Source organism: Bos indicus x Bos taurus, chromosome X, assembly GCF_003369695.1.
Source record: "Bos indicus x Bos taurus breed Angus x Brahman F1 hybrid chromosome X, Bos_hybrid_MaternalHap_v2.0, whole genome shotgun sequence".
Taxonomy (NCBI): Eukaryota; Metazoa; Chordata; class Mammalia; order Artiodactyla; family Bovidae; genus Bos; species Bos indicus x Bos taurus.
The window spans coordinates 115,536,016-115,824,373 of record NC_040105.1 but is presented as its reverse complement, the minus strand read 5'-3'; the positions used below and the strand labels follow the sequence as shown (position 1 = coordinate 115,824,373).

The 288,358-nt window shown below is 40.0% G+C and overlaps 2 protein-coding genes and 1 pseudogene across 21 annotated transcripts; all 3 read left to right on the top strand.

Annotated features, from left to right (window-relative positions):
* Positions 1 to 171,742: 171,742 nt before the first annotated feature.
* FMR1 (fragile X mental retardation 1) lies at positions 171,743 to 211,898 on the top strand. Of its 20 annotated transcripts, none has more exons than XM_027535312.1 (17): positions 171,773 to 172,073; positions 181,989 to 182,041; positions 186,154 to 186,247; positions 188,745 to 188,816; positions 189,092 to 189,240; positions 190,907 to 191,000; positions 191,095 to 191,211; positions 193,406 to 193,576; positions 193,672 to 193,750; positions 197,686 to 197,795; positions 198,477 to 198,611; positions 199,116 to 199,178; positions 201,769 to 201,855; positions 204,229 to 204,424; positions 205,964 to 206,146; positions 206,845 to 206,927; positions 209,536 to 211,898. In XM_027535312.1, the coding sequence occupies exons 1-17, from the start codon at positions 172,023 to 172,025 to the stop codon at positions 209,644 to 209,646; spliced, it is 1,848 nt and encodes a 615-aa protein (XP_027391113.1). In that variant the 5' UTR covers positions 171,773 to 172,022; the 3' UTR covers positions 209,647 to 211,898. The 20 variants fall into 20 exon arrangements, 19 of the variants coding, with proteins under 19 accessions (XP_027391122.1, XP_027391126.1, XP_027391113.1 ...); XM_027535323.1 differs by having other exon boundaries at positions 171,782 to 172,073; positions 206,039 to 206,146; XM_027535307.1 differs by having other exon boundaries at positions 171,782 to 172,073; positions 209,485 to 211,898.
* An 18,010-nt stretch (positions 211,899 to 229,908) lies between these two features.
* Positions 229,909 to 269,944, top strand: FMR1NB (FMR1 neighbor). Its single transcript, XM_027534945.1, has 6 exons — positions 229,909 to 230,294; positions 248,614 to 248,733; positions 252,183 to 252,323; positions 254,240 to 254,336; positions 267,965 to 268,113; positions 269,790 to 269,944. Exons 1-6 carry the CDS (start codon positions 229,970 to 229,972, stop codon positions 269,804 to 269,806), a joined length of 849 nt encoding a protein of 282 aa, XP_027390746.1. The 5' UTR covers positions 229,909 to 229,969; the 3' UTR covers positions 269,807 to 269,944.
* Positions 262,986 to 263,732, top strand: LOC113887748 (annotated as a pseudogene).
* Positions 269,945 to 288,358: the final 18,414 nt, after the last annotated feature.

Here is a 288,358-nt window from a genome sequence, read left to right as displayed (position 1 = left end):
AGGGATCAAACTCACGTCTCCTATTGGCAGGCGGAACCTTTACCACTGAGCCACCAGGGAAGCCCCACTTCTCCCTTACAGATGATGAAAATCCCAGGTCCTTGCTGCTAGAGTACTGACTTCTGCTTTGCTGCTGCTGCTGCTAAGTCGCTTCAGTCGTGTCTGACTCTGTGCGACCCCATAGATGGCAGCCCACCAGGCTCCCCTGTCCCTGGGATTCTCCAGGCAAGAACACTGGAGTGGGTTGCCATTTCTTCCTCCAGTGCATGAAAGTGAAAAGTGAAAGTGAAGTCGCTCAGTTGTGTCCGACTCTTAGCGACCCCATGGACTGCAGCCAACCAGGCTCCTCTGTCCATGGGATTTTCCAGGCAAGAGTACTGGAGTGGGTTACCATTGCCTTCTCCGGACTTCTGCTCTAGAAGAATACTTTTCTAACTTCCCTGATAAAAATCACCTGAGGTTCCTCTTAACAGCTACACAAGCTCTTCTCAAGGAGCTTCTGACTAAGCAGCTCTGGGATTAAGCCAGGCCTTTAAAAGTACCCAAGTGATTCTTCCTATCAAGGAAGCCTGGTAACCAAAACTTGGCCTGGAAATAGCCCAGCAGTTGTTGTTGTTGTTGGTTTTATTATTATTTTTTTTTTTTAAGCAACTTAGATTAATCTATGGAGCTTTGGAAACCTAGGATTCCTGGACCCCATCTCAGGCCAATTGAATCAAAATCATCTCTGGGGTGGAGAGAGAAAGAAAGGGCAAGAGAGATGGAGAAGAGGGAGGGACAGAGGAATGGAGTGAGTAGTTTCATAGGGAATTCCATTATATAGTGAAGCTTTAAAAACCCTTATTTTAGGCCAAAACTTCAATAAACAGATGTTGGGGCTTTGATATATGAATGATGGAAGGCGAGGGCAACTATGACCAGGAGTCTGTGGTCACTGCAGCACAATCCAGTGGCTCAAGTAGCCTGACAGCAGTGCTGGCGAGAACATCCATCACCAGTGACCTATCCTCCAAAGGACAGAGTCCGGTAAAACAGTGCCTCGTTCCGCCGATTCTTTGGTCTGACTGTGAGCACTGCTTCCATTGCATAGTTCTGAGACTAATTTTCCATCATTCCTAGTAATTAATTCCCTTCTCTACTAGCCAGAAGTGCTTTCTGTTGCTTGCAAATGACAATACAAAGTACTACTAATACAAAGCAGTGGGGGTAGATCCTGACTTTGCAGTTACATTTGAATCCTATGTGACCTCTCTGAATCTCTATGTCTTTATCTGTAAAATGGGGATGTCATCTAGTTTTTCACTGTAACTCGAAGTACTCTTGGCAGGCTCCAGAGTATCCCTCTAAGAGGGGATGAGGGATGCTGCTGCTGCTGCTGCTGCTAAGTCGCTTCAGTCGTGTCCGACTCTGTGCAAACCCATAGACGGCAGCTCGCCAGGCTCCCCCGTCCCTGGGATTCTCCAGGCAAGAACACTGGAGTGGGTTGCCATTTCCTTCTCCAATGCATGAAAGTGAAAAGTGAAAGTGAAGTCGCTCAGTTGTGTCCGACTCTTCATGACCCCATGGCCTGCAGCCTACCAGGCTCCTCTGTCCATGGGATTTTCCAGGCAAGAGTACTCGAGTGGGGTGCCATTGCCTTCTCCAGGGATGAGGGATAGCAGGGTGCAAAAGTGAGAAAGGATGTGTCTTAAAGTGTTATTTGCATAGCAAACATAACACTTACTTTGATCATATAATTACATGTGGTGACTTTGAGGGAGATTTGTGCCCAAAGCCACTCCTGGGAACTACCACTAGGAAAGGCTTGGCTGGCACAGGGCATTAAATGTTATTTTCCTTCTTTCATTCCTTAATATTTAATGTGCAAATCTAGTTGAAGAACTAGATCCTAGGAGAATAGGTTTTCAGAGCTTGTAGGAAACTATTGTTCATTAGTGACCTAGTCTACTGAATAAATAATTTTGAGTTACAAAAATTCCAGTGGATTTAAAGAACATAATGTATACACTCCACATGTTTTTCTCTGATACGCTTAATGATAATACAAGTCCTATTTATAGCGCTTAGTTATTAAATTAATATGTGGCCAATGTCTTCCAATCAGAAAGCTGTCTTTTCAAGTATCATCCAATGTAAACTCATTCAGTAAGGTCCTTCCATTAGTTGGCTGTTGCTATAGCAAAATGGAAATTAAAACTTGAGAATTCTAAATCCGTCATCTGCCAGACGGGTAGGATGCAGACAAAATATCTTTCCGTTATGATGATGATATTTTTTATAACTTGGCTCTCCATTTTTCTTCCTCTCCCCCTCACTCCATGTGACTCCCAGCCCCACTCCACTCCTCACAGTGAGATGATCCACTTTAAACACCCCAAATTCAATCATCCATATTTTCCCACCCTCATGGTTCTATACAGACACATCTGTGCATATATCTCATACACAGGATTTTTTCTGTTGGCTATGTTTTACAAAGATAAGATTGTGTTATACATCATCTTTAGCATCTTGCTATTTTAATTTTGTGTGGAAATCCCTTCAATTTTTTTCTTAATGGCTGCATTATATTCTCTGATTTAGATATAGCAAATTTTATCCAGCCATCTGCCTATTGAAAGATGTCTATTTTTCTTCCACTTTTTTACATGATCAAAAAATTCAAAATAAGTACATGTATGAAAGTGAAAATAAGTACATATATACATACAATATTTTGCTGTTAGTTGCTCAGTTGTGTCTTTGTGACCCCATGGACTGCAGCATGACAGGCTTCCCTGTCTTTCACTCTCTCCCAGAGTTTGCTCAGACTCATGTCCATTGAGTCAATGATGCCATCCAATCATCTCATCTCTGTTGCCCCCTTCTCTGCCTGCCCCCAATCTTTCAATATACATGTACAATATACAGTGTATATATATATAAACACACACACACACACACATATATATATATATATATTCATAGATAAGGACCTTTCCATTAAACATAAAAAGGCAGCTGTTTCAGGAGCTTCATGCATCCCAGTTCCATGGGGACAGAAGCTCCTATGCTAGAGATCATTCTGGACCTCACCTTATGTACCTCTTCATCTGACTATTCATCTGTATCCTTTATAATAAACTAGTAAACAACTCTGGAAGAGTGCAGTAATGTGAGATAGCAGATACCACTGATGGCAGGTTGTAGATGCTTCTAAAACACAGAAGGATTGGTTGAAAGTTTGAGTGAGAAGCCCTTACTCTGCTGACAAGAGGTACACTGTGTAGAAGTTGATCCACAGAAACTCTACATTTAGAAAGACCAGTCAGAGCTAAGGGTGAAAACATTGAAAGAAGAGGAGATTAAGGAAAAGATACCATCCTGAGCAGAGATACCCACAATGGCTCTTCATGAACAACTAACACTGTATACATGAGGAAAAACTCATATGGGAAAGAATCAATCAAAGAGAAAAACACATGGAAAAGGAAGAGGAAAAAAATAACAGAAAATACAGGAAACAATATGAAATTATACAACAAAAACAAAACTAGGTTACTATAAGAGCTATCAAAAATAGCCTTCAGTTCAGTTCAGTTCAGTCACTCAGTCATGTCCAACTCTTTGCGACCCCATGAATCGCAGCACACCAGGCCTTCCTGTCCATCACCAACTCCCGTTCACTCAGACTCACGTCCATCGAGTCAGTGATGCCATCCAGCCATCTCATCCTCTGTCGTCCCCTTCTCCTCTTGCCCCCAATCCCTCCCAGCATCAGAGTCTTTTCCAATGAGTCAACTCTTCGCATGAGGTGGCCAAAGTACTGGAGTTTCAGCTTTAGCATCATTTCTTCCAACGAACACCCAGGACTGATCTCCTTTAGAATGGACTGGTTGGATCTCCTTGCAGTCCAAGGGACTCTCAAGAGTCTTCTCCAACACCACAGTTCAAAAGCATCAATTCTTTGGCGCTCAGCCTTCTTCACAGTCCAACTCTCACATCCATACATGACCACAGGAAAAACCATAGCCTTGACTAGACGAACCTTTGTTGGCAAAGTAATGTCTCTGCTTTTGAATATGCTATCTAGGTTGGTCATAACTTTCCTTCCAAGGAGTAAGGGTCTTTTAATTTCATGGCTGCAGTCACCATCTGCAGTGATTTTGGAGCCCAGAAAAATAAAGTCTGACACTGTTTCCACTGTTCCCCCATCTATTTCCCATGAACTGATGAGACCAGATGCCATGATCTTCGTTTTCTGAATGTTGAGATTTAAGCCAACTTTTTCACTCTCCACTTTCACTTTCATCAAGAGGCTTTTTAGTTCCTCTTCACTTTCTGCCATAAGGGTGGTGTCATCTGCATATCTGAGGTTATTGATATTTCTCCTGGCAATCTTGATTCCAGCTTGTGTTTCTTCCAGCCCAGCGTTTCTCATGATGTACTCTGCATATAAGTTAAATAAGCAGGGTGACAATATACAGCCTTGATGTACTCCTTTTCCTATTTGGAACCAGTTTGTTGCTCCATGTACAGTTCTAACTGTTGCTTCCTGACCTGCACACAGATTTCTCAAGAGGCAGGTGAGGTGGTCTGGTATTCCCATCTCTTTCAAAATTTTCCACAGTTTCTTGTGATCCACACAGTCAAAGGCTTTGGCATAGTCAATAAAACAGAAATAGATGTTTTTCTGGAACTCTCTTGCTTTATCCATGATCCAGCGGATGTTGGCAATTTGATCTCTGGTTCCCCTGCCTTTTCTAAAACCAGCTTGAACATCAGGAAGTTCACAGTTCACGTATTGCTGAAGCCTGGCTTGGAGAATTTTGAGAATTACTTTACTAGCATGTGAGATGAGTGCAATTGTGCGGTAGTTTGAGCATTCTTTGGCATTGCCTTTCTTTGGGATTGGAATGAAAACTGACCTTTTCCAGTCCTGTGGCCACTGCTGAGTTTTCCAAATTTGCTGGCATATTGAGTGCAGCACTTTCACAGCATCATCTTTCAGGATTTGAAATAGCTCAACTGGAATTCCATCATCTCCACTAGCTTTGTTCGTAGTGATGCTTTCTAAGGCCCACTTGACTTCACATTCCAGGACACTTAGGGAACTGATTACTGACTAGATTGGTCTCTCCCTTCTGACTCTCCCTCTTCTTCTCCTGGTCACCTTTATCTCCCTCCTGCCTCTTCTCTTCTCCATGTAACTGTGAACTTCTCTGGGTGTCCCTCACTGTGGAGAATCTTTTCACCATTAACCTAGATGTTTTATCATCAATGCTGTATCAGTGGAGAAGTCTTGAGGCTACTGCAAGAATAAGACTGAAAGCCAGAGGCATAAGGCTTAAATCCAAAACATGAGAACACCAGAAAACTCCTGACTCTGGGGAACATTAATGACAAGAGCTCATCCAAAAGCTTCCATACCTGCACTGAAGCCAAGCTCCGCCCAAGAGCCAACAAGTTCCAGAGCAAAACATACCATGCTAATTTTCCAGAAATGTAGGAACATAGCCCTGGGCATTAAACTACAGGCTGCTCAAAGTCACACCAAACCCATAGATACCTCAAAACTCACTACTGGACACTTCATTGCACTTCAGGGAGAAGAGATCCAATTCTCCCACCAGAACACTGACACAAGCTTCCCTAGCCAGGAAAACTTGACAAACCACTAGTCCAACCCCATCCACAGGGAGCAACTTCCACAATAAAGAGAAACCACAAACTTCCAGCATACAGAAAGGCCACCCCAAATACAGCAATCTAAACAAAATGAAAAGGCATGGAAATATTTAGCAGGTAAAGGAACGTGATAAATGCCCAGTAAACCAAACTAAAGAGGAGGACATAGGGAGTCTACCTGAAGAAGAAATCAGAATAATGACAGTAAAGATGATCCAAAATCTTGAAAATAAAATGGAGTTACAGATAAATAGCCTGGAGACAAGGATTGAGAAGATGCAAGAAATGTTTAACAAGGACCTAGAAGAAATAAGAGAGTCAATCACTAATGAATAATGCAATAAATGAGATCAAAATCACTCTGGAGGGAACCAATAGTAGAATAACAGAGGCAGAAGATAGGATTAGTGAGGTGGAAGATAGACTGGTGGAAATAAATGAAGCAGAGAGGGAAAAAGAAAAAAGAATTAAAAGAAATGAGGACAAACTCAGAGACCTCTGGGACAATGTCAGATGTCCCAAATTCGAATCATAGGAGTCTCAGAAGAAGAAGACAGAAAGAAAGGCCATGAGAAAATACTTGAGGAGGTAATAGTTGAAAACTTCCCTAAAATTGGGAAGAAAATAGCCACCCAAGTCCAAGAAACTGAGAGAGTCCCAAACAGGATAAACCCAAGACGAAACACCCCAAGACACATGTTAATCAAATTAACAAAGATCAAACACAAACAGAAACTATTAAAAGCAGCAAGGGAAAAGCAACAAATAACACACAAGGGGATTCCCACAAGGATAACAGCTGATCTTTCAATAGAAACTCTTCAGGCCAGAAGGGAATGGCAGGACATACTTAAAGTCATGAAAGAGAAAAACCTACAACCCAGATTACTATATGCAGTGAGGATCTCATTCAAATATGAAGGAGAAATCAGAAACTTTACAGACAAGCAAAAGCTGAGAGAATTCAGCACCAGCAAACCAGCTCTTCAACAAATACTAAAGGAACTTATCTAGACAGGAAATGCAAAAAGGTTTACAACTCGAACCCAAAACAACATGGCAAAGCCTTTGACTGTGTGGATCACAATAAACTGTGGAAAATTCTGAAAGAGATGGGAATATCAGACTACCTGACCTGCCTCTTGAGAAACCTTTATGCAGGTCAGGAAGCAACAGTTAGAACTGGACATGAAACAACAGACTGGTTCCAAATAGGAAAAGGAGTACGTCAAGGCTGTATATTGTCACCATGCTTACTTAACTTGTACGCAGAGTACATCATGAGAAATGCTGATATGGATGAAGCGCAAGCTGGAATCAAGATTGCCAGGAGAAATATCAGTAAGCTCAGATATGCAGATGATGCCACCCTATGGCAGAAAGTGAAGAAGAGCTAAAGAGCCTCTTGATGAAAGTGAAAGAGGAGAGTGAAAAAGTTGGCTTAAAGCTCAACATTCAGAAAACTAAGATCATGCCATCCGGTCCCATCACTTCATGGGAAATAGATGGGGAAACAGTGGGAACAGTGTCAGACTTTACTTTTGGGGGGCTCCAAAATCACTGCAGATCGTAATTGCAGCCTTAAAATTAAAAGATGCTTACTCCTTGGAAGGAAAGTTATGACCAACCTAGACAGCATATTCAAAAGCAGAGACATTACTTTACCAACAAAGGTCCTTCTAGTCAAGACTATAGTTTTTCGTGTAGTCATGTAAGGATGTGAGAGTTGGACTATAAACAAAGCTGAGTGCAGAAGAATTGATGCTTTTGAACTATGGTGTTAGAGAAGACTCTTGAGAGTCCCTTGGACTACAAGGAGATCCAACCAGTCCATCCTAAAGGAGATCAGTCCTGGGTGTTCATTGGAAGAACTGATGTTAAAGCTGAAACTGAAATACTTTGGCCACCTGATGCAAAAAGCTGACTCATCTGAAAAGACCCTGATGCTGGGAAAGATTGAAGGCAGGAGGAGAAGGGGACGACAGAGGATGAGATGGTTTGATGGCATCACCAATTCAATGGACATGAGTTTGTGTGAACTCTGGGAGTTGGAGATGTACAGGGAGGCCTGGCGTGCTATGGTTCATGGGGTCACAAAGAGTCAGACATGACTCAGCTACTGAACTGAACTGAACAAAACAACAAAGTCAATGGCAATGGGATCATACTTATCAATAATTACCTTAAATGTAAATGGGTTAAATGCCCCAAACAAAAGACAAAGATTGGCTGAATGGATACAAAAACAAGACCCCTATATGTGCTGTCTGCAAGAGGCCCACCTCAAAACAAGGGACACATACAGACTGAAAATGAGGGGCTGGAAAATGATATTTCACACAAATGGAGACTAAAAGAAAGCAGAAGTAGCAATACTCATATCAGATAAAACAGACTTCGAAATAAAGGCTGTGAAAAGAGACAAAGAAGGACACTACATAATGATCAAAGGATTAATCCAAGAAGAAGCTATAACAATTATAAATATATATGCACCCAACATAGGAGCACCACAATATGTAAGGCAAATGCTAACAAGTATGAAAGGGGAAATTAACAGTAACACAATAATATACCCCACTCACACCTATGGATAGATCAACTAACCAGAAAATTAGTAAGGAAACACAAACTTTAAATGATGCAATGAGCCAGTTAGACCTAATTGATATCTATAGGATATTTTACCCCCAAACAATGAATTTCAACTTTTTCTCAAGTGCACATGGAACATTCTCCAGGATAGATCACATCCTGGGCCATAAATCTAGCCTTGGTAAATTCAAAAAAATGAAATCATTCCAAGCATCTTTTCTGATCACAATGCAGTAAGATTAAATGTCAACTACAGGGAAAAAAACTTAAAAATACAAACATATGGAGACTAAACAACACATTTCTGAATAACCAACAAGTCACAGAAGAAATCAAAAAGAAATCAAAATATGCATAGAAATGAATGAAAATGAAAACACAACAACCCAAAACCTATGGGATTCAGTAAAAACAGTGCTAAGGAGAAGGTTCATGGCAATACAAGCTTACCTTAAGAAACAAGAGAAAAGTCAAATAAATAACCTAACTGGACACCTAAAGCAACTAGAAAAAGAAGAAATGCAGAACACCAGGGTTAGGAGAAGGAAAAAAAATCATAAAAATTAGGGCAGAAATAAATGAAAGAGAAACAGGAGACTATAGCAAAAATCAACAAAACTAAAAGCATGTTCTTTGAGAAGATAAATAAAATTGACAAACCATTAGCCAGACTCATCAAGAAACAAAGGGAGAAAAATCAAATCAACAAAATTAGAAATGAAAATGGAGAAATCACAATAGACAACACAGAAATACAAAGGATCGATCATAAGAGACTACTATCAGCAATGATATGCCAATAAAATGGACAATGTGGAAGAAATGGACAAATTCTTAGAAAAGTATAACCTTCCAGGAAGGTTATATAAACTGAACCAGGAAGAAATAGAAAATCTTAACAGACCCATGACCAGCACGGTAATCGAAACTGTAATCAGAAATCTTCCAGCAAACAAAAGCCCAGGACTAGACAGCTTCACAGCTGAATTCTACCAAAAATTTAGAGAAGAGCTAAAATCTATGCTACTCAAACTCTTCCAGAAAACTGCAGAGGAAGGTAAACTTCCAAACTCATTCTATGAGGCCACCATCACCCTAATACCAAAATCAGACAAAGATGCCACACAAAAAAAAGAAAACTCAAGCCAATATCACTGATGAACATAGATGCAAAAATCCTCAACAAAATTATAGCAAACAGAATCCAACAACATATTAAAAAGATCATATACATCATGACCAAGTGGGCTTTATCCAAGGGATGCAAGGATTCTTCAATATCTGCAAATCAATCAATGTGATACACAACATTAACAAATTGAAGGACAAAAAACATATGATTATCTCAATAGATACACAGAAGCCTTTGACAAAATTCAATATTCATTTATGATTTAAAAAAAAAAAAAAAAAAAAAAAAACCTCCAGAAAGCAGGCATAGAAGAAACATACCTTGACATAATAAAAGCCATATATGATAAACCCACAGCAAACATGATCTTCAATGGTGAAAAATTCAAAGCATTTCCCCTAAAGTCAGGAACAAAACAAGGGTGCCCACTCTCAGCACTACTATTCAACATAGTTTTCTAGGAAGTTTTAGCCACAGCAATCAGAGAACAAAAAGGAATAAAAGAATGCAGATTGGAAAAAAAGAAGTAAAACACTCACTGTTTGAAGATGACATGATCCTCTGTAGAAAACCCTAAAGACTCCACCAGAAACATACTAGAGCTAATCAATGAATACAGTAGAGTTGCAGGATATAAAATTAACACACAGAAATCCCTTGCATTCCTATACACTAAGGAGAAGGGGACAACAGAGGATGAGATGGCTGGATGGCATCACTGACTTGATGGACGTGAGTCTGAGTGAACTCCGGGAGTTGGTGATGGACAGGGAGGCCTGGCGTGCTGTGATTCATGGGGTCACAAAGAGTCAGACACGACTGAGCGACTGAACCGAACAATGAGAAAACAGAAAGAGAAATTAAGGAAACAATTCCATGCACCATTGCAACAAAAAGAATAAAATACTTCGGAATATATCTACCTAAATAAACAAAAGACCTATATATAGAAAACTACAAAACACTGATGAAAGAAATCAAAAAGGACACAAATAGATGGAGAAATATACCATGTTCATGGATTGGAATAATCAATATATTGAAAATGAGCATACTACCCAAAGCAATCTATAGATTCAATCCAATCCCTATCAAGCTACCAACAGTATTTTTCACAGAATTAGAACAAATAATTTCACAATTTGTATGGAAATACAAAAAACCTCGAATAGCCAAAGCTATCTTGAGAAAGAAGAATGGAACTGGAGGAATCAACCTGCCTAACTTCAGGCTCTACTACAAAGCCACAGTCATCAAGACAGTATGGTACCGGCACAAAGACAGAAATACAGATCAATGGAACAAAATAGAAAGCCCAGAGATAAATCCACGCACCTATGGACACCTTATCTTTGACAAAGGAGGCAAGAATATACAATGGAGAAAAGACAATCTCTTTAACAAGTGGTGCTGGGAAAACTGGTCAACCACTTGTAAAAGAATGAAACTAGAACCCTGTCTAACACCATACACAAAAATAAACTCCAAATGGATTAAAGATCTAAATGTAAGACCAGAAACTATAAAACTCCTAGAGGAAAACATAGGCAAAAACACTCTCTGACATAAATCACAGCAGGATCCTCTATGACCCACCTCCCAGAGTAATGGAAAGAAAAGCAAAAAATAAACAAATGGGACCTAATTAAAATTAAAAGCTTCTACACAACAAAGGAAACTATAAGCAAAGTGAAAAGACAGCCTTCAGAATGTGAGAAAATAATAGCAAATGAAGCAAGTGACAAAGAATTAACCTCAAAAATATACAAGCAGCTCATGCAGCTCGATACCAGAAAATGAACGACCCAGTCAAAAAAATGGGCCAAAGAACTAAACAAACATTTCTCCAAAGAAGACATACAGATGGCTAACAAACACATGAAAAGATGCTCAACATCACTCATGTCAGAATGGGTGTTATCCAAAAGTCTATAAACAATAAATGCTGGAGAGGGCACAGAGAAAAGGCAACTCTCTCAACCCTCTTACACTGTTGGTGGGAATGCAGTTTAGTACAGCCATTATGGAAAACAGTGTGGAGATTCCTTAAACCTGGAAATAGAACTGCCATACGACCCAGCAATCTCACTGCTGGGCACACACATGAAGGAAACCAGATTTGAAAGATACACGTATACCCCAATGTTCATTGCAGCACTGTTTACAATAGCTAGGACATGGATGCAACCTAGATGTCCATTGGCAGATGAATGGATCAGAAAGTCATGGTACATATACACAATGGAATATTACTCAGCTATTAAAAAGAATGCATTTGAATCAGTTCTAATGAGGTGGATGAAATAGGCTGGAGCCTATTTTACAGAGTAAAGTAAGTCAAAAAGAAAAACACCAAGACAGTATAATAATGCATATATATTGGAATTTAGAAAGATGGTAACAATGACCCTATATGCAAGACAGCAAAAGAGACACAGATGTAAAGAGCATACTTTTGGAATTTGTGGGAGAAGGAGAGGGTGGGATGATGTGAGAGAATAGCATTGAAACAGGTATATTATCATATGTGAAATAGATCGCCAGTCCATGTTCAATGCATGAGGCAGGGTGCTCAGGGCTGGTGCCCTGGAACAACCCTGAGGGATGGGATGGGAGGGAAGAGGGAAGGGGGTTCAGGATGGGGGACACATGTACACCCATGGCTGATCCATGTGAATGTATGGCAAAAACCCCTACAATATTGTAAAGGAATTAGCCTCCAATTAAAATAAATAAATTAATTTACAAAAATAATATTTGGGGGATAGCTACTGAGAGAAGACACATCTGTCTGTTAAGAGAATATGATGATGCAATAGTGATAGGTGCCATAAGCAGTAAAAGAAAAAAGATATTTTTTAAATCCATGAGGATCAGAGAGTCACCTAAGGAAGGACATATAACATACTACATTATTTAGTCATTAAAAGTTCTATGATAATAGTTGGATTCCCCAGCTGGCATTATAGTACCCACATGCCAATGCAGGTGATGTAAGAGATGCAGGCTCAATCCCTGGGTCTGGAAGATCCCCTGGAGGAAGACATGACAACCCACTTCAGTATTCTTGCCTGGAGAATCCCATGGACAGAGGATCTTGGAGGGCTATGGTCCAAAGGGTCACAAAGAGTCGGACATGACTGAAGCAACTTAGCACACAGCACACACATGATAATAGTAATAATATAAAGAGTGAATATGGAATTAAATTGTAATATAACCATATAGGAAGGATGGGATCAGAGCTAGGAAGTTTGCAAGCTATGTAAGAAAGCCTAGCTCTCTTTGTTAATATTTGGAAGTGATATATATGAAAATAATTATAAAGAAATAGGGATATTACATGTTATTTATAATATACAGAGGTACATACAATAAGAAATAGTTAAAAAGAGTTTAACTGCATCTAGGAAATGGCAATGGGAACTGGGAAACACAGGATAGTTAATTGCTATTTTTATGGAATTTATAAAACTATTTAATTTTTAGACTATAAATATATATTATATAGAAATATGTATTATATAATATAGAATGCATTTACTATATATTTATATTATATATTCATATAATATAAATAGATCATTTATTAATATTTAATTAATTCATTTTAATTATATAAATATATTAATATAATTATATTTCATTATCATTTTATGCACTTATATACTATAAATTAATATATGTATATTATATAAATGCATGTATTATATGTGTGTGCTGAGTCACACAGTTTGACTCTTTGTGACCCCATGGACTGTAGCCCACCAGGCTCCTCTGTCCATGGGATTTCCCAGGCAAGAATACTGGAGTGGGTTGCCATTTCCTCCTCCAGGGGATCTTCTCAACCCAGGGATTGAATCCACGTGTCCTACATTGCAGGCAGTTTCTTTACCGCAGAGTCACCAGGGAAGCGCCATGTATTATATACATATATATATTATATAAAATTGTTATAAAAATAAAAGTAAAATTTTAAAATGATTTTGAAAAACAAAACCAAAATTTTAGCTGTAGGTATACCCATATGGTGAGATTATGTGTTTTTCCATTTTCTTCACTATGCTTCTCCAGATTATGAATTTTTCCCTCAGTGAATCTGGATTACTATTATAAACAGATTGTTTAAAAATACTGAGAAAAATCCCTGAGGTAACTCACGAATTGTGATTAAGATTATGACCAAGATGTGTATTCTCTAAAAATAAAGAAATATCTTCAATGTGTGAGTTTTTTTGGTTGCAAGTAACAAAATTCTAACCAACAATGGTTTATCCCAGGAAGACATGTACTGTTTACTGAATAAGGGGGGAGGGGGAGAAAAAAAACAAAAAAGAAATCTGGTGAAAGCCAGTCCCAGGGTCTGTCTGAGTGCTCAAAGACATGATCCATAAATCAAGCACTTTGTATCATTCTCTTCCAACATCCTGCACCTTGTTGCCTCTTGGACACAATATATCTCCTGCAGCTCCAGACAGTCACAGGACAAGATTCAAAGCAAAACAGGAGGGAAGAGGTGGAAGGGATCCTTTTCTAAAGTCTCCATAAATTATGGAAAAAAAATCTTCGCACATGGCCCCTCATAATCTAGATGGCCAAAAATCATGTCACATGTAACCTATCACTAGACCAGTCAATGGGAATGGTATTCCATGATTACTTTAGAATGGTTATGTCGTCCAGGGTACTATTAGCAAAGAAAAAAATGAAGGAAATGACTGTTGGAAAGGCAGTCAAGAGTGTCTGCCACAAGAAGGTATGGAATTGATTAATATACTACTTTAGACAGTAATCCAAGTCTATGCCCCAACCAGTAATGCTGAAGAAGCTGAAGTTGAATGGTTCTATGAAGACCTACAAGACCTTTTAGAACTAACACCCTAAAAAGATGTCCTTTTCATTATAGGGGACTGGAATGCAAAAGCAAGAAGTCAAGAAACACCTGAAGTAACAGGCAAATTTGGCCTTGGAATATGGAATGAAGCAGGGCAAAGACTAATAGAGTTTTGCCAAGAAAATGCACTGGTCATAACAAAAACCCTCTTCCAACAACACAAGAGAAGACTCTATACATGGACATCACCAGATGGTCAACAGCGAAATCAGACTGATTATATTCTTTGCAGCCAAAGATGGAGAAGCTCTATACAGTCAGCAAAAACGAGACCAGGAGCTGACTGTGGCTCAGATCATGAATTCCTTATTGCCAAATTCAGACTTAAATTGAAGAAAGTAGGGAAAACCACTAGACCATTCAGGTATGACCTAAATCAAATCCCTTATGACTATACAGTGGAAGTGAGAAATAGATTTAAGGGCCTAGATCTGATAGATAGACTGCCTGATGAACTATGGACAGAGGTTCGTGACATTGTACAGGAGACAGGGATCAAGACCATCCCCATGGAAAAGAAATGCAAAAAAGCAAAATGGCTGTCTGGGGAGGCCTTACAAATAGCTGTGAAAAGAAGAGAAGCAAAAAGCAAAGGAGAAAAGGAAAGATATAAGCATCTGAATGCAGAGTTCCAAAGAATAGCAAGAAGAGATAAGAAAGCCTTCCTCAGTGATCAATGCAAAGAAATAGAGGAAAACAACAGAATGGGAAAGACTAGAGATCTCTTCAAGAAAATCAGAGATACCAAAGGAACATTTCATGCAAAGATGGGCTCGATAAAGGACAGAAATGGTATGGACCTAACAGAAGCAGAAGATATTAAGAAGAGATGGCAAGAATACACAGAAGAACTGTACAAAAAAGATCTTCACGACCCAGATAATCACGATGGTGTGATCACTGACCTAGAGCCAGACAACCTGGAATGTGAAGTCGAGTGGGCCTTAGAAAGCATCACTATGAACAAAGCTAGTGGAGGTGATAGAATTCCAGTTGAGCTATTCCAAATCCTGAAAGATGATGCTGTGAAAGTGCTGCACTCAATATGCCAGCAAATTTGGAAAACTCAGCAGTGGCCACAGGACTGGAAAAGGTCAGTTTTCATTCCAATCCCAAAGAAAGGCAGTGCCAAAGAGTGCTCAAACTACCACACAATTGCACTCATCTCACACGCTAGTAAAGTAATGCTCAAAATTCTCCAAGCCAGGCTTCAGCAATACGTGAACCGTGAACTTCCTGATGTTCAAGCTGGTTTTAGAAAAGGCAGAGGAACCAGAGATCAAATTGCCAACATCCGCTGGATCATGGAAAAAGGAAGAGAGTTCCAGAAAAACATCTATTTCTGCTTTATTGACTATGCCAAAGCGTTTGACTGTGTGGATCACAAGAAACTGTGGAAAATTCTGAAAGAGATGGAAATACCAGACCACCTGATCTGCCTCTTGAGAAATTTGTATGCAGGTCAGGAAGCAACAGTTAGAACTGGACACGGAACAACAGACTGGTTCCAAATAGGAAAAGGAGTACGTCAAGGCTGTATATTGTCACCCTGTTTATTTAACTTATATGCAGAGCACATCATGAGAAACGCTGGGCTGGAAGAAACACAAGCTGGAATCAAGATTGCCGGGAGAAATATCAATAACCTCAGATATGCAGATGACACCACCCTTATGGCAGAAAGTGAAGAGGAACTAAGAAGCCTCTTGATGAAGGTGAAAGTGGAGAGTGAAAAAGTTGGCTTAAAGCTAACATTCAGAAAACGAAGATCATGGCATCTAGTCCCATCCCTTCATGGGAAATAGATGGGGAAACAGTGGAAACAGTGTCAGACTTTATTTTTCTGGGCTCCAAAATCACTGCAGATGGTGACTGCAGCCATGAAATTAAAAGATGCTTACTCCTTGGAAGGATAGTTACGACCAACCTAGATAGCATATTCAAAAGCAGAGACATTACTTTGCCACCAAAGGTTCGTCTAGTCAAGGCTATGGTTTTTCCTGTGGTCATATATGGATGTGAGAGTTGGACTGTGAAGAAGGCTGAGCGCTGAAGAATTGATGCTTTTGAACTGTGGTGTTGGAGAAGACTCTTGAGAGTCCCTTGGACTGCAAGGAGATCCACCCAGTCCATTCTGAAGGAGATCAGCCCTGGGATTTCTTTGGAAGGAATGATGCTAAAGCTGAAACTCCAGTACTTTGGCCACCTCATGTGAAGGGTTGACTCATTGGAAAAGACTCTGACGCTGGGAGGGATTGGGGGCAGGAGGAAAAGGGGACGACAGAGGATGAGATGGCTGGATGGCATCACTGACTCGATGGACGTGAGTCTGAGTAAACTCCGGGAGTTGGTGATGGACAGGGAGGCCTGGCGTGCTGCAGTTCATGGGGTCACAAAGAGTCGGACACGACTGAGCGACTGATCTGATCTGAGACATTCTCACTAAAATATTTAACCAACGTATATCCAAAAGAAACTTATGATTCCATTGTAGCAAAAGACACATAACAATATTTTAGTACAGTATGTTCTGTAGAAATAACTGAATATTTAAAAAGCATTGACTAAATAACTGGTAACTATGAAGCATTGTGCTAGGCACTTCAGTGGGCATAAAGACAAATAAGAATTGCCCTATACAATATAGCCACTCCAGAAGAGACATAAGAGATCCAGTGATGGTTCTGAACCCTGCCTGCACATTAGAATCATTTGGGAAGCTTGTAAAATGCTCATTCCAGGGCCATATCCTGGCCAAACCAAATCAAATCTCTGTGGGCAAAGCTAGGCAAAGGCAAAAATTCCAGGGAAATTCTAGTATACAGCTAAGTTTGAGAACAACAGCCCTTGACGAGTAAAGAAGCAAAACTGTCTACCTAGTTTATGCCCTTTTCCTCTTCTTCATGAGGGGTCATCACACACAACTCAGAAGCTCTACCCCTAGAAATACCCCAAGATTTGTCCACTGTCTATTTTCTAGACTTTTGATCAAAGTCTAGCCTTTTATCAAAATGACCATGTCCTGCCACATGTGACATCATCACAGTAACCGATCTGCTTCATTAACTCACACTTTGCATTATATGATTTTTCACCAGACTTCTGGAAACCTTAGCTTAATGGTAGGGCTTGGGGCTACCACTTTCTTGAGGAAAAGAGTTATGGGAACTGACTTACAGCGTTTATTGTAAAAAGATTCTGCCTGTTCTGTCAATGGGTCTGTCCTCTCTGGCTTTTCTCCACTTGGCAAAATTTTGCCCATCTTTCGAGGTATTGTTCAGATAAATTGTGTGCTTCCTTCTTGTACCCCAGGCATGATTTCCCATACCTTTCTCTCTGCTGCCCTAGCAGTAAATTTCCACCACTCACAGTGCACAACTGTAACCACTACATTATTTCTGTCTACCCACAGTGAGTTTTGTAGAACAAGGATCTTCTCTTCTTGCTCCTTGATCCTCACTCCAGTACTTTTGAGCAAATCTCTTTTGAAATTAACTTAGTTTTAAATCTCACCCTCCACAAACTCTGAGGTTTGAATTAGCTCTCCAACTTGCCTAAATGCTATTGTACTTTAGAATTCTCTGCTGATATAACAAGTTTCTTTCCTCAAATTTTCTTTGGGATTCTTTCTTTCTTTCATAATTTTTTATTAATCCTCAGATTTTAATACTCCAGCTTGCTTGCACAACATAAAAGGCAATGGGGAAAGAGGGGGAGGTAAATTTTGCAAAGTCTTGATAATTTTTTAATCTGAGTAATGGATACATGAGGCTCACTACATATAACACTGTTATTTGTCTATAAATTTACACATATAAACATATATAATAGGTATAATATTCAAGTATATCATGAATAATATATAAATTTAAAACTATAAATATGCAAAAATTTAAATCTATAACATAAATAAAATATATCTTAAGATAAAATTATATATAGCACTTAGTAGTAAAAACAATTTTTGTTCCTAGACACTTATACTTGTTTTCTAGTGCATTAATAACAATTTATCAGTATATACACTGTCATATGACTTTGTTTTAATAACTATATTATCTTTGGGGCTTAATTATTTCCTGCTAACTGAGTGAGGCTTAGAGGAATTCTTATCTATCATTTTTGCTGGATTTTAGAGTTTTTTTCCTTCTTGGTGTCTTATTACCTCTAAATTACTTCTTAATCTCATAAGACATTATAAACCTACTTTCTCTGTCATTGTTTTTAGTAATATTGAGGAGATACAAAATTTTTATGAAACTTACATAAAATGCTTTTGCACAACAAAGGAAACTATAAGCAAGGTGGAAAGATAGCCTTCAGAACGGGAAAAAAATAATAGCAAATGAAGCAACTGACAAAGAATTAATCTCAAAAATATACAAGCAGCTCATGCAGCTCAATACCAGAAAAATAAACAACCCAATCAAAAAATGGGCCAAAGAACTAAACAGACATTTCTCCAAAGAAGATATACAGATGGCTAACAAACACATGAAAAGATGCTCAACATCACTCAATATCAGAGAAATGCAAATCAAAACCACAATGAGAAAAAAAAAAAAAACCACAATGAGGTACCATCTCACACCAGTCAGAATGGCAGTAATCAAAAAGTCTACAAACAGTAAATGCTGGAGAGGGTGTGGAGAAAAGGGAACTCTCTTACACTGTTGGTGGGAATGCAAACTAGTACAGCCATTATTGGAGACTATTGGAGAAGGAAACGGCAACCCACTCCAGTGTTCTTGCCTGGAAAGTCCCATGGATGGAAGAGTATGGTAGGCTATAGTCCATGGGGTCGCAAAGAGTCGGACATGACTGAGCGACTTCACTTTCTTTCACTTTCACTACGGAGAACAGTGTGGAGATTCCTTAAAAAACTGGAAATAGAATTGCCATATGACCCAGCAATCCCACTGCTGGGCGTACACACCGAGGAAACCAGAATTGAAAGAGACACGTGTACCCCAGTGTTCATCGCAGCACTGTTCACAATAGCCAGGACATGGAAGCAACCTAGATGTCCATCAGCAGACGAATGGATAAGAAAGCTGTGGTACATACACACAATGGAATATTACTCAGCTATTAAAAAGAATGCATTTGAATCTGTTTTAATGAGGTGGATGAAACTGGAGCCTCTTATACAGGGTGAGGTAAGTCAGAAAGAAAAACACCAGTACAGTATATTAATACATATATATGGAATTTAGAAAGATGGTAACAACAACCCTATATGTGAGACAGCAAAAGAGTCACAGATATAAAGAACAGACTTTTGCACTCTGTGCGAGAAGGCGAGGGTGGGATGATTTGAGAGAATAGCATTAAAACATGTATATTACCATATGTGAAATAGATGACCAGTCCAAGTTCGATGGATGAAACAGGGTACTCAGACCCAGTGCACTGGGACAACCCAGCAGGATGGGATGGGGAGGGCAGTGGGAGGGGGGTTCGGGATGGGGGACACATGTACACCCATGGCTGATTCATGTCAATGTATGGCAAAAACCACCACAAGATTGTAAAGTAATTAACCTCCAATTAAAATATATTAATTATTTTTTTAAAAAGATAGAAAACTGGTAAAAGCAAAAAAAAAAAAAAAAAAAGAAGAAGAAGAAGAATGATTCAATCAACACTACTCGCACCACCTGCTTTAAGTATCACTGATACTGATGTTCCCTGCTCTTATCTCCATCCTCTGGCCAAAGATTGTCCCACCCTGAATGTTGTGTTCATCATTCTGTGGACTTCTCTATTGATTAGCCATGTTTGTCTCCTAAACAATATGCTGTTTAATTTTATATGTTTTAAATTTGCTGTGAATAGATCTATACTATATGCACTCTTCAACAACTTGCCTTTTTTGCTTAAATGATGCTATTGCTGAGTACCTTTACTTCTTCAATGCACACACTCTATAATAAAGTTCTAATTCATTTCAATTTTATATAAAAAAATATATATACACAAATGCAAAATGCTATTATTATTGTTATACTTGCTTTAAAAATGTTCATTTAGATTTACCCACATTTTCTACTCTTCTCATTCCTTATTCACTCATGTATTTCCACATCTCCAATGGGGATTACTTTTCTTTTGTGTGAATTTTACCCTGTATTGTAAATATGCACATAGAGAGTTTCCTGTTTATATTACTCTGAAACCTTTAATTTGCCTTTATTCTCTTTATATGCTTTGAAAATTTCTCAGCTATTAGCTCTTCAAATACTGTCCTGTGATCAGTCTTTGATATTAATTTTAAATATATTCAAGCTTCTCATTGTATCCTCTGTCTCCAACCATCTGTTCTGTATTTTCCATCCTTTTTGTGTGTTTCACTTTGGATTATTTATTTTGAATTACTCTCTAATTCACTCACAAATTCTCTCTTAAACTGTCAAACCCCTACTTTGTAAGAACCTGATTTCACTTGCTGTGTTTTTTTTCTATTCTAGGCTTTCTATTTGGTTCTCTTTCAAACCTATGTCACTTTTTATTTTGATACTTTCTAGTCCTCTTCAGAGATTTTTAATTTGGTCTCATCTGGAAGGTCCCCTGGAGAAGGAAATGGCAACAACCCACTCCAGTATTCTTTCCTGGGAAAACCCATGGACAGAGGAGCCTGGTGGGCAACAGTCCGTGGGGTCACTAAGAGTCAGACACAACTGAGCAACTAGTACTTTCACTAAGTTTTAATCATATGAATCTATGTAGTGAAAACCCATCTTGAAATGTAAGACAGGAATTTTATTTGTATATTTTGTTCTTTCTGCTGTTTCATGTTCATATCATCTTGTTTCCTATTGTGTGTAGTTATATTCTGTTGAGTATTGAACACTTTATTTCAAAAATTATAAGTAGATGTTAATTTCTTTAGGAAAATGATAACTTCCTCAAGAGAAGTTTTTGTTTCTGCCAGGTGCCTTCCATTGCTTGTAAACCTGGGATCACCTTAACCCAATTTGAGATTTGGGGGACAAATCTCACAGAACTGACTGCCATCTGCGCAAGGATCCTTCTTCTTCCCGTTTACCATTACTTTTAGGATGCTTCTTTCCATGTTCTCAGTCTAAAGAAGGGGTAATCAAACTGCAGCCCACAGGTCAAACATGGCTGACAAGCCAATTCCAATGCAAAGCCTGCTTTTGCATGATCCATGGCGAAGGACATTTTTTACATTTTGGAAGGGTTATGAAAAACAATCAAAAGGCAAGATGAATTGGAGACCATGGCCTGCAAAGATATAATTATCTGGCTCTCTGCAGAGAAAGTTTGCCAACCCTGGTCTAACGCACCCTTTGTTAGATTCTGTACCCCAAACCTTTTTCCCGTAGACCTGAAAGGCTTTTAAAAAGAGACTTAGCATCTTGGTTACCTATTCCAAATCACTGGCAAACTCTCCCAGGGAGAAAGGCGGTCTTGAATGACAGGACACTTCCCTGTTTCCCTGTCTTCCCCCATATCTTTGCCGGGTAATTATTATGATTTTAAACTCCTTTATGCTTTTAAAAAGATAATTTTAAGAAGTGGATTAAATGTAAACATCGTGTTGAAAAAAAAAGGTAGGTATGAATTACCCAGTCCACCGTTACCCTAAAGGAAAGTCAATCATTTTTTCAGCTCTGTCTTCCGATTTGTTAATTAACTATATTAATTTAATTTTACAGGTAATCATTAAATGCATTGAGTTTTAAACTTCAATTGTTCCTTTATTACTATAAAGTATTTCATTGTTTTTCAAAGCTTCTTGATAACCTTTATAATCTTATGCTCATATTTTTAAACTTTTATTGAATATATTTAAATATAATAAATATGCTTTTAAATTTGGTATCTGATAATTCCAACATCTAAAGTTTTTTAGTTTCTGAATCTTCTACCATTTCAGGTGAGTTTTGTTCATAGTTCCTTAATTTTTAGCATGTTTTGAGTATTTTTTTCTGTGAACTCACATTTCTTTGAATTTTAATCTATGTGAATTCTTTGAATACTAGAAATATGATAGAACATATGCCCTGAATGACCCTTCCACTGAAAGTAACTAATAATGCTGAATGGATTTTTTAATATATATATATATATGTGTGTGTGTGTGTGTATGTATAATATACACATATATATACATATACTATATATAATATACACATGTATGTATGCATATTTTATATATGTGTGTATATGTATATAGATTTTTAATGTATTTAAATGTATCAGTTATGTATTTAGATGACTTCCCTATAGCTCAAATGGTAAAGAATCTGTCTGCAATGCAGGAGACCAGGGTTCGATCCCTGTGTCAGGAAGATCCTCTGGAGAAGGGAATGGCAATCCACTCCAGTATTCTTGCCCGGAGAATCCCATGGACAGAGAAGCCTGGAGGGCTACAGTCCATGGGGTCTCAAAAAGTAGGACACAACTGAGCAAGTAACACACACATAAATATATCAGTGAGCAGGAAAGTAAGTAAAGAATATACAAAGTGAGAATGAGAACTTAGAAAGGTAAATCTATATGAAAGTCAATCAGTGAACACTTAGTTGTTCATTGCTCAATCTACATAAATGTGGCAGCCCTAGATAAAAAGGTAAGATGTCCTGTCACAAGTCATATGAATAGAATATTGAAATCTTAGTTTCAGTCCTGAAGTTCAGGCAAGTCTTCAAAGAACAATTGCAACAAATAATAAAAATTATGTACATATTTTACAAGAGGCTAAATATTGCCATTAATTATCAAGTGATAGTTAATGACTGCCCCATAATAGCATAGCCTATGTGGATAAGATTGATGAAGTTCACTCAAATCCAGTTCTCTTTCCCAGGTGCGTAGAAGAATGCATTTCTCATTCATCTTGCATTGAAGGGGGGACATGTGAATGAAATGTGTTTTAGTGAATGAAATATGTTTTAGTGAATGAAATATGAGAAGTGATGTTTGTCATTTCAGGGCTCAAGCATTTAAAAGCCTCTGCACAATCCTCCAGCTCTCTACTTCTGCCTCATTTTGGAGGACATATTGAAGTGACGGAGCCAGAAAACGGTCAGCTTGATTCCTAAGTCACTTCGTGGAGTAGACCTAGCCAGGAGAGTCATTTGACTTATGTTATACTGCACGTGCAAGAAATAAAGCTGTTGATGTGAAATCATTATGTTTTCAGGGCTAATTTGTTACTGTAGCGTAGCCTAGCATTTTATCAATGGATTCCACCCTCCAAAAGCCAAAACCACAGATATTTACCCTGGAACATTACAGGCATTATGTTAATAACAGCAGCAGAAGCAGGGGTTACAACTAGCTTTTGTTTTTGCCAAACCTCATGCTAAGCGCTTTGCATGCTTTGGTTCTTCCATCTCCACCACCACCCTATGACATAGGTACTATTAATATCCCTCTTTAAACTTATGAGGAACCTAGATCTTAGATAAAAGGAACTTCTCCACAATCCCAGAGCATAGAAGTTGTTCTGGACAACCATAAATCCCATGCTTATTCTTTCTTTCATCCAAGAAGTATTTATTCAGGTCTTACCCAGTGCTGGGCACTTGACCACAGCATCTACTGAGCCTAGGAAATGAGACAGATACTCTCACTTACCTCACAGAGGAACCTGTCTAATTACATACAGCACATAAAATCACACACAAATGCTCACATACACACAAGCATATGTTTTCACACATAGTAACACACAGGTTGTTTCTTGGATTACCTCACATACGCACAGACCAAAGATACAACTATTCTTTTGCACTCATCAGACAAGCACCAGGCACTGGGAATTCAAAGCCAATAGTCATGGTCCCAGTTCTTAAAAGAGATTACCTTTTAGAAAAAAATCAAATCAAATCAAATGGTTAAATGGGGGCTATAAAAAAATCCAGAGGACGAGATGGTTGGATGGAATCACTGACTCCATGAACATGAGTTTGAGCAAGCTCTGGGAGATGGTGAAGGACAGGGAAGCCTGGCGTGCAGCAGTCCATGGGGTCACAAAGAGTCGGAAATGACTGAGTGACTGAACAACAACAACAACAATGAAAAAATCAACAAGATGAACTCAAATTTTTATTACACTTATAAGTATCACCTCAAACTTTGTCCAACAAATACTTAAGACTCATATACCCTCTGTGAAATCAACAGAATTCTGGTAATTTTAATAAACCCTAATAAACGCAAACCGACAGTTACAGCTCATTCCTCCTAGAATGGAGATATTCTCACCCTTAGACAACTTCTTCAGTCTTTGCAAGGAATCTCAGGCCCAGGTCATAAAAATACTATTACTACTAACCATGATGTGCTAAGCAATTAATAATAATAACAATGTGCTAAGCAATTACATAAACAATGTACATTTTTTATTACATGTCCATTTATAACATGTACCTTGTTTATTACATGTACATTGTTTATTACATGTACATTTATAACAATGTACATTAATAAAGATACATAAAATAATAACAATGGTAATAATGTACTGGGTTTCCCTGGTGGTGCAGTGGTAAAGGATCGACCTGTCAATGCAGGAGATGCAGATTTGATCCCTGGGCTGGGAAAGATCCCCTGGAGTAGAAAATGGCAACTCACTTCAGTATCCTTGTATGGAAAATCCCATGGACAGAGGAGTCTGGTGGGCTACACTCCGTGGGGTTGAAAAGGGTCTGACACAAGTGAGCAACTGAGCACACACAATGATGTACTAAGCAACTAATTAAGATATAGATCACACATATATATACTCATTTCATTCTCATATCAATCCTATGAGGGAACTGCTTGCAATTATTCCTTATTTTAGAGATAAGAAAACTAGAGAGCAGAGGTTAAAGGATTTTTCAGAGATGACATAGCTTGCATCCCCAACACCCATATACACCTGCTTTTGTCCCAATCTGTATAGTTTAAAAAAACCTGACATGTAAATAAATGGGAGTTAAATCATTTAAACTGACCTGGAAATTCAGATCATATTCAAAAATATTACCAGGCAATATATTAAGCCCATCTTCTTTCAAAGAATCCAGTCTGTTCCACAACCTAATAAATATATGATCTTCATCCCACCTAATGACAATAGGTGAAGGAAATGGCAGCCCACTCCAGTGTTCTTGCCTGGAGAATCCCAGGGACAGGGGAGCCTGGTGGGCTGTCATCTCTGGGGTCGCACAGAGTCGGACACGACTGAAGCGACTTAGCAGCAGTAGCAGCAATGACAATACAGGAGACACGGATCAAGACTATCCCTAAGAAAAAGAAATGCAAAAAGGCCAAACGGCTGTCTGAGGAGGCCTTACAAATAGCTATGAATAGAAGAGAAGTGAAAAGCAAAGGAGAAAAGGAAAGATATACCCATTTGAATGCAGAGTTTCAAAGAATAGCTAGGAGAGAAAAGAAAGCCTTCCTCAGCAATCAATCCAAAGAAATAGAGGAAAACAATAGAATACGAAAGACTAGAGATCTCTTCAAGAAAATTAGATACCAAGGGAACATTTCATGCAAAGATGGGCTCAATAAAGGACAGAAATGGTAGGGACCTAACAGAAGCAGAAGATATTAAGAAGAGGTGGCAAGAATATACAGAAGAACCATACAAAAAAAGATCTTCACGACCCAGATAATCACGATGGTGTGACCACTCACCTAGAGGCAGACATCCTTGAATGTGAAGTCAAGTGGGCCATAGGAAGCATCACTATAAACAAAGCTAGTGGAAGCGATGGAATTCCAGTTGAGCTATGTCAAAATTCTAAAAGGTGATGCTGTGAAGGTGCTGCACTCAATATGTCAGCAAATCTGGAAAATGCAGCAGTGACCACAGGACTGGAAAAGGTCAATTTTCATTCCAATCCCAAAGAAAGGCAGTGCCAAAGAATGCTCAAATTACTGCAAAATTGCACTCATCTCACCCGCTAGTAAAGTAATGCTCAAAATTCTCCAAGCCAGGCTTCAGCAATACGTCAACCATAAACTTCCAGATGTTCAAGCTGGTTTTAGAAAAGATAGAGGAACCAGAGATCAAACTGCCAACATCTGCTGGATCATAGAAAAAGCAAGAGAGTTCCAGAAAAACATCTATTTCTGCTTTGTTGACTATGCCAAAGCCTTTGACTGTGTGGATCACAATAAACTGTGGAAAATTCTGAAAGAAATGAGAATACCAGACCACCTGACCTGCCTCTTGAGAAATCTGTATGCAGGTCAGAAAGCAACAGTTAGAACTGGATATGGAACAACAGACTGGTTCAAAATAGGAAAAGGAGTACGTCAAGGCTGTATCACAGAAGGCAACAGCACCCCACTCCAGTACTCTTGCCTGAAAAATCCCATGGATGGAGGAGCCTGGTGGGCTGCAGTCCATGGGGTCGCTAAGAGTCGGACATGACTGAGCGACTTCCCTTTCACTTTTCACTTTCATGCTTTAGAGAAGGAAATGGCAACACACTCCAGTGTTCTTGCCTGGAGAATCCCAGGTATGGGGGAGCCTGGTGGGCTGCCATCTATGGAGTCACACAGAGTCAGACATGACTGAAGCTACTTAGCAGCAGCAGCAGCAGCAAGGCTGTATATTGTCACCCTGCTTATTTAACTTATATGCAGAGTACATCATGAGAAATGCTGGGCTGGAGGAGCACAAGCTGGAATCAAGATTGCCGGGAGAAATATCAATAACCTCAGATATGCAGATGACACCACCCTTATGGCAGAAACTGAAGAGGAACTAAAGAGCCTCTTGATGAAAGTGAAAGAGGAGAGTGAAAAAGTTGGCTTAAAGCTCAACCTTCAGAAAACTAAGATCATGCCATCCCGTCCCGCCACTTCATGACAAATAGATGGGAAAACAGTGGCTAACTTTATTTGGGGGGGGGCTCCAAAATCACTGCAGATGGTGACTGCAGCCATGAAATTAGAAGACGCTTACTCCTTGGAAGGAAAGTTATGTCCAACCTTGACAGCATATTGAAAAGCAGAGACATTACTTTGTCAACAAAGGTCTGTCTAGTCAAAGCTACGGTTTTTCCTGTAGTCATGTATGGATGTGAGAGTTGGACTCTAAACAAAGCTGAGCGCTGAAGAATTGATGCTTTTGAACTGTGGTGTTGGAGAAGACTCTTGCAAGTCCCTTGGACTGCAAGGAGATCCAACCAGTCCATCCTAAAGGAGATCAGTCCTAGGTATTCATTGGAAGGACTGACGTTGAAGCTGAAACTCCAATACTGTGGCCAACTGATGCATAGAGTTGACTCACTGGAAAAGACTCTGATGCTGGGAAAGATTGAGGGCAGGAGGAGAAAGGGACGACAGAGGATGAGATGGTTGGATGGCATCACGGACTCAATGGACATGGGTTTGTGTGGACTCCAGGAGTTGGTGATGGACAGGGAGGCCTGGCGTCCTGCGGTTCATGGGGTCACAAAGAGTCGGACACGTCTGAGCAACTGAACTGAACTGAACTGGATTCTGTTTGCCAGGAGTTTATCTTTTAGTACACCTATAGTGTCTGACATCCTTTATGCAACTCTTCAGAGGTTTTTATATCAATTCACAGTGTATTATCAGCAATTTATCACAAATATTGACTACAAATATTAGGAAAACATTAGTTGTGACCATGAATTAATGGGAAAATTCTTTATCAACAATGGCATCTGTTGCATTTCCTCTGTGAGTTAAAGTGTTGAAAGTTTATGATCTTCGTTTTAGTGTCACAGTAAAGTAGGAATAAAGCTTTGGGTTTGGTATCCTTATGCTTAGCATGACAAAAAGTATCAATTGGCCTTCATCAAGTACTACATTTCTATATTTCTAGAGTAGTAATAGGCTGTGGTAGCAAATACACTTCAAAATTTCAGGAGCTTATCAAAACACAAGTTAATTTTTTGTTCATATAATAGTGCAAATTTGGTGTATCTGTTTTAGTAGCACCTTTCCTTCATGCAATCATGCAAGGACCCAGGTTCCTTTTAATCTGTGGCTCTGTCATCCTCTCAGATCTTACTACTTCTATCCAGTCAATAGATAGAGAAAGAGGAAAGAAATGGCCCATTTGTTTCATAAAACCTTGATCCCAAAGTGATGTACATAATTTTCACTCCCATTCCACTGTAAGAATTAGTCACTGGCCACAACTAGAGGCAATGTAGTTTGGAAAATATAGTCTTCTGCTGGCCAGTCATGGCCCAGCAACACTAGAGGGGACATGAATTATGTTGTGCAGTATGGCAGTTAATCTCCAGAGAGAGCTCAAAATGAACCATGCCTCACACTATTCATGCCTTTGACTAGCCCCCTCCCACACGGAACTTGGGTTGTCCTGCATCTTGCTTTAATCAACAGAACACAGCAGAAGTGACCCTTGGCCTTTTCTGGAACAAAACCTTAAGAAGGCCTTGCAGCTTCTGCTTCTGTGCCCCTTGATGTGCTGAACCACAAGGTGAAATATCAAGAAACTCTGATAACGAGACCATGTGGAAAGGCCACCTGAAACAGGAATGAGCCAGGTATCCCACCATCCTCTGCAAGCCCAGCCTGCAGCCATCCCCCTCAAAGAGCCAAACTGTGTAAGTGAAGATCTCTTGTATGTTTTAGCCCCAACCATCATCTGACTGTGGATGTGTGACAGATCCCAAGAAAGTCTAACAGAAGAATCACCAGGCAGAGCCAATCAATCTATAGAATCATGAGAGATAATAAGATGGCTGCTATGTGAAGCCACTAAGTTTGAGGTGGTTTGTTATCTAGCAATAGATAACTGAAGACACAGCTAGCCCTCTTTGCTAAAGTTTCCAAACAAATGACCATCTCTTACTTTAAAGGTTTTTCCTGACAAAGATCAGAAATCTGAATTTTCTCAGAAGGGAAAAAAAAATTAAAGACTAAAACTATAATACCAAAAGAAAAAAAAAAAAAAAAAAAGGAAGAGATATCACTTTGCTGACAAAGGTCTGTACAGTCAAAGCTATGGCCTTTTCAGTAGTCATGTACAGATGTGAGAGTTGGACCATAAAGAAAGCTGAGCACCGAAGAATGGATGCTTTTAAACTGTGGTGCTGGAGAAGACTCTTGAGGGTCCCTTGGACTGCAAGGACATCAAGCCAGTCAATCCTAAAGGAAATCAGTCCTGAATATTCACTGGAAGGACTGATGCTGAAGCTGAAGCTGAAGCTCCAATACTTTGTGGAAAAGACCCTGATGCTGGGAAAGATTAAGGGCAGGAGAAGGGGACAACAGAGGATGGTATGGTTGGATGGCATCACCGACTCGATGGACATGAGTTTGAGCAAGCTCTGGGAGTTGATGAAGGACAAGGAAGCCTGGTGTGCTGCAGTCCATGGGATTACAAAGAGTCAAACATGACTTAGCAGCTGAACAACAACAACAACCTAAATGGCTGCATGACAATGTTCTTTGCAGAGTCAAGCAATTTTCTTTGAGAATGGAGGGACTTGCTGGTTTTGTTCTAATGCTACTTCATAAGTAGCTATTTAGACTTCTTACTTGTAAGCTCAGCTAAGGGTAAAAGCAGCAGGGAAGAAAAAGGAAAGAGAAAATAGGATAAGGAGAAGAAAAGCAGAGATGGAAAGGAGAGAGTTCATGAGTTGCCAAGCAAACCTCATGAGGAAGAAATGTAAAAAAGAAAACCATAGAAGAAAAAACTACCTATCAAGTCAAGATCAAAGAAATTTAATGGCATAGGATATAGTTCAAAATGGGAGAGTGAAAGAAAGAGGAATAGTGTATTTATGTTAGGGTGGTCTAATTTATAATAATATGAACTGAGTATATTTATTTCTCTGCAGTGTGGAATAGGGCTTCCCTTGTAGCTCAGTTGGTAAAGAATCTGCCTGCAGTGCAGCAGACCTGGGTTTGACCCCTGGGTTGGGAAAATCCCCTGGAGAGGAAATGGCAACCCACTCCAGTATCCTTGCCTGGAAAATCTCATGGACAGAGGAGCCTGGTGGGCTGCAGTCCATGGGGTAGCAAAGAGTCGGGCACAACTAAGCAACTAACACTTACTTAATGTGGAAGAATTTCCCATAATAATAGCCAGTTTTGAAAGAATTTTCCCTTGAAACTTCCAAATCTATTTAGCATTTCTCTGTACCCTACTGCATGTTTGGCATACACTTGAAATAGTAGCAGCCTCAGTTCAAGTTCAAGGATTGACATATTCCATGCATTGAAATCCCACAGACCAGGATGAACCCTATATGAAGAGTCCTAACCGAATGACATTATCTTGATGAATTATCAAGGTAGGTCAAATGTCTGGACTTTAATTTTGTAGGCTCTGAAATCTGATTTTATCTTTTATTAGCCCATTTGAAATGGAATGAGTTCATCTCTGAAGGGCAAAGTCACATTAAACAAATTCGCAGATACTTATAAAACCAGAGGCCAGTGTGTTAATTTGTAATGACTCATATTTATCAATAAAACATCGTTTGCTAAGCTTCTACCACTAACGACACAAACAGCCCTTGTATGAACATATTCTTTTGTTGATGTCTTACTATGAGGCTACATTCAAATCCTGCCCACCCATGAATTACTGCTTTACCTTCAGGTGGCTTTGCATGCCATATCTCCTTTATTCAAAGACACCTATCATTGAAATGTACTACCGATTTAATAAGAGCACAAGGCAAATAAAAGAAATGCTCTGTTGAATGTACACTTTAAATTGATTGCATGTGGCATGCAGGCATTAGGGATACATTATTTGTACTTCACCCTGGGTAGAGAATCATGGGTTACATTTCCTGACTACACACTATGCACCAAACATTTTGCTAGGCTCTAAGGCTACAATGGCAGCCCACTCCAGTACTCTTGCCTGGAAAATCCCATGGACGGAGGAGCCTGGTGGGCTGCAGTCCATGGGGTCGCTAAGAGTCGGACACGACTGAGCGACTTCACTTTCACTTTTCACTTTCATGCATTGGAGAAGGAAATGGCAACCCACTCCAGTGTTCTTGCCTGGAGAATCCCGGGGACGGGGGAGCCTGGTGGGCTGCCGTCTATGGGGTCGTACAGAGTCGGACACGACTGAAGCGACTTAGCAGTAGCAGCAGCAAGGCTACAACAGTGAGCAAAAACATACATGATGTCTGCCCTCATGGAGCTTGTATTCTAGTGGAAGAGTTAGATATCACATCAATCACAATACAGAATGAGAAACTGTAATGAATGCCATTAAGGAAGCCAATGGGATGTTATAAAAGACAAATTGAATAGATCAAAGAATGGACAAGTTAAGCTATGGCCTAGAAGTTAGGTAAAAGCCAGCAGATAATGAACTTTCCCAAAAGATGGGCTCCACAAAACCCCTGAGACAGGAAAGAATTTGTCGTGTTGAAGGAACTAAGAGGCAGCCAGTCTAGATGGAGCCAAATGGACACCAGGGAGTGATATAGGAGATAAATGGGTTTTGGAGAAACTTTGGCTTTTAGGGACCATGAGTGAGATCAGGTCCCATTGGAGAATTTTGAGAAGAACAGGAACAGGATCTGACTGAAGTTGTTGAAGGATCCCTTTGGCTACTATATGCAGGACAGACTGAAGGGGAGCAGGTGGGGAAAAGGGAGTTTGGCGAGTGGCAACCATGCATGACAGGATAATGGCTCAGACAAGACAGCAAAGGGAAGGTTGGGATGTGGGATGGAGGTCAGATACTTTTAGGAAATAGAATTGACAAGGCAATATCCACTCAACTGATGCTACTGATCAATACCTTCTCAAACGTATCAACTAATGGCTTCAGTCCACATGCTTTCAGCTTTAAAAATAGCAGGCATTCAAGAAATACGTATTGAGTTGAACGTCTTGAACATTAGGATCTACTCTTGAATCCATACCATATGTAGTGAAAGGAACAGCAACAGGCCTTCCTCACGCCTCTAGGATTAGTGCTTGGGTCCAAAGGTAGAGGGTGGTGAGAAGAGAAGGCCCTGGAGTAGACAGAGGGGCCTGTCTGGGAGTCCCTCTGCCTAGTCATGTCCTGATTTTGTGTTCTGATTTGAGTGGAAGAAGGGAATAGGATGCCTCAGCAGTGCCCCTTTCCAAAGAGCCAAACACATCCTTCTGAGCACAGACTGTGTTTCTCAGGGCATCATCACACTGGGATGCCAAGTAGATTTTTTAGAGGTCTCAAGTTGTCAAATTCTTTCATCCTCACCATGTATTTGTTTGCAGCCAGCAATTAGCAAGACTTTCAACCCCACCCCCACCCCCATTCCTCTTTATCATTTTCCCAGGAAGCCCACATCAGACAGCCCCAAGAGAGCTAGAACCCGTGAAAGCCAACTATCAATGCCTGTAGCTTGTTGGGGACCTTTGTGGGGGACACCTGTGGGGACCCTCTGTCTACCTTCTTTAGGCACAGAGCTCAAATCCCTTCCTTTCCTGTTTGAAATCTTTTCCTATTATTTTAGACTTTTCCTTCCTAAACCAATTGTATAATGCTTAGGGTCTTTATGTTCTGAGCATCCACATTTTTTCTGCCTCTTCCAGTTCTCTTTTTAATTTCTCAAATATCTCCAGTAGGTGGGCGTGAAAAGAAAATGACAAACATACCTTCCCTAAAAATGCAATAATAGAGACAGGCAGTTGAATTGAAAACACTTTGGAAACTAAGCCCTACACAAACATATGGGGTGGTGGTGGTGATGATTATGATGGCAATGTGGTCCTGATATCAATGCTATTTTGAAAAAACTTTTTATTTTATATTGCTATTGATCAAATAAATTACCATGGCTGATGGCAAAGCCCCAACTTTTCTTTCTGCAATGCCCATTACCTCCTTATTAAGGCTTTGAGAACAAACAAAACAATACAACCACTGAACCAACAATTCCTTAAGCAAATCAGGGGAAATATAGTGCTAGTGCTATACGCCACTCAAGCTGTTTCCAATCACATGGTTACTGGACAGTCTGTCAGCTGCATCCGAATCTGAGAACTGAGGATGCTTGACTCTTGCAACTGACCTTGACAAATTCCATCCACTCACTCCTAGGAACAATGTTCTCTACAAGCCACAAGTGAATAGAATTATAGAGCGGAACTACTAAATCATACATTTACATCAAACCAGGTTGAGAAGGCATTCATTTGTTTCATAACATGTTTTTCTATTTCAACTAAAAAGGCACTTTCTTAATAGCCCTCTCTTCGAGGTGTTATCAAAGTGAAGGCTTTTCCAAGAAGCCAAGTCCAAGAAGGAGAGAGGTGAAGCGCACATTCCAGGGAGGCTGTTAGATCCCCTGTGCTGCCCTCCTCACAGGAGCACCTCAGCAAATCTAAGCCTCTCCTCTTGATGAAAAACCATCAAGTACTCTCTGTTTTTCTATAAGATCATTTGAAGGAATGCAAAATTGGAGTGGGATTTGTTCTTCAAGGATGAGAACATTTCCTTTGTGGTTTCAGTGAATGCAATGCCAAGTGTGAATCAGGCAAGATCTAGGAGAGCCATAAGACTTTGATAAATGTGTTGAAATAACGTAAAGGAATCTCACAGAAACACATTTATGGTTCCTTTTCTGGACAGGAAAAACTGGACCATTTGACATTCCAATTCAAAATCATTTAGTGAACCCCAGGCTAGGTCCCATGCATTCCACTGGGCCCAGGATTCTGCTCTAATTTGCAGAGCCCAAGACAAAATGAAAATACAGGGTCTCTCATTCAAAAATCATTATGAGTTTTAAGACGGTGACAGCAGAGCATTAAACCAAATGAGAGACTCCCCTAAGCGTAGGGCCCTGTGTGATTGCAAAGGTTGCATTCCCTGGTTGGGGCTCCTTAATAACACAGGGCTGCTGCTGCTGCTAAGTCGCTTCAGTCGTGTTCGACTCTGTGAGACCCCACAGCTGGCAGCCCACCAGGCTCCCCCGTCCCTGGGATTCTCCAGGCAAGAACACTAGACACCACTCTTTCCCTCTAGGAATTTAGAGTCTAGTAGAGAAGACAAAGAATAAACAGGAGATTATATGGACACTACTATAGACTGAATGTTTGTTTTCCCCTCAAAGTCATATGTTGAAACCTAACCCCAATGTGATGCTATTTGGAGGTGGGGCTTTTGAGAAGCAACGAGGTCATTAGGGTAGACTTCTCCTGAACTGGATTAGTGTCTTTACAAAAGAGACTCCTGAGAGCTCCCTTGTCCCTTCTTATATGTGAAGACACAGCAAGAAAACAGCCATCTATGAACAAGGAAGAGGGCCCTCACCAAGGCCATGGTATCTGCCATCACCTTGACCTTGTACTTCCCAGCCTTTTTAACTGTGAGAAATAAATGTTTATTGGTTAATCCACAAAGTGTATGGTATTTTTGTTATAGCAGCACAGATGAACCTAGACAGAGGCATTCATTCATTCAACAAACATTTATTGAGCATCTACTATGTACCAAGTATTGGGATAGGTGCCTGGGATATAATCATAAATATCTAGACTTGGTCCTACAGTTCATTGAGAAAATTTAGCAAGCACTCATAATGAAGTATGGGATTAGCTATGACTGGAGCACTCAGAAAGAATATCTAGTCCAGTGAGGACAGGAGTCAGATAGGAAATTAAGGAAGGCTTCCTGCAAGGGTTGGAGAGGGGAGTTGTAAGACATGTTTTTCAATTTAGACTTTATTCTAAGGACAATGGAAAGACATTGAAATTTTCCAATAGAGGTGGGACACAATGATTGTAAAACCACTCTGGCTACTGTGCGGATTGAAGGCAAGGAAAGCACAGTTTATTTGAGGACTAATACTATGAAAGGGAAAAAAATGTACATTTCTGTCTTCCTGTTAATGGTTAATGAGCAAAAGTGGCCTTATTTATCTGCTAAGGAAAGAAGCAACACCTAAGGTTTAATTTGTTTTGTTGTAAGCCAAACTTGGCCACAAATAATGGAAATAAGTTTGTGTATGTGTGTGTGTGTGTGTGTGTAGTGTGTACATCCACATATGATAAACCTTAGGATATTATCAAAATTCATCATTAACTTTTCCAAAACATGTATTTCGCCAGATTTGTAAGTATTACAATGCACATATTGAAATAAACATAGTACCCAGATAGGTTGTAGGCTAGATCAAGTCATTTTTCAGCCAGGGAGCAGATATCTTATTTTTGTTTCCACTGGTACACTCTTTGCAGATAATAGATGTTCAACAAATGCTTGCTAACCAATATTCATCTTCTTGGTATTTCAGAGCATTGCTCCATATGATTTAACATAAGACTACATGGTCATGCTCACAAGCTGTTTCTCCATATTACTTATCTGACATAGTCAAAGAATGTTTGCTATAGTATCTGAATGTTTTAAAATAAGTTCTTGATGGGAATATCCTTTTCAATCAGTGACAGATGTGCTTTGGGCCATATTATATATTAATAGCCTGTCAACGGCAGTCACTCAGTCATGTCTGACTCTTTGTGACCCCATGGGTTGTGGCCTGTCAAGCTCCTCCTCTGTCCATGAGATTTTCCAGACAAGAATACTGGAGTGGGTTGCCATTTCTTTCTCCAGGGGATCTTCCTGACCCAGGGATCGAACTCGGGTCTCCTGCATTGAAGGCAGACTCTACCATGTGAGCCACCAGGGAAGCCTGAGGGAGTAGAGTAACATATCTCTAGGAACTTGGACATAGGGAAAATAAGGTTCCCCTCTGAGAGTTCAACTTTAAAATCAATACAGAGTGAATCAGAGCAGGGATATGCTGTCACCTTTAAGACACAGAAAGTCTCCCAAGCCTGCAAGACTAGACAATAAACAGGTTGAACTCCTTGATATGACTAAAGAGAGGACATGTCCTTTAGAAAATGGCTTGGTTCCCTACAGAAGCAGAAGACATTAAAGAGTAGAGAAGGCAAACATTAGCAGTATCATCCAAACTCTGCCATAAGCCAAGAGTTTTTAACCCCATTCTTAGAGTGAAGATGAGTGTCTGAAAGTATAATATATTTATAAACTATAACATAAATATAATATATATTAAGGTTATATATTTAATGGTGAAGGATCCGCCTGCCAATGCAGGAGACACAAGAGACTCAAGTTTGATCCCTGGCTCAGAAAGATTCCCCTGGAGGAGGAAATGGCAACCCACTCCAGTATTCCTACCTGGAAAATTCCATAGACAGAGAAGCCTGGTGGGCTACAGTCCACGGGGTCGCAAAGAGTTGGACATTATTGAGCACTCACACACACACACACACACACACACACACACATAACTCATTCACTAGGTTTTGGTTCAATTCTCACAATATAACCTTCTTATTATGGTTTTGCTTCCCATGGAGACCAGCCTTTAGGCACCATTCTCAACCTTGGTTGTACATTGGAATAAGCTAGGTAACATTAAAAAAACACACACAGATGCTTGAGTTCTACCTCAAAGATTCTAATTTAATTGATCTGCAAAATGGTCTGGGCATAAAGATTTTAAAAGCTCCTCAGGGGACTCTAATATGCAACAAGTGTGTGAATCACTGACTTATTGGAAGAGAATATGTAGTTTATATTCTCAGACTTACAGGGCTCTAGGTCCTGTCAAAGTGGAAGGTATGTGTTCCAATCCACAAACTCAAGTTTGGTAAAAACTAATTACCTCTATTTTTTCCATATCTATAATTAATTGCTATTTTGAGTCCCAGGTGGTGGAAATTTAAACTTGCCCCCCTCCCTTTCTCCTGAGTTGTCAAAATTGGTGAGAAGACATTGGCATGATCACACCCTGTCCTTGGTCTCATTTTGCCATACTAACAGCCACTGAGCTGTTTTCATTTTTATCCGGTCTTTGATCATCTGTTAACACAGGTCGCTACCACATCTTCCTGCCAAGCCCTGACTACGGAGTTCTCCAGGTTTACCAGTTCTCTATGCCATGTCTGTGTAGCCCTCAGGTACTTAAGAAGAATCCTGCTGCTGCCGTACTACCTAGGATATTCTGAGGCTTTCCTCAAGCCTGTGCACTTACCTCACCATTCACACATTTCTACCTGGAGGCCCCTCTGCTTCACTGGACTTGATCTGGGAAAGAGGAGGAGGAAGCACAGGTCTCGTCTGTTTTCCAATTCCCCCAAACTGTTGAAAATTATGACTGTGCTCATCCACCACTGGGACTCAACCTAAAAAGGCAGGCAGAAGACCACCCACTAAAACCCAAGCTGTCTTTGATTTCCCATTGACTTCCTCTCCCTCAGTCTGAAGACTCCTCAGCCAGAGCAGACAGTTTCTGCTCTCATCAAAGGCAAATCAAGCACTCAGTGTTCCTGCTCCAGCTCTTTTTTCCCACCCACCACCACTCCCAGAGCTCGGCTTCTGAAACTCAACAGCCAAGAACTGACTTCTCCAATTTAGTCTGTCACCTTTCTCCTCAGGCAAAGAATGGCACAGCTGTAGCAGACGAACTGAAGAGGAGAGGGGTTGTTGAAAATAAGAAGAGGTTAATTTTTCAAAAATATTACCTTGCCATAACATTAACAATTCTCATTTTAAAGTAGGAAATTGGGATTTAAATCACAAATTGGATTTTCACATCAGTGTACCTCCAGTGATTCTTAGTCTTTGCATCATTCATGGGGCTCTTTAGGAATCTATGACAACTATAGACATTCCTTCAAGAAAAATACAGTAGACATATTTGCATATAATTTTCAGGTGCCCTGAGGTCATATGAATCCTGAGACTCCAAATGAAGAACTCCTGACCTAAAGGAAAAGAACGTGTTGGCCATGCCAGTGCACATCATCACGCCTGTGGAAGCAATTTCTCAGTGTACAATTATAACTGCTTGTTGTGCCTTTATATAGCAGTTTTATGAACTTGACCACTATGAATCCAACACTGAGACCTGAAACTGCTCTCAGTGAGCTAGCCAAGCATGTCTCTGTGCTAGCAAGATTGACAGATGGCACTGGACTGAAGCCAAACCCTGGGAGGCCTCCTGTGTTAGAGCAACAGGCTTGCCTCCAGCACACAGAATTCCCCTGTCACTTGAATTTTTTCATGAATAAGGCATCTTATCCACACAGCAAAACAACCTATCAGTAAGAATGTATAGGGCACTGCTATGTGTCAAGGGCTTCCTCGATGGCTCAGCAGGTAAAGAATCCGCCTGCAATGCAGGAGATGCGGGTTCAATCCCTGGGTTGAGAAGATTCCTGGAGGAGGGCATGGCAACCCACTCCAGTATTCTTGCCTGGAGAACTCCATGGACAGAGGAGCCCAGAGGGCTAAAGTCCATAGGGTTGCACAGAGTCAGACGAGACTGAAGCGCCTGAGCACATACACACACATGTGCCAAAGACCCTGCTGGAGAATGCAATAGTCATGGCCCTCTAGGAAATTACAATCTAGTACAGTAAAAAAAAATAAAGTACAGACCAACTAGGACAGAGCTTGGCAAATTACAGTCCACAGGCTATATATGGCCCAACACTGCCTGTTTTTGTAATAAAGCTTTATTGACATATAGCCACACCCATTCATTCCTATATTGTCTGTGACTGCCTTTGTGTTATAATGGCAGAGCTGAATAGCTGCAACAGAGATTCTATAAACCTGCAAAGCCTCAAATATTTGCTCTCTGGCCTTTTAAAGAAAAAGGATGCTGACCTTGTCTCTAGGGTCAGGCTTCTCCATGTTTCATGTGCCTATGAATCACCTGGGCATCTTGCTGAAAATGCAGATTCTGACTTGTTGAGTCTGGGGTTGAAGCCAGAGATTGTGGCTTTCTGATAGACTCTCAGGTGATGCCAATGCAGCTGGCCCAGGGACCACCCCTTAGGTAGTGAGGGTCTAGAATTCTGAACTGCTGGGTTTATTCACTGAGTGTTCCTCTGTGTCTCAGGAAGGTTCTAAAAGGTATTCTCCCCATCTTTACAATAGGGCAACACATTGCTCTTGCACACTTGTTAATATACACAGTGTTTATTTAGAACCTCACACAGTGCCTGGTGTACAGTTCTCTTCATAAACGGTAGCTAGTGCAGTAGAAAGCTCTGCTTCTTCTACCTTTTCCTAATGGAAAAGGTCCCAGGAAACTCTCACATTTGACAGAACAAATTGCTGCAGAAATATTAAGTAATTTTATTCTTTTTCATAGGTCCGGGCTCTCTTGGGCAGCGGGAGGGGGGGGCGCTGTGATTAATTTCTATTGTCTAGTTTTCTAGACATTTCCCTAAAGGGCTGAGGGTCTTACCGATCTATTTTAAGCTTTCCAATGTAAGCTCAACTCAGGCCTAATTCATGGAAGAGAAAAATGTTATTCCTAGATTAAACTTTCCTTTTCTTCTTTTTTAAAATTTATTGGTTTTTTTTTTTTTTTTTTTTTTTTCACTTTACAATATTGTATTGGTTTTGCCATACATTGACATGACTCCACCATGGGTGTACACGTGCTCCCCATCCTGAACACCCCCCCACCTCCCTCCCCATCCCATCCCTCTGGGTCATCCAAATGCACCAGCCCCAAGCACCCTATATTATGCATCGAACCTGGACTGGCGATCTGTTTCATATATGATAATATACATGTTTCAATGCCATTCTCCCAAACCATCCCACCCTGGCCCAAGATCTCCCACAGAGTCCAAAAGACTGTTCTATACATCTGTGTCTCTTTTGCTGTCTCGCATACAGGGTTATCATTACCATCTTTCTAAATTCCATATATATGCATTAGTATACTGTATTTTCCTTTTCAATCCCCCTTTCCATTCCTTGAGAACACAGTAAAGAAGCCTATAGCCCATATATAGCCTATATCACACAAGGCACTGATATGCGTAGAATCCTGTACTCTGAACAGTCATGGCAAAACATACACTGCACCCTGAGTTCAGTGTCTTACATTGTTTTCTCTCAAATGTTTACAGCAACAGAGGACAAAGAGAAAAACTGCCTTCATTTATTCTGAGAGGGTTTTCAGTTGAAATGATGCCTCAAGTCATCTTTGTGGCTTCTGATACTTTTAAGTGTTTAAAAGCGTGAATGGGGACAAAAAATACCTGGAAGTGTTGAGTTATTAAAATGACATGGCTTTCCAATGGACCCTGAAGGAATATACCTTTACAGTACTGGACTATCTGGGGAAGGCATGTCTGAAGCTGTCCTTGGATAAATGTTAGTTCCAAATACCTCAGAAAAATGTGTTGGACATATAGCGTCCTTGTGTACAGCAATTACAGGCCTCAAAATGATACTGGTCTTATCCCCCAGCTATAGTGAACTAAAGCCTTCCTCAATTCACTGGATTAAAAAAATAATTATGAAAAACTAACCCAGACTAGCCAAGCCATTTCCTGACTGTACTGGTTACTTCCTGATTTTCTCTCACCTCCACAACAACCTTTTTCTACTCTATTCTGTGGTTCTCTGGCTGGGACTCTGCACACCACATTTTCAAGACTGTCATGACAGCTGGCTCCCTAACAGTTTTGCTGAAGGGTGGATAGAAGGAGACTAGAAGTCAGGAGGAGGGGAAGACAGACTCCCTTAGTGCTTGTGCTTACCCTTGGCGTGGCTTCAGCATAGGAGATCAGCTTTGTTTTGCTCTAGCATCCTGCTTCTTTGGGAACTCCAGCATCTCCATTATCTGATTGCTATATTAAATCCCTGCTATTTTAAACACTCAGAGTGGACTGGTTTTCCTGATTAGACCTAACTCAAAGTTATCAGGTCCAAGACCAGTAAACCAATAAAGAAAGAAGCCCCTGCAAGCAGCAGGATTCTCAGCCACCTTAGCCTCTCTCTGACTTCTTCAGAGTGGGTGAGGAGTCTGTGATCAAATGGTAAGCTAGTAATAGCATGCTGTATATAGGCTTATGTTCTAACACTTAATGACTCTATCAAGTCCTCCATGGTAGAGTTTGCAGATGTCAAATTTGCAAGTCTGGATGGATTGCTGTATGATCAGGCCACCCAAGATGGCTGTTCTCTTGCTCTCTGTACATCCTCAGCTGAACCAGCCCCTGCTTCACCTACAACCCACTCCCATGACAAACCTTCCCTCTTAGTTATAGAGGCTGATCAGTAAATGCCTATGTACTCGCTACTGGCCCCAGCTAGTGATTGATCTAGTCTTTTGATCAGAAATATCTCCACTGTGATGGTTTATCAAAGTGGCAGTGAGGGGTGCACCCTTCTACTGCTTTCCCTGGCAGCCAATGAGCACCAACCTGACGTCAATTCCCCCATAACAGGTAACCTCCCTCCGCACCCCATCCCTAAGGAAGTGTCCTCCTGCCCGCCTCTGCTGCCCATGGTGGGTTGTCACTCTGGGACCTTGCTTCAAACAAGTAATTTGATCTCTATTCATGAAACCATTGATGTCTCTGTCACTGACTCCAGGCTCTTTGGTTTAGAGGCTGGCAAACACAAAGCTTACAGGTCAGGCCTGCGGGGTACAACCCAAAAGTTGCTCAGCCACTAAGATAAAGGGAAAGATGCTGAAAGTCACTCACTTGTGAGAAATACTTGTCAGCTGGGGTGCAAAAATTCAAGATAACTATTTACCACACCCACAAAATCTCCAAAGCACAATGTTTGTTTCTGTTTTAACCTACAAATTTGGTGGCCACAATTTCAGCAAAAAGAAGTCAATATGACATTCTGAGTACATATCTGTAATACCACCAGGAACGAGAGCACAGTATTTACCTCCAGTTTCTCCCTGATAGAAGCTTGGTGTATCTTCTTGCATCTGTAGCTGCTGATTGATTTTGTAAGCAGAGAGGGTAGGGGGAGTCCTCAGAGAAAGAGAACCAGGCATGGCTCTCTCAACAGAAAATAAGTCATTTTGGGCCTGACCATTTTGTGATCTTAGCTTGGCCACCACAATGCTTGCCCTTGAACAGGTTTCAGGAATAATGATTTTAAGAGAATGGAAGGAGGAACTTAAACGGAAAGGGAATAATAGCAAAGATAACAAATCAGTTGTCAAGACTCCCAGTTCTATTTTAGGGGGTAAAGACTAGCCTAAAGCAATGTCTGGAGCTGTCTAGAAGAATTTAAATACCCCTCTGGTGCTCAACTAGATCAAGTGGAATCTAAGGAATGAACATGGTGACCTTTTCTGACCCTCTGACTTCAATCAACAAAAGCTTGGACTCTGCCTACTGGCCAAGTCCCTTCATGCATATGCATATAACCCATAACTTAAGACTTGTCCAATTTTGCTGTTTGGGGAGACACTGCTTTGGGAAAGATCCCCAGTGCTCTCCTTAGCTGCTGCAAGTAGTAACAAATCTTTCTTTTTTCCTGTCTTTGACTTGGGTGTGTCTTGTGCCTCAATGCCCACCAAGAAGTGAACTCAGTTTGGGGTTAACAATTTCTCTCGAATGAGTGTGGAGAGATCACCCTTGGTAAGTATAGAACCTTCAAGACTAATTAGAGTAACCATGCTAGCCACCTTCTGGAGGAACACATTATCTCCTGGCAGGAAGACTCAGGATACTTCCTGTACTCAGTAGTGAAGAGTGAGCAGAAAGGTGAAGGCTGGCCACAGATGCTACTTATTGCTCCAAGGAGAACTAGAAGGGAAAATCACTCCCATATATGATGAATTAGAGTCAGCCAGGGAAAAATCTGGGTGCTGTTTCCCAAGCAGAACTTGAAGGTATGTGGGGGAAAGGAGTGAAACTTGTGAGACAGGGTAAGGAGATGAGTGCAGGAAGACTGCTTTTACATTACAGAACACATCAACAGGTAGGTTAAGAACCATATAAATTAAAATTCTGGCCCTAAGTGGCAAAGAGAGCAAGAAAATTATCTAGCCTTCAGGCTCAGCTGCACAGCACTTGGGAAGCCTGGGGAGAATACCACCCACACGCCAGAGCACTGTTTTGTGTGTGGGAATTTCCATCCTAAGGCTCTGGATGAAAAACAGAACCAGAAAGACCTTGGGAAAATACTTTCCATTCCATTCACTAAAGACAAACTAAGAAGAGGGATGGATAAAAAAAGATTTTTAATCTCAGCTTTAGTGACACGGGCCTTGGTCTTATCTCAAATCATGTTGAAGCAAACAAAGAAGGGATAGGCAGAGAAGAGAATGTGCCCTGTCCTTCTTCCTCCACTCAAACAGGTTGAACATGTGGCTCCCTAGAGTTCTTTTAAGATATAATAGGATTCTGAGGAAACAATGCAGGGTGTTGCTCAGCTCAATAAATGATGAAGGCTTTGAGTGCCTTTGGCACAGACCGAGAGACCCAGGAGGAGCTAGGAAGGGGGCTGGGGTAGGGGGGGGGGGCGAGCACTATACTGATTCGTGAGCAATAATCAGTCTGGGTTACAGCCCACCCAGCCGTCTACCACTTTCATGATTCTCAGCTTCTCAATTGCTGTGGGATGTGAAACTAGCTCATCACCCCAGTCACTACCTAAGACACACCTCACCTCCCCTTTTCTGTACTTGGGCGTTGGCACTCATTACTTTCCTTAGTTGTTCTGTGTGCTGAGGGCCAGAGCTTACATTCACCACTTTAGGGATGGACTGGAGAACATGGGGGCACTCAAAGCTGGGAGGACAAAGGGATGGCCTTCCTCATTACACCATTCCTGCGGCTACCTGGCCCACACAGACTCTGCAAGCACTGTTCCTTAGGGTAGCCTCAGGGAGTTATTTACATTTAAATACAATGAATTAAAATTAAAACTCCGTTACTAAGTTGCACCAGCAACATTTCTTCTGTTCAAAAGTCACACATGCCTGTGTGTGTGTGTGTGTGTGTGTGTGCGCGCGCGCGCGCATACGCGCACATGTGCTCAGTTGTGCCCAACTCTTTTTGCAACCACCTGGGCTATAGCCCTCCAGGCTCCTCTATCCATGGAATTCTCCAGGCAAGGATACTGGAGTGGGTTGCCATGCCTTTCTCCAGGGTATCTTCCCAATCCAGGGATCCAGCGGTGTCTCCTGCAGAGGTAGGTGGGTTCTTTACCCGCTGAGCCACCTGGGAAGACCCACATGTGCCTAATCCCTACCATGAGGGACAACACAGGCAGAAGATGTCCATCACTACAGAAAGTTCTTTTGCAATTTCAAATCCCAGCCCCGCCACTTTCTAATTGTGTGTCTTTGAGCAGATTAGTTGAGCTCTCTGAGCCTCAGTCTTCTTGTCTGTGAAGTGGGATGCCTGGATAATGTACCTCACAGATAAGGGCCCAGTGACGTCATGAAGGTGAAGTGCTCAACAGAATATCTGACACATAATCATTATGATGGCTTCCATTGCAGCTCAGTAAAGAATCTGCCTGCAGTGCAGAGGACTCAGGTTCAATCCCTGGGTTGGGAAGATTCCCTGGAAAAGGAAATGCCAACCCACTTCAGTATCCTTGCCTGGAAAATCTCATGGACAGAGGAGCCTGGTGGGCTGCAGTCTATGGGGTCGCAGAGAGTCATGCAGGACTGAGCAACTAACACTTACTTACTTACTTACTTAATCATTATGATTAGTCTTTTGTCCAAGTCAACAACAACAACAAAATAATCCTATCTGCATCACTGACATGCTCTTTAGAGTCCTGCACAGGGCGACACTGAGCCAGTGGTTTCAGAATGCCCTCTTGGACCAGACAGCTGGGGAAGAAATAGAACTGCCCTTTTCTAACTGTACCCCAGCAGAGCAGATTGCCTCCCATGTTTCTTTTTTCCCAGAGAAAGAATTGCAGAGGCTTCTGGTGAGCTGACTTTCACTTTGAGAAATGCCAGATTATTTCAATTTCATAAGAATGAGCTTTGAAACCATGAGCAAAGCAGAAAACCAGCCAGGTTTAAGATAAGTTTGGGAATTCTTAAGTACCAGATAAATTACCTCAGATAAAAACTGGCCAGGGGAAGAGGTAATCTCCTGGGAATGATGAGCTTAAAAGCATTTGTATTCAAGCACTGACATTTTCCGGAATGCTTTTAATTATCATTATTCCCAGGGCATTTGCAAGAGAAAGCCTAAAGCAGATTTCCTGAGCTGACAGCAGTCATTATTGGCAATCCTGGCTGCATCAGCTGGGGTTGGAGTTCTCAGCTGGTCACATTCTGGTCACATTCTGTGATACTGGCTTCAAGCTCTGTGACTTCCCCGACCCTCTCCTCACCCTAACTAGGTCCCTAAGGTTCCTCCCACTGCTAGCCCTAGCCCATCATTCAGACTATGGCACCCACTGTCCTTCAGGCCACATCTCTCTTCAATCCCAGCCCCATTTCTCTGCTCCCCTTAACAGCACAGCCTTTTCTCTTCAATTCAGTTCAGTCACTCAGTCATGTCCGACTCTTTGCAACCCCATGGAATGCAGCAGGCCAGGCTTTCCTGTCCATCACCAACTCCCAGAGCTTACTCAAACTCATGTCCATCGAGTCGGTGATTCCATCTAACCATCTCATCCTCTGTTGTCCCCTTCTCCTCCTGCCTTCAATCTTTCCTAGCATCAGGGTCTTTTCCAATGAGTCAGTTCTTCACATCAGGTGGCCAAAGTACTGAAGCTTCAGCTTCAGCATCAGTCCTTCCTTCAACCCACTTCAATCAGCCTTCTGTCCCCATCTCTCCACCGAGACGATTCCTGGAGCAGTGATTTTCTTCCATATTGCCAAGTCAAACACCAGTTTCTGATTCTCACTGTACTTGATCCTGAAATCAAGCAGGCCCTTACGGGGCTCACAGGCACCAGAGGCCTTTTTGTTCTCCATTTCTTGCAGGCAAGACTCCAACCTCTGTGACCTTCCCTGAGTTCCAAAGGGCAGACTTGAACAGTTGCTCATCAAAGGATGAGCACCCAAGAAACCACCTGAGGCAGGATTAAAGGGATCAGAGTAGCTCATGAAGAAGATTAACTGAGACCACATTAGAGGAGGGCAGGCCCTGCACACACCCTAATCTTGTCAGAGACCCCATCTTTGAACCTTGCCATAAAACTACTCACCAAATCCTCCTGGGTGGGGACACAAAGTTTTTCAAGGCAGAAGTCTGGTGTCTCCCCCTTTGCCTGGCAAAGTAATACAGCTATCCTTTCCTACTTTACCCAGAACTCTCTCTCCAAGATTTGATTCAGCTATCATACACAGAGGCTGAGCTTTCACCATCAACCCCTCATCAGCTGTCAACACAGTTAGCCACAAGCTTCTTTTTGACCCTGTTTTGGTGACTTCTTCAACTGGAGCTCCTGGCTTCCCTACAACCTCCCTGGCTCACCTCCATTTGTCACATGCTGGTCAGCAGAAATTTGGCTCAAAGTTAGCTTAAATTATGTTACACCACCCCCACCTCCACCCACCCCCTGCTTGAAGCCTTCACAAATCTTTCTCCTCTACTTAGAATGCAACCCCATCTCCTTACCTAGGCTGGCAGGGCCCTCTGTGATGGATCCCTATCTCCTCCCCAGTTTTCTGATACCACTTTCTTCCTGATTACTTTCAGCCACATTGGCCTTTCCTTCGTTCCACAAGTGCCAAGCTCATTCCTACGTCGCAACTTGTGTCCTAACTTTACTCCCTCTCTGGACAGCTCTTCCCCCTGACCTTTACATGGCCAGGTCCATTTTGTCATTCATTTTGTTGGCTAAAATACCCCTTTTCCCAAAAGGAGAAAATTTGACCTGATCTGACTATGCTATTTATAGTATCTACTGCACTCATTGTGAATGTTCATAGCTTTTGCTGCAGAAATATTAACGTATTTGATTACAGGATGCTGTCCTTAACTTTGATGAAGGCATTACACAAAATACATGACCTTTCTAGTATTCTGAAAATTTTTGAATTCCACTCACATCTGGACTCAAGAGTTCTGGATAAAGGGTTACAAATCTGTTTAACTTCCTATTTTACACTTGAAGAAATCTGTTCCAGAAAAGAAATGAATTGTCCGAGGTATCATAGCTAGGTGGAGAAGTCAGATCTCCTATTTCCCATACAGATGCTGTATCCACTATACTATGTTACCATGATATAGATACTAGCACATACCTGGGGTTTCTTACAAGGGAAATTTGTCTTGCCTCATTTGAAAAACAGAAAAGCAGGCCCACCGTGGCGAACTCCCTTAATCCCCACAGTTCCCTTAACATACTGAAACAGTGTAGAGTAAAGTTAGAGTTCCAAGTGTTGTTTCAGAGATGGAGAAGAGAGAAGGGGGAATGTTGGGGTGTAGAGAAAATACTATTCTTTTCTCTCTTTATCCTATTGAGATCTATATTGGTGTGGGTGGATCAGAATGTTAAAAAAAAAATCATAAATTGTGTAACGGAACAAAGAGGGGCACTGCCACTCATTCTCCCTTGATCACAGGCAATGTCACCACAAATCTGTCTGGAACAGTATTTAAGAATTAGGTGGATTTTGGCACCACCATGAGTAGAGTCATCCTCTCCTAGCTGGCTGTCTCTGTGTATCAGTTGCTCACTGAGCAGAAGACCCTACCTAGGCTTTCCTCTCCTTATCACACTGCTTTCATTCTCTAAATTTAAGTTCAGACCTCATCCTTATGAAGCTTCCTTATCTGGACCTATTGTGACTCATTCAGCAATCAAGAAAGAGAACCATGGGCCAACAATGGTCAGGGATGAAACAGACTGGAGCCATGGACAGCAAAAATAGTCTTCCCAACAATGGCCACACTGCCGAGACTTCTGAGCAAAGAATGGATTCAAAGGTACAAAGATCCAGCACAAGATTCTGTCGTGGGATGGGATGAGCAACAGAATCAATTAAGACATTCTACTGATGATAATTTGTTGACTGAACATCTATTTAATGCCTGTGGGGTCCCATGGTGAACACTTTACACATAGCACATAATTTCACCCTTCCAACCAAGGTATCAGAGCTTTTCAGGAAAACAGAGCTACTCTGCATTTTAAACGGGAAAGTTGAATACAGAGAATTAGAAGCTTTGCAGTCTGCAGAAGGGCTAGGGGAATGAGCAGTGAAGAAGGCTACTTTCCAGAAATTCAAAAGTGCAGAGATAGTAAGGAGAGTGCTGTGATGATCTCAGCTGCTACAGCACTTGGGTGGGAGAGTCTCAGAAGGATCCTAAATCCAAGGGAAGCAGTTGATAATTCAGCTTCTCTTTCTCTTTTGCTTTTAAAATGCACTCAAGTCCCTCTCACACAATGGCTGTAACCCAGGCTGATGCTGGAAACATATTCTATGACATGTTAGTCCAAGTTTAAACTCTGTGAGCCAGGGAAAATTTAGAAAGAGCTGAAGATGATGCTAGTTGATAACAAATAATCCATCCCACCTATAATATAGGCTTCCTGACCCTTAATGACCGTTGGGAAAACTGAGTAAATTTCAAAGGTCACACACATGGAAAGAAATAGAGCTAAGACCAGGCTACTCCAACTTTCTCAAGCTGTCTTTTCCAAAGAAAAAACTTGTCAATGAATCATGTTTACTATTAAATAACTGGATGTGAGAGGCTAAGGGGACCCCAAAGGGACACAAATTTTAATTCACGCTCTCAAGGATCTTGGAGTTTGTGGAGGAAGAAGACTGAAAAGGCAAAGCAGGATGCAAGTTTAAAGGAGTAACAGATTATCTGTGAATGTGTGGGTTTTCCTAAACAGGCAAACACAGGGTCCCAAATGCCCGAGACAGTCCTGGTACATACCTACTGTCCCACAATCCCATTTAGTTTGGCATTTGTCCTGGTAATTTTTTAATGAGGCATTAATATTAATGGTTTCATTGAAATCAGCTAGGGTGTGTTTGGTACCTTGTTCTTTGAGGATCCAAGTTCTGCCATGGTTTCCTGTAGAAGAGTGAGAGAGGCATGTGCAGGGCACAGAGTGCTCACCTTAACGCACTGCTGAATCTAAAAGGTACCAAAAAAGAAGACCGTCTCTGCTGAGGCATGACAAACACTTTCCTTTCAAGGACATACTGAAGCACAATCACTGCTGAAATGAAGTGCTCTCTGATATGAAGAGCTAGCAATAGTTACCTCCTCTGGCTTCAGGTAGAAGAGGGGATTATTTGTCTCTGTTGCCCTAGCTATAATATTGATACTTGATGTACCAGCCAATTGAGCTGTGACCAAGGCCTTGACTTGCAAGTTACACAATGCAGGATATGTTTGATGTACGTAAATAGGCAACAGGGACAGCAGCCTCATTGCAGAGTATGCAGCGTAGTTTGATTGTCCTTGCTACAGTGACTCTGATTTATTGTAAAGGATAAATGTACAACTAGTTATTTTATTGTTAGGCAATCCTTTTTTATTTTAGAAGAACCCTTAGGGGCAACAATAAACTCAAAATATTTAAGTGCATATTTAATGAAAAATTAAGTACCAAATTTCCATTTTTGAAGAATATTGACAATGAATGGGAAACTTGCACAAAATATTTGCCCGCATTTACTCTCCACCATGGGAGCCAAAGTGGTATCACTGTGCCCACAAGACAACCAGAAGAAACAAATATGCTGAAGAAACGTTCGACACTCCTTCCAAAGTGAGTATTTTAAGAAGAATCTGTACAAAGAAAACATGCAGCTGCAGAAGGCAGGCTTAGATATCACTCTGCAAAATGTGATTTTCATTTAGATCAAATGACTACTCTTAGTTAATTTAACTCATTTTCCATGACATATTTCCTAATATTTTGAGAAAAAGGAAAGCTACAACTGTTAATATATTAGTTCCATTATCAGGAGAACTTGCCAAAGAATTAAAAGATGCTAGCTGCATCTGGGCCATCAGATGCTTTAAACAGAATATTCACTAATCATCTGATTTCTTTTTTCCAATTCATGGAGTCAAAGTAAAGCTATGAAAGTTAATTCTGGGGAAATACCTGACTATGTTTTGAATTGGATTGTAAATTCAATTAAAAGCTTCAACAATGAAGAGAAAATATTTGGTTTTGAGTGGGAATACAAATACAAAGCATTGGTGAGGCACAGTGTCACTCACTGCAAAAACGTTATTTTTACTAATTTAAGAAGAAACCTAAAAAAATTTAAAAAAATAAAATAAAATAAAATAAAAGAAGAAACCTATGGGGCAGAAGTGTACTCTGATTTATTTGTGGTGCACACATAATTCCTATCTACACTCAAAGATGTCCAAATAGAAGCTATAGTTGTCAGAAGGTACAAATATTTCTATACATACGCAGGTACAGAAGGCAACTACAACACTGTCATCAAGAAGCTAATTTAAACCTAGATGGAAAGAATTTGAAAAAGCACAAATAGATGTCCTGGAATGGCCAAAAAGTTCATTAGGGTTTTTTTGTACGATGTTATGGAAAAACCTGAACCAACTGTTTTGCTAACCCAGTATATGTAGAACTGAATCACTTTGCTGTACACCTGAAACTAACACAGTGTTGTAATTCAGCCAAACTCCAATAATTTTTTTAAAAAAAGGAAGCTAATTTGAATCCTCCAATTTACCCTATTATATTGGTACATGCTTTCCCACTTTAATGACCATCAACTATTAAATTTTAGACATTTTTGAGTCTTGGAAGAACCACATTTTAAATCAACCTCAGTATTCTATAAATTTGAACTTGTAAATTAGTTATGTAAATTTGGTTCCATTTTGTTCAAAATCATTTAATAATCTTAACTGGGTCTTTAATGAGTAGATTGATAAAAATGTTACCTCTTGAAGCTTTTAGTAATTTCTATCTATTGAAAATGAAACTTGGAAAAGACACTAAAATATATTTCTACAAAGGCAAGTAAGTGACTGAAACAAATCAATGATAGAGCATATGGTGTGCAAATTTTTTATTTTTATATTCTATAATTGTGTTTTGGATTATTCCTATTTGTGAAAAGAGACTTTCAAGGAGTTCCTTTTATAATTGGACAAATATACATTCTGTACCATAATGGAATGAAATTGAGAAGGCCTATGATTTTGCACCATTTAAAATTGGCAAAGATTTGTTAAAATCATAAATTCAGACAATATATTTGACACGTTTTGTCGCATAAAGTATTTGTTGAAGAAAGCATCTCCTAAGAAAAAAAAGTCAGTACCTGTGCAAATTTCAGATTACAGACTGCTTTCCTAAAATATTTCAAAGACTGTGTAAAGGATATAGAACCTATAACAATGAGTAAAAGAAAAAGAGATAGAGAGGAAGAAAGGGAATGAATGGAAAATTTGAAGATGAAATCCAGGAGACCAACACATAATGGAAGAGGAAAGTGGAAGAAAGTATAAGAGTATTGATTTCCTTTGTGCAGAGAGTTAATACAATTAAAATTTGAAATGTAGTATTAAAATACATAATTATTTACTCTCTTAATATTTTCAACTTTGTTTATTAAACTTAGTGAGATTTTTTTATAGACTATGGCTAAAATTTATTGAAATATTTTACATGACTAAAATACTTATTGAAATTAAGCTAGTCTTGTTTTTACTATATTACTTTTATTAGATTAAAAAGCAATATAATCATTTTTGACAAAGAACAGAAATAATTTAATTCAATTTTAACAAAAAAATAAAATATTTACACAATTAAATATGAAAAAATTGGTATTGAGATTATCTTCCATTAGGCAGAATCCCGTCTGAAATTTACTAGATACCTGAATACTCATTGACTTTTCTCAATTAAAAATATTATGGCTCATAAGAAAAGAGGCCTGCAGAACCTTCCCTCCATTCGCTGTCTCTGGCCTTCTTTGCTCATCTGATTCAGTCTTCTCTCCCTATAACTCTTTTTCATAAGACAAAAAAAAACCTGGCAACAAATGTTCCTACATTGTACATCTTATAGCTTCAACCAATAGGTGGCTGTCTAACTTCTAAATCCAAGAGAATGGATTCTTTGGTGAAGATCTGGTCCGGTGTTTTGGACCACTTGACAGAGCACATCATTGTGCAGCCATGTGGAGGACTGAGAGAGAGGGGTCCCAGCACAGGTGTGCTGGACAAGCAGTTTTCAGGTGTCCATGATGTTGCAGACCATGGCACCTGTATCTCAGATACAGGGAAAGCAGCAGGAGGAACTGGTTTGGGACTAATAAGGAGATTGTGTACTTTTATGCCCAATTGTTTATTATTAAATTTTTCAAATACACAAAAAAAATTCATAATGGTACAGTGAGCACCTCTGTATAGCAACCATCTAGATTCAACAACGATTATCATTTTGTCATATTTGCTTTTTTGTCTCTATACATATTTTGAGTGCATGTGTGTGAACTTTTTCTAAACTATTTAAAAGTAAATCACAGATATTATGATGCTTTCCCCCTCAATACATCAGTATAGCTCTTCTAAGAGTAAGGTTGTTTTCTTATGAATTCACAATCCTAGAAATGTAATTTTAATAACATTAAAAATTAATAATAATCCCCTAATATCATATTTAATCCACATCCAAATTTACCCAATTTTACAAAAGTCTTGTATAGCTGGTTCTTTAAACCAGGATCCAATCAAGTATGAATTTACTTTTAGATACATACTTTAAAATTTCTGTTCAGAGTACTAGACGTTCAGCAGACAGTTCAAAGTACAAGTCTGAAGCTCAAAAGGCAGTCTATAGTTAGAAAGAACATTAGAGAATGATAAGGTTCTGTAAGAAATGGGAGAGAAGAGATGAGAAATCCAAATGGAGTATCAGTGAATCGAAAGAAGAAAAGAAGTGGATCAGATCTGAGAAAAAATCCACTAACTTGACAAGCCAAATCCTTAGAAGAGCCGTTCTGACAACAGAGGAAGTCAGATTATAAGGGGTTAAGTGTAAGTGAGTTATGAAGAATTCGAACTACAAGTATAGTTCTCTCTCCAGAAGTTTCAAGTTGAAAGGAAGTAAAGAGGATAAGTGAACCAAAAGTTCCCATTTTCTTCATCACCATGAGCCTTTTGCATTTTTTTCCTCCATAACCAGCATCACTATCTTGGAGGCAATTTTTGAAAGTTACTGTTTATCAAATCGTATTTAATGACAATTACAGTCATCAGATCAGATCAGTCGCTCAGTCATGTCCGACTCTTTGCGACCCCATGAACTGCAGCACGCCAGGCCTCCCTGTCCATCACCAACTCCCGGAGTTCACTGAGACTCACGTCCATCAAGTCAGTGATGCCATCCAGCCATCTCATCCTCTGTCATCCCCTTCTCTTCCCGCCCCCAATCCCTCCCAGCATCAGAGTCTTTTCCAATGAGTCAACACTTCGCATGAGGTGGCCAAAGTACTGGAGTTTCAGCTTTAGCATCATTCCTTCCAAAGAAATCCCAGGGCTGATCTCCTTCAGAATGGACTGGGTGGATCTCCTTGCAGTCCAAGGGACTCTCGAGAGTCTTCTCCAACACCACAGTTCAAAAGCATCAATTCTTTGGCGCTCAGCCTTCTTCACAGTCCAACTCTCACATCCATACATGACCACAGGAAAAACCATAGCCTTGACCAGACGAACCTTTGTTGGCAAAGTAATGTCTCTGCTTTTGAATATGCTATCTAGGTTGGTCATAACTTTCCTTCCAAGGAGTAAGCGTCTTAATTTCATGGCTGCAGTCACCATCTGCAGTGATTTTGGAGCCCAGAAAAATAAAGTCTGACACTGTTTCCACTGTTTCCCCATCTATTTCCCATGAAGTGGTGGGACCGGATGCCATGATCTTCGTTTTCTGAATGCTGAGATTTAAGCCAACTCCTTCACTCTCCACTTTGACTTTCATCAAGAGGCTTTTGAGTTCCTCTTCACTTTGTGCCATAAGGGTGGTTTCATCTGCATATCTGAGGTTATTGATATTTCTCCCGGCAATCTTGATTCCAGTTTGTGTTTCTTCCAGTCCAGGGTTTCTCATGATGTACTCTGCATAGAAGTTAAATAAACAGGGTGACAATATACAGCCTTGACGAACTCCTTTTCCTATTTGGAACCAGTCTGTTGTTCCATGTCCAGTTCTAACTGTTGCTTCCTGACCTGCATACAAATTTCTCAAGAGGCAAATCGGGTGGTCTGGTACTCCCATCTCTTTCAGAATTTTCCACAGTTTCTTGTGATCCACACAGTCAAAGGCTTTAGCATAGTCAATAAAGCAGAAATAGATGTTTTTCTGGAACTCTCTTGCTTTTTCCATGATCCAGCGGACGTTGGCAATTTGATCTCTCGTTCCTCTGCCTTTTCTAAAACCAGCTTGAACATCAGGAAGTTCATGGTACACATATTGCTGAAGCCTGGCTTGGAGAATTTTGAGCATTACTTTACTAGCGTGTGAGATGAGTGCAATTGTGCAGTAGTTTGAGCATTCTTTGGCATTGCCTTTCTTTGGGATTGGAATGAAAACTGACCTTTTCCAGTCCTGTGGCCACTGCTGAGTTTTCCAAACTTGCTGGCATATTGAGTGCAGCACTTTCACAGCATCATCTTTCAGGATTTGGAATAGCTCCACTGGAATTCCATCACCTCCACTAGCTTTGTTCATAGTGATGCTTAATCTAGGCTTGTTGACCATTAGAGCATCTCACAATCACAGATCAGAGCTCCCTTAAAGGGACAGAGCTGGTAGACAGTGTAGTGAGCATTGCCAAAAGTGAAGGGCCATCTTTATCTCCAGAACACAAGGGAAAGAAGAGAGGGACAGTGCAGTGTTGAGGTACAGAGGGTTCCTGGGGAGACATGTGTTGTAAGCTGTAAGCAGGAGGAAAAAGAATTTGAGGGAACACTTCTTGGAAGACCTCAAGCTAAGTTATGTAAAGAGGGTGAGGAAGGGAGGAGTACACTGGAGACTTGAAACATATGGAAAAGAATTGGAACAGCTGTTGTGCTGACTATGAGAGAGTACAAGTACAGCTTAGCAAGGTTGCCCATTCCAGGTGAACCAGCATTCAGTGAGCATTCAATATACTGCAGGCACACTCACAGGCAGTGGGGTGACAAAGACACACAACCCAGATTTCACCTCCTTTCTCATAAGAATTAGTACCCTCTTAACTTGGTTTTCATGACAACAGACTGCTGCTTTTCCTCCTGCCTCTTACCCTCCTCAATGCCCTTTCAGGGTCCCTTTCTTCTGTAACTCCCTTAAAATGTAGGGCTTAAACATTGCTGGATATTGGATTTCCATCCTAGGCCACTTTCTCTTCTCAATTTACATGTCACCTTCGGGTGATCACATGCACTCTCCCTGCTTCAAGCAGAAGCTGTCTATTGTTAACTGCCAAACCTCTACCTTCAGCCTACTTTGAAGAGCCAAACTCATATTATGAAGGGAAACAAATGGATATTTAAAATCAAAACTAACTATGGTGATGTTCCTTCTGGGAGATATCATTCAAATCAGTGGTGAAAACAGTCATATTCCTCCTCCTCCACACAAAGATGTGGTGGGTGGGGAGGGGGATGAGGAGGGCTGGGGAGAACCTAGAAGATACATACCACTGTGGAAAGAGCACATTATGAATCATTGAATATGTAAAGATGTCCTGAAGAAAGGAACTATAAAGAAATTTTGCATAATATAATGAGAGGCTTGTTTTGTTTGGGTTTGGTTAGTTTGCTTCTGTTGCTAGGAGGCACTGAGACAGGGAAAGTAGAGAAGGCAAAATAACTTGGGAGAAGGTTGCAGCTCAGGTTGGCAGGCTGGCCAAGGGCTTCTGAAGAACAAGGATGATGGTTACTCATTTTTAAACTGTACACCACTGCTGCCATCCAAACCCCTGCCACCTCTGCAAATCATGAGTCCAACCTGCTGCATACCCAGTGGCCTTGTGTGACTGGGCTTTTGGTTGGGGAATTGTGAAAATTAAGAAAAGTAGCTTAGTTCAACAGCTGGGAAAGTGTGGCACAGAACCAGGACAGGAGGATAGATGACCCGTAAACTGAACTAATTCAGCAGAGACCAGAATTGAGGTCTAGAGGCAATGAGGAACAATATTAATCACCCCCTGTAGACTCTGTAGAGACTTCGGGAAGGAGGCAGAGCGCCCACTGCTTGTGGGGGGGGGGGGGGCGTGTTGAATCATTTGCATGTAAATTTCAAAGGCCAGTCTGTCTCAGCAGACTGTGGTTAGACACAAATCCAACTGACTGCAGGACGTCCTTACTTAGACTGCCACAGGACATCAGCTGTGGCATGGCCACAACCCATCCGGGATCACACACACCCTGCCACATACCCACACACACACATACAAACACACACAGTCTGCTCCACCTGCAGCTTTAGTGAACAGGTACCTCCATTTACCCAAGTTCCCATGTCACTCTTCCTTGCCCCTCTCCCCCGACATCCCATTAATCACTAAGTTTTACTGTTTTGACTTCCTAAATATCTATCAAATTCTGCCTTCCCTCCTCCAATTCCCTTGGTTTAGGCCTCCTGGGTCTCCAGGCAAGGCCACACTGAGCTCATGGCTCCCATTCTCAGCCTCCCACATCCCTTTCTTCACGCACTAACCTAACTGCTCATTCCATCACATTATCAACAGTCACTCATAGTCCTTGGGATAAAATAAAGTCCATCTTGTGTAGGTCCTCTGTGATCTGGTCCCTCCTCATCTCTCTACCTTCACGTGCTCCCACTTTCACTTGGACTCCCCACTGCAGCCACAAAGAACTACTTTCAGTTCCAAGACTGCTTCATGCTCCCTCCTTTCACCCCTTGGGTTTTGCACATTTTTTAATTAATTAATTTATTTTAATTGGAGGCTAATTACTTTACAATATTGTGGTGGTTTTTCCCATACATTGACATGAATCAGCCATGGGTGTACATGTGTTCCCCATCCTGACCCTCCCTCCCACCTGTCTCCCCATCCCATCCCTCAGGGTCATCCCAGTGCACCAAGCCCTGAACACCCTGTCTCATGCATTGAACCTGGACTGGCGACCTATTTCACATATGATAATATACATATTTCAATGCTATTCTCTCAAATCATCCCACCCTTGCCTTCTCGCACAGAGTCCAAAAGACTGTTCTTTACATCTGTGTCTCTTTTGCTGTCTCACATATAGGGTCATCATTACTATCTTTCTAAATTCCACATATATGTGTTAATATACTGTATTGGTGTTTTTCTTTCTGACTTACTTCACTCTGTATAATAGGTTCCAGTTTCATCCACCTCCTTAGAACTGATTCAAATGCTTTCTTTTTAATAGCTGAGTGATATTCCATTGTGTATATGGACCACAGCTGTCTTATCCATTCGTCTGCCGATGGACATCTAGGTTGCTTCCATGTCCTGGCTATGATAAACAGTGCTGCGATGAACACTGGGGTACACATGTTTCTTTCAATTCTGGTTTCCTTGGTGTGTGTGCCCAGCAGTGGGATTGCTGGGTCATATGGCAGTTCTAGTTCCAGATTTTAAGGAATCTCCACACTGTTCTCTATAGTGGCTGTACTAGATTGCATTCCCACCAACAGTGTAAGAGGGTTCCCTTTTCTCCACACCCTGTCCAGCATTTATTGTTTGTAGACTTTTTGATAGCAGCCATTCTGACCGGTGTGAGATGGTACCTCATTGTGGTTTTGATTTGCATTTCTCTGATAATGAGTGATGCTGAACATCTTTTCATGTGTTTGTTAGCCATCTGTATGTCTTCTTTGGAGAAATGTCTGTTTAGTTCTTTGGCCCATTTTTTGATTGGGTCGTTTATTTTTCTGGTATTGAGCTGCATGAGCTGCTTGTATATTTTTGAGATTAATTCTTTGTCAGTTGCTTCATTTGCACATTTTGATTCCTCCTTCTGGAGCATTTTTCCCACACAGTCCACTCCTTCAGCTGGCTAACTCCAAATCAAATGTGTAGGTTTCAGCCTGGATTCCACTTCTTCTGAAGACTTCCCTGACCATCCCCTTCAACTACTCTGGGTTCTGTGATTGTCCTATAGGTTTTCTTAGCAACAGGTGCTTCCCTTATCATATCCCTTACTGTTCCCTACTTTAATCGCCTATTTATCTGCCTGTCTCTCCCCACCAGGTTCTAAGTTCCTAGAGGGCTTGGATCACATCTGCCCATCTGGTTCACAACTATACCCCTACCATCTAGCACAAAGCTTGCCTTAAAGAAGCCAATAAACAAATAATGAATGAATGCGTAACATGCATAAAGCATTTTGAAATTTATGAAGTACCTTATCTCATTTAATTTTCACCACTGTGTTAGAAAGATACTAGCCACCTTGAAAGGAAGTTCCATGTTATTTTTATATTCAAGTTTGACATAGACTACATCTGTGAATATTTTATTTCATTTATTTGATTTATATAATACCTGATATACTAACAAATCAAATTTTTAGACAATTCTAGAGGAAATGTGACTTATATAAACCTTTCAAAAGTAGTGTAATAATAACTAACTGCTAACAAAGTGTCCAAAAGGAGAGGATACCCGTTAGATGCCCTTTAGTGAATATAGGACACTCTGTTGTGCATAGCAGAATATTTTTGCATTCATAAATGTTTCGCTAAAGTCCCAGAAAACACTTAATACTCTTAAGTGGATTAAACCTGCCTCCTGTGATCTGATTTATACAGTAAATGTGCCAAGTAAAACCTTTCTCTGCAGAGAGATCAGATTGTAAACTTCAGTTGAACTCTGATAAAATTATCATAAATTCCAAACTAGTGGAGCTAAATTAATGAGATTTTCCTTTAAGCTCTTCTCATGATACGGCCAGCCAATCTTTGTTGAACATTTTCAATGTATCAAAAATGTTGTAAAATTCATACTGTTTAATATAGTAGCTACTAGACACAAGTGCAGACCACTTGAAAGGTAGCTAGGGTGAATGAGAAATTGACATTTAAATTTTACATCATTTTAAGCAATTTAAATTTAAAAGCCAAAGCAATGTAATTTTTATGTTGATAATAGGTTAAAATGAAAATATTTTGGATATGCTGGGTTAAATAAAATTATTAAATTATTCTTGCCTATTTATTTTTACTTTTTAATGTAGCTACTACAACATTTTAAATTTCATATGTAATTCACATTATATTTCTATTGGATTTCACAGTTTTAAAGCACACACTCTCTAGTTCAACTCAGACAGGAAAAAGAAATGCACAATTTATGTAAAATTATACTTATGTTATAAAATTAATAAAATTAAAATGTTATGCTTCTTATCCCTGATAGTGAGTTAAACTCTTTGGACTAGATGATTTCCAAATGCCTAGAGAATGTTAAATGCCTTCCCAGCTCATGATAACACCAGGTTATAAAGCATGTTCTAGGAGGGGATAACTAACCCTTAGCTAATTATACTATCATAACTTATCCAGATTTGTCTTTTTTTTTAAGGAACAAAAGTTGTTTTATTTTTGTAGATGTTACTTTTTTTTTTTGCTCATCTTGTGTGTCTGTTAATGAAATCTTAGCTTTGGTGCATGAGATGATGTAAAGGGATACTACTCTGGTTGGTTAGAATGGAGGCAGAGTGCAATCACTGATCTGCCTGTGACACAACCCATGACACTAACACTGCAATCATGCCTCTACACCTACACCTACACCTACACCTACACCTACACCTACACCTACAGACACCTCTCAGCCACCTCTGGCTTCTCTTCCTAGGCCCCTGTGATAAAAAAGAGTGTGAACAACACCAATCTATGACACAGCTTAGAACTGGGAGGGAAACAAAAAGAACCCCTGAGGACTCCAACATTGTCAACATTCACTCTGTTCCCACGCTTCCCTCCTATTCATGCTCTCTGTGACCTTATGCAATCTGTTCATTCCCTCTGCTGGTACACACAGCTCTAACGTACTCAGTCATAGTTTCCCAGTGCACAGAATACCAGCTGTAGGAAACTAAGAAAGGGGTCTGTGGAGCTAGGGAGATGGGAAGTGCAGAGGGATTCTGCAGGGAAAGAGAAGATGAAGGAAGGAAGAGATGATTGCAACTGGTAGCTCCGAGTAATGAAAACAAGATAGAGAGAACTTCCCAAAGCAGGGACCAGGATTCATACAGCGTAACAGGCTGGGGTTAATGAGTAAAGGGATGAGCTGTCCCATACACCTTACTAGTTCCTGAAGACAGCACTGGGTCAGGACACAATGAAATCACTGATGCTCATTTTCACCCTTACGCTTTAAAGAAAAGACTAATATGGTTTATTCTGTTCAGTGTAGAAGGCAGAGGACCATCCAGTTCATTTAAGCAATCTATCCAAAAGACCAGCTAAAATAAACCAAGCTTTGGTAATTAAAAGGTAGCATCCAGCCACCTGAATAATTCACATATGTGAAACAGCTCATCTCCCACCAAACTTTGACAAATGAGGTGTTTGAGGAAGGAAAGAAGCCTCTATGAATTACCACAAATAACTAATATATATCTCCAAACAGTCAACACATTCTTGAAGGTGCTCTGCACCTATGGACTATAAACTTGGCATATGAACAGAAGGCTCATTCCTGTAATTCATCCCATATGGCTATAAGCCGAGTCTGTGTTCTGACAAGTGTTTCCTGAATCAAAGCAGCTGTCTGGGATCTAGATCCAGACCGCTGTATCACTATGGAATTCTGTAATACAACAGACACCTTTCAAGGCTAATGGGGGTACTGGTGGTGAGGGAAGGTGAGGGGGCAATCACGGGAGGCCCAAGAGGGACACCATTTGGGAACAGAAAAGTGCACCCAGGAAAGTAGTAACAGCTTCTTTGCCAAGAAGAAATCATCATGGGTCCTTGCCTTCAGCCCTGGACCTTGCCAGACCATCACAACTGTTGGGGTAGAAGGAATGTGTTCAAGAAACATAATATCCTTCTGACAGTGCTTATCATTCTTTCCCAGTGGGAGTGTGCGGAACATGTAGGCGATTATTATGTGACCGCTGATACGACCCAGATCAGAAGTGACTAGTAAGAGACCGTGGCACTTCTCTTTTGCTACAGTTATACTTCAGAAGCTCTCAGGTGGTGTGATAGGAACAGAAAAGAATGCATTTAGTAGAAGAGTACTGGCACATAAGGAGCCGCAACAATTGGTCTCGCTCGTCAAGCTACTCTCCTTTTGGTTATGACCAGCACACACGGTAGCGTCAGAAAAGTGCTATTATATGACCACAGTGGTTGCAATTATTTTCCTTGCATATTGATTTTCCTCATATATATTAACATATAGTGAAATAACTCTTGCAGTATATTTTAGGAATACATACAAGAGTCAAGGTGAACCATTTCTTATGGTAGGGAAATCATTAGACTAAGAAACAGGAGATGTGTCGTGCATCTTCGGGTGAGTCAGTTTGCCAGTAATCCTCTTCAGGAAAATGAGGAGAATGAATCTAACTGTCACAGTTATGGCGCTAAGAACACCTGGGATATGGTGCACAGAATCTCTCAAGACAAGCATTGGGCAGAAAACGTGTGCCATCATCTCGATCGTGCAGTCTCAGCCTCTAACACTACCATTCCTACATGGTCTTGGCTTATGGTATCTAGGACACAGTGTCCTTTCTGACTGATGGCAGCAGGCTCTCTGGATGTCTAGATGCAGCTGGTAACATGCCAACTTTTAATGGACTGTCCAATTGTTCTCATGAATTTTATGAAAATATTAAGAATATCTTGTTGTAATGCCTTCTGCATTCCCCTTCCCTGGGAGGCCCCTCAGTTACCTCATTTGGGGACAGTCTTACTTACCTGTGACTCACATCGTAACCATTAATTCAGACGAGGCAAGGACAAAGTGCTGTGGGGATCTTTTGCCTCCATCCTTGGTTCATCCTCAAATGGTCACCAAGCATCACTCACATACGAAGAGATTTCATGTTGCTATTTATACATTTCAACTCTGTACTCCCTTCCCAAATTGAGCAATTTCACTGTATGATAGAAAATGACAACCGTCTAAATGCTACTCTCTAGCTTCCACATGACATCAATTTATGTGAACATTTATATCCAATGGAAAGTTCATTTTAATGACAATAAATTGGAGAAATCCTTCTTTATTTTCCTCTTAGGTTGATTAACACCAGCAATTTCCCAAACACTTAGCAGTGCTCAAGAGAAATTCAATCCAAGTGGCCAAAATTCATCTGTGAGCTTTGAGTTTCCCATGGACTGATACAGCCTGTTCTTATGTATAAACATGTACATGTGCTTGTTTATATCCAAATATCCTGAACTTATAGATATGTATGGTATGTGTGCTGTGCTAAGTCACTTCAGTCGCGTCTGACTCTGCCACCCTATGGATTGTAGCCCACCATGCTCCTTCGTCCATGGGTTCTCCAGGCAAGAATACTGGAGTGGGTTGCCATGCCCTCCTCCAGGGGATCTTTCCCACCCAGGGATCAAACCCTCATCTCGTGCGTTGGCAGGTAGACTCTTTACCAGTAGCACTACCTGGGAAGTCCCAAGTATGGTATAGTTGGCACTAATCAAATAATGAATGAGAATCTCATACTGAATAAATTAGCTCCCAGGAGGGGATTCATTATTTGAGTAATCCCCTACACCATTTCACTCCACTAAGTTTCTATGTCATAATTATTAATGTTAAATTAATTGTTAATGTGCATGCATGCATGCTAAGTTGCTTCAGTCGTGTCCAACTCTTTGTGACCCTATGAACTGTAGCCTGCCAGGCTCCTCTGTCCATGGGATTTTCCAGGCAAGAATATTGGAGTGGGTTGTCATGCCCTCCTCTAGGGGATCTTCCTTACCCAGGGATTGAACCCATGTCTCTTAGGTCTCCTGCATTGGCAGGCAGGCTGTTTACCACTAGAGTCACCTGGGAAGCCCTAATTATTAATATATATGTTTAAAGGTTTCACAATTTACAAAATTTATTCCCATTTTTAAAATGAGGAAATCAAGGTACAGAGAATCAGCAAGTAAAGTCTTCCATTTTTTAATTTTTTTCTAATATACTTTATATCTGAAGCAATGCTCACTGCTATTGCCAATAACTTAGTATCCCACAGCATGGAGTGACATCAGTCCATTTTAGATTCTTGTTTAATTTCAAAACAACATGCTGACAGAAGAAAAAGAGAAGAGATTTTCAGTTCCTCACCCACCATAGTCAATTAATAAGCCTTACTGGAATATGGTTCTCTTTATAATCTTAATAATAAAACAAAGAAAAAAAGCTCTCTTTGTAATGTTACTAATATTAATACAATAACCATAACCAAATACTGCATTGGTATGAATTGTGCAACTCCACAGCAATGTTCCTACAATGTTACATTGCTGTGTCTTCACACAGTGAAGCTACTTCCTCCTACAGCTTCTCTTTCCAAACAACAGAAAGCATACATGAGCAGTCCTTAGTAGACGCGTGATGACATTGGCAAGGCTCTGCATTACCACTAAGTGACACCCTTCCTTGTCTTAAGGTAACCCATAATTCCTGTTCTGAACCATCCTTCCATCAAAGTGGAACAGGATGTGATATTAATCATTTTAGGGGAGAGTAGGGACACTCCTTGAGCTCTTTTGTAGCTCAGTTAGTAAAGAATCTGTCTGCAATGCAGGAGACCCATGTTTGATTCCTGGGTTGCGAAAATTCCCTGGAGAAGGAAATGGCAACCCACTCCAGTATTCTTGCCTGGAGAATCCCATGGACAGAGGAGCCTGGCAGACTACAGTCCATGTGTTCACAAGGGTCAGATGCAACTTAGTGTCTAAAGCACCACCAGGGACACCCAAGGCTTCCCAGGTGGCGCTAGTGGTATAGAACCCGCCTGCCAATGCAGGAGACATAAGAGATGTGGGTTCAGTCCCTGGGTTGGGAAGATCTCCTGGAGAAGGAAATGGCAACCCACTCCAGTATTCTTGCCCGGACCATCCCACAGACAGTGGAGCCTGGTGGGCTACAGTCCATGGGGGCTCAAAGAGTCAGACATGACTGAAGCAACTGAGCATGCATGTGCACACACAGGGACACTCCAGAAAGACCCTTTCACCCACTGGCTTATGGGATGAAAGGGCCTTTTCACGTTCCCCAATGCAGGTATAAGCTAGAATTCATGGCATACTGGCCAGCTCCCTAAAAATGTCACCACTGTTAACATTTCTCTGTAACGGGCTAAGGAAAGGGAAAGTAAAAATTAGCATATCATCTATTTTCCTGCCTCTGGTCTGTGCATGCTTGGATGCTTCACTGACCTAAATTTTGCTTATCAGTCAATACTATGCTCCTCTCAGGGCAAAATACAGCCACAAGAATTTTCATAGGAAGAGGTTCAGAGTAGAGATACAAATTTAGAGCTAGAAAGAATCTTAAAGAGGTTCTAGTTCAACCCCTTGGCTTTAGAGATGAGAAAGTGTGAGGCTCCAAGATGGAGGGTAGTTTGCCCAGGCATGCAGACAATGGACAGCACTAAGGTGTCCCAGACCTGCTATTCTACCCTACCTATCTGACTAGTGTCTCAGCTCAGAGTTTGCCTGGAGCTTCATCACTAATGGGCCCTCAGGGAAGTGCTGCACATCTATCCAAAGGACAAACTGGGAAGTCAGCCCCAGTCTAAAAACACCACTACTAACAGAGCCCGACTCTCCTGTCTGAACCCAGAGACCAAGAAAGTCAGGGTTACTGGTGCCTGAGCACATATGTCCAGGACACTGTCATCCTCTTTCTTATCAAAGTCTGAGATTTCCCTCTGGTTTAGGTGACAGGATACTGCCATTTACTCATTTCTAACTCCCTTTTTTCTGACAAATGGTCTCTCCCCTCTCTTGAACCCATCTTCTTCACTTCTACCAAAACGATATTTATGTTTTCCAGTACCTTTTTCTAATGAATTCTGTTGTATTGTCATCCCGAAATCTACCTTTCCTAATGTCCTCAACTGCATTTCTATGCCTTCCATGGGATTTTTTTCATTTTGTTTGGAAAAAAACTATGTCCATTAAGCAAGAAAATGGAAAATACAGAGAAGCAAAAATAATTCCACCGCCTCTAGAATCATCACGGCTAACATTTGCAAAGTTTCAGAGGATAATTTGAATCATTGTAAGGCTTTCTTCCTTGGAGAAGGCAATGGCAACCCACTCTAGTACTTTTGCCTGGAAAATCCCATGGACGGAGGAGCCTGGTAGGCTGCAGTCCATGGGGTAGCTAAGAGTCAAACACGACTGAGCGACTTCACTTTGACTTTTCACTTTCATACATTGGAGAAGGAAATGGCAACCCACTCCAGTGTTCTTGCCTGGAGAATCCCAGGGACGGGGAAGCCTGGTGGGCTGCCGTCTATGGGGTCGCACAGAGTCGGACACAACTGAAGCGACTTAGCAGTAGTAGCAGAAGCCTTTCTTCCAGTTAACAATGGCAGGGCCATTAGATCAATGTATCCTATTCTACTGAAAAATTATACTTAAGCAATCATCTTTCCGACACCTGACAGCACCAAGTCTATTTCTACCTCAGGACCTTTGTACCAACTGTCCCCTCTGCCTGGAATACTTTTCCAAAGCCTTCTCATGCTGGTTCCTTCTTGTTATTTCAGGTTTCTGCTCCTTCAGAGGAGCCTTCCTTACCAACTTTCTCACATTAAAACTGTCATTTTCAATCAGATCATCCTCTTCTATTCTCACTATAACACTTATCACCACCTGATATTTTCTTTTTTAAAAATTTTATTTCGTTAGTTAGTTATATTTTATTTTTGGCTGTGCTGAGTCATCATTGCTTTGTACAGGCTTTCTTGAGTTGCTGTGTGCAGGCCTCTCATTGCAGTGGCTACTCTTGTTGTGGAGCACAGGCTCTAGGTACATGGGCTTCAGTAGTTCTGGTGCAAGGGCTCAGTAGTTGTGGTGTGCGGGCTCCAGGACATGCGGGCTTCAGTAGTTGCAGCACACGAGCGCAGTAGCTGTGGCTCCTAGGCTCTAGAGAATGGGCTTAGTAGTTGTGGTGCATAGTTTTAGTTGTTCTGTGGCATGTGGAATCTTCCCGGGCCAGGTATGGAACCTGTGTCTCCTGCATTGGCAGGTGGATTCCAATCTGCTGCACCACCAGGGAAGTCCTCTTATTTCTTTACTTCTTTACTTCTTTATTGTCTGTCTACTTAACTAAGCTCCATGAAGATAGAAATGGTGTCTGTCTTGTTCACCATTAGATACCTCAGCACCTAGCATGGTACCTGACATATATTAGGCAGTCGTAATGGTTTGAAAAAATAAATAAATGAGTCATAAGAAGACAAGTTCTTTTGGTTGCACTGAGTGATCCATGCTTTCTTAGGTTCTCTCTCATAACCAGTAGCACTGGAGTGCCTGTGAACTCCCTGGCACTGAAAAGTGATAACAGGCCTATGCAGGGTTAAGCTTAAGACTTAATGTGCATTATCAGTGAGAACGTCATTGGTTCATTCTCTTACTTTAAATTAGTCATAGCATTAAAAACACCTTAAATTCACTGAATACCACACAATATAGGCAACTTGAATAAACACAAATAGTGAAGTTTGCCTTTGGCAGTACATCTATGTTTAACTGAGGCTCTTTGAATAAGCAATGTTTCTCATAAGTAGTTACCATTTCTATACCTTTTAATCAAGACTTAACTATGATAGTATGCTGTCAACATGAAACTGTACTCCTATGAATCTACTACAAGCCTAAATATTAGTAGCCAAACCAACCCTGATCTCTAGCACACTAGATCTCTAGCACACATGTTTTCTCTCTTCCCAGAAAGCATGACCTTTTGATATGCAAAGTTGACTTGTCTAAATCCTATCTAATTTGAGGGAAAGAGTAATTTGACCTTTGAGGCCTATATTCATTTTACCTTTGAGCCCAATATTCAAATTGATTGTAAATATGCAAAAAGTAATAAAAATCAGAACTTTCCTTGAAGGAAACAAAGTGCTCTACCCATTGTGGGGGTATTTGCTAGTCATGTCTATTCTAACTTTTAGGGGAGAAATGGTCAGTATTGACAGGCAATCACTTAAGGCACTGATTTTACAGGCAAGAGTCCTGGGTCACATCTAAGATTCACCACTTACTAGGTGAACTTGGGCATAAGGTTGTAACCTCTTTAAAACTCAGACTGCTCATCTGTAAAATAGGTAATAATAGTGCCTACCTCTGAAATGGGTTATAAAGATTAACCAACATACACTGCACTCTGGAATGTACCTACTACATAGCACACATTCAACAAAGAATAGCTAATATGACTCTCTCTTTCTCTTTATATATATATATATATGTGTGTGTGTGTGTGTGTGTGTGTGTATTTAAATTCTTTACCAAATGCAAATGCTTATAAGACATAGTATGAAATGGAGCTTCCCAGGTGGCACTAGTGGTAAAGACCCCACGTACCAATTCAGGAGATGCAAGAGGTGCAGGTTTGAACCCTGAGTCAGAAAGATCCCCTGGAGAAGGCAATGGCAACCCACTCCCGTATTCTTGCCTGGAGAATCCATGGACAGAGGAGCCTGGTGGGCTACAGTCCATGGGGTTGCAGAGGGTTGGACATGACCAAAGTGACTTGACATGCAGACACATGTATGACTGAGTCCCTTCTCTGTTCACCTGAAATTAGTATGAAATAGCTGGGAATCTTCTAAGACACAGGACAAATCAGCCATGGTGACATTTCTCAAGGAGTTCAAAGCTGGGTACAAGGGATGAACTGCAAACACAAATAAGTAGAATCTGGGAAATTTATAGTTAAATGCTCCAAGAACTGAAATTGTAAAGGTCAGGTTCTGCCAATTGAAGGTGACAAAAACTCAAACCAAACCAGCTTGAGCATAAGGGTGATATATTGGTTCTCAGAATCAAAAATGAGTCTTGGGGACTTGGACTGCCATTGATCACCCACTTTCGCTTGATTCCATTTGATTTTAATGCAAGAAGAATCCTTCCTTGTTATATGAATTATGGCTACAATTGATCTCCAGTTTTAATCCTTCCAACTTACCTCTGGACCAATCAAGGTGACCAAGAGGATGGAGTATTATGATTGGCTTGGTTTCAATTATCAACCCGCCTGGACACCGCAATGAGTGGAAAAATATTTCCCAAAAGAAGGTGGAATATGATACTGGAAAAATATAAAGAACACATTTCCAAACAGAAGACAAATGAGGAGGTGGAGAAATTATATGCCAAATGGTGCAGCTGCTACAGAAAACAATACAAAGTTTCCTTAAAAAGAATTAAAAATGGAACTACCAAAAAAACCTACTCCTGGGTATTTAGCCAAAAGAATTGAAATCAGGATCTCAAAGAGATGCATGTACTCCCATTTGCACGGTAGTTCTATTCACAATAGCCAAGATGTAAAAGCATGGAAAACAAATGTCCATCAGCAGAGGAATGGGTAAAGCATATTTGGTATATGCATATAGAAAATTATTCAGCCTTTAAAAAGGATGATCCTTCAGAATATCTAAGTGAAATAAGCCAGTCATAGAAAGACAATGTTTTATGGTTCTACTTCCATAAGGTATCTACCTCTTATTTATTTTTTTATTCAAGGATAATTGCTTTATAGAAAATTGCTGTTTTCTGTCAAACCTATGAGGTATCTTCTATGAGGTGAACAAATATCGACTAAAACAGTCATCTGATAATACTATCATATTCACTTCAGTTCAGTTGTTCAGTTGTGTCTGACTCTTTGCAACCCCATGGCCATGCCAAGCCGCCCTCACCATCAACAACTCCCAGAATTTACTCAAACTCATGTCAATTGAGACGGTGATGCCATACAACCATGTCATCCTCGGTCGTCCCCTTCTCCTCCTGCCTTCAATCTTCTGGGTCTTTTCAAATGAGTCAGTACTTCACATCAGGTGGCCAAAGTATTGGAGTTTCAGCTTCAGCATCAGTCCTTCCAATGAAGATTCAGGACTGATTTCCTTTAGAATGGACTGGCTGGATCTCCTTGCAGTCCAAGGGACTCTCAAGAGTCTTCTCCAACACCACAGTTCAAAAGCATCGATTCTTTACCACTCAGCTTTCTTTATGGTCCAACTCTCACATCCATACATGACCACTGGAAAAACCATAGCTTTGACTAGATGAACCTTTGTTGGCAAAGTAATGTCTGTGCTTTTTAATATGCTGTCTAGGTTGGTCATAGCGTTTCTTCCAAGGAGCAGGCGTCTTTTAATTTCATGGCTGCAATCACCATCTGCAATGATTTGGGAACCCCCCAAAATAAAGTCTGTCACTGTTTCCCCATCTATTTGCCATGAAGTGATGGGACCAGATGCCATGATCTTAGTTATCTGAATATTGAGTTTTAAGCCAACATTTTCACTTTCCTCTCTGTCTTTCATCAAGAGGCTCTTTAGTTCTTCTTCATTTTCTGCCATAAGGGTGGTGTCATCTGCATATCTGAGGTTATTGATAGTTCTCCCGGCAGTCTTGATTCCAGCTTGTGCTCCATCCAGCCCGGCGTTTCTCATGATGTACTCTGTATATAAGTTAAATAAGCAGGGTGACAATATATAGCCTTGATGTACTCCTTTCCCTATTTGGAACCAGTCCATTGTTCCATGTCCAGTTCTAACTGTTGCTTCCTGACCTGCATACAGATTTCTCAAAAGGCAGGTCAGGTGGTCTGGTATTCTCATCTCTTTCAGAATTTTCCAGTTTGTTGTGGTTCACATGGTCAAAGTCTTCAGCATAGTCAATAAAGCAGAAGTAGATGTTTTCCTGGAACTCTCTTGCATTTTTGATGATCCATCGGATATTGCCAATTTGATCTCTGGTTCCTCTGCCTTTTCTAAATCCAGCTTGAACATCTGGAAGTTCATGGTTCATATACTGTTGAAGCCTGGCTTGGAGAATTTTGAGCATTACTTTACTAGTGTGTGAGATGAGTGCCATTGTGCGGTAGTTTGAGCATTCTTTGGCATTGACTTTCTTTGGGATTGGAATGAAAACTGACCTTATCCAGTCCTGTGGCCACTGCTGAGTTTTTCAAATTTGCTGGCATACATCATGTCAAATAATCCTGTAATATTAGTATGTATATATTTTAAATTATTAAATCATTGGGAAAATTTTTAATATAAAAACAAGGTCTATTTCTTTTTCTAGCTTTCTTGTCTATTCTTTATCTGGCAGGATACAGAGAGAAAGTCAGAATTTTTAAAAATATCCTAGTTATAATGGACTCAGTCTCTATCAGATTCTTAGTGATTCAGAAGTCCTATGTAGTCAATGGGTTAATTTAAATGTAGAAATAGATTACATTTTTCTCGAGACATAACCAAAATCAGAATAAGCAGTTAATTCTCTCCAAAATCAGTAATGATATTGCCAGCTGATCATGAAAACTATTGTTGAGAAATATTTAAGTCTGGGAGGTGGAACAAACTTCACAAGTCCAAGAAATAAGAAAAGAGTCCCATAACGCCAGAGGTATTGCTGGAATTTGATAGAATTCACTATAGATCTGACAAAGGTTAATGGAAGCATCCAATAAAGATGACATGGATAAGCATTCACATTTGGATAAGGGAGGGAAGGGACTGTTTGCATTCCCAATATCCATTGTCCCTTTCTTCTTAAGACCCCAATTTTTCAGCTGCTCAAGTAAGAAAACTACATTTCCAAGACCTCTTTGCAGTTTGGATTGGTGGAGTTCAAGACAAGTAGAAGTCTGGTACGGTATTTCCAAGAACAATAGAGGTGACAGCCTTCTTGCTCCTTATTCCCTTTGTCTGGCACAGGGACTCTGGATGCAACGGATGAGTCTGTGAGAAGGATGCAATCTGGGTCTCTTGGCTGAGCAACAAATTAAGAGCAGCTTGGGCCCTTGATACCATGGAGCTGCCATCCTAGCCTTGAACTCCTCTCCAGACTGAAGTAAATCAATGTCTTGTTGAAGGCACTAATTTTTACATATTTGTTACTCACAGCCAAGCCTAATCGTAATTGATGCAAAAGATGTCCTTAATCATTGCACCTTATTTCATTTGAATTAAGAATGCTAATGGCCTTTTCTCTGTGAATACATAGCCTGATATCATACTAAAACCAGAGACAAATGCCTTTGAGCCATTAAACTTTTTCCTAAGTTAAATGCTACCATTGCATGAACCATAAACCTAAATTAATATAAATGTTTTTATGAAGAATGTTTTCATTTTTCTTTTAATGTGAAAATACAAAGATAATATAAAAATGAACCTAATATTTATGTCAGTTCTTTATAGATTCATTGTATAACTGAATAGTTTAACACTCTTGAGAGTCTCTTGGACAGCAAGGAGATCAAACCAGTCAATCCTAAAAGAAATAAACCCTGAATATTAATTGGAAGGACCGATGCTGAAGCTGAAGCTCCAATACTTTGGCCACCTGATGCAAAGAGCCAACTCATTGGAAAAGATCCTAATGCTGGGAAAGATTGAAGGCAGGAGGAGAAGGGAATAACAGAGGATGAGAAGGTTGGGTGTCATCACCAACTCAATGGGCATGAGTTTGAACAAACTCTGGGAGATGGTGAAGGATAGGGAAGCCTGGTGTGCTGCAGTCTATGGGGTTGCAAAGAGTTGGACATGACTGAGCAACTGAACAATGATTCTAGATGAGTCAGCTCCCAACAAGCTAGCTTTAAGAGGTGAATCAATCTAACTGTTCTGTCAATGTTTATACATTTTATGTTAATGTTGGAAGGCTCTCAATGGAAATGCGTGTGTACATGCTCACTTGCTCAGTTGTGTCCAACTCTTTGTGACCCCATGGACTGTAGCCCGCCAGGCTCCTCTGTCCATGGGACTAGCCTGACAAGAATACTGGAGTGGGCTGTCATTTCCTCCTCTGGAGGATCTTCCTGACCCAGGGATCAAACCCACATCTCCTGTGGCTCCTGCACTGCAGGCATATTCTTTACCACTGAGCATCAGGGAAGCCTTGTGTCATATTTTAAATTATACATATAAGCAATATCATATGATATTTGTCTTTTTCTGACTTCACTTAATAGATAATCTCTAGGTACAACCATGTTGCAGCATATGGCATTATTTCATTCTTTTTTATACCTCTGTAATATTCCATTATATATATACACAATATCTTCTTTATCCATTCCTCTGTTGATGGGCACTTAGGTTGCTTCCATGTCTGGTCTATTATAAATAGTGTTGCAATGAACACTGGAGTGCATGTATCTTTTTGAATCAGAGTTTTTATCTTTTCTGGATATATGCCCAGGAATGGGATTGCTACATCATATGGCCACTCTACCTTTAGTTTTTTTATTTTTTAATTAATTTATTTATTTTAATTGGAGGCTAATTACTTTACAATATTGTGGTGGTTTTTGCCATACATTGACATGAATCACCCACGGGTGCACATGTGTCCCCCCATCCTGAACCCCTCTTCCACCTCCCTCCCCACCCTATCCCTCTGGGTTGTCCCAGAGCACTGGCTTTGAGTGCCCTGCTTCATGCATCAAACTTGCACTGGTCATCTATCTTACATATGGTAATGTACATGTTTCAAGGCTAGTCACTCAAATCATCCCACCCTCACTTTCTCCCACATAGTCCAAAAGTCTGTTCTTTACATCTGTGTCTCTTTTGCTGTCTTGCATATAGGGTCTTTGTTACCATCTTTCTAAATTATATATATATATATATATATATATATATATATATATATGCATTAATATACTGTATTGATGTTTCTCTTTCTGACTTACTTCACTCTGTATAAGAGGCTCCAGTTTCATCCACCTCATTAGAACTGATTCAAATGCATTCTTTTTAATAGCTGAGTAATATTCCATTGTGTACATGTACCACAACTTCCTTATCCATTTGTCTGTCAATGGACATGCAGATTGCTTCCATGTCCTAACTATTGTAAACAGTGCTACAGGGAAAACTGGGGTACATGTGTCTCTCTCAATTCTGGTTTCCTCTGTGTGTATGCCCAGCAGTGGGATTGCTGGGTTGTATAGCAGTTATAGTTCCAGTTTTTTAAGGAATCTCCACACTGTTCTCCATAGTGGCTGTATTAGTTTGCATTCCCACCAGCAGTGTAAGAGGGTTCCCTTTTCTCCACACTCTCTCCAGCATTTCTTATTTAGAGACATTTTAAGAATAGCCATTCTGAAGTGTGAGGTGGTACCTCATTGTAGCTTTGATTTTCATTTCTGTAATAGTTAGCAATATGGAGTATCTTTTCATGAGCTTGTGGGCCATCCAGATGTCTTCTTTGGAGAAATGTCTATTTAGTTAGATCTTCTGCCCATTTTTCGATTGGGTTATTTGTTTTTCTATTATTGAGTTGTATGAGTGAACAGGCTCAGATTTTTAAAGGACCATTCTGGTAATAACATTAGGATAAATTGAATAATAGGGGAAAAGCAGAGAGACCATTAACAGTCTATTGTAGTCATCCAGGAAGAAAACAACGGCGGCTTGAACCGGGGTAGTAGAAATGGAGGTGGCAAAAAATGGTGAGATTCTGTATATACATATTGAAGGTAGAGTCAATAGAATTTTTTGAATGATTGGATTTGGCATATGAGAGAGAGAATTCAAGAAATAATCCTTAAGTTTTAGGCTTGAGTGACTGGAAAGATGGAGTTGCTCTCAGTGGAGAAAAGGAAGGCTGTTGGAAAAACTGGAAATAGGCATTTCAGGTCTGTACAAGTTAAATTTCAGATTTCTACTATTCAACCATTCGGAAATATTAATAGAAAATTGAGTCTGGAGTTTAAGAGCTGCAGGCATTCCTTCAGCCAATGCATTTTGTTATGGCAGCCCTAGCAAATTAATCCTGCAGACTACCTGTCTATCCTTCTTTATTTTTTATTTATTTATTACTTTTTTTCATCTGTGTCTATCCCTCCTGTTGGAGATACTGGCTCATCTGATGTTTTCAAGCTTATTAGAAAATTGTTACTAAATTAGGGGGTCGGTAAATTCTGGATCAAGGTTGCCTTCTGCTGTTCAGTGGAGAAGAGGTAGGATGCTGAGGTCCAAAGAACCAGTCTGTGTTTTTCTTACTAATTTTTTCCTACTTTGTCAAGTGTCCATTGGTTATCTGTTTCATTATTTCTATAGTTGTGCTTGGCAGAGAGGAGCAGGAAGAAACCATCTTGTCCAGAATAAAATCCAATCATTTACTTAGCAAAATAATGTGTTTACAGAAAAATAATTTTTAGCATATGTATGTCACAAATGCATGGAACATACTTTACTAAAAACTAATTTACTTAAAATTCAAATCTAACTAGGCATCTTGTGTTTTTATTTGTTAAAACTGAAACTCTATCTGAGGCTACAAACACTAGAGCTCCTGGCTACTTAATAACATTGTTATTCAAATGTGTTATTTTCTTCAATTTTTAATGTGAAATTTTCTTTATTTCAAATAGCAAAAGGAAACTAATTTCCATACAAGTAGATTTAAAAATAATGTTTTCTTTTTCCTTTAAAAAAAATGAAACCTGAAAAATAGAAAACCGCTTGTGTCCTTTTAGGTATCCATCAGTGAGTTCAGTGTGGGTAACAGGATAAACAGATGTACATATGGCTTCCAACTGAAAAGTGAAAATGAATTAAAGAATATGAAGGGTGAAACTTGCCATCAGCATGTAGATTACCTTGTAAAGAGATGTTGTATATAATTAGTCAGTTAATTTCATGTGATAAAGCAATCTTATTGATTAGAGGATCAGTTAGGGTATACTAATGAATGTCACCTTGTCACTATCATCCTAAAAAGCTAGATGTGCACATATTTGGGAAAAAACAAACTAAACTTATAGTTCAGATTCCAACCTGGATAGAGATCAAGAGCTATAGACTTTTCCCAAAGACAATGGCTCATGAGATTATGACATAATGACTGATCAAAAATGCCTGAAAATACCATCCTTCTCTTTTATAAATGTCAGAGAGCACTTGACAGAAAAAGCATTTTACTTTTGTAAGATGGAGAATTATCATTTAAAAATTCATCCTTTATCTAGAGTTAGGAAGCAATTCACCTTTAAAACAAATTTCCTTTCTGAGGAAAAAAAATCTTGCAATAGCCCCTTTAAATAATGCAAATATAAAGCAAACACTCCATCACTGTTCTTAAATGAGGACTGAAGATTGCCATAGAGTGGTGGAGGTGGACTTGACAATGGCTTAGGGTTTCCACAGTCTCATTGAGTGATGGTATTAATAGATACTAGCCCTCTGAGTGACTTCATTTTCACTTTTCACTTTCACGCATTGGAGAAGGAAACGGCAACCCACTCCAGTGTTCTTGCCTGGAGAATTCTAGGGATGGCGGAGCCTGATGGGCTGCCGTCTATTGGGTTGCACAGAGTCGGACACAACCGAAGCAACTTAGCAGCAGCAGCAGCAGCCCTCTTATTCCCATAGATATTGATTTGCACCCATAAGTTTATGTAGGAACCAAGGATCATTATGGCAGAAGATGGAGTAGAATTTCTACCTCCCACCACGTTGCAGTTCAAAAACAGTAAAACCAATATGATGTCTGAGGTGGCCTCAACTGAGGCCAGATGGCAGAAGACAAAAGGGATTCCTGGGAGAGAGAAGAAAGTCTCGACTAGTGACCCAAATGTGACACTGGAAGCCAAGCTAGTTCTGGTTGGGTGCTGGTTGACATATCAGTGCTTACTGACTTAACTTATTAGTGTTAGAATTGTACATTAGGGAAAAAAACTGAGGGGTGTGTGTATATGTCCATGAGAGATTCCCTCAAGTTTTATCTTTTGAGGCACATGCCAGTTAAGATTAGAAAACCCAGGGGCGATCTTAAGACCAGGAGGAGGAGCATAGTATCTTGTATTCCGGGGTTCCAATGGTGTGGTAGAGACAACAGCAGCGCCAGTGGTGGGAACCAGGGCTGAGTTTCTGTCAAGATCCTAGGCCTTCAGTGTGGAAGAGCAGTGGCAATCAGAACATTTCACAGTTCCTTTGCTTAATGTTCAGCAACAAATAAGGATATTCAGCATTAACCCTTTAAACTTAGAACCCCTGGGAACCTAGGAACTTGCAACGGGGACAAGCCCCAGGTAAGGATGTAGAAAGATCAGACTGCTTGAGTGTTTATATGGTTAGGAATTGAGGGTCATTATAATCTCAGGATAAAATAGAAAAGAAAAGTGCACTTAGCTGGGAGCCACAGACAGGTGAGGTCTGGGCTCTATGATTGTTCTGGATATCTTAATTTTTGCAGGATAGGGCCCTTTATTCTGTGGCCCTCTCCATTCCATTCTCCCACCTGGCATATTATGCATGCTATGTCACTTTACTCATGTCCAACTCTTGCAACCCCATGGACTGTAGCCAACCAGGCTCTTCTGTCCATCGTATTCTCCAGGCAAGAACACTGGAGTGGGTTGCCATGCCCTCCTCCAGGGGATCTTCCCAACCCAGGGATTGAACCCACACATCTCACATCTGCATTTACCACTGCTGCCACCTGGGAAGCTGGGCAGTGCTTATTTCCCTCATGAAGATATCCTATAGTTGGTTTTGCTACACAAAAGGGTAATTTAAATGATAAAAAGAATCTTAGAGGAAGGTTGACATACAAAAAGAGATACAAATATATTCAGATTCTTTGTATAAAAGGAGAAGATTGAGAAGGGGTAGGTCCAAAATCTATAAAATTGCAATATCGATAAAGTAAGCCTAGACTGGAGAAAAAAATCACAGAACAGCAGAATTACAGGACGACATTACGCTCCCTACCTTTATTCCATCCTAAAACTTTAAAGTGGCAATTTTAGAAAACACAGAGTTTCCTCCATTTAGCAAGTAGTACATCCAGCAGAGAGTGGCAATTCTGCACTGTGGTGTTTTGTTTTGTTTTTTAATTCCTGTTGATGACATAACTCTATCCCAAAAGAGATTCCTTAATTTGTAGGTTCCTTCCAAGCTTAGTAGGAGTTTGGTGATTGATTAGTGGTGACTTCTACAGTTAGGCATCAGCATGAGCAGCGGTAATGGTACCAATTTTCACCATGCTTGACCAAAGCCTTAGGTCAGATCCAGCATGGAATGTCTCAAGTTCTTAGGAATCTGTATAATTTCAAATGTGTTTGTTTCATATATGATCATTTTTAAATGCACTGGGATTACATTTAATGAACCATTGAAGGGGACTAAAAGATGTTGGAACAATAGATTTACAAGGAAAATTTTGCCTATACAGAGCTACTTTAAAATAATTTAAAAAATACCTTCCTCAGAGATTTTTTTTTTAAAGATACAAAAAGCAAAGTTCGTTTTTTTTCTCGACATTCCATTGAAGAAATCTCCTAAGGAGTTCCCTGGGATATAAAAATCAGAAGACTAAGTAGGAGAACATATCATGCAAAGATGGGCACAATAAAGGACAGAAATGGTATGGACTTAACAGAAGCAGAAGATATAAAGAAAAGATGGCAAGAATACAACAGAAGAACTATACAAAAAAGATCTTAATGACCCAGATAACCATGATGGTGTGATCACTCACCGACAGCCAGACATCCTACAGTCTGAAATCAAGTGAGCCTTAGGAAGCACCACTACAAAGAAAGCTAGTAGAGGTGATGGGAATTCCAGCTGAGCTATTTCAAGTCCTAAAAGATGATGCTGTAAAAGTGCTCCACTCAATATACCAGCAAATTTGGAAAACTCAGCAGTGACCACAGGACTGGAAAAGGTCAGTTTTCATTCCAATCCCAAAGAAAGGCAATGCCAAAGAATGTTCAAACTACTGCACAACTGCACTCATCTCACAGGCTAGCAAAGTAATGCTTAAAATTCTCAAAGCAAGACTTCAAGAATACATGAACCAAGAACTTCCAGATGCTCAAGCTGGATTTAGAAACGGCAGAGGAACCAGAGATCAAATGGCCAACATCTGTTGGATCATCGAAAAGGCAAGAGAGTTCCAGAAAAACATCTACTTCTGCTTTATTGACTATGCCAAAGCCTTTGACTGTGTGAATCACAACAAACTGTGGAAAATTCTTAAAGAGATGGGAATACCAGACCACCTGACCTGCCTCTTGAGAAACCTGTATGCAGGTCAAGAAGTAACAGTTAGAACTGGATATGGAACAACAGACTGATTCCATATTGGGAAAGGAATACGTCAAGGCTGTATATTGTCACCCTGCTTATTTAACTTATATCCAGAGTACATCATGAGAAATGCTGGGCTGGATGAAGCACATGCTGGAATGAAGATTGCCGGGAGAAATATCAATAACCTCAGATATGCAGATGACACCACTCTTATGGCAGAAAGCGAAGAACTGAAGAGCTTCTTGATGAAAGTGAAAGAGGAGAGTGAAAAAGTTGGCTTAAAACTCAACATTCAAAAAATAAAGATCATGGCATCTGGTCCCATCACTTCATGCAAATATATGGGGAAACAATGACAGATGTTATTTTTTGTGGCTCCAAAATCACTGCAGATAAGGTTTACTGCAGCCATGAAATTAAAAGATGCTTGCTCCTTGGAAGAAACACTATGACGAACCTGGACAGCATATTAAAAAGCAGAGACATTACTTTGCCAATAAAGGTCTGTCTAGTCAAAGCTATGGTTTTTCCAGTGGTCATGTATGGATGTGAAAGTTGGACTATAAAGAAAGCTGAGTGCCGAAGAATTGATGCTTTTGAACTGTTGTGTTGGAGAAGACTTTTGAGAGTTCCTTTGACTGCAAGGAGATCCAAGCAATCCATCCTAAAGGAAATCATTCCTGAAAATTCATTGGAAGGACTGATGCTGAAGCTGAAACTCCAATACTTTGGCTACCTGATGTGAAGAACTGACTCACTGGAAAAGACCCTGATGCTGGGAAAGATTGAAGGAAGAAGGAGAAGGGGACAAAAGAGGATGAGACGGTTGGATGGCATCACCGACTCAATGGACATGAGTTTGAGCAAGCTCCACGAATGAGTGATGGACAGGGAGGCCTGGTGTGCTGCAGTGCATGGAGTCACAAAAAGACAAAGAGTTGGACATGACTGAGCAACTGAAATGAAGTAAGCGAAAGCAGCTCATGATGGTTATGCTAATGTCACACTGAAAAGTTACTCTCTGATGAGTCCACAGGTCTGTATATGAGACTTAAAATAAGTCTCATTTTCATAGGTGAGGAAAGAGGCTTCATGCATAGATCCAGTACAATGCTGACCAAACAGGGGTCATTCTAGGTTCACGATCTTTAATCAGTAAGCTTTTTGTTTTTTTCCTGGTTAGGACCAATTGTCATAAAAGCCAGAATTTTATTTTGATCATGATGCAGTAAGAAACCGTCCTGTTCCTTTCCAAAGTGCCCATTTGGTGAGATAAACCCATCTCTTCTCCATCAAATATAAACAGGCTCATTGTGACAAGATTTTCTCCAACACAAAGTGCTTTCTAATGCACAGCAAAGTACAGGACTCCTTTGATGCTCTTTCAATTTGAGTCAAATAGCTTTGAGTCCAGAGTGTGTGGGTGAAGTAGTATCCATGAGGCCGACTTGTGTCCAAGATAAGTTGGTTCAGTGCCTGGGTTCCCTGAGCTAGCTACAGCCATGAGGATTTGCCTAGCCAGATTCACCCTACCCAAAAGTCAGAAATAAAATTTTTTCCTCTTATTCCTCACTAACTGTCTTTCCCTTGAAATACTTTGCATTCCTTTCTGCATGGCAGCAGGAATACAGTGGATCTCACCTAAGGAAACTCCAAACTACTAGAACAAAGTCATGTCCCCTGCAATCAGGACAGGAACTCTGAGAACTGTATTCCTAGAAAGAGTGGTTAAGGTAAATCTAATGGAGGGAAGACAGGAAGTCCAGGAGGAAGTCTTGGTACAGGAAGACTGAGGACAAGGTGTGGTAGACTGGATAAGTAGTTCCCAAGGACCTACTCTGCTCTTCCCCTTAAAAGGACATGAGTTTTAGCAAACTCTGGGAGATAGTGGAGGAAAGAGGAGCCTGGCATGCTGCAGCCCATGGGGTCACAAAGAGTTGGATACAACTTAGTAAATGAACAATGACAACAACATAAGCCACCAAGAGTTTGGAGTTGTTTGTTACCACAACAGAGCTGACTAATGCACAAAATACACCTCGGCTGTGTCCAGAGAGGCAAGGTGGGAGGACAGAGTAGGGGATGTGGGAGATGAGTAGGTTGCAATTGTTTTTTTGTTTTGTTTTTTCCTCAAATCCCAGGATCTACTCAGGGAAATTCTATGTCCTTGTATCACGAAAAGGCATAAAATCTTTCATTGCCAAAGAACCTATGTCTTTGGGGGATCTAGTATTCATTCCTTGCGGGTCATTCCCTGTTCCATGGTTCCCTAGATAGGGAAATTCATGCCAGTAGAGCTCTACAAGAATGATTTTTTTTCCCTCCTCCTCGTCCTATCTTCACTGCAATTACAGAAAATCAGAGCCTGAGTTGTTTTAGGAGTTCTCAAGAAAATTATGCTGTTACCCAGCATAATATCTCTAGTGATTTATTAAAGTTCATTTAAATATTTACGGCCTCACATCACTTCCTTGCCTCACTTATCACTAGAACATGCTATATATATATATATATATATATATTTTTTTTTTTTTTTTTTTAATTCTCAGCAGTAGAAGCAGGTGAGCAGATGTTCTCAAGCTGTTATCAACAACCAGCGGCCAATCAGTGTACTACAAGTCAGCTAAATTTCACCGTATGCAAAAATAGCTTCACACATGAGAAAAGACCCTTTTCCTTTCCATTAAATATCTCCTCTCATCTCCATTTCTCATTCAGGTGCTTCCACATATGAAGCTATCACAAACTAACTACCAATTGTATGCCAGGCAATTTATGTATGTGATCTCTAATCTTTACAGCAACTTTCAAGGTAAGCAGTTGTTATTACCAATTTATAAACAGTAATGCACTGTATAAGCTTCCCACCACTGCTGAAACAAATCACCACAAATTGAACAGCTTAAAACAACACTCATTTATTATCTCACAGTTCTGCAGATCAGAACCCAGGTGTGGCATGGCTGAACTGGGGCCTCCATTTAGGGTCTCACAGGTTGAAATCAGTGCATGGGCAGGACCCGGCTCTTCTCTGGAGGCTCTATGGGGGAATCAACTTTCAAGCTCCTTTGGGTTGTCGGCAGGATTCAGTTCCTTGAGGCTGTAGGTCTGAAATTCCCATTTCCTTGCTTGCTATTAGTCAGGAACCTCTCTCAGTTCCTTAAGGTTCCTGCATTCCCCATCACATTGCACCTCCATCTTCAAACTGGCAAACTCAAATCCAGTCCCTCTCACACTTTGAATCTCTCAGACTTCCTATTCTGCCAAGGCTCTCCTGCCTCCCACTTCCCTGCATCTGTCTGAGTACAGCTGGAAAAGATTTCTGCTTTTAAGGGTTCCTGTAATTAGATTGGACCCACCTGCACAGCCAAGACTGTTCCCCATCTCAAAGTCCATAACCTTAATCACATTTACAAAGTCAAGTTTACCATGTAAGGTAACAGATTCACAGGTTAGGATGTGGGCACCTTGGGGGTAAGGGCATTATTCTGCAACCAGATTACCCCAGATCACATATTTAGCAAGTGACAGAGGTCAACGTGAACCAGGTCTATTTGGCATTAAACCCAACCTCTTCCCATGAGGCCACCCGGCCTTTCTAATACATCTAATACGTTAGCTGCTGCTGCTGCTGCTAAGTCGCTTCGGTTGTGTCTGACTCTGTGCGACCCCATAGACGGCAGCCCACGAGGCTCCCCCGTCTCTGGGATTCTCCAGGCAAGAACACTGGAGTGGGTTGCCATTTCCTTGTCCAATGCATGAAAGTGAAAAGTGAAAGTGAAGTCGCTCAGTTGTATCCGACCTTAGCGACCCCATGGACTGCAGCCCACCAGGCTCCTCCACCCATGGGATTTTTCAGGCAAGAGTACTGGAGTGGGTTGCCATTGCCTTCTCTGCTAATATGTTAGAGCATATAATAAATGAAAAAAAGGAGGGGGGAAAATGTCTTAAGCAAAGCAGAAATCTATTTAGTAAATAAAGTCTGCTTCCAATTTTCAACATGATTTATACCTTTGGAATAAAGAACTCAAAATAATCAAAGCTGCAAATAAATCAATGTTGTTTCACTCTATATTCTAAAGGGGCAGTAAGAGTGTGTATTAAATATACATATACTTTTCGCAATAAATAGAGATGAAAATTGCCAAAATCGTTTTGCTAATTCATCCAAGACTGAGTATATTTTTCCTGGCAGAATTGAAAGTACATGAAACACAAAGTACTCCCTGAGACCCACCGTCACTAAAGGCAGCACAGGGTTTCAACCCACCAGGCACACGTTGCCCTCAGTCGTCAGGGGTAACCCAGGCCCACAATACTTCCCAGAAAGGGGCATAATGACTTCCTGGCCAGAGCAGAGTTTGATTTCCTCTTATCATATGCTTGAATGTAGTACCCACACTTATCTAGATCCAGGTATCAGCAGTCTTGTCAGAGTTAAAAGCTATAATGTAGAGCAGAAAGTTGACAACTCACTTTTGGAGTTGAATCTGCCTGTCACTAAAGCCCCAGCACAGACAACAGGGACCTAAAGTAGATGCTTGAGAAATGCTTGCTTACAATCTCACCAGTGAATTCCCATCTCCAAGCATGATTTTTCCACTTATTTATTCAACATTAGGTATTTTGATCTGGCCATCACTGAGCAAGGCATTGAAGATACAAGCAATGTTTTCAATGGCCTTTGTTCTCAAAAAGCTCATGGTATAGCTGCAGAATTATAAGCCATATAAAAAGATAAGAATGACTTGCCCAAAAAGGGATTCGTAGATATCTTTTGAATAAATAATAAAGGTTAGGATCATATTGAAAATGTATGAAAAGATGCTTGACATTATTAGTCTTGCTGCTGCTGCTACTGCTAAGTCGCTTCAGTCATGTCGGACTCTGTGCAACCCCATAGATGGCAGCCCACCAGGCTCCCCCGTCCCTGGGATTCTCCAGGCAAGAACACTGGTCTTCGAGAAATGCAAATCAAAACCACAGTGAGATACTATGTAACACCCACAAAGATGGCTGTAATCTCAACAAATGGAAAATAACAAATGTTAGCAAGAAAATAGAGAAACAGTAATCTTCAAACATTGCTGGTGGGATTGTAAAATGATGCAGCCACTTTGGAATACTGTTTGCCAGTCCCTAGAAGGATTAAACATCGAGTTACCAAATGACCTAACAATTTCAGGAATTGTTAAAGTTCACTTAATGGAATATGCAAATTGTGGAGCATATGGAATAATGGAGTATATATACTCCTAGGTTCATATATACCCAAAAGAAACAAAAAGAGGCATTCAAACAAAAACTTTTACATGAGTGTTCGTAGCAGCATTATTTACGATAGCCAAAAAAATAGAAACAACCCAAATGTCTATCTACTGATGAATGGATAAACAAAGGTGCTGCAGCCATAGAGGGCTTCCCTGGTGGCTCACATGGTAAAGAACCTGTCTTCAGTGTGGGAGACCTGGGTTTGATCCCTGGGTGGGGAAGATCCCCTGGAGAAGGGAATGGGTACCCACTCCAGTATTCTTGCCTGGAGAATTCCATGGACAGAGGAGCCTGGTGGGCTACAGTCCATGGGGTTGCAAAGAATTGAACATGACTGAGTGACTAACACTTTCCCTTTCACTTCATAGCCATAGAAGGAATTGTGATTCTGCAATAAAAAAGGGATAAAGTACTGACACATGCTACAACACAGATGAACCTTGAAAATACTATGCTAAGAGAAATAAGTCTGACACAAAACACAGTATTGTATGATTCTATTTGCATGAAATATCCACAGTAAGAAAATCTACAGACTCTGGAAGTAGATTAGTGGCTGCCTAGGGCTGGAGATCTTGGGGGAATTGGAGGGTGATAATTATTTGGGGTGATGAAAATATTCTAAAATGATGTCAGGTAATGGTTGCACAGCTCTGTGAATATCCTTAAAAACCACTGACATGTACATTTTAAAAGGATGAAATCTGTGGTATGTGAATTATATCTCGAGTAAAGCTACTGTTTAAAATATCTTATTGAACTCTTATGGTCCAGGAACTTTGCTGAATTACTTACATGTGTTATTTCATTTAAGTCTGACTATAACTTTATGAGGAAGTGCCATGTTTCATTCCATTTTACAGTTAGGAAAGCTGCAGCTTAGAATGAGTCCCATATCACCCAGCTAATCAGCAGGGGAGTTCGGATTCAAACCCAGGTAACCTGGCACTAGAGCTGTCTCTCTTCTCCTCTGTGCTGGACTGAATGAACTCTCACGGTCAGAGAGGCGACTTGGTGACACGATCTGGGGGCTGGGTCCAGGCATAGATGGGGAGATCTCCTAGAAGCCACTAGAGAAGAAATGGAAGGGACCATGTAATCTGGCTTAACCTCTGCACTTGGCATCAGCTAGTGCCACTTGAGAAGCCCAGTGATTACATAGGTATATATGAATGCTTTTAAAAAGCAATATGTTTAATACTTGTATACTTTTATTTATATGTAAAAGTTTTTAAGTATACTCTCAAACTGTCAACAGAGGTTACTCTTATGGAGTTAGATTTGGGAGGGGGAGGAATGAAAAGGGATTTCCCTTTTTTCATATAATTGTATATGCTTCTACAGGGTTTTGATTTTTTCAAACTAGACACATTTTTGGCATTATTTTAAAACACAAAGATCTTTAAGAATAGCCAGGAATCTAAATCCTGAATTCTATTTGAGCATAAGTTAAAGAGCATCTGCCCTCAAACACTTTTCCCAAAGGGCGCAATCCTTAGCTAGATTTGGGAGATGCATGTGTTTATAAAGCGGCTAAAGGAGTCACTCACTCTGATGGCTACTGGGCACGCTTAATGGTGGTCTCTGACGTCAAAGTGCCTATTTTCAAAGGGCCTCCATTTTCAAAGGGCCTCTGTTCACAAGTTCTGTGGTGCTACCTTCAAGTACTTGCCACTCCTAAGTACTCAAATAAGTAGTTACAACTGCCAAGAGGAAAACACAGTTCAGATCCAGATCTCCAGTGGGTGGACGAAACTCTTAAGAGACCAGGCATCTTTCAAGTCAGTGGTCAGCTGGGGTATGGCCAAAGGCTACAGAACAAACAAGGCATCAGTGTGACTTCTGTCCAGTGGAAACCGCTAATGAAGCACCTTTTGGGGAGGCCATCCTCTGATCTCCCTCTAAGACTGCAAAAGAGCACTGGCTTCATTTGGGTGCTTGCAAATAACCACTAGTAGGGCTCTGAGTAGGACACGACTGAAGTGACGCAGCAGCAGCAGCAGCAGCAGGGCTCTGAGAGGATTTGCATTTTACCAAATACTGACGTCTGTTTAAACAATGAGGACAAATGATTCCTGAAAATTTCTCCTTTCTTTGCCCTTAACATACATTGTTTATGCGGTAAAATCAGCCTTTGGGGTGAGTCTGGGCTCTACCGTGTTTCAGTTGTACACTTTGGGCAACTCCCTCATCTGTCTGAGCGTCAGCTTCCTCTGGTGCTTAGTGGAGGAGAAGCCATATGGGGCTGCTGGGGAGCACAAATGATCTTTGTGAGTGTGTTTTACACTGGAAGGACATTCACTATAATAGAAATGTTTTCTGCATGATATAATTTTTTTCATTATGTTCATCTGTGCTTTCCAGATTTCTACAGAAAGCTAGAGGGGAAAAATAGCATGTTATAAATTACAATGCAAACAGTAGAAGTTGCTTCTATTTAATGAATTGGATTGGAGAATTCAATGACGTCATCTTGAGGTGGGGCTGTTTGGGTATACCAGAGAGAGCAGGCATGAGTGGAGAAGACCCACTACTAATACAACCTTGAATGAATCAGTTAAGCTCACTTTTCCTCAGTTTTATCATCTGTAAAACAGTGATAATAAACACGATCTAAAAATATTTTGTGATGATTAAATGCATATGAAAGCATCTAGCATAAGACCTGACCCATAGTAGGTGGTCAATATGTCTGTTCTCTATACTTAGAAGGAAGGGAGGGAGGGAAGAAGGGAGGAAGGAAGGGAAGGACTTTAGCTTCATAAATTCAACCAACCTAACTTAGTATAAGTACTTTTTAATTAATAGAGAGGGCTCTAATTGAGAAAGTGTAAAGCATTCTAAATCTCTCAGATAAAAATACACGTCATCTATTTCATGCCTCTAGGAAAAATAAAATCAATACATGAATTAATGGGAGAAACTAAATGGCTGCAGAAATAGTTTTTGAATTTAACAAGTTTCAATGAGAAAGTAGTTGGTAAATGATGATGCCGAGAGCAACAGAACGCTTGCCTTTAAAACATTCTTCACAAAAATTCAGAAAGAAAAATCAGTCTATTGCCTAGTAGGAACACTGGCAGATTAGCAAAGTCAATAGACCTGGGGTACACCCAGGCACTATTATTCACCAAAAAGTCAAGTCATCTAAGGAAATGTGATTTGAAAAAAAAATTTTTTAACAGGTTAGCAGTTCAGTTACTGAGCTGACTAAGTTTAGTCTCTGTGGCTGGGTAGCACACAAAATCCTAGACAGTCACCACTGAACAAGCTCACAGAGAAGGAGTCCGTGAACTACCTCACGTTATTTTAGAGATGGAGGAATGAGACCCAAAGGAAGGGAAATGGCATACTTGAGGTCCTTGAGCTAGTCACAAGCATTGGGACACCAGCCCGGAACTCCAGACTCACAGTTTTCTCTTTTTTAACAACTGCTATTTGGAGATTTATGTCCATCCAGCACCAAAGCATGAAGAGAACACATGCCTTCAATTATTCTCAAAGTCATGGAAAAGAAGATGACTTCACTACTGCTGCCCTCCACAGGCTCCTGCCATGTACTTCAGGGAAGCCTCCCTTTGTGATACAATGCCCCAGGGCTGACCCCCACCTCCAATCAATGCTCCCAGACACTTACTCATTCAACAAATACTGTGACCACCTACTCCCCTTTTTGGTCTGCTTTTGTAGGGCCTCTCAACCCACAAGCCCAAGGGCAAAACAAAGGCAGAAATGGAAAACCACTTGCAAAGTCAACAGCCCAAGAAGATGAGGAGCAGGATAAAATTCAGGGACTTGAGGAAGTGGTTCAGAACTAAGCCTTGGGATGGGGTGGTGGTGGTGTGTGTGGTCTGAAACAGTGCTCATACACAGTGGTTAGTGTATGCCTCAGTGCAGATAGTGGAGCTCAAAGAAGGCAAGAGGGCCAGATATCATGTCTCCCTCATGAGCTGCTGTGGATCTGTGCATTGCACAAGTGTGTGGATCTAAGGGTAACTTTGGAAAATGAGAAATTCACAGTAGCTAATTTATCTTCTTGTTTTAATTTCAGTATTGTTAGACATGAGACACTTCTTAAAATTGTTTTTGTGTTTATTTCACTCTGATAATGGGGAAAACAAGTCATACCAACCATATGTTGGTTTAAAATGTCCTGGTCAGTGAGCTCTGGCTACCAAAGCTTGGCTTCTTCATATTACTTAACTTTGTCTCTCTATGCAAGATAAAGAGGCTGAGCTAACAATTAGATGCCCACTCCTCTGTGCAGGTCTCAGGCATAAATACACCAATGAGAAATAGACCCCTGTCTCTTAACTATCTCAGGTGATGTGGACCAGCATGAAGTAGGAGTGTGGCCCTGTCAGAGATCTGAATCATAACTGTCAAATGATAAGCAGTTTTCCTCAAGAAGGAGGGTTTTAAGCAGACTGAATAACAGATACCCTCTACACTCTCACCACTGGGTAGTAGCATGAAACTGAAGCTTTGGAAAGTAGAGTCTGACGGGACTTTACCTTCAATGAGACAGTGCTTCCAGCAGCTAGGCTGGGACTCAGGGTGTCTTGGAAAGCCAAACTTGTTCCTCTTCTGCGGGTGCTCCCTACACTTTCTGTAAGATTTTGGATCCTTTGGGAAATCAATCAGGACCTTCACCTAAACATATTTTGAACTAAAGTAGTTACTTGATCTTTTCCCAAACTGCACAGCCCTCCTAAAAATGTTGCCATCTTGTCTGATTCTTGCAACAATACTCTGGTGGTATTATCACACCCATATTTCAGGTAAGTAAGCTGAGTCTTTATTAATAATAAGGAGGTTTCCCAAGGTTACATAGCTATTAGGAGTCCCAGTAAAGATTTTAACCCAGCTCTACCCCAGAATCTGTGATCTTAATCAATTGATGCAGTTTTAGTCAATCTTTGCTTTTTTCAGAGATATAAAAAAGAAGTTTGAATTACATTACAGGATCTGAGATCCTGGTTTGGTTTTTTTTTTTAATTTTAATGAGAAAAGAGAAGATTACAACAAGATTTGCCTCATGAAGGCTACACTTGAAAAGAAAACTGATCAAAATATCAGATTACACCTCACCACCACCTCCTTGCCAAAAGAGGTCATCGTACAACTGTGTCTTCAAGAAAATTGAATCTTGGAATATTAGAGGAGGAAGGCCCTCCAGGGTCACTTAGTCCATCTTCAATTTACAAACAGGGAAACAAGCCCAGAGAAGGGGGAATCATCCTGCCTTGTTAATAAACCCCCACGCCCAGCACAGTGCTCTTTCTATGCACACTCTCCATGTGCATGCCACAAGGCAAGCCACCACTATATTCCAATTGCATGCTTAAACAACAATTCCTGGAATAGTGTGACCGAGGAGTCTGAAAGCTCTTCCATATGTTGAGCTGAAATTCTGCTTCCCTCTAACTCCCTCCCCATCATTCCGGGTTTGATTCTCTGGAGACATATTCAGACATTCTTCAGACATTCCATTTTAAAGCCAGGAAAATATCTGAGTTTGGGATATAAATTTAGTTGTCGTAAGCCTCCCATGTGCTCATTTCATCATAACTTCTGCAACTTCAATTTATGCTACATAATGACAGTTTATGCTGTCCGCTTGTCTCTGGCCCAGCTGATGCTTTCTTGGTCTCCGGTGACCAGCATAAGGCAATCTGACCCGGTTGGCCTATGAGCAAGGCACATCAGAAAATCAGTTCCTTCCAGCAGGTACAGTACACAAGTGGAGCCCCCAAGGAACATTTTTCGAAGCTGCAAAGTGAACAAAGCTCTAGGTCCGCAAAATGCAGGAGTTATTGGAAAAGAGAGGGATGCTTTCAGGGACTGGTTCTCTTTCGTACAAGCTCATTTTCCACTGCCTTCTACACTTGATCTGTGTAGAAAAAGCCTCTAAGGTAGCTTATCAAACTGAGGTTTCTGCCTCAAGGCGCATACACATATGGAGCTTCTGGGGTCTGCCATTGTGCTCTAAGTGTGCCTTTTTGGCATTCAAGCCAACTTCATGCGTCCCAAAAGAACACTCCATTCTTTCTACCTCCGCTTATTTCTAAACTTCTAGAAGACTGGCTTCTGCTCCCCACCCTTTTTCCATGACTGGTCTTTGAAGTCTACCAATGAACTCCTGAATACAAATTTCAAAGCTATTTTCCTATTTCTCAACAGCCCATTCACTTATGCAGCTCTGATACTGCTGACAGTGGTCTCTTTCTTGAATCTCTTTTTTTAGCTTCTGGAACAGTCCATACTTTTGCTTTTCTTTTCATCTCCCAGGGACCCTTCCTGTATTTTCCTTGTTTCCTCTTTCCGTCTAAGGGCAAATGTGGCTGGACTCTAACATTCTCTCAGCATGCTCAAAGTCTCCGTGGCTTCCCAAATTCCTTCCATGTGGAGAAATGTTTAGAATTCCTAATCTCCAGGCCAGACCTCTTTTTTGGACTCTGAACCCAATACCTATTAGAGATTTCTACCTGAATATCACACTGACATATCAACATGTCAAAATCCATACTTGTCTTAGCTTTACCTCTGAAATCAGACAGTCCCACCGTGTTACTGATCTCAGTTCAGGATATTAATATCATCTAGATATTGGATTGGGAATAAAACCCCAATCACCTAACTACTTATTTCATCTCTTACTTTGCAACTGTTCTCAAGTAGAGTTGGTTCTACCTGCTCAATGTTTCTCACATCTGTCTCTTCCATTGTATCATTACTACCACCTTAGTTTTTAAGATTCAGATTATACTCCAAAAGCCTAATTAATCTTTCAGTTTCAATCTCCCATTCATGACTTTTAGAATAATTGTCTTGAATTACCACTTTGATCTTGTCATTCCTTTGCTCAAATGCTTTCAACTCCTCATTGACAAGACAAGTATCCATAAAGTTTTTCCGTAAAGAGCCAGAGAGCAAATATTTTTGGCTCTGTGGGCCACATGGCCTCTGTCGCTACCACTCAACTATGTTGTTGTAACATGAAAGCAGCCATAAACAATTTGTAAACAAAAGAAAGAAGGAAGTGCCATACCCAGCACTAAATTCCCCAATGATTACATGAATCCTATGAAAAGTAACAGGCACAGCGGAGATGTTCTGGCTTCTTTTCTGTGTTGTGCATTCATTTTTTTCTGTTTATTTTTCCAATGTGCTTTCTTTTACATATGAATCTATTTTTCCTTATTCTAGGAGAACCACAAACGTATAGAAACTATGCAAAGATGATTGTGAATTACAAAAATAAAAGGCAATTTTTACATCTTTACATACTTTCGTATATAATTTCATCATTTTTACCCGTAAACAACAGCAGATTTAGCTCCACAGGCCTGCCAGAGGCTAACCACACTCAATATGGTATTACTAGTATTACTCACTGAATAGAAGATCCATTCATGATATACTAATTCAAAAAGGTTTCCAGCTCCATATAATCTATGTATTTGGAAAGCAAATCCACATGTGGCACACACTAGAAGTCCTCAAGAGGTCAAATTCACAAAGTGACTCTTAGCACTGGGTTCTCTGCGTGTTTAACTCTTTATCAAAATAGAAGAACTGCCATAGTTCTTAGTGTCTCATTCTCAAGGGAAAGGTAAATATCAATATCAAGTATTTGTTTGATTCTAATAATCACTTGCACCCCAAAGAAAGACATATCCCTTGGGACAATCCTGCAGAACACAAAATAGATTTTGATTTTAAGCATTCCAGTGACTGTTCTTAGGTCTGCATAACAAATACCAGAGTGGACCCAATTCTCTTAACTAATTTAAATGGCACAGCAAAGAAAATATGGTGTCTGTTAAACTGATTCAAATTACGTAAAATCCAGGAGAACATCAACAAGTTTTTCTTTCTCAGGATAAAACAAAAAAAAAAAAGGAAAGAACTTAGACATGAGGCCTAGAGCCAAAACCATTATGAACAAACTTTGGGAGAGAATGCAGGACTATCTGACAACAAAACAGCACTGCTACCTGGAGGGTTCTCTGATCCAATTTTTTCCAATTAATGTTCCATGTGTAACGTTTAGGGATGAAGAATAGAATGGCTGGCCTAGAAATTAGGGTAGGAAATCCATGAGACCTTTATCAAGTATCCACACATTAAAATAAGCTGTTTCACAGACTATTTGGCCAAAGGTGCTTCCCTGGTGGCTCAGTGGGTAAAGAGTCTGCCTTCAGTGTGGGAGAGTTGTGTTCGATCCCTGGCTTGGGAAGATCCCCTGGAGAAGGAAATGGCAACCCACTCCAGTATTCTTGCCTGGAGAATCCATGGACAGAAGAACCTGGTGGGCTACAGTCCATGGGATCACAAGAGTCAGACATGACTGAATGACTAACACTTTCACTTTCTTTCACCCTAAAGTCTGCTGCTATATATTAAAAACTCTAAAGGATATGATCTAGCAACATTACTCATAGCAGTGACATATCTGTTGAGCTGCCACCAGCTTATGCTTCCATCCAAGTCCTAAGTTTGACACTATACTGCAGTGATTAGAAAATTATGTGTGTAGTACTCTGCTTTCACAGGCAAACGTTGTTATGTCTTGAGCAGGCCTTGGTCATCATTGAATGAAACTGATTTACAGATCCAATAGTATCAGTTTTGCTTCAACCAAGGCAGTAGAAGATGCTAAGACAGACATGTTTTTTCTGCATTAAGGTGATTTCTCAATTGGATGTTTTCATTTCTATCTCTGGAGAATTTAATCTATATTAGATGCTGTGACACTCCCTATTTTCTAATGTAAACGGACCTATGGGAAAAATAATCAAAAGATGAAAGTTTTCAAAGTATTTATTTCACTCCCTTTGAGAAATGAATGAGGGGGGCCTTCCCTGGTGGCTCAGTGGTAAAGAATCCGCCTGCCAATGCTGAGTACATGGGTTCGATTCCTGGTCCAGGAAGATCCCCCTTGCCGTGGGGCAACTAAGCCCATGTACCACAACTACTGAAACCCGAGGGCTCTAGAGCCTGCGCTCTGCAACAAGAGAAGCCACAGCAATGAGAAGCTCAATAGATCGTAACTAGGGAGTAGCCCCCACCTGCCACAACTACAGAATAGCCCTCCCAGCAATGAAGAGCCAGCATAGCCAACAACAGATAGCTAAATAAATAAATAAAATGTAAAAAGAAAAAAGAAATGCACGAGGAGAAGCTGTTCTTCATTTTCCAGGAATAGGGTAAGACTCACTGTCACGTTGAAACCCTGAGACGTGGGATGTCCCCTGCAGGTGGAAGTTCAGAAACTCTGTACAGAGGCTGGTGAGGCAAAAATTTCCAGGAACAGTTAAAAGAGCTCTTGCCCAATCCTATTTCAGCTTCCTTCACGAGAGGGCACCATGGTCATCCTCAAAGACCTACAACTAAGGAAGGATAAAGCTTGGGAGGAGGTATGGGGGCCCCACCTGGGATAAAGTGAAGGGCTCTGTCATGCTCTCACCCCCTCCCAGTGGAGAGGAGCACAGTGCTGAGTGATTAGGTGGAACATTTCCAGGGCAGACTAAAGCAAAAATTAATTAGTATTAACATTTCAAAGGGAGATGTGAAGGGTCCTTTTCCCTCTCCCATTTCTGAGTTCTGTCTGGGGGGCTTCTTCTGAGAAGTACATCTGACCTTGGAGAGCTAAGAAAGATCAAGTTAGAGCCCAGATGGCATATGGTAGGGGACTGGATCCCCAAACTGGTTATGGGCTCGAAAGAAGATGGAGAGGGAAGAGAGACACGAGTCTTCCCCTGAGGTTTCTCATCTCAGTTCATTGGAGAAGAAAACAAAATGGGGTTTGGGGGACAAAAAAAAACATGGCTCAGGAATGAAAATACGCTGAGCTAGAACATTCTCTGCGTGTGCTCAGTTACCTAGCAGCCTTACGTCCATGAGCGCCAAATGGGCAGCCCCATCAACAGAAAGAGGGACCGCTCCCTCCCCAATAGTCCACATGGGCACTCTAGAAACCTTCACCCTCAACTCTACTCTTATGGCCTGAAGAGTCAGTTCATCAACCTGGGCTCAAACCAGGACAAGAATCAGTGCCCAGGAAGAACAGTGCTCACTTATTTTGCTGTGACAATTTAATTCCAACATTAATTCAGTATCCCTCTAAACACAGCAATTATAGATTTTTAAAAAGGCACAGGATGGCATTTTCCAAAATAACACTTTACTGACTTGCAAAATTGCTATTACTGTTACTATTACCTACAACCCCTGGAATTTGCACCTAGATTTTTTTTTGTAGAAAGTTTACATTGTGCCTAATATCTCTAAAAGCAAAAGATTATTCTGAGATTACAGAGGCAATTGTTCAGGATTGTTCACCAGCTCAATCTGAGGCCTTGAACAAGTTGCTGAATTTGTCTTTCAACTTCACATTTTTAAGAAACACAACATAAACGGAAGAGATAACTCTCACAAAATGTTGAGGTGGATACGCTAGGATTCAAGTCTGTTATAGGACTCCCCATAATCTTTTATCTATTTTTATTGCCTGGTGCCTTCCTGAGAACAGTCATAGATACAAGGCTATTGCAAACCATGTTTTCAGTTGCTGTTAAGTACTTTCTATTTTAAAGGAGGAAATGCAACTCCCTCTTTAACAAAAACATTTTTCTCTAAGGAATTGGCAGATTCTTGATGTTCCACATGTCCTACTGGGGTCCACTTGATGCAGGAAGTTCTAGACAAGCCAGAAAGAAGGGAGGTTTGAAATCTCATTGCCTTCCTTCTATTCCAACACCTGCTGATGTCTTACCACTTTCTTCAAAACCATGATTAACATTTCTAAACTTGTCAGTTACGTGTTAGTACCATGAAAGATGCTTGTTATTAATCTTTAAAGGAAATATAAGCACACATATGGGAAGAAGGCAGAAACAGATTATGTGCTGGTTCTCCACCTAGATTCTTAGCCACCTTGCCTGCACAAGACACCATGACTCTCCCTGTCCAGCTTGGTGACAGGGCTTGCATGACTCCTCTACTTTGAACACACAGTGAGATCCACTAGTTGACTGGCGAGAGGGTATCAAGATAGCCAAAGATCCCAAGAAGCCACACTTTAGTTGTCTCCTGCCTGCATTCTGACCTTTCCCTCCCAGAAACCCAATGCAATTTTATGCTCCTGTGGGAGTGCTCATCTTCTGACAATGCCTGAATTGGTAACTGATGCAATTAGCCACTTGTTCCCCACCTTTTTTTTTTTTCTGGTACCAAGAATGAGGATGCTCTATGTCCCACCTTCAAACACAGGGCAGTCGGGGAAGGCTTCAATTAGTCTGCAGTTTGGTTATTGTTCATGAATGATTGGTGGGGAAGTTTCTTCCTGCAGCGGAGTCCTGGAAAGTCCTTGGACCACACAAGGCTACCAGTGGAGTCCAGAAGACACTCACTGCACTTCAGCTTCCTTAACCGGCCGACTTCTCCTATCACATTTACAACAATGCAAAGGCACAGAAAGGTTCAAGAGGAAATTCAACCTTTCAACTACATCCAAAACTTCTGTCTCACAAATGGAGATGCAGAGGACAAAACATTAATGATGTCACGTGGAAACATTAGACCAATACTAGAGATAGGTGTGCTCAGGCTGTGACTGTAGCGCAGGTACGGCTCCTAAGGAGGAAGTATCTGCTGCCCTACTCCTCACTGATGAATGGTTTCCCTGCATCTAGAATCAGTGTCTTCATTGACCTATTAATGCAATTTCCAGTTGCATCCAAATGCAGTGGAGAAAGACAAAAGCCAGGGCTATAAGTGGATTCCTCTGCAGCAAAGTGAAGATCTAGTCACTTTGCTGGTTGCCAGTTGGCAAGGATTCCCACAAGAACAAATAGATGCCTCTATAGAAAGGCCACGAATGCTTAGACCTAAGAATGCATGTAGCTAGTGGTATGGTACTGTATGGAGAGCTTGGGCTTCACACTCAGGCTGACCTGGGTTCCAGTCTCCATTCTGCCACTTACTAAACAGCCTTAAAGCTGAGATGGAACTGGCTATTTTTTCTTTTATTCCATTGGGTACCAGGGTAAAAGAGTCAGATCTGACTGGTCAAACATTACTTTCCTCCTTTCCCACCCCATCTGCGTCCCACCAGAAGCCCCACCAATAGCTCAAAGAAAATAATTATCCCAGACAGTCAACAGTACAAAGTAGCTTTAGATGGCTACTTAACCTCGCTGAACCTTGGTTTCCTGTTTATCAAATGAGAATAACACTCCACCTGGCAGGCCTGATATGAAGCTAAAACAAGAGGGTATCTCAAGGATCTCATGTCAAGGAGGTAACCTTTGTAGTCAGATCTTATACTTACTCACATTTCCTGCAGAGCCTAGTGGATTTCCTGGACTCACATTTCTGGCAGAGAAAAGTTTTCTACCTCAAACACATGCCACCACCCTGACAAGAAGTGCTCTTTCGGAATGCAGTAAACAAAGGGAACCCAGTTGGAGGCTGTTGCCAGGAAGCAAAAAGGCAGAGGTAGCTACAGCTTTTTACAAGGGGAGCCACAGGACAAAAAGGCCCACCCACTGAGGTTGAAGCTAGTACAAACCAACATATGGTAGGGGAGATAAGACACAAGGATAAGAAACATCTTGCTTACGACTTTGGGGATTTCTGAAGCATCCATCAAAAGCCCAGATTATCTCCTGGGAACGAGAATGTAACTAATGGGAAGATACAATTTATCCAATTGCATGGTGACTAGACTATGTGAAGCAACCATGTGGCAACAGTTGGGTGAGGCATGCTTGGAGTCAGGCCAAAGGATGGGACTGAGTCCAGAGGTCTGCAGCATTACCCAAGCCCAGCAGTTCTGGTCATAGAAAAAATAATTCTTATTTTGCCCTAGTATCGTCAGGATGTGACAGCTAATGACACTGACATGGAGGCCAGCAGGTTTTCTCTACTCTCAGTCCATGCAAACCAAGACATGTCCTGCCAGAAGCTTTACTTCCTCTTCTATAGTTTCCTAAAAAGCAGAGGATGAGGTTATATTTCTCAGTTTAAATTACACTGCTGCATTGTGAGCTATACTGGTAGGGTCTCTTCAGCAAGAATGAGATTTCTGTTTTGGACTCCACAATTAATTCTTGAGGAAAATGACTCAAAGCCAGCCTAATTCTGTTTATTCCACGTTAGTCTCCTGGCCTCTTGCATTTCTTTATCTAATCAGTTGCCCAATGGTGACTATTTGTGACTTGTCCTAAAATACTTTCCCTTCCATGTACTTGCTATGCAGTTCTAAAATTCCAGTTTGATTTGTTGATGTTCAATAGAGGACATGGGCCCCTGTCAATCACCAAGGTGACTGAGCAAACCCCATTCCTGGTTCTTCTTAGGCAGAGCCTCACAAGATGCCAAAGCACCCTGAACAAATATCTTTGACTTATTAAACGTGAGTGTCATTTTGGAGTTAGGTAGAAAAGAGTTCAGGTGTTCAGGATGTCATGACATCCACAGAGCTTCTGCAGAGGCTGGAAAACCAGGTACTTGTTTTCTTTTAAACTTCCTCTAGACCCCATGAGTTAAGGCTGAGGACTCCATCAGTCTCTTGTGAATGGGGTTAATTGAGTCAGTTCCTGCAGCTTGATTCCCCCTGCATTCATAGACCACATCCAAGTCCTGAACTGGTAAGGCCAGGAATCAGACTTGGCTCTCTAGTGACCCTACCAAGGAATGCTACCCTATGAGGTTGATTCTCTCTTGAACTTTATTCTTAGGTGCCAGAGGAGGAATTTAGCGGGGGACCCTGGGTTTCCACCAAAGGAAACACTGAGATTTCTATAATACTGAATGCCAATACTAGAAGGGATCTTACGGAACTAGACATCCTATTTCATAGATACAGACTTTGCAGCCAGTATGCAAACTCAGCTCTCCTGGCTTCCCAGTGTGTTTTTCACCTCATCATATCGCCTCTGTGTCCAGGTAGGTCTGAGTGCCCTAACCCTGAACATTTTTGAGACAGAGCAAAGGAAGAAGGAACGGCAAGGGCCTGCAAGCCCTACAACTTTTTTCAACCCCTGAAACAGGGCTGGTTGAAGCAGTCCTTTTTGGATGACAGTCGCCTTTGGGTAAATGTTTGCTCCTTCATATTGCTTCCTTTGCCCTTCGACCCCCTTCCTGTTGAGAAGGGGTGGCTTACTTCATGTCAGAGAGGAAAGAGGAGCAATGATACCTCAGATCCCCCTGAGATCTCTGGACTCTTTCTTTGCTCATTTCAGGGGAATGACTGCACTGGTGTGGTCCTTGAACTGATGACCATTAAGAGGTCCTAATCTGGTGTTAACTGGTTAACACCTAATCTGGGTGTTAACTGGTCCTATCTGTTGGCTTTAAATACTGCTCACCCTGGACCCCATTGGTCACAGTCTTAAAGTTCCTACCTATGATCACCTCTCTGACCTTATCCCTGGCTTGTTGACCTCATGTGTGGGACACCTGGAAATGTGGGTCTGCCACACACCTTGTTCAGGCCATGGAGAGCCTATTTCATGTATCTAGCCACCTTCCTCCATCACCACTGGGCTATCATATCACTTTCCCAGTACCCCAAGGGTCTAAACAGGGAATGAAGAAAATGTTTATCTGCTCTTAGATTTCTGTGTGTAGTAGCCTCCCAATTCCAGGCCCTGAGCCTAGAGAGGGTAGTCAGGACTCATGTGTCTCATGGTAACTCCCTCTATATCAGCCTTCTTGCTCTTCCCAGAATCTGCTTAGACAGATGGGTGGGTTTCTTCCCCTTTCTTTTCTTTTGTGGTGGAGACTTTCCTTATGTCATAACCAATTCCTTTTTCTGAGGTACTAAGGTAAATAACTGGGCTTCCCTTGTGGCTCAGCTGGTAAAGAATCCACCTGCAATGCAGGAGACCTGGGTTCAACCCCTAAGTTGGGAAGATCCCCTGAAGAAGGGAAAGGCTACCCACTCCAATATTCTGGTCTGGAGAATTTCATGGACTGTACAGATCATGGGAACATAAAGAATCAGACACGACTGAGCAACTTTCACTCAAAGTCAATAACTAAGCCTTAATGATGGAAGAATAACCTAGACACATTATAGAAGAAACCCCATGATCTGTGTTGGCCAGGAATGATTTTTGATTCAGAAACCCTGAGAGGACTAGGAACTACAGCTTAGCAAGGAAGGAAGTACATTGGCTTCAGTTACATTGGCAAAATATTGTGTCTATCACACAGATAAAAGCAAAGATGCTCTGGTTAAAACAGGAGAATGAGCTCAGGTGATGGTCTGTCAATACCCTTCTCTCACTGCTGACCCAAAAGTATGTCCAACATTCACTATGACTCGATGGAGTCCAGGTGGAAAAGGACCACACCTGGGTAACCTGGGAAGCCACTTTTCTGCACCTGGACATGTTTCCCCAGCTGCAAAATGAGGAGCAGGTACTAAATAATCTGCAAGCTTGTCAAGTGTTCTGGTTAATCATTTAAAAAAAAAATATATATATATATATATATACTTGTAAAAAAATCTGCTTAGCACTAAAGGTCTGCAAAGCTGTTTCTTTTCTTATGATTCAGGAGACTCAGAGGATCTTCATTGTCTCTGGGTCATCAATAGGATGACCTCAATAGGAATGTTCCTCAACAGGAACAGCAATCCTCAATCCTGGAGCTACACCAAAATGTGGATTTGTAGGACTCTCCAATTGACTGAACGTCAGATAAATCAGCATTTGCAGCAATAACCTTCTATTTACTTTATTATGGAACTTTATTACAAAAAAACAAATTGACAAGATTTGTATTTGCAAATTAATTGCTACATTTACAAAGTTCATTTTCATTTTCTTATCCCGGATATTTTTTTAAGATTTGCCTATCTGATATAGCTACAATAACACAATTAATCTATAATGAGCTTTTCTTCTAAGGATGTTACTTGCAAAACCCCTCTGCAGAAGAAAAACAATACTTAAAACTGTCTTTGATTTGAATGTTCAACAAGTAAAACCTTTCCACAACGAACGTCTTATCTTTCATTTGGCTAAGGCAAGATGGAGTTCTAAACTTGACTCGAATGTGTTTGTGGGCTCGTGCCGGGAATAAAATAAAGACACCTGCAGGAAAATAACCACCAAGAGAACCTTTTTCCCTGTAACAGAAGTCACGCTTCATTCCAGCCTATAAAGGTCAGGCTTTGTTGGAAACAGTGTGCTCTTATCTACAGTGAGATAGCAGCTCCCCCATGAGGCCTCAGCTAGAACTGAGAGAAACAAACAACAGAAAAGCAGTTTTTGGTCTCAGCTATCACCACTCTGAGTGTGTCTCTTGAAGCTGGGGGTAGCGGTGAAACCAGGGAGGGTGGGGGGCAGAAGGGTGAGGGGATGATCTAATTCTTCTTCTGAAATAGCCCTGTCTCTTTTTTGTTTCCCTACATGCAAATTCTCTAGTGGAAAAGAAAACTGGCTTCTCGTGAACTATATCACCTACAGACTCGAACATTTTAAAAACTTTGGCGATCCATTGAGTTCAGCAATGATTTCTAAAGGGAGTTAGAGAGGGAGAGAAGGGAGGGGGAAGAATGGGGAGAGGAGAGAAGAGGGGGCAAGAGAGAGCAGAGGAAGAAGAGGGAGGAGAGAAATTCAGAGCCAGGGGCAAAAGAGGAAAGTGAGGAGGCTGCGAAAAAGTAGGAGGCAGGAGGCAGAGAGAAGGCTGAGGGAGGAGAGAGGAGAACAAGACAAAGAAAGAGATATGCGAGAAGGTAAGAGTGACGAGGAGGGAAGGCAGGAAAAGCCAGAGGCTGAACCTCACAGGGTCAGCCCCTCAGTAGTGCTCATGCGGGCACTTCATTTTCTCCAAGTCAGTCATCCTCTTGAGAATCTAATTCCAATTGTGTGCAAGAAATCCCTCTCTGCTCTGTGACTGGCCTGCATGGCACACGAGGTACCAGGGAGCTGGGAAACGTAAGTTTCTGGTGATTTTTTCAGCCTGGGAGAATGAAGGGACTGGCCGAGCTGCTGGGCCGCTGTCTCCAGGCTGGGATGAGGGCTGGCAAAGTCATCACCGCCCCTCCAGTCCCCAGCACACCCTGGGAGCTGCACGGTTGTCCGCAAGACACAGAGCCTGTCTCCTGGGCCAGGGCTGGCTGCAGACTCGGCCAAATTCCTTCTCTTTAGCTGCTCTCTTTTTCCAGCTGCATTCAGGCCCAACCCTTCTGCCATGACAACACAGCACCACCTGGGAGATGCTCCAAAGTGTTTCTCTGCTGCAGTCTTGCTGAAGGAAAACTTGGGGGCAAACGGGACTTCATGCCCAAGCCTCTCAGGGCAGCTTTCTTGCTCATGGACCTGCCTTTCAGGGTGCAGCTCTTCTTTGGATCACGTGTTTTCCTCTGCAGGGAGTGATGCAAATATCCCTGGTCCCTCCCTACCTAGTTTTGGGCATCACATGCCTCTTAATTCAACTGTCCTTAAAGCATCTTAGAAAGTCCAAGGAGTGCTGCCACAGGTTTTACAGTGGAATAGTAGCAGAGCCCTGGCCTGGTTTTCACAGGGCCATTACACCACCCTGGTATGCACAACAAATTCTGTTGCAGCCTTCCTCTGGCTGCACCCCTTCCCAGTGGGGGAAGAGTCCACAGAGCTAAGAGGATGTGCCTACTAGTAGCCCATGCTCAGACCTTTTAGACACCTGGGACACCTTTTAGGTACCTGGGACCCAAGAATTCACTTCACAAATGACCTCAGCACACTTCCAAGTTCAGCTTAGGGCTCTTTATGACGTTTGTCCTCTTAGGACAAGTTACACTTGTGCGGGCTTCTCAGCGGTAAAGAAACCACCTGTAATGCAGGAACCGCAGGAGACAAGGGCTCGATCCCTGGGTCAGGAAGATCCCCTGGATGAAGAAATGGCAACCCACTCCAGTATTCTTTCCCAGAAAACCCCATAGACAGAGGAGCCTGGTGGGCTACAGTCTATGGGGTTGCAGAGAGTCAGACACAACTGAAGTGACTTAGCATGCATACAAGAACTGAATAAGGACTCTGCCATGGGCTGAGTGTTTGGAGTACTGTCTTATGGCAGCTCTAACAAACCAATAGAGGCTCTTAAAGGAAGACATTCAAAATCTCACACATGGAGAAAACCTCTCATCCAGAAACAACATCATTTCCTTCCTTTACATTATCTGAAATTTCCAGTCATGCCATTTGCTCTGTATCTAGCTCCCTTCTCTTGGCTTTACCACTACCATCATCCTCTGTGTGTGGGACAGGCATCAGTACACCTTTGAAAGAAAGTGAAAGTGTTAGTCATTCAGTCATGTCCAACTCTTTGCGAACCCATGGACTGAAGCTCACTAGGTTCCCCTGTCCATGGGGATTCTCCAGGCAAGAATAGTGGAGTGGGTTGCCATGCCCTCCTCTAGGAGATCTTCCCAACCCAGGGATCGAACCTGGGCCTCCCTCATTGCAGGGGGATTCTTTACTGTCTGAGCCACCAGGAAGTATACCTTTAAGGCCTCCAATTACTTCCTTGAAAAGACTCTAGTGGTGGCAACTAATTGGCTGTAAGGTTGATCGACTTCTAGATTCTGTCTTATTGACCTAATGTAAAATGCTTTCTGGAAGGAAGGCTTGAAGCTCTTCAGATCAGGAAGCCATTTATCACTGGGAATTTTTTTGTAATTTAGGTCAAGAGGAACCCTATTGTCAGCTTTATATTATCCTTCCCTCTCTTCTGACACAGTTTTAAAATTTTAAAACATGTTACTCATCACCAGAAACAAGCTGCTGACCTGACTGGATGTATCTGTGTCTGAGTTTTCAGGGACAGAATATCCAAGAGAATTCAGAATTTGCTTCGCCTCTTCGTTGTTCTCTAGCTCGAAGGCAGATTTGGTGTCATGGGTTAACCTTTTACGTGCCATTCTCCCTGCACTATATGACAGTACAATTCCTCATTAATGCTGTAACCATCACCACTTGTCCCTTACTAGCTTCCCTGTCAGATGATCCTCTTTTCTCACACAATCATGCATGCATACACACACTAAACAAGTGTGTTTAGAAATAAAAGTGGAGAAGACAGGTGGTCAAGTACCACTCAAATAGACTGTGATATGGGGCTCCCTGGACTTGTTCAGTGTCCAACCTGCAACTCCTATGAGATGCCCCTGGAGAGAACAGAGCAGCAGGGAGAGGAAAAAATATACAGGAGCTAAAGTTCAGGAATTCCGATTTGCTGACAGCCTGACAACCTGGGGCCAACCAGCCAACACTAATGTTAATTACATTTTATCACAAGCTTAAAATTTAATAACCAGTGGCGAAAAGATAATATTAGTTTGAAAAACCATCTTTACTGTGAACCTGTAGCATTCAACTAAGTGTGTGTATGTGTATGTGTGTGTAATCTCATATTTGGCAGACTTCTACCATGTTAGACAATTATCTAGTCAATTTAACCAATGGAAAAAAAATTCAGACACGGTGATTTAAATTTAAAAACACATTAGTTAGGATCATCATTAATTAATTCATGAATAAATAATGCAGTAAAAAGACCAGCTTTGGAGACAAACAGACTAGGATTAAAATTTTAGATCTTCTACATAATATCTATGTGGCCTTGGGCAAGTCACTTACCACAAGCATCAGTTTACTCATCTGTAAAATGGTAACTATGATGTCAGTTTTATCCAGTTAGTATGACCATAGTCTGTAAAGTACATGCTGTTTATAGGCACTCAATAGACAATACTTATCCCATGTGACTGCATGCTGGAGCAAGTGACACAAAGTCTTAGATCACTAAAGAGAAAAGGTGAAGTTAGCAGTTCAGTCATTATAGGGTCTGGACTTATCCAAGCAGCTTTGAAGATCCAGGAGGAAGACAATGGACGTGCCAAGGAGAGCACTGGGCTAGTGCAGCCCCATCACACTGACTCCCTATCTGAGACACAGATCACATCACAAGACTCCTGATTTTCCATAAGGCCTTCTATATATATTTTTTTATCTAGGGGCCAGGATATTGGCTTTTGAAAAAGACTGGATCTAGCTAGGGCTAGATGGAGACTCTGCCAGATTTGGTGGAGGAATGGTCTCTATAGTATAGCCCTTCTCACCACCTTCCCTGTAATGGGTGAACTTTATTTTTTCTGCTATACCAGCCTCATACTGTTCTTATCATTAAACACCTGGCAGTCAGCAGACAACAGGCTTTTCTGGAAGGTCAGTTTGCACTGATACAAACTATCCAGTGAAATTGACAAAGCAGGCTCCTGAAACAATAAATCTCTCAGGGACCTCCAGGGAACAGCCAGTTTTCTGCTCTACTGGAATAAAATACATAAATCCCTGCCAATAACTCTTTCTTTGTAAACAAAGAAACAAAAAAATCTCTAATCAGTCTAGTGCTTCTGGGTATGGTTGGAGAGGTAGACTCCTAACTTGTTAGTAGAAAGCAAATGAAGTTCAGTACTTCATTTTTATTCCATCAGAATGATTGAATGATTCCATTCAATCATTTTCTCTCCCTCCCTCCCTCTACCCTTTTCCCACCCACTCCCGTCCTCCCTTCCTTCCTCCCCAACACAGACATTCTTACAAAAGAAAGACTACTTAGATTATTTTTCATAATGTGTTTGCATATGACATGGTTGTCCAAGTCTTAAATTTGTTCTCTAATATAAAAAGCTTTAGTGCAAACAGCCTAAAATATGAGATGACAACAGTAGAAACGCAATTGTTCTTAAAATAGGAAATGGGATTACTTGGACATACAATAGCAGAAACTCAGAAGCTCTGAGTCATAATGGACCTTGAGAAATTATCTACTTCCATTCTTACACGATGCCTGGATTCCAACTACTTTATCTCAAGGAAGGGGTCCACTAGCTTCTGCATGAACACCCCTCCAGGGATGAGGAAATAAGTATATTCCAAGGTAACCCTGTATATCAGTGGCCTATTCGACATTTCATAACATTCTTCACAAAATTACAAAGTTACAGAGCTTCCTAAATAGGAACTGTTTTACAAGTAGAATGTTAAAAATATTTATTAACATTTGAAATAAATCGATTCATTAACTTTCTCTAAACGATGATGTTTCTTCTTATTACCAAAAGAAATCCCTGGTGATAACATTAGAGTTTTGAGCTACGTTAAAGTATCAGCTCAGTCAGTTCAGTCACTCACTTGGATCCGAGTCTTTGCGATCCCATGGACTGCAACACGCCAGGTCTCCCTGTCCATCTCCAACTCCCAGAGTCTACTCAAACTCATGTTGACTGAGTCGGTGATGCCATCCAACCATCTGATCCTCTGTTGTCCCCTTCTCCTGCCCTCAATCTTTCCCAGCATCAAGGTCTTTCCTGATGAGTCGGCTCTTCCCATCAGGTGGCCAAAGTATTGGAGTTTAGCTTCAGCATCAGTCCTTCCAATGAATATTCAGGACTGATTTCCTTTAGGATGGACTGGTTGGATCTCCATGAAGTCTGAGGGACTCTCAGCAGTCTTCTCCAACACCACGGTTCAAAAGCATCAATTCTTCAGCGCTCAGCTTTCTTTATAGTCCAACTCTCACGTACATACATGACTACTGCAAAAAACCACAGCTTTGACTAGACTGATCTTTGTTGGCAAAGTAATGTCTATGCTTTTTAATATGCTGTCTAGGTTGGTCATAGTGTTTCTTCTAAGGAGCAAGCATATTTTAATTTCATGGCTGCAATCACCATCTGCAGTGATTTGGGAACCCCCCAAAATAAAGTCTGTCACTGTTTCCACTATTTCCCCATCTATTTGCCATGAAGTGATGGGACCGGATGCCATGATCTTAGTTCTCTGAATGTTGAGTTTTAAGCCAACATTTTCACTGTCCTCTCTCACTTTCATCAAGAGGCTCTTTAGTTCTTCGCTTTCTGCCATAAGGATGGTGTCATCTGCATATCTGAGGTTCTTGATATTTCTCCTGGCAATCTTCATTCCAGCTTGTGCTTCCTCCAGCCCAGCGTTTCTCATGATGTTCTCTGCATATAAGTTAAATAAGCAAGGTGACAATATACAGCCTTGACATACTCCTTTCCCTATTTGGAACCAGTCTGTTGTTCCATGTCCAGTTCTAACTGTTGCTTCCTGACCTGCATACGTATTTCTCAGGAGGCAGGTAAGGTGGTCTGGTATTCCCTTCCCTTTCAGAATTTTCCAGTTTGTTGTTATCCACACAGTCAAAGGCTTTGGCATAGTCAATAAAGCAGAAGTAGATGTTTTTCTGGAACTCTCTTGCTTTTTCCATGATCCAGCAGATGTTGGCAATTTGATCTCTGGTTCCTCTGCCTTTTCTAAAACCAGCTTGAACGTCTGGAAGTTCATGGTTCACATATTGCTGAAGCCTGGCTTGGAGAATTTTGAGCATTACTTTCCTAGCGTGTGAGATGAGTGCAATTGTGTGGTAGTTTGAGCATTCTTTGGCATTGCTTTTCTTTGGGATTGGAATGAAAACTGACCTTTTCCAGTCCTGTGGCCACTGCTGAGTTTCCCAAATTTGCTGGCATATTGAGTGCAGCACTTTCACAGCATCATCTTTTGGGATTTGAAATAGCTCAACTGGAATCCTATCACCTCCATTAGCTTTGTTCATAGTGATGCTTCCTAAGGCCCACTTGACTTCGCATTCCAAGAAATGAAAGTATGCATGATGCATGATAGGATAACAGAAAAGGTCAAATGGGTCCAGGGAAAGACCTTAGGGTTAAATGGGATGGCATCTTTGGACTCACTGCAGAGGAAGATGTGCAGTTGACAACAACTTTACCATTTGCTGCCTTGCTCCAACCCCTTCTACATCTTCTGGAAAGTTTGCTACCACTTATCCCCTGACACTCATTCAACACATATTTATTGAATGTCTGCATATGGCTTCCCAGGTGGCGCTAGTGGTAAAGAACTCACCTCCAATGCAGGAGACAAAGAGACCTGAGTTCGATCCCTGGGTCAGGACAATCCTCTGGAGAAGGGAATGGCATCCTACTCCAGCATTCTTGGCTGGAGAATCCCATGGACAGAGATGCCTGAAAGGCTACAGTCCGTGGGGTTGCAAAGAGTTCAGTTCAGTTCAGTTGCTCAGTCGTGTCCGACTCTTTGAGACCTTGTGAACCACAGGACGCCAGGCTTCCCTGTCCATTACCAACTCCCGGAGTTCACCCAAACCATGCCATCCAGCCATCTCATCCTCTGTCATCCCCTTCTCCTCCTGCCCTCAATCCCTCCAAGCAGCAGGCTCTTTTCAAATGAGTCAGCTCTTTGCATCAGGTGGCCAAAGTATTGGAGTTTCAGCTTCAGCATCAGTTCTTCCAATGAACACCCAGGACTCATCTCCTTTAGGATGGACTGGTTGGATCTCCTTGCATCCAAGGGACTCTCAAGAATCCTCTCCAAAAAAAAGAAAAGAAAAAAAAAAGTCAGTAAAGAGTTTAAAAAAAAAAAAAAAAAGAATCCTCTCCAACAGCACAGTTCAAAAGCATTAATTCTTCGGTGCTCAGCTTTCTTTATAGTCCAACTCTCACATCCATACATGACCACTGGAAAAACCATAGCCTTAACTAGATGGACCTTTGTTGGCAAAGCAATGTCTCTGCTTTTTAATACGCTGTCTAGGTTGGTCATAACTTTCCTTCCAAGGAGTAAGCATCTTTTAATTTCATGGCTGCAATTACCATCTGCAGTGATTTTGGAGACCAGGAAAATAAAGTCTGACACTGTCCACTGTTTCCCCGTCTATTTGCCATGAAGTGATGGGACTGGATGCCATGATCTTAGTTTTCTGAATGTTGGGCTTTAAGCCAACTTTTTCACTCTCTTCTTTCACTTTCATCAAGAGGCTCTTTAGTTCTTCTTCACTTTCTGCTATAAGGGTGGTGTCATCTGCATATCTGAAGTTATTGATATTTGTCCCGGCAGTCTTGATTCCAGCTTGTGCTTCCTCCAGCCCAGCGTTTCTCATCATGTACTCTGCATATAAGTTAAATAAGCAAGGTGACAATATACAGCCTTGACGTACTCCTTTTCCTATTTGGAACCAGTCTGTTTTTCCATGTCCAGTTCTAACTGTTGCTTCCTGACCTGCATATAGGTTTCTCAAGAGGCAGGTCAGGTGGTCTGGTATGCCCATCTCTTTCAGAATTTTCCACATTTTATTGTGATCCACACAGTCAAAGGCTTTGGCATAGTCAATAAAGCAGAAACAGATGTTTTTCTGGAACTTGCTTGTTTTTTTCCATGATCCAGTGGATGTTGGCAATTTGATCTCTGGTTCCTCTGCCTTTTCTAAAACCAGAGTTAGACATGACTGAATCGACTTAGCATGCGCACAAGTATGTGCCAAACACTGTTGGAATAACTGATGATGAAAGGACTTTCTAGTGGCATTTTTACCTTCTCCTTCTCTACTTGTTGACCCCACATCTCTATCGAGCTTCCACCAAGACCCTCTATTTTCTTCTCATCTAAAATGTCCCAAGAGAGTTTGGGATGGACATGTACACACTGTACCATACAAGGACCTACTGTACAGCACAGGGAACTCTGCTCAATGTTATGTGACAGCTTGGATGGGAGGAGTGTTTGGGGGAGGATGGATGCATGTATATGTGTGGTTGAGTCCCTTTGCTGTCGGCCTGAAACTATCACAGCATTGTTAATCAGCTACATCCCAATACAAATAAAAACTTTAATAAACAAATAATCTAAAATAAATAAATAAAATGTCCCAAGACAGTTGTTCACAGTTACTACCTCCACTTCGTTACTTTCCGTTCACTCCCTACCTGCTGTTGTCTTCTCACACGCCTGCCCTTCCACTTACATTGCCCTCCCTCTGGTCCACATGATGTCATAATTTTTCAACCTAACAGACTCATCTCTCACCTGCATTTGATGGTATTCATACCTCCCCAACCTTTTAAAACCCTCAACTCCCTTGCCTCCATGACATTTGTCTCTCCTGGCTCTGTTTTCCCCTCCTTTCCACTGCCTACTCATGAAATGTTGACAACTCCCAGGGTTTAACTTTCAGCCAAATACTTTTCTCACTTTACATATATTTCCAGGGTGATTCCATTCTCTCTTTGGAGGTTAGCTACTAAGTCAGACCTTTCCTAGCTTTAAACCCATACACACAACTCTCCACCCAAACCTCTCCACTTGGATGTCTCACAAGTATTTCTATCATAAATATGCAAAATCTTCCTCCTGAAAAGCCCCCCCCTCTCTGTTCTCTCCATATCCACGAATAGCACCATTATCCATTTAGTCACCCAAGCTAGAGGCTTAGACTTTGTCCTGAAACTGCCCATTCTCTTAACCTCCACATCTAATCAATCAAGTACTACTGATTTTACTTTTTCAGTGTTTCTAGAATCTGTACACACTTCTCCTCCCTGGCACCACTGCTTATTTCTTGCTAGTGTCAAGGTCCTCTATCCAAAGACCAACAGCTACATGCCTGTACTTGAACAAGTTGGGTTCATTACTCAGTGCAGTGAGAGAACATATACCAAAGGGAAAACAGATTATCTCAATAAGAGAGTGTTAAAAGAACTTATTATAGGAGTTAATAGTCTAGTTGGTCTAAGGAAATAGGACTTCACTTTGGATTGAATGTCCTCAGAAAATAAAAAGGGACAATTTTATGATTGGGCATTGCAGTAAATCTTACATATGTGGAGGCTAGACTAGAGCAGAAATAAAGATGGAATTGGTAAAGAAGTATCAGTCATTCACATTAGCAGAAAGAGGAGGGTGCTTGATATTCTGTGCGTGGCATAGCAACCTGGTTTCGGTCTGTGCTTAGAGAAAATTAGACAAGATTGTGAAGTGGCCTTGTTTTGTTTCACTTTATCATCATCTCAGTGTATTTTTGCTTGCTTTGGGGTTCTGTGAGATTGTATATGTCCAACAGAAGAGCATGACCTTGCTTTGAGTGCCAGCCCAGCTTCCACATATCAGTGGTTGCTCTTTTATTTTTTCTTTCTCATTAGTATCCCTAGTTTAATTCCAGTCTTTCTCTGATTCATCTCCCACACTTCAGCCAAGAGAACCCCACCTAAATGCAAATCTGATTGCATCACATCTAGGCTCCTTCATGAAGTCTCTTCCTAAACCCTCACCAGATGGAACTCCTGTCTCCTTAGAGGGAGCATGTTGTCACTGCCATCATGAAAGTGCACGTACTCTGTGGTCTTCCACTGCGGTTATTTACGCTGGACTCTGTGCACCCACCCCCACCACATTCTCAGGTTTCAATATGATGAAAGATGTTGATAAGTTACCATCTGAGACTCATACCAACTGGGTTGAGATCAAGAGAATATGGGCTATAGTCATACTGCTTATAAATCACCATAGACTTTAAAGATTGATATGTTCAGATCAAAGACCAGTAGACGGTGTTAAATCATCATCAAATGCATTTTTGCTTAATAAGTGCACATTTCAAATGATACTAAGATAAGAATTCATCAAATTGAGCTAAGCAGACTCACCATTATCCTCAAGAAATTTACTTCATGATATTTAGGAAGTCAAGAAATACCTGGAGTAACAGGCAAATTTGGCCTTTGAGTACACAATGAAGCAGGGCAAAGGCTAATAGAGTTTTGTCAAGAGAAAGCACTGGTCATAGCAAATACCTTCTTCCAACAACACAAGAGAAGTCTCTACACATGGACATCACCAGATGGTCAATGCCAAAATCAGACTGATTATATTCTTTGCAGCCAAAGATGGAGAAGCTCTACATGGTCAGCAAAAACAAGACCGGGCACTTGACTGTGGCAAAGACCATGAACTCCATACTGCCAAATTCAGGCTGAAATTGAAAAAAGTAGGGAAAACCACTAGACCATTCAGGTATGACCTAAATCAAGTCCCTTACGATTATACAGTGGAAGTGAGAAATAGATTCAAGTGATTAGATCTGATAGACAGAGTGCCTGAAGAACTATGGACAGAAGTTCATGACACTGTACAGGAGGCAGGGATCAAGACCATCCACAAGAAAAAGAAATGCAAAAAGGCAAAACGGTTGTCTGAGGAGGCCTTACAAATAGCTATGAATAAAAGAGAAGCGAAAAGCAAAGGAGAAAAGGAAAGATGGAGCATCTGAATACAGAGTTCCAAAGAATAGCAAGGAGAGATAAGAAAGCATTCCTTAGCGATCTGTGCAAAGAAACAGAGGAAAACAACAGAATGGGAAACACTAGAGATCTCTTCAAGAAAACTAGACATACCAAGGGAATATTTCATGCAAAGATGGGCTCAATAAAGGACAGAGATGGTATGGACCTAACAGAAGCAGAACATATTAAGAAGAGGTGGCAAGAATACACAGAAGAACTGTACAAAACTGGGTCTTCATGACCCAGATAATCACGATGGTGTGATCACTCACCTAGAACCAGACATCCTGGAATGTGAAGTCAAGTGGGCCTTAGAAAGCATCACTACGAACAAAGCTAGTGGAGGTGATGGAATCCAAGTTGAGCTATTTCAAATCCTGAAAGATGATGCTGTGAAAGGGCTGCACTCAATATGCCAGCAAATTTGGAAAACTCAGCAGTGGCCACAGGACTGGAAAAGGTCAGTTTTCATTCCAATCCCAAAGAAAAGCAATGCCAAAGAATGCTCAAACTACCGCACAATTGCACTCATCTCACACGCTAGTAAGTAGTGCTCAAAATTCTCCAAGCCAGGCTTCAGCAATACATGAACTGTGAACTTCCAGATATTCAAGCTGGTTTTAGAAAAGGCAGAGGAACCAGAGATCAAATTGCCAACATCCGCTGGATCATCTAAAAAGCAAGAGAGTTCCAGAAAAACATCTGTTTCTGCTTTATTGACTATGCCAAAGCCTTTGACTGTGTGGATCACAATAAACTGTGGAAAATTCTGAAAGAGATGGGCATACCAGACCACCTGACCTGCCTCTTGAGAAACCTGTATGCAGGTCAGGAAGCAACAGTTAGAACTGGACATGGAACAACAGACTGGTTCCAAATAGGAAAAGGAGTACATCAAGGCTGTATATTGTCACCTTGCTTATTTAACTTATATGCAGAGTACATGATGAGAAATGCTGGGCTGGAGGAAGCACAAGCTGGAATCAAGACTGCCGGGAGAAATATCAATAACTTCAGATATGCAGATGACACCACCCTTATGGCAGAAAGTGAAGAAGAACTAAAGAGCCTCTTGATGACAGTGAAAGAAGAGAGTGAAAAAGTTGGCTTAAAGCCCAACATTCAGAAAACTAAGATCATGGCATCCAGTCCCATCACTTCATGGCAAATAGACGGGGAAACAGTGGACACAGTGTCAGACTTTATTTTCCTGGTCTCCAAAATCACTGCAGATGGTAATTGCAGCCATGAAATTAAAAGATGCTTACTCCTTGGAAGGAAAGTTATGACCAACCTAGACAGCATATTAAAAAGCAGAGACATTACTTTGCCAACAAAGTTCCGTCTAGTCAAGGCTATGGTTTTTCCAGTGGTCATGTATGGATGTGAGAGTTGGACTGTAAAGAAAGCTGAGCACCGAAGAATTGATGCTTTTGAACTGTAGTGTTGTAGAAGACTCTTGAGAGTCTCTTGGACTGCAAGGAGATCCAACCAGTCCATCCTAAAGGAGATGAGTCCTTGGGTGTTCATTGGAAGGACTGATGCTGAAGCTGAAACTCCAATACTTTGGCCACCTGATGTGAAGAGTTGACTCACTGGAAAAGACTCTGATGCTGGGAGGGATTGGGGGCAGGAGGAGAAAGCAACGACAGAGGATGAGATGGCTGGATGGCATCACCGACTCGATGGATGTGAGTCTGAGTAAACTCCAGGAGGTGGTGATGGACAGGGAGGCCTGACGTGGTGCAATTCATGGGGTCGCAAAGAGTCGGACACTACTGAGCGACTGAACTGAACTGAACTGATGATTATCATTATTTACAGTGGGTGATAAGGAAATTATTATTATTTTGTAATACATAAAATGGGGAGAATAATATGTATTGCCCAAGTTTGCTGGGATAATTTATTTAAAGACAGTTTGTTCAAATCCCATGTCAGTCTTCTCCTCTGCAAGAAGGGCCTTCTTCTAAGACATACTGAGAAAGGGATATCTCACAGCAGCTCCCAAGTCTCCCACCTTGCAGCTGCTCCTCCTTGATATTCTCAGCTCGGCCATGAGCCACCTCTTTCTTAGATGCTGGTCACCTCCAGACAGACTTGAGCACAGTCGTCCATTAAAAAGTACACTGCTCCCGGCACATGGACATCAGTCTCAGGGCAAATATGGGTCAGTTCACACTTCCTTGTGCAGCTCTCTCCCTTCCCTCCTCACACCTCCACCGCTAAAGGTGGTGGCACAGTGAGTCTCTACTGAGGAGTTGAGAGTAAGGGGACTACAACACAGAAGGAAAATGATTTAGAACTGTCCTCTTCCTATATCTGTTCCCATGGCCCAGGAGAAAAGCATCCTCAAAACTTCAGAGTTCCCACTGTGGATATTCTCAGATCTCAGCCTTTTTGCTCGATTCTACAGGTCCATCCTCCTGGCCCCTCAGCACAACAGCCTGAGTAGCTGTTGTCCTCTAAACCAGCTCCCCTTTCAAGATCTTCCTGCCAATGGAAAGAGCAGAATGAGGGGTTATTCTGTCCACCCAGAGGGCAATCAAACACCAAATTGACGCCACTCCCTTCCTCCTGAAAAACAGCCCCACATACTATGATCAAGTTATAGTGAATTATTTGAAGTTGGTCTATACGTGTGTGTGCATGTGTGTGTTCTAAGTTGCTCAGTCGTGTCCATCTCTTTACAACCCCATGGATTGTAGTCCACCAGGCTCCTCTGTCCATGGGGTTCTCCAGACAAGAACACTGGAGTAAGTTGCCATGCCCTCCTTCAGGGCATATTCCCTACCAAAAGATTGAACCCATGTCTCTTATGTCTCCTGCATTGGCAGGCGGGTTCTTTACCAATAGTGCCACCTGGAAAGTATACATATATATATATATATATATATATATATATATATATATTTGTGTATACATATACACACATACATATCTTCTATCTAATTTCTTGCATTTAACCCCATCTTTATATCTGTGGTTTTCCTTTTCTTTTTGCTTGCTTCATACAGCATACATGATTTTACATCCCTGACCAGGTATTGAACCCATGCTCCCTGCAGTGGAAACACAGAGTCTTAACCACTGGATCACCAGGAAAGTACCACTACATGTGTATTTATATCTTCCTCCTTGTCCCCCCAACTCTGGCCCCACCCCATACTATGTTTCAAATGCCATGAATTATTTCACAGGCTTCAATGTACTATGCTACTCTTGCCTCTGAGCCTTCTTTTTTTTTTTTAATAGCCATTATAATAACTTTATTTTTTTTTTCATTTTGTCATGTTTCCTACAGTACAGGTTTTTTATTTTATTTTTAAACTTTACAATTTTGTATTAGTTTTGCCAAACATCGAAATGAATCCGCCACAGGTATACCCGTGCTCCCCATCCTGAACCCTCCTCCCTCCTCCCTCCCCATACCTTCCCTCTGGGTCGTCCCAGTGCACCAGCCCCAAGCATCTAGTATCTTGCATTGAACCTGGACTGGCGACTCGTTTCTTACATGATATTATACATGTTTCAATGCCATTCTCCCAAATCTCCCCACCCTCTCCCTCTCCCACAGAGTCCATAAGACTGATCTATACATCAGTGTCTCTTTTGCTGTCTTGTACACAGGGTTATTGTTACCATCTTTCTAAATTCCATATATATGCGTTAGTATACTGTATTGGTGTTTTTCTTTCTGGCTTACTTCACTCTGTATAATAGGTTCCAGTTTCATCCACCTCATTAGAACTGATTCAAATGTATTCGAGCCTTCTTAAATGCTATTCTTTCATGCAAAATCTGGACTAGAAAGAGTTCAAGAGCAAATAAGAGGAAAGGCTGTCAGGAAACAGACACTGTCAGACTTTGCTCTTGGGGTAATACAGGACAGCCACTGTATAGGACTCTCCTACCAAATTTCAGCTGATTCTGGGATGTTGTTTATCAGTTATATCCCCCATGTAGAAAATTATGCACATATATTATATATACATATATTTGTGCATTATATGAAGCTTCTGAGGTGGCTCAGTGGTAAAGAAACCACTTGCAACTCAGGAGACCCAGGTTCAATCCCTGGGTCTTGAAGATCCTCGGGAGAAGGGAATGGCAATCCACTCCAGTATTCTTGCCTGGGAAATCCTATGGAGAGAGGAGCCTGGTGGACTGCAATCCATGGGGTCTCAAAGAGTCGGACACGACTGAGTGACTTCCACTACACTTCACTTCATGTATTATATATAGTATATAATCTAGATCTAATCTAAGTAAAAAGAAAATTTCCCTAACTTAAATTTCATCAATCTCAACAGGGAAAGGCAGTTTGAGACCCAGGACTAGGGGAAAAAAAAAAAAAAAAAAAACAGCAATTGCAGAGCTGTTATCCACCAAAAATGGCTCCACAAACAAATTGCACAAGCTTTTTCCTGTTCATAGATATCACATTGCTATGTGTCACCAAGCTGTTTTCTCCAAGATGAAAGGATGTAAGTAAGGATTTAGGGTCCTCCTGACCAAATACACTCCTCCAATTACATATATAAAGGAGCTCTTGCAGCACCAGGCATGTAGTAGTAGACATTCAATAAATAGTAGCTAGTATTACATCATTGTCTTGAATGAATCACCCATACATTAAGAAATTGGAGCTTCAACCTTTCCAGTAGCCCCATACTTTTTGGAAGCCTAATAGTCTTTCTAAAAACATGTTTCACAAACTTTGCCATAATGGGTTGAAAAATATCAGAAATATCAGAAAAATACCAGCAAGCTAACTGATGGGCTCAGAACTCAAAAGACATAACCATAGTTTCCAATTTCCCATTTGTAGTGTAGAGCCCTTATTCAGACAACTTATGTTATTATTGTGCTTTGAAGTTTAGTTTAGATTTTCAGAGAAACCAGTGCACTTCCATCAATTTCACATTCACAAAAGAGTGAGAGAGGAACTATAGTTTATTGAGTGATTGCTTTTTACTGGGTACTTCTATTCAGTTCAGTTCAGTTTAGTCACTCAGTCGTGTCTGACTCTTTGAGACCCCGTGAACCGCAGCACGCCAGGCCTCCCTGTCCATCACTAACTCCCGGAGTTCATTTAAACTCACATCCATCGAGTCGGTGATGCCATCCAGCCATCTCATCCTCTGTCGTCCCCTTTTCCTGCCCTCAATCTTTCCCAGCATCAGGGTCTTTTCAAATGAGTCAGCTCTTCGCATCAGATGGCCAAAGTATTGGAGTTTCAGCTTCAACATCAGTCCTTCCAATGAACACCCAGGACTGATCTCCTTTAGCATGGACTGGTTGGATCTCCTTGCAGTCCAAGGGACCCTCAAAAGTCTTCTCCAACACCACAGTTCAAAAGCATCAATTCTTCAATGCTCAGCTTTCTTTATAGTCCAACTCTCACATCCATACATGACCACTGGAAAAACCATAGCCTTGACTAGACAGACCTTTGTTGGCAAAGTAATGTCTCTGCTTTTTAATATGCTGTCTAGGTTGGTCATAACTTTCCTTCCAAGGAATAAGTGTCTTTTAATTTCATGGCTGCAATCACTATCTGCAGTGATTTTAGAGTCCAGAAAAATAAAGTCAGCCACTGTTTCCACTTCTATTAGTGTTCCCTCATTTAATCATTTAATCCTCACAATGACCATGTATTAAAAGGATCATGTCAACTCCAGGGCTGAGGAAATAATCTATTCATGGTCACACTCTTTGCAATTGATGGCCTTTACAACCAACCCTAAGTTACTGAAGGTATTGGAAAATTTTCTAAAATTCTCATGCTTCATTAATTCAAAGAAATCTGTTCCCAATTAACTCAAGTGAGTTATTTGTTCTATGGTTCAAAAGCAATTGAATTTGCATATGATCACTTAAAGCACCTAATGAAAAGTATTATTCTACCTTTTCTTAAAAGATTTATATGTACACACCTGTCCCTCAGGTTTTTCTCCTCATAAGAAAGATGTGCTCAGTTCTCTCTCACCTGTACAAAGTAGACTGTTCATATTAATTGACAATTGACCTTCTTCATGTTATGTGCCAGGTATGAATCTCAGTCCAAAATGTCAAATATGTAAAAACATTACTTTCTTAGTCTACAATGCAAATTAATGTCTATTTTGAGCTCCATTTCACTGGATGGCAAAAACATAATCTTAGTCAGTTCAAGGTCTCCCTATTTCCCCAGGGTTGTGTCTACATTCCAAAGACCTTCTAAAATGCCAAGGCAAAAGAGGGGTGTGTCATCTGGCCTGGGGCAAGCATACATTCTTTGACAGAGTCTTTTGTTTCTTTAAGATCTCAAGCCTTTCTGCAGCTTCTGTACTGGGAAGACAAGAAACTCACTGAGACTGTGTATGGAGCCATCTGTGCAGACACCTCTCACAGTCATTCCCTTGTTGCCTCTTGGGAGTTGTGCCTAAAAATAATAAAGAGGGTACAGGGTCCCTCTCTCCAGAGCCCACCAACATTTTTGCCCTAATCAAATTCCTTCTTTTTTCCCTCCAACCTGGAAGAATCTCTTTCTAGTCCAGTGAGAGAAAGTCACATTCCTTTCCTTCTCCTGTCCTTTGCCCCCCAAAAAGGTCTTAGGCTTTTGAAGCACAAACTGAGAGAGGACTTTCATACTTTTTTTGCTTTCTGTCCTGTAATATCCTTCCCTTGATTATATTCCTCACTAATGAGCAGAGAGACAGCTGCATGCTTGAAAAAAGAAATGAGAAAGAAGTAAATACCCAGAGGGGAGAAAAACACAGCTTAATACCTCAAAAATAATACCCTACCATTATTACATGGCTTATTATTGACCTTACATCCTCCTCATACTTATTAACAATTCTTTTTTGGACAGCCCTCTTCATTTAGGAGGTATTCAATGACTTGTTCCCCAAAGTCATAAAACAGGGTCTCATAATCTCATATAAAAGATAGGACATATACTCTAAATGATACTTGACAGAGCAAAGATTTTATCATATATTAACAACCAAACAAAACACAAGTAGAAGGCAAAAGGAATTCTGGGGAGGGAATAATTCCCAGAGGCCTAAGAAGTCAGGAGTATTTTTATGAAAACTACCTATTATGTGGCAAGCCTTGAAGGTCCAGTGGGTTTAGAAAACTAAGATGGATCAAGAAGGATACTAGAGACAAGGAGGCATGGAATGATAACCTGCTTCTCTCATCTCCCCCTTTCCATCCATCCTGTACATAGTTGCTGAAACAATTTTCCTAAAACAGCAATTTCATCATGACTTTCCAGTGCTCTCAAGTAACTTTTCAGCTTGGCTTGCAAGACACTGTTACATAGTGGTTAAGACTGTGGGCTTGAGAAAAATGGTGGACTGAAGATATGACATGCCTCCATTCACTGTTTATCTCATAAAACAACATGAAAATGACAGGAGTTGAAAATACATATGCAGAAGGGAGGGACACAACAGAATCAACATTTTAGAAGTCAGAAAGCAAAAAAAAAAAAAAAAGGTGGTAACTGACTAAGCAAACACAAGAAACCTGAATCTTAAGCAGATTGTAGGGGAAGCCAGGAAACAAACTGAATTGTACTAAAGAGTATCCCTAAATCCAAACAGTTGACTGTAACAGGTACTTCCCATAAAAGGGGCAGAGGAGAAGTTAAAAACAATGAGAAGTGCTGGAAAGTCTGTTTAGGAAGCCCCTAGCCCCTAGATCTGCCCCTTCATGCTCTGGGTTCCAGGGCTGTGTGACTGAGTACCATTCCTCAAACTCATCAGAAAACCAAGGTATACTCTGTGGAGAGGGTAAAACTGATGACGTCTGGATTGGAGAACACTAGGCACAGATGAGGGTGGGGATGCTGAGATTAAGTAAAAGTCTCTGAGCATTGAACATTGAGACCTATAGCCATCTCCATCACCTGGGTTCCCAGAACACTAGCAGCCAGTTTGTACACTCTAGGCAGGAGATAGGAGGATTTCTCTTTACAGAATACATCTAACTCAATAGGAAATATCTAAAGATATTTGGTCTAAAGACACAATCAGGGGTTCCCCCAACAAAACAGTCCAGGCACACCACTGGCAGCCACAGAGCGCCGCCCACATTTACGTTGCTAATAATCTTAGTGCCTCACTTTTAAGTATGAATGGACATCCAAAGACCATAAATAGCTGAGGAAATTAACATGAAAGAGAGACCGAGCAGAGAGGAAAACAGAGAGGAAAAACCTGAAGGAAACAGACAAAATGCAGGGAGAAGGGAAAAAAAGAAAAGAAAAATCCATGGACATCAGTATCCCCCATGTCATAATAAAGTGAACACCGAATATTGGACTCAATTATGTATAGGGAAGACAGAGAAAAGGAGAAACAGGAAGTGTGCTTGTGGGGAGTGCAGGCAGTATTTTCATAGCATGAATTTAAAAGCTTTTCGTTTTTGTTATATGACTGGCACAATTTGCATAGCACTGTAATTATATGTCTATTGAAGGTTTGATAGAACTCAAGTGTAAAATCATCCGAGTCAAGTTCATTGTGAGGGTAAAATTTTTGAATATCTTTTCAGATTCTTATATTGCTATTTTTTATTCAAGTTTTCTAGTACTTCTTGAGTTAATGTTGATAACCATCCATTTTCTAGTGTTTAAATGTAGGGTATAAAATTGTTCACAGAATTCCTCTTATAAAGTTTTATGTATCCTCTATTCACTTTCTCATTCTTATCATTGTTTGTTTGTTCTTTTTTCTCATAATGACACTTTCCAAAGTTGTTTTTTCCTTGTTCTTTCCAAAATCAGATTTTACTTTCATTGATATAATTTAGTGTATTGTTGACTTGTTTCAGTGTTTTCTATTGCATTATCTATAGCAATTCCTACTGCATTATTCTTACTTCCTCTGGGATCAGTTGTTCTCTCTGTTTATAGTGGTCTTTCTCTTTCTAGTGGCACATAGGTGTTGCTTCATTTTTATGAATGAAGGACCTAGGTTCCAAATATAGATAGTTGATAAGGTTTTTCTGTGTGGTTGTATAGGTAAGTTTTCCCAACAAGGCTGCTTTAGTGAATGAGAGATACCTTCTGTGAGCTCATATCTATGTAAATTGATAGGGCATGAAGCATGACTTTGGACACTTCTTTAAAAGTGTTAAACTTAAGTAGACCATTCTTGCTGCAATTGCCAACATATGAAAGGATGTATTTATCTCCTGAACAGAACTCTTTCCTTCCATCTTACCCTCCTGGAACTGTCATGAAGTCCAAAACTAACACAAGTTCCGTTCTACTTATGTCTCAGAATCCAATACCCACACTAAGAGCAGTTCCTAGGTAGCTAGTTCACGTCTCAAAATTGCAGTCTCATTACTGTTTCCCCCTCCACAGTTCAATGTGTGGCAGCCTTCAGCTTAGTAAGAGTGGAGGGGTGTTCTGGGAAGGAGTTGAGGAAAAAGGGAAATTAGTCCTATGATTCTAATGCAGTTCTATAATTTCACCGGCAGTTGACCCAGGATCCCTTCTACTCCCATTCTCTACCCCACATTTATTGGCTCTGTATTTGGAGTTGCTGTGGGTTTGTTTTTCCATCAGTGCTATGCTGTGCTGTGCTAAGTCACTTCAGTTGTGTTCAACTCTTTGCAACCCCATGGACTATAGCCCACCAGACTCTTCTGTCCATGGATTTCTTCAGGCAAGACTACTGGAGTGGGTTGCCATTTCCTTCTCCAGGGGATCTTCCCAACCCAGGGATTGAACATGTGTCTCCTATGTCTCCTGCATTGGCAGGTGGGTTCTTTACCACTAGTGCCTGGGAAGTCACATTCTGGGATGTGGTTTATTTTTTCCTTGTCTGTCCAATCTTATTCACTTCCTACCTTTCAGGAATCCTTCATAATTTCTTGTCCACTGGTGGTACACTCTTTTGTTTATCAGCATTGGTAGTCATTCATAAATACTTATGGAAATTCTATGGCATATCAGTCATTGTTCTAGGTACCAGGGATATAACAGTAAATAAAAACAGACACAATTCCCAGTTCTTATGAAATTCTATCTTCTAGTGGAGGGAGAGAGACAAAAAATACATTATTTAAATGCCCAGTTTATCAGATGGTGATAAATGGTGTAGGAACAAATTTAGCAAGGCATTGGGGAAAGAGTGCTTATTTGGATCATGTGATGGGGCAAATCAATCAATGTGATACACCATATTAACAAACTGAAGAATAAAAACCACATGATCATCTCAATAGATTTAAAAAAAAGGTTTTGACAAAATTCAATATCCATTTATGATTAAAAAAAAACTACAGAAAGTGTGCATAGAGGAAACCTATCTCTACATAATAAAGGCCATATATGACAAACCCACAGCAAACATCATTCTCAATGATGAAAACTGAAAGCATTTCCTTTAAGATCAGAAACAAATCAAGGGTGTCTACTCTCACTGCTACTATTCAACATAGTTTTGGAAGTCCTAGAAATAGTAATCAGAGAAGAAAAAGAAATAAAAGGAACTCAGATTGGAAAAGAAAAAGTAAGATTGTCACTGTTTGCAGATGACACTATACATAGAAAATCCTAAAGATGCCACCAGAAAACTACTAGAGCAAATGAATGAATTTAGTAAAGTCACAGGATACAAAATTAATACACAGAAACCTCTTGCATTCCTATATATTAACAATGAAAGATGGGAAGAGAAATTAATGAAACAATCCAATTTACCATTGCAACAAAAAGAAAAATTATCTAGGAATAAACCTACCTAAAGAGACAAAAGACCTATATGAAGAAAACTACAAGACACTGATGAAAGAAATAAAAGATGACATATATAGATGGAGAGATATATACCATGTTTTGGGATTGGAAGAATCAATATTGTGAAAATGATTATTCTACCCAAAGCAATCTAGATATTCAGTGCAATCCCTATCAATTTACCAATGGCATTTCCCAGAGAATTATAACAAAAATGTTTACAATTTGTGTGGAAACACAAAAGACCCAAAGAGCCAAAACAATCTTGAGAAAGAAAACCAGAACTGGAGGAATCAGGCACCCTGACTTCAGACTATACTACAAAGCTACAGTAATCAAGACAATATGGTACTGACACAGAAATATAGACCAACAGAACAAGATAAAAAGCCCAGAGATCAACCCACACACCTATGGGCACCTTATCTTTGACAAAGGAGGCAAGAATATACAATGGAGAAAAGACAGTCTCTTCAAAAAGTGGTGCTGGGAAAACTGGACCCCTGCATATAAAAGAATGAAATTAGAACACTCCATAACACCATACACAAAAATAAACTAAAAATGGATTAAATAATGTAAGGCCAGAAACTATAAAAATCTTAGAGGAAAACATGGGCAGAACATTCTTTGACATAAATCACAGCAAGATGATTTTTGACCCACCTCCTAGATAAAGAAAATAAAAACAAAATAAACAAACGGGACCTACTTAAAAGCTTTTGCACAGCAAAGGAAACCATAAACAAGACAAAAAGACAATCCTCACAACGGGAGAAAATATTTGCAAACAAAGCAACTAACAAAGGATTAATCTCCAAAATATACAAACAGCTCATTTGGGCCAGTATCAAAAAACAAACAACCCAATTAAAAAATGGGCAGAAGACCTAAATAGACATTTCTCCAAATAAGAAAATATACAGATGGCCAAGAGGCACATGAAAAGATGCTCAACATCATTAATTATTAGATAGATACTGATCAAAACTACAATGAAGTATCACCTCACACCAGTCAGAATAGCCATCATCAAAAAAATCTACAAATAATAAATGCAGGAAAGGCTGTGGAGAAAGGTAAATCTGGTACACTGTTGGTGGGAATGTAAATTGATACAGCCTCTATGGAGAACAATATGGAAGTTCCTTAAAAAACAAAAAATAGAACTACCACATGACCCAGCAATCCCACTCCTGGGCATATACCCAGAGAAAATCGTAATTCAAAAAGACACATGCACACCAATGTTTACTGAAGCACTATTTACAATAGCCAGGACATGGAAGCAATTTAAATGTCCATCAACAGAGGAATGGCTAAAGAAGATGTGGTACATACATACAATGGAGTATTACTCAGCCATAAAAGGAATGAAGTTGTGTCATTTGCAGAGACATGGATGGACCTAGAGACTGTCATACTGACTGTGAAGTAAGTCAGAAAAACAAATATCATATATTAACACATATATATGGAATCTAGAAAAATGGTATAGATGATCTTATTTTCAAAGCAGAAATAGAGACACAGTCATAGAAAACAAGCATATGGATACCAAGGGGGGAAAGGGAGTGCATTGGGAGATTGGGATTAACATATACACAAGACTATGTTAAAATAGAAAACTAACGAGAACCTACTATATAGCACAGGAAACTCTAGTCGGTGCTCTGTGATGACCTAAATAATAGGAAAGAAATACAAAAAACAGGGGGGTGGATGTATGTGTGTGCCTGATTCACTTTCCTATACAGCAGAAACTGACACGGTAATGTAAAACAACTATGCTGCAATAAAAATAAATGAATAAAAATTAAAAGCTCAAACTATAATAGAAAAAATTGATAAATTTGACAATTTCAAAATTTAAAATATCTGGCCAAAAGCAAAAAATACCATAAAGTGACTGATAAAATGATTCACAAAGTGGGAGAAGATATTCCCAATATATATAACTAACAAAGGATTAGCATCCAGAAATACAAGAACCTTACATAAATCTATGAGAAAAAAAAATAATAGAAAAACTGACAAAAGACATACACAGACATTTCATAGAAATAGAAAAGAGAATGACCAGTAGAAGATAACCACATTAGTAACCGGGGCAATGCAAATTAAAATCACAATGACATACCATTTCTCCTCTATCAGAATGACCAAAACTAAAGTATTTACTGATGATGAGATGATTAGGTTGAACCAATGGAATTCTCATACACTCACAATGGTAGTAAAAATTGCTACAATCACCTTAGAAAACAATTTGTTGTTACCTAGTTAAATATGCACATCCTCTATGAGCCAACAATTCTACTTCTAGATATATTTGGAGGTAGTTGTTTTTGTTTAGTCACTAAGCCATTTCTGACTCTGTGACCCCGTAGACTATATTCTGCCACATTCCTCTGTCCATGGGATTTCTCAGGCAAGAATACTGGAGTGGGTTGCTATGCCTTCCTTCAGGGGATCTTCCTGACACAGGGATCAAACCTGCATCTCCTCCATCAGCAGACAGGTTCTTTACCACTGAGCCACCAGAAAAGCCCATATTTGGAGGTAACAAGCTATTTAACAACCAGTGAGTCATGGACATTAACCAATCAGAATGGACATCAGCCTGTACCCAATATTAGTGTGGACCTATAGAGTATCAGTGTTAATACACCTAAGAGAAACTCTCGCACATAGGTACTAAAAGGCATATACAGAAGTGCTTTCAGTGGCATTTTTTGTAATGTCCACCTACAGTTAAATAGATGACAATATTGTGGTATTTTCACACTGTAGAATACTTTGCACTTACAAAAATGAATAAACTAGTCATAGGCATCAACACAAATAATCTCAAAACATGATATTATTGGAAATAAGGAAATCTCAGAAGAATATACGTAGATAGAATGATTCCATTTACATAAAAAACAAAAACAGGAACAATTCGATTTTCACCACTACTTTCCAGGAAACAAGACCTAGTATCTGACATCTAGACCTAGAGGCTCAAAACTTTAAGATGTTAGGAGTTAACCAGCTTACCCACATCAGTTTTTTTGGCATAGGGGACAGTGAGTGATGGAAGCATTCTGGTTTAAGAGAATAAATACAATACTTGAAGTCATAAAACTTGGAGTCCAGCCTTATCCCTCCAAGTAATAGCTTTGCAGCAATGGGGGAAGTTACTCAAACTACAAGAGGATAATGCCTGCCATGAGGAGACTCGGGTTCAGTCCCTAGGTTGGGAAGGTCCTCTGGAGAAGAAAAGTGGCAACCCACTCCTGGAGAATCCCATGGACAGAAGAGCCTGGTGGGTTACAGTCCATAGGGTCTCAAAGAGTGAGACATGACTGAATCGACTACGCTTCCCTGGTGGCTCAGTGGTAAAAAATCCACCTGCAATGCAGGAGCCTCAGGAGACTCAGGTACGATCCCTGAGTCAGGAAGATCCCCTGGAGGAGGGCATGACAACCCACTCCACTATTCTTGCCTGAAGAATCCCATGGACAAAGGAGCTGGTGGGCTGCAGCCCATAGGGTCGCAAAGAGTCAGACACGACTGAAGTGACTTAGCACACCTGCACTATCCAATTAGAAATATAAGATGTTACTCTAGAGGAGATAATAATGAGCATATGATTTTTAAAAGTTTATTAAATGTTTGGTAGTAACTGTTTTGACATTATAAAGATGTACATATGTACATTAAATTAAATTTTTAGCAGAATATTGCAAATCCAAAGTGCATACATGACTCATTCTGAAGGCATATATTCTTATTCAAAAAACAAATACATTTGTAAGTGACTTAAAGTGACTTAATGACATTCTGTAGTCAGACCTCTTTTGGTCACTCACAGCAAATTCTTACTCAGAGATGAGGAGACAGAGCATTGCTGAATGACATAAGATTCAACAGGAAGATGGCAGATCAAACTGGGAAATGTGTTATCTGAAGCAGACTAAGGGGAGAAAGTCAAGGGTCAAGGTCAAGGTCACAGCAGGAAAATGGCATCAAGCACCAAACTTCAAAAAGGAGTGGCTCTGATGGAAATGAGACCATGAACTGTAAAGTTAGTAGCCAGGGAAGTTTGTCCTAGGACAGAAACAGGTACTTGGAAGGAGTCAGGGAACTTGATTCCAATCTAAGTCTGGGAAGAGGAAGTACAGGCTGAAGCCAGGCAGGGCTGAACCCCTTAATACATATAACATAGTCATTTCCTGTCTTGATATACTACTGCATGTAAATCTTCCCGTCACTACCTACACAGAACTAACATTACAAAGTATGGCAGGATTAAAGCAAGGTTCCTCCTTTACCAAAGAAATGTTCTACATCCTAGGAGGATTAAGGCTTAGTTAAAAGTAATAACCATAATAAAAACAAGCATTTGGGGGTACTTAATATGTATGCTGTAATAAGCACTTTATATGTGTTATCTTGTTTAATCCTCAAAAAATTCTAGGATCTAGGTACTATAATTAGCTCTATTTTAGGATAAAGAGACTTGCCTGTGTCATAAAGCTGGTGTGGGATCAAAGCAGGACTTGAATCTAACCTGTACATCTTCATACCCTGTGTTCTTAACCACCATACACTGTCTCCTCATGCCTACTGAAATGGTACTTTTGGTGACCTCAAGTTGCTACTTAGAGTGCTCATATCATGAGCTATTTTTAAATTAGATAAACATGGATTATCTTTTCAGATTTTAATAAAGGCAGATGTGAAAATATTAATGTTGACAGTGAGATGTTTTCCTAATTACAGTTCAGTTTAATAAGATAAGCACAGCTGAAATTTGAGCTCAACTTGTCTTTGCAGGGCCTCTTGTGGCACAACTCAACTATTACAGTTTGGATCTTTTAGATAGCTTATAATTTTGGAGATTTTCCAAAAGTGAATTGTGAAAGATAAAAGTCAGCATTTAAAGGCCTGGAAACTTTAGTCTGAGAAATGTATTTTTGAGAAGACTATTTTTAATTCACTTTTTAAATGACTATGTTAATAGCCAAAAAATATTTCATTACGTATCTCTTCCAGATGACGTTTATACCTGATTTTTGGTTGTAGGTACCATACCAGTAGAGCTGCACTGTCCAACATGATGGAAATGTTCTAGATTTGTGCAGTCCACTATGGTAGCCACTGGCTACATGATGTGGCTGTTGAGGACTTGAGATACAATGCAACTGAAAAACTGAAATTTTTGTTTTATTTCACTGCTTTGATTTTAATTAAATGTAAAAATTGAAGCAGTGTAAAATATTTTTATGTTGAATTTTCATTATTTTGATAGGACCACATTTCACTTTAACCACTGAAATTTTAGCATCTGAATTGAGGTATGCTTTAAGTGTAACATGTATACCAGATTTCAAACACTTAAATGGAAAAAAAAAATGTCAAGTGTTTTACGAATAATTATATATTAAATATGTATTAATACATTTCAAGTATATTGCTTTAAATAAAATATAATATTAAAATTAATTTCCCTTGTTTCTTTGTACTTTGTTGATGTGACTAGATCATTTAAATTTATCTATCTAGCTCGTGTTGTATTTCTATTGGACAGTGCTGCTCTACAATGTTCATATGGTAATAAGTTCCAGCAGACACTCTGTTTCGTAGAGATAATCCATAGCTGGGATATTATACCTGTAGTAAAGGTCACAGTCAGGCCTAATCTTCATCATAGCCCAAGCAGATTTTCTTACAACTTCATGTCCCAACAGGTACAGGACAAGAATGCAAACCAGCAGGTGATAACATGGATTACCACCCCTATCCCTGCACTTGGAGTTGGGGGCTGGGAGCAGAGCAGTGTCCAGACAGAGGCTACTTGCTGGCACTTCTCCAAGCATTGGCCCCAACCTATGTCCACACATGTTGGACATTACTGTCCATTTGTGGCTGACATGACCTTTTAATGGTATCCAAGCTAGCCCCATGTTGACTGCTCTAAGAATGCATAGATATTCTATATTACTGAATAAGATGGTATGAAAATACTCAATTGGATACAAGAATACACTTCATTACCAAAAACTCATTATTACACTTGTGAATGAAAGAAAAGAACAGTTGAATTCTTTGTAAAGTTTCAATTATTGAACATTTTGAATTGTAAACAATGATTTTACATTTTGAATGAAATTTCTCATCAATGATAACAGCAAGAATTTGATGCTGTTGAGCAGCTTCAGCTGCAAGCAACAAATTCTGGTAAATTCTCTTTTAATTTTTATTCTATTACAAATGTTCTCTAATCTTTCTTGTAATGGCTTCTTAGATACACCCATCATTTAAAAGTGGATATTTAATTTCCAAATATATGAGATCTTGTTTAAAGTATCTTCAAAATTAATCTCATTTTCATACTAATTTCTCATTTAAATGCTTTCTTCTCTGCAATCACCCTCTGTGTTTTTTTCAGACTTAACTTTACTGAGGCTTTTGATGACAAAGTTGAAGATCTTTCTTGGTAAATGTCACATTGCACTTGAAAATATGTGGGTTATTTTCAAATATCTTTTGATATTGATTTCTAACATAATTCCACAGTGATAAGAGAACAGGCTCTGTAAGATTTCAGTTCCTTTAGACCATGAAATTTTTGCACCTTGTTTTATGTCCTTGGATATGTTCCAGTGTCTCCTAGTTTATAGTCTATGGGAACTCGAATAGAATTTGTATCCTACTGTTGTGTGAAAATTGTCTAAATCTTTTTTATATTGAATCAGTTTACAGTGATTTTCAGGTCTCCTATATCTCTCTACTTCTCTGTATACTCGTTCTATTAATTTTTGAATGTTTGATATTGAAACTCCAACCAAAAATCTTAATTTATTGACTTAAAAAAATAATTATAATATATAGTGGAACTGTATGTAACCTTGCTGTGTATTTTCTAAGTCTCCTGTAAATGTATTATCATACTTTCATAATTCAAAAAAATAACATTTTTTAAAATATATGAATAACTGAGCTAGATATACTACATTAAAAATAATTTTTAAAAAAGAATTCAATTCTGATCAGGAATTATAAGGAGTCTTTCAAGTATAAAATCTTAATTTCCTCCTTCCTTTAACAAATTTGTTTAGTGAACAAATTTATGGAGTACCTACTCTGTGCCCAGACTACTCTAATGCATGGACTAAATCAGTAAACAAAACAAGTAAGATACCTTGCCCTCACTGTGCCAGAGGTTGGGGTAGGCACAAGGACTATTGGCCACCTCTATTTGCAAACATTCTTCTGAACATGAAATTTACTCTTGTAATATACTGTACCATCCACTCATCTTACAAACAAGAGGACTGAGCCCTATATATTGTTTGATGGTATTAATGTCTTTCATTGACCAGAGTTTAATGATTTATGTTTTAATGTTTAAAACATAAATTAGGATATTTACTTCATTTCTCCTAGATCTCAACCCAGAGATCTGCTTTTCTTTCCCTCCACCCAGTCCCTTATTCATAAGAGAATGGGATCAGATCTCATTAGGCTAGGACTTCCCTAACTGGGATTAGGAAAAACTACCAATTTGGCTGAAAAAAAAAAAAATGATACCGTCAGGGGGAAAATGCTGAACTGTAACCTATTTTTATATAAGGCTTTTATAAAATCTCAAGACCTACCTTTGAGTCTTCTCACAACCCCCAAGTCATTGTGGCAAGTTCCCCATCTTTCTAGGGGGCACATTTTTCTAAAGGTTTTGTGTCCTTATCTCCCCTATTTGCCTTGAGAGTCAAATACCTCTGGGCCCTAAATTTGGCCTCCACAGTCCCCTCTACAGTTCTTTTTAAGAAGTCCAGAGATCTTTATGAAAATGACCTCTTGTGTTTGTCCTGACCTTCCAAAGAATCTGCAGTGAGTTATCTTCCCCATATATAAAACAGCCTCACTAGAGTACCATAAGGTAGTATTTCCTAACTTTTTCATACAAGGGCACACACAGAAAGTGAAGTCTCCACAATGTAGTGGGGTAAAGCGGAGGGCATCTGGGGCATCTAAGAAGGACTTGTTAAAAAAAAAAAAAAACTACAAATAATACAAATGAACTTACTTACAAAATAAAAAGAGACTCACAGACTTAAACAAACTCATGGTTGCTGGGGGGAAGGGATAGTTAAGGACTTTGGGAAGGTCATGTACACACCTGCTATGTTTAAAATGGATAACCAACAAAAGCTTATTGTATAGCACATGAAACTCTGCTCAATGTTATGTGCCAGCCTGGATGGGAGGGAGTTTGGAGGAGAATGGATACGTGTATGTAGGGCTGAGTCCCTTCACTGTTCACCTGAAACTATCACAACATTGTTAATCAGCTATACCCCAATACAAAATGCTTTTGGTGTTAAAAAATTAAAATAATTTTTTAAACTACATTTTTCTTTATATTATACAATTATGAAAAATATATTAAGAAAAATAAAATACCAAGCATTATGAAACAAATCAAAATTTGAATTTGATGAAAACAATGAGAATTTTAGCTTCCATTTGTAAATACAATTTTCTATCTGCTTTCCAGCAAAATTATCACAAGTTGCCAATATCCTGTCCAACTCCTCTCAATACTAATGCCTCTTCCTTCTTTCGTAAATTTCTTTTATTAACTCTTCCTACCCCATCCACACTTTTCTTATACCTTGTCTGACTCTCAATAGGCAGTTACGTGTATTATTTTCTTTCTTATCCTTCTAGTGCTTCTTCATAAAAAGAAAGTATTTTATGAATGCATAGTCTTATCTTCCTCACTTTTTCTTATACATGTGCTGTTCTGTATACATGGTTTTATACACTTAGCAACATATCCTAGAGATCTTCCAACATCAGTGCATAGATTGTCCTAATTATTTTTTTCAGATGCATCCTCCTCTATCTCACAGATGTTCCATAGTTTATTTAGATAGTCTACAATGGCAGAGCACTTGGGCTCTTCTACTATAACAATGGAGGGATGCATATATATATACATACACATATATATATGTACATATATAGTTTTTGACATATGGCGGTGGGAACTGATGAATAGAGTACTTCTGAAATGTAGTAGGTCATCCTATATTTATCCTGCTAGCAACATCTGACAATGTCTGTTTCAGACAACCTTGCCTCTCATTCTCCCTTGAATTCTTTCCAGTCAGGATTTTGCATGAAAGAACAGCATTTAAGAAGGCTCACAGGCAATAGGAAGCATAGTATATTGAAGCCTGTCAAATAATTAAATATGGTTAAAACATAGTATGGGCAAGAGGCTGGGGACAAGGAAGAAGATATAAACACAGGTATAAAATGGGGTTAAAGGCAAGAAATTAGGCAGGAGAGGCATATGTGTGTGTGTGTGTGTGTGTGTGTGTGTATGCCTCTCTTTATATATGGGGGCATATACAAAGAGAGGCATACACACACACACACACACACACACACACACACACAGAGAGCAACTTCAAATAATTCCATATGACTTGGACTGCAGTATATGTGTGTGAGGAGGGAAGGGACATAGATGTAAACACAGGTGTAAAGATGAGGGTAAAACCTAAATAATACATAGTGTATTTTTTAAGTATAAGGATGAACCAAAAATGAAAAGTTAAATGGTTACCTCTAGAGAGAAAAGAGGAACAAGGTGCCTGAGACAAGGATGGAAACGTGCCTTGCTTCATAGATTTGATTTTGGAATTAAAGAAAAAAAATTTTTATATAAATGTAAGATAAAACTAAAATTTAAAAAACAACCCATAAAAATCAAAAGTAAATAAACCTAACTGCATACTGAGTTGGCAGAGACAGCAATAATACTATTCTGTTTCTATGTACATTTGAAATTTTCTATGTGGTAGGGAGAAAGAGGATGAGGCAGAAGGAGAAGAGGAGGGAGGGGGAGAGAGCAGGGAAGAGAGAGGCGAGAGCTATCCAGAGTGATGGGAGGAGAGGGATGGGAGGAAAAGGGAAAGAAAGCAGAGTCATAGAAATCATTCTTTAAGCTAGTAGGGGATAATCCAAACAATCAAATGCTGCCCCGAGGTCAAATAAAATAAGTACTGTGAGGCATTTGTTGCACTGAGCACCACTTGAAGAGAACTGATTAAACATCACAAGTGGTTTGAAAAGGGCAAACGTGCTTACAACTTAAAAGAAGGTGAAATCAAGAATGAGCTGCATAATCCAGAGTGTGTGGATGTGGTTCCCTAATCTGTGGTCATTGAAATATCTGGATTCTAATTCCAATACCATTTATTCTACTGTTGTTTAGTCACTAAGTCATGCCCAACTCTTTGTGACCCTGTGGACTATATAGCCCACCAGGTTCCTCTGTCCATGGGACTGCACAGGCAAGAATACTGGAGTGGGTTGCCATTCCCTTCTCTGGGGGATCGAACCTGGGTCTCCTGCTTTGCAGGCAGATTCTTTACCACTGAGCCACCAGGGGAAGCCCCAACCATTTACCTATGCCCTCCCATAAGACCAGTTTGACTTTGCTAAAATGAGGTGAGCTCAGGGCTTCCCTGGTGGCTCAGTGGTAAAGAATCCACCTGCCAATACAGGAGACAGGGGTTCGATCACTGATCTGGGAAGATCCCACATGCTGCAGAGCAATAAAGCCCATGAGCCACAACTACTAAACCTGTGCTCGTGAGCCCAGGAACCACAACCACTGAGCCCACATGCTGCAACTACTTAAGTCCATGAGCCTAGAGCCTGTGCTCCGCAACAAGAGAAGCTGCTGCAATGAGAAGCCCACGCATCGCAACTAGAGAGTAGCCCCTAATTCTGCAACTAGAGAAAAGCCCTCGCAGCAACGAAGACCCAGCACAACCAAAAATAAATAAATGAATAAATAATGAGGTGAGCTCAGAAGGCCGCTGTAAGGCTCTGAAGGCATCAGAAAGAATAAAGTAAGATTAGATCCACTTGAGTTGCAGCAAGTCACATTATTGTTGCTGCTGTTATAATTATTATCTAACAGATATTAATACTGTGCTAAGTGCCAAGCCCTATCCTAAGCACTTTCTAAATGTTAACTCATTGAATCCTCTCAATAGCCCTATGAGATGGATACTGTTATTATGAATTTTTGCTCTGGCCCTATTACTTTCTCACGTGACACTGACCAAGTCATTTCTCTGTTCTGTGCTCCAGTTTTCTCCTCTGTAATGGAAGCTTTTGGATGTGAATTTGAAGAGTTCTTTTCAACCTCAACATTCCATGAGCTGTGGTAGCAGCCTCGGCCACTGATCTAACATGGTGGGAAGGAACATAAAGCTAACATGTCTCCCTTTTATTCTTTCTCCCAGCTTAGAACTCTATTACCTGTATTCCGTCCTTCTCCCTACAAAAGGCAGGAAATGTCACCTAACTACAGTACCTGGCTTTTAGTGGGTATTTAACAAATACCTGTTGAGGACATTAACAAATAAAAAATAAATTATCCCAACCCCCCATTTCTTAGAGGCCCTGCTACGACACTTCTCCATCCAGAGAAAGTGCTGAAGTTTGGGCTACAGATGTATGGGCACATGTTTGCACATGTATATGTGTGTATTTCAAAAAGTATGTTGCATTCCTATCTAGATTCTTTTTCCTCAAGAAAAAGACTGCTGTGGTAATTTAAAAGCTCTCAGTAAATAATTTTCTACAGCAAAAATTCAAGGTCAGATATTAAGGGAACAGATTTTTAGAAGCAGTCAAAAGTGACTTGAGCTCTTAAGAAATTTACCTAAATAGTCTAAACCCTAAAAAGAAAGCTGCCTGTCAAACTCTGCTGTTGATGGAGTCAACGAAAAGGCTGTGCCTTCAGGCTGTGCATAGGTCTGTTAAAGCCTTCTCATGTGTGTTGGCTTGTGGATCAATCAGCAAATCATCAAAACTGGAAGCTACATTCTTTCAATGTTCTCCTATAAAGTTACTGAGGTAAAATAAAAATGTGGGGCCCTATGCCTTAAAAGAACCAAAGTTGCACAATAGATATACAAGGAGGTCATTCATGTTGCAAGTAAAAGTTCACTGAGTGCAGAGTTCCTTTCAATAGCCTGCTCTCTCAGTGACCTTAAGATGTGACTGGATTTTCCAAAATTGTATCGATACAAAGCTTTTTAAGGACACACATGTTTTGTAAAGTGAGGCTCCTCTGTATTTAACACTTACCAATTTTAAGCTGCTACCAAAAGGGCATTAATTTTAACATTTATTTGGACTGAAAACTCAGTTTGGAGAAGTTAAAAGTAAAATCCTCCCACTGGAAGCTGTTCAGTGAGCACACTATGGAAAGTACACACTAGAGAGATAGTTTTGATGAATATTTGGTCATCTCATGTTAGAAGCCCTACATTTCATTTCACAGTTGCACATGAGTTTCTGGGTGACATTTTCCATGAATACATTCCAGTATAACACCTAGATCAGAAACTCTTGGAAATTCCATTCTGCTCTGTATTATTATTTTTGGTTTTGTTTCTGTTTTTCCAATGCAGCAATCATGATTATCTTGATACCTCTTACAAATGTTTCCTTTTGTGCTATAAATGTACTACCTAGCTGCTATTAGAGTTAGTATACTGAAAAGGAGACGTAATGGAACCTTCATGCCATGGTGAGGAAGAGAAGGAGGATTTAAAGCAGGAATATTTGAAAATGAGAAGCAGAAAAAGTGCTGCTCCTGAGGGAATAGTCTTTCTCGTGGCATGCTGCCCAGAAGCTGCTAGTCCTTCCTGGCTAAAGACACAGAGGAGATATGAAAAGCGGAGTCCAACAAACAGAACCGAATTGTGGTGAGAAACAGAGCTTCATGGAAGTCAGCAGTTTGCAAAGCTGGGGTATGTGGTATGAGAGCACAACGAGCCAGAGGGCTACACTGCTCAGTCGGTGGCATCCGGGCAGACCAGTGCCAGAGTCAGGGCTGTCACTAAGGCCAGAAAGCGGTGTTCACGGTGAGGGGGTGACTTTGTGCTCAGGCGACTCATGGTGGGATTTCTCATGAGGGTCATGAGACCTACGGCCCACCTTTTGTGTGGACAGAGCCGGACTGAGAGATGGTAACAGACCAAAGATGGGAACATGAGGAAACCTGAACCCGAAACACAGTACAAGGCACAGATGTGCAGAGGCCAAGAGACAGCAGTGCAAACGGCAGTGGCCACAAGAACAACAGTTCCAGCGGCAGCAGAAAACAGGTAGGGAAAGCATCTGATTGTGCATCAAGATCATAGACACTGGGAAATGCAAAGGGAATCTGGGAGCCCCAGATGTCCACTAGCAAGCACTAATGAACCACCCAAAATAGGGATACACGGGCTGCCAAGAGGAAAGCAGACAACAGAAGAAGAAAAAAAAAAAAAACACAGAATTGAGACCTAGCCTACACGTTTAATGTTTCCTGATGTGGCAGTGCATGGAAGAATTATGTCCAATGTCCAGTGGAATCAGGTAGGGTCGACAGAACCAGGACCTAAGCAAAGTGTGCCTGCAATGGTGGTACAGGGGCTTCTTTTAAACACAGTTTCCAAAATGACCTTCCCCGGGAGAAAGCCCTCCCAACAGATACTGCTCCTTCAAAGCAACCCCACCCAAGCCGGGTCTGGTCGGGCCACTTTAGCTACCACCTGCCTGCAGCACAACTCACTCCAGGCAAGCTGGTGCCAGCAATTAACCCTCTAGGTCACGGGTTCCCCCAAGGAGTGTGACACCTGGTTCCGCAGTTTGAGCAAGATTCCAGGCCGAGTTTCCTTGTGTTCCATTGGCTTGTTTATTAAGCCCCACATCTACTGAAACTGTCAGAAATTTTTCAAGCTGGTTTCTCATGAGCAAAAACATAATCCTATAATCCTTGAACAATATTTTGCACAGATAAACAGCACAGATTAATATCTGCCACAGCCTGGCACCTGCAGGCCAGCCATCTCCACAGCACAAGGCTCCCCACACCAGATACTTCTAGTTAGTGGGGCCCAGTGCTTGTAGTTAACTCGTGCTAGTCCAAGTCCTGAGCCACCCTTGGAAATAGGGCAATGTTTTTAAATCTTTTCAAGTAGGGTGAGGTTACATTCAAAAAAGAATACACAAATAAGGTCATCTGGAATAGGCGTTAATTTTCAACAAAGAGTATTTTCGGTTGACCCAAGTGCCTAAATGGGGTACTTTGAAGGTAATATTTTCCTATGGAAAATATAGATGTTTTACCTTTGGATAATTAAAAGTTGATATAGGGGTCTGCTTTTTTTTATTTCCCATTTAATGAAAGGTTTGGGGATTCGTTAGGTTGATTTTTGTCATTAAATGTTACTTAAAATTTGATCCTAGGTGGTTTGGAATGTTTAAATTTCATATATTTACCTGAAAGAACAGTGACAATGCAGCTAAAACCCTTATTAAATATGAAATGAGTACTATGTGCCGCTCGCCTGATACTATCATTTCTAACAACTTTAACCAACTGAAGCTCAAACTGGACCTTGTAAGGAAATGAAAACGTACCTGAACCTTTAATGTGACAGCAGTACCAAAGGGCATGCAGCTAGTTTATTATGTATTTCACAAGGCTTTTCAACTAGAAACTATTATTTGTAAATTATGTGTGCCATTTCCTTATTAGGTTTCCCCTGGTTACCTTCCATTCTTTCTAAAATTACAGTCAAATTAGAAACAATGAGGGGGTGGAGGAAGAACCCTGTGATAAATAAGTTCACTGAAAAATGAACCCCGAACAGAGGAAAGCAGTCACTAGAAGAGCCACAAGAGCCTCAGCAAACAACCTTCCACACCTCAGTAGCTGAAGGGCCCTGACAAGGCCACAAATACAATACAATACAGAATGTTTCAAGGAGTCATCAAGAAAGGGTTAAATCAGGTGGAATAAAGCACAGAAAGCATGTGAGGCAGTTTAGAAATTTTTCAACGTTTGGCAAACAAAGGGATACATTTCAGTTATGTGAAAAATGCTGAAAAATGCAGTCACAGAGAACACCCCATTCCTTCACAGAGAACACCCCATACCTTATAGTCCTCTGTGATAAACAGTAAGACTGGTTCTAGCTTATTGACTACCTTCGCTCAGTGCCTGAGCTCAAGTTCAAATCCAGGATTGCCAGGCTCCAAATCCTTTCCATTATTCAACAACTCAACAATAAAAAGAATATCTGATTTAAAATGGTCAAAGGATTTAAACAGACGTTTCTCCAAAAGAAACACAGAAATGGCCAAAGGGCATGTTGAAAGTTGCTCAACATCGTAACCAACACAAGAATACAAATAAAAAGTCACAGTGAAACACCACCTACTAGGATAGCTATAATCGGAAAGATGAATAATAACAAGTGTTGATGAAAGTGTAGAGAAAATTCAAATCCTCATACACTGCTAGTGGGAATGTTAAATGGTGCAGCTGCTTTGTAGAACACTCTAGCAGTTACACAAAAAGTGAAGCATAGAATCACCGCTCCTAGCAATTCCACTCCTAGCTATAAACCTGGGAAGAATGATAACAAATACCCACATAAAAACTTGTACACAAATGTTCACAGCAGCATTCTTCACAATAAACAAACAAAAAAACCCAAAAGTCTACCAACTGATAAATGGATAAACAATATGTGGTATAGCTATGCAGTGAGAATGAACCTGGGTCTCCAGCATTGCAAGGGCATTCTTTACCATCTGAGCCACCAGGGATGCCCAACGTAGTATTATTCAGCCATAAAAAGCAATGAAGTACTGATACATGCTACAACATGGATGAACCTCAAAACTATCATGTAAGTAAAAATAGCCAATCACAAAAGACTATATTTTGCATGACTCCATTTGTAAAATATGTCAACATGCAAATCTGTATAAACAGAAAGTAGATTAGTGATTACCAGGGACTAGGGGAGTTGGGTGTGGAGAAATGAGGAGTGATAACTAAGAGGTTCAGGGCGTCTTTTAGGGGAGATGACAATGTTCTAAAATTGACTGTGGTAGTGGTTTTGTAATTCTGTGAATATCCTAAAAACACTTGAATTGCATACTTCTAATAGGTCAATTATATGATGTGTAAATTACATCTCAATAAAACTGGTAAATGCATGAGTATATAATTCTTGCCTCATCCAGTATATCTGAATGATCATTAACACAGTTTATTTGCTAATGAATTTTTTAAACTACTTATGAAACAATGCTGTTTTTGGAGAAATAGTCAATGATGTACTTTTGTTTCCTTTGTTTGAAGTGTGTGCTCTTCCAAAGATGCTGAAGAGAGCCAAGATTTCATGTTGTTATTTACTCCCAGGTACAGCATAAAATATTTAGTAATTATACTTCATGGTATACTATATTTACACTAAGGCATAGAGGCAAATCTATCTCGGCATGCAGAAGTTTTTTCCTTTACATTTTAATTTATAAAATGATTGCCCTATTATAAAATAATGCATAGTCAGCATAGAAAATACAGATAAATGCAGAAAGATGAAGAAAAAAAGCCAGTCAACTCTGTTCCCACCCATGAGATAACAAGAGTTAATATTTAGGGTTATTTTTTCTCCTTGTTTTGTAATGCATGTCTTTTTCACATAATTGTGATCACATGGTATACTTCAGCATTTATCTACTGTCAGCTTTCATAAGAGCTTTGAGGAACAAACCAAGTGAAATTTGGACCACAGCACTAATCTCTCAACTTGCTCCTCCCTCCCCTCTTCCTGCCTTTTCTTGGAGCTCTAGCACCACCACCAACCAAGCCTGAAGACAATAAAGACATAAGAAGTAAAGCTACCAAAAAAAGGCCTGAAGTGCCCATCACCTTGAAGTGCCCAACCATCGTCATAGAGCTTACTGCTGTCTCTCCCAGGCTCACAGAAAACAAATCAATACCACAGCAATGGTTCAATTTCATCTTTGCAAAAGAGGTCATGACTACAAATGGAGACTCAGCTCTCTACTAATCAAGCATGTACTTGACCCCCTTACCATCTCACAGGTGCTCTGCCATGCTGTTGCCATCCTCTTTAACATTGTGAGAACACACACACAGTGACCAGTTCTCCAGAAAACAGAAGGCTGCTTCTCCACTGTTAGAGCATGCTTGTTAGCAAGGTAGGATCATTCCAGGTCAAGCACCGTTCTTTAAAAGCTGTCTGTAAGCCGTGTGGAGCCTGCCTAAAGCGCTGGGAAACAGAAGCTCTGTCTATTCCAAAGTCCGCTGCCAGCAAAAGACAGATAGGTCAAGCGCTTGCAGATACCAGGTTCCTAAAGACACTGCGTGGGAAATGTACACTTACAAGGTATATGTCTGTGTTGGAGGAAGTGCAATTAGATCCCACAAAGCCCAAAGCCCAAAACCCCACAATTGAAAATGGTTTGTGAAGGTCAGATCCACATGGGGACTGCCAGATTTCACAAGGCAGCACCTGAAGAAGTTGCTGGGGTGTTTGGTAGACACCACACAAAAAGAGACCTGTTGCTAATACCCTGGAGAATCATAAACCCCAATTTTCTCTATTATGTGTTCATTATTAAAGTGCCTTAGCCTCTCTTTTATACAGATGCAAATAACATGTTTTTTTAAAAAGGTATAAGTCACCTTAAGCCAGTTGTTGTTTGGATCTAACTGTGATCAAAAGAACTATTAGGACAAAAGCAGAAAGAAACAGATTATGCAAAGCCTGTAACATTAGTCACTAATAGCTTCCTGTGGGAGAGAACCAAATGTAATAAGATGGATACATAGGATGATGTCAAATTAACCCATCTTTTCAAGGACTATTGTACTAAGAAAAGCAAACTGAAAAAAAAATGTGCCTACCTGCAAATCCAAAGGTTAAAAGTTTTAAACAAAGCTCTTAATTCATTACATTTCCCCAAATGACCTGAAGTTGAAGTAGCCAGTCCGGTAAATGGGAAAATACTTGGTTAAAACATGAAAAGAAGCACCACTCAACTCTTGAGAAAACACTGCGTGTTATGAAAGACCAGCTGGAGAGGAATAATTACTTAAATAGAGGTTTATCTTGATGAATAAGCACCTGTAAAGTCTTAAAGAACAGGCATGATGTACAACAAATGATGACCAGAGGCCAGTAAACAAGTGATTGAACTCAAAGTTCCCTTCTAAGGTTAATACTCATCGGATTTATTAATTTTTATCAAAAGCACCATAGATCTTGAGCATCCAATAATCTATCCAACACAGAAAAGAGAATCATGGAGAAATACTTCATTGTCATACAATAGTTTTTCTAGAATGTAGTCTTGTTGTCTCAAGATAACTGGAAGACACCATGATGTCACTGTTTTTAATGCCAGGGAATGGTAATTTACAGATTATTCTTTAGGCCATTCTGTAGATTCTATTTGGAGCAAAGAAAAATAATTTCAGAAGTTCATTGTCAATTTCAGTTTGTCATCTTTCTATATCAAAGACAGATGGGATTTGATGCAAACATATGGGAAGATCTTTTTTCTCATCTTTTTTCTTAGCCTAAAATGTCTTGTATATTTGTATATTTTCTCATTATTATATGGGGTTGGGCTGTCACTTGGCTGTCGCTTTAAGTACTTTCACCTGGAACATGAACACTGTCCAGCCCCAGGTTAATGAAGAATATAGGAAACAGCTTTACTTAGCCCACTGAGTTTTGTTCTCAACCCTTCATAAAAACTACTTTTGACCACTGTGCTAACAGCAGTTCCAACTATATTATGATTCCTCTTTCTCAGCAAACTTCAGAATTTTCATGAGGCTTGCAGGATTTTCCATGGCACAACTGCTTGCGAAATTGATCTCTGTGCTATGTTTCCATTTGTATATTCATACTCACCTGTTATTTCCGAAATTGAACCGGAGTCTTTGTTTGTTGCATATTCTTTCCAGTCAGCATTTGAACTTTGTTTGCCATGAAACATCTCCTGCCATTAAACAGGCTACCAAGAGTCTCCCTTAGCCAGCTCCCTCCACTGCCCACCACTGAATCTTGTAACATGGGATATTTTCTTGAAGACTTGGCAGGACTGGGTTGTTTTTCCCACTTTCAGTGGTAGTAGATTAAATTTGTTTTCTCTGTTCCTTGGCACCCACATCCCTGAATCACTCCTTCTCCAGTTTCAGATAAGAAGTCAAACAGGGTACCATTCCAGCTTTTAAAAATTAAAGTGACACCATGAAAGATCAAGAAGAAAATATGAAAGTATATTCATCTTTTCTCAGAATGGGCCAGGCTTTTGTAAGCACAAGAACAAATAAGAAACCATAAAATAAGAGGTATGGTGCTAAGAATTAAAAAAATAATCAATCTTCTGTATGTTGAAACAAAACTAAACTGTAATCAAGAAGCTGGAAAAATTTATTTGCCAAACAAATATGACATATACAATAAAAAGGGGGGGTTGTATATTGTTACTATACAAAGAAACGCCAAATCAGTAACAGACAAGCATTCTAATAGATAAATAGACAAACGACTCTGGACTGTTAATCATCCAACTCGGCAAGCACTCCCCATCCCATTGTCCTTTTCCTGAATCACAGGCACATAGGGGTAGTAATGGGACACAGTCTTGCCAGCAAGCATCTGCTGGAGGAGACGGGCATTTCTAGGAAGAATCATATTTTCTTAATTCAAGTACAGAGGGCACACATATTCGTCACCTCATTTTTCCTGCCTTGAACAAGGATGGGGTGGCTGAAGCTTGGGCAGTCCTCTGGCAAATGTGATATCGTTGAGCTGCTGACCCAATACCATCAGCAGCTGGTTACTTCCAGACTCCTGTCTGTGTGAAGAAAAAATGAACCCTTATTAGTTTAAGCCACTGTTAATAAGGGTTTCAGATACTTTGAGCCAAAATCATTCCTCACGGATGCTCCTCATATGATTAAGCAACTCATACACAAAAAGTAAGATACAGATAGACAATAGGCGTAAACGTTACTTCACCTTGCAAATACATTGAGAATAAAATTGCAGTACTATTATGCTAAGTGAAATAAGCCAGCCACAAAGATTCTTTTATTATTATTATTATTATTATTATTATTTACTTTACAATATTGTATTGGTTTTGCCATACACCAACATGCATCCACCACGGGTTTACACGTGTTCCCCATCCTGAACCCCCCTACCACCTCCCTCCCCATACCATCCCTCTGGGTCATCCCAGTGCACCAGCCCCAAGCTTCCTGTATCCTGCATCGAACCTGGACTGGCGATTCGTTTCTTATATGATACTATACATGTTTTAATGCCATTCTCCCAAATCATCCCCCCTCCCTCACAAAGACTCTTTATGATTCCACTTACATGAAATACCTAGAATCCTCAAATTCATAGAGACAAAAAATAAAATGGTGGTTTCCAGGGGCTGGGGCAAAGGGAGGGGAAAACAGGGAATTAGTCTTTAATATTAGAGTTTCAGATGGAGAAGATGAAAAAGTTCTGGAGCTGGGTGTTGGTGATGGCTGCCCAACAATGTGAATGTACTTAATGCCACTGAACCATACACTTGCTGCTGCTAAGTCACTTCAGTCGTGTCCGACTCTGTGCGACCACATAGACGGCAGCCCACCAGGCTCCCCCGCCCCTGGGATTCTCCAGGCAAGAACACTGGAGTGGGTTGCCATTTCTTTCTCCAATGCATGAAGGTGAAAAGTGAAAGTGAAGTCACTCAGTCGTGTCCGACTCTTCACGACCTCATGGACTGCAGCCCACCAGCCTCCTCCGTCCATGAGATTTTCCAGGCAAGAGTACTGGAGTGGGTTGCCATTGCCTTCTCCGGAACCATACACTTAAGAATTACTAAAATGGGAACACAGGACCTCAGGATGACCCTGGAGCCAAGCTCTTCTGTCTGCAAAACTCAGAGAAGAGAAATATGGCCCCAGACATTAGTTTTTTTTTTTAAAAAAAAAAAAGAATTACTAAAATGGTAAATTGTATGTTGTATATATTTTTACCACAATAAAAATATACCAATCAGAAAATAATAGCAACACAATACTAATTTTCAATGTTTAAACTGACGTTTAAAATTCTTTTACATTTTGTCAATGATGGTACACAGTGTTTCTAAGTGTGGGGAAACAAGGACCATCACATGCTTCTGGTGGGAGTCTGAACTGACCCAGCCACTTAGAGGAACTGAGGTACACTCTACCCCAAGATCTTATAAATATTCATATCCTTTGTGATCGTACTTGTAGGAATACAGCCACTAAAATAATCAGAAATATAAGGTTCTATGTCCAAAGATGTTCATAACATCATTGTTTACAATAACAATTTGAAACAGAAAGGGGTTTGTTTAAATGCATTGCCATCTATCCCTTTTGTGGATACTGGCATGATGCACAATGGTGTAAGTCAAGGGCTCTTAAACTTTGCTGTATATTTGACTTGTCTGGGATTTTATCATTCCCAATGTCACAATACCTCATATCCATTCAATCAGGACTTCTGGAGGTGGGACCCAGACATTAGAGCTTTATAAAGTTCCCTCTACCCCCACCACCCTGTGATTCCAATGTGCAGCCAAGCTTAAGAACCACTGATGTAGATTTCTATTTATTGACATGGAGACAACATAAATATTCACTAAAATTTGTTTGATGATAAAATAGATTATAGAACAGTCTGTATAGTGTGAGCTCATTTAAAAATATAAATGTGTGGGACTTCTGAGTAAAGATGATGGATTAAACACCCACATTTGCTTTTACTTCTCCCTGAAACCCCACGAAAACAATAATAAAAATATTTTTAAAAGGTACAAACTGACAAGTAAAAAACAATAGGAAAAGAGAAAACAGCAATACAATTTTGAAAACTAGAAAGCATTTGAGTGGTGACTTAGTAGAAACCAGAAAGCCAAATCTTGAACTAATAGTATGGAAAACTGAGAAATAACCCAATTTCCAATGCAGAGCCCTCACCCCTGATGACAACTTAATTAGTGGAAGCAGGTACTTCTGGAAGGATGGAAGAAAAGGTCACTTGAAAGTTGACTTAGGATGTAGTTGGAACTCCAGATCTCTTCCCTAAGCCAGCTGGATCTAAAGGCTTGTTTTCTGGAGAGGGTAAAACAGAAGGTCTCTAGACAAGAGGGCATCAGACACAGTGGTGGGCAGAGGGTACTGTACCTGAAAGCAGACAGAGTGGGTACATGCTGAAACCTCTAGCTCTTTCCCCCTACTCAGTTCTCAGAGCTGTGGTGGTGGCCAGGTTTATGCACTCCAGGCACAAGTTTGGAAGAAATCTGATCATCACAAGAAAAGAAATCTAAAGGGACTTGTTATGGACTAAATTATGTGCCCCACAAGATCTGTATGTTCACGTCCTACATATGAATGTGAGTATATTTGGTGACAGGGTCTTAAAGAGGTAAATAAGTTAAAATGAGGTCATTAGGGTGGACCCTAAACCAGTATGATTGATATTCATACAAAAAGAGTAAACTTGGACACAGACATATACAGAAGGACACACACACAGACATATGTGGAAACAGGGAGAAGAGAGCCATCTATAAGCCAAGGAGAAAAGCTGCAAAAGAAGCCAACCCTGCTTACAGTTTGTCTTAAACTTCTAGTCTTGGGAATTGGTGAACAATAAATTTCTTGTGTGTAAGCCACCCAGTCTGTGGTACCGTTACAGCAGCCATAGCATAGTAAAGGACTATTATACTAGTATAGGACTAGTATAGGACTTTTTCAAATTCCTCTCAAAATGGCCCAGTTTATCACCCTGCAGTGAAACTCTACATTGACAAGGTCTACCCACAACCTCCAAATGACTGCTTTCAACTGACTTTTGGTCTCCCACTCAAGCACTTTAGCATACATCCAAGGATTATCAGGTATCTATGGAATGCTTCCAACATGAAAGATAGAACCCAAAGCAAGAAAATAAGAAAGAAAAAAAAATTCCAAGAAAGCAGAGACTATTCATGAAGGAAAAAGAAAACACTTCTAAAGTACTAATCCATGCTACAACATGGATAAACTTGAAAATAGTATGCCAGGTGAAAGAAGCCAGACACAAAAAGCCATGTAGTATAGGGATACATTTATATGAAATGTCCAGCATGGGCAAATTCATAGAGATGGAAAGTAGGTTAGTGGTTGCCAGGGGACGGGATGGGGAGGAAACAGGGAGAAACTGCTAATGGGTACAAGGTTTTAGCAGGGAGTGATGAAAAGTTTCTGCAATTAGATAATCATTGTTACACAACTCTGAATATACATTAAAAAACTCTGAATTTATACTTTGATTGAATTGCATTGTATGTGAATTATGTCTCAGTAATCGGCTATAAAAATTATATAATAATATTCTCAGAGATATCTGAAAAGATAGTGTATATAGATATATATATAAACAGAATGCTATAAACAAGGAAAATTTAAAAAAACAAAAACAAAAAAGAGCTCCTAGAAATATATTATGGTAAAAAGAATTTAATTCAATAGAAGGATTGGAATATAAAATTGAGGAAATCTCCCAGAAAGTAGAGCAAAAAGGTGAAGAAATAAAATATTAGAATTTAAAAAAATGTAAGAAAATTAGAGACCCAGTCTAAGATACAACTTGCAAACAATGGCAGTGCAATAGAGAGAACAGAGAGAAAACAGGGAAATGTATTATTTATCTATTGCTACATAACAGGTTCCTCAAACATTCGGTGGCTTAACAATAATCACTATCTCCTGCGATTTCTGTGGGACAGGAATTCAGATGAGGCTTAGTGGGGACTGTTTATCTGTGCTCCACAATGTCTGGGTCTCAGCTGGAAGGCTCCAGGACTAGAGACTGGAATCATCTGAGGGCTTGTTCATATATCTAGTGGTTGGTGTTGGCTGTTGACTGAAGGTCTAGCTGGGGCTGTCAACTGGTATACCCACGTGGCCTAGGCTTTCTCACAATGTAGTGGCTAGATTCCAATAAGTGTTGGGAGAAATAGAGAGAGGGAAAGTAAGGTCCAGGCAGAAATCATATTTCCTTTTATGACCTACCCTTGGAAGAAGAGCAGTGTTACTTCTCCCATATTCTATTGGTTGAGGCAGTTACAAAGGCCCACCCATGTTTAAAAGGAGAGAATACAGACACTACCATTCCTTAGAGGAATGTCAAAGTCACATTGTAAGACGAGTATATGAGACAGGAGACATATTGGCATGGTCATCTTTGGAAAATGCAATCTTCCATAGAAGAAAAACTTCAAAGCAATATCAGAATATAAGAAAACTTTCCAGAATTGAAGGATATGAGTTTCCAACTTGAAAGGCACCATTGCATGCCCAATATAATGAAAGAAAATAGAAACATACTAAGTCATCTCATTGAGAAATTTTAGAACATTGAGGTCAAAGGGAAGATCCTAGAAGTTTCTGTTAGTTTTCTCACTGCCCTACACCTTTTCTTTTCTTTTTTCCTTTTTTTTTTTCTTTTTGACTTTAAACTTGTTATTCTGTATTGGAGTATAGCCGATTAACAATATTGTGATCATTTCAGGTGAATAGTGAAGGGACTCAGCCATACATATCCATTCTCTCCCAAACTCCCCTCCATCCACGCTGCCACATAACATCCAGCAGAGCTCCATGTGCTATATATACATCTTTTCTTTTTGGAAACTTCCACTGCCCCACTGTGGAGACAATCCATCACCACTCAATACTTCTTCCCCTACCTCAGGAGACGGTGCCTCCTCCAGGTCAATCGAGGTGTCTGGTTGGTTCAGGAATAAATACATTTAATAAATAAAGCCAAGCCCTGCTCTTTTTCAGGGACTGATACAGATATCAGTTATGAAAGGGCCTCTTCTGAGATTGTAAGCACCAGGGACACTAAAAGCCTAGAGCTGCCAGGGGCTGTCTTTGCAGCCAAGTGTGAGAGGCCCACTTGAGAATGAAGCCACACGAAGGGAATTAAAGCCAAGAGATGGAAAGAGAAAGAGAGAATTGAAACGATATTGTTTGAATGCCTGGAACTAGCTCTAGCCTGACCATCCAAGGTTATGGAAGCCAACCAATCCCCGTTTTCTGTATAAGCTCATTTGAGATAAATTTCTGTCACCTAAAACCGATAATATTGACTAATTCAACAATTCATTACATTGGTATTTCAGAGGAGAATAACCATATGAGACAGTAATCACCAGAATATGCTAACTTTGTCAGTTTCCCAAGGGTAGATTCCAATAGTAGCAAGCATTCATAGGCCACTCAAAAAATTCAAGTAACAACTATAAAGATTTTCTCCCCAGATTTACTCACATTTCAATGAGATCTTTTAAGGGAGTAGAAAGATCTTATTCGCCTATCATGTTATTTTGTACCTGTAATTCATCATTAGTATAATGTGGGTGTAAAAACTTAATTTTACAAAGACGGTGTTATTTTCATAAATGACATATATCTTAAATGTGAGCTCTAAGATATATGGTATGACTGAAGACATGACAAAAGTTATAATTCTGATCTGCTAAGTTTCACAAATCCTTCGGAATCTCTTAAACTTTCCAAACAGTATTTTTTAATTGTTCTAATTTCCTATTCATAGTCTGTATATATGTATTCTCCCCAGGGTGTATTTTCAGAATTACAAAGAAAAATCTTTTTAAATACTGCTATAAACAATAAGTTTATGTGGGACTCAGATTGGTGTGAGGTTCTAATTTGTTTTTTTTTTTTTTTTCTTTTGGAAATTGAATACATGCATTTTTCTTTCCAGAAAGGAGGAAGGAAAACGAAAAAGAGGGAGGGAGAGAAAGAAAGGAAAAGCAAAGAGAAGAGAAAGAATAAATTGGAATTGAATTATTTGTTAATTATGAGTATAATTGCTAATTTAGGGGTACAAAAATACAAGGCAGAAGATTTTTGCATAATTATAAGTCTATCATGCCAGGTTCCCAAACTGATGTGTTCTAAGGTGGGTATAAACAAATTGTAACTCAGGAGTATGTATTTTCCCACTACAGTATCTCAGAAGGAAAGGAAGTTTTCAAAATCAGATAGCTTTACCTTTGCAGTTTAATGTCATACAGTTGCCAGAATGAAGAATCAAGTAAACCATCTATTACTAGACATATCTCAAGTCATTTTAAATGGATTTAGAGCCATCAAAACACTTGATCCAGATTTTTGGCTTTGCTTATCTATTAAACATGTTACTCACCATGGAGGATACAGAGTCAATTAGGATTTTTAGGGGAGTAGAAGACTAAATATTCAAATCACTTTGATTCTTTGGAATTGACTTTCAAAAAAGTTAAAATACACGAAATGATTGGCTTCTGTCTCCATTTCTTAGATAAAAAAAAAGGTATTTTAGAGCACAATTTTCCAATGGCTCTTACAGGAACTGGACAATTGTTTTGTCTCAGACACAGAAATGACATATATCTTAAATGTGAGCTCTAAGATATATGGTATGGCTGAAGACATGACAAAAACTTATAATTCTGACCTGCTAAATTTCACAAATCTGCTTAAATATTTCACATATTTTATCACACTTGATTGTCACAAAATCCTGGGTGGTGAGTACTATTATCGTTTGCATTTGAGAAAGGAGGAAACAGAAGCATCGAGTTATTAAGTAACTTGCGAGAGGCCTGACAGCTAGTAAGCAGAGGAATCAGGATTTGAACCTCCAGCACTGAAGTCTCACAGTCTTAACTACCACTCTCTAGTTCCTACAACTAGAACTAGTTTTAAAATGCGCCCCGCCCGGAAGTAGCTAACCAGTCTTAAAAAAACCTTAGTTTGTCTTGTTTAACAGAAAACCACATAATATACAAGCTGGAAATACCAGCCACATAATAAAATAAAATATCTTTCTATTTGATAAATATCTATTCAGATTAAATCATTATTAACTATAAAATACAGAGAAATTTCATTGTTATAAATATCCAATTCATGAGAATAAGAAAACATCTGAATCTAATTAATCATGATAAACTTTGTATTTTCATATTCAAAAAGCAATCAAATTTACTCTGTCCAAAATCAGCTAAGAGTGAATTATGGTAATTCATACATATTGGCTTATCGCAAAGCAAAACAGCAAACATCTTTCCCTGTCTTTACTTCTATTTTATAAAAGCAATGAATGCAAACAGTAATCCACCAACAAAAAATCCAAAGACATGTGGCCGCATACCCTCTCCCTTCTCACTCTTTCCCAACAGGAAACCCACTTCTCAAAAGCAATCCCTTTTTGCTATTTCTCTCTTGAGCTCTTTGGAAGGATGAATGATATGCTTAGACATCTATTTCCTGATTTGTATCTGCTGACGCCCTGATAGCCCTGATATGAAAGAAGCACGTAATTTACAACATCCTTCTGGCCCTCTCTCATCTTCCTGATTGTTGATCTTTGTTATTTTTAGTTCTCTCTCTCTGGTTACCTTGGTAACTTTAAATATTGTACTTAAAGCTCTATTTCTAGTTCTATCAACTTTTGATAGTATCTCTTGGACAGAATGCAAATATAAATAACATAGACAGTATAGGAGGTGGAATGTGGACAGGGCCAGCCTCTTTGGCACGCAACCTGTGCAATCTACACAGAGCCTTGCACCAAGAAGAACTAAGCACTTGGTTTAATACTCTGCTGTCATTGTCTTGAAATTCTTAAGATATTAAAGAAAATCCTCAAAATGGAAAAAGATGCCTTGTTCATGGTCAAGTGATCCATAATTCAGTGTAATTCCAACTCAAATCCCAACAAATTTTTAAAAGGAATTCAACAGGTACATTCTAAAATGTACATGCTCAAGAATATCCAAGGTTTGCCTTTGCTATATCAGATGTCAAAAGTTACTATAAAGCAAAATTAATATAATATTGGTATAGGCCTAAAGAACTGAAAATGAAACAGAATAGAGTATTGAGAAATAAACCCATAAATATATAAAAATGATATGTGCTAGAAATGGTACTATAAAAATAAGATAGATTATTCAACAAATGGTGCTGCAACAACTGGTTGTCTGACCATAGGCCATACTCAAAAATCAGTTGCTAGTGGATTAAACTTTTAATATGAAAAAACAAAATTTTTAAAAATTTAGTACAATATAGTAGGATATTTTTATAAATTCAAAATAAGGAGATATTTATTAAATAAGACACATAAAACAATGACAAAGAAAATATTGATAAATTTGACTCCATGAAAATTATTAACTTGTTTGTCAAAAAAGAAAGTAAAAAGTAATAAACAGGGAGAAGATATGTGTAACATATCTGGAATACATAAAGAATTCTTACAAATCAAAAAGAAAGGACAAACAACCAATTAGAAACTGGGCAAAGACTTGAACTGACATTTCATAGAAAAGAAAAATGAATGGCACATAACCATGTAAAAAGATGTTCAAACATATTAATAATCAGAGAAATATATATAAATTATATCATGATTAGACATTATTTAATATCCACTAGGTTGCCAAAAATTAACAAGTCTGGTCATACTAAATGTTTGTCAGGATACAGATCACTGGGAACTTCTGGTGGGAGTATAGACAGGTATAAACATTTTGGAAAAGAGTTTGCATTATGTTATAAAGTTTAACATTCATATATTCTGTAAGGCAGCAATTCTACTCTTAGGAATATAGCCTACATATATATAAATGGCAACCCACTCCAGTATTCTTGCCTGGAGAATCCCAGGGATGGAGGAGACTGTGGGCTGCCATCTATGGGGTTGCACAGAGTCGGACACAACTGAAGCGACTTAGCAGTAGCAGCATGTATGTATGCATATACATATATATGCATATATGTTTATATTCCTGCATATGTTCACCATGATTATACACAGTTCATAACAGCAAACAATAAAAATGGAAAAAAACTCTACCAACAGGTGAATAAAGACAAATGGTTGTAAATTTAGACAATGGAATGTTATACAGCAGAGAAAATAAATTCACTATAACTACAGGCAACATGAATAAATCTTATAAACACAATAGTGCATTTTTTTTTTAAAAAGCAAGTCACAAGACTATTTTAGTATTTCATTTTCATAAAGCTCAAAAACAAACAGGTATTTGTGTCAACACAAAAACATAATCCCAAGGAATAGTTAACTCTGGGGGAAAGCTTGAAGACAGGAGAGGGAAGGAGCACATAGGTGTTTCCAGTTCGTTTTTCACTGAGACTGCCTCATTATTATTTGAGGATCTCAGTTTAACTCTCCATGTCATGCAGTCGCATGGACTTATCTCCTGTCTGGCCACAGTCACTGTATTCTGAACCTTTTGTTACTGACGTTGGCAGAATGACACCGTAGGCTCAACTTCAGCTCCAGCTTACCCCTCTGGTTTTCAGCTCTACTTGGTTTATTCTTTGGGAACTGCCCTTACTTTCTCTTGAGCTCAGGTAAGCTTTTGACAGGATGTTTGTGAAAGGTTAGCCAACATTGTCTGGTGGATTTTGCCATGCTGCTGCTGCTAAGTCACTTCATGATATATCTTAAATCACTTTTGCAATCTCTTTAATGAAATTGATCTTCCCCAGTTTTCCACATCTACTTTGGTCAATTTTGGTCACCACATACTAAAAAGAAATCAGTGATCCCTCAGTTTTCAGATCTGCTGCCAAACACATGTATGTAATACTGACATATTTCTTTCACTATATGTTACACACAAGTTTATGTATCCTTTCTGCTTACAAATGTTAAGGATTTCTGTTTTTTCTACTTTTCCCCCTTAGTCTAGCAAAGAATAGGTATTTTCAAAGAATAAGCTTTTGGATTTTTATCTTGTGTATTACCATTTTTGTTTACCAATTTATTAACGCTAGCTTTTATTTTTCTTAATTACCTTCTCCTAGTTCTTCTGGTTTATTTCATTATCTTTCCCCAATATTTTTAAATAAGCACTTAGTTTGTTTTTCATGGTCCTTTAAAAAATGAGGATATTTAGGGTATGAATTTTACTCTGAGAATATATATTTTGATACATATTGCACATTGTTTTCTAAATAGTTTTCAATTTTTTTTTGATCCAAAGATTATTTGGAAATCTGAGAGGTGTTTTTATATCTAAATAGATGAGTCTTTATATTATTTATTTCAAATCTTATTTAAATTTTATCATTGAGTATAATCTATAAAGGAACTACTTTTAAAATTCTGCTTCACGTCTATTTTTGGACCAAGTCATGATTGGCAGTGTATATATCCCCTTATTCCCCCTGCCCTTTGCCCTCACAAAATAGTATACTTATCAATACACATATAGCTACTAACTTAAGTTTATTAATTATATTATTCAAGTCCACTATGTATCAGACAGGAATTATGTTCAGCTGCTAGAAAGAGGATCAGTACGACAGTAGCTTAAACAAGGTACTGGTTTTCTCTCTGCCTCTCTTTCACACACACACAGTAAATTTCAGCTCAGGGCTGATATGGCATCTCTATGATGTTATTAATGTTCTGGGTTTCTTTTCTCTTTCTACTTTGCAATTTTTGGTGCCACAATTCATCCTCAAAGTTGCTTCATGGCCAAAAGAGGGCTGGTAGTTTCAACCATCACATCCAATATTCCAGGCAGAAAGAAGGAAAGGAAGAGGCAAAAAAGATCTTATAGTTAAGTCATCCTTCCTTAAAGAGCTTTCCTAGAATCCCCATCCAATGCTTCCTGTTTATAGGTCAGTGACCAACCCTACTTTATGTATTTAGTTACTATGTTGTTTCCTGCATATAGCTCTATGTTTGTGTTTATTATAGCCTTGTCCCTTATAATTACATAATGTCTTTTTTTGTCTTCTTTGGTGCTCTTAATTTTAAATCCCTCCTATATTCTTTTTATCTATGTTTGCCTAATATTTTTTGCTCATACACTTAATTTCAATCATTATCATTTTAAGTGTGTTTTCAGTCTCCATATTTTAAAGAGATAAAAAGTCCATTCAAATATAACATAAAGTCTGATGTGCCTAATTCTATGCTTTGCATTGAGCATCTAGCTTTATATTTATTATTTATTTTACATTGCTGTTTGCTATTTTTCTTTCTAACACACATATTTATTTACATTATATTACTAATTAATATATTTATTTATTTATTTAAAATAAGATATCAAATGTTGTCTCCATCAAAATGCTCCATTTCCTTCCCCATTTTCCCCCATTCCAGGAAGGTGAAACATTTAGAATACTTTCACTCTGCCCTCTTCTTCCTATCCTCATAAAGGCCTTTATTTCCTCTCACCTCCCATCTTTCAATGCAGCCCCTACATTTTATGCTGGAACAATATCCATTTGAACAAAAAGTTGAAGTTCAACTCATATCTCCCACCTTACACAAAAGTTAAATTGAAGTAGATGATAAAGCTAAACCTAAAAGTTCAAAGTATAAAAATTCTAGAAGATAACATTTTTTCCTTATCTCTAGAAGATAAGGAAAAAAGTTTTGCCACCTTGGTGTAAGCAAAGATTGTTTTTTTAGGTAGGAAACACAAAGCACAATCTATAAAGAATAAATAAATTGGACTTGATCACAATTAAAAATGACTGCTCTTCAAAAGATGTATTAAAAGAGTGAAAAGATCAGCTACATATCTAGCAAAGGATATGTATCCAGGATAATATGAGAAATAAACAACCTATTTTTAAAACAGGGAAAAGATTTTAGAGCAGTTTACACACGAAAAAAGATACACAAGTGAATAATAAACATATGAACTTAGTTACTTATCAGAGAAATACAAATTAAAACTCATATGTAATATCACTACACAGCTATTAGAATGTCTATTTTTTAAAGTAACAATACCAGATGCTGGCAAAAATGGCTGAGCAACATGCGTTCCTGATAGAGATGCAAAATAGAACAGCCATTTTTGAAAACAGGTTGGCAATTTCTTATAAAGCACACACTTGCCTTATGATCTAGCAATCCCATTCCTTGGTATTTACTTCAGAGAAATAAAAAACTGTATTCATACAAATATCTCCATGCAAATGTTTATATCATGTTTACTCACAATTTCCCAAAACAGGAAACAATTTAAATGGCCTCCAAAAAAGTGAATGGATAAACAAACTGGTACATGTGCATATGGGACTTTCCTGGTGGCTCAGTGGTAAGGAATTTGCCTGCCAATGCAGGAGATGTGGGTTTGATCCCTGGGTCAGGCATGGAGAAGGAAATAACAACCCACTCCAGTATTCTTCCCTGGAAAATCCCATGGACAGAGGAGCCTGGTGGGCTATATATACTCCATTGGATGGCACAGAGTCAGACAACAACATGTGCATATGCACATAATGTAATATTACTCATCAATACAAAGTTATGGACTAGTACTAATACATGCAATTTCAAATGTATTTTGCTAAGTGCAAAAATTCAGACTCAAAAGGCTACATACATATTGTATGATTCCATTAACATGACACTCTGGAAAGGGAAAAACTTTAGGGAAAGAAAACATATCAGAGTGTTTGCCAGGGACTGGGTGTGAGAGGCAGAGGTTATGGTTATACAACTGTAACCATTTGTCAAAATTCATAGAAAGAACCATACACTAAAAAGAGTAAATTGTATTTTATGTAAAGTACATTCAAAAATAAAAACAATCCAAAGAAAGAAAATAATCCAATTCTGCACTCTATGATGGCCTCATAATCAACACAGTGATAAAACACAAAGTTTATTCCTTCAAAGTGATCTAATGAAACGACCCATAGGAGGCTCAAGTATGGGATGCGGTTTTGCCAAAACCATAGCAAGCCAACTAGGAATTGAAATTCTACTCAAACTTGGGTGGGACCAGGGCCAGTAATGTATTCTTCCACAATTTAACTGCTTGAGATTAACTCTTTTCTAGTGGCCTGTAATACCAGCAGTTCTAATTTTGCATGTCCAATCAGGACCTGCTGTCAGCAGCAAACTTACTTTGGGGGCAGTGCTCAGTCAAGCTTGGCTCCCCAGAGTTCACTTTTCTGAACAGTGTTTTCCCCGAATTCTACATTTTCCCTGTGCCCACGCTCAGTCTCTTCTCTGAGCTCTGAAACTGAGGAACAGCTTCTCTTCCACCAGGTCTTATGTGACTTCCTTTGCCTTTCTGATTCATGACATCTTTCACCATGGCTGTGCAAGCAGGAGGAGCCCATTGTGACCTGGCAGGGTGGGAAAGTGGGAGTTCTCAGACCTCCTGTGGGATTTCCTCCTCCTACTCTCCCCTCCCATGTGCCCATTGCTAGAACTCCTATGGCACCATGAACACAATAGATTTCCATCCTGTTTCATCCTGTCCCATCCTGTCCATTTAACAACGCTCCCATCTTTTACAATGTGTGCTTCCCCACCTTCTATTAAAGGAATAGTCCAAATTCTCTACTCACCAGCTCAGATACCTCAGCCTCAAGTCAAGATGTTGAAACATTCAAAGAGGAAGAAAACAAAAGAAAAGGAAACAAACTATTCTTTTCCCAAGACTGCGGCCTTAGAGAGGAACTGTTCAATAAAAACTATATGGGTTTATCTACAACAACCACCTCCTTCCTCCCAATGTCAGTTGCATACCACTCCAGCAGGACCATCTTCTCCCTTAAATAAAGTCATGTCTGAAGTAAAATAAAGTGCTTTGTTTTAAAAGGTTATACTTATCTTAACCATTTAGATAAACTGGCTGAAAGCCATTTCAGTTCAGTATACTTAGCACAGATTATCATGTAAATACTGAAACTTAGGGATCAATTGCTCAAGTCTATTAAAAGTCCAAACATTGTCTGATCTACTTGCCCAAAATTCATGCATACACTCATTTGTCTTTGAAGAAAAATGTCAGAAACTTTTTTTTTTTTGTACTATTAGCCAATGGAAGCTTTATGTCTTATTCAGATGTACATATTTGGGCAGGGGGTGGAGGGTCACATTCCATGAAGAAAATCATTTCTGAATTCTTGTCCTCTGACCATCGATTAAAAACAAAAGAATTCACTCACATAAATCACAGAGCTCAAAGATTCCAACTGCCTTTAAAGAATTCTTTCAAAGAAGGAATTCTAACAAACTTCTAACAAAATTTCTTTTTAACTTGAAGCTCATTTCCTCCTTAGCCACTTTTGCAGGGAAAATCAATAAAAGCAAAAATTTTAAAGCTCTATTGATATTACTATTATCCCTTCCTATATTTAAAACTTCAGATATTGACTTAAATCCCCTTGTTTCATAATCTCTGTACTTTGCACCATTTTTGCAAGAGTTAGCTCCATGAAAGTTAAAGCTTTATCATCTCTGCTGTCACCACTTTCTACTTCTAAAAGCCCTGGTCGCTATCAAACCCTGCCTGAAAATTCAGCTTAACTGTTCATTTGTTAGGGTCTCAAGGTAGTCCTCAAGACATCCTTCATTTCATACAGGAATTGGGGCATCCAACTGAGATACTTGTTCAGGCCTCTGCCTGAACATCAAGCTTTCCTCCCCTTCAGGGTTCCAACTCTCTTTTTGCTGTTAATAGAAATAAAATCAACCAAAACAAACAAACAACAATAGAGGGCAGCAATGTAAATTACTATCCTGTTCCCAGAACAGGAGAGCATTCGAATTATTTGGTAAACAGCACTAATGGTTACCACAGTACAGGAGCTGATGCAGCCTAAATTGCCCTGGCTTTTCCCTGGCCTCTATGTTCCATGTGTGGGCACAGTTCACGGTGGCATTGTCCATGCAGGCAGGGTTCCCCGATCAGCAAAGTAGCTGGCTAGTTTCTCCACCACTGCCCTTCTAGTCTCAAACTCACGTCACCTTCTGGACAACTTGTATAATGTGCTTTCCTTTAAGGAAATGTTGATAAACAATGAGCTCTTGTGGGTCTTGACTGGGGTTTGGGACCTTTCAGGAGCACAGTCAGTGCCCTGGTGTCCCTGGCCAATACTTCATCCTCCAGCTTTCTGGTGTCCTGGACAGCCTATCTCCCCTTGGTGACTCTTCCCATCACCCACTTGGGAGTTTGGTGACCTCCTTCAATCTATAGATTCTGGTCACACTCTCACTTCTTTACTGTGGACTCTCATCCACCTGTTCCTTTATCTCCTCCTAGAACTTCTGTTAATTTGCACATTAAATCTCCTAAATCTCTCCTCCAACTCTGTCCTTCTTTTCTCTCATGATTTCCATCACTCTCTATTTTTGTGTGTTTCGAGTTGATGTTCCAGGCCACAAATTTGGATCTCAACAGGGACTGTTCTCTCCCCGTGATGTAGTTGGGAAACCAACTCGCAGAGCTTCAGACTTCTTTTTAATTTACTCTTGAGTCACCTCAAATGCTCTAGTTATTTTCTATTTGAGTTGTCTCATGTCCTTCCAGCAGGTTGCTGACTGGGATGCATCCTTATGGATCTTCCTCTCTGGCTGCTAGGCTCCTGGGATGGTAGTTATTTTATTGTTGTTGTCCCCTCTTTGAGGCTGAGTTCTGGATTTTAGAGAGCATAAAGTTGAATCAGTCCTCCGGGTGAAGGCAGGTGAAAAAGACTCAGTCCCCAGGTCAAGAATTTGGAAGCAGACAGATTTCCAGTGCCCTGCAAGCAGCCACTGAAGTTTTCCTTTGGCTCAAATCACCAGCTTCTCCCAGGATGGAGAGTGTCCTCCCCCTGAGACCATGGCTCTTGCATGCTGGTCTACAAGCATTTCTACAGCCCATGGAGAAGAAAGTCCCATACCAATTCTCTCCACTGGAGCTTCCACAGAGTCCAAAGCTTCATTTGCACCCAATAGCTAGAGGTCTCAGTGTCTGTTTGCCTCAAGAGAAGCAGAGAGACATATGATCCAGTAATCCCACTGCTGGGCATATACTGAGAGAAAAGCATAATTTGAAAAGATACATGCACCTCAATGTTCAGTGCAGTGATGTTTGTAATAGCCAAGACATGGAAGCAACCTAAATATTCATAGACAGAGGAATGGATAAAGAAGGTATGGTACATATATACAATGGAATACTACTCAGCCATTAAAAAGAATGAAAAAGAAAAAAATGAAATAATGCCATTTACAACAACATGGACGGACCTAGAGCTTATTTTGCTAAGTAAAGTAAGTCAGACAGAGAAAGATAGATATCATATAATATCACTTATATGTGGAATATTAAGAATTATACAAATGAACTTATTTACAAAACAGAAACAGACTCTCAGATTTAGAAAACAAACTGATGGTCACTGAAGGGGAAAAGGGGGCGGGGAGGGAAAAATTAGGTATTTGGGATTAACATACACACACTACTACACATAAAAGAGATAATCAACAAGGACCAGTAACTGTATAGCACAGGTAACTCTAAAAACAGTCTGTAATTATCTACATGAGAAAAGAAACTGAAAAAGAATGGATATATGAATATGCATATGTATAACTGAATCACTTTGCTATACACCTGAAATTAACACAATGTTATAAATCAACTATGTGTGTGTGTTAGTGTGTCCAGCTCTTTGTAGCCCCATGGAATGTAGCCTGTCAGGCTCCTCTGTCCATGAAATTCTCCAGGCAAGAATACTGAAGTGGGTTGCCATTCCCTTCTCTGGGGGATTTCCCAACCCAGGGATCGAACTCAGGTCTCCTACACTGTAAGTGGATTCTTTACTGACTGAGCCACCAGGGAAGCCCATAAATCAACTATACTCCAATATAAAATAAAAATTAAATTTAAAAAAGAGAAGTAGAGAGATTGGAATTAGGACCTATATGTCCAAAGGCTCTCTCTCCACTCCCAGGACTTTGTAACTCCACTAATATTAGGGAATATATTATTTTAAGCTGCAAATTGGCGTTACATTAAAAAACTCTGCCCAATTTTCTGCTAGGTTTATTGCAAGCACTACAGAAATTCATGATAAAGAAGCCCCTGATTTTACAAACTACAAGATTTGTAACATTTTTGGTTTTCTTCACAGTCTTATCACAAGACCTGTCAGTGATCAGATTTACACCAGCCCCAAACCCTGGTGCTAAAGAATTAATTTCTCCTGAATAATCAGTTGGTCAGTTTCCATGAATAATAACAGTGTGCTTAACATGTAGCTTGTTATTTTCTTTCTTACAAGGCAAGATCACCATTTATTGGGGAAAGTAACATTTTTCAAGGACACATCTTTCAAGCCAAAGTGATTTTCATTTCCTTTTTCATCATATTGTATTTGGTCAGCATCCCTAAGTCAGATTTCACACACTAAAAGAACCCAGCAAATAGCAATCAGTTCTACAGTGTTGTTATTCTATAGTGAGGCATTACAAAATGCATTCTCACATAAACTGTGATTCTCAGGTCACATTAACCAAGGTGTCAAAACAGAGTCCCAATGTCAGTTGTATATTAGTGTGACTCTGATCATGCTCCTGTACAATTCTGAGAAAATCTTGGCCTCTTCAGCTTCTCAAAAATACTTCTGGTGAGTCCCTGACTGTGCCTCATGTGATCTCTTAGAACTAGCCTTCTTGGCTCCTGAGGCATTTTATATTTCTTTCTCCTGTATTTAGATCTCATATCACTAAAACTATGCTACCACAGCTAACTAGAAACATGATTGCTAATACCTCTGGCCACCCATTGGGTCACTGATGCTCGGGGCCATTGCTAAAGGTCCTGTGACCAGCAAACTGAAGATGGAACGCCCATCACTGCTAACAGAGCCAGAGTAATGTCCATCACTTGAAAAAATCATGGGCTCAAAGTAGCTGATACCTTCCATCCTCAGTAGTTCAGCTTTAAGAGCTCTTCTACTGCTTCACTTTTTTTTTTGGTGATATCTTTTTTTTTGCATTTATTATGTTTTTATTGGAGTATTAGGGGCTTCCCTGGTGGCTCAGATGGTAAAGAATCTGCCTGTAAAGCAGGAGACCCATATTCAATCTCTGGGTAGGGAAGATCCCCTGGAGAATGAAATGGCAACCCACTCCAGTATTCTTGCCTGGAGAATCCCATGGACAGAGAAGCCTGGCAGGTTATAGTCCATGGGTTTACAAAGAGCTGGACATGATTGAGGGACTAATATTTTCACTTTTCACTTTCTTATTGGAGTATAATTGCTTTACAATGTTGTATTAGTTTCTGATGTACAACAACGTGAATCAGTTATAAGTGTGCATATATCCCTTCCCTCCTACCATCAACCCACCCCTGTAGGTCATCACAGAGCACCAAGCTGAGATCCCTGTGCTATACAGCAACTTTCCACTAGCTATCTATTTTACACACAGCAGTGTATATATGTCAATGCTACTCTCTCAATTCGTTCCACCCTCTCCTTCCCTCTGTGTGTCCACATGTCTATTCTCTATGTCTGTGTCTCTATTCCTAACCTGCAAATAGGTTCATCAGCACCATTTTTCTAAATTCCATACTGTATCTTATATCTAGAATTCTTGCATGATGCTAGGGGTTCTAGAACCAGGAAACAATCTGAATGACTAATACCACACTAACAATCAGTCCTGTCCCATGGTGGCCTCAGTCCTTGGACCACATCTGCTTGATCTCTCTACTCCAAATCTAAGTTTTTCCTAACAGACTTTGCATCTCTCATGAAAAACAGACGAATGGTGGCCTTTCTCCCATCCGTTTTCTGGACATGCATCAATTCTAGCTGTGAAAAATACCTTAGGCTCATTCCAGTACATCTGGTTCCCACTCATTCTAACTACAGTGGCTACTAAGGAAGTGTAAATACTTCATTTGTCATGTAACAACTTTTTCCTCCAGCATTCCCTTAATTTTTCAATGCATTTTTAATACTGAGATAATTTTCAATTCACAAAACAGTTACAAAGGTAATCTAGAGTTCCCATACATCCAGTTTCCCCTAAGGTTAACACATCACATCACCTTGAATTTGTCACAACTATAAGAAGCCAATTTCTGCATGTTACTATTAACTAAACTACCAACTTTATTCTGATTTCACTAGCTTTCCCACTACCTTCCTTTTTCTCTCCCAGGAGCCAATCCAGAATACCACATTGCGTTTTGTCAGCATATCTTTTTAATCTCCTTTTGTCTGTTAATATCCCTCAGTCTTCCCTTGTACCCTGAATTTTTAAATAGTTGAAATATTTTTATGTCAGTTCTACAAGAAGAGTCTGAGCCCTGCTCTGTCTAGATACAAAAGGGTATGGAAAATATTTCTTCTTGTTAATTCTGAAAAGGCAGGTTTGTCATTAAAGAGAGGAGCGAGAAAGCTCTAGAGTGTTGCTTTATAATATAACAATCCCAGATTCTATTTCTGAGGTTGGACTTTCGTCTACTCCTTCAAAATAGGCAACCTTTTCACGGAGGCAGATAACAAAAATCTCCACAATTTTACCCACATTGTCTACTCTGTCAACTAGCTAGCAACTGTGAGCCACGGTTACCCAGGTATTACTGTTCTACAGTCGACACTGCGGATGCAGAGTGTGGCACTCGCGGCTAGCTGCATACCCAACACCACTCACAATTTTCTCTTCCAAAAGAAGGCCAGTTTTGTTTAGCACAGCAATGTGTCTGGCTAAAAAATGTCAAGCTTCAGGCTTCCTTTCAGCTCTGCATGGCCAGGTAACATCATGCTGGCCAATGGGATGGAGGCAGAGGTCTACAAGGGCTTCTGAGAAAGTTATTATTTTTCTGATTTGAAAACTAGGGAGTGGGGAAACGAGCAGCTGGCATATGCCTTGTGCATTCTATTCTTCCCTCTTCTTCCTGCATGGAATGTAAGCTCAAGACCTGGAGGAGAAGCAGTCAACCTGCAAGCATGGCAACATCAAGGACAGTGAGTGTGAAGCAGAAGGAGTTCCCATAGCCACTCCACCCAACCTGTCTCCAGACTTTTTATTACATGTGATAATGAAATAAAAATAAAATCTTTTAGTTAGGTCAATATTTGTTAGGTTTAAGTGAGAGATGATCAAATGTCATCATTCTGATAAACAAAGTCACACTGGCAACATGCACTGACCCAGTATGCAGTACAGTAATGGTCAGTAACAGCTGTAAATCTTCTCTGAGAAATGAAGAGGATGAGAAAAAAGCCAGGAGAGTGGAGATAGACAATATTCCCCATTTCAAAAAGGACACACAGACCTCCAAACTCAGTTAATTCCCAGCAGAACTCTAAATGTGATTGTAACTCAACAAATTCACACTTCTGAAGGACTTTGCTTACTGCCTTTCAGATGAAAGTTCACTTAACTTTGGCAAGTTATCAAGTTCCAATGAATGATCAAACCAAGGTCCACCATAGCTTAGAAATACTTCTCTGTCCTGATATAAGAGCCATTCTTGGAGTACTCCGTTGATGTCAGGAGAACAAGCCATCAGGTGCGCTGCTCTGCAGAGCAAGGCAGAGTTTGTAAGTCTGTGGCTGGTAATGGCAAAGCAAGCAGAGGATACACCCACAACCCAATCCTAACACAGTTGATACAGCCCTTATTGTTTGTAGACACTGGTTAAGCTCTTCACATAGATTATCTCCTTTGACGCTCACAATGCCCCCTCTGAGCTGCATTCTATTTATTATCCCCATTTTACAGATAAGGGCTTCCCTGGTAGCTCAGCTGGTCAAGAATCCACCTGCAATGCAGGAGACTCCCGTTTGATTCGTGGGTCGGGAAGATCCCCTGGAGAAGGAATAGGCTACCCACTCCAGTATTCTGGCCTGGAGAATTCCATGGACTGTATAGTCCATAGGATCACAAAGAGTCAGATATGACTGAGCAACTTTCACTTTCACTACAAATAAGGAAACTGAACACAGATTAAATAACTTGCCCAAGAAGACTGGCAAATTCAGAAAACTCTAGCAATCCATCCTTAGACTGGTTCCCTCTGTGCAGTACTGGGATACTGCTACAAGCCCCACCTCCATGAAAACTGCCTTTTCCTCATGCTTGGTCACTGGTACTCTGGACTTCACAGAATCAATATTCCCTCCACATCTCATGTAACATATGTAGATAACAAATGGCAGTCAAAGCTCTGCTGCTGCTGCTGCTGCTAAGTCGCTTCAGTCATGTCCGACTCTGTGCAACCCCATAGATGACAGCCCACCAGGCTCCCCCGTCCCTGGGATTCTCCAGGCAAGAATACTGGAGTGGGTTGCCATTTCCTTCTCCAATGCATGAAGGTGAGAAGTGAAAGTGAAGTCGCTCAGTCCTGTCTGACTCTGAGTGACCCCATGGACTGCAGCCTACCAGGCTCCTCGGTCCATGGGATTTTCCAGGCAAGAGTACTGGAGTGGGGTGCCATTGCCTTCTCTGAGTCAAAGCTCTAGCCCTCATTATTTCAACATTAAGGCTAATCTTTCCTTTCATTCTTTGAATAGGGTAGATGTCAGCATCACTTGTTCATTTTAACAAAACTTACTGCTGCTTTTCCTCATGTTTATCTATTAGACTGATTTCTTGGTTTTGCACCCCAGATTCCAGCTCCATCAGTTAGGTGCTCCATCAGTTAGAAGTGCATATGACTGCAGGTTATAGAAAAGCTATATTTGGAAAGCTTAATCAAGTAGGGGTGTATTTTTCTCATATAATAAGTCTGGTGGTAGGTGGTTGCTGGTGACAGTCCAGTGATACCACTGTGATTTTCTTGGCTCCCCTCTCATGGTTTTCCTAGCTTTCGGCACCTCATCCACTGCCAAGGCAGGCATTACAGAAGAAGAGGCAACATCAGCCAAATTTGTCCCCTTTTCTCAAAAAAAGCAAAAGCTTCCCCAGAAACTTCCCAGTAACTTATGTTTACATCTTCAGTTCAGTTGCTCAGTCATGTCCAACTCTTTGTGATCCCATGGACTGTAGCACTCCAGGCCTCCCTGTCCATCACCAACTCCCAGAACTTGCTCCAACTCCTGTCCATATTTACATCTTAATTGCAAAGAAATATGTCACGTGGCCATTCTAGCTGGGGAGTAGGGGGTGGAAATGTGCATATTTAGATTTTGCAGCCTCTAGGGTAGAGGCAAGCAGGAGAGAATGAGGCTGGGAATAGAAGAGGAGTTAGCCAACCCAATGTCTGCCATAAGATCACATGCTTATTTGTTCTTAAAGGATAAAGAGAAAATAATGTGATTATCTCTTTATGAAGTAGCTACTGAACTGACCTTGAGCATTAATACTTCCACCTGTGCAGGCTTATTGGTGATGTTTGGACTATGAACATGAATCCGGACACTCAAACCCCAAGTACAAAAAAAATTCCAACCCAAATGTTTAATATCAAGCTCTGAAGTGTAGAGCTTAGAAATTGAAGTGTAGAGTAAGAGCTTAGAAATTGCCATTCCAAGCCTTAAAATAAGAAAGACATTGAGGCAACAGAAAAGCAATGACTTTTCTTAGACCTAGAGAACTGACATCACCAGGCAAAAGGCTTGTCCCAAATGTAGAGAGACAGGTGAATACAGATAATCACAACAAAGTTCAGGTTACCTGAGGCAGAAGCCACTGGAGCCAATTATTGGTAGGAATACTTAAATGCTAGCTTTGATGAATTGCTTGAGGCTGAGTGGGACTAGCTTGAGAGTTGAAAACTCCTGGGGGAATCAATCTTGGGCTAAGTCCTATATTTTCATGGCTTTTGCCTCTGGGACCCAGCCTGCCCTCCCCCCCTGCCCTCCCCCGCCCCCCATCCTGCCCCCACTCCAGGTTCTCAGAGTGAAGTGCAGAGAAAAATTCCCTCCATTTTCCTGCTGGAGGTTGTAAAACACAATCATTTTAAAATACACACAGTGTTCTCTGTAACAAATGCCTGCTCTCTAAAGGAAATTACCTTACTCAAGCGCTTCCGAACATGGGGGAGGGGCTATTAGCCATTTCCAGTCCCCTCTAACCTTTCTGTATCACCTAAAGGGAGGGAAAAAAAAAAAAAAAAAACTAAGAAGGGCTTTTGAAGATCATAGCCAAGGGACTCATGCACACTAAAAATTTGGGAGTTAATCATAAGATGACAGAATGCATCCCCTCCCTAACACGTTACCACCACATCAGTAGGGCTCCAGTATAATAGTTGATTAGAACTAAAAGAGCTGAGAAACAAACTATGTAAGTAGGAGTTCTTAGGGAAACTCAAAGATAACAAAGGAATCAAACAAGTTTACTAGAAGAAACTGAAACAGCTGCTGCTGCTGCTAAGTCACTTCAGTCATGTCCGACTCTGTGCGACCCCCTGGATGGCAGCCCACCAGGCTCCCCTGTCCCTGGGATTCTCCAGGCAAGAATACTGGAGTGGGTTGCCAGTTCCTTCTCCAATGCATGAAGGTGAAAAATGAAAGTGAAGTCGCTCAGTCCTGTCCGACTCTGAGCAACCCCATGGACTGCAGCCTACAGGGCTCCTCCGTCCATGGGATTTTCCAGGCAAGAGTACTGGAGTGGGGGTGCCATCGCCTTCTCCGGAAACAGCTGCAGCAAACATTAAACACAGCTCAGCCCCTAGTCAGATTAACTAAGACCTCAGGTTCACATGGAACATTCATCAAGAATGGCCCATAACACATACCATAACGAATCTGAAATAGAAATCACACAGGGTCTTCTGTTTCAGACCAGGTGAAGTTAACCAAGGAGGAAATGAAGTTTCTAACAATGTTTCTAACAATGTTTCTAACAAGTTTCTAACAATGTTTCTAACAAGTTTCTAACAATGTTTCTAACAAGTTTCTAACAATGTTTCTAACAAGTTTCTAACAATGTTTCTAACAAGTTTCTAACAATGAAGTTAGAAATCAATGACAGAAAGATAACTGGGAAATCCCCAAATATTTGGAGACTAAACAACACACTTCTAAATAACACATGGGTAAAAGAAGTTTCAAGAGAAACTTTTAAATATTTTGAACTAATGAAAAAAATACAACTTATCAGAATTTATGGGATATAGCAAAAGCAGTGGTTAAAGGGAGATTCATATATTAGCAATGAACAATTGAAATTTGAAATTAAAAATACAATATCACATCAGCACGAAAAAAAACGAGATACTAAGGCATAAATCTTACAAAATATGTACAGTATCTATATGAGGAACACTACAAAACCTTGATGAAAGAAATCAAAGAAGATGTAAATGCAGAGACATTCCACATTCATGGATAGGAAGATTCATTACTGATAAATTGTCACTTCTTCCCAACTTGTTCTATAGATTCAAGTGTGATCTCAATCAAAATACAGCCAAGTTATTTTGTGGATATTGACAAACTGATTCTAAAGTTTATATGGAAAGGCAAAAGACTCAGAATAGCAAACTATATTGAAGGACAAAGTTGGAGGACTGACTTTACAACTTACTTTAAATCAACAGTAAAAGCTAACACAACATTGTAAAGCAACTATACACCAATAAAAAAATAATTTTAAAAAAGCAACAGTAATCAAGACAGTGGTATTAATGAAAGAATAAATACATCAGTGAACTGAACAGAGACCAGAATTAGACCCCTACAAATATAGTCAAATGATCTTTTACAAAGGAGCAAAGGCAATCAATGAAAAACAAGTCTTTTTTTAAAAAATGGTGCTAAAATCATTAGACATCCATATGCAACAAATAAGTCTAGCCACAGACCTTATACCTTTCAGAAAAAGTAACACAAATGGATCACAGACCTAAATGCAAAACACAAAACTATAAACTTCTAGAAGGTGACAAAGGCGAAGATCTAGGTGAACTTAGGTTCACTGATGACTTTTGGGGTACAATACCAAAAGCATAATCCATGAAAGAAAGAATTGATTAAGTTGGAGTTTTCAGTGAAAAACCTCTACTCTGTGAAAGACAGGTGAAAGAAAAGACAAGCCATAAATGGGGAAAATATTTGGAAAACACAATCTGATAAAGAGCTGGTATCTAAAATATGCAAAGGACTATTAATATTCACCAATAAGAAAACAATCCAATTTAAAAATGAGCAAAAGATCTGAGCTCTGGGACAACCCAGAGGGATAGGGTGGGAAGGCAGGTGGGATGGGGCATCAGGATAGGGGGGACACATGTATACCTGTGGCTGATTCATGTTGATGTATGGCAAAACCCATCACAATATCATAAAATAATTATCCTCCAATTAAAATTAATTAATTAAAAAATAAAAATGAGCAAAAGATCTGAATAGAGACCTTCTCAAAGAAGATATACATATAACAACAAGCGTACAAAAAGATGCTCAACATCGTAAGTCATTGTGAATGCCGCTCAGTCGTGTCTGACTCTTTGTGACCTGAATTCTCCAGGCCAGAATACTGGAGTGGGTAGCCTTTCCATTCTCCAGGGGATCTTCCCAACCCAGGGATTGAACCCAGGTCTCCCACATTGCAGGGCAGATTCTTTACCAGCTGAGCCACAGGGGAAGCCCAAGAATACTGGAATGGATAGCCAATCTCTTCTCCAGGGGATCTTCCTTATCCAGGAATCGAACCAGGGTCTCAGGCATTGCAGGCAGATTCTTTACCAACTGAGCTATCAGGAAAGCCCCTATTAGGGAATTCCAAATTAAAACAAAATAAGATTCCACTGCACACCCCTTAGAATGGCCCAAATCCAGAACACTGACAGCACTAAAAGTTAGGCTGGGCTGGTGAGGATGTGGAGCAACAGGAATACTCATTCATTGCCGGTGGGAATGCAAATGGCATAGCCAATTAGGAAGACAGTTTGGTGGTTTCTCCAAAACTAAACATCCTCTTACCATAGGATCCAGCAATCACACTCCTAGGTACTGCATTTACCCATATGAGTTGAACACATATCCACACAAAAATGCACACATGGATGTTTATAGCAGCTCTACTCCTGTCAAAACTTGGAAGCAATCAAGATGTCTTTCAATAGGCGAATGGATAAATAAGCTGAGATACATACAGACAACAGAATATCATTCAACCCTAACAAGAAATGAGCTATCAAATCATGTAAAGACATGGAGGAATCTTAAATGCTATCACTAAGTGAAAGAAGCCAATGTGGAAAAGCTCCAAACCGTATGATTCCCACTCTATGACATACCGGAAATGGCAAGTGTATGGAGATAGCAGAAAGTTTGGTGGTTGCCTAGAGTAGGGGGTTGAGCTGATGAATACATAGGTGAAGCACAGGTAATTTTTAGGATGGAGGAACTATTCTCTATGATACTATAACGGGGGATACATGACATCATTCATTTGTCAAAACCCATACACTATACAACCAATGTACACGTGTGTGTTAGTCTCTCAGTTGTGTCTGGCTCTTTGCGACCCCACGGACTGCAGCCTGCCAGGCTTCTCTGTCCATGTAATTCTCCAGGCAAGAATACTGGAGTGGACTGCCTTTCCCTTCTCCAGAGGATCTTCCCAACTCAGGGATCACAGCCTGGTCTCCTGCATCGCAGGCAGATTCTTTACTGTTTGAGCTACAGGGAAGTCCATCTAAACTAATATATGGACTTCGGGTAATAAGATGAATCAATTTTGGCTCATTGGTGATAACAAATGTACCACAGAAATGCAATATGTGAATAATAAAGGAAACTGGGAGGGAGGTATCAGGGAAGCAATATGGGAACTCTTTTACTATCTGCTCAATGTTTCTGTAAATCTTAAACTGTTCAAAAACATAAGGACTATGATTTAATTTTTTTCCTAATGTCTAGTTCAAAGAAGATGTCAAAGTGAAGTGAATGAAGATGAATGTGTCAAAGAATGTGTCATGAAAAAAGTGAGGCTTTCGTTGGGTCCAAGAGAGTACATAGGATTTCAAGAGTTAGAAAGGGCAAAGGGTATCTCAGTTGGGATTGAGGCAGGAAAAACATTCAAAGGGCTCAAATTTCAAAGCAGCAGGAAATAACACAGAATAAATCAATGCAAAGACAACAGGTAACAATTTAATGGAAGCTAGGGGCCAAGGCAAGCCTAGAGGTGCTGAAGCATCATTCTCATATTGGGTAAATGTAAGTACGGTAGCAGATTTGACCCAAGCTACATCCTCAACATGGATTCACTCATTTCATAAATATTTAGTAGGTACGTGCTATGTTCCAAATGCTGTGGTAGGCACTGGGAACCAGCAGTAAATAAAAAAAAAAAATCTCTGTTCTCACTGAGCGTACATTTTAGTGATAGAAGACAGAACTTACCTGATGTTTTCAAGAGACAGCAAAGAAGCCAGTATGGCTGGAATGGAGATAAAGGAGATAAAAGGTGAGAGACAGAGGAGATAAGTGAGGCCAGTGACTGAAGGGCACTGAGGCCAGAATGAACAAGGACTTTGGCCTTACACTGAGGCATTTAGGGTGCAACTGGAAGGTTCTGAATAACAGAGTGACTTGATTGACACCTGAATAGGGTCAATGTCTGTGCTGATAACAAACAGAGGCTAAGAGTGACTGCAGGGAGACCAGGGAAATTGTTAAAATAATCCAGGTAAAAGAGGAAAAGGACTTGAACCATGGTTTTAGCAGCACAAGTGGTGAGAAGTGTGGACTCTGAAAAGATTTGCTGATGGATTCAATGCATGAGAGAAAGAGAGGGTCAGAATGACTGTTTTAGGTCTGAGCAATCACCTGGAAGAAGGGGTTGCTAGTGACAGGGAGAAAGAATTTGGGAGTAACAAGGTCATGAGTGGGACTGAGCCCGTGTCTGAATTCAGCTGAGCTGTCTTGAACGTGGGCATTTCAAGGACCTAGAGATAAGAGCAAGGCTGAGACTGAGAGTTAACTGGGAAAGACCAAGTCATAGTACATAGAGGCAGTGAGGATAGGCATGAATTCATTCATCCAAGATTTCCTAAAATCAACCTCTGAATGTGCCAGGGACGTAAAGATACCTAAGACATCTCTCCTGCCCATAAGGCACTCACAGTCCAACAAAGAAAACAGAAATGTAAATAAGTGATGATAGTACATTAAGCATCCTAGGTGAGGTATTCAACATCGACTGAGTCCCTTCTATATGCTGAGTTGTGCAGTGAGAAACAGGAGGCATGTACAAAGTCTTTAAGAGCACAAAAGTGGTTCTTGCAAAGGTTCGTAAAGACACACACAAGGATTTTCACCACAGAGTGACATAAAGGAGTTGGCAGTATCCTAGACGCCCATCACTAGGGAAATTGCAGGAATGTGGATATAGCTCAAGAACGTAGCATTGAGTGAAAACAGTGGGAAATAAGAGATTTACAGTCCAGGACCATCTTCATAAGTGTAAAAGGCATACACGAAACCCCATGTCTTAAATGATCAAGAATCCATACCAAACATATTGCAGTTTGTATCTAGAAGATGAATGGGAGTGGGTATTGAGAAAGACAAGGACAAATAATTTAACCAAAGTAAAACAACATAAATAAGAAAAGGGCCTTGCAGGGACTGATGATGACAACGTGCTGAGAATTGTGGAGCAGAGTAAACTCTCTGCACCTGAGATACAAATAACAAGCTAATGGGAATCCAGCCGATAACCCTAATGAGAAGATTTCTGGGGGCCAAGAAGCACTGGAATACATGAAGGCACGAAAGTGCATCAGAGCTTCAAGGAACAGCACCAGGTTTAGTGTTGGTTGCAGTGGTTATGAAGAGCTGATAATATTTGAATGCCTGGAGTAAACTGAACAACATCCTACACGTGGAAGTTACAATCATCCGTATCAATCTGTCCCCCTTCTTTATATCGGGTTTAAGGCTGATGCTCTGCTCTGCTTCCATCCAGTCAACAGTGATAGTCTCTTTTAGCTGCACTGGGATCTTTGCATCTTGTGACGACTCCAGAAATCCTAGTTCAACAAATCACTCCTGTTTATGTGGCCTCAAGGAATGTGGCCTTGATCTGAGGCTTTCATGCTGGAGCTCCACCAGAGGCAAGGCGGCTGCTCTGGCCAGGAGTGGGCTGGGAAGGGAACTGGAGGCCCAAGGATGCCTCGCATTCTGGGGCATCTGCCTGGGGCAGTTCAACCGCCTCCATCAACTCAGTGCTGCCAGTTAACTCTCACTGGTCACATTCCAGGTGGAGTTTCCCAGCCGTGACCACCCTCCCCCCACCCCACACTGGGTCCTGCACCACTATCATAGGTGCACCTATCCTTCAGAGCCTTTATCACAGCTGCCACTCCAGATTTTCTTTTCTGATAATGTATGATCATCTAGGTTCCTCTATGTTCCAAGTTCAGTGAAGGTGGTCTTTTATTTTTTTTCACTTTTTTTTTTCTTTCACCAATGTTTCACTAGCACTCAGCAAGCCGTCTGGCACATAGTTGTTGTTTAGTCACTAAGCCGTGTCTGACTCTTTGAGACCCCATGGACTGCAGCCTGCCATGCTGCAGGCTCCCCTATCCGTGGGATTTCCCAGGCAAGAATTGGAGCAGGTTGCCATTTCCTTCTCCACTGGCATAGGGTAGAGGCTCAATAAACTTCTCAGCGGAATACAAGCCTTCGAAAGGAAACCGAGGTCGAGGTGAATACAAGCATGGTGCAGAAGCAAAAATGTGAAAAATTTAGGGTTTGTTTTACTGTGAGGGGTAAGCGGGGAGAGCTGCAAAGAGGTGCACTGGCCCCTGTAGATAAGTCACCTCCAGTGCAAGGCGGGCATGTGGTAGGTGTGAAACAGTAGGGAAATTAACTGTAAAGAAATCAACGAGTGTTTAGCGCATTTTTTAAAACCTGTGTCAAAACGGTATGAAATAGAATAGAGGGAAGGGGAGCACGTGCGTCAGAGTTGCGTCTGAGGAAAGACATTTCCAGAGGTCCTGACACAATCCACTGCCCCTCCTAGCACACGGGGCGGCTCAAAATCTCCTGGGGAGGGGAGAGCATTACTGTCACCTTCTAAGGGTCACACAAGCCCGGTCACCACTGTTGCCACTGTTACCAGTTTAAAGTCTTCGTCAATCTAATGTTTCACCTCTATTCTTGTCTCCCACTCCACCTCCAGCTCCATTAGGCTCTGCCCCACTTAAAAACACAAAACAAAAACCACCTCCGACCCAAGCCAGTCCAGATCTGGAGAAGTGAACACTCTTGTTCGCTATGGGAGGCCCTTTCACACGCCCTTGGCTTGACCCCCAGCCCTCACTAACGGAACGGGCGCTCAGGACCCTGCCAGGCCACGCCAAAAGGCGCGACCTCGGCCAGCGGTGCGACCTGTCGCCGCCCTTCCCGCCTTCCCGCCGGCCGCCGAGCCCGCGCACGCCAAGCCCGCGCGCCTCACGTTGCACTCGGCCCCCCCTGGCCCATCCAGAGCAGCGCGCAGGCGCGCGCTCCTGGGCCCGCCAGGGGAAAGAGGGCGGGGCCGAGGGGCCGAACCCGCGGGGGGAGGGGCGGCGTCGGTCACATGACGCGGTTTCACTGTTTACACGCGGAGCGGCCGGATCCTTCGGCCTCAGTCAGGCGCTCGGCTCCGTTTCGGTTTCACTTCCGGTGAGGGGCTGCTTCGGAGCGGGCGGCGAGCCGAAGGCGAGCGCAGGCGGCAGCGGTGACTGCGGCGCCGCTGCCGGGGGGCGTGCGGTAACGCGGCGGCGGCGGCTGGGCCTCGAGCGCCTGCAGCCCACCTCTCGAGGGCGGGCTTCCGAAGCGAGCAGGGCGGACGAGAAGATGGAGGATCTGGTGGTGGAAGTGCGGGGCTCCAATGGCGCTTTCTACAAGGTACTTGACTCCAGGGCAGGCCCCATCTTCGCCCTGCTTTCCCTCCCTTTTCTTCTTAGACTCGGCCGGAGGCAGGCCTGGAACCCTCTTCGCGAGCGCCGCGCCCGGGGCCCGGGGCGCACTCGGCGGGATGTTCTTGGGGAGGGAGGGAAGGACCGGACTTCGGGCCTTTGGGAAACCCCTCGAGCCCCACTGCCTCTCCAGTGTGAGGCCCCAGCGTCTGTCGGAATGAGAAGCGAGCAAGGAAAAGAGGGTGCCCTTTTGGGAGCCGAGCCCCAGCAGGGAGCGCTGGGGGTGGGCGAGGGCCGACGGCAGGTAAGAGATCCGGGCGGGAAGCACCAGTATCCGCGCGAAGTGACGGTGAAGGCTTATTTCTGTTTTCTTAAATATCCTCTTCCAGTGGGATCCGGGCCTGACGTGTGGGTAGTTGCCGAGGAGCGGGGGGCGCTTCCGTCAAGCCGCCTTCTGCCTTGCAAGGAGGGTTTGCGTTCTCCTTTGCCTTCTCTTTTCCGGTCCAGCATTGGGACTTCGGAGAGCTCCACTGTTCTGGGCAAGCGGTGTGAAGAAAGAGTAGTAAGAAGCTGTAGTTGGTACCAAATCACAATGGCAACTGATTATTAGTGACTTCTCTTTGTGGATTTCAAAAGAGAGTTTAGATTCAAAAGTTTTCGGGAAGACCCTTACATATCCGAGTAATGGATTGAAGACTTTGGTAATCTTGAATGTTTGCCCCCCCCCCCCGTTATAAATATTCTGGAATACAGATGCTTCAGCGTCTAAAAACATTGGCAACTCTGCTACTTAAGAAAAAAAAATTAACCCTCCAAAGGCCTGGATATATGCCATGAAACTTTAGAAAATGTACTAAGCATGTATCATTCCTATGGAATTTTTTTTTAAGTGAGTGGAAATGATTGTTTTGTGCTTCAAACGCTTGATTTATCTTCTCTGAACGTTTAATGTTGCAGCTAACTATATTGTTGCGGTTTTAAATAGGCATGCATGGCTTTGGTTTTGCTACGGGCTTTTTAAAAGTTACAACATTTCAAATCTCACTAATATCTTACACTTTCAAAAAGAGAATTAATAATAATTTCATATGTCAGGTGGTGCCTCTGTTGGTTCATACTTGCTGTAGATCTAGCAATCTAAGTCCTCGTATCCTCTTGAATGTCTCTCTGTAACTTCGGTGGGCGATGTCCCACCTTACTACAGTATTTTGGAAACAGAAGGTGCATATGGAAGAAAGTGGAAATTAAATATTGCCATTGTCCAAGCGCCATTCTTAAATCTACATAGAAAAACATAAACGTTTCAAACTAGGAATAGGCAAGTAAACACTGACTTGACTATATATGTGTTTACCTATTTCATGGAGAAATTTGGAGAGCATTATATTTCATAAGTGAGTAAAGTATGTAAACTCTTCCATGCTTTTAGCAAAATGATAAAATCTTTTGCTGTAAAAGGAGGAAAAATTTAACCCAGGATTTTTGTTCCTAAATCTCACCAATATAGAATTCATCCAGTTAACTCTGCAGTTTCTGGTTGCATTTATTTCAGTGATCCATAATTATTGCTGGTTAGTTTGTGTAGAACCCTTCTGTTTCCTGCTGCTGCTGCTAAGTCGCTTCTGTCGTGTCTGACTCTGTGCGACCCCATAGATGGCAGCTCACCAGGCTCCACAGTCCCTGGGATTCCTAGGTTGGTAGTTTTGCCCACCAGATTTGGAACGCTAAGTATAATAAATATGAGTAGGGGCTAAAGGTGGAGCGGTAGTCTAATCTGTGATATTAGATCGGATATCACTCTTACTGTCTTTCAGTGGAGTTTGCTTGCTATAGAGGGCAAGCACATCCTAGTCTTGAAGGATTTATTGTTCTCTTCCAAGCAGCCTATGATTTGCTTTGTGATTTTACTTGCAAACTGATTGGAATATAAGAAACTCCCTCTATCTCTCCTCTTTATCACCCCCTCTTTTTTGTTTTTTTTTTTTTTTAACAAAAGTTGCTTAATATGAAGGTGAATAGAAAGAATGGGTTGTCTGTTCCTTGAGGGGAAATGTTAAATGGTGAGCAAACACATGCAGAAAAATTGCTGAGATGCTTATTTAATTAAGGTTTTGTTTTTAAGAACGCCGCAAATGGTCTGTGTTGATAGAAAAATAGTTTCTAGAATGAAAAAGGTTTAAATTCTTATCAGACTCAATACTGATTTGAGTTATAAAAGTAAAGCAAAAGTAAATCAAGTTGTCCAGTGGGATGGACAGAAAAGATGGGAAGTAAAGACAAAAAATGCACTATTATGGAGAAATGTTACATTTACGAAAAATTAGAAACCTAGGTTCACCGGATTGAAAAGGCTTAAGAAACTAAACAACTCGAACGACTTCAGTATAATTGCATTCAGACTTTGATTTGCCTACCAGAACCACCATACTGGAAGGTGCAGTTCTCTGTCTTCTGAGCACATGGTCCACATTTGCAGTATAAACTGGATAGAATGTATGCTGGTAACAGGTAGGTTTATTCCTCTAAAAAATTAACTTAAACTTCAGATTCAGAATTAACAGAACCATGAAATCTAAACCTAAGATCATAACAGCTCATTTCTGTTTTTCCCTCTGGTCTTTATTCTTAAAAACTTGAAAGTTAAATTTAGTAACTGTCAGAGCCACTATTTTTATGCTTAGGTATTTCTTTGACTTTGGAAAAGTCATGAGTACACCATATAGAGCCTAGGTTACTTAAGACATGAGAACACTTGAATTATACCTCACAAAATTTTTTACAAAACATCTCCTAAACAAAGAATGTTGAAAAAGGTCTTTATCATCAGGGCATCTGCCTAAAAATGTATGATCAAGAGGAAATTTTTTAAATGAACATTTTCTTCATATTTTCTCTGAAGTCTTCTGTACTTCAAGGAAGTACAACTTTAGGTCAACTGCATTTTTTTTTCTTCCCAGTCTAAACACCCTTTTTAGTGTTTTGGAAGCAGCATTATTACCCTTTTGAGCATTTTCCAACTTCATATTCAAGCACTCTGAAAATCTCCATAGATTATTAATTAAATGTAAAATTCAGTATTACAATAGTTGGATTTCTGATTCCTGACCGCTATGAGAATGTGGTTCCTGACATAACTATGAGCATAACTGTTAACAGATACTGAGAGCTTTCTAGGTGTCAGGCACTGTTCTAGGTGCTTTACCTCTTTTAAATTTGTTTAATCACCTCCCACAACGGTGAGGTACTATTGTTACTCCCATTTTAGGTAATAGATAAGGACATAGATGTACAAAGAGATGAGGTAGGTGACTTATTACTAAGTGTCAGAGCCAGTAAGGGTCAGATTGGGGCTTTGAGATGAGGTACTCTGACTTCCTGAAGCAATGAAATTTAACTTAAAGAAATGAACTGGATTTCCTGGTAGCTCAGATGGTAAATAATCAGCCTGCAATGCAAGAGACCCAGGTTCGATCCCTGGGTCGGGAAGATCCCCTGGAGAAGGGCATGGGAAACCACTCCAGTATTCTTGCCTGGAGAATTACACGGATAGAGGAGCCTAGGACGCTATAGTCCACGGGGGTCCCAAAGAGTCAGACGTGACTGAGCAACTAACACTTTCACTTTCAATTTTTCATTGTACTTTTTTTAATTGTAATTGTTACTATAACACTGTCTTAACATTATTCTGGACTTCACAGGTGGCACTAGTGGTAAAGAACCTGAATGCCAACGCAGGAGGCGTAAGACATGCAGGTTCAGCATTATTCTATAAGTTCATACAATGACATCATGAAAATACTCTGTTTATATGTAGGCCTCCTTTTTAGTAACTCCGCACACAGTAATTCTTCATGTGAATGCCTGTTAATGAAAGATAAAGTTTGAAATCTTTGATTTTCCTATAATAATTGCTTTTGTTATGTTAGGGGCAGGTAAGAACTGATGCATTCAAAAGAATACATAGGCACAGGAAAATTAATAATTCATTTCATACTATTCTTTCTGTACCTGTGTGTTGTCTTTGGGTCAAGGTGAACCAGAAAGAATGCATTTTTCTCAGAATTTGTGGTAAATGCCCAAATGAAGTCAAGTATTCCTAGTCATGCACTGCGGTTGGAAGAATTGTTGAGGAGTTTTATTGTACTTTGCCCTCTCCGTTGTTCATTCTCATATGTTGTTAGCGCCCACATTCAAAGGGTGGCAAAGCAATAACTCACTTTGTATGTGAAGCCTTGGCTTTGAATCATATTTTATCAGATTTCATATGTCCTTGTCATCTTATCTCCTACAGATTTTCTTGAGGAGGGATATTTTGCGATGCTTCTAAGTTTTCTCTAATGAGAATCATCATTGCACTACATGAGCTGTCTTCAGTGTTAATGTAATAGCTGTTCATTGCTGGTCAGTGGCTTACACTGAAATTTCTCTACACAGTCACCCCTCTCAATGTTTGTGAGAAGAGTTTGCCAAGGTGTGAGGTGTAGTGGGAGAGTAAAAGTTCACCAAAATGGGGACGGACTTTCTTTTGGTTTCATCAGTCTGGGTGATGTGATGTTGGAATTAGATAACTCTAGTCATGACACGCTTTGGCTAGTATCATGTTATGATTGCCTCTTTGGCCCAGTTGCCAGTAAGGTGGGTGGGACCCCATAATGATTTTTTTTTAAATTTTGTGTTTATTCCCCCTGATGATAAGTCCGTGTGTGTCTTTTTTTTGTTTTTGGAGTATAGTTGCTTTGGGTGTCTTGTCTTTAACTGCACTTTTAGCAGTTTCTCAAACCCCAAAGGTTTTTGTTACTTTTTTTTTCTTCTGAGTGTAAACGACCTGTTAGTACTTAGTATCTTTGAGGAAATATCCTTTTCTTTTTCTGTCCTAAGTTTTAATATCTTTTTTAAATGTATGATTTTTTGAGATGTAACTTTTTCAAGTGCAAGAGTGTTTATGGCTTTGCATCTTTTATAAAATATGCTCCTCTCTGCTTTACGTGTAACTTATCTTAGTGCCAACTATGTGTTAGGCCTCATGCTAGGCACTAGACATGTGTGATTTCTTTATTCACGACAGCAGACAGCAAGTCCAGTTCTGTATCCATTCCTTACTTATGCAGACAAGGCATACAAGGCCCAGAGACCACTTCTTGGAGAGTCCCACAGCTATTATGTCATAAAATCAAGATTTTGAACTTAGCTCTCATTCACAGCAAAACTCGTTTTTGTTTTGTTTTTCCTCAAAGGCTCTTTTCTTTATTGTTGTTGTTTGCATTTTTTATTCGTTTTGGCCATAGACCAATGTGGGATCTTAGTTCTCCATCCAGGGCTTGAATGTGGGCCCCCTGCTGTAGAAGCGTGGAGTCTTAACCCCTGGACCTCCAGGAAAGTCCCCACAGCAGAACACTTAACCACCAAGTTTACTGACTTTTGTAAGAGCCCTAGTTCTCATCCAGTTCCATGCAACTCTCTTCCTGTACTCATTCAAACCCTTTCAGTTGCCTTCTTTGGTATCCAACCCCACAGAAATTCCCTCAACCTATCTTCTCATCAACTTTCATGTGTGGATAGGTAGAGAGTGCAACCAACCTTAGTTTTCCACGTTGGTGGGTGGGGTGATAGTGCTCTGGGGCAGCCAGGGAAGGAAAGGACATGATTATTGGGATAAGGGAGGAGCAGGGCCAAAAAGGAGAGTTATTGGAGAAGGTATGACGAGAAACAGAAAATTGGGACCTTTGTTGGCATTTTAGCAAAAGGCCTCTGAAGTCACAGGAGACCTTTGTGCTTAGCGAGTGTGTGAACCAGAGGTAACCTATGAATTTCTTTTATTCCACTAAAAATGACTGGTTTTGAAACAATCATGCAAACATCCATATATAGATAAGCTTCATTAACTCGAAAGCAGTGGCTCTGGTAGGCTCTGATGATTGCTTAAACCATTTTTTACACTGTATATCTGGAATTGTTTTTAAAGTCTTTGAGAGCTGTTTTTGTTTTTTTAAATAGTCACAACCATTGCAGATCTTCCTCCTTTGAAGGAATGTTTAATTTTAGGAAATAGGCAAATGCGGTGAATGAGTGTGGTTAAACTGTGCAAAAACTTTGTTGCAAATAGAAAAACAAGTTAAAATGTAGCGGTGAAATAATGAGATGAACTTTTAGAGTGCTTTCAACGTGGATTTGAAATCATTCCCCCGGATTTCTAAGTGTCGAAATCAGTGCTGTGCACAGATCTGTCCATCTGTGGTGATGCAATGTGCTCTGCCTGTGCTGTCCTCTGCAGTAGGTACTAAGCCTTGTGTGGCTTTTGAGCACTTGAAATGTGGCAAGTATAACTCAGAGACTGATTTTTAATTTTATTTACTTATACTTTATTAAATAGAAATATTTATATATGACCAGCAGCTTCTGTGGTGAACAGTAGCACAGTTTAGACAAGGGCAGTAGTAGTGGAAAGATACCTTATTTAGTGAGAACAAATTTTCACCCAGCTGTAACAAGGTTCTCTTAGCTGACTAAAGGACTTAACATTTTTAGCATTTAATATACAGTGCATGCATGCTCAGTCACTTCAATTATGTCTGACTCTGTAACACTATGGACTATAGCCCACCAGGCTCCTCTGTCCATGGAATTCTCCAAGCAAGAATACTGAAGTGGGTTGCCATGCCCTCCTCCAGGGGATCCAACCCAGGAATGGAACTTGCGTCTCCTGCATTGGCAGGCAGGTTCTGTACCACTAGAGCCACCTGGAAAGCCCCATAATATGAAGTAAGGAACTAATATTTGTTACTGCCGTGACATGCAAACATAAAACTTTAGACAAGGATGAAGACAGAGGCCATGACATTTTTCGGTAAATAAGGGATTAGCTCCTAATAGAAGTCCCACCCTCAAAAAGCAAATTGTTAATTTGGTATTAGCCATCACTGTCAAGATGGGAGAAATTGAGGGCAGGGGGGCCCTGTTCTCCCTTTCTTTGTAATTTGTGGAAAACTAATTACTAAAACTAAAAAGCTAATTTTACTTTAGAAAACTAAATGTCCAGTTCCTCCAACTTTACTCAAAATCAAGCCTTTCTGTTTCTATAGTAATAGTGAGGCAAACCCCTTAGAGCAGTACGGGCATGCGCCCTTACAAAATCTTGAGTATGTTTTAGGATATCATGGTCAGTATTTAACTAGAGTTCTCAACACTCTGTTGAAAATGTGTGTGATTTAAATATAGCTGAGGGAAAATAAGCAATATCAAAATGATAGGAAGAAAATGTGAATTCCCCCCACTTGAGATGAACAACTATAAAAATACAGACATACGTTTAATTTAGAAATAATTATTTAGGCATCTTGGATATAGCAGAACACCTAGATTCCATTACAGTCCACCTTGATCTTACAAGGAAACTTTCTTTTAGCATAGCTTTGCTTTATTCTTTACAGCATAATTACAGGAGTTTGGTGTCTCTGTTTAGGTTCAATGTACAGTCAACCCTTGAACACTGGGGCTAGGGTACCAAAAGCAGTTGATAAATGGTTCACCCAAAGGCAGGAAGGTGAAATAGCTTGGACAGAATCAAGACTCAAACCCAAGTTCCTTTGATTCCACATATTGTGACCTCTAATTGAACACAAACTCCGCCCCCCCTTGAGATAATTTAAATGTCTATGAAGTGAAAATATGGGTACTACACTTACTGGAAAAAAGTCCATGTGTAAGTGGATCCTCACAGTTCAAACCTGTGTTGTTCAAGGGTCAACTATAAATGGTTTCCAGAGCCCTGCCTTACTTGCCATTGTTTTTCTTAGGAGCAGCTATTTAATAGAAAAGGAAATGGCATCCCACTCCTGTATTCTTGCCTGGAGAATCCCATGGACAAAGGAGCCTGGTCGGCTACAGCCCATGGGGTCGCATAGAGTTGGACATGACTGAAGTGACTTCGCACAGCTATTTAATACTTGACTGATATGTTTTAATTTGATATTTTGAGAAGTTTTAGTTTTTAAACAATGCTTTAATTTCTGGCCTTTGACAATGTATTTGTTTATCAAGATATTTGCATTGAATCATTTGTTTAACTCATCTATTGGGCACCTACTGTATACCAGAAATTGTGCCAATTACTGAGGATACATAGAGAAGTTAAAGAAGGGTCTTACTCCAAGCTAGCTGTCTTAAGTCAGGGGGATTTACTACTATATTTTCTTCTAAGAGTTGTATAGTTCTAGCTCTAACCTTTAAGTCTTTGATATTTTTTAGTTGATTTTTGTATATGGTATAAGGTTAGGCCAAAATTTATTCTTTTGCAAGGGGATAATCCAGTTGTCCCAGCACCATTTGTTGAAAGCACTGTTCTTTTCCCCCCATTGAATTGTCTTGACTTCCTTTCCATGGAGGATTTATTTCTACCACAGCCCTAGCTGTTTCTCCAGGTCTGAGCCTTTGTTCCCACTGCCCGTTTAGGCCTGCTGCATAAGAACCTCAACCTCTTCTATTTGTCTTCCCTGATCAGCATCCCCACCCAGCCCCATCCCTTCAAACCACACAAATACTTTTCCTCCTGGAGGCTAGGATAAGAACCCTTTAGGCAGTGATCTATGATAATAACTATTCAGTGAACCCTTAATAGGTACTTTGAAGTTCAACCGTAAATAAAAGACACCCTCAGGAAGCTTACCTTTGGTACAAAAATGGGCAAAATACTCTAGTAGGGTAGTTTATAGTGGGGGATACTCATAAGATGCTCTAAGAAGTTTGAAGGTGAAATTGAACTTAGTCTTCTGGGTTTTCCCATAGGAGGTGACATCTGAACTGAAATAAAACCCATAGGAGATAGCTCAGTGAAAAGAGGGGAAGGACAGCAGGCAGGCAGGAAGAGAGGCCCAAGTAGTTTAGCATTGCTGGGTTACAGCCTCCAAAAATGCTCACCTCGGGTCACCACGGGCCTTCTACAGCTGGAGGAGTTTGACCAAAATCCTGTAGACAGAAACCACGAAAGCACAGAGACATGCCCAGAACACGCTGGAGTAAGAAGCTGGAATCTCTAAAACCATTTTAAAATGAATTAAGATATAAAGCCCCTTGGGTTTCTTTATCCTTTATCCTACTCCTCTAATTGTCACAACAAAAAACAAAGCCTCCTTTCCTGCACCTATTAAAAACTTAATTTTATAGAATTAAAGACAGCATGCTGATTAAAGAATTCTTGATAGTTAGCTGTTTTGTTATGTCATTTTATAGAATTAGGGACAGCATGCTGATTAAAGATTTCTTGATAATTAGCTATTTTGTTATGTCTTTTGCGGATTATTAGCAATTGCGTCATCAGATTTAAAAGATTTAAACGTCTGTACTTTATATTACTATTTTTTCCACCAAGTGCCTGTGAGATTGAGAATTTAATTAAACTCTAGTAATTGGACTTTTTAGTGGTATTAGCAGCATATTGTTAAAGAGAACTTGGTGTACTTGTGTTCACATAGATTTGAGATTATATTTAGTTATTTACTATTGTATTCTAAAATTGTATTAAGGAGAAAAAGATAGGTTACAACAGATCTATACTGACTGGTATATAGCTCTGTAACAAGTTTCTTAGTTTCTAAAACTTTTAATCTAAAGTATACCTTCAGCTTTGCATTGTAATTTTCAGTTTATTTATCTGTCTTTCTCCTATTAGACGCTGAATTCTAGAGCAATTCTTTTTGCTCTATTTTAAATAATCAGTATTCCTAGGGCCTACCATGCTGTAGGTATGTAAATACAGATGTGATTCATGAATGAGTGAGCCTCGCAAACTAACAAACTTAAAGCTTCATTCTGTTGTTAAACATAAAATATTTGTATCACTGTAAAGTGTAACTAAAAATAAAAACGATACTTAAGCTTAGAAATTAATTTAACTGTGTTTTTTTAATAGGCATTTGTAAAAGATGTTCATGAAGATTCAATAACAGTGGCATTTGAAAACAAGTAAGTGTCTTGATATAATTTTAATATTTAGGTTCTTTAACATTTTATGCTAATTTTTCCTTTTACTCCTCATTTAAAAAAATTCAAGTCTAGTTTGAGTGTTTTTCAGGAATGGATCTTCATGTTAACTGACCAGGAAGTTCGTGAACAACTCAATATTAAACCAATGGAATGACTGTTCCTGCTAATGACCTTGGAGATCCCTTTTGTATAATCTTGACCCTTACATCTTAGTTCCTTTAAATGTGAACAAAGAAACCAGATTGTTCTGTGCTAGTAACTGAGAGTTTGAATAGAAATATTTGTAAATATTAAAAGATGAAAGTGAATGGATTCATGGGAATCCATTGGGAAAGTTGATGTGAATTTTGTAATGTTAAATCTAAAACTGATAGTTTTAGTCCTTTGGTATATTTTATTAGAAATAATTATGTTTGCCTATTAACATTTTTTATCTTTCATAAATTTAAAATCATCGAGAGCAGTAACTGATCTTTTCTGTTTACTGTTAAATGAGTACATAAAAATACTTAGAGGCCTAGGCACATTAGTTGTATATACAAAGGCATCAATAGTAGAGGTAGATGTTAACATTTTATTGGGGAGACAGGTCTTTTGACTAAAGTTTTTGAATGCTGTTAATGAGAGGTATTTTCATAGTAGCGATTCAAGATTCTAAAGTACGTATAAACTCCTTTGCCAAACCCCAAAATGTGATCATGATCTTAGGATTTTACTAAATTCTCAAGGATGGTCAGCAGTTATGATGTTTGTTTTTTATTTACCAAGAGAAATTAATTGTTGTTGTTCAGTTGCTTAGTCATGTCCGACTCTTTGTGAACCCATGAACTAGGAGCATGCTAGGTTTCCCTGTCCTTCACTGTCTCCCAGAGTTTGCTCAGACTCATATCCATTGAGTCGGTGATGCCATCCAGCCATCTCATCCTCTGTCGCCCTCTTCTCCTCCTGCCCTCAATCTTTCCCAGCATCAAGGTCTTTTCCAGTGAGTCAGCTCTTCGCATCAGGTGGCCAAAGTATTGGAGCTTCAGCTTCAGCATTAGTCCTTCCATTGAATATTCAGGACTGATTTCCTTTAGGATTGACTGGTTTGATCTCCTTGCTGTCCGAGGGACTCTCAAGAGTCTTCTCCAGCACCACAGTTCAAAAGCATCAGTTCTTTGGCGTTTAGAGAAATTAGTAGTGTATCAAAAACAGATTACAAATCTATAGAGAAAATAAATAAATTAGTGGTCGCTTGGGGCTCGTGGGAGTGGAAAGCCATAGCCAGAGTGTGGGATTTCTTTTTGAAGTGATGAAAATGTTCTAAAATTGACTGGTAATGGTGGTGGTTTAGTTGCTAAGTTGTGTCCGACTCTTTGCAACCCCATGGACTGTAGCCTGCCAGGCTCCTTTGTGGGATGTTCCAGGCAAGAATACTGGAGTGTGTTAACCATGCCCTTCTCCAGGGGATCATCCCCACCCAGGAATAGAACCTGGGTCTCCTGCACTATAGGTGTATTCTTTACCAACTGAGCTACCAGGGAAGTCCCTGGTAATGGTGGCACATATCTATGAATCTACTTAAAGTCACTGACTTGTATGTACACTTCAGTGGATGGCTTATAGGGTTATGTGAATTATATCTCAATAAATCTGTTAAAATACAGTATCTGACCAAGACATGGTATAAATAGAATGTTAGCAGGATCTTTTAGCTACCAACAGGACAAAGTACAGTTTACCCTTGACCAAGGATCATGAGTTTGAACTGTAAAGGACCAGTTGTATGTGGATTTTTTTTCAGTAGTAAATACTACAGTAGTACATGAATCAGAGTCATTTGAATCCATGATACAAACCATAAATCTCTGGATATGGAAAGTTGACTATAAATTATCCATGGATTTTTAACTGCACAAAGAGTGAGTTAGTGGCCCTAACCTCCAAGTTATTCAAGGGTCAACTGTAGTAGTCTCGGATGCCTAAAATTTAAGGGGACAGATAAAAGGATTTAGAGTATCCAATCATATTTTCAGTTCTAGACAAATGGTCTTGGTCCAAAATACAAGTTTGGGTAATAGAATACCTTTCTTTGAATACATAGAGCCAAAAGTTTCAGAATCTGCTTCATTACATGATTATCCATGCATTATAGACTGGATAACAGCATCATGCCTCTAACAGAGGAATCTTTAATAACTTGGAGAGGAATTTTTTTCTTGTACTTACACTCTTTATCTGCTTGCTTCCATCATGAGGTAAACACTATTTTCCATAAAGGGAGAGTTTTCTTTATTTGCTACTCTTTTAAAGTATTAAGCAAATACTTATTTCCTCTATGCATTTAAGAATGTGTTTGGTTTCTAGTTTTTACAGTGGTCAGTTCTCGTATGTTTTCAATCAGATTTCTACTATAAACTTAAAATTATTTTGTCTTTGGACCTTTTAGTTCTCTCCTGTACTATAGTTGTGTACAAGTTTCTCTTCTTACTGTCATGCTGGGAATTTGAAATAGATCAACTTTTTCCTTGTGTTTGTGTACTATGTATGTGATTCAACACTGGGTTTGAGCATGTTACCAGAATTTGATAGGTCCCTACCAAAGTAGTGTCTTTGCACTCCTTTGCATTTCCTTTTTGTTTTCTGATTTTTTAAAAGCAAGCATACAAAAACAAACCTGATGTTTTATAAAACTTCAGCTTATATCCTTTGTTTCCTTTCAATGATAAACTCCTATAATACCACATAATTTTAGATGTCTTCTTTTTGTCTTCCATGTGTCACATTAAAAAAAAAAAGAATTTGAATTTTTATCTCTGTATCCTTAAAATAATTCTTCCTTCTTTGGAATGAAGAAAATTATGTACTACTACATGCTTTACCAATAAAATTTAGCAATGAATCTGTGACATATATGTTTATCTGTAACATTGATCACTAATTTCAGTAAGTATATTAAAAAAAGTTTTTCTGCAGTAAAGACACTTTTTTGTTGTTGTTTTTGGCCACACTGCACGGCTTGTGGGATCTTAGTTCCTCAACCAGAGATCAAACCTAGAGTCCCAGCAGTGAGAGAGACGAGTGCTAACCACTGCACCACCAGGGAATTCCCTGAAGATAATTTTTTTTTAAGTTGCAGAGTTTTCAAGGGTTTATAATAATGCAGAAAATAGGTGCAGTGTAACATAGGCCTGAATCAGATTTCCACAAATTCTGACTTTACCTTGCTATCTTATATAATAGAATATAAAAAAAAAAATCCCCCAAAACAAATAGCAAATTTCTTGATAGGATTTTACTAAGAAAGCCCTTTAACAGAAAACCCAGAAATGACTGCTCTAGCAGTTGAATCTGCCAGCGTTTTGCAGAGTTTATCTTTTAATATTTCATATCATCATGATATAATAATTTGGTGTTTTCAAAATTGTTCCATATAACTTTAAATGAAAAAACATAGGCAACTTACTGAACTCCTGTAGGCTGTCTCCATTGGGTTTCTGTGGTTTAGGAGACCCCACCCGTCCAGTGCATGCTGGTACGTCATACTGATCAGCAGCCAGCTATCCGTGGCAAGAGTTGACCACCTCGCGGGATCTAAAATTTAAAGGGGGAAAAGTGAGTTGTGAATTGCTAATGTGCTGACCACCCCATTTTGCTTGGAAATTAGAGGGCATTAAGATCAGTTTCTGTGGTTGTTGGAATGTGGTTAAAATTCCTTTGCAAGTAGAAGTATGGTGATGACATTACTAACACATACTGATACTAACGTATTAAAGCACCAAAGGAAACTGCTGTCATGGCCTGAATTTTAGAATCCTTAGAAGTTGAAATTATTGGAAGAAAGACTTGTTAAGTTGTAATGTTGATCTATTGTGTTTAGAGAAATACTCCAAATAGAACTACAAGGCTGCTGTGTTGCATGCAGACTTTGTTGAAATGTCTGTATATTACCATTATGCCCCCACTCAGTGAAACACTGACAGTTTTAAAGCATTTGCTTCTTTAAACTAGAAAAACAAAGGGTTATACTTAACCAAAGGTTGATGGCAGCATAGTCATCCCTTCCGTTAAACCAGAAAACGTGTTAAATAATTGTGTTTGCTTATTTGCAGCTGGCAGCCAGACAGGCAGATTCCATTCCATGATGTGAGATTCCCACCACCTGTGGGTTATAATAAAGATATAAATGAAAGCGATGAAGTAGAGGTAAGTCTCCCCACCATCAAGTTATTAAGCACTGAAGAACTGGGAACATTTAACTTGTTTGCGCCGTTTGTATCCCTTGTCTTTAATGCTTTTCAGTCTACCTTGAGAATTATAGCTCTTATGCAAATAGGCTTTTGACTGCACCATCCTAGTAATGATTTGACATAATACATTATTGATGCTTAAATGTGGCTGCCTGAACAGCATTCAAGGCACAGTTTGGAAAGTCACTGATTTCCCTTGTCCACTAGGATTTCTTTTCCCCATTTCCTCAATTTCTGAATCTTGTTTGAATAATATATTGTTAGTTTACAACCATGTCCCCATTTTAAGCAAAATGAGTTAGGAAAAGAACCATGCCTTTCAATAGAGCAGCATCCTAGGATTTCTTTAAGTAGTGATAGAGCCTTCTGGGATATTTTTAAAAACTCATCTACGAGTTTTAGTATATATACCTATAGGTAAAATATCTTTTCACAGGAGATGCTGTGAACTAACTGCTTATGTGCCAGTAATGTCTTTGACCAAAAGGTGCTATGGAGATGTAACACATTGACAGAAAGATTGTGTTTGTGATTTCTGTAGCCACTGGAAATTTTTGTGAGACTTCAGGAACTTCAAGTCAGCTTTATGTTGTAGCTGGCCTGTGTAGTATCCTCTTCTTCACCCCCCTGCACATACTCAATTTTAAGGCGCTTCTCTTCTCCACAATGCCTTGTTAATGGTAGCAGTTTTATTTGCAGGATGATGGAAGCAGCTAAGAATCCATTTGTGCAGGTCGGTGAGGTGTACTAGGTCCTTGAATTCTTATTTTCTGTGCTGGGTACAGATGGTGCAGTGAAACAGAAGAGGCCCCAGCCTTTAACAGGTTCCTGTTCTAGTGAGGAGAGTTAATATTAGGGCCATTGTGAATAGGCCGAGAAAGAAAACCAAGGATGGAAGGTGATGTATGGGCAAGAGTGCCATTTTAAGGAGTGCTCAAGGAAGGTCTCGATGTCCAGCCTGTGTTCTTTTCTCAAGTGCTCTTTATTTACCCAAGATGTACTCAGTACTTAAACTAGGTGAAAGGAACTGGGTTTGGTTTTGTCAGGACTCAAGTAGAGAGTACAAACACTGTACTTGAGGACCTTTAGTTGTTCACTTCCCCAGGAGACTACATGCCTCCTGAGGTCAAGGACCAGGACTTTTGGTCTGTCTGTATCAGAAGGCCTCATAGTAGTGTTTGGGTTGATAAAAGGGACTGTTTTTTCTTTATAGTGCTCAACTGAGTCACATGACCCCACTAACAGTGATACATAACTGAGGTTATCACTAGCTAGAGCAGAGATGAAAGGAATTGATGGTTACAAGAAAATGTAGGTTCAATCCAGTTATATTTAGTCACTGTATTGTATAACCATTAACTTAGGTCTTTTGGTCTGTCTACACCAGGAATGCTCATAATAGTAATGGATAGAGGGGACTTTTTGCGCACTTTAGTCACATGACCAATGGGAACCAATGAAAAGCTGTTGTTAGGATGACAAAACAGTTAACAAATAACTGACATTATTTCTCTGACTAGAGCAGAGGTGAAAGGAAGTAATGGGGGCAAGAGGGAAAGGTAGGTTGAGTTAAGTTGTGTTTCATCACTGTGTTTTGTCACTATGAACTTCAGTAGTAAAAGGGGGACCTGAGTTGTTTGTCTTCTGTCCTTTCCTCCCCATCCCCTTGTCCTCCCTGTCTTCTTTCTACTTCTGAGTATTTCTGTCACTCACCATGTGTCTCTTTCCCTATTAACCTTGATTTGCTAGTGTCTTCACAAAAGGTTCCATGCTGCACATCATAGGTGAACTTTGAAGTGGTCACCAGAGAGATCAGTTTAGAACTGATCCACAGTATGTGAGAGGAGAAAGGTGGTATCCAGAGGATTGCCAGTGTAGAGTTGTCCATTTTAGTGGAGAAGGGGACAGGAGACCAGAGAGTGACCCATTTAGTGTCCGTTTAGTCCCAGGAGACATGAACACCAGGTGGTATCCTTAGTGGGCTGAATAGTCAGTGGCCTTACCCATTTAGTGACCATGAGCCAGGCAGTAGGCCAGGGTCACTAACTTCCAGCTTGTTACTTGCTTATTAAAGTAAAACAAAAACATGTTCATCTTTACATGTTTAGATACATTTTCATAGCTCATAAAGTACCCAAAGAAAGCATGCCCAGCTTTATAAGTGGTCAGCTTTTCTCGAGCTTTCATATTCAGAATACTGATGATTACTGAGGCAGCACAAAGACAGCACAGAGAAATAGGGAAGCATATTTTACAGTACTCTTCCTGGTAACCAGGTAGTTTCTGAATGTCTCTGTCTAGAAGCAGGGGTGCAGTCTGGTTAAAAGTCTACAACTTAACAGATTTGCAAGATACCTAAGGTCATTTTAAGAAATTTTCCTTGATGTCTGATAATTTACAAATTTCTGAATGATTTTAATCGTGAAATATTCTATGTTGTAATTTTTGTGTAGGTTTATTCCAGAGCAAATGAAAAAGAGCCTTGCTGTTGGTGGTTAGCTAAAGTGAGGATGATAAAGGGTGAGGTAGGAAAATGCCTATTTCAATTGTTTTTCTTACACTCTTCTCCTTTTCTAAAATCAGGTATATACATTTCTGTTTGGATTTCTATTTGAAAGTAATAGCTAGCTTGATTACCTTATTTAAATGTTTATATGTTGAGTATGTTTTGTGTGTTTCAGTTAGTTGATCAAATAGCTTTTTTTCCCTTTAAAGAATTTTAAAAGAACTGAATAGGTATAGCTTCTTGTTCTTAATTTAAACACTATGATCAGGAATGACTTTGATTTCTCTCTCACAGTTTTACGTGATAGAATATGCAGCTTGTGATGCTACATACAATGAAATTGTCACAATTGAACGTTTGCGATCGGTCAATCCCAACAAACCTGCCACAAAAGAGACTTTTCATAAAATCAAACTGGATGTTCCAGAAGACTTAAGACAAATGTGAGTTGATTTGCAAGAAAGGCTGAGAACTTAGAGGAGCTGTGCAATTAATTTAAAAGAATAATACATTTTCAAATAATAGGAATCAATTTTTAACCTCAGTGAACTTTGACATAAATGGCTTACAAAAGCAGTGAAAAAAAAAATTTAGCTTTTTCTGGTTATGTAATCAAGCCAAGGCAGGAGGAGAAGGGAACGACAGAGGATGAGGTGGTTGGATGGCATCACTGACTCAATGGACATGAGTTTGAGCAAACTCGGGGAGTTGGTGATGGATAAGGAGGCCTGGTGTGATGCAGTCCATGGGGTCACATAGAGTCAGACACAGCTGAGCGACTGAACTGAATCAAGCCAACATTCCAGTTGTTTAAACTTACTTGGCCACATAGATAGCTAATGTACATTTTTTTTCTAACATAAACATTCATCATAGAATTTTAAGATTTTTAAAACTGATTAATCCAGTTCTGTCATAAGTTACAAACCAATTTCTAGGCAATGTTGATTTCTCCAGGTTTTTTTCCCTTTTAGCTAGTATTCTGAGATACGTATATAACAAGTAGGGCTCAAAGAAGCTTCCAAAGGTCTTCTCTCATCATCCTTGATACGAAGTAATGCTTAAATAAGACTCTTTAGAGAAGAAAGAGCATATATTAAATTTGATTTAGACATTACACTTTAGATAAACATTAACTTCTATTAATAGTTCAAAATGCATAGAAATCCTACTTCTTAATTATAAAGATTGCATATGTATGTTTGTGCCTTCTGATTCATACACATTTTCTTCTCAAGCTAAAATTGATCAGCACTTTTTCTTTAGAAAAGAAACAGCAGAACAAAATTGGATACCCGGTAGCTATCCCCAAAAGTTTTTAACAGTTGACTCAAGAAAATTAGTGACCTACCGTATGTAACTAGGGCTTCCCAGGTGGCTCAGTGGTAAAATAATTTCCCTACCAATACAGAAGACACAGGAGATGCGAGTTGGATCTCTGGGTCCCGAAGATCCTCTGGAGGAGGAAATGGGAACTCACTACAGTATTCTTGCCTGGAAAATCCCATGAACAGAGAAGCCTGGTGGGCTCTAGTCCTCGGGTCACAGAGAGTCAGACACGACTGACCATGCATGCATCATGTATAACTGAAATCAGGAAGCCTGCAGAGGAGAGTGGTGGTCAGTCTCTGAGTTGTGTCCAAACTCTTTGCAACCCCATGGACTGTAGCCCACTAGGCTCCTCTATCCATGGGATTTTCTAAGCAAGAATACTGGAGTGGGTTGCCATTTCTTCCTCCAGGGGGTCTTTCCAACCCAGGGATCAAACTCTGGTCTCCTGAATCTCTTACATTGCGGGCATATTATTGACTGCTGAGCCACCAGAGAGGTAAGTTCCCCTAAAGATGTCATCTTTGATTATCTAGGACCACCAGTAATTTCCTAAGAGCATAACTGGTTTTTTCCTTTCTCTATAATCTCAAATGCTTGATTGGCCTGAGAAGCCCAGCAAAGAAACTGAATTTACAGATGGATATAGCATATTTTGCATAAATCAAGTTTAATATGAATCTACAATTCTACTAAGTGCAAATGTCTCTGCATATATTTATACCAGTAGTTGGTAATCATTCATCTTAACTTCACAATGGTTATTCTTTTTATTTCTAGGTGTGCCAAGGAATCTGCACATAAAGACTTTAAAAAGGCAGTTGGTGCCTTTTCTGTAACTTACGATCCAGAAAATTATCAGCTCGTGGTTTTGGTGAGTGTTTCTGAGTTGTCTATTTTGGTGTGCTTCATTTAGGGCATTTGCTTTGATCATAACTTTTTTTTTTTTTTTTTTTAATATCCTTCAGTCCATCAGTGAGGTCACCTCAAAGCGAGCACACATGCTGATTGACATGCACTTTCGGAGTCTGCGCACTAAGCTGTCTCTGATACTGAGAAATGAAGAAGCCAGTAAGCAGCTGGAGGTATGTGGTTTTCCCTAGCGATGCTTGTAAGGCTATCTAGAAATGATAACTGTGTGGTTACAAAACATGACTTTGGGCAGCTTGTCCTTTGTTTATTGTTCTTAGCAATTCCTTGTATTCTATATTTTAAAAAGTTAAACTGTACAATGCATAATCATACTAAAATTTTTATGCCTGAGGTTTCAGAATTAAGCAGCAGTTTATGTATGTTAAGGAACTTCTGGCCAACTCACTTTTTGCTAGAAGTTCATCAAAGCTGCTAATAAAGTGAAGCAATGCTGCTCCCATGTAACATGTTATCATTAAAGTACTAGAGAGTATTTAAATATCTAATCATATTCCTTTCATTATGTATGTTTATCTCTGTTTAAAAGGGTATAGAACTTCTTCATTCTAATTGGTTGTCACTCTTTAAAACTCCTGTCTTCAGATTCCTGCCAGAGGCTCTTTCCCTAACTTACTATTTCGTCTTTTAAGGTGCATTTTATCTACTTTTATTAATCTTCCAATAATTTTCATTACCATACATTTATTTTCATTGATAACTGTTTAGTACTTCCATCCATTACCATAGAAACTAAATGGATTTTAGTGTAATGTGCCAACTCCAGTATGTAATTGTCAGATTCCAGACTTCCTCATCATTATTCATTTCATTAGAGGGAAAACACCAAGCAGTTGAAATAGTAAAAAAAAAAAAAAAGGAGTTCCAGACTGCATTTGAAGAGAAAAGGTGACCACTACTAAAGGCTGTATTCTTGTAAAAGTCTGTAAAACTTGCCACCTTCCAACTTAATTGAGATTGCTGAACACCTAGCCGGAGAGGAGACATTCATATCTCCTTTTGCTCCTTTATTTTCTTTTTGGCCATGGAGGTCTATTTAATTACTTTTTACTCTCATTCTTTCTTGATGTCCCTGTGTTCACAAGTTTGTGGTTTCTTTAGTGATTCTCTCATAGCTTTTAGGCCAGAACAGCCTCCTTACTTTCGTTGTGAGTAATATGGAAATATACTCATTTACCTCTTCTTAAACATCTGATTCTTCTTAAATGATCTGTTATCATAACTTTGGCTTATCATTTATCAGTGAATTATCAGTGAAAAGAATGAACCAGGTGAATCAACCAGGAGTCAAAAAACATGACCTCTTGAAAAGTCCTAGGAATATTTGATTCACTTTTTTACTCTAATCTACAAAAAGGATTTTATACTTTTAAAATTGTTTATAGTAGTTAACATTCATTCAGATTATCAGGTATGTTTGAATAATGAGAAACTAGTGTGCATGCCTATCTTTCCTCACTACTAATATTAAAGAGATCCACATATTCAGATAAGAAATTTCCATTTTTCAACATGAGCCACTAATATGTTTGGTTTTCATTAATGGCATGCTAGAACTAAACATTAAATTTTGGTAATACTGATGATACTATCTAAAGAGAGTGATTATCCACAAGTTTTGGGGTGTCAGTATAATGTAGTTAAGTCATCACTGAATATAAAGAATTCATCATACTTGTGGATCCAGATCACAAGGTCTTACAGACTCTGATCTTGTTTTAGGTTGCAGACAGATATGTAAGATAAGTTGTAAATCTCTGACTTTGTAATTATTCAGTTTAATGTACCAACAATTTTTATGATTCCTTTACTCAGGTTTGGGGGTGGTGGTAGGAGGGTGTCCTTTTAATGTTCATCAGAGAGGTATCTAAACCCACAGTATCTAGTGATGTTATATAAATGGCACCATTTCTAGAAAAATATACACACCAATATCCTTTAATAAAATGAAATGAATACAGTGTTCTGTGAAGATGGTATTTAAAATTTTTTTTTACTTAATATTGAGTCTGTCAGACCCAGTGAGCTGGTTTTTATTTGGGAACAGTTGATCTGCTTCTTAATTATTACATTGATGTCACTGGTTAACTAAGGCAGCCTTGCAAATAGGTTTTCAAAGGTTACCTTGGAAAATTGTCAACAAGCCCTTTCCTATTAACAAAAATATATCAAATGACATAGACCTTTAGTAACCTAAAAAGTACTTAAGCTGTGCAAAATATTTTCTTAAACCTGTTAGTTTCCAATAGAAACTGATACACAGGGTCAAGATAATTTACGTGGCTGACCTAAATACAGTTGTCTTAATAGTTGATAAAGCATACTAATCAGATGTGCATTTCTCTTCAGAGTTCAAGGCAGCTTGCCTCAAGGTTTCATGAACAGTTTGTTGTACGAGAAGATCTAATGGGTCTAGCTATTGGTACTCATGGTGCTAATATTCAGCAAGCTAGAAAGGTACCTGGGGTCACTGCTATTGATCTAGATGAAGATACCTGCACATTTCATATTTATGGGGAGGTAAATATTTTACTAAATAGTTTTTTCTAAAATAAAAACAATATTTCAGATAGCTCATCTTCTGTTGATTTAAACCTTTTCCCCATTTTGATTAGGATCAGGATGCAGTGAAAAAGGCTCGAAGCTTTCTTGAATTTGCTGAAGATGTCATACAAGTTCCAAGGAACTTAGTAGGTGAGTCACAAATTGCTTTTGACACGCACTACAAAAACAAGTTAGGTAAATAACTTACTTATGCTCATAGAATTCCATTTTCACTCATTGTGGAGTCATTTAGCTGAAGCTTAGTCTTTGAAATAGAGTCTATTGCTGCAGTATACAAAAAAATATTTGGTTAAATACACTCAAAGATTACATTTTCAGAAGGCATACAAAAGATACTGCTTTGCTAGTTCAAACCTACTGGTTCCTGGAAGGATAAGTTTTGCACAGCCTTTTCGCTGTATATATTTATATGTTAAATAATGTTTTTTCAAAATGAATGCCATTTGGGGCCTTTTTATAATTTAGAGTAGATTGGTATTTGATCTCTCTAATGGGGCTATAAAATTAACAGTTACCTCAGCGTTGAAGATCTGAATATAGGTTATTTAAATCTAATAAATTCCAAAGCTAGAAGTAATTCTGAATGTCTCTTGGGCTTTCTGCAACATCAGCTGTAATTCTTCATTTTGACTTGAGTTCGTTTCATGACCATCACAATCATGTGTAAATAACGTAGGAGCTCTCCACCCGTGCTCTTCAATAGTGCAGTTATCTTTAGTAAAATCTATCAGCAAAGTGGAGTTTTATCAGAATACTGCATATGTTTTAAATTTATCAATAAAATTGGGACATACTACATTTAAAAAATATTTTTGCTGCTGCTAAGTCACTTCAGTCACGTCCGACTCTGTGTGACCCCATAGACGGCAGCCACCAGGCTCCCCCATCCCTGGGATTCTCCAGGCAAGAACACTGGAGTGGGTTGCCATTTCTTCCTCCAGTGCATGAAAGTGAAAAGTGTAAGTCAAGTCGCTCAGTCATGTCCGACTCTTCGCAACCTCATGGACTACAGCCTACCAGGCTCCTCCATCCATGGGATTTTCCAGACAAAGTACTGGAGTGGGGTGCCATTGCCTTCTCCAAAAAAACATTTTTAACTTTGGCTAATTACAAAAAGTAATGCATGCCCTTTGGAAGGTTTAAAAGAGAAAATAAGGACTCTGTGCATTTTCTTCACATACTTTCACTTCTACTTAGCTTGCTGTTTTTGTCAGCATAGAATTGTAAACATCTTCCTATGCCATTATAAAAACACTTAGAATAGTATTTTTCACCCAAAGAAAATCAGTTTGAGGATAAAGTGTAAATACTAGTGAAATAATGCAGAATTATTTTCTCAACTATATACTACATACAGTCAACTAAAGAGCATGATGATGTAATGTCACTGCCAGTTGTGTGTATGGGAAATGTATGATTAGCACTCTCCTGATTACCTCAGGAGAAGTGGGCTTGTGAATGGTATTTTTTCCTCTTATTTACAGATTGTCAAGCAGTTGCATACATTTTATAGTTAGAATGAAAGTGAAAGTGTTAGTCACTCAGTCGTGTCCTACTGTTTGTGACCCCATGGACTGTAGCCCGCCAGGCTCCTCTGTCCATGGTATTTTCCAGGCAAAAATACTGGAGTAGATTGCCATTTCCTTCTCCAGGGGATCTTCCCAACCCAGGGATTGAACCCGGGTTTCCTGCATTGCAGGCAGTCTTTACTGTCCGAGCCACCAGGGAAGCCTTGGGGTCACAGAGAGTCAGAAGCGACTGAGTGACTAACACAACAATAACAATGGAACTGAAATTAATTATATTTTGTTCCTTTTATTCAGTAAAGTGTTTTCTAAAAACCTATCACTCAAAGTGCTGAAAAATCAGATTTCAAACAAGATATCTCTTATTTCCCACAAACTTTTCTAATAATTTGCTTGTTCTTCACCCATTTTGACATTGAATTTAATTGTTCAGTCGTAGTTAATACACAGGATATATGTATTTATATAAATACATAAAATTGTATATATCCTATCTATCTATATATAGGATTGTTAAGATATTAGTAGAAACATGTGCCAAAATCTCCTTTTTCCTTTTGCTAACTCATTTAAAAGACCTTTATTAAAATCAGCATCAATTCATGAAAATGTGCTACAGATTTAAAGAAAAAAAAAAATGGGAAGACTCCATGTAACTTCCCTCCTCCTTCTTTCCCTTTTCATTTGAGGGGAAGAACAACAGAAATAATTGCAGAAACACCTAGGTCAGGAGTCCTGATTTAGTGTGTCAGTTCTTTTCCCTGACCACTGACCAGGCAGAAGAGGTTGTGGGGGTAAATGAGACTGGCACACACAGCAGGAATACCAAGGCTATTCTGATTTGAAGAACCACAAGGTCTTGCTTTGAGAAGGCTTTCCCTGCATTTTTATCTAGGATTGGCTCAGCAAATTTTCATTCCTGTTTTTTTCCTTTATTGTTGTTCAGTCGCTAAATCATGTTTAACTCTTTGTGACCCCATGGACTGCAGCACGCCAGGTTTCCCCGTCCTTCCACAATGGACGTGAGTTTGAGCAAGCTCTGGGAGGTGGTAAAGGACAGGGAAGGCTGGCAAGCTGCAATTCATGGGCTCGGAAAGAGTCAGACGTGACTGAACAACTAAACAACATGTCCACTGAGTCAGTGATGCCATCCAACCATCTCATCCTCTGTCTCCCCCTTGATCTTTCCCAGAATCAGGATATCTTCCAGCGAGTGGGTTCTTTGCATCAGGTGGCCAAAGTTTTGGAACTTCAGTCCTTCCAATGAATATTCATTGGATTCATTTAGGATTTCATTTAGGAATTCTTTAGGATCCCCATCCCTACCTTAGATGAAGTGGTGGGGCAAACCCATTTATGGGCATGGCCAGCTCAGCTTGCTTTAAGTACCTGGGAGTGCCCTTGCAATTGGATGTAATTCGTATGTAGATTTCTACAATCAGTTGTTTTTAGTATTTGGAATGTCTTGTTTTGCTGGCTCTGAAAGCAGTCATTTCCCAGCTAAGTATATGATTAAATTTTTTAAAGTGAGAGAGATTTGAGTGCCTCTCTCTTGCTGGTGTTTGAAGTCTTCAGAGTTTTAACAGATGATATGATAAAACTTAATCTGGAACTGGTTTTAAACTTTTTCATTGTGGTGTTAAGCTAAAGTGTGATTTCTTAATCTTTTATTCTGTAACTAATCACCTTCTAGCATACTAGTTTAATTTGTGAGTCACGCACAAGAGTAGTAATCCACTAACACATTGGCCTGAAGAATGTGTACTTCTAGATGAATGTATAGCTGCTTATGGGCTTCCCTGGTGGCTCAGACGGTAAAGAATATGCCTGCAATGCAGGACATCAGGGTTCGATCCCTGGGTTGGGAAGATCCCCCTGGAGGAAGGATGGCTACCCCCTCCAGTACTCTAGCCTGGAGAATCCCATGGACAGAGGAGCCTGGCGGGCTACAGTCCATGGGGTCCCAAAGAGTAGGACACAACTGAGCGACTAAGCAGCAGCAGCAGCATAGCTGCTTATGCTGCTTTTAGAGTGTCTTATAAATGTGCCGTATAAAATTCTAAAAATATTTGCCATGGGCAAAGAAGCAGGTGTAAATCAGATACAGATAGGATTGAAATTGTGAAATAAGCAATTGTATTTTCTATTATTTATCCTTTTCGTTAATTCTTTTTATAGAGCTTTGCAGAAAGAAGGATACACACCACTCTATCTGAACATTTAAAGTGTGCCCTTGTATGCCAAATAAGAGCATATTTTGAACTGCCTTAAAAATGCAAAATTATCCTGACAGTTCACAAGTTGTGACTCAATTCATACCAGACCAAAGGAGTTTGAACTGTGATGACTTCATAGAATGAAAAACTGTGTTTGTTTGTTTGTTTTTGAAAAAAGTCTCTGTTTTGGTTTTGAGATAGAATTCAAATTATATGAAATTTTATACATATATAAAATGTTATAGTTTACAGTAGGGTGTGCTTACTGGTTTGAGGTGTGTGATTTTAAAACCAAACATGAATTATTCATTTTTTAACTTAGGCAAAGTAATAGGAAAAAATGGAAAACTGATTCAAGAGATTGTGGACAAGTCAGGAGTTGTGAGGGTGAGAATTGAGGCTGAAAATGAGAAAAATGTTCCACAAGAAGAGGTATGTTTCTAGTGCATGTTTTTGGTTTATCTAATAAAGTCTTTTATTTGACACAGTAACTTAGAGGCCTCTAATATGCACATAATGTGAATGTAAAACCTCTGTCAGGCATGCCAGCTAATTGGAGTTATAGATGACGGCCTCTTTCTAGTCTCTGATGCTGTGATTGTGTATTAGTCCCTTTAACTCCTTAAGTCTTATTTCTAGATTTTTAGCATGGGCCATCACAAATGTAAAAACAAAATCTGAAGCACACTTCAAATCACTTAAGTTACTGGTAGAGACAAAATTGGGATACTAATTAGGTTTTTGGCTTTCATCTTTTGGCTTTTTTAGTTTGTATGTTTGTGTTTGTGTTGCCTTACATTTTTTGAAGTATTTGGGATGGAGGAGGTGAGGGCGTGCTCTTCTATACAATGATACTGTTTAAAATAAAATCCTTCCAAATTGCCATAATTTTCATATGTTGTCTAGTTTTTGCTTTTGTGAAAGGTTCTTTTAACTGCAATCTGTGTGCATTTTTATTGCACAGTTTTTGCATTCTCTAAGTTTGTTTACCAAAACTGTCTATAATAGTTTCTGTTCTTAAAAAAGATGATCATTGATACAATAATGGTGCTAAGTAAAATTTTAAAAATGGATCCTTTTTTTCCTCTTTTATGTTTTGTGTTTTTCACCAAGGAAATGATGCCACCAAATTCCCTACCTTCCAGTAACTCAAGGGTTGGACCTATTCCCTCAGAAGATAAAAAACATACAGATATAAAGGAAAACAGCACTCACTTTTCACAACCTAACAGCACAAAAGTCCAGAGGGTAAGAAATAATTGTCACTTGGAATTATACTGTAAGTAATTTCTTTGCCCCAAATGTCACAGTTGTTGTTTTGGGTATGTTGTCTGGTTAGGCTTATAGACTATTCATGCTATATCTGTTTCAGATCTGATTGCCAGCTTACAAGATATTACAGACCAATGAGATAATTACTTTTCAGTTTATTCACAGTGACAAATCTTATGCTGTAAACATAAAATATGGGGTTGCATTTAGTGGTCACATTTTTCTTCTGAGGGTGGACTTTCATTTTTTCATGCTCTAGCTCTTGAAATTTTGCAGGTTATAATATATCCAAATGTACCTTGTGTTAGATGCATAAATTGTTACCTAAAGCCATATTTTTAAACTGACTTTCAATATTTGAACTAACCGAATTGTTTAGAAACGAATTTAGAAGTCCTACAGTGAAAGTCCTGCGTTCAGGCTTCTGTGTATCATTTGTTATAGTTAATGACATCACTTGCATTCCTTATACTGCTTTAGGTGTTAGTGGTTTCATCCATTGTAGCAGGGGAATCCCAGAAACCTGAACTCAAGGCTTGGCAGGTAGGAAACCATTCCTTGAAAAATACATTTTAATTTTATATTTTAATGTTTATTCCCCTTGTTAAGAAAGACTTTCAAATGATCATCAGAATTGGGGCATGGTGGAGGTGTGTCTGTGGGTTTTTTTGCTCCATTGCCCTGGGGAGAAAGCTGATACTCCTTCCTGTTGCTTACAAGGCCTTTTTTTCACAGCCACCTGACCAATATCATCTCTTACCACTCCTCTTCCTTGCACTGGAGAGAGGCTTGAGCCATACTTAGAGTTGTCCAAACACTGCTGTCTACTGCTTGTTGCTCCTAGATACATGCATATGCTTCCTCTGCCAGAAGCCCTCTGTTTTCTCCAGCTTGCCACCTTGCTGTGGGCTTATTCCATGTGCCTCTTTCCTTGTGTACTTGCCATCAGGTCCCTCCCCCTGAGCTCAAGAGCCTTTCTCCCCTTTGATAATCTGATGTGGTCATCCCTGTCTGTAGCACTTAGCACATAGATGTTTACTTGTTTTATCCTTACATTGTTAGTTTCTTGAGGGCATGCCGCCTCATCTGGCCTGTATGAACTGTTGATGGGAAGAAAAGTTATGAGTAACAAGAGATTAAAAGCGAAAATAGCATTTTATAAAGAGAAATGTAACTGCAAGTGGATTGGACATTCCTCTGTGCGGGGGAGTCCAGTTCTCATCCCAGATCAGGGGATCACTTTTTCCTGGTATCTACATTGAAGGTCACTGTTCTGCTCTTGCCTTTCTTTGTCTTAACTATTCTGGTCCACTAGTGCTGTGCTTAATAGAGTGGCACTTGGGTACATCATCAGTTTGGAAATGTTGAAAGATAATTTTGCTTTTCACTATTTGCTTCAAAGTTGATCAGCTAAATCTGTGGCATTAAAGCTTATTTTGATAGTATGTGATCCAAGGAGCAGGGCATAGCATTTCATCATAGGGCATTTTGGAAAATAATATGGTTAACTGCTTTGTAAGAAAGTCAGTTGGGGAAAAAAACTCAACAGTCAAAAATGTTTTTGACAAAAAAAGATCTGGGTCATAGGCCTGATTAATTCCATAGTTCATTCGGTGAAAAAAAGAAGCCCATGCGTTTTCAGTGGCACCTGATTCTTCAGGTGGTTCTAGTTACTAGGAAGCAATGACTTGCCTACCAGACGGATGCCAGTTTGCAAGCAATATTTCCTAATTATTCAGTCTTGTACCCTCTGAACAGCCATGTTCATGTGGAAGGAAAAAGAAAAAAACCTATTCCAACCCCACATACGTTTAAGGTGCTATATACTGAGTGCAAGCAAACAAAAGCAGCCTAGCAGTACCAACACCTATTGAACAAATGCTCTTTTTAAAAGAGTGATACTTGCTAAGTTTCTTGGCTTCTTTCACCTAGAAAATTCTAATATATCTACATCAAAACTACTGTGTACTTTTCTTTAGTCACTTGTGACTATCAGTAACCATGAGAATTTCATCAGTAGTGAAATACTGAATTATTCTCAGCTTTGAAGGTCATAATTGCCAGCTGTTAGTTTACAGAACTGGCCTGCTGCTGCTGCTGCTAAGTCGCTTCGGTCGTGTGTGACTCTGTGCGACCCCACAGACCGCAGCCCACCAGGCTCCCCTGTCCCTGGGATTCTCCAGGCAAGAACACTGGAGTGGGTTGCCATTTCCTTCTCCAATGCATGAAAGTGAAAAGTGAAAGTGAAGTCGCTCAGTCGTGTCCGACCCTCAGCGACCCCATGGCCTGCAGCCCACCAGGTTCCTCCATCCATGGGATTTTCCAGGCAAGAGTACTGGAGTGCAAGAGTACAAAAGTACTGGAGTACTGGTGCCATTGCCTTCTCCGACAGAACTGGCCTAGGCTTCCCTATAACTTGCCGCAAGAAACAATTTTTTTCCCCCTCATTTCTACTGATGAGCTAGAAGTACACATTTTTAGTATACTTGTTTTTCAAAAAATCTATCCTTAAAGTTGTATCATAGGGAGATCAAACTTTCTTAATGGTTCAGTCCTTTACAGTGTTCAGAGTACATTATATTGAAATGTTAAATTTTATGTTCATGAATATGCCCAGTTTCCCCCCTCTCACAGAATAATTACTAAGTGCACATTAATTTAGCCTAACTCTTTTTGTTTGTCTCTTATTTTTACTCTGTTGACTTGGTTAGCAAAGTTGATTTAGTTTTTATTTTTGTGCCCTAGTATCTAATTTTAATTTGGAATTTTGTCTAAATAAAACCTGCAGTAATTTAATAAGAGTATTTTAAAGTACTTATTTTGTTTATGTGTCTCATTTTCAAACTTGTATAATTTTGAGTTACATAATTTATAAGCTTGCCAACATTTAATAGTGTTTAAATCGTAGTAACCCTGATGGATTTAATGGTTGCTATGTTGATCTGTCCTTATACACAGGAGATGTGTAAAACATACTAACTACTCTTGTTTTTATGTATTTCATATTTTCAACAAACTTTTCTGTACCTACCGTTTGTCAGATCCTGTGCTAGGGATTTAGTCATTATTTGCATATTTCAGATTGTAATTCATCATTAATTTTATAAGATTATTGTTGTCATTTCTATTTCAGGGTATGGTACCATTTGTTTTTGTGGGAACAAAAGACAGCATCGCTAATGCCACTGTTCTTTTGGATTATCATCTGAACTATTTAAAGGTGAGAACAGGAAGAACTTTAACTTTGAATCTTTTTGCGCTAAAATAGAAATACTCCATAGTAAATCTTAACACAATTAAGATTTCTTCTAGCCTGTACATGATAATGAAAGACCTATAAAAGATAAAACAAAAAAACTCATTTTGTTTAGCTTATTGTGTTCTTTCTGAAAACACAAGTCAGTTTTCCATCATTTAAAGAATCAGTATCCCCATTCTGAAGAAATTTCCCTATTTCCCATTATTCTTCTGTTAAACCCTCATATCCACTTTAGACAATCCTGTCTAAAATCCTTTTCATCCCATTGATCCTTTCTAGCCCTTGAGAGTTTGTTCCAGGCCAAATTTTATGTCTGTAACACTTGCTTTGTTGTCCCCTTTATGTCATTTATCAGGAATAGCCCAGAGTTTCATGAAGTCCTCTGTTTAAATGTGTACCCTTCATAATTTTCTCTATACTCCGTTTTACAAACTAGAAGCAATTTATGTCTCCTTGTATAAATGCTCATTTTAGTTGGTATTTGTACCACTGTGCCTACTCCAGCTTAGAATCTGGAAAGCAGGAACCAGGAGGCTGCAGGGCATAGCAGTAAAAGCAGTGGATTGGCAGTCCAGCACTTGATGGTAGTCTTCTGCCATGACCAGCTCTGTGTCTGTAGGCAAATCACCTCCCTAGACTAGGTGTTTTTTAAAATTTATTTTGGTCAACTGTTCTGTAATTCAACAAAATAGAATTTTACCAATGTCACTTTTATAATTCCATCTTTGTATCCACATGTATCAGAAACATACTGTAACGGGTACTAAATATTATTTTTAAAGTAATCCAACTTTCTGTTGTATTTATGAGGCTATCCTGTTAAGAATTTTTCTGCTGACTTCTTAAATAAAATGAAGCAATTTATAGTTACATGTAAATAAGGAAGAAAAACATAATAGCTAGGCACTTCTTATCCTTCTTATGGTGGTCAATTAATAATTGAAAATGGAGAGGTTTCATCCAGCAAGGTTTGTGTGGGTAGGATACCCCATTGATTTGCTTATTCACTTTTGTTTTAAAGTGTGTCTTACGTGTAATCTGTTGTATGTGTTTTTCTTCCTATTCTTAGCTTAAATAATGTTGAAGACCTGGAAATTTAAGGTTGCATTATGTCAGTCCCTTGTTCTTTTAACCAGTGTTCTTTAGATCTTTTGATTTATTCTTCACAATTGAATATCTTTTTGGATTATTGGCAGCTGTCCTGTTGCCATGCTTCCCATCACCAGATCTTCCCTTGAGTGGGCTTGGCGTCGCTCACCAAGTGATGACTGCTTTGCCCCCATGGGATAACCTGGACTACCATTCTGTTTTGCAAGATCCACCCATTCCATGAGCTATAACTGTACTTTTGGAGTAAGCCACTCACTCAGCGGCAGTCTCTCCTTTAATTAAGTCCTTTGTAAAACAATGTCTGGTTCAGAGCACAGATGGCACTCATCTAGATCCTTACCTGCCCTTTTCCTGAAACTGCTATACTAAGATTTTAAGAACTTAGCTTTACAGGGGCTTCCCCAGTGACTGTTCATGTGGACAGTCCCTATGATTGCCTCTGCTTGACTGAGACACCCAACCACTACTCTAGTTGTGGATCCAGTTCCCTGCAGCTAGTAAATCGATGTTTATGAATAAATTGGAAGGAGAAGGGTTAGAACTGAGACATCATCTGGTTTTGACAGAACCTAGCATATTGGAAGCATTGTGTGTGAGGGTCTATTAGTGGACCCCAGGTATATATTTTGATCAATTAACTTTATACTGTTCATCATACTTGTTTTAGCAGAGTTGTAGTCTTTAAGAGGTTTTCAAGGCATGATATCCAACTTTTTGGGTTAACTGTTAGATAGTTCCTGTTCTTTGAAAGTAGAAGATGGCCCACATTCAGTGTTTTATTAATTAAGATTATTTACAATGTGTGATTTTTAAGCTTAGCTGGTTAAGTCTTAAATGTCATTTATCTGTATTCATACATTTTAGAGTTGTTTTATTCAATAACCTATTATCAAGAAGTCCCCAAACTACCATATTTGTGCCTTAGCAGATCTATTGGATAATATTGCCAAATTAAATAACTTTAAATTCTGTCAGTATAATTTTAATGCTGAGTATTTTTGTTATATCTCTTAATTCTAGACATCAATAATACGTTACCTATAGTAATTTTCTTTTTAAGGAGACCGTTCGATTTCCTGATAATTCTGTGTAACAGTGTTTACTATAAACTTAGAGCTGAAATTGAAATATTTCCAGTATACTTTTTATCTGATGAAAAGGAGAAAGGTTTTGTTAAGTAAAATGTCAAATTATTTTTACTGTTATCTTGTATATTTTAAATAGGAAGTAGACCAGTTGCGTTTGGAGAGATTACAAATTGATGAGCAGTTGCGACAGATTGGAGCTAGTTCTAGACCACCACCAAATCGTACAGATAAGGAAAAAGGCTATGTGACTGATGATGGTCAAGGACTGGGTCGAGGTAGTAGACCTTACAGAAATAGGGGGCACGGCAGACGCGGTCCTGGATATACTTCAGGTACAAACTAAGCATTTTACTCAGTAACTTTATCTGTTCCTAGACTTAATAGCTGCTAATCTCTAATATTCATTAGAACTCCATTATAACAATTTCTCACTACATGGTTTCCAATTCACAGTGGGTCAAATTGTGTTGCAAGACACATAGAGTGAAAAACCTGATAATAACCCATAGAGTTCACAGGGCAGGTGTGAGTTCTGTCCACAGTGTGACTGGGGATAAATCTGCTTAAGCCCTTGTATGCTAATGCCTTTCCTAAGGCCTTTCCTGATTTTATTACTATATAGCCAAAACTTTTTTTCATTTGTGTACTGTGGCTCATGTTTTGTCAGGCATGTGCTGGTCATACTTGCTGGATGGACTGTGTAAATCAGGGGTCTGCATCCTGTGGCTCATAAGGTGATTTTGAGTGGCATGGCCAAAGTCAGCCCTAGGCAAAGTCAAGAAGTAGGCGAAGCTTCTCTTTGCCTCCCCAGCTCTTTGCTCAGTGCTGCTTTCTTCTCTCCCAGTACCTTTCACTGAACGCTGTCCCACTGCCCGTGCCTACTGTCTTGCTCAACTGTGTATCTACTATGTAACTGGCTAATGATGGTATAAGGTATAATCCATCTCACAAATATTTGCGTTTCAAAAAGGAACTCAGTAAGATGGAAAAGCCTTCAAGATCCACAGGAATGAAGCTATAATGGTGAAGCTATAATTTCTCATTAGCTCCAACAGAGGAAGAGAGAGGTAGTAGAGTTGATGTTCTGGAGTGGGGGAGAGAGCTACCTACTCCTAAGGCCAACCTTGAACCTGAGCCCTCATCCCTTTCCCAACTGTCTGTTCTTGATGCTTTGGAAGGTCCCCTCTCACCAGGAAGTTCTTTTCCCATCTCCCATCCCCTGTGTCATTAACCCACCCACTCAGGCATAATAAGTTCACTACAGTAAATTCTTTCTAATGATCAGTTATTCCTGTGGGAGTGGGAGGGAAGGTTGTGGACCAAGCATCAGACAAGCATATCCCCATTCAGCGAGGTCCAGTCCCTGATCCCACAAGAGACCATTCCCTGAGATAGTAGCCACAATGGCCACCTTTGCCACTCTCTCTAAGATGACCAAAATTTGTGCATTCCCCTTTGTCCCTGGGCCAAACCTTGTTAAAAGGAACTTTCTTTCTAGAAGTTTTGTTTATCAAGGTATTGCATTTAATTGTTGTAGGCAACTTTTCCTCCAAAGAGCACAGATGTTTAAAGGAGCACAGCTGTTTAATGATGTGGCATACTCAGGTTTGAACTTAGATGGCTAATAGAATTCCTTTTTTTTAATGAGAACCAAAAATGTTTGAAACAAAAATGACCTCAAATATCATGAAAACCTTCATTTTAAACTTAAGATAATTTGTTTTACAAAATGGAAGGTGATAATATACTCTTTGGTGGGCTTATAAATTAGGAAGTGTAATGGATTGCCCCCAGAAACGTCTCTGGAAGTTTCTGTTAACCTAACATTTTTTTAAGTCGGACAATGGTATATAACTTTTAACTCTCGATAGGAACTAATTCTGAAGCATCAAATGCTTCTGAAACAGAATCTGACCACAGAGATGAACTCAGTGATTGGTCATTAGCTCCAACAGAGGAAGAGAGGGAGAACTTCCTGCGCAGAGGAGACGGGCGGCGGCGTGGCGGCGGAGGAAGAGGACAAGGAGGAAGAGGACGTGGAGGCAGCTTCAAAGGTACGGAGGGTTTTTCATTTAAGAAATGAAGCTGAATTGTAACAACTGTCTGAAGTTCTATGAAAAAGCTAGGTGATTAAGTGACATACTATCAAGCCCCCATTTCTCCCATTTTGTACTGGTCACCATAAGAAAGGCTCATGTAATTAGCAATATCAGACAGGCTTCCTTACAATTTACAAACATATGAATAACCCCTGATAACTAGTTCAGCTTCTTTGGGTACTCTAAACATCACATCTAATCATTAGTTCAGGTTGACATATCACACAGTTGATGTAGGACTGTAATGGCTTAGAAATGTTTTCTGTAACATGTGCTGCTGTGCACTAAGCCGCTTTAGTCATGTCCAGCTCTTTGCAGCCCTGTGGACTGTAACCCGCCAGGCTCCTTTGTCCATGGGCTTCTCCAGGCAAGAGTACTAGAGTGGGTAGCCATTTCCTTATCCAGGGGATCTTCCTGATGCAGGGATAGAACTCAGGTCTCTTATGTCTCCTGCATTGGCAGGCAGGTTCTTTGCCACTAGTGCCACCTGGATGCTAGATTATTAGACAGTGTGTAACTAAAATTGCTAGGTTGTTGATTATATTTTAGATTCTGTGATTGGTCTAAATAAATTGAGGATGTGGGAACAAAGAACTCTCCAATAGGCATGTCAGAATCAGTGACCATTGAACCTTTTAAAAATGTCCCTCTAGGAAACGACGATCACTCCCGAACAGATAATCGTCCACGTAATCCAAGAGAGGCTAAAGGAAGAACAGCAGATGGATCCCTCCAGGTAAACCTTTGTGCCTCTTTTCATCTAAATTGTGCCAGTTACAGAAGTTTGAGATTTATGTGAATTTGCTATACTATATAGGTATTTGTGAAATACTTTCTTTTCAACATTACATTTGTGGTCAATTTTAGTCCTTTATGACAAGTATACAAAGAAGATTTCTCTAGAGAATGTGCAGTCTCAGTATTTGTAAAGATTTTGACAACCACATTATGACTTCAGTACCACATAGGTGGTCCTCCCTACCCCCATTCTCCAAGGAAAGAAACATCCAGGAATGTACTGAGAGAGACTTGCATAAGCCCTGTGGAACCCACATCCCTCCTCACCAGAGTTGCAAGGATAGGGTGTTCTCTGACTGGAAAGTAAGAAAAAGAAGGTATCTAGCTCACAATAGACAGGGCTGATGACACTCGGCTAGTACATGCTGAATCAGTCAGCTGCCTATTTAGAGCCAGCCTCTTCCCTGAGAACCCATCTCATGTGGCCAGCACCTGTGCTGAACACATTGTTAACATAATTTTAAAATGAGCCCCCAAGCACGGCCAGGTACCTTGGCTGGGTGTATTGTATCTCACTTAATGTTTGAACAGTACCCTGAGGTAAGAAGTTTTATTACTCTGTTTTATAGATGAGTAAACTGAAGTTTAGAAAGATTGAGTCACATAGTTAGCATACACTAGAGTGATATTTCGGAGAAGGCAGTGGCACCCCACTCCAGTACTCTTGCCTGGAAAATCCCATGGATGGAGGAGCCTGGTAGGCTGGTCCATGGGGTCACTAAGAGTCAGACACGACTGAGGGACTTCACTTTCACCTTTCACTTTCATGCATTGAAGAAGGAAATGGCAACCCACTCCAGTGTTCTTGCCTGGAGAATCCCAGGGATGGGCGGAGCCTGGTGGGCTGCCGTCTATGGGGTCGCACAGAGTCGGACACGACTGAAGCGACTTAGCAGCAGCAGCAGAGTGATATTTGAACCCTGGTACCTCATTCCCAGAACACATGATCTCTTCGGCTGCTGCTTTAACTCTGAGGACTTAATCCAAGTAGTTGGGGGTCCTTTCATGACTATGGATTGGTTTGGGACCAGTACCTAAAATTAGTGAGACATAAATTTTAAGAGCAGAAACTTCATGACAGAATATTCCTTAGAATTCATAGCATTTGTAGAAAGAAAGAAAGAAATTGAAGTCGCTGAGTCATGCCCGACTCTTTGTGACCCCATGGGTAGTAGCCTGCACCAAGCTCCTCCGTCCATGGGATTTTCAAGGCAAGAAGTACTGGAGTGAGTTGCCATTTCCGTCTCCAGGGAATCTTCCCAACCCAGGGATTGAATCCAAGTCTCTCACATTGTAGACAGACGCTTTACCGTCTGAGCCACCAGGGAAGTCCTAGCATTTGTAAGTAGGTGTTAACTATTAGCTGGTGCTTAAGGATCATCACAGAAAAGATCTTAGACCTAGAGATTGATGAAATTATGTACACATGTGTTTTACACAAATGTAAGGTGTTTATGTACCAGTTTTATAATTCCCCTCTTGACAACCAAACAGTTAAAACACTCACCCAGGACCAACAATTAAACACACTTTGAAATTCGAGTGCACCATTTTGGGGCTATAGGTAGTCCCATTTGTACTTGAAGCATATCAGTACTTTTATTAATTGTTTTAGGCCTGTGTGTCAACATTATCTTTCTTTTGTACAGCATCTACAATTGCATTAGCAGTATTTTAAGTGTTCAATGCTGGCACTTAAAATATTATATAAATCTCAATATTACTTTTTAAATCATACTCGTCTCTGTCCTCTTCCTGGGATTCCAGTCCCACACATTAGTGTCTTCAAATTTCCCTGTACTATTCTTATTCTTCAGAGTTTAAGTTGTATGATCCTCTGACTTGCCTTACTGTAATACAAGCTACTAGAAACCAGTGTTCATATGAGGATATATAGTGTGTGTGTATATTTATGAGTATATACAGTATATGTGTATATTTATATACACACACACACATTGTAAGACAAAGGGAGCCCTTACTGTAGAAAAAGTTAATCATACTTATGATAGAAATGAAGATGTCAACTAAAGGCTAGTTAATAAGTGAGTTAAGTTATTGCTCTGGTAACATCAGAATAGGAAGACAATAATTTGTCTCTCTCCTCCTGGGTTTCATATCTTTGAAGAATAAACCATTTTTTTGAACAGACCTGTATATTTTGCATATATATTTTGCAATCCGTAATGGGAGTTCATTTTAACTATTTGTTTCTCATTGTTTTGTTCTACTTAGAAGAAGACACAGTAGGATTGTGAGTTTTTATCTAACTTTGGATGCAGTGAGATGACCAAGGTGTTCCAGTTACAGAAGAAGAGTGTTTTAGAATCATAAGCCAAATAAAGCTCCTACCTGACCTTAATTTCTCACACTTCTTCTATTCAAATCCCTTTTAACATGTGGAATATACACTTTGGGCTTAAATTTCTTGTCAGGCCAATTACAGATTACAACAGAATATGGTCTTTGTATATAACAACTATAACTTGTTTTAGATCAGAGTTGACTGCAATAATGAAAGGAGTGTCCACACTAAAACATTACAGAATACCTCCAGTGAAGGTAATCGGCTGCGCACGGGTAAAGATCGTAACCAGAGGAAGGAAAAGCCAGACACCGTGGATGGCCAGCAACCACTTGTCAATGGAGTACCCTAAACTGCATAATTCTGGAGTGATATCCCCTATACCATTTCCATAATTCTTATTCCATATTAGAAAACTTTGTTAGGCCAAAGACAAATAGTAGGCAAGGTGGCACAGGGCATGAAATGAACAATTCCGTTAAGAATTTTGCTTTTTTCACATTGGCCATAAGCAGCAATTTTCGAATTTGCACAAAATGAGGTCTTAAAATTTTTGAAACATTACTTTTAAATAATTAAGTATACTTAGCACTTCAGGACAGGATTTTCATTTGGTTTATTTTTTAAATACCGCGCAGTGATATTCTTTGTTAATTTGGACCGTTTACCCTGCATTGGGTGATAACTCACTGGTATATTTCAGTTTTTCTGAATAATAGCATTTATGGTAATCATGTTAGACTTCTATTTTCAATCTCATATAGAAGTCCATAAAATACTATGGCATTTCATGTCCTGTGTCAGTTTATGTTTTGGTCCACTTTTCCAGTATTTTAGTGGACCCTGAGATGTGTGTGATGTGACGTTTGTCATTTTCATTAGCAAAAAAAAAAAAAAAAAAAGTTGTATGATCTGTGCCTTTTTTATATCTTGGCAGGTAGGAATATTATATTTGGATGCAGAGTTCAGGGAAGATAAGTTGGAAACACTAAATGTTAAAAGATGTAGCAAACCCTGTCAAACATTAGTACTTTATAGAAGAATGCATGCTTTCCATATTTTTTTTCTTACATAAACATCAGGTTAGGCAGTATAAAGAATAAGACTTTTGTTTTTGTTCTGTTGCACTGAAGTTTGACAAATAGTGTTATTGGAGGGATGTGTAATTTTTCTGTATAGACCGGAAAAGTAGTAACGGTCTTTTCATTTGCAAGAGGCTCAAATGTTTTCAGCTAGGAATAAATCTTCCTGGTCGAAAGTTAGTAGGATATGCCTGCTCTTTGGCCTGATGACCAGTTTTAACTTAGAGCTGTCTTTTATTTTGTCCTCCCCGAGTTTTGTGAAGTTTCTCATTTTCATTTCAAGCTTATTTGGGGGAGGTAGAAAGGTCATTTCCATGTGTGCATAATAATCCTGTGAAGTACAGGTACTTTGTCTGAGAAACATTGGAAGCAGGTTAAATGTTTTGTAAACTTTGAAATATTAGGTCTAATGTATAAGCAGAATTGGAAAGCAGACTAGGATTGGTTAACACATGAAACTTTTTTCTTTAGTTTTTTTTCCTTTTTTTTTTTTTTGACATATTGGGTTTCAGTTTTGAGGGTTTTTTTTTTTTTTTTTTTTTTTTACGAGATTTACTGAGGAAAATATGTGAAGGACCTTCACTCTAAGATGTTATATTTTTCTTAAAAAATAACTCCAAGTAGGGGTACCACTGAATCTGTACAGTGCCGTACAAACCGAAGTTCTGCCTCTGATGTCTGTTGTGAGTTTGTTTCTTTGAATTTTCATATTACGGTTACTTTTCCTTGCATACAAATAAGCATATAAAAATGGCAACAAACTGCACATGATTTCAAGAATATTAAAAAGTCTTTTAAAAGTATTGCCAAACATTAATGTTGATTTCTAGTTATTTATTCTGGGAATGTATAGTATTTGAAAACAGAAATTGGTACCTTGCACACATCATCTGTAAGCTGTTCGGTTTAAAATACTGTAGATAATTAACCAAGGTAGAATGACCTTGTAATGTAACTGCTCTTGGGCAATATTCTCTGTACATATTAGCGACAACAGATTGGATTTTATGTTGACATTTGTTTGGTTATAGTGCAATATATTTTGTATGCAAGCAGTTTCAATAAAGTTTGATCTTCCTCTGCTACACTGATGTTGATGCAATCCTTACAAATGGTTGCTTTTAAAATTTTAAGATAGGAAAAGTCTATAGAAAAGTGTTCTGTTACAAAATGTATCTGTTACCATTGGAAATTTCACATGTCATAGGAAGTTAGCCGCTATCTACCAACTTTCAAGAACTTGATCTTGTTTAATAAGGTGAAAAATACCAACAAAATGGTACAAAAGCACATTGTGCCATTACAATATGCACTAAGTCTCTTTTTTACCACAGCTGAATTCAGCAAGGCGCTAACTTGCTTAAATGTGAATTACTAACTTCTAAAACTGTAATTTGAGTCACATGTTTTCATGTGGAGTTGGAGTTGATTCATATTACAATATTTGTGTGCTAAACATGTATGTTTTTCAGTTCAAAGTCATGATGTTTTTAAAATCTTATTAAAATTTCAAAAATCTGAAGATTGTTTATCTAGATGTAAATTTTTATTAAAAAGTTGCACTTATGAAAAAGCAAAAATTTAGTCTGACAGATGTTTGTTCCTGGTCTTAAATTTCTAAATGTAACAAAACTTAGAGATGGGGGGAGGTATTAATCATGCAAAGCATATATTATGCCTTGCAAATAATCTTTGATGTGCTTCTAAAAGGCAGAAATGTAGATAATTGAAAATAATTCTATATATTCCCAGTTAGAGGATTTGAACACATTAATTACATAGGATGCTACTAAACCATGTTAAAGACATGCTCCTGTCAGTGAACACATAAACAAACCTACTTGCCATTTGGAAATTATTAAATACGTCTATGAATCTTTAAAAAAAAAATGTTGATGTCAGTAATAGAGAACGTGACAGTCTGTAGGTAGAATATGTCTGAATTGATTACTGTGATAACTTGATGGAAACTCTGGCACAACCTAGAAGAGTAGATAGAAATAGATGACGGTATCTAAGTGCTTCCCCGTGTTAGAATCCAAAACGATCCAGTGATAAGCAGGACAGTCTCTCTATATATAATTGTGTGTTTTTTCTGGAGAAAAACCCATCTTTATTTTCTGGCTTTCTAGTTTTCATTCTGGTACTTTTTTTGAATTTCTGTTACCTGTTCAGCCTAGTTCTAGACTCTTGCACAATCCATTAGAGTTGGTAAGTAGCAACCATCCTCAGGTAACTTTGTTGGGTTTTCGTGGTTTCATGTTTCAGTGCTTGCTACATGTGAATACCCTACTGGTGGCAGCAGCCTGTCTTGTCTCGATTGGCTCACTTGGAGGCATTTCTCTCATCTGACTATGAACTTCCGGTTCCTGGTGGTTAGGAGTATAGTACCTTTTAGAGTCGATATACTGATTAGATCATTTTTGACCATTTTGCTTCATGGCCATAAATAGTGTCTTTGCGTCGTGACACTTCGAGCCTCTGATAAGCAGTTATTCTAAAATAGCCGTTACAGAATACTAGTCTTGATTGCTCAGAAGGCTTAATGGGTACCAGTAGTTAAATTTTGACCATCTTTCCCTCTGTTTATCTGAGGCTGTTTGAAGGGTTTTTTTGGGGGGAGAAGGTTGCTATTTAAAATTTTTATTTCCATTTCTCTCAGAACTTTCCATGAAGAAATATGTTTTATGCTAACGAGTCTCATGTTAATGGGAGACGCATTAAAAGTCTTTGCAAGTTGCACTTGCTAAGTGATTCAAGAGTAAGCTTCAAACTAAGTGCCTAAAGGTTTTCCCACCAATTTCTAATACAGTACACTTAATTACAGGGGTAGGTCAAAATTAGAAGGAAAATTGTCAACAGAAAATGGTTACATGGAATCCTGAGAACTAGAGTATATTATTCAGTATCAAAGAGAACATAGATGGCTTATGGTAAGAGAAGAAAAGAATTCCAGTATTATTTTCGGTAAATAGTAAGGCATCTTTGTCAGATTTCTCTGGAGATCAAAGCCTGTAAGATACTGCATCAAAGAATACTAGTGCTCAAGGAATAAATACCATTAAAAGTTGCAAGTGCAGCCTGGATATTACATGATAAAAAGGAACCTAAAGAGTTAGGCTGTGAAGAGGGAGGAATCAGGAGGTAGATTCTACACTTGACCTGGGTGCACACTAGCTCTCTGGTTCCTGAAAGAGTCATTTCACCTCTTCATGTTCAAGTTTCTTCATTGGGTTAAATAAGTGGTTGCTAAGGTGTCATAGGGGCTTCCCTGGTGGCTCAGTGGCAAAGAACCTGCCTGCCAATGCAAGAGATGCAGGTTTGATCCCTGGGTTGGGAAGATCCCCTGGAGGAGGGCATGGCAGCTCAGTCCAGTATTCTTGCCTGGAGAATCCCATGGACAGAGGAACCTAGCAGGCCACTGTCCATGGGGTGCAAAAGAGTCAGATGCGACTTAATGACTAAACAACAGCAACATGTTTTACATGGAGAAAGCTAGTCATTGTTATTGAGCCACCCACCTGATTTCATCTGGTTCTTATTAAATATTCAGTGAACATTCACTGTATATCAGGCACTTCACAGGCAGCTTGGGGATAGAGAGATACTGTTTCAGGTTTTTAAGACGTTCAGTGTCAAGTGGGCGAACTTGGTAAGTCAGTGGGCAGTTCCAACACATGGTACGGTCAGTGTTCAGATGCACAGGGTGAGGTGTGTGTACACAGAAACAACCCAAATCAGGGTGGTGTGGAGTCCGTAAAGGGCTTCTCAGTGAAATGAAATTTACCGAAATCTGAGGACAGATTGGAAAGTTGAGCCAGGAGAAAAGGGGCCCAGGCCATTGATCTGGGCATGAAAAAGTCAATTGGGGGAGCTTCCAGAAGTTTCATTGTGGCTGGAACAGAGAATTTGAAGCAGAGAGTGAGAGGTGAGACAAGCAATATGGCCAAGGTAGGCCTAAGGGCACCGTGTTAGAGGTTTGACTTGAAGGAGCCTCTGCCTCTGAAGGGTTTTAAACGAGGTCAGATTTATGCTTGAGGTGTGGAGGGACAGGATTGCCCACGATTTCAGGAGCCTCTGTCAAGTTGCCTGGTAACCAATGAGCAGGAGGGACTGGGCCCACATCCAACTTTGCGGAAGTTCTGCCACCCGTGGTCCAAATCTGGCTTCCCACAAGGTCACAGGTGGTAGCAGCCTGTGTTCCCAGACAGCTCCCCTGACAGCCAGCATTTAAGCCCTGGTTTGAACTTCAGCCTGCAAGGCCACCAGCGTCAATGCTGTCCTGCAAAACAGTAACTCCCAGGGAAAACCTTTCCCTGGAGCCCAGCCCCAAGGATGCAGGCTACAGGGCCCCAGCCTTTGTCTGTGGCTCTGCTGGGAGCCTGGGCATCCCTGAGCCTCTTCTTCCTGAGCCTTGCTGGTAAGTTTCCCTCATTAAAACCTTTTCCTTTAGCATGCTGGTATGCTGTTTACCTTTGTTCACTGAGGCATAGATTGTGTCCCACAGGAGGCAAGCTCCTCTTCTTCCAGCTCTGGCTTTTGGGAAACCACAAAAGGGCTCAACTAAGCCATACCAGGGCTGCGTGACACCCCTCCTAGGTAGGGCTGGTGGTGGGAGACCTAGCTGAGCTGAAATCACTGGTGACGTGATTTCAGGGCTTGTCTGGGCCCACACCAGTTGCTACAAAGACCATGGAAAGCCCTCCATGGAGGGCAAACTGAGACCGATTCCTTGGCACTCCCTACAAGTCAGCCAGCCCTGTGAGCCCTAAGGAAAAAGAAGTTGAGAGAAAAGAGCCCTTGGTCTAAAGTGCTGTTGGAGCAGTAGATACAACCTGTCCTCGGATTTGAGACCTGTTGTACAGTATACCACCCAGGAGCTTGTGGAGAGGGTCGGGGGTTGAGGTCCAGAGAGAGGCTTCATCACACAGGGAATCCAACTCCCTGTAGTAGTCACAGAAGTCCACTGAGGCTTGAACTACTTACACATGATGAAGAAGCTACACCCAGGAGGTAAGTGGCAATGGATGGCCAGCATTGGAGCTTTACCACCAGATTCCCTTTTACCAAGTGAATTGGCTGGTTCAGCCAAGCACATGTGCCTGCCCTGGGCTTATAATCAGGTGCTTGCAGGGAAGTCAGATTCACATACCACAAAGAGGAGACTTCCCTACTGAGGTTGCAGGTGCTTCAAGGCACTTGGGCTTTATAGATGGATTGTATGAAAACCCTGGGCCTCAGGGTTAACTCTTGAGCAAAGGACCTTAATTCAGAGAAGGTTGTAGAAGCGGATGGGATCTTATACGAGGAGGAAAGTGAAAGTGAAGTCGCTCAGTCATGTCCAACCCTCAGTGACCCCATGGACTGCAGCCTACCAGGCTCTTCCGTCCATGGGATTTTCCAGGCAAGAGTACTGGAGTGGGTTGCCATGGAGGACGTCCCTCTAATTTTGCTCCTCCTACCAGGAGTAAGGGGTGGGATGATCCCTTGGTGCTGATTTAGGCCCCACCCAAAAGAGTAAGAGGAAATAAGGGGGCTGTAAATTGTCCCATGTCTCAGCAAAAGTGAGAAGGCCCAGACCAACACTTCAGGCTTGCCGCAGTGCTCTTAGGGCTCTAGTCCTCAAAGGGATCCCTAAGGAAGGAGGTGGATGGGGAAAACCAAGAGTGGGGATCAACAACCCAAATCACCCTAAAGAAGATGTAGAGAGAAGATAGGGGTGTAGGAAACAAAAAAGACTCAATTGAGCGGGCATTAAGGCGAGCCCTGCGGAGAGCTGACACAAGGAGGTAGCGGATGTTGGAGGCCACTAGTATTTCCCACTGCCTAGCCAGGAAGTCTTCATAGCCTGTTGTGTACTTGGAGAAGGGTGCAGAGGAGGAAGCTGAGTACTTAGCCACATATTCATGCTGCTAGAATGAGACTCCCCAGGTCCACAGGCCTTTGTGTGATCCAGGAGACTTGATTTTTCTGGCCCAACTGCTAGAGGGCCGTTCAGTCCAGATTTGAGTCCCTTCCAAAGCAAACTTGGCCCTGGGCCTTCCTCTGCCCTCTTCAGAGGGATGGCTGACTTTTGCCCTTGTCCATACAGCCTGGAACATAGGTGCAGGGAGAATTATGCAGACCTACCGGGCACTGGTGCCCCAGTAACTGAAATTCTTGAACCTGATGGGTCCACAGTAAGTTTCCCTGACAGGATTTGGGACTGGTTTCACTTAGACCCAAGACACTTGGCACCATTGCTGCAGAGGCCTTTGGCTCCTTTGAAGGGACCATGCTTGGTGTCCCTACAACTGACTGCAGGACTAGTATAGACATGCTGGGTTCCCTCAGTCCGTCAGAGTACACTCATCTGCTGGGTGGCTCTGGGCACCGCCATCCCTCCTGGTGACTTCAGGGCCTCTTAAATTTCCAAAGCCTGTCAGGATTGTGCCATTGAAACAAGTATCAAATACCAGTTGGTGACAAGACGGAGAAGGCTTATTCCATTGCCAGGAGGGAGTGGTAGCGCGTACTATCTGCCAGCTCCCAGCCTGGGTAGGCAGTCAGTTAAATCCAGTGTCTGATTACAGATCGTTGTGGCTTTAATAGTGGTCACCCAGTCACTCAAAGCACCTGATAAACCAGCAGGTGACTCAAATAACTGCCTCCATCACTGGCGCTCCGTTTGTGGTCGGCAGCTGCACTGTCCAGGCCCTCAGCCACCAGCCACATGTGGCTGCTGACCACTCAAAGGCTGCTCTGAACTGAGATGTGCAATTCTCAGTGTAGAATGCACAACAGATTTTGAAGACTTAGTTTGAAAAAAGAATGAAAAATACCTGTTTTTTATATTTAAATGCTGGAATGTTACTATTTTGGATCTATTTGGGGTTAACTGAACCATGTTACTAAAATGAATTAGACCTGTCTCTTTTTACTTTCTATTTTAATATATAGTGACTACTAGAAAATGTAAAATTACATGTGGGGCTCACATTATATGACTCTTGGACAGAATTGCCCTGGACATTGCTCATGTTCCCTGCTTTTGATTTCTCCAGGAATTAAAAAATTGTTTTCACTTGGCAGAGCATGAACCTCACCTTAAAGACTATCCTCCCTCAGGCATATTGAACTTCTCCAGAAATACTTAATAACTGCAATAATCCATTGTTTATTAAAAGATTATGAAGATCAATAATCCATTGGGAAAGCCCATTGTCTTTCACTGATGGCAGCTTTGACAGTGGCCCCCAGAGAAAAGTTTTCTCCCTAATGCAAGCTCTCTAAGCGCAGCTGTCCATGGGTGGCAGGGCCTTGAATGAGGATAGAGGTCAGAGCGAGATCACTGGAGTACTTATGAGATATTCCAGAACCTCATAAGGAAAGCAGCAAGGAACTTCCCTGGTGGGCCAGTGATTAAGACTCCGCACTTCCAATGCAAGGGGCCCAGGTTTGATCCCTCAGTTCAGTTCAGTTCAGTCACTTAGTCGTGTCCGACTCTTTGCGACCCCATGAATCGCAGCACGCCAGGCCTCCCTGTCCATCACCAACTCCCGGAGTTCACTCAGACTCATGTCCATTGAGTCGGTGATGCCATCCAGCCATCTCATCCTCTGTCGTCCCCTTTCCCTAGTCAGGCACTAAGATTCCACATGCCTCGGGGAGCTGCTAAAAAGGGGGGGGGGGCGGGAGGAAAAACTGCAACCTTACAGATACTACACAAAAGGAGCCCTCTTTGGGTATTAGAGGCAGCACTTCCTGCACATAGGAATGCTATTCAGGAATATATAAGTCACCAGTTGTTGTGTAGTCACTAAACTGTGTCCGACTCTTTTGCAACCCCATGAACTGTAACCTGCCATTGAGATTTCCTAGGTAAGAATAATGAAGTGGGTTGCCAATCCCTTCTCCAGGGGATCTTCCCAACCCAGCTATTGAACCTAGGTCTCCTGAAACTCCTGCATAGGCAGGTGATTCTTTACCACTGAGTCACCTGGGAAGCAGCTAAATTCGACCATGGGCCACAACAGTAAGAAGCCACAGAAGCAATACCTGCCTCTCCCCACCCCCAACTCATTCTGATCCCATGGAATTTTCATTATCTGTGACAAGCCTCACATCTGATGTCTCTGACAACAAGACTCTGCCAATATTGGGAGTGGGTCGTCTCACTGCTACTGAATGGTGCAGGCACTTTGAATGACAATTATTGGCCCCGGCGAATGGGAAAACTGTGACTCTCAGATCCAACATTCCCGTCCTACAGTGGGTTGTTACCGAACTGAATTCCATCACATGGGTGGATCCCTGATGGTCCAGTCGGGAAAACAGAAATCACATCCCAGTGATTTTAACAGAGACTTTAATGTAGAGATTGGTCTTAAAGGACTGAAAATGCAAAACTGGAGCATTAAGATGTCACAGAGTTGAGTTCTGCAAGTAACATTGACCATCTGAGGCCTGGATGAACAATGGGAGGAGGCCGGGATGATGAGCAGCCAAAAGCTCAAAAGCAAGACCCGCAGAGGTAAAAACCCAGACCTCAAGGAAAGGAGCACTGTTGGTCAGTAGTGATACCCCAGTAACATGTGGGAAATTAGACCACTGAGGACAGGGTGCCAGCCAACACTCTGGTGCTGGTGTGTCTGAGGAGACATGATGATGCTGATTCTGAGAGGGGTGGGAGTCAGAGGGTGAAACCTGGAAATTGGATTCAGCAGCTGCTACTAGACCCAACTATTCCTGCCAGAATGAAGAACCACAGTCTTCCAGTCTCCCTCTAGAGCCTCTTATCAGCAGAATCTAACAGGCAACACTGGCATAGGAGAAATGGGGTGTGCAGAATGCCAGCCCCAGCCTCACAAAGCAAAGTGTAGAAGGATTGTTTGGAACTGAGATAAATAATTGACAAAGTGCAGCAAGCTGGAAAAATTTCAAAACGGAAATGGTACATCCAAATGGTCAACCCAATTGCAAGAATAGGTGACTACCCACATAGTAGGTACTGAGATGGCCCTGTTGCCTGCCTTGCCTTAGCTACTGGCTTAATGTGGGCCTCAAGTTTGAGACTTGGTACCAAACACAGAAGCCTGTTTCACTGATGGGTTAACAATTTTCAGTGGGATACTGCTAAGCCATTTGTTACATGATGATAAATGCTGACAACCCCTGGCATTGACTAATCTGCACAATGGGTGGAAGTGCAGTGCTTGGGTAATAAAGCATTGAAATATCCCTTTACACAGACTCATGGGCTGCTGCCTCACTCTTTAGTCAGGAGTCAGGTCATTGAGTCACCCAAAACTATTAAAGTTATACCTGGTAGAAACAAATACAACTCACTCACAAGCCCAGTTAATAAGTCACATATATATTTGTCTCCTAGAAAAGACCACATCCTGGGAAAAAACAAAGCATCTGCAATGAGAAAATCAACTGGACCTCTGAGCCCTCTTATCCATAGTGCTTACTGGATCTATATCCCACTGTGCTCGGTTATTGACTGGAAGTAGTCTACAAGAAATATGACCTTGGAACAGACTCAGTGGAGGATCGTAAAGACAGTGCCTGGGACTGTAAGGCTCTAGACAACAGATTGAAGTGGCATACTTGTGTGGCTGCCACACTGCACAGTAATCATTTCCCTCCTTTTTTGGACCCACACTGACCATGGCGAGTAGCTGGGAAGATTTTACCGCATGAATCACAGAAATGTGGATGAACACAAATGTGGAATGGCTTCTTGTGTTCTTTCCCACTGGGCAGACAACTCTGATGTTGGGTTAGCCACTCACTTCCTCTGAAAGTTGGGGGATACTTCTGTTAAAGCAAAGTCACCTTTGTCCTGAAGCCCTCTTCCTTAATCTGAAGAGATTGCTTTGGGTAAAAGAATTGTTAACCCTGGGTCTCTGTGCAGTTTTTCATTCCAGGATGTAAAATTAGGTCTGGTTAATTCTTGCCTGGAGAATTCCACAGACAGAAGAGCCTGGTGGGCTATGGTCCATAGGGTCACAAAGAGTCAGACACGACTGAAGCAACTTAGCATGCACACACGATGGACCATAGCCCACCAGGCTCCTCTGTCCATGGGATTCTCCAGGCAAGAATACTGGAGTGGGTTGCCATTCCATCTTCCAGGGGATCTTCCCAATTTAGGGATCAGAATCATGTCTCTTATGTCTTATGCATTGGCAGGTGGGTTCTTTCCCACTAGCACCACCTGGGAAGCCCTACAGCCTACAGTCCATGGAGGTGAAACTATATATATATATATATGTTTATTTATTTGACTGCACCTGGTCTTAGTTGTGGCATGTGGGGTCTTTGTTGTATCATGCAGGATCTTTCACTGTGGCACATGGACTCTCTAGTTGTGGCACAGCAACTCAGTAGTTGTGGCACACAGCCTTAGTTGCCCCATGGTACGTGGGATCTTAGTTTCCCAACCAGGAACTGAACCCACGTCCCCTGCATTGTATGGCGGATTCTTAAACTCTGGGCAACCAGGGAAGTCCAGTTCATTCTTGAGGGTAGCTCAAGGGCCCCACATGGACAGATTCAAACCTGTGAAGCCAGTAGAGCACTAAAGAGGACATAACCTCTCCGTTTTCCTAATCCAGTTATGGACAGACTGTACCAGTCTGGGGCAGTGACCATAGTACCGACTATCACAAGGCTAGATCTGTCATCCCCTATTTCATTTGTCTATAAGGGATCTTACCAGCATTCCACTATCAGACAATGTCTCAGGCATCACTTCTCCCAGGCAGTGGCGTCAGCCACCGTTTTCCTTCACCTTCCACACTCATGCATCCACACCCCATGATGTCCATGCTAAATAGATGCAGAGGGTCACCTTGGAACCAACTCGAAGCAACATGATGTGCTTCCCACCCACTTCCAGGACTAGATTTTCTGGGGGCTGAGACAGCCTCCCTTGCCTCCACTGCCTTCCACTTGGAGACAGGGTGACCCACTTCATGCAGGTAGCACACAGTTCAGTTCAGTTGCTCAGTTGTGTCCAACTCTGTGACCTCATGGGCTGCAGCATGACAGGCTTCCCTGTCCATCACCAACTCCCGGAGCTTGCTCAAACTCATGACCATAGAGTCAGTAATGCCATCCAACTATCTCATCCTCTGTTGTCCCCTTATCCTCCTGCCTTCAGTCTTGCGCAGCATCAGGGTCTGCAGTGAGTCAGTTCTTCACGTCAAGTGGCCAAAGTAGCATACAACTCTTCAGTAATCAAAGATCCAATGGGCATAGGCTATATATGCCCAGTCTCTGGTTCCATCAGCAGGCTGGCCTTGGGGGCAATAAAAGATGCAGTGCATCACCATTTTACGTGCATTTCCCTCCATCAAGAGGTGTTTCTAAGGCTCATCTGGGAGATTACCAAAGAGATAGCTGAGAGTTACACTAGCAAAGATACTCTTGACTCCCTACCTCTGATTGTCTTGGATATCTGCATAGCTTTGGGTTATTACTGACTAGGCAGTGTGCATTGTGGTCAGCTTCTGGCTGAATAGCTCACTGCAAGCTTATAGGAGCTAGTTACGTGACTCTAAACCCCTCCCCATCTCAGCCCTAGGATTTTTTTCTCATGACTTGGCCTGGAGTCCATGACTAGAGGTTTTGGAAAACTCTATAGTTGAACTTTGTACTCTTTGCACAGATGAACTTTGTACTCTTATTTAGAACCCTCCTTGTTTTACAACATCTTCTTTGCCATCCTCACTAACGCCAGAAACCCTACTGAAAAATTCAATCAGTTTCTGTCACCAGAGGGAAGGCAGGTCTCACTGTGGGATGCTGACAGAATAAGAGACCACGTATGTCATCTTACTAACACTTGGGCTTTTAAGTTATCTCAATGAAACCTATTATTGTGCCCAGTCTCCATGATACAGTGGTGTTTTTCTGTAACTCACCTTCCAAAGATGGATTACAGGGGGCAGGACTAGAGGCAGGGAGGCTAGGGTGTTGGAATAATGAGCCAGTGCAATGGCAGTGAGAATGAAGACGGGTGAGACTGCTATGATATTTAGGACATAGAATTAGTGAGACTTGATGCTTATTACTTGTGGGGAAAAGGATAGGGAAGAAACTAATGTTATGATTCACAAATTTGTGCCTTGAGTTATAGTTTTCTTTTAGAGGAAAGGAGATTTATTCAATCAACTGTTTATTAAACATATACTATGAGTCAGGCAGTGAATTTGATGCTGGAGATAAAGAAGAAAAAGACATTGGCACACAGAAAAATTAGCATAAAAGGTAATTACAGGTACAAATAGATAGGTACTTCTTCATATGAAGCACTGAGAAAGGCAGAGCACACTTCGGTAGTGTTCCAGCTAAAAAACTTAATAAACTGAATCTAACCATGTGGAAGCATCACACATGCTAAAAAAAAAAAAAAATGGACATTTTACAAAATAAATGGCTTGTGCTCTTCATACCTATCAAGGTCATGAAAGACAATACTGAGGAACTGTTTCCAGTCAAATGATACGAGGAAGATACGATAGTTAAATACAATATGTGATCAGGGATTTGCTTCTTGGACCAGAAAATCTTGTCTTTTGTTATAAGGGACATTACTGGGAAATTTGGCTATAAAGTAGATTACCTGGTGGCTCAGATGGTAAAGCGTTTGCCTGCAATGTGGGAGACCCGGGTTCGATCCCTGGGTCAGGAAGACCCCCTGGAGAAGGAAATGGCAACCCACTCCAGTACTATTGCCTGGAAAATCCCATGGACGGATGAGCCCGGTAAGCTACAGTCCATGGCCTCGGTTGCAAAGAGTCAGACACAATTGAGTGACTTCACTTTCACTTTCAAGTAGATTACATAGTAAGAAAATGTTGATTTCCCAGTTTTGAGAATTGTACTATGATTATGTGAGAGAATTTTCTTTAAAAAAAATAGATGAAGCAAAGGGCTCAGACATAAGCTGGAGGAAGTTTTGAGCAGTAGCATTGTGGCTAAGCAGGCTTAGACTTTGGGTTTAGACTCCCTGAGTTCTATTAATAATCTCAGCATAGCTGTGCACTACATATGAGACTTTGGATAAGTTATTTAAACATTCTATACATTACATTTCCTCATCGGTTTAAAAAAATATATATGATGTTAATAATAGTACCTGGGACTTCCCAGGTGGTGCAGTGGTCAAGAATCTGCCAGCAACGTAGGAAACACAAGAGATGTGTGCTTGATCCCTGGGTCAGGAAGATCCCCTGGAGAAGGAAATAGCAACCCACTCCAGTATTCTTGTGTGGAAAATTCCATGGACCAAGGAGCCTGGTGGATTACAGTACACGGGGTCACAAAGAGTCAGACAGGACTGAGCAACTGAGTCCACACACACACACACACACACACACACACAGTAATAGTGCTTACCTTATAGAAATGGTATGAGAGTGAAATTAGTGAGGATATGTAAAGGCCTTAGACCCATGTCTGGCATGTATGTATAACTAATTTTGGCTGTATTTAAGCTATTCTGCTTCTTCCCTGTAAATACAGAGAGAAATGGGATGTGGTTCCCTTGTTCAAGCTGCCATAGTCCAGTGGAAGAAATTAGAAGGTTAACAGGTAATATTAATAAATTCATGTGATGAGTGTCCTGATAGGGATTTGAATTGAGTGCAACTGAGGCTGGGGCAATGAATTATGCAGGAGGAAGTCAGAAGTTTCATAGAGGACTTCCCTGGTGGTCCCATGGCTAAGATGATCCCAATGCAGAGGGCACGAGTCCCTAAGAGTTTGAATGTCACAACTAAAGATCCTACATGCCACAGCTAAGACCCGGCACAGCCAAAAAAATAAATAAATAAATAATTTTTTAAAAAGAAGAAGTTTCACAGAGAGATCTGGTTAGAACTGGGTCCCAAGGAGTGAACAGGAGTTTGATAAAATACACTTTTGCCAGGACAGGAACATCAGAAGTGTCAAAACACAGGGTTCTGGAAAGGGCATCGAGTACTGTGGTGTAGTGTAGGTGATGCAGTCTGATTGGCAGACTCACCTGCCAGGTGTGCGTGGGCAGAGGGGCAGCTTAAATATCACCTGTTGCCTCAAAAAGGTCACATAATCTCTCTGAATCTCTGTTTTCCCTAAAAGTGGAGATATTAACACTGACCTCAGGTCTGTAAGGAGGATGAGTGAAATGTGCTTAGCAGAATGTCCAGCATATGGCACCTCCTCAGTAAAGGACAGCTGTTAGCAACGATGCTGGTGTTAAATGTTTCTAGGGCTCACCCAACTTCCTGGATCCTGTTTCCTTCTGAGCATGTGTCTCCCTCAAGTGACACGTGGCCCTATAACTTCCTTCAGCCAATAAGGTGGAAAGAGAAAGACTATATGTCCTTCCTGAGCGCTCGCTTTCCTGACACGGCAATTTGGAAGCTCAAGTGGAGATGGTGGCATCACAAAGCAAGCCAGGTCTCAGTGATGACAATCAGCAGAATGCCCCTGTCAATCTATGCTGGGCCGGGGATCTAACCTGATCTGAGGGTTAGGAAAGTTCTCCTGAAGAAGTATGGACAAAGATGATGTCACACACACACACACACACACTGGAATGTTATTTAGCCATAAGGAAAAAGAAAATCTGCCATTTGTGATAACATGAATGGAACTTGAGGACATCATGCTGCTGCTGCTGCTAAGTTGCTTCAGTCGTGCCCGACTCTGTGCGACCCCATAGACGACAGCCTACCAGGCTCTTGTGTCCCTGGGATTCTCCAGGCAAGAATACTGGAGTGGGTTGCTATTTCCTTCTCCAATGCATGTACGCGTGCTAAGTCGCTTCAGTCATGTCCAACTCTGTACGACCCTGTGGACAGCAGCCCACCAGGTCCCTCTGTCCATGGGATTCTCTAGGCAAGAATACTGGAGTGGGTTGCCATTTCCTTCTCCTGAGGACATTATACTAAGTTAAATAAGGCAAATACTGTGTGGTATCACTTATATGTGGAATCGCAGAAAAAAAAAAAAAAAGTGAAACTCAGAAACAGAGAGTAGGGGGCTGGTGGGCTGGTGGGCAGGGGAAACCAGGAGAGGTTGGTAAAGGGTACAAACTTTCACTCGTAAGATGGATAAGGTCTGAGGATCTAACATATAGCATGGTGACTATAGTCACTAACATTATATTGTATAATTGAAATGTCCTAAGAGGAGAACTTAAAGTTTCTCACCAACAAAAAAAGAGAGACAGAGATATGAGGTGATAGATGTGTTAATTAACTCGATGGTAGGAATCTGCTCACAATCATCACGTGTACACTTTAAGTATCTTTCAATTTTGTCAATTATAGCACAAAAAAAAAAAAAAAAAAAACTGGGGAAAAAAGTTGACTTACTAGAACAATTAAATCAATGATTGAAAAACTAGTTATGATACCACCTCCGAGAAAGCACACTCTGAGTCTGGGGTGCTGTCTGGCAGGATGTGTGGTGCATTCCGAACCAGGGCCAGTAACCAACATGAGGCACCATGTTCCCCAGACTCAGAATACACGGGTCTAAGGACTAAGGAGTGATGATGAGAATGATGCCTAACGACACGCTAGTACAAATGTTTGCACTTTGCTTCTTATTCTCTGATTTCTGCTATTTTCAAAGCTTATTATTCAAGAGAGAAATATCTCTTTCAGGGAACACAACAGTGGTTCCACAGAATTAGAAGCTGAAACTGCCACCTTATGCCACTAGGCAGATACATCCCCCCAAAAAATAAATAAATAAAAAGAAACTGTGTCAGCTAAGGTGATTGATCCTGATCATCACTAAGTACTACCTATTAATACATTGCGGAAACAATTTGTTTCCACTTCCCTGCATCACAAGGCAAGCCAGGTCTCAGTGATCCTTTACGTTGTTTTCATCATAACAGTGAATGTTCTTGTACATGTCATGGGTGACAGGAGATATACCTAGAATTGGAACTTCTGTGTCACAGACAACGTGAATATTTAGCCTTTCAAGATGCTGTCAAATTACTGTCTTAAGTGGTTGTACCCTTTTGCACCTTCACCAGCAATGATTGAGTTCACATTTCTGTGCATTCTTGTGAATATTTATTAATTTTTGCCAATCTGACGAGCATAAATTATCTCATTGTTGATTAATTTGCATTCCCCTGATTACTTGTCTATAGTGATATTTTTAAAAGTGTCAATTCTCAATTGTCCACAAGAATGATAGTTACATTCTGAGCAGTGGATGTACCATCTCATGAAGCACTTCTTGTATTCACACCCATGCAACAGATTTTTCTCCCTAATTACATCTGGGTTGACTACTATCAAATTTTGTTCTTGTTGAGTCACCCAGTAGTCTCCAACTCTTTGCAACCCCATGGACTGAAGCATGCCAGGCTTCCCTGTCCCTCACCGTCTCCCAAAGTTTGTCCAAGTTCACGTCCATTCCATCAGTGATGCCATCCAGGCATCTCATCCTCTGATGCCCTCTTCTTCTGCTCTCAGTCTTTCCAAGCATCAGGGTCTTTTCCAGTGAGTCAGCTGTTTGAATCAGGTGACCAAAATACTGGAGCTTCAGCTTCAGCATCAGTCCTTCCAATGAATATTCAGGGTTGATTTCCTTTAAGATTGACTGGTTTGATCTCCTTGCTGTCCAAGTTACTCTCACGAGTCTTCTCCAGCACAACAGTTTGAAGGCATCAATTCTTTGGGATTCTGCTTTCTTTATGGTCCAGCTCTCACAACCGTACGTGAACCACTGGGAAAACCATAACCTTGACTATACGGACCTTTGTTGGCAGAGTGATGTCTCTGCTTTTCAACACACTGCCTAGGTTTGTCATAGCTTTCCTGCCAAGAAGCATTGTGTTCTTATTTCATGGTTGCAGTCACCATCCACAGTGATTTTAGAGCCCAGGAAGAAAAACTATCAAATTTAGTTCCCTTAAAAATACAGGATGAAAGAGGAAACCCAGTGCAGGATTTAAATCTCCATCTGATAGTCTATAAGGTGGATACTTCACATGGCTTTTAGTGCCCCCCACCAATCTTGAATTAGTGTTTTGTAAAACAGGAAGTGCCTAGGCTCAATCTTACAGATTTCACCCTCCTGAGTTTTTGTTAATAATGTAGATTTCTAGCAGCATAATGTGAATTGCTCACGAGTATTGCACTGGTACAGAACTGCCATGCCTTGCCTGTTGACAGCAACATCAAATGCTGCAATCAAGTACAAGTCACAGCGAGCCAGAGCTGAAAGACTCTTCACAACCAGGATGTCCACAGCCCATAATTTGCAGAAAGGAAAACTAAAGCTCAGAAAGCACAACCCGTGAAGTGGCAGAGAGCTGAGTTCTTAACGGTGTGCTCTAGCTTAGTCCATGAGAGATCAGGGTGGCTATGTGCACCTGGTCACAGGCTCATTTTCCACGGATTCTATGACACGGATGAGGTTGCTGTTGGACAATTGTTCATGAGTCTCTCGAGTGTCTGCATGTCTTGGGGAGGTTTTGTCCTTTGTCCTTAACCCAGCAGTCTTGCATCTTCTGCCAGCATTTGTGAGACTATGGCAGTCTGCCTTGTTACTCAGAAGTACAGTAAAATCTCAGACACTTTTCTCAGACACTTCAACTCACAGCTGAAGACAGTAATTTCAAAAGCTGTTAATACAGTTGTCCTCTGGTCAAATTAGTTTTGGAAAAGTTGAGGCCAAAAAAAAAAAAAAGAGAGAGAGAGAGATTAAAAAAAGATAAAAGGGAAGGAAAGCAGTGCCTTTTTCTGTCAGCTCCTTTAATAAACTACAGAGCATTATGAATTGCTCCTAGATGTGGGGGTGAGGTGGAGTATGCTACATTTCAAGAATTATTTATGTAGGAAAAATTCCTTCTTCCTCCCCACTATGCTGCTGCTGCTGCTAAGTCGATTCAGTCCTGTCCAACTCTGTGTGACCCCATAGACGGCAGCCCACCAGGCTCCCCCGTCCCCGGGATTCTCCAGACGAGAACACTGGAGTGGGTTGCCATTTCCTCCTCCAATGCATGAAAGTGAAAAGTGAAAGTGAAGTCGCTCAGTCCTGTCTGACTCTTAGCGACCCCATGGACTGCAGCCTACCAGGCTCCTCCATCCATGGGATTTTCCAGGCAAGAGTACTGGAGTGGGGTGACATCGCCTTCTCCGCCTCCCTGCTACACTATAGAATGCTTATTAACATTGGAAAGAATAACAAGGACAATAGAATACAATTAGTAGAAAACCATTTGGAAGGTCAGAGTAAAATTTAGTAAGAAAACAGATGGAAATGCAGTTGAAGGGGATCGTCTTCACATCACTTGAAAACTAGACCAAGGTAGTTGAACAAATGCTCCAGCATCACCTACAAGATGCTTTTCCAGATGTGCCCAAACCAAGCGAGTTAATGGGATTTTGCCCAAGTGTCAGATTTTAGAATCAGGAGGGGACTTTCAGACAATGTTAACTCTCTCATTTTACACATGCAGCACTGAGGCACAGGAGAAGGCAGGCACCTAATTCATTAGTGACAAATGATGGGAATCAAACTGAAGGGTTCTGAGTCTCTTTTTTGTGTTCCTCACACACTTTGCAGAGAAGGCAGTGGCAACCCACTCCGGTACTCTTGCCTGGAAAATCCCATGGACGGAGGAGCCTGATAGGCTGCAGTCCATGGGGTCGCTAGGAGTCAGACACGACTGAGCGACTTCACTTTCACTTTTCACTTTCATGCATTGAAGAAGGAAATGGCAACCCACTCCAGTATTCTTGCCTGGAGAATCCCAGGGACAGAGGAGCCTGGTGGGCTGCCGTCTGTGGGGTTGCATAGAGTCGGACACGACTGAATCAATTTAGCAGCAGCAGCAACACGCACTTTGTATTATCATATTGTCCCACTGTATAATTTATTCATAACAACCTTAAGGTCTCTAAAGGCAAATACCATGTTGTTCCACTTAAAAGCTCCTACTGCAGGGTAGCAAGCACCCGAATATATATCATAGTCCCAACGGTCACTTGTCCCATCCAGCGCTTCCCATAACGACTTTCTGCCATGACGGAGATCCTCGTTTTTTTCCCCCTGTCTGATATGGTCACCAGAGCCGTGTGTAGCTACCAAACACTTGGTACGGGGCTACGGGGATTGAGAAAGCAATTTCTTAATTCCATTTAATTTTAATTAATGAAAATGTACATTTAAAAAGCCACATTTATCTGGCGGTGTTGCAGTGACTAAATGTGGTGACCACAGAGGTGTCAGAGGACTGACTTTGAAGCGGAATTAAGAGCCAAGGCTGATGTACGAATTCCAGCGAGGCTTTTTGGTGGTGCTTGATGCCGCTCAGCAGCTGGCACAGGCCGTTTGGGTCCACTCATTCATTAGACAACGTTGACCACACCCTAGAAGGGCCGGGCCTTGCGTGGGGCGCATGGGCACAAACAACTAGACAGGCCACGCCCTTACGAATGGGCGTGGCCTGGGAACGGCACGAGAGCCGCACGTGCCGCAGGGGAGAGGCTGTCACGTAAGCGTCACTGCCCCGAGGTCTTCTGGGTCTTGGGCGGCCATTAGAGAGGGAGTACCTCAGCGTGGCAGCCACCCCGAATTATGCCTACTGATAGAAAGTCGACCCGGGGGAGGATTCGGTCGAGGACCCGGGCAAGGATCCGAGCACTGCGGCGGGCGCGCTCCAAGAAGGTCAATTTGGGAGGGGAGAGCAGTGCGGAGAACCGTGCGGAGAACCCAGCGATGGGGTCACAGCCTAGGGGTAGCATGGCGTCCGCACAGCAGTCTAGGGGGCAGGCCGCATCTGTGCACGGCGTCCGGGGTGGGACACGCCGGTCTACACTAAAGGTGTGGGTCAGCCAGCGCTTCGGGCTGTTCCTGCTAGGTTTCTGGTTCCTCCTGCTGCTGTGCTTCTACATGAGTACTGGTGAGTGCCTGCCCGGAGGACATTGCGCAGGGGTCCCTCAGGGGAACTGGAGGGGGAGGGGGAGGGGAAGATGTCAAAGGAGGGGGGAACCTCTGCGCGCTGTGGTGCGAAGGCCATCCATGCCTCCCTCACAGTCGGCCCTCTTATTGATAGACAAATGGCTTCCCTCCTTCTCTCCCTTCAGAAGCACCTTCCGTCCCTTCTGTCAGCTCAGAAAAACCTTCCCTCCCCACTTGCCTGCACAAAGCCCTACCCCCTCTCACCTCCCGCCATTTTATAAAACAAAACGGAGGTGAAATTCTCGGAACATAAAATGAACTGGTAGTGAACAGTGTGGTGGCATTTAGATATTGAAACGTTGAGCAGCCACCACCTCTCTCTAGTTCCAAAATATTTTCCTCACCCCGAATTTAAACCTATACCCACTAAGACTGCAGTTACTCCTCATTTCCCAGGCCCTGTCCCTATGGATTTGTTTTGGACTTTTACTATCCATGGGAACATGTACTATTTGTCCTTCCTTGTATATGGCTTGTTCTATTTGGTGTAATGGTTTCGAGATTTTGGGACGTTGTAGCATATGTATTGGTGCTTCATCCCTTTTTTATGGCTGAATACTATTCTGTGGTATGAATATACTCCATTTTGTTTGTCCATTTATCAAATTGCTGGGCTTTTGGGTTTTTCCTCAGGGTTTTTCTCTTTCCACTTGCTGGGTATTTTGAATAATACTGTTATGAATGTGTTTAGTCACTCAGTCATGCCCGACTCTACGACCCCATGGACTGTAGTCCGCCAGGCTCCTCTGTGCATGGGGATTTTCCAGGCAGGAATACTGGAGTGGGTTACCATGCTCTTCATCAGGGGATCTTCCCAACCCAGGGATCAAGCTCAGGTCTCCCGCATTGCAGGTGGATTCTTTACCATCTGAACCACCAGGGAAGCCCAAGAATACTGAAGTGGAGTGCCGTTCCCTTCTCCAGGGGCTCTTGCCAAGCTAGGAATTGAACCAGGGTTTCCTGCATTGCAGGCAGGTTTTTATAGCTGAGCTACCAGGGAAGCCCCATTGTTATGAATATTCTTCTACAAATTTTTGTGTATGTTTTCAGTTCTCCTGGGCATGTACCTAGGAGTGGAATTGCTAGGTCAAATGGGAATTCCATGTTGACCTGTTTGAGGAAGTCCCCAATTTTTTCCAAAGTGGTTGAGCCACTGACAGTGTATGTGTGCTGTGTGCTAAGTCTCTTCAGTCATGTCTGACTCTGGGACCCTATGGACTGTAGCCCACCAGGTTCATTTGTCCCTGGGATTCTCCAGGCAAGATTACTGGAGTGGGTTGCCATGCTCTTCTCCAGGGCATCTTCCCAACCAGTGGTGAAACCCATGTCTCTTACATCTCCTGCATTGGCAGGCAGGTTCCCAGGTGGCACTAATGGTAAAGAATCCACCTGCTGATGCAGGAGACTTAAGAGACACTGATTCAATTCCTAGGTGGGGTAGATCCCCTGGAGAAAGAAATGGCAACCCACTCCAGTATTCTTTCCTGGACAATCCCATGGACAGAGAAGCCTGACAGGCAATAGCCCATAGGATTGTGAAGAGTCAGACATGACTGAAGCGACTTAGTACACAGCACAGCACAGCACTCCCTAGGAAGCCCATGACAGTGTATGAAGGTCCTCATTTAACCAGGATTTTTTACCATCTCCATTATTTATGAGCGCCATCCTAGTGCAAGTGAAGTGGTATCGTATTGTGGTTTTCATTAGTGTTTCCCTAATGACTAATGATATAGAGTAGCTTTTCATATGCTCTTTGCAGAAATACCTATTCAAATCATTTAACCATTTAAAAGTGGATTGTTTGTGGTTTTGTTACTGAGCTGTAAGAGTTCTTCATATATTCAGAATATGTGATTTTTAAATATTTTCTCTCATTCTGTAAGTTTTCTTTTTAAAAAATTTATGTATTTTTAGTTGAATGATACTTTCCTTACAGTATTGTGTTGGTTTCTGCCATATATCAACATGAATCAGCCATAGGTATACATATGTCCCCTCTCTCTTGATTCCGCCTCCCTTCTCCCACCCCATCCCACCCCTCTAGGTTGAGTTCCCTGAGTCAAACAGCAAATTCCCTTTGGCTATATATTTTACATATGGTAAAATGTAATATGTATATGTTTCCACTGTACTCTCTCCATTTGTTCCACCCTCTCCTTCCTGCTTCCGCCCCCATATTGGTAAGTCTTCTCTATGTCTGAGTCTCCATTGTTGCCCTGCAAATAGATTCATCAATACTATCTTTCTAGATTCCAGATATATGAATTAGTGTACAATATTTGTTTTTCTGACTTCACTGTATGATAGGCACTAGGTTCATCCACCTCATTAGAACTGACTCAAAACATGTTCTTTTTGTGGCTGAGTAATATTCCATTGTATGTATGCATCACAGCTTCTTTATCCATTCATCTGTTTTATTTTAATAGTTTTGTGGTTTTAGTCCTTATATTTAGGTTGTTGATCTGGTTTGTATTAATTTTTGTTTGTGGTGCATGTTAGGGGTCTAACGTTCTTTTGCATGTGAATATTTGAACTGTGGTATTGGAGAAGACTCTTGAGAGTCCTTTGGGCTGCAAGGAGATCCATCCAGTCCATTCTAAAGGAGATCAGTCCTGGGTGTTCATTGGAAGGACTGATGCTAAAGCTGAAACTCCAGTACTTTGGCCACCTCATGCAAAGAGTTGACTCATTGGAAAAGACTCTGATGCTGGGAGGGATTGGGGGCAAGAGGAGAAGGGGACGACAGAGGATGAGATGTCTGGATGGCATCACTGACTCAATGGACATGAGTTTGAGTAACTCCAGGAGTTGGTGATGGACAGGGAGGCCTGGCGTGCTGTGATTCATTGGGTTGCAGAGTCGGACATGACTGAGCGACTGAACTGAACTGAACTGATCCAGTTATTTCAGTGCCATTTGTTGAAGAGACTATTCATTCCCCTTCGCGTAGTCTTGGCACCCTGTTGAAAATCAGTTGACCATAGACCTATAGGTTTATTGATGGACTCTTAAGTTCTGTTCTGTTGGTCTATGTGTCTGTTCCTGTGCCAGTACCATACTCTGATTACTATAGGTTTGTAGCAAGTCGAAAAAGTTGGACATGTGATTCCTTCAATTTTGTTCCTTCTTATATTGCTTTGAGTATTCAAGGCCTCTTATAATTCCATATAAATTTGAGGACTAACTTTTCTATTTATGCAAAAAGGTCATAAGTTTTGATAGAGATTGTATTTAATCTGTAGATCACAGTGGACAGTATTGCCATCATAACAGCATTAAGTCTTTCAAGCTATGAACATGGCATGTCTTTCCATTAATGGATATCTTCTTTAATTTATTTCAGCAATGTTTTATAGTATTCATTATACAAGTTGTTAACCTCCTTGGTCAAATTTAGTCCTCGATATTTCATTCTTTTGGGTGCTATTGTAAATGGAGTTGTTTTCTTAATTTTCTTTTTGGATTATTTATTGCTGGTGTATAGAAGCACAACTTACTTTTGCATGTTGATCTTGTACCCTACAACTTGGCTGAATTGTATGAGCTCTAGTAAGTTTTTTTGTGAACTTTAAAAAATATTCTGCCTATAGAATTATTTTATCTGTGAATAGAGATAGTTGTTTTTCCTTTACATTTTGGATGTCTTTTATTTCATTTTATATTCTACTTGCTCTGACTAGAACTTTCAATACAGTGTTGAATAGCAGTGGTAGAAGTGGGCATCCTTCTCTTCTAATCTTAAAGGGAAAGCTTTTGGTTTTTCGCTATTGATTATGATGTTAGCTGTTGATTTTTCATAAATGCTTTTTATCATATTGAGGAAAATCCCTTCTATTCATAGTTTGGTGAGTGGTTTGATCATAAAAGTTGTTGGATTTTGCCAAATATTTTCTCCGTACCAATTGAGATGACCATGTGAGTTTTTTTTTCCTTCATTCTGTTAAGGTGGTGTGTTCCATTGATATTATTATGTTGAACCATCCTTGGATTCTTGGGATTAAACCCCACTTGGTTATTTTTTTTTTTTTTTTTTTTTTTTTTTTTTAATTTTATGTGGTTAATTTTTTTTTTTTTTTTTATTCTTCCAATTTTATTTTATTTTTAAACTTTACATAATTGTATTAGTTTTGCCAAGTATCAAAATGAATCCGCCACAGGTATACATGTGTTCCCCATCCCGAACCCTCCTCCCTCCTCCCTCCCCATACCATCCCTCTGGGCCGTCCCAGTGCACCAGCCCCAAGCATCCAGCATCATGCATCGAACCTGGACTGGCAACTCGTTTCCTACATGATATTTACATGTTTCACTGCCATTCTCCCACATCTTCCCACCCTCTCCCTCTCCCACAGAGTCCATAAGACTGTTCTATACATCAGTGTCTCTTTTGCTGTCTCGTACACCGGGTTATTGTTACCATCTTTCTAAATTCCATATATATGCGTTAGTATACTGTATTTATGTTTTTCCTTCTGGCTTACTTCACTCTGTATAATAGGCTCCAGTTTCATCCACCTCATTAGACTTGGTTATTTTGTATACTGTTTTTAATATGCAGTTGCATTTGATTTGCCAGTATTTTGTATCTGTATTTATATGTGATATTGGTTTGTATATTTTTTTTCTTGTGGTATCTTTGTCTGGCTTTGGTATAAGGTTAATACTGGCATCATAGAATGAGGAAAGACCTGTTCCCTCTTTTTCTGTTTTTGGAAGAGTTTGAGAAGGATTAGTATTACTTCTTTAAATATTTGATAGAAATCACCAATGAAGCGACTTTTCTTTATAGGGAAGTTTTGATGAGTGTTTCAGTGTCTTTACTTAAAATAGGTCTTCTCTAAAAGGTCTTCTTCCCTAGCTTCCTTTCACAAGCTACTAAATTTCCTCACCAACTTGCACAAACACCCTTCTTTCCCTCATGAATGACTTCCATCCCTCATTTCTCCTAAGAACTTTTTATTATCTCCTATCTCATAATCACTATCAGTTCAGTCGCTCAGTTGTATCTCTTTGTGACCCCATGAACCTCAGTACGCCAGGCCTCCCTGTCTATCACCAACTCCCGGAGTTCACCCAAACCCATGTCTGTTGAGTCGGTGATGCCAGCCAACCATCTCATCCTCTGTCATCCCCTTCTCCTCCTGCCCTCAATCTTTTCCAGCATCATGGTCTTTTAAAATGAGTCAGCTCTTCACATCAGGTGGCCAAAGTATTGGAATTTCAGCTTCAACATCAGTCCTTCCAATGAACACCCAGGACTTATCTCCTTTAGGATGAACTGGTTGGTTCTCCTTGCAGTCCAAGGGACTCTCAAGAGTCTTCTCCAACACCACAGTTCAAAAGCATCAATTCTTTGGCGCTCAGCTTTCTTTACAGTCCAACTCTCACATCCATACATGACTACTGGAAAAACCATAGCCTTGACTAGATGGACCTTTGTTGGCAAAGTAATGTCTATGCTTTTTAATATGCTGTCTAGGTTGGTCATAACTTTCCTTCCAAGGAGTAAGCGTCTTTTAATTTCATGGCTGCAGTCACCATCTGCAGTGATTTTGAAGCCCCCAAAAGTAAAGTCAGCCACTGTTTCCCCATCTATTTGCCATGAAGTGATGGAACTGGATGCCATGATCTTCGTTTTCTGAATGTTGAGCTTTAAGCCAACTTTTTCACTCTCCTCTTTCACTTTCATTGAGAGGCTCTTTAGTTCTTCTTCACTTTCTGCCATAAGGGTGGTGTCATCTGCATATCTGAGGTTATTGATATTTCTCCCGGCAGTCTTGATTCCAGCTTGTGCTTCTTCCAGCCCAGCGTTTCTCATGATGTACTCTGCATATAAGTTAAATAAGCAGTGTGACAATATACAGCCTTGATGTACTCCTTTTCCTATTTATCATTACTAAGCTCCTTCACCTCACTGATAAAAGTGCTAACCTCCACACTTCCTCTCTTAAAGCTCTTCCACCTCTAACCTCACCTTACTAACCCCCCTTACCTAACCTATCAAATTCATTTCTACATCACCTCCTTTCTCAAAGACCTTTCCTTGCTCACTTCCTCTCACAAAAGTGGAAGTGAACGTGTTAGTAGCTCAGTCATGTCTGACTCTCTTCGATCCCATGGACTGTAGCCCACCAGGCTCCTCTGTCCATAGAATTCTCTAGTCAAGAATACTGGAGTGTGTTGCCATGTCCTTCTCCAAGGGATTTTCCCAACCCAGGGATCGAACCCGGGTCTCCTGCATTGCAGGCAGATTCTTTACCAGTGAGCCGCCGGGGAAGCCCTTCCCTTTTTTTCATGGTTGCCATCCCTGCCTCCTCTAACCTCACAAAATGACTTCCCTTCTTCCCCTGTAAGGCCTCTTTCCCTCCAATCCTTTCACAAAGTAGGAACTTCCCTCTCTCCACATAGTACTAAACTCCCTCACCTTTCTCAAAGAACTTTTCTCCTTTACGTATGCTCACGAAGACACTCCTGCTGTCACCTCAGCCACGAATCCCTTTCCTCTTTTATTCTCACAAGTGCTTTCCCCTCTTCATCACCACTCCAGAAGTTCTTCTTAACCTTTAGTCAAGGTCCTTTCATTCTTTACCTCCCCATAATGACTTTTCTTGGATCACCATACAAGCCTTCTCTCCCCTCATTCAAAAACTTTTCTTCTTTATTTCACAAAGCCCTTTACTCCCCTCACTCAAGGTCTTTACTCTCTCACCTCCCTCTTAAAATGCCTTCATTGTTCTTCTCACTCTTAACATACCTTCACAAAGATCTCCTCAGTCAAAATCTTTTCCTTCTCTTATTTACCCTCCTTGAGACCTTTGCTCACCCCCCTCCCCTAGATGCTTGTTTTGGCCCTCCAAAGGCCCCCTAATCTCCCCAACTCATAGGTTTTTCTTCCTCACCACCCACAGGTACTCTCCTCTCAGAAGTCTTCTTTTCCTCCTACTCAGTGCTCTTGTGGCCTCACTTTCCTCACTCAAAGTCTTTGCTCCTCCAGATCTTTCTTGCTGCCCTGCCCCCAAATCCAGTACTTTTCCTTTCCCCACAGCCTGCTCTCTTAGCTCAAAGATACCCTTGTCAAGAAAGGGCCTTGTCTACCTTACCTCCTTCAGGCTGCCCTCCCTCCCAACCCCCTCACTATGGTATTTTGTCTCCTCCTCTGCATAAAGAACTTGGGTTTCCCACAGTATTCTTCCCTCCCTCCTTCCCTCAAGCTCCAGCTTCAAACCCAAAGACCTTCCATGATCCCCACGTCTAATCTCAGTGACTTCTCTCTCCCTGCCCTCCCCAGAGTCCTTCCATCTCTTCAGCTAAGGTCCTCCACAGTCAAAAGGAGGAGGCAAAAATTGGGCAGAGGCATTGTAAGTTAAAGGAACAGAAACCACTATATACTGTGTCATGGCTGCTTGGGGATAAAATTTAGTGTTAAATAAAGTATACGTTATGCATTCTTTTATCAACTATTTTAAGTAAGGTAGAAAAATATGATTCCTGCTCTTAGAAAAATATTTTAAGATGCATTTTAAATGATCATTTACAAATCATATTATTTAAGATTATTCATATGTATTTTTCCTACTATTCATCTAAAATACAAAGTATTTCTGAATTACTTTTAATGTATTTGTAAATGTTAGTTACAAATAAAACTGAGAACCTTACAAACTGAGACCTTTTTCATTCTCTGAAAAAGTAATTTAGAAAATACAACTATATATTGTTGTATTTTCTTAGTTCATGAGTTCTTAATTTTCTACTTCTGTTTTGAATAGATCTCTTTGAAAAAGAGAATACTGTTATTCAGTGTAATTTCTTTATTTCCATGAGGACTTTTTCCAATATAGGTTTAACATGTTTTCTCTTAAAATAATCCATGATTCATTCTTTATGTTGTCAAATTTCCCAGATCCTCAAAAGGTAACATATGACTGGATGGATTAAAAATCATTTTGCATTTAAAATGATTTAACTCAATTATGCGATGGGTTGACGTGTATCTCCCCCCTCCCTGCATCAAAAAATGTTGTAGTACGTTTTTTGTACTGGTACCTCAGAATGTGACCTGATTTGGAGATAAGGTGTTTATAGAGGTAATCAAGTTAAAGTGAAGTGGGCCCTAATCCAGTATGAATGGTTTCATTATAAAAAGGAGAGATTTGAACAGAGAGATAGACATTGATAGCATAAAGACTATATGAATAGACACGGGGAGTAGACAGCCATCTATAAGCCAAGGAGAGAGGCTTTCTTTCACAGTTCTCAGAAAGAATCAACCCTGTTGACATCTCAATTTTGAACTTCTGGCCACCGGAATTGTTGAAACAATAAATTTCTGTTGTTAAAGCCACTAGGTTTATGGTGCTTTCTTACAATGACCCTAGCAAACTAATACATACTGTTGTTGTTAATTCAGTTGCTAAGTCATATCTGACTCTTAGCGACCCCATGCCAGGATTCCCTGTCCTTCACTATCTCCTAGAGTTTGCTCAAATTCATGTCCATTTAGTCGGTGATGCTGTCTAACAATTTCATCCCCTTCTGCCCTCTTCTCTTTTGCCTTCAGTCTTTCCCAGCATCAGTGTCTTTTGCAATGAATCGGCTCTTTGTATCAGGTGGTCAGAGTATATTCAGGGTAAAATAAATAAAAATAATTTGGCCATGCCCTTGGAGTATTGCAGTGAAATCAGGGTACTTGGTCCCAGAGCTAAAATTTCCCTTCTTCATAGACAGGCCCTTCTGAGTTCTCTTAGATTTAATGCCACCAGGGGGAATTGAGGTTGAGGGATCTGAAGTAACTGCTGGGATAGCTCCAGGTTGTATTGTCATTTTAACCTTGCTTTTCAGGTTGTTTTTATGCACAAGGCATATAAACTAGTGGCATACAGGATGAAGAGACCAGTAGATCAGGACTGGGAATTTGATCCCATTTCCTCCACCAGTTCTCTAACTTACTGGGTTAGTCCTTATTGCATGTCTATTTTGGGGGGAGATTAAAAAAGAGAAATAAAGATTGACCAGTAGGTAACATATTCAGAATGTTTTAGCTCCATGGGGGGCGGGGAACCTCTTGACTAGTTTTTGTATTATTATACTTCATTTCTCTGTTATGCTTGGTGAGTAAATGAGGCAGTGCACCTCGATTGACTGCCTGGTACCACACTAAGCACGAACTTTGGTCTTGCTTTAACCATTTGTATATGCGGTGTAGTTGGAGGAACCCCGAACTAGGAGTTAGGAGACTTGAGTCATCATGATTCTGCCACTGACTTGCTATGTGACTTTTGAGGAATCGTTTTACCTGTTTAGGTTTCAGTTATCTTGTCTAAAAATTGGGATTTCATTAGGCAGGTGTTTCTCCTGCCTCAGTCATTTGTATAACACCTTCATAATTTGTGATCTTAATGCTACCAGTTATTCATATTTTCTTTAAATTGCCTCACTTTTTAATATAAATGCATTTGTTTTAAAAGGAAACTGTAGCACTGTTATAAATGGAAAACTGGTCATATTTGTGATTAAGAGAATTATTTATAAAAATCAGTATCATGAAAACAAAGTAATGTTATTAAAGTTAGAAACAGTTTAAAAAGTGAAAGACATATGATGAAATATTTATGGTTTTACATTGTACTAAGCATTTCATGTATGATTTCATGTAATGCTTAGAATTCTTCAAAGTAAATTCTATTCCCATTTTTCAGATGAGTAAACTGAGGCAAAGATAAGTTTACTAATTTGTCCAAGTTGACTAGCTAGTACCTGGCAGAGTCAGAATGCAAATTCAGGTGTATTTGAGGCTGAGGCCCAGAAAAGACTGCAGCATAGGTAGACCCTCAAATAAAGCCCTAGCAAAATCCTCTTCAAGCTGATACTGTTGCAGGAAAGCAGACCCCTTCCAGGGCCCGAAACTGGGCTCTTGTCTAACACTCGGAAATGAATTGTCTGAGGAGATGCATGTGCTGGCAAAGCAAGAGATTTTATTGGGAAAGGGCACCCGGGTGGAGAGCAGTAGGGTAAGGGAACCCAGGAAAACTGCTCTGCCACGTGGCTCGAAGTCTCGGGTTTTATGGTGATGGGATTAGTTTCCGGGTGGTCTTTGACCAATCACTCTAATTCAGAGTCTTTCCTGGTGGCGCACACATCACTCAGCCAAGTTGGATGCTAGCGAGAGGGATTCTGGGAAGTGGACGGACATGCGGTGTCTCCTTTAGACCTTTCTCGAACTCTTCTGGTTGGTGGTGGCTCATTAGTTCCGTATTCCTTATCAGTATCTCCTGTCATAAAACAACTCATGCAAATGGTTACTATAGTGCCTGGCCAGGGTGGGCAGTCTCAATCTGTGTGCTTCCCCTAACAATACCATTAGCTACTGTTCACATTCTGTCTTTTCACCCTTTAATCTAGTTCTTCATCTGACATACTTCACTACAGAGCAGGGCTGGCATCATGATTTTTCAAATGAAAATGTAGGACAGGGGGCTCCCTTGTTCAAAATGTATTATGAATTTCAAGATGATAGAAGAACATTAAACCAACTGTAGGACTGTTTTGGAGAAGGCATTGGCGAACCACTCCAGTACTCTTGCCTGGAAAATCCCATGGACGGAGGAGCCTGGTAGGCTGCAGTCCATGGGGTTGCTAAGAGTCAGACACGACTGAGCGACTTCACTTTCACTTTTCACTTTCATGCATTGGAGAAGGAAATGGCAACCCACTCCAGTGTTCTTGCCTGGAGAATCCCAGGGACTGGGGAGCCTGGTGGGCTGCCGTCTGTGGGGTCGCACAGAGTTGGACAGGACTGAAGCGACTTAGCAGCAGCAGCAGCAGGACTGTTTTAAGAGTCACATGCTGTAGACTGCACAGGTCACATGCCCATGAAGCCCACAGCTTTGAGTCTGTTTTATTTTTTCACTTTGAAACTTAGTTAGATCTTCAGTCTTTTTTTTTTTTTTGGTAACAGGGAAATTAAAAAAAATTCTTTGTGACAGGGAAACATAATTGGTTCTTTACCATTTCTTGTTGCCATTTAGGGATGCTTGTTCCTAATCTTTTATTTGCTGAGCTTAATGAGTGTACAGATGCAAATTAGAAGCATAGAGGATAGAATTATTCTGCATATGAAAAACAATGGGGGAGGGGAAAGAGTATGGAGCCTAATAAGGTGAAGAGGAAGCTCTGAAAAGACCTGGGCACTGGCTGATGGGAGATACTGGAGAGAGAAAAGGACAGCTGCTTCTGAGAATGAAAGAACAGGGATATCAAAGGGGATTTTTATAAAGGTTTGCCATATGGTGAGTGGTGTCAAACCTTGTTTGGTGTCATGGTAGTTTTTCTATACTAGTCGTGTATATTTTTTTCTACACTTTCATAATAAATACCTAAATAGTGAAAATTAAATACACCCATAAATACTCAGCTGTGTTCCACCTAAAATCAAATCATGTAATGCTGATGGTATTTATACATACTTTAGGAAATAGTGCTCATGTTAATTTTAAAATAATTGTCTTTCAGAGTAGGGAAAAGAGCAGTGGTAGGGAGCAGATTAAACATGCTGGAGGCTTTTGGTTCAGGCTGCTGCTGATGGGTGCTTACCTGAGTAAACATTTAATTGCCTCTTTCTTTTGTACCCATTGAAGTGACCAAAATATCTGTAATAGTTGAAAACTCAGAGAGCCAAGAAGGGTGCTATCTTTATTTATATACCAAAAATTTGGAGGGATTTCTAAAAGATAGCCAAGCTAGACACTACTGAGAGAAGTTGCAGCATACCTGTATTTCACTTCAGCTAAAGCCAAGCCTGTCTGGGAGGGTTTGGAGGCTAGAGTACCCTGAGTTGGAGATCAATTTGCATCCTGCAAGGACTCCAGAGAGCACACCCCCTGCAGAAGACAACCTGGTATGGAGATTCAAGTCGCTTTATGCCACTGCCAGCTGATACTTCTTCAGATGGCGTGTTGACAAGGGTAGTCAAGGTCGGCACTGAGTGAACAAATGGCAGTACAGAACACAAAGATCCTGTCAAGGCTCCTTCCAACTGTGGTTCCTTTCCTGTATGATGCAGAGCAATGAGCTCTCTAATCTGGCAAAATATGGCTGGCAATATTAATCTAATTTCTTGTTTCCTGGGCTTCCAAGCCCCTTGTATGGTCAGTTTCTCCTAATCTTTTTTTTTTTTTTTTTTTTTTGTAAGCTGAAATATCTCAGAGAGGTCAGCTCCTGTTTAAAGTAGATCCTCTACCCTATATTATATTGATATCCACTTTCCTCATAGCACACATTGCAATTTATAGTTATTTAATTTGTTAGTTAACTTTTTTTTGTTTTCTCTACTACATCATAAGCTTCATGAGGGTAGGGATCTTATGTGATTTGTTCACTGATGTATTCCCCAAACCTCAAATATAATAGGCATTAGCTGAGCCAAAAGGGAAGCCCAGGAATACTGGAGTGGGTAGCCTATCCTTTCTCCAGCGATCTTCCCAACCCAGGAATTGAACTGGGGTCTCCTGCATTGCAGGCAGTTTCTTTACCAACTGAGCTATCAGGGAAGCCCATAATTATTTGTTAGTTTACTTTTTTTGTTTTCTCCACTATATGGTGAACTTCATGAGGGTAGAGATCTTACCTGATCTGTTCACTGATATATTCCCAAAACCTCAAATATAATAGGCATTAAAAACATATTTATTGAACGAGTAGGGGTTAGGATAAAACAAACAGAACAAAATGAGGTATTTTTAACATTGCCAAGATATTGTAATACACAGTGAAGATAAAACTATAATGATGAACATTTATGCATAATGCTAAAATATATAACACAAATGGTTTTAGAAATTGAAGTGGGAATGGACAAATATACAATTGTAGTGGCAAACTATGATACACATATTTTAGTCCTTGACAGAAAAAAGTAAAAATATTGACCGTTTGAATAATACAATTAGATTGATTTAACATGTATAACAAAGTTCATATTCATATAATAAAGTTCATATTGCAATAAAGTACCCTACAGGCTGAGAATATACACTCAGGTACATGTGTATGGAAGCTGGTCTCATTAAAATAAGAAAGAATATTTCATTGATATAAAGGAGATTTAAAAATTGCAAGTGAATATTCTTATGATTCAATCTTGATAATTACTTTATAAGCAAATGATTTCCTAGGAAAATTAAACTCATGAGCATGAAGCAGTAGTTATTTTCTATAGAATAGAACCATCTAGAGAGGAACAATCCCCCTTCAAAACTTACAGACTCAGACTTTATGGATGAGTTTTTCCAAACCTTTAATGGATCAAATATTTCCTTTTCTGTTTAAACTGTTTAAGTATAGAAAAAAATATGAAAAGCTTCCCAGATTATTTTAGAAAGAAGATATAACTGTCATGCCAAAACCTATAGAGATAGCAAACAACAGAAAGCTGCAGGCACACTTGACTTAGAAATGTTGATCCACAAATTCTGTATACAGCATTAATACTTTGGGCTTTATTTCAGGAATGCAAGAATATTTTAATATTGGGAAATATGTTAATCTTCAACAATTAAGAGGCAGAGGAAAATACCATCATGGTAGTAAATATTAAAAACATTTGATAAAATCCCACTTCCATTCTTGCTTAAAAATAAAGCAAAATAACAGAAAATTTATAGTAAATTAGGACTAGGGGAGTACATTCTTAATTAGTAAAAAATTTCTTTCTTAAGCCAGAAATTTCTGTCTTCATCTGTATTTAGTGATATTGTGGTTGTATAGATCTGAAATGAAACTGAAGACCAATGAGCACTAAGGAGAGTAAAATAAAGTAGTAAGTTAGAAAATAAACTCCTTGCCTTTCTTACATACCAGCAGTAATCAGCTAGAAAATGTGGTGAAGTAGATCATATTCATATAAAAAGAAAATATACTTGACATATGGAAATAAGTGTAATAAGAATGGTATAGGACCTATATGAATGTAACTATAAACCTTACTCGGGGAGATAAAAAAGAGACTTGAATGAGTGAGATTCTTGAGTGAGGTAATTTTGTACTGTTATCCATTATCTCTCAATGAATCTACATTTAAGAAAATTCAAACTAGGTATACAAGGCACACAATAAATGTTTTTGAACGAATGTTAAATAAGGAACATAATTACCATAAAAATATTTTTAGGATTCTTTGAACTGACAGAATGATTCTAAGTTTCATCTAAAAAATTCTTCAGAGTTGAGAATAAAATTTTGATAATGAGGATTAATGAAAAGATTGCCAGATCAGTTACTAAAGCTTATTGGTGCATGAATGGATACTTCAATGGAACAAAATAGGAAGTCAAGAAACAAATCTATGACTGAGGACTTAGAATATTCTGGTGATATCATAAGTAGGAAAGGATGGATTTAATAAATGGACTTAAGAAAACTGGAAAAAAATGTATCCCTATTTCATATATCAAAATGTTTTCCAGGTGAATTAAAGATTTACATTTAAAAAGTGAAACTAAATTTCTCAAGTGCACATGGAACCTTCTCCAGGATAGATCACATCCTGGGCCATAAATCTAGCCTTGGTAAATTCAAAAAATTGAAATCATTCCAAGCATCTTTTCTGACCACAATGCAGTAAGATTAGATGTCAATTACAGGAGAAAAACTGTTAAAAATTCCAACATACGGAGGCTGAACAACACTTCTGAATAACCAACAAATCACAGAAGAAATCAAAAAAGAAATCAAAATATGCATAGAAATGAATGAAAATGAAAACAAAACAACCCAAAACCTATGGGACACTGTAAAAGCAGCGCTAAGGGGAATGTTCATAGCAATACAGGCTTAACCTCAAGAAACAAGAAAAAAGTCAAATAACCTAACTCTATACCTAAAGCAACTAGGATCATATCTTGTTTTCAAGACTATGAACTCTTCCCTCTGGACTGGTTCCAAGAGTATCATAGCATCCAGTTTATCAATAATTATAAATTTCTTTTGTGGCCCTTAGCGGGACATGCTTTTCTTTTATTCTTCCTGTCTCCTACACTCTGGTTCCTCTGCCTTTTCTAAAACCGGCCTGAACATCTTGAAGTTCATGATTCACATATTGTTAAAGCATGGCTTGGAGAATTTTGAGCATTACTTTACTAGTGTATGAGATGAGTGCAATTGTGCACTAGTTTGAACATTCTTTGGCATTGCCTTTCTTTGGGATTGGAATGAAAACTGACCTTTTCCAGTCGTGTGGCCACTGCTGAGTTTTCCAAATTTGCTGGCATATTGAGTGCAGCACTTTCACAGCATCATCTTTTAGGATTTGAAATAGCTCAACTGTAATTCCATCACCTCCACTAGCTTTGTTCGTAGTGATGTTTCTTAAGGCCCACTTGACTTCACATTCCAGAATGTCTGGCTCTAGTTGAGTGATCACACCATCATAATTATCTGGGTCATGAAGATCTTTTTTGTACAGTTCTTCTGTGTATTCTTGCCACCTCTTCTTAATATGTTCTGCTTGTGTTAGGTCCATACCATTTCTGTAGTTTATCGAGCCCATCTTTGCATGAAATGTTCCCTTGAAATTGGTATTTCAATTTCCCATAGAATTGGTATCTCTAATTTTCTTGAAGGGATCTCTAGTCTTTCCCATTCTATTGTTTTCCTCTATTTCTTTGCACGGATTGGTGTGGAAGGCTTTCTTATCTCTCCTTGGTATTCTTTGGCACTCTGCATTCAAATGGGTATATCTTTCTTTTTCTCCTTTGTTTTTCCCTTCTCTTCTTTTTACAGTGTTTTGTAAGGCTTCCTCAAAGAGCCATTTTGCTTTTTCACATTTCTTTTTCTTGTGGATGGTCTTGATCCCTGTCTCTTGTACAGTGTCATGAACCTCCATCCATAATTCATCAGGCACGCTGTCTATCAGATCTAGTCCCTTAAGTATTATTTCCCACTTCCACTGTATAATCGTAAGGGATTGATTTAGGTCATAGCTGAATGGTCTAGTGATTTTCTTGACTTTCTTCAATTTAAGTCTGAATTTGGCAATAAGGAGTTCATGATCTAAGCCACAATCAGCTCCCGGTTTGTTTTTGCAGACTTTATAGAACTTCTCCATCTTTGGCTGCAAAGAACATAATCAATCTGATTTCACTGTTGATCATCTGGTGATGTCCATGTGTAGAGTCTCCTCTTGTGTTGTTGAAAGAGGGTGTTTGCTATGACCAGTACATTCTCTTGGCAAAGCTCTATGAGCCTTTGCCTTCCTTCATTCTGTACTCCAAGGCCAAATTTGCCTGTTACTTGCTTTCTACTTTTGCATTCCAGTCCCCTATAATGAAAAGGATATCTTTTTTGGGTGTTAGTTTTAAAAGGTCTTGTAGGTCTTCATAGAACCATTCAACTTCAGCTTCTTCAGCATTACTGGTCGGGGCATAGACTTGGATTACCATGATATTGAGTGGTTTGCCTTGAAAACGAACAGAGATCATTCTGTCGTTTTTGAGATTGCATCCAAATACTGCATTTTGGACTCTTCTGTTGACTGATGGCTAGTCCATTTCTCCTAGGGGATTCTTGGTCACAGTAGTAGATATAATGGTCACCTGAGTTAAATTCACCCATTCCAGTCCATTTTAGTTTGCCGAATCCTAAAATGTCGACATTCACTCTTGCCCTCTCCTGTTTGACCACTTCCAATTTGCCTTGATTCATGGACCTAACATTCCAGGTTCCTATGCAATATTGCTCTTTACAATCTTGCTTCCATTACCAGTCACGTCCACAACTGGGGTGTTGTTTTTGCTTTGGCACCATCCCTTCATTGTTTCTGGAGTTAGTTCTCCACTTCTGTAGCATATTGGGCATCTACTGACCTGGGGAGTTCCTCTTTCAGTGTCCTATCTTTTTGCCTTTTCATACTGTTCATGGGGTTCTCAAGGCAAGAATACTGAAGTGCTTTGCTATTCCCTTCTCCAGTGTTCTTTGTAATATCAATAAATTGTAAAAAACTTAAATGTCTTGGTATGGGAGAAATTATCAACTCATTTATAATAGAGTTGTATAATGGAATGCCGTTAAGTTATTAAAGACAATGTTGGAAAATCCTTAATGATATGGACAAATCCTTATTATGGGAATGAGGATGGATATACTCTCCCCTTATATAGGAGGGAATTATGCCAGTAAAACTACAACCAGATTGTTCTGAAGTGGTGAGGAAGGAGATAATGTTTACAATGTCTAAAACCTTGTTGTTTTTTTTTTAAATCAGTAAATAAAGAAGCCAACATATTTGCCAAGAGTTCCTGTGATGGCATCTAATTTAATTGGAATACATACTGTTTCCAAGTTGTTAATTGACTGGGCTTCTGAATGTCAAGGGCTTCTCTGGAAACTTAACTGGTAAAAAATCCGCCTGCAATGCAGGAAACCCTGGTTCGATTCCTGGGTCTGGAAGATCCTCCACAAGTGGAGGCTACCCACTCCAGTGTTCTTGTTCTTCCCTTCTGGCTCAGATGGTAAAGAATGCATCTGCAGTGCAGAAGACCTGGGTTGGATCCCTGGGTTGGGAGGACCCCCTGCAGAAGGGAACAGCTACCCACTCAGTATTCTTACCTGGAGAATTCCATGGACAGAGGAGCCTGACAGGCTATAGTCCATGCGGTCACAAAGAGTAGGACATGACTGAGTGATCTTCACACCGAATGTCAAGACTATCAGAGGCAAATTGACTATTGTAGTTTACAGTTCAACAATGGCATGTTCCGGCCTATAGTTTAAACATCTTAAAATGTATTTTTTAATTAATTTATTTAAACTTAATACTCAGTTTTTTGTTTCACAGCAAAAACGTATTCTGATTATTAATTGTATCTAGCTGCTATGAGTTTTCTTGCCTGGAAAATCCCGTGGACGGAGGAGCCTGGTGGCTCCAGTCCACGGGGTCGCTAAGAGTTGGGCACGACTGAGCAACCTCACTTTCCCTTTTCACTTTCATGCATTGGAGAAGGAAATGGCAACCTACTCCAGTGTTCTTGCCTGGAGAATCCCAGGGACGGGAGAGCCTGGTGGGCTGCTGTCTATGGGGTTGCACAGAGTCGGACATGACTGAAGTGACTTAGCAGCAGCAGCAGCAGCTATGAGTTTTAAATACAATGTCTGTTAGTTCTTAGACTTTGCATATTTAATTTAAGCAAAGGTAATTACTTTTAAAGGGTCAAGGAAGGTGATAACTTTATGTTGGGGTTAATAATTTCACTTTTCTTAAGGGTATATGGATTCTGTATCTGCAAATAACTATATTCTGTGGAGCAGTGAAAATGCTGATGGACAATCTCTGAATGAAACTTCTGCCTTGAGATCTCTGATAAGATTTTTCTTTCCAACAAGTAAGTTCCTGTTTTATTTTATTCCTCCCAGTGTCCTTGTTTTGAAACCAGTAGTTAAATGTTCAGGAGGCAGTGTAGTCTATTGGTAGTGGAGTGAGATACACCTGATTTTTAATCCTGACTCTGCCCTTTACGTTAGGCAAGATAACCTCTGAGCCTCAATGTCTTCATCATTAAAATGAAAATGCTTATCAGAAATAATTGTGAAGTAAATTGAGGCAGTATTTTAAGGCATTCCATAAATGCTTGTTAATACTTTTCCTTTACAAATTTCTAAACCTCAATTTACCTTAATGGCATTGCTTGAAATTTAGTCACTGATCCAGTTTTGTGAAAGCAGTGTCTTCTGTGGCATTAATCAGGGTACTGTGTAGCTCTAATATTATGGAATATACCAGATGTTTTCCCATCTGTTTTAATGATAAAAAGTTCAGGCTTCAAGTCACATTATCTTTGTCTTTTTGTGGTTCTGTATATAATGTGTTTATCAAGCACATGATGGCTCCTGAGATTAACCACAAATAAACACATTTCATTTTGTACAGCATGTGATGCCCTTTCAAGGAGAAAGTTCAAATAAATTGACATGTGAATTACAAAGATGAAGCTTTTATTAAAAGTCATGCAGAGTTTATTCTAACAAAATTTGATGTATAAATACAAGCACGAAATTGTGTCCATTGTTTAATTCCAGACTCTACCACTGAATTCTTCTGTGACTTTGCATAAATCTCTTCATGTTTCTCTATAGAGATTTCAAGTTCAAAACAAGCATTATAACATCTATACTACTAATGAGAATAGCAAAATAAAGAAACTCAAATAATTTGTTTAAAATACTTCTACAGTTAAATGGATTGGAGAAAGAGAAGTCTGATAAGGTGCTTTGTTGTGAAGCTAAGAGAATAGTTTAATGAGTGTTGGAGTTGGTCATAAACAACAAATGATGATTCAAGCTTTAGAGCTTAAGAAGATAGCAGATGTAAACTATCCCAAGCTACTTATAATAAGTACATTATACAAACACTGAAGCCACCTTTAAAAATAGTCTAAATAAAGTATCTGCATTTATGAAATACTCCTCCAACCTAGTGCAGTAAGTTGAGTGAAAACCAATTTATAAATTGATGTTTTCGCCCAGTAAAATCAAACTGTCCCATTTTAAGAGAAATATCTTACCTAGGTTGATTCAGAGCTTCCCTGCTGGCTCAGACAATAAAGAATCCACCCATAATATGGGAGACCTGGGTTGGGAATATCTCCTGGAGGAGAGCATATCAACCCACTCTAGTATTCTTGCCTGGAAAAATCCATGGACAGAGGAGCCTGGCGGGATACGGTCCATGGGGTCGCAAAGAGTCGAACAGGACTGAGAGACTAAACACAGCACAGGTTGATTCACATCTTTCAACAGTCATTAAATATTAATACTTACAAATGTACATACCTTATTCTCAAAAAAGAAAAACTATAAGTTCATAAAATATGAAGTACTTTTAGCCAATATATTTCTTCCCCTATGTAATTAAAAATGAATATCCATCCCACTTAAGCACTAGCAAAAAGACTGTCATCTCATTATTAGACTGTTTTTAGTATTTTAGTAGGCATAGCAACCCACTCCAGTATTCTTGCCTGGAGGATCCCATGGACAGAGGAGCCTGGCAGGCTACAGTTCATGGGGTCACAAAGAGTCAGACACGACTGAAGCAACTTAGCATGCACGCACAGTAGTAGATTCATCTCTTGCAGATTTAAATGATAATGTTGAGACAGACAGGGAACTTTGAGAGGTCCCACAGTTCTTCTCCCTTTGGACAAAATCATATACTTATAGCTGATAAAAATTGTTCTACCTTTTTATTATTCAAAATTGGTGATTGAATCTGAAAGCTAATTTTAGTATCTGGCATAAACTCCAGATACTAATTTAGATATAAAATAACAGAAGCCCAGCATTAGAAGGGACCTTACAGATGATCTAGCCCAGTCTCTTCTATGATTTAAAATCTTTTCTTGTGTGATTTTCATTCCTGGAAAGTGGTCTTTGAATAATACCAATAGTGAGGAACTCAGCACACAGGAAGTTCATCAGCTCTCTGACCAGAGCCTGACAGTTATCACTCTTTCTTGAGTGTGTGATGTCCAGGACTGAACATGGTATTCCAGATGCAGTCCATCCTGGGGAGGAGAGTCACTCTGGGCCTGGCAAGATTGAGGAACAACTTGTTTAGAGTATAACAACAAAGTAGGCTAATCTCTCACATGTCTAAAATGTTTGGGAAATGAGTATCCAGGCCAACCAGTAATGTATTAAATTTGTGACCTTGCACAAGTTACTCTGATCCTTTATTTCTTAATTTTAAAACTGGAGATTGTAAAACCAATTTTGAGAGTTTCTTGTGAAGATTAGAAATAATATGTGTAAAGCAAGATACTTGGCCCAAATAGATGACTAATGAATGGTAGCTGTTATTATTTTTACCTGAGCTTCAGGAATTGTCAATCTTTAAAGAAGCAGAATATAATAAGAATATACCAGGAGGTAATAATATAACCATTATGTTGTTTTTTGCTGATGTTGAAGTGCTTTAGAGTGATTGTAAAACATCACTTAACTACTTTTCTAAGTCTGTAGTTGTTGATAATATTGGAGATTGATTCTATGCTGACCTTAAGCCATACTGTAGAGGTTTTCTTTTTGAATAAAAATCTGATATCTGTCTATTTAGTTGTCATTTGTTTCTCATATAAAGCAAGGTGTTTTAAAAAAATCAGCTATTTGAGCTTGTGAATTTTACAGATTCAGTTATGTATGAACTTATTGTAGTTGCATGAATCTTGGTATTCATGCCATAAATTATTGCCTATTCAGAATTAGAGTTGTAACTTAAGGCCAAAAGGAAGAATCTTAAAACATATTGCAGTGCCAATATGATTAAGTGTTGACAGAAACTAGGTCGATGCCAATAATATTACTGTATTTTCTAGCAGTGAATGGTGTGAATTTTACTTACATTCATTTTCATTGATGAATTCAGTACATTTCTGTAGCTTAGTAACATTGAGTAAGAGGGTATCTGTAGTATTCTTTTAACAAGGTGTTAGTTTTAAAGGCATTTGGCCTGTTCTAGCTATTTAACACCTTCTGTTCTGTGTTATATTTGTATCACTACTGCTCAACTTAAGTTTAAAGTCATTTTAAAACTACCTTACCAATGATCTGTTAACAATTTATATTTTTCTGGAGTTCATCTAGAATTGGAAATGTGATGTTAAGTAATTATTTTTTCAGCATTCATTACTATTTGTATATGTCATTCAATCTTTTCTTTAAATGTACAAGCTTGTTTGTTTTTTCCTTGGTTTTGTCTTGTGTAATTATTTAATTTAGGGGAAGTGCTTATTAACCATGCTGAAATCTCTTTCTTGCATTTTGTTTCTAAAAGCATGCGTTCCAGTGGAGGGTCAGGTGCTAACGCCTTGCAAGCAGGGGCAAGATCTTAACAAGGATGAATGTTTGAAATACAAATGCTGTTACTCTTCAATCGAGACCGCTACGGTTAGCTGTTTTGCCCCTCTGAGAGACAGTAAGTTAATCCTTTTACATTTATTATATTCCTGTTTTTTAAAATTGAATAAACAGGTCACAATGGCATATGTTTACAGTTGGATCTCTTAGCTTAACCCTTAAAGGAGGCTCCCAGCCCTAGAGCAATACTACCATCTGTAGAAAGGCCTGGAGACCTCTATACATGAGCTGTTTCTGCATAGTCCTTAGGTGTGACTATGGTGGGTTTTTGTTGTTGTTTTTATTATAATTTTTTGGCTAAGTGGCACATGGGATCTTAGTTCCCGACCAGGGATCAAATCCGCATGCTCTGCATTGGAAGCATGGAGTCTTAACCACTGGTGCCTGCATGCTCAGTTGCTGAGTCAGTTGTATCTGACCTTTTGCGATCCTATGGACTGTAGCCCACCAGGATCCTCTGTCCATGGGATTTTCCCCGCAAGAATATTGGAGTGGGTATCCATTTCCTCCTCCAGGGATCTTCCCTACCCAGGATCCAACTCGCATCTTCTGCATCTCCTGCCTTACAGGTGGATTCTTTACTGCTGATCCAGCGGGGAAGCCCCTTAATCACTGGACCACCAGGGAAGTCCTAACTGTTGCAGTTTGAGTTTGTTTTAGTCACTATCTTCTCCCATAGATCCCAGGCTCTACGAGATGTAACCATCAATGTGCCTGGGAGATAATACCAGTCTTATATATATATAAATATATTTCTTAGCTTAGTTTCTCTTCCCACCTTCTCTTCCTGAGTAGAATTCTTCTCATTTATCTTTTTCTTCAGCATCTCAGTATGTAACAGTAAATTGAATGTTTCTTGTTCAGTCTGTTTATCAGTTTCTTTCTTTGTTATTTTGTTTTTGAATTAGGTTCTTCTCTTAAGAATTTTTTTTCTTTACAATGTTTTGAGCACCAGACCATCTGCTTTTACTCCTTCATTTGGATAGTGGGGACATCCTACCAGTTGGTCCCTTTATGGACATATTTGATTTATATGATTAAGCACTAACAAATGGTACTAAAAGGATGCATGCAAAACAGTGTCTTAGGTTAGTATAGGCCCCATTCAGTTGTTGCTGCTGCTAAGTTGCTTCAGTCATGTCCGACTCTGTGTGACCCCATGGACTGCAGCCTACCAGGCTCCTCCGCCCATGGGATTTTCCAGGCAAGAGTACTGGAGTGGGTTCCCATTGCCTTCTCCGCATTCAATTATTGAGCATCTAGTATTAATGATGGAAACCTAAACTCGATCGTGAATATAGTATTACAGTTTTAACAATGTCATATGGTGTTATAATTCATTCATTTATGTAGTCTTTATATTATGTGTTAAGAAACATTTGATTCTTGTAGAGGGAAAAATTGAACCATGACTTACAATCCCCCAGTCATATTAGAATACATTTCCCAATGAATATAAGAAAAAATATACTTAATCACCTGCAAATTCTTGATTTTTCATTTAATATAATGTTTTATACTTAGAAGTAAACATTTAAGAAACCATTCCTTTCTCAAGTTAGCTATTCATAGATTGATTCACTCCCTGAGTATTCTAGAATGTATAACATATGGCCAAGGAAAAAACATGCTTACGTCACAGGAAGAAATATATATAGTCTGAATAGTAATAATCTAGTATATTAACAAAAACAGGATTGTTTTGTTAAGGCTTCCTTTGGGGTTGTTGTTCAGTTGCTAAATCATGTCCATTGGAGAGAACACACAAACTGAACCTTTAGTTGTATTTCTAGAACATTTCATAAACTCCTGCTGCTTATAGAGTACCAATGATATTTACCTGCCATATAAGAATATCTCCTTATTTTACTTTATTAACTAATAGTTTTTTTTTAATAAAGACTTTATGAAAGAGCTCAGATTTGCTTCTCTTGCTTAAGTCATAAAAGTAACAGGATATAATTAAACCACCAGAGCCTACGCAGATGTTCCGGATGTTTGGGTTTGGTGCGATGAGCATGGTCTTCCTGGGATGTCTGCCCATGTATTGCTGCTCTTTTTGCTGGAAGAGGTAGGCAAACAACTTTTATTTGCCAAGTGCTGCGTATACTTGAGCATTCCTGTGTAGACACATTCATTCATAGCTTCAAAAGTACAGGGATTACGTTTTGGTCCCTTTTGCTTAACAGAAGGTAGCTTGGGAAAAAGTTAAGTTACCAGAATATTTCTTCATGCATGCTATTTTTATTTTTCCACCCATTTAAGACATCCTCTTGCATGTCCTAGTTTGTACATTCCCTCATCAAACAAAACAAAATCCCAACTGAAAGGAAAAATAAATCAGCGAGCTGAGGGTATGTGGAGTAGAGGTGGTTAACTGCAAATCAGAAGGATTCCCAGAAGCGCTACTCTCCATCTAATAGATGGTCATCTACTATTGGGTTGGAAAACCTTGATCTGACTTCAAACCAATTTGTATCAGATTTCTTATCAAAATCCCATTGGGCTGTTGGCATGATGCTTGTTAAGTTTTTTTTTTTTTTTTAAATAGCTTCTCGCCTACTGAGACAGAATGTGTGTAGAGGTAGAGAGCAGGGCCAGGACTAAGATGGAGTGAGTGAGGCACTCACTGTCAGGTTTGTGCAAGTACAGGGTTGGCACTAGCACAACCCTGAGAACAAGTACCTATTACATTTTCTGATAAAGTGCCTGTTGAAGATTAAGCATCTTTTATGTTTTTATTTGAGTTAGATTTCACTGGAAGATTTAGACTATACATGTTATCTTATTTTGCATAAAGATTCTGTCTTAAAAAAAAGATTCTGTCTTTTTTCTTTTCTGTACCTTTTTCTTGAGTCTGGTGAACCTGTCATCTTCTTCATTGTATTTTCAATTTAAAGCAAAGTGCCTCAGATACAGTGGATGCTTAATATATTTTTGTTGAATAAATGAGTACTTGAACAAATAAAGGAATATGGTGGATGGAGATGGCTAGCCTGGAAGGCAGTTCTATATTGATTTAAACGTTCTCATGCTTTCATAACTTTCTCAGACGAATTTGAAGACACTGTTGGATCACAGCCTTTCTTTCAGCTTTTCCAGTTTGCATGACTGTCAATTCTTTTCTCAGTTTTTACTTAGTGTCTTATACTGAGTGAGTTATCTCTATTCCTAGGTTTATTTCTTTTGTTTCTTTTCACAGCTGAATGGGAATAGGAGTAGAATTTTTGATCCTTACATCTTCCCTTCAAAGCTTGTGTTCATGTAAAAGAAAACCCATGAATAAAACTGAAATATTATTTCTTAGAAATAGGTGGCTAGGATTCAGTTCAGTTCAGTTCAGTCAGTCAGTTGTGTCTGACTCTTCGCAAACCCATGGACTACAGTACAACAGGCCTCCCTGTCCATCACCAACTCCCAGAGTTTACTCAAACTCATGTCCGTTGAGTCGATGATGATATCCAACCATCCCATCCTCTGTTGTCCCCCTCTTCTCCTGCCTTGAATCTGTCCCAACATAAGGGTCTTTTCAAGTGAGTCAGTTCTTCGCATCAGGTGGCCAAAGTATTGGAGCTTCAGCTTCAATACCAGTCCTTCCAATGAACACTCAGGACTGATCTCCTTTAGGATGGACTGCTTGGATCTCCTTGCAGTCCAAGGGACTCTCAAAAGTCTTCTCCAACACCACAGTTCAAAAGCATCAGTTCTTCGGTGCTCAGCTTTCTTTATGGTCCAACTCTCATATCCATACATGACTACTGGAAAAACTATAGCCTTGCTAGACATAGCTTTGTTGGCAAAGTGATGTCTCTGCTCCTTAATATACTGTCTAGGTTGGGTATAACTTGTCTTCCAAGGAGTAAGAGTCTTTTATTTTCATGGCTGTAGTCACCATCTGCAGTGATTTGGGAGCCCCAAAAAATAGTCTATCACTGTTTCCACTGTTTCCCCATCTATTTGCCATGAAGTGATGGGACCGGATGCCATGATCTTTGTTTTCTGAATATTGAGCTTTAAGGCAACATTTTCACTCTCCTCTTTCTCTTTCATCAAGAGGCTCTTTAGTTTTTCTTCACTTTCTGCCATAAGGGTGGTGTCATCTGCATATCTGAGGTTATTGATATTTTTCCCGGCAATCTTGATTCCAGCTTGTGCTTCATCCAGCCCAGCATTTCTCATGATGTACTCTGCATATAAGTTAAATAAACAGGGTGACAATATACAGCCTTGACGTACTCCTTTTCCTATTTGGAACCAGTCTGTTGTTCCATGTCCAGTTCTAACCGTTGCTTCCTGACCTACATACAGATTTCTCTGGAGGCAGGTCAGGAGGTCTGATATTCCCATGTCTTTCAGAATTTTCCACAGTTTATTGTGATCCACACAGTCAAAGGCTTTGGCATAATCAATGAAACAGAAGTAGATGTTTTTCTGGAACTCTCTTGCTTTTTCAATGATTCAGCAGATGCTGACAATTTGATCTCTGGTTCCTCTGCCTTTTCTAAAACCAGCTTGAACATCTGGAAGTTCACGGTTCATGTATTGCTGAAGCCTGGCTTGGAGAATTTTGAGCACTGCTTTACTAGCGTGTGAGATGAGTGCAGTTGTGCAGTAGTTTGAGCGTTCTTTGGCATTGCCTTTCTTTGGGATTGGAATGCAAACTGACCTTTTCCAGTCCTGTGGCCACTGCTGAGTTTTCCAAATTTGCTGGCTTATTGCATGCTGCACTTTGACAGCAACATCTCTTAGGATTTGAAATAGCTCAACTGGAATTCCATCACCTCCACTAGCTTTGTTCATAATGATGCTTCCTAAGGCCCACTTGACTTTGCATTCCAGGATGTCTGGCTCTAGGTGAGTGATCACACCATCATGATTATCTGATTTGTGAAGATCTTTTTTGTATAGTTTTTCTGTGTATTCTTGCCACCTCTTCTTAATATGTTCTGCTTCTGTTAGGTCCATACCATTTCTGTCCTTTATTGATCCCATCTTTGCATGAAATGTTCCCTTGGTATCTCTTAATTTTCTTGAAGAGATCTCTAGTCTTTCCCATTCTGTTGTTTTCCTCTATTTCTTTGCACAGATCACTGAGGATGGCTTTCTTATCTCTACTTGCTCTTCTTTGGAAATCTGCATTCAAATGGGTATATCTTTCCTTGTCTCCTTTGTTTTCCCCTTCTCTTCTTTTCACAGTGATTTTTAAGGCCGCCTCAGTGAGCCATTTTGCTTTTTTGCATTTCTTTTTCTTGTGGATGGTCTTGATCCCTGTCTCCTGTCTAATGTCACAAACCTACGTCCATAGTTCATCAGGCACTCTGTCAGATCTAGTCCCTTAAGTATTATTTTCCACTTCCACTGTATAATCGTAAGGGATTAATTTAGGTCATACCTGAATGGTCTAGTGATTTTCTTGACTTTCTTCAATTTAAGTCTGAATTTGGCAATAAGGAGTTCATGATCTAAGCCACAGTCAGCTCCCAGTCTTGTTTTTGCAGACTGTATAGAGCTTTTCCATCTTTGGCTGCAAAGAACATAATCAGTCTGATTTCGCTGTTGACCATCTGGTGATGTCCATGTGTAGAGTCTTCTCTTGTGTTGTTGGAAGAGGGTGTTTGCTATGACCAGTGCATTCTCTTGGCAAAACTCTATAAGCCTTAGCCCTGCTTTATTCTGCTTTATTCTCCAAGGCCAAATTTGCCTGTTACTCCAGATGTTTCTTGACTTCCTACTTTTGCATTCCAGTCGCCTATAATGAAAATTACATCTTTTTTGGGTGTTAGTTCTAAAGGTCTTGTAGGTCTTCATAGAACCGTTCAAATTCAGCTTCTTCAGCATTACTGGTCGGGAGATAGACTTGGATTACCGTGATATTGAGTGGTTTGCCTTGGAAATGAACAGAGATCATTCTGTCGTTTTTGAGATTGCATCCAAGTACTGCGTTTTGGACTCTTTTGTTGACTGTGATGACTATTCCATTTTCCCTGAGGTATTCTTGGTAGATATAATGGTCATCTGAGTTAAATTCACCCATTCCAGTCCATTGTAGTTCGCTGATTCCTAAGATGTCAACGTTTACTCTTGCCATTTCCTGTTTGACCAGTTCCAATTTGCCTTGATTCATGGACCTAACATTCCAGGTTCCTATGCAATATTGCTCTTACAGCATCAGACCTAGCATTTTGCCAAGCAATTTAGAGTGTCTGATATATTCTGCCTTGTATAATACCTCTGTTATGGTCCCTCCTAGTGTTCCTCTGACAAGGTATGGGGATGTTAAAGTACACTGGATTTTTCTCTAAAATGAATTCCAGAGGATTATCCCTTGATAGGAATATATTTTCTTCGTTTTACATAATAAACAAACTGCTTGAGAGACTTAAACAATGTGAATAGTATGTATATATTGAACACCATAAACTTTGGTTTACTATGATTTATTTATTTCCTTACTTATTTTACTATTTTGTGTAATAGTAGTAGGTACCTTCAGTCGTCCTGAGCTGTTCGTTGCAGCCTCAGAGCAGGTGTCAGTTTCAGCTTGCTGCTTAGCTGAAGTTTCAGGAACAATGGATGGCTGAGGGTGGATGGGGCATTGGCAGCTTTTCCTGGTAAGCTCATTTTATAGTCAAGGGCAATCATTGTGTTAGACTAAAGATCCTATCCTTGATACCAAACAAGGAGTTTAAATGAAGGCCAAAGTCTGCTAAATCCTCCTTTAGAGGGGCAAGGTATCTTTTTAGAGCTATCCCATTAACTCACTTTCTGTTTTCCATCTCAAAGAAGATTCCCCCCAGAAAAGGGAATGGCTACCCAGTCCAGTATTCTTGCCTGGAGAATCCCATGGACAGAGAAGCCTGGCAGGATACAGTCCATGGGGTCTCAAAGAGTCAGACATGACTTAGCAACTAAACAACCACCAGCAACCTAAGGAGAGCTATGTTGTACTTAGTAGCTCAGTCATGTCTTAACTCTTTATGACCCCATGGACTGTAGCTGGCCAGGCTCTTCTGTCCATGGAGACTTTCCAGGCAAGAATACTGGAGTGGATTTCCATGCTCTCCTCCAGGGTATCTTCCCAACCCAGGGATTGAACCTAGGTCTCCTGCATTGCAAGCAGATTCTTTACCATCTGGGCCACCAGGGAATCCCCAACCTAAGGAGCTAACAACCTGCAAGAGTTGGAGGGATGAAAAATGAGAAATAATATGAGGAGAGGGGAGAAATGAAAGCAGCTTATATAAAGAAGATAGTCACTTTCCAAAGACAAATGCATTTCATTTTTAATGCCTAATTCAGGCTTTCTGCAATTGACCATATTCAGTCACTACTTATGCTAGATATTAGGATACAGAAATGTCTTAAGAGATGGATTTTCATTTTGAGGAACTTAAATATACCTTAAAATAAATCCCAAGCATGACATACTAAGAACAATATAAGGTGGAATATAATTAAGGATTAAAATTAGTGGTGACAATGACTTGTAAAAGTTCTGAGGCATTGGGAATCAGGTTGAATGGTAGAGAGCAGGTGGGCTCCATGATGGAGATGATATTTGAGCTAAATTTCTGAAGGGAGAACAACATTTGGGTTAGGTGGGAAGGGGGCTCTCCCACAGAATTCATTACATTGAGATGTAGTCTCCTTAATAATATAGACCCCTTAAATGCCTGTCATTTCTTAGCAAGAGTGGCTGAACTTTGTCCCTTTTATAATCTATAACTGAATCTGTAGTTTACTTATTTTGTGTGTGTAGTTTACTTCTACTTGAGTTCAAATGTAAACAGAGAAGCTAGTTTGAACTGGTTCACATATACAATAGGGAGCAGAGAATATTAGTGAAAAGCTTTCTAAGAATTTGCTATTGATATCCTTATTAACGTATATAAGATGCATTTTGAAATTCATTATGTCCTCAAGGTTATGTAAAATCTATTTTTATTCTCATTAATAGGGATCAGAAACCTCATTAGGTTTAAGTGTCACTGGTAGACTTAAGACTTACATAGAGATGAAAAGCAAAAATATCAGGTGGATTGGGACAAAAGAAAGCAGGTGGGGGCTCTAGAGTGAGAGAGGAGAGTGGCTGAATTATTCCTGTTACAGTTGTAGAGTGCCAAGAACAGTAGTTTAAAGTGCGAATTTAGCTTCTAATATTTACCTGTTTTTATATAAAGTTTAATCTGTATTTATATGCCAGTTAAACATCTGTGTATTATATAGGGATATGATACTTGAGTGTATACATAGCTTTGGCAAGGGGAAAGATTCAAACACTGTAATGCAGTGCCTGTTCAAATCAGATGAAATGTATTTTCATGTTCTTTTTCTTCCTATCAGATTGAATTTGTAACCTCAAATTAAGAAAATTCAGAACTCAGTGTGAAAATGACAAGACTATGTTTCTTTCAACTAATAAAACCGTGTTTTTTAAGATTCTAGATCATCTGATACACAGATGATGTAAATAGCACATCCCCCATACTCTTTCAATGTTGCTGCTTGCCAGATGGCTGCTACTGAAAATTTCTACATTTAGACAAATCCTGCTGAGTGATTCTCTGTATTATAATGTGGTTTTCATTATGTAGACAGTCTTATTACCACTTACTTTCATAGAATGGGAGGTAAAGAATTGGGAATAAATATGCCAAAAATTGCCTAAAAATCATGACCCATTGAATTTTAAAAATGAGCATTTACATTTTCAAAACCCCATGTTTGTTTGTCTCATTATACTGTACAATATAATTAGTAATGTTATTTTGAAAAGGTTTATGCAGTAATTAGCCAACTGCTGAAAGGTTTGAAGTTCCTAGGATTATAGACATATGAATTCAAAGAAAGAAAATAGAGTCTATAAAAGTATTGCTGGGCTCTAAGAACTTTGATAAAATACGATCAGATGAGAATGTGAGCAACTGGAACCCTTCTTGAACATGAGTCACTATAGACTTGAAATTCACATAACACCAGTTCTTATTGGACCCCATTCAAGGTAATTTAGTTACTGAAATAATAAGAGAACCTCATTATATGTGGATTATATGTCCAAGGTGTTCCTATTGCAAGGACTCCAAGGGCAGCATTTTAGAAAATTCTGGGATATTAAAATTCTGGGATATTAGGTACTATTAAAAGGAAGAATTTGTTGCCAAGTAACTAATAACCTCATTGCAAAATTCAGTGACCTTTTCTGAATTTCCATCTGACTTGACATTTTTATCACATAAGTACACTGTTGACTGCTCCCTTTTTGAAAGTTTCCTTCCTTGGATTTCATTGTTCCCCTTCCCATTCTTATCCACCTCAGTTTGGTTTTCTTTGTTTTCCCAACTGTGGTTGTCTCCCAAAGCCTTATTCTCATCTATCAGAAAATATTACAAGTATGTAGCAGAAAGAGTATTTTAAAAGATCTTTGTTCTAGTTCTGCCTTTACTACCAGTTTTATAGTGAGCTTAACTTCTTTTGATGTTGATTTTCTCATAATATTAGAGTAGAAAATTGAGTTAATTTCTGAAGTCCTTTCTGAACATAGTGTTCTTGGTTTCTCTGGATAAATGACTCATACATCCTGAAATCACCTCCACCTATTTTGTATTTTTAACTGCATTTAATGCAATGTGTGCAAAACTAGACTTCTTTTTCTCCCAAATCATATCCCCTTGACACCTGTTCATTTCTCTCAGTGATTTCTTTAGTCTCTCATGCTAGAATCCTTGGAATCATCTGTGACTATTTCCTTTATCTTTAATATGTAATTCTATTCTTTCAGACTCCCTGTCATTTTTTTTTTTTTGGTTTCCTTTGGGGTGAATTGGGGATTCACCTCTTCTCATATTTTATAGTCACAGCTTAGTCCAGGTGTAGTCCTCTTGTCACCTGCTGTCCTAATGAGCAAGTGGTTTCCTGAGGTGCAAAAGAAGGGCAAAATGTATTAGTCTTCCAGTGCTGCTGTAGCAAAATACCACAGTTGGCTTAAACAATAGGCATTTATTTTCTCATGGTTCTGTAGGCTAGAAGTCAGTGATCAAGATGCCAGCTGATTTGGTTTCTGGTGAGGGCTCTCCTGGCTTGCAGATGGCCACCTTCTCTTTGTGTGCTCACATGGCCTTTCTATGATGTGTGTGAGAGTAAGATGAGCAGGCATTCTGATTTTTAGTAAAACAAAAATTTATTATTTTTATACTGAAATTAATTTTACTGATCAGCACCCCACCTTTATGACCTGATTGAGCCTTAAGTATTCCCTAGAGGTACTGTCTTCAAATCCAACCATACTGGCAGCTAGGGCTTCAACATGAATTTTAGGGACACAAACATTCAGTCTGTAACAGGAGGCTAGCTGGCATTCAAATGCAAATGCAGAATTGGAAACTGAGGAGAACATTGAGATGATGCATCCAATCCAAAGAATTTATACAAGAGAGACAATAACTGGAATGGGGCTGCAAGTGGAGTTTAGAAGATGGCTAAGAGTTAGGTCCTGGAGAACTTTCCTGGTACTTCAATTGAAGAGTATGGCTGTGCCTTTCACATGGAGGGAGTGAGTAAGGATGCTTGCCAAGCTAATTTGGATGTATACATGAATTCCTCATCTACTCTCCTTCTAATTCACCCTGTTACATCCAGCCAGGCTTATCTCCCTAAAACAGCATTATTTCATCTCATTATATCATTCAATAACTTAAAATTTGGGCAATACTGGAAGAGGAAGATGGTGACCACCTTAGTGGCTGCTGGGGAGCCGGGCTGGCACCATCCTGGGGGCCTGAGGCCATTGCCTCCGACTGGGAAAACAGGGAAGTTTCCACAGGGACCACTGTCATGGCCATGCAATTTGCTGAGGGCGTGGTTCTAGGAACCGACTCCAGATCAACCACTGGGTTGTACATCACCAATCGAGTGACTGACAAGCTGACCCCTATTTGTGACTGTGTTTTCTGACCCCTATTCATGACTGTATTTTCTGCTGCCACTCAGGCTCAGCAGCTGATATACCCAGGCAGTAGCTGATGGAGTCACTTAATCAGCTTGGTTTCCACAGCATTGAGCTGAATGAGCCTCTGCTGGTATACACGGCAGCCAGCCTCTTTAAGGAAATGTGTTATTGATACCAAGAAGACCTGATGGCAGAAATCATCACTGCTGGCTGGAACCCCCAAGAAGGGGGCAGGTGTACTCAGTGCCTATGGGGAGTATGATAGTACAACAGTCCTTTGCCACTGGGGGCTCCAGGAGCTCCTATTTCTTTGGCTGTGTCAATGCTACCTACTGGGAAGGCATGACCAAGGAAGAATGCCTGCAGTTTACTGCCAGTGCTTTCACTTTGGACATGGAGCAGGATGGTTCCAGTGGAGGGGTTATCCACCTGGCAGCCATTGAGGAATCAGGGGTAGAGTGGCAGGTACTTCTTCGAGACCAGAGTCCCAAATTCACCAATGCCACTTTACCACCTCTCTGAATCCTGAGATTCTAAGATACAATAAGAGACACCCCATACTGCTTCAAAATTCAATAAACAGTTTGTCAGTGAGAAAAAAAAAAGGAACTTAAAATTCATTCTGTCAGTGAGAAAAAAAAGAACTTAAAATTCATTCAAGATGATACTGATTCCAGGCCTTCTGTTGGGTGTTACGAAGGGCAAAAAGGTGAATCAGATCATGGTGTGTGCTTTCAAGGGGCACATAGTCTAATAAAAATATATAAAAGTATCCAAGATAGAAAGTCACACTCCATAAAAAAGGTGCGGTTCAGGTCAGTCACTCAGTCATGTCCGACTCTTTGTGACCCCATGGATTGCAGCACGCCAGGCCTCTCTGTCCATCACCAACTCCCAGAGTTTACTCAAACTCATGTCCATTGAGTCGGTGATGCCATCCCACCATCTCATCCTTTGTCGTCCCCTTCTCTTCCCACCTTCAAACCTTCCCAGCATCAGGGTCTTTTCAAATGAGTCAGTTCTTAGCATCAGGTGGCCAAAGTATTGGAGTTTCAGCTTCAACATCAGTCCTTCCAATGAACACTCAGGACTCATTTCCTTTAGGATGGACTTGTTGGATCTCCTTGCTGTCCAAGGGACTCTCAAGAGTCTTCTCCAACACCAGTTCAAAAACATCAATTCTTCAGCTTTCTATATAATCCAACTCTCACATCCATACATGACTACTGGAAAAACCATAACTAGACAGACCTTTGTTGGCAAAGTAATGTCTCAGCTCTTTAATATGCTGTCTAGATTGGTCATAACTTTTCTTCCAAGGAGCAAGCGTCTTTTATTTTCATGGTTGCAGTCACCATCTGCAGTGATTTGGGAGCCCCCCAAAATAAAGTCTGTCACTGTCTCCACTGTTTCCCCATCTATTTGCTATGAAGTGATGGGACCAGATGCCATGATCTTAGTTTTCTGAATTTTGAGCTTTAAGCCAACTTTTTCACTCTCCTTTTTCTCCTTCATCAAGAGGCTCTTTAGTTCTTCTTCACTTTCTGCCATATGAGTGGTGTCATCTGTGTATCTGATGTTATTGATATTTCTCCCGGCAATCTTGATTCCAGCTTGTGCTTCATCCAGCCTAGCGTTTCTCATGATTTACTCTGGCATATAAGTTAAATAAGCAGGGTGACAATATACAGCCTTGATGTACTCCTTTCCCGATTTGGAACCAGTCTGCTATTTCATGTTCAGTTCTACATACAGATTTCTCAAGAGGCAGGGCAGGTGGCTCGTAGTCCCATCTCTTTTCAGAATTTTCCACAGTTTATCGTGATCCACACAGTCAAAGGCTTTGGCATAGTCAATAAAGCAGAAGTAAATGTTTTTCTGGAACTCTCTTGCTTTTTCAGTGATCCAACGGATGTTGGCAGTTTGATCTCTGGTTCCTCTGCCTTTTTTAAATCCAGCTTGAACATCTGGAAGTTGACAGTTCACATGTTGAAGCCTGGCTTGGAGAATTTTGACCATTACTTGACTAGCATGTGAGATGAGTGCAATTGTGCAGTAGTTTGAGCATTCTTTGACATTGCCTTTCTTTGGGATTGGAATGAAAACTGACCTTTTCCAGTCCTGTGGTCACTGCTGAGTTTTTCAAATGTGCTGGCATATTGGGTGCAGCACTTTCACAGCAACATCTTTTAGGATTTGAAATAGCTCAACTGGAATTCCATCACCTCCACTAGCTTTGTTCATAGTTATGCTTCCTAAGGCCCACTTGACTTCACATTCCAGGATGTCTGGCTCTAGGTGAGTGATCACACCATCATGATTATCTGGGTCATGAAGATCTTTTTTGTACAGTTCTTCTGTGTATTCTTGCCACCTCTTCTTAATATGTTCTGCTTCTGTTAGGTCCATACCATTTCTGTCCTTTATCGAGCCCATCTTTGTATGAAATGTTCCGTTGGTATCTCTGATTTCCTTGAAGAGATCTCTAGTCTTTCCCATTCTATTGTTTTCCTCTATTTCTTTACACAGATTGCTGTGGAAGGCTTTCTTATATCTCCTTGCTCTTCTTTGGAACTCTGCATTCAAATGGGTATATATTTCCTTTTCTCCTTTGTTTTTCCCTTCTCTTCTTTTTACAGTGATTTGTAAGGCCTCCTCAAAGAGCCATTTTGCTTTTTCGCATTTTTTTTTCTTGTGGATGGTCTTGATCCCTGTCCCCTATACAGTGTCACAAACCTCCGTCCATAGTTCATCAGGCACTCTGTCTGTCAGATCTAGTCCCTTAAGTATTATTTCCCACTTCCACTGTATAATCGTAAGGGATTTATTTAGGTCATAGCTTAATGGTCTAGTGATTTTCCTGACTTTATTCAGTTTAAGTCTGAATTTGGCAATAACAAGTTCACGATCTAAGCCACAGTCAGCTCCTGGTCTTGTTTTTGTGGACTGTATAGAGTTTCTCCATCTTTGTCTACAAAGAATATAATCAATCTCATTTTGGTGTTGGCCGTCTGGTGATGTCCACATGTAAAGTTTTCTCTTGTGGTTTTGGAAGAGGGTATTTGCTATGACCAGTGTGTTCTCTTGGCCAAACTCTTATCAGCCTTAGCCCTGCTTCATTCTGTACTCCAAGGCCAAATTTGCCTGTTACTCCAGGTGTCTCTTAACTTCCTACGTTTGCATTCCAGTCCCTTATAATGAAAATGACATCATTTTGGGGTGTTGATTCTAAAAGGTCTTGTAGGTCTTCATAGAATCGTTTAGCTTCTTCAGCATTACTGGTCAGGTCATAGACTTGGATTACTGTGATACTTAATGGTTTGCCTTGGAAACGAACAGAGATCATTTTGTCATTTTTGAGATTGCATCCGAGTACTGCATTTTGGACTCTTCTGTTGACTATGATGGCTACTCCATTTCTCCTAAGGGATTCTTGCCCACAGTAGTAGATATAATGGTCATCTGAGTCAAATTCTCCCATTCCAGTCCATTTTAGTTTGCCGATTCCTAAAATGTCAACGTTCATTCTTGCCATTTCCTGTTTGACCAGTTCCAATTTGCCTTGATCCATGGACCTAATATTCCAGGTTCCTATGCAGTATTGCTCTTTACAGCATCAGACCTTGCTTCTATCACCAGTCATATTCACAACTGGGTGTTGTTTTTGCTTTGGCTCTATCTCTTCATTGTTTCTGGGATTATTTCTCCACTGATCTCCAGTAGCATATTAGGCACCTACCGACCTGGGGAGTTCATCTTTCAGTGTCCTATCTTTTTGCCTTTTCATACTGTTCATGGGGTTCTTAAGGCAACATTACTGAAGTGGTTTGCCTTTCCCTTCTCCAGTGGACTGCATTTTGTCAGAAATCTCCACCATGACCTGTCTGTCTTGGGTGGCCCTACACAGCAATGCTCATAGTTTCACTGAGTTAGACAAGGCTGTGGTCCATGTGCTTAGATTTGTTAGTTTTCTGTGATTGTGGTTTTCATTCTGTCTTCCCTCTAATGGAGAAGGATAAGAGGCTTCTGGAAGCTTCATGATGGGAGAGACTGACTGAGGGGAAAATTGGATCTTGTTCTGATGGGCAGGGCCATGTTCAATAAATCTTTAATCCAATTTTCTGTTGATGAGTAGTGTTATGTTCCCTCCCTATTATTTGACCTGAGGCCAAACTATGGTGGAGGTAATGAAGTTAATGGCGACCTCCTTCTAAAGGTCCCATTCAGACACTGCTACACTCAGTGCCCCCACCACTGCAGCAGGCCACCGCCCACCCACACCTCTGCCAGAGAGTCCTGGACACTCACAGGCAAGTCTGGGTCAGTCTCTTGTGGGGTCACTGCTCCTTGCTCCTAGGTCCTGGTGCATACAAGGTTCTATTTGTGCCCTCCAAGAGTCTGTTTCCCCAGTCCTGTGTAAGTTCTGGCGGCTCTATGATTGGGTTAATGGCGACTTCTTCCTAGAGTGCTTATGCCATACCCAGGTCTACTGCACCCAGAGCCCCTGTTGCTGCAGCAGTCCACTGCTGACCCGTACCTCCTCAGTAGACACTCAACACATTTCTGTCTCAGTCTCTTTGGGGTCTCTGGGTCCCAATTTTGCCCCTCCTTCTGTCTTACTGTGGCTTCTCTGCCCTTGGACGTGGGATGTCTCCTCACAGTAAAGGGTTATGTTACCAAATAACCTTTTCCTTTATTTATTATTTTATCAGTCTTGAGAAATAAAGTTTCACTTTGAACTTTTAATATTACAGTAGATGGGCTGGTCTTTTACGAAGAAGATTCAACAGAACTTTAAAGCGTTTGAAGAAACACAGAAAGAAACCAAAGAGGGATACTGAAATGTTGGAAACAGCAGTGGATGAGGAAGGATATGGTGATGAAAAGGACCAGGAGACTACAGGTAATGACAAGGATTTAAAGTTGAAGTATTTGATATTTGATTGTTATCCTCATCTTGGTTCAGTTGATGCTTATTTTTTTATCCTGCAAATGTTTGGACCACAGGAGTATCAGCTTCTGAAATAATGTCATTATTACCATTTGGATGGAAAGAAGGTGGACAAGAAATGTGCTAGGTTGTTTGGGTACCATACTATTTGGTATATGTAGTTCAGCCCTTCAGGGAAACAAAGAAATAGAATCTGCCTGCCCTAATTCTGAAGCTCCATAATAGACACCCTTGCTAAGTATAATAGTGGCCATGGTCCTCCATGTTGTGTTGACTACATGACATATCCAGTCGTCAGATCAGTCACTCAGTTGTGTCCGACTCTTTGCGACCCCATTAATCACAGCACGCCAGGCCTCCCTGTCCATCACCAACTCCCGGAGTTCACCAAGACTCATGTCCATCGAGTCAGTGATGTCATCTAGCCATCTCATCCTCTGTTGTCCCCTTCTCCTCCTGCCCCCAATCCCTCCCAGCATCAGAGTCTTTTCCAATGAGTCAACTCTTCCAGTCCTAGATCCTAGCTAATCCTAGTTTCAGCTTCCTGCTCCCCAAAGGTACACAATGTAGTATTAGAAAAGGTTCAGAGAGGGGATCTCAGAATGAAACACCAGGGACTCCCTGGGCCTCACTTCACTTGTGTAGGCTTACAGATCCCTGAGCCTTGGCCTGGATTCCCTCATCCCAAATTAATTGTGAGGGACCAAGTGAGAATAAAATGATTTGTGGGAAAAGGAGTGTCCTTCAAGGAGTAGAGGACTGGATTGCGAGTCAGGGGACTCAGGACATTAACTAGTGTTTCCAATGGCAAGTAACCTTTCAGGTCCTTGATTAGCTGAGATACTGTGTGTGTATGTGTGTGTGTGTGTGTGTGTACCTGCAGCAATATAACATATGTGAAAATGCTTTGAAAATTGCAGCGCATTACTCAAATGTAAGGTGTTAATTTCTAGCCTCACTTATGGGTAAGGGCAAGAGTGGAATACTAGACCATTAAACTGAGTGTCAGGAGATTCTGGCTTTAGTCCTAGTTTTCCTGTTATTTACAATGGGAGCTTGGGTAAGTCCCTTTACCTTTGCTCAGTTGATTAAACTGCAAAATAGAGATTTGGACTATATGAATAAGAAAAGTGACTTATATCAGAAAAAACAAAATAAAATCCTTATACAAGATATTATATATGTGTATGTAATTGATATATTATTTATATAAGGTAATACATAAGTATATATGATAATAGTAATACATGTATATTATTACACATACCTATATATTACCATGTATAACTTTAATGCAGTACACACATGCATATATATATGCACATACATATGAAATTATAAGTAGACTAACAAAACTTGATTTCTATGGGCAGTTCTTCAGGGCATGAGATTTACCTTTGTTATTCAGAAATTGTCATTGTAATGATATTTGTTGTAGTATATCAATATTTTGTCTGTATGCCTCACTGTAATAAGATGATACATTGGCAAACTGAAAATAAACTAATTGTAGCATTCAGTATATAGTTTGAGAACTTTGTTGCAGTCAGTTCCTTGTATAACAAAGTATGATGTACGTATACTAGTTCTGAAGTTGTTTTAACTCTGCTTTACTTTTTCTCCTGTAGCATTATTTTCCCAGTGAGAAGAACGCGTACCTTTCAGAGAAGAGGAGACTGTCCCAGTCATCTAAATCTGCTGGAACGTTTTAGAAGGATAAAAACTTTTGTTGTGCTTATTTTCAAATATAAAATAAAGTTGTAGTTTAGTTTTGTGCATCAAACCATAATCCGAATTCTTATTAAAAGTAGCTTCTATAGAATTAAAAAAAAGCATATGAAAAGTACTGCTTGCATTTCAGGTCCTGGACAGTGATGGATTTTTGCAACTTGGGTTATGTTATCAACATATATACTTCTGTTGGTGTTAAATAAGGCAGAGATATCACGCTGTTATTCACCTTCAAGCAAAGTGATGAAAAAAAAAAGTGATCAAATTTCACTCTATATGACACTTTGTTTTGAGGAAAAGAGGTAAAAGTATTTTATATTAGTGTTCTTTGTAGTTTATAATTTATAGCGTTTTTTCCACCCTGAAAGTAAGACACACTCATTACAGAGAACTTGGTAAAAAGGTTATGTAGAAGAAAGAAGGAAAAATCAACCATAATCCACCACCCAGAGCTGAACACTGTTACTATATATATTTTTTTTTTTACTTTTTAAAGAAACAGTTACATCCTGTGACATATGTAAAATTGACTTTTTAAGAAACTGATGCTTTTTTATGATTTACTTTCCTCTTTGAAATGTCTAGGGCTCAAGTTTACCTGGGCTTGTTGCTCATTCATTCAACAAACATTGCTTTAGCCCCTGCTAGGGTATGTACTTGGGACATAGTCATGAGCAAGATAGACTTAACCTTTCCTTCGTGGAGCTCACCATCCAGCTGGGGAGGAAGCCACATAAAGTAATGACAGGGCTGTGGTAACAGGAGTACCAAGTTTTATGGAAGTAGATGGCAGGGGAACTAGCCCAGACTTTAGAAAGAGATATAAAATGAAAGATAAGAAGGCTGAACAGGGTTTGCCATGCAGTCACTGTAGTGGCAGGAATGTTTCAGATATGAAGGCCAAATTTCATGGACTATGTGAAGCACTGCAAACAGTTTAGGGTGGCAGCAACTTTGACTTAGATATTAAATCAGAAGAACTTATAACCCACATTAAAGGGTTGGGTTTTATCCTGTGGACAGAAGGAAACAATGATGGATTTCAAGCAAAAGAATGGTATGGTTAGATCTAATCCTTAGAAGTCAGTCTGACTATTGTGTGGATAATTGGCAGTGAACAATATTGGGGTCAAGGGAACCAGTTATGAGGCTGTTGTATTAATGTGGATGAGAAAGTGTGTCCTGGGCTGGGGTGGTGGCACTTGTGGATAGAGGTAGATTTGAGAGCTGTTAAGTGTGTAGCATCAATAGGACTTGGTGATTAATGTATGTGCGGCAAGAGTTAGCATGCTGAAAGGAGAGTATGAATTTCAGGTTTCTCAGTGATGGGCCAACTGGAAAGATAGTGGTGCTGAGCTGGACCAATGAGAAGGGCAGGTTTGGCAGGGGAAGATGGGTCATTTTGAATGAGCTCTTATTTAAAAATTTATTTATTTTAATTGGAGACTAATTTACAATATTGTGGTGGTTTTTGCCATACATTGACATGAATCAGCCACGGGTGTGTCTGTGGGCCATCCAAGTAGATATGACTAGGTTCTGGAGCACAGGAGAAAGATCTGGCTGCATATAAAAGTTGAGAGTCATCAATATATAGATGATAATTGAAATCACAATGAATGATTGATTCTAAATAGAAGGAATAAGGGGGGAAAAGGGGACTGGAATAGAATCCAGAGGAACACTGCAAGCATCCCAAGCATTTTTAAAAAATTAGTTATTTTAATTGGAGGATAATTACATTACAATATTGTGACAGTTTTTGCCATACCTCAACATGAATCGGCCATAGGTATACTTGTGTCCCCCCCATCCTGAACCCCTCTCCCACTTTCCCCCCCACCCTATCCCTCTGGCTTGTCTCAGAGCACCGGCTTTGGGTGCCCTGCTTCATGCATTGAACTGGCACTGGTCATCTGTTTTATATATGGTAATGTATATGTTTCAATGCTATACTCTCAAAATTTATCCCACCCTCGCCTTTTCCCACTGAGTCCAAAAGTCTCTTCTTTATATCTGTGTCTCCTTTGCTGCCCCGCATGTAGGATCATCATTACTACCTTACTAAATTCCATATATATATGTGTGTGTGTATGTGTGTGTGTGTTGATACACAGTATTTGTGAAGAAGAAAATAGCAACCTACTCTAATATTCATGTCTCGAAAATTCCATGGACAGAAGATCTTGGTGAGCTACAGTCCATGGGATCACAGAGTCGGACACGACTGAAGTGACTTAGCACACATGTATACAGTATTTGTCTTTCTCTTTCTGACTGACTGCATTCTGTATAATAGGCTCTAAGTTCATCCGCCTCATTAGAACTGACTCAAATGTGTTCTATTTATAGCTGAGTAATATTCCATTGTGTATATGTACTACAACTTCCTTATCTGTTCATCTGCCAATGGACATCTAGGTTGCCTCCATGTCCTAGCTGTTGTAAATAGTGCTGCAGTGAACATTGGAGTACATGTGTCTCTTTCAATTCTGGTTTCCTTGGGATTTATAGGATGGTCAGAAGTAGTGTGGCTATCAGTGGAAACTGAAGAGTAGGAGGATAGGTAGGAGAGAACAATATAATGAAATTCAGCAGGATGGCATGTTTCAAGGAAGAAGTACTCAAGAGTATCAAAGTTCAGATTCATTTCCACTGGATTTGATAACATGGAAGTCATTGGTGACTTTGGCAATAGCGGTTTCAGGGAAGAGGTAGGAGCAGAAACTAGATGACTTTGAGTTGCAGAGTAACTGGAAAGTGAGAAAGTGAAAGAGTATAGACTATTTGTTGAAAAACTTTCTGAAAGGAATCAGAAACAACAGTGCAGTGATCAATTGGTAACAGAATGGGGTAGAATAATTTTTTTCAAGGTAGAAGAGTAGATGGAACATTGAGTATAAAGGCTGGGGATGTAGGGACATTTCCATCTGCCCTCCTGATCCGTGGGGACCGTACCCTGCTCTGTTTTCTCCTTAGCATCTATCATCTGTTAATATATTATGTAATTTAATAATTTTTGTGCTTATTGTCTTCCTGTGCCAGAATATAAGTTCTTTGAGGGGAGGGATTTTTATGTGTTTTGTTCAGTGATATTTCCCAAGTGCCTCAAACAGTGTCTGGCACATAGTAAGTGCTCAACAAATAAAATACCTATTGAATGATTAGATTAGGAAAAAAGATGTTTTGCTATGATGATCAGATACTTTCAAGTGAACTGAACTCTTAGGGAAGAAAAACAGTTCAGTAAAACAAATGGTTGCTTTTAAAGCTGTTGCCCAAGAATCTAATACTGCTTCTCTAAATTTTAAGAAGTGCATTCAGGGAAAACTAAATGAAAAAGAACAACCAAAAATTTCTCTTGGTAGAAATAAGTAAGACAACTCCATAAGGAAACAAATACTTTAGAATACAAAATTGAGATTTTAGCAAAAGCTGCTGCAGTCTATGCAGAATATAAGCATAGTCTGAAACAAATAGTACCCTGAAAGCAAAAGAGAGGAACATCTGCAACTCTTCTCTGTTTAACAGATTAGAAGCTGAGTTGCAGGGTCTACTGACAGAGATTACCACGAAGTGGGTAACATGAGAGGAAAGAATGTGAACATAAGTGGCAGCCAAATAAATACTGGACCCAAGATGAAAAGCTGAAACAATTGAAGGTTGCTGTTATCAAAGATTAAAAGCCAAAGGGACCCTCACAGGAGTGGGAAGGAAATAAGGTGGTTCAGAGTGCTGGCTCCCAACAACAGTGCCAACAACAACAGTAGTAGTCAGCAGTACTAAAGTCTGGTCTGACACAGATGATCAAGCCCAACGAGACAGATGAGTAGATCATACATATGTCACTAGCATTCAAACCTTAACAGTCACAGAGTCATTTCCCTTAAGTTATTACCATATCTATTCCAAATGGAAAGATACTAGTGAAGTGATAAGTACTATGATGCAGAGCCTGAACTTAAACTGATCATGGTGACTGCTCTAAAATTAGAAGTGATAGATATTCTCCCAAACTCCATGGGCGTTGAGACTTTAAATTATAAATCACCACTCAAAAGATCTCATATCTGGATCATTGGCCAACCAGATGTTGGTAAAAGAATCTGGATAGAGGGACTTCCCTGGTGGTTCAGTGGTTAAGACTCCATACTGCCAGTGCCACGGGGCACAGGTTCGATCCCTGGTTAGGGAACTATGATCCTGCATGCTGTGTAGCGCAACTATTTGGAAAAAAAAAGAATCTGGATAGATGTAAAGTTAGGTCACTTGGAAAATGAGGACAAAATCTTTCTTGAATGTCACTGTCACAGATAATTGGAGCTCTCCATAAAAGAAGGGCTTCTCTTTACTGTGATAAAGGCCTATTTTATTCGCTATGGCATTTTGTGACTATTTTTTTGTCTATTTATGGCCTAAGTGATTCACAACTTGCCCTTAGGAGGACTGCGAAACTGATATACCTACTATGGAATTGCTAGGCTGAATTTAGAGCCTTAGACCAAGCTGTAACATGTGGACCATCCAAGTTACTTGCTGCCTGCCCCAGACCTCAGAGACTTGCTAAGAAAACATAGCTGTGCATGGGTTATTGCTTTAGGGTAGAAGACAGAGCAAAGGGAGGTGATACTCAAATGGGAAGGTATCCAGGAATAGTAGGACTGGCTATAGAATGTGTGGGGCTTAGTGCAAAATGAAAATACAGGGCTCCATATTCAAAATTATTAAGAATTTTAAGATGGTGACAACAGGACATTAAACCAAGTACAGGGCTGTTCAAGGAGCTGGGCCTTACGTGATCACACAGGTTGCATATCCATGCACACCTTGGGGAATAGTTGTGACATGGCAAACCAAGTTGTATATGGATTCCTCCACCACCTTCACACCTGTCTGCTAAAAAAGTGATAAGGAGGTTAATGGAACTCAACATCAAACAACTAAAAACCTGTTAAAGGCCCCCAGGCAGAGTCAGTATATGAAGGGAAATGTGGGAGATGGCTAGGCCTACAGATGCCAGAGTGGTTAGGCCAAAGGCTTCTAGTTGCACTCTTTATTTTTCCTTCATTGCCCCCAAGATCTGACCCCAAATTCTTAGGTGACTCTTACAAACAGAACAGAGACCTCCAATCTTACACATTTTGTTTCAGAAAGTAGAATAACAGAAAAAGCTGTCCATCACTTTTATGAAGCTAGTGTGTTGTAGATAACACAGCCAGAAGAAGAGCGTGCAAGAAAAGAACATCAGAGGCCAATTTAACTTAAGGACATGGATACAAAAATCCCACAAGTGTGTGTGTGTGTGTATACTGAATCCAATAATGTATTAAGTAGGCTTTGTTCCAGAAGTGCAAGTATGTTTCAGTGCTGGAATGCAGAGGAATAGAATCACAACGGGCTGAAGGTTAAAAATGATACAATTTTCTGAAAACGTGAAGAAAACCAGTTGAGAAATATCAACACTCATTTATGATTTTAAAAAATCTTAGCAAGCTAGGAATAGCAGGGAGCTCCGCTGACCTTTTAAAAGTAAACTAAACATATTTAATGTAGAGATTCTAGAAGCAGTCCCGTTGAGGTCAAGAAAAAGGCTATGAAGCCCTGTATCACAGCTGCTATTTAACATAATACTAGACGGTCTAGTCAAAGAATCATATAATAGAAACATGATTTGTAATGGCTAAAAGACAACAACTGTTATTTGCATACAAATATCATTTACATAGACAATCTGAGAAAATCTACAAATCGCTGGGACTAATGAGTGTTGGATCTAGCCCCTAGAGTCATTATCAGTCCTGGTATGTCCACAGATATCCAATATTTGTCAGCTTCTTACTGCTCTGGGCAAGTATGCCACTGCAGGTTGCCCAGGACTGAGGGATTTCCCTGGATGCAGAATTTTCCATGCTAAAAATGAAACAGTCACCCTAGTTCTGACTTGGATTTCTTTCTTCTCTCATAACCCCTGGATATTTCCTTTCAAGCTAGGCTATGTATTTAAATTTGTTTTATATTACAGTTTATCCAGCATTTCTAGATATTTTTAGCATAAGGTATGGATCTGCATCAGCTCATCTTTACTTTTGCCAGAATTTCCCTTATTAAACCTTTAAGAATAAGGAAACATTTAATGACACGAGCAAATGTTCATGTGTAGAGTGAAAAAAAGCAGACTATACAACTCTGTTTTTATTGTAAAGATATGTATTCACATCTTTGAAAATTTTTGAGATAGCTAGCAGAACTTCAGATAGAATTGACTTCAGTCTCTTTCAGAGGAGATGACTATGGATAAATGGAAAAGAAATCTTACAGGATGAGCAGCTGGAAAGGGGGAAGGATGGAGGATAGGAGAGAAAAATGGTGAAGACTGCGAGACATAACCAAGGGGGAATGATTTCATTACAGTGAGACAGTTTGTATTTTTAAACACTTACAACCTGTAGCTCTTTCTCTCACATTGTCTGACTACTTTTATCTTGGAGAAGGTGATCAACTGTTATTCATCAGAGACCTGGATCCAGATTACATTGTCTTAGTGAGCATGCAGCTAGGTCATTGGAGAAGGCAATGGCACCCCACTCCAGTACTCTTGCCTGGAAAATCCCATGGATGGAGGAGCCTGGAAGGCTTCAGTCCATGGGGTCGCTGAGGGTCGGACACGACTGAGTGACTTCACTTTGACTTTTCACTTTCATGCATTGGAGAAGGAAATGGCAACCCACTCCAGTGTTCTTGCCTGGAGAATCCCAGGGATGGGGGAGCCTGGTGGGCTGCCGTCTATGGGGTCGCACAGAGTCAGACACGACTGAAGTGACTCAGCAGCAGCAGCAGCAGCTAGGTCATTGGAGCAGGCATTTTAAACAATCACTTACTAAGGGAATTTTTAAAAAATCTGTGCATTAACCAGGGAAAGAATAAAATAAGTTAACTAAAATACATTTGAATGTTAATTAGTCCTAGAAAGACTCTGATGTGGTTCAAGTTTTTTTTAATGTTAATTAAACAATCCAGTATCTGTAAACCCAGGCTCAAAACAGAGCTTTGATGAGTTGTTAAGAGGTTTCTTAGTCATTAAAATGATGGAGGTCTGTTCTTAGAATTTTTAGGTATAAGTGCATCAAAATAGGGAAATCCTGCCTGAGGAAGTATATTCCTTAAATAGTTATGTAAAATAGGTTTTGTAGGAAGGAGGAGGATGGGTGTAACTATTGATATAAAGAAGGAACACTAGGAAGATCTTTGTGATGATGGAGTAGTTCCATATCCAGATTGCAGTAATGGTAACAGTGAACCTACACATGTGATAAAATGGCATTGCACACTACCAATGTCAATTTCCTGGGTTTGCTGTTAATTGAAGTATATTTGATTTATATATTATTTTAGTTTCAGATAATTGTACTGTAGCTATGTGAGATGTAACCAGTGGAGGAAACTGGGTGAAGGATTTGTGGGACCCGCTTTGTTCTCTTTGCAACTTCCAAGGAATTCAGAATTATTTCAAAATAAAAGGTTTTTTTAAAATTTATTTATTTAAATTAGAGGCTAATTACTTTACAATATTGTATTGGTTTTGCCATACATCAACATGAATCTTCCACGGGTGTACACGACAAGAACAGCAAAAAATGGGTCATGTAGACTAGCATCTCCCAGGAAAAGCCAACATGACCCCCAAATACATGCCTGTTTTGTCTTAGTTGGGTACCAAGGCTGGCAGAAGAGGTTTGGGCTGACTGGCACTTGTGTGCCTTGCCAAATTATGCCTTAGATGACAGAAAGATAAATACAGACTTAAGAGCCTTATTCATTTTCACTTTTATATAGGCCACAGTGTCTTGCTGCGGTTAGAGAAATGGCCTTCTAAAACATTATTCTACAACTGTTTTATTTAGACATATCAGTCAAATGACCAGTTTATTTACTGGAGGCTGAAAAAAAAATCACCTAATGAATTGAATCAGGATGTCAAGTCCTTCACTTAATATAGACAGACATGAGATACACGTTCGTGATAAAATAGCTCACAGAACAGCTTTTAGGCAATTTGACTTATAATTTTTTAAAGTAGAGAATCATACTTGAAATGGGCATTAAAGTAATTAGTATACTAGGTATTTTAATTAGTGTATTAGTATAATTAGTATATTAGGACATTGACCTTAACTGTTAAAGCTAAGTTTAAATACAATAACATCAAGAACTAGAAAAGACCAAAAATTATCTCATCCAATTACCTCATTTTATATATAGCAGAAGTTTATATCTGAGTAAAAGCTATAGCTGAGTTTTAAAAGCTAAGATTCTGATATATCTAGGCATCCATTTTCACAGGTTTGTCACCTAGGGTATGGAGCCTAGTTTGGTTTGTGTCTAGCTCCTGGGGAACTTTGGCTTATGTTCGACTCTTGGAGGCAGAATTTTGGTGATGAGTGGATGAACAGAGTGCCTGTTTCTCTAACTGGCCCCACCATAGACTAGGCTGGAGTCTTAAGGAGAAAAGAGCATTTTTTATTTCACCTTAGAACATAGGATTAAAGTGCAATGAGGACTGAAGGGAAGCTGCAGGTTGAGAGCACTGGAAGACAGCATCCTGAGCATAGAAGTTTCTCAAGGACAAGAGCAGCAGTGGCAGTGACTTTTCTCTGGAAAAACTGGAGCAAATTTGTTTGTTCGCTCAGTATGTTTATTGGGGCTTCCCTGCTTGCTCAGTGGTAAAGAATCCACCTGCCAGTGCAGGAGACATAGAATTCGATCCCGGTTCCAGGAGGATCCTGCATGCCGCGGAGCAACTAACCCTGTGTGTCACAACTAGTGAGCCCTGTGCCCTAGAGCCTGGGAACTGCAACTACTGAAGCCCGTATGCCCTAGAGCCTGTGCTCTGCAACAAGAGAAGCCATCGAGATGAGAAGCCTGCGCACCACAATTAGGAGAGTAGCCTGCCACTTGCTATAACTAGAGAAAAGCCTACGCAGCAACAAAGACCCAGCACATTTTTACATTTACATTTAAAGTCGCTCAGTCGTGTCTGACTCTATGACCCCATGAACTATATATACAGTCCATGGAATTCTCCAGGCCAGAATACTGGAGTGGGTAGCCTTTTCCTTCTCCAGCAGCAGCAAAGACCCAGCACAGCCAAAAATAAATAAATAAAAATTTTAAAAGAAATTGCAAAAAAGTTAATATATATGTTTACTGAGTACCTACTATATTCCAGGCAATGTTCTGGGTGCTTAGACTACATCATGGGAGACAGTAAAGAACCTTGCCATCAAGAAGTTTACATTCTACTGAGAAGCGGGGTAAGACAGAGAAGAAACAATAGGCATAATAAGTAAATCATGTGATATGTTAGAATGTCATAAACACTGTGGAAAAACAGCAGAAGGAGAGTTCAGAGTGGCATCGAGGGGAGGCACAGGTTGTACTACTGAATAGTCAAGGTAGAAGATTTGCGGAAAGATTTGAAGGATGTAAAGGAGTCAGCTGAACTAATATCCAAGAGAAGTACATCCACCAGAGGAGACAGTCCGAGCAAAGGCCCCAGTGCAGGAATGTGCCTGGCTTGTTTGCAGAGGAGCTAAGAGGTCTGTGTGACTGATTCGGAGAGCAAGGGGAGGGGATAAGGCGAAGAGATGAGAGTAGTGGTCAGGGCCAGAAGACAGAAGGGGCCTGGTAGGCTGTGGTGAGGACTTGGGCGCTCTTTCTGGGTGAGATGGGAGCTGGTGGGGGGTTTCAAGCAGAGCAGTGATGGGACCTGACTTGTGTTTTAATAGAATCACTTAGATTATTGTGTTGATAATAGACTATAGAATGGCAAGAGGAGAAGCAGAGACACCAGTTATGAACCTGTTGCAGCAGTGTAGGTAGCTCAAACCAGTGTGGAAGCAAGGTGAGAAGTGGTGTTAAGAAGGTCTGATCCTGGGGGTACTAAGAAGTGTTGATAGGATTTCCTGACAGTTTGGATGTGAGGTGTAAGGGAAAGCTAGTAATGCAGGAAAAACTGGAAGGATGGAGTTACTGTCAATACTGATACAGGGAAGGCTGGCGGGGAAGCAAGTTACAGGGGATAAGAACCAACCATGGTGAATTTGAGACGATTATTAGATATTCAAGTGGAGATGCTGAATAGGATATATGAGTCAGGATATATTATGTATGAGTCAGGAATTCAGGGCTAGAAATAAAAACTTGAGAAGTGTATTTAAAGCCATAGATTGCCACTTACCTGGTGGCTCAGTGGTAAAGAATCCACCTACCAATGCAGGAGACAGGTTCAATCCCTGGTTCAGGAAGATCCCCTGGAGAAGGAAATGGCAACCCACTGTATTATTCTTGCCTGGAGAACCCCATTGACAGAGGAGCCTGGCAGGCTACAGTCCACGGTGTCACAGAGTCTGACACGACTTAGTGACTAAACAACAAACATTGGGTGAATAAGATGGTTAAAGAAAAGGACCAAAGACTAATCCCTGGGCCATGCCAAAATTGATACAGGGAAAAAGAGGACAACCAGGAAAGAAAGCTGGGAGTGCCAAGAGAAAACTGTGATCCATGTTCAAATTCTATTGATAGATCAGTAAAATTAGAGCTTAGACTTGAAGGCTTATCAATATGGAGGTCATTGTGGACCTTGATGAGATCCCTGTGATGAACTAAAAAGAGTGAAAGCCTACTTGGAATGAGTTTTAAAAGACTAAAAAGAATTAGAGACAGCAGATATAGGCAACTCTTGAGAGACTTGCTTCAGAGAACAAAGAAATCAAGCAGTAGTTGGCAGTTGGGGTGGGTGGGTGGATAGAGAGAGCAAGGGAAGTATCTTTTAAGGTAATGTATTTAATAATTGGAAAAAAGAGATCAGTTTTCCGTTTGAAGTTTATTGACTAATGCACAATTAATACAGATTGTGCTGAATTAAGACATAATGTGTCAAACAGATATAGAATTGACCTAAACACATGAGAAGATCAACCTCAGCAACCATTGGCAAATGCAAATCAAAACCAGAGTTGTAATAATATTGCTTCATAACTGTGAGCATGGCTGCAGTCAAAAAGAAAGAAAATAATAAATGTTGGTGAGGATTTGGAGAAATTGGAACATTTTTGCCTTGCTAGTTTGACTGTTCTTCAACATGTTAAACATAGTAACACCATCAGTTCAGTTCAGTCGCTCAGTCATGTCCGACTCTTTGCGACCCCATGAATCGCAGCACACCAGGCCTCCCTGTCCATCACAAACTCCCGGAGTTCACTCAGACTCACATCCATCGAGTCAGTAATTCCAGGTATATACTCAAAGAGTTATGGAAATGTTTGTTCTTGATCTTTAGGAGGAGTCTCCAGTCTTTCATCATTAATTATGATATTGTTGTTCAATTGCTAAGTCATGTCTGACTCTTTGCTACCCCATGGACTGCAGCACACCAGGCTTCCCTATCCTTCATTATTTCCCAGCTTGCTCAAACTCATGTCCATTAAGTCAGTGATGCCATCCAACCATCTCATCCTCTGCTGCCCCCTTCCCCTCTTGCCTTCAATCTTTCCCAGCATCAGGGTCTTTTCCAATGAGTTGGCTCTTCACATCAGGTGGACAAAGTATTGGAACTTCAGCATCAGTTCTTCCAATGAATATTCAGGACTGATTTCCTTTAGGATTGACTGGTTTGATCTCCTTGCAGTCCAAGGGACATTCAAGAGTCTTCTCCAACACCACAGTTCAAAAGCATCAATTCTTCAGCACTCAGCTTTCTGAGTCCAACTCTCATGGTCCAACTCTCATATCCTTACATGACTGCTAGAAAAACCATAGCTTTGACTATACAGACCTTTGTCAGCAAAGGGCTGTCTCTGCCTTGCAATGTGCTGTGTAGACATTAGCTGTGTAGTTTTCCTCAATGCCTTTTATCAGGTTGAGGAAGATTCTTTTCATTCCTAGCTTGTTGTTATTGACAGGGTGTTAGATTTTGTCATATGCTTTCCCTGTGATTATTGAGATGATCATGTGCTTTCCCCCTTGCTTTTACTGATACATTGTGTTACCTTGATTGATTTTCATATGCTGAACCAACCTTTCATTCTTGAAATAAGTCCCACTTGATGATGGTATATAATCCTATTTATATGTTGCGGGGTTGGTAGTTTCTTTGAAGATTTTTGTGTCTATATTCATAATAGATATTGGCTTAGCTTCTTTGTCTATGTCTGATTTTGGTATCAATAATAATGGCCTCAGAATGAGTTGGAAAATTTCCCTGTTTTTATATTATTTGAAAGAGATTGTAAAGACCAGTGAGGCCGTCTGGACCTGGGCCTCTCTTCGGGAATACTTTTAAAATTACTGATAGAATCTCTACTTTTAAAAGGTCTATTTAAAGTTTTCCATTTCTTCTTGAGTTTAATTTTTTCCTCTCTTGAAATTTATTCCTTTCATCTAAGTTGTCTAAGTTTTTGGAATATAATTGTTCATAGTATTGTTTTTATTTCTCTAAGTTTGGTAGTGATGTTCTTTCATTTCTTAATCATTTGAATTCTCTCTTTATTGCTTGGTTAATATAGTTAAAAATGTTCCATTTTTGCTGACCTGTTCCAAGAACCAACTTATGATGTCACTAATCTCTATTCTTCAGCTCTATTTTGTTTATTTCTGCTCTAATCTGTATTATTTCCTTCCTTTTGACTGCTTTGGGTTTAGTTTTGGCTTCCTTTTTTGTTTCTTAAGGTGGAATATTAGGTTATTGTTTTGAAATCTTTTTTATTTTAATATGGTTCTTCACAACTATACATTTCTCTCTAAACAGTGGGTTTTAGCTATATCCTGTGAATTTTTTATACTGTGTTTTACATTTTCATTCATCTCAAAGTATTTTATTATTTTGCTTGTGATTTCGTCTTTGATCATATGATTATTAAGAAATGTGCTGTTTTATTTCCATTCTTTATATAGTTCTGACTTTTGAACCATGTAAATATTTTATATATTCAAAAGGTAAAGTCAGAAGGGGTTTAAGAGAAGCAAACCTTAAGTTGAATACCTACAAAAACAAATGGTTTAGAGTGATAACATAATCACAGAGGAAAAAATTAATTCAAGCAAATTTGACTCTGAACAATCTCAGAAGGATATAGCCTAAGGATATAAAAATAAGGTGATCATATAGTTGTGGTTTGTTCCTAAACTTTTTGTTTTGCTACACTGATGTGTTCCTTCTTCCCCTAATACCACACTGTTTTATAGCTATATAATAGGTCTTGATATCTGGGTGGGTAGGTCCTCCAGCTTTGTTCTTTAAGGTTGCTTTGGCTATTCTTGGCCTTTTGCATTTCCATATGTTTTCACACCAACTTGTCAGTTTTCATCACAAACATGCTGCAGTTTTCATTGGAATTTCATTGACTCCATAAATCAATTCACATATTTAGACTCTAACCTATGGACATAGTATATTCCTACATTGACATACATAAGTTTTTTCTCAACAGTGTTTTCTAGTTTTCATTGTAAAGATCTTACATATCTTTTGTTAGACTTATTTCTAGGTATTTTATGACTTTTTGTTGGTAATGTAAAGTTAAAAAGCATCTATTTTCTACTGACTTGTCCTGATCTGTAAAAATTAAATTGCTTTTTGTATTTTGACCTTATACCAACATTATTAAACCCACTTATCAATTCACATTGTTTGTAGATTCTTTTGGATTTCTTATGTATGCAATCATGTCATCTGCAAATGATAGTTTTAATTTCTTCATTTCTCATCTTTATGTCTTTTATATCTTTTTCTTGCTTGATTACACTGTCTAGGACCTCCAGTACAGTGTTAAATGGAAGTGTTGCTAGCAAACATCCTTGTGTTATTCCTGACCTCAGGTGAAATTTAAAAAATAATTTAACAATGTGATTTTTTTGGTAGTTACTATTCAGATTAAGGAATTTCCCTTTTCTTCCAAATTTGCTAAGAGTTTTTTTTTTAACCACAAGTAAGAATTCAGTCTTATCTTTGACTTTTCTGCATCTATTGCAGAAAATAGATGCCTTTTCTGCATCTATTGAAGTGATCATATAATTTTCTACCTTCTCTTCATGCTAATATAGTAAATTATACTAATTGATTTTCCCGTTAACTCTACTTGTTTGAGATATACTATCATTGTTAAATATCATTGGAGTAGATTAACACACACACTTTTCATCTATACATAATTTTGATTTCTTTTTAAAAGCCGTTTTATTGAGTTATAATTGATGTTAAAAAGCTGTACCTATTTAATGTATAAAACTTGATGAATTCATGTACCTGGAGGGCTTCCCTAGTGCCTCAGACTGTAAACAATCTGCTTGGAATGCAGGAGACCTGGGTTCAGTCCCCGGGTCACGAAGAGTTGGACACTACTGAGCAATTAACACTTTCACTTTACATGTACCTGGAAACCATCATCACCATAAATATCCTAGACATATCTATCTTCTTGCAGAGTTTCTTCCTTCCCCATTACTATGTTATGTAATTTTCAAGTTTTAGTTATGCTGGCTTCATAAAATAAGATGGCAGGTATTCTTTTTCTTTCTTTCTGATCTCTGGAAGTATTTGTGTAAGAAGTATTTATTCTTCAAGTGTTTGAAATAATTTATCATGAAGCCATTTAGGCCTAGAGTTATACTTCATTGGGAGGTTTTAAAGAACAGGTTTTATGTCTTTCAGAGATATAGGAGCCTTTCACGTTTCTCAAGGAATTTCTCCACTTCCTCTAGAGCTGGTTCTGACCCATTCTCTTTTGCTTTTTTCTTTCTGGGTCTGCCAACTGCGCTTGCGTTAGACTTTCCTCATGCTCGTGCTTAGTTGCTCAGTCGTGTCCAACTCTCTGCAACCCCATGGACTCTAACCCACCAGGCTCCTCTGTCCATGAGATTCTCCAGGCAAGAATACTGGCGTAGGTAGCCATTCCCTTCTCCAGGGGATCTTCTCGACCCAGGGATCAAACTTGAGTCTCCTGCATTGCAGGCAGATTCTTTACCGTGTAAGCCACCAGGGAGGCCCTACCATATTTCATATGTCTCTTATGTTGTTTTCAAGAATTCTCATCCTTTTTCTCTCCATTCTTTTTTCTAGCTAATATCTACTGACCTATTTTTTAGTGCACTAATCATGTTTTCAATTTTGCCCAATCTACTCTTAAACCCATATGTTGAGTTCTTAATTTTAGCCATTTATTTTCTGTTCCAGACTTTAAGTTTGACTTCTTATTATATTTCCCAGTTCTATGGTGAAAATCTCTCTGTTGCCATATATTTTGTTGAACCTATTCATCACAGTTATTTCAAAGTCTGTGTCTGGTAACTACAATATCATCTATGTTTCTGTTTCTACCCCCTCTCTTTTTCCCTTGTCTTGTGTATTTTTATGCCAGTAAATTTTTATTGAATGCTCAATGTTATGTATGAGAATGGTAGTGACTGTCGATCATGTTATCTTACTCCAGAGAGAACTACCCTTTTCCTCTGGCAGGCAGCAGAGGATCTGATCACCTTAATTCAACTAGGGACTTGGCTGTCTCAAGGCTAGTATGCAGTCTTTATATGTCCAGGTTTACCTCTGGTTAACCCCCACCTGTAGGGCATAGCCTTCTAGGAGTTCCAACTAAGAATCAAGGTTGGTTGCTAGGGCGCCTCCTACCTGGTAGGTCATAAACCACTTTTTCTCTCTTCAGCACTGTGCGCCTGTCACAGACTTGCTTTGCTTTGCTCATGCTTTCTCCCTGACTTCTTAGCCTCATTCTCTGTACAATTTAACCTGTTAATTCCTCTAAATAAATCTGGTTTCTAGTATTGTATTCTATTCCATGATTTCCTGGCTTTCTAGGATCTTGGCCTGTCAACATTCAGCTGCCTTGGCAGCCAAACTTCATTTTTAGTCTCCCTAGCCCATGAGGCAACTTAAAGCTAATCTGCTGGCTTCTCTGTCTCAACTCCATGCCAAAATTATCCTGAGGGAAAAGTAGTATGCGGAAAGTAAGACTCACCTTAACAAGCTGCCAGACTTCCTTCTAGATCTCGTCTCTCAAGTCCTGACTGCTTCAGTAGCTCTCCAGTTCTTTCTTCACAAAAGATATTTTTAATTAATTTATTTTAATTGGAGGATAATTACTTTACAATATTGTGGGTTTTGCCATACATCAACATGAATTGACCACAGGTGCACATGTGTCCACCCTATCCTGAACCCCCTCCCACTTCCCTCTCCACCCCGTCCCTCTGGGTTGTCCCAAAGCACTGGCTTTGGTCGCCCTGCTTCATGCATCGAACTGGCACTGGTCATCTGTTTTACATATGGTAATATACATGTTTTTTTTTCTTGTAATGAGAACTTTTAACATTTATTCTTTAACAATTTCAAATATGCAATACATTATTCTTAACTAGTCACCAGGCTATACATAAAATCACCATGACATTCATTTTATACCTGGAATTTTTTACCTTTTGACTCTCTTCACCCATTCTGATCACCCTTTATCCATCCTCTCCCTCTGGAAAGCACCTATCTGTTCTCACCTATCAAAGAGCTTGGTTTTGTTTGTTTGATTTAAGATTCCATAAATAAGAGTGATCATACAATATCTGTCTTCCTCTCTATGGCTTATTCCACATAGCATAATACCCTCAAGGTTGAATGGATATCTTTTTTAAAAGCCAAGAATAGGGAAGCAGAGATGATGGAACTTTTCTTTTTCTTTTTTTTTTTTAATTAATTCATATTTTATTTTTTTCTTTTTTTAATTTAATTTTATTTTTTAAATTTAAATTTATTTGTTTTAATTGGAGGCTAATTACTTTACAATATTGTATTTGTTTTGCCATACATCAACATGAATCTGCCACAGGTGTACACGTATATACATGTTTCAATGCTATTCCTCAAATCATCCTACCCTCTAGTTTTTCTGTTAGGTTATTGGTCTACTACAAAGCTATGCCATCATAGTTCTGAGCTCATGATTATAATGTGTGTGTGTAGTTCCCCTGTACATTTTTCTGTATGTTGACCAAAAGGATATAGGAGCAATAACTCTCCAATAGCAGTGAGCACATCTAGCACTTGATCTTTGTTTCTATGCATCATTTCTCACTAAAGATGAATCAGATTTCCTTAAAGAAATGGCTGGTTTCAAGTAAAGTACAAGTACAAGCCTGGGTATCCTGCTGTATGAGAAAGTAAGACAGTGACCAAAGAATGATGGGAACATGTCATAAGGACACAGAAGCCAACTTGAAAGGACATCCAATGGCTAAATGTGGAACTGTTTGAATATCAAAAAAATGATGCTAAAGGTTTATAATGCATTTAATTAAGAAAAATGCATAAATGCATGGTGCATATTGTAAAGAAAGGTAAGGATGAAGAAAGCTCTGTTCTTATTTTTTACAGAAGAATGTCAGCTACTCAATGTAGAAAGAATAATATAGTTAGAAAACTGCTGTTTTATAATCTCCAAAGTAATAAATGGTTTGAATAAGGATGATCAGTTGATGCAAATATGACTGGGTAAAATGTTATTGGGAACAAGTATGAAGTTATCACTCCATAGATTACTTTTCATAAAGGCAAAAATATGTTCTTACAATGGAAAAGTCTGGTGGTCGTCACCTTATCCAAGTGGTCAAGCTTGTCATTGCCAGTAGTGGTTTGACCTAACACTGTGTGCTTTCAGTGTGACTCAGTGGTTGGTACCTAATGTCATTTATGTGATGCTCTTATTGAAAATGTTTGCCCTGAATCTCATTGCAAGGAAATAGACAATTCTACAGTGAAGGAAATAGACAATTCTACAGTGTGCAGCATGATAAAGGACAACTGACCTGGATTTCTTCAAAGGACTTGATGTCATGAAGAACAGAGGGAGTCAGGGGGATTGTTCTGGATTGCAGGAAACTAAAGAGACACAGCAGTCAAATGCTCGGAGTGAATCTTGAATGGATCCTGGACTGGAAAACTGGAATCCATAAAGGACATTTTGAGAACAATAAAATAAATTTAGTATGGGCTGGATGCTTGATACTGAATTTATAGTGAATTTTTTTAGGTGTGCTTATACTATAGTTAAACAGGGGGATCTTACTCTTGGGAAATGTATACTGACATATTTCATGGTGAAGTGTAGTGATGAAAGTGTGATTTGAAAAACTGGATGTGTGAGTGTGTGGAGAGATGGAGTGGATGTTGCAAGATTTAAATATTGGCAGACATAGATGAAGGCGTTGAAAATGAGAAGGGGGAGAAAAGCCCTGGTAGCCTTCTGCTGTTTTTCAGCCAAAACCCACAAGATGGCAGTAGAGGAATGCTCTTATGTGCTTCTTTGTAGCCTTTTATAAGGTGACCTTATTTTCTCATCTGAGAAGCAGGATGCAAGATCCAACAAAGGATTACTTTTGCTCTGTGAATACATTTATATGAAAAGTT

Excerpts from the sequence above, each read along its gene's own strand:
- FMR1NB (XM_027534945.1), top strand. The coding sequence starts at position 229,970 with ATGCCTACTGATAGAAAGTCGACCCGGGGGAGGATTCGGTCGAGGACC. Across the intron at positions 248,734-252,182 it reads AAGATTTTTCTTTCCAACAA|CATGCGTTCCAGTGGAGGGT; the intron begins GTAAGTTCCTGT and ends TGTTTCTAAAAG. Across the intron at positions 252,324-254,239 it reads TTTTGCCCCTCTGAGAGACA|AGCCTACGCAGATGTTCCGG; the intron begins GTAAGTTAATCC and ends TTAAACCACCAG.
- FMR1 (XM_027535306.1), top strand. The coding sequence starts at position 172,302 with ATGAGAAGCGAGCAAGGAAAAGAGGGTGCCCTTTTGGGAGCCGAGCCC. Across the intron at positions 191,001-191,094 it reads ATTATCAGCTCGTGGTTTTG|TCCATCAGTGAGGTCACCTC; the intron begins GTGAGTGTTTCT and ends AATATCCTTCAG. Across the intron at positions 199,179-201,768 it reads CTGAACTCAAGGCTTGGCAG|GGTATGGTACCATTTGTTTT; the intron begins GTAGGAAACCAT and ends TTTCTATTTCAG.